The sequence below is a fragment of the Mobula birostris genome, chromosome 1, assembly GCF_030028105.1.
Source record: "Mobula birostris isolate sMobBir1 chromosome 1, sMobBir1.hap1, whole genome shotgun sequence".
Lineage (NCBI taxonomy): Eukaryota > Metazoa > Chordata > Chondrichthyes > Myliobatiformes > Myliobatidae > Mobula > Mobula birostris.
This window is the reverse complement of record NC_092370.1, coordinates 227285629-227529421: the sequence shown is the minus strand read 5'-3', so window position 1 is coordinate 227529421 and position 243793 is coordinate 227285629. Positions and strand designations below refer to the sequence as shown.

The 243793-nt window shown below is 44.0% G+C and overlaps 2 protein-coding genes across 9 annotated transcripts; one reads left to right on the top strand and one right to left on the bottom strand.

The window, feature by feature from the left end:
* Positions 1-5276: 5276 nt before the first annotated feature.
* Positions 5277-140882, bottom strand: efcab11 (EF-hand calcium binding domain 11). Of its 3 annotated transcripts, none has more exons than XM_072273069.1 (6): positions 140657-140882; positions 132042-132137; positions 127062-127110; positions 122982-123083; positions 118450-118540; positions 5277-12801 (listed from the first exon to the last, which is right to left on the bottom strand). In XM_072273069.1, the coding sequence occupies exons 1-6, from the start codon at positions 140729-140731 to the stop codon at positions 12732-12734; spliced, it is 483 nt and encodes a 160-aa protein (XP_072129170.1). In that variant the 5' UTR covers positions 140732-140882; the 3' UTR covers positions 5277-12731. The 3 variants fall into 3 exon arrangements, with proteins under 3 accessions (XP_072129170.1, XP_072129177.1, XP_072129184.1); XM_072273076.1 differs by lacking the exon at positions 5277-12801 and adding an exon at positions 81241-81289; XM_072273083.1 differs by lacking the exon at positions 5277-12801 and adding an exon at positions 117769-117846.
* A 123-nt stretch (positions 140883-141005) lies between these two features.
* On the top strand, positions 141006-239870 carry tdp1 (tyrosyl-DNA phosphodiesterase 1). Of its 6 annotated transcripts, XM_072272970.1 has the most exons (18): positions 141394-141670; positions 142749-142951; positions 143710-143817; positions 147135-147739; positions 151739-151782; positions 153465-153520; positions 156695-156791; positions 162458-162492; positions 170477-170569; positions 172966-173136; positions 179249-179327; positions 181563-181751; positions 184642-184690; positions 188063-188129; positions 194400-194507; positions 203071-203173; positions 226094-226208; positions 239599-239870. In XM_072272970.1, the coding sequence occupies exons 3-18, from the start codon at positions 143744-143746 to the stop codon at positions 239670-239672; spliced, it is 1959 nt and encodes a 652-aa protein (XP_072129071.1). In that variant the 5' UTR covers positions 141394-141670; positions 142749-142951; positions 143710-143743; the 3' UTR covers positions 239673-239870. The 6 variants fall into 6 exon arrangements, with proteins under 6 accessions (XP_072129081.1, XP_072129071.1, XP_072129087.1 ...); XM_072272964.1 differs by lacking the exon at positions 141394-141670 and having other exon boundaries at positions 142284-142951; XM_072272980.1 differs by lacking the exons at positions 141394-141670; positions 142749-142951; positions 143710-143817 and adding an exon at positions 141006-141073.
* Positions 239871-243793: the final 3923 nt, after the last annotated feature.

Genomic DNA, 243793 nt, shown 5'->3' with positions numbered 1-243793 from the left:
ACCTCAAGAGGCGCAAGCTGAAGGTTTTGCCATGGCCCTCACAGTCCCCTGACCTGAACATCATCGGAAATCTGTGGATAGGCCTCAAAAGAGCAGTGCATGCAAGACGGCCCAAGAATCTCACAGAACTAGAAGCCTTTTGCAAGGAAGAATGGGTGAAAATCCCCCAAACAAGAATTGAAAGACTCTTAGCTGGCTACAGAAAGCGTTTACAAGCTGTGATACTTGCCAAAGGGGGTGTTACTAAGTACTGACCATGCAGGGTGCCCAAACTTTTGCTTTGGGCCCTTTTCCTTTTTTGTTATTTTGAAACTGTAAAAGATGGAAATAAAAAAATAATCTTGCTTAAAATATTAAAGAAATGTGTCATCTTTAACTTTATGCCTTTTGGAAATCAGTTCATCTTTTACTCGCTTAGCTATTCACAGTGACTGAAATTTTGACTGGGGTGCCCAAACTTTTGCATGCCACTGTATATTCAGACTGTGTCAGTTGTTGATGCAAATGAGGCATGTCACTGTACATGCAAAGAATTGAAGGATTCAAAGTACATTTATTTTCAAAGTATGTATAAATTATACAACCTTGAGATTTGCCTCCTTACAGGCAGCCACGAAACAAAAAAATCTGAAAGAACCCACTGAAAAGACCTACAACCAATGCATAAAGAAAGAGGGGGAAAAAAACACAAATCATGCAAACATTAAAGCAAGCAACAGTATTCCGAACCATAGACCCGAATCCCGAAGCAGCTGGAGTCGGCCCATAGCCTCAGTCTCAATTCCTCATACTGTGGGGCACATCGCTGCGAAGCTTGCGGACACGAAGCATGTGGCAGCCGGACCAGTCTCACAAGCTCAGTGCCGAGGAGAGCGGAGTGAAACGTCACAGGGCAGGAGAGGTTCAATCCTCGCCTCCGGTCCAGGCACTCTGCCTTTTCAGTCCAGCTGGCCCGGTGTTTGAATTGTCCAAGTACTGGGTTGATCCCCCGCACATGTGACAATTAAAGCTAATCTTTATCTTTATTTTCATAAAGCCTCGTTATAAATGCATTTTTTGTTACAGTCATTATTCGTTTGGTGAAGCCTTGAAAATCTCAGCTACAGTCCTTGTTCCCTGTGTGCTTTATCTGGTGCTGGTATCTATTTAAATTTAGCATGAGCCGGGCCAATAATACCTGCAAGAGAATCATGATTTTTTAGCACCACATCGTAAAGCACTGGCATGTGGTTTGTAGTTGCTATAGTAACAGCTAATGCAGTCAGATTGTAAACATCTGGTGGAATTTAACACCTAGGTGGTGATCTGTGAAATTTCCAGCTACCTACCCAGCTCTGGTTATCTGTGAGCTGGCCAGTGTCTGCTTATTAAGGAGCTTCCGAGACTTTGCTGTTGCCAGCTGGTACAGGTCAGAAAAATCCCTGCACAAACACTATTTAGGCCATTGTCGAAAAGCAGTTCCTTAAGAAGACAGTATCCATCATTAAAGAGCCTCATGGTCCAGGGTCCACATGCCCTCTTCTCATTGCTACCATCTGGGGGGAGGTACGGGAGTCTGAAGACATACACTCAATATTTTAGGAACAGTTTTTTCTCCCCTCTGCCATCAGATTTCTGAATGGTCCCTGAACCATTGTACACTACCTTGCTATTCTTCTATTGCATTACTGATTTATTTTTTAATATTGTAACTTGAGTAATTTTTAAAAAGTCTTGCACTCCATCGTTGCTGCAAAACAATAAATTTCACAACATATGCTTGTGATGATAAACCCGATTCAGATTCTGATGGATGTTGGATCTCAGCTCCATAGGTAACAAGAGGATGGGAAAATCCCCATCCTAAACCATGTCACAGCTCAGAATGGAAACAGGCCCTTCGGCCCAACACATCCATGCTGACCAACATGTTTATCCAAGTTAGTCCTATTTACCTGCATTTAGCCCTCACCCTTTCCTATCCATGTACTGTGGTTATAAATGCGGAGCATTCACCTCTGCACCTCACCAGAAGTTTTCATGTTTTATTGTTTTGCAATATTGAATCACAGTGGATTTGGCTTTTTTGACACTGATCAACAGAAAAGACTCCTTCGTGTCAAAGTGAAAACAAATTTAAATTTATTGGTCTAAATTTATTAAACACAAAATATCACTCACCCTCTTCAAGTCAGTATTTAGTCGATGCATATTTGGCAGCAATTACAGGTTTGAGTCTGTGCGGATATGTCTCTATCAGTTTTGCACATCCGGACACGGCAATTTTTCCTCATTCTTCTTTACAAAACTGCTCAAGCTCTGTCAGATTGCATGGGGATCATGAGTGAATAGCCCTTTCCAAGTCCAGCCACAAATTCTCAATTTGTTCTTAAGCCATTCCTGTGTAGCTTTGGCTTTATGCCTGGGGTCATTGTCTTGCTGGAAAAGAAATCTTCTCCCAAGTTGCAGTTCTCTTGCAGACTGCATCAGGTTTTCCTCCAGGATTTCCCTGTATTTTGCTGCATTCATTTTACCCTCTATTTTCACAAGCCTTCCAGAACCTGCTGCAGTGAAGCATCCCCACAGCATGATGCAGCCACCACCATGCTTCGTGGTAGGGATGGTTTGTTTTTGATGATCAGTGTTTAGTCTGATGGACAAGAAGCTCAATTTTGGTTTCATCAGACCATAGAACCTTCTTCCAGCTGACTTCAGAGTCTCCCATATGACTTCTGGTACACTCTAGCCAAGATGTCATGTGAGTTTTCTTTCCAACAGTGGCTTTCTCTTTGTCACTCTCCCATAAACAGGGCCGGACTTTAGGCAGGGCTAGGCTGGGCTGCATGAGAGCATGACTTTGTGATTCCTGACCACAGAGGCTTCCAAACAACCAAGTTGGGCCACCATTAATGTTAACATTACCGCTACTGAGGATCCTTACAGCACTGATCCTGCTCGCTGGGGAAAGGAAACGTTAGATGATTCAGTCCGAGCGTACTGGGCTAAGAAAGGGCTGGAGTCCTGCCAGAGTAAGGATGTGGATATCAAAGCTTCGGAACGAGTATACAAACAGCAGAGATGTTTTTCCTCCAAATTTCACTTCAAACGCAAGCTCGTAAATGGTGAGTACATATCAAGGCAATGGCTCCTATATTCCCCTACCACCGGCTGTGTGTTTTGTTTTGCATGCCGCATCTTCAGTTGTCAGTCCATCTTCAAAACTGGCTTTAGCGACTGGAAACATGCCGCTGAGTGCATAGGAGAGCATGAAAATAGCGAACACCACAGGAAAACAATACTGACCTATGTTACACTAGCGTCTGACAGCGGAAGAATAGATACAGAACTGCAAAAACAGTTCCAGTCAGAGTGTGTCTACTGGACCGATGTATTGAGAAGAGTGTTGGTGGTTGTGAAGTTTTTGGTCAGGAGGGGACTGACTATCCGAGGCTCCAGTGACATATTTGGCAGGGTGATAATGGCAACTACAGAGGTTCAGATCCACAATGGGACAGGACAGGCTGAGTCATCTTACTCTGATATCACTTGAAAGTGATCTTGTTTGGAAACTGGATTTTAGTGGTCTGATCAAGGACCTTGCTGCAAAGAAATCCAGAAGAACTAGGCTTTAATTTCGAAAAACAAGCATCTGACTTTGTAAATATCTAGGCTTGTGTGTCAGTGCTGTTCCTGCTTTTGTGGCAATAGGCTAATAGTTAACTGCTTACAAACTTAGTGAGTAATAAGTGGTCTTTACTCTGCAAGGCACACAGTACAGCAATAGGTTAGTATGTGCTAGATCTCAGTTTTCAAGAAGATTGTTTGAGTATTGTCAAGTTTCCTAGTTTGCCATAGTGCCATCTCTCTTGGCCTTTTTGTCTCTCATTTCCATTTTACTTTCTCAGAACACACGGTTGAGAAAAATACCTCGATAAAAATGCTTTGGCATTGTTTGAGAAATAAAGCCTATGGTATGCGCAGCAACAGCTAAATAAAGATTTATACATTTATACATCATACTTCATCTCCCTCATAACTTTACTAAGCCAGTTAAGCCTAGGTCAATTTTTGAGTGCTTTAGATGCTGTCCTTCAAACTAAGAATCTGCATTACTTTCTGCCCTCTCTCTTAAGGCCTGTAAGTTTATAGCCTACGTATTGTACTAAACCAATATCTTGGTCCACAGCTTTGATATTTAGACCAGTACGACCTTTGCTCGTTCTTGCCTTTTTTTGCTTGGTACAGCAGCATTTTACGGTGTCGGCAGGGGCCCATCAGGGCCTCCAGCCCAGGGGCCCCGACCCCACTAAATCCGGCCCTGCCCATAAAGCTGTGACTGGTGAAGTACACGGGCAACAGTTGTTATATGCGCAGTCTCTCCCATCTCAGCCACTGATGCTTGTAACTTCTCTAGAATTGTCATAGGTCTCTTGGTGGCCTCCCTTACTCGTCCCCTTCTTGCATGGTCACTCAGTTTCTGAGGACAGCCTGCTCCAGGCAGACTTACAGCTGAGCCATATTCTTTCCATTTCTTGATGATGGACTAACTGTACTCCAAGGGATATTCGGAGACTTGGAAATTTTCTTACATCCATCTGCTTACTTATGCTTTTCAATAACCTTTTTTTTTTGCAGAGTTGCTTGGAGTGTTCTTTTGTCTTCATGGTGTACTTTTTGCCAGAATACTGACTCACTAGCAGTTGGACCTTCCAGATACAGGCGTATTTTTACCACAATCAATTGAAACACCTTGACTGCACACAGGTGATCTCCATTTAACTAATTATGTGACTTCTAAAACCAATTGGGTGTACCAGTGATGATTTGGTCACTTTGTAGAGATCTATTTTCATTTTGACATGAGTCTTTTTCTGTTGATTTGTGTTAAAAAAAACAAATTAAATCCACAATGATTCAATGTTGTAAAACAATAAAACATTTCCAAGGGATGTAAAAATTTTTTTATAGGCACTATACCTGTCCAAGTGTCTTTATTAACTTTGTAACTGTGCACCTTTACACCTCTACCGCTTCTTTTGATAGTTTTATATATATATCCATCATCCTCTGTGCAAAAAAATAGCTGACCCTCAGGACCCCTTAAACCTTTCTCCTCTCACTTTAAACTGGAGAATGAAGGGAGCTCTTATAGAGTTGTACAAATTACGAGGGGTATAGATATAGTGAATGTATGCAGGCTTGTGTCCAAGACTCTATAATGCCATCTCTTAAGAATTGCTTTGCATCTGAATACATATTCCTCATAATTCAAATTTCAAGTTCAAATTTATTGTCATTCAACCTTACACATGTATACCACTAAACGAGACAATGTTCCTCTGGGCCAAGACGCACAACACAGTACAAACAACTCATTTACGTTACGCATAAAGTAACATTACCACAAACAAATTAATAATAAGGTGCAAAAAGTCAGTAAGTAAACAGTATAATGCTATGTATGTGACCTGGGTGGTGGCAGGAGCTCAGTATCTTGTGGCCCGGAGAAAGAAGCTGTTTCCCATCCGAAGAGTTCTTGTCCTAATGCTGTGGTACCTCCTGCCTGATGGTAGGGAGTCAAAGAGATTGTTGGATGGAATCATTGACAATGCTAAGTGCCCTGTGTACATAAATATCTCTGATGGGTGGAAGAGACACCCCGGTGATCCTCGCTATCATTTGCAGGGATTTGCATTGAGATGTCTTGCAGTTCCCATACCAATCAGTGATGCAGCCAGTTAAGCCACCCTCCAAAGACTAGAATGAAGGTGCAGTATGTTTGGGAATTTCCAAATGTTAAAAATGCAACTGATTGAAAGAAATGCAGTCCATGTGCAGTGACTGTCAACACATGCAGAGCACTGCGGGGATGCTTATCTGATTGGAGAGACGAGAGGAGACATAGATTGAGTGTACAGCCGGAGACTTTTTCCTAGCCAACACAAGAGGGCATAATTTAAGGTGATAGGAGGAAAATATAGGATACCTGAGGTAAGAATTTTACACGGAGGGTGGTAGGTGTGTGGAACGTCTGCCGGGGATGGTGGTAGAGGCAGACACATTAGGGACACTTTTGAAACACTTGAATAGGGGCATGGATGAAATTAACATGGAGGGCTATATGTTAGATTGGTCTTGAGTAGGTCCGAAAGTCATCAAAATATTGTGGACCAAAGAGCCTATATGTGCTAGACTGTTTTATGTTCTATGATAATAGCTTTCCAATATAAAGAAAGGTATGATTGTCTCATGAAACTAATCTGCCCTCCGTGCCAATGTTAATATTGTACATTATGGACCCTAAGGTATATAAATTCTACTATTAATTATTGTCTTATTTTAATAGCACTCTGGAGAGAGGGCATCTGTACAGAAATTGTATGTGATTTACTTTCTGTGATATTCAGTTGGCTCCCATAAGTAAAAGAGTGAATTTCTGATTTACTTAATAGGTGATCGAATGTTATTTTCTCTCAATGCAGCATGGCTGTCAGACAGAACCCTGACCAAATTGAGAAATTTGAGTGCATTAAATGAATCAAAGCAAATTATTTTGATTTCATTACTTCTGAAATTCACCATGACAGCTGTCTTATAGTCCAAGTTGAAATGTTGTATTTAATTAGCAGCTTCTATGGCTAATAATATAATTGATGCATCTCGCTGAATTAAAATTTACCCAGATTTGCATGTAACTTAACTAAGGTAATTTCCATAGGTTTTGCCTATGTAACTGGAATGGGTGTGAAAATGCTTGTTTATATAAGATTCCAGGTATTGGGTATTGATGATAGAACCTTGGAACTAACTGTGCAAAGAATCAGGATCAGAATTAGGTTTATTATGACTGAAATGTCGTGAAATTTGTTGTTTTGCAGCAGCAGTACAGTACAATATGTAAATACTATAAATTACAGTAAGTAAAATATAAAAGAAAATTAAATTAATTAAGTAGTGCAAAAAGAGAACAAAAATAGTTAGGTAGTGTTCATGGGTTCGTCGTAGGTTTGTAGATCTGATGGCAGAGAGGAGAAGCTGTTCCTAAAACATTAACAGTGGGTATTTCTGGTCCTGTAGCTCCTCCCCAATGGCAGCAATGAGAAGAGGGCATGTTCTTGGTGTTGGGAGGAAAGAATAGGGGGAATGTCAGAGGTAAGTTTTTTTATGCAGAGGGTGGAGAGTGTGGAATGCGCTGCCAGGGGTGGAGCAGAGTCAGATATATTAGGGACATGTAAGAGACTTAGATAGGCACATGGATGACAGAAAAATGGAGGGCTCTGTAGGAGAGAAGTGTTAGTTTGATCTTAAGAGTAGGTCAAAACGTCAACACAACATTGTGGGCCACAGGACCCAATCTGTGCTGTACTGTTCTCTGTTCAAATTCATATCATAGTTTAGTCTTAAATTCCACGCTCACCCAGAGAGCTTGAAGGATCTTCATTGGACCTGACTGCATTGTTGTTTACCCCGACCAACTCTTGCCTTAACCCAGGTTTTGTCTTAGGAAGGGAGTCTGCAGCTGGAAAGTATTTACACTAGTGATTACTCTGCGTTGTATTTATTACTGTAATTCCGCCCCACATAATTATACTGCATTAATCACCACGAGGATGTATCACTTTCTTCATTCATGCATGGGATGAGGGCATTACTGGCAAGGCCACATATTATCCATTCCCGATTACCCTTGTGATGGTGCTAGGGTGATGCCTTCCTGAACTGCTGATGTCCTTCAGATGAGGGTGATCCTATAGGGAATTCTGGGATTTAGAACCAGCACCAGTGGCAAAATAATAAAAAAAAGTCATACTGTCTCCTCTCCAGAATCAGAATCAGTGCAATACATAAAATTCTCCTATCAGGCAGAATACAGACAAACTTGAGAGCAGGACCTCTTCTGGCCCACTATATCACACTCACATTAGCTAAACTCTTGAACTCCCAGTCGACCCTTTCAGGAATCTACTTGTCTACCTGCTTTGTGTTTTCTGTGTAACTATAACATTAATCCGTATTCTGTTATCCTGTTTACTATCTTGAAGGGTGACATAGTTAGCATAAGGCTATTACAGCGCCATTGAACTGGGTTCAATTCCCGCTGCTGTCTGTAGAACGTTGCACATTCTCCCTGTGACAGCGCACGTTTCCTCCGGGTGCTCTGGTTTCCTCCCACATTCCGAAGACATAGAGGTCATTAGGTTAATTGGTTACATTGGCGTATTTGGGCAGTGCAGTCCCATTGGGCTGTTACAGTGCTGTATCTCTAGATAATAGAAATGAAAATTATGTAAGGCATGATCTGTCTAGATGGCACACAAACAGAAGCTTTTCACTGTGTCGTTCTACATGTGACAATACTGAACCTAAAAGGATGGTATGTGTCTTAGAGGGAATTTGCAGGTAGTGGTATTGGTTGTAGACACAAGATTTGCAGATGCTGGAACCTGGAGTAACAGACAACCTGCTGGGGGATCTCAGAGGATCGAGCAGTTTTACATATCCATGGTGCATGCTGCCTTGGTAGAACGCGATTCTGATTCTGGTGAAGTTTATGGGCCCAGGAGACACTGATGGAGTGACCTTGGCAAGTAAATGCAGTGCATTTTGTGGATGACAGACACTATGCTGCATTGGTAGATGGAATGAAAGTTTAAGGTGGTGGATAGAGTAAGGTAGGGTCCTGAATAGCCTTGAGCTTCTTGAGTGTTGGTGGAGCTCCATTCATCTATCTAAGACCATCACAGGCACAACCTTCCCAAGGTGACATCATCCATTACATATACACTCACCACCCAGGACATGGCCTCTTCTCCTTGTTATCATCAGGGAGGAGGTACAGGAGCCTGAATACACATACTCAATGTTTTAAGGACAGCTTCTTCCTCTTTACCATCAGATGTCTGGAAGGTTCATGAACACTACTTTGCCATTCCTCTTTTCCACTATTTATATCTGTTTCTTTGGTTTTGTGTTTATTGTAGCTTATAGTAATTTTTACATCTTGCAATGCACTGCTGCCATAAAACAACAGGTAATAAATCTGACTCAGCAGTAAGACTGATAATCCAGTGCACATGGGATTTCCGTGGTGCCAGTCGTAGGTACTCTGAACTATTGTATGATATTTGAAAATCCACCAATACACCTTCATTCACATTTTTTAAGATGCTATTGGAATTATAATGATATTTTCTGGTGAGCCAAGTGAGTTTGAGGGGAACACAGGAATTGGGGTCTCGGGGAATGGGATGGGTGAGCCAGTGACCGAACCATCGGGATGTCTGAAGAGTCCAAGACTGGATCCTTGGTGACTTTACTTTATTAATTTGACCTCCGTCAGCACCTGAGGTTCCTTTGACAGTGGTGGAGCCCAGAACATGAGTTCATAGCTGTGCAACTCCCGTATTTTTGATTACATGACTCACCGTCAAACTTTTCCCTGATGTTGACAGCTCCAAGGCTGACTCCTGGGATGCCACCATTGGCAGTTAAACATGGTGTGTGGGAGCAGGCTGCCAGGCTAACAGTGTGCGTGAGAGATGACCTGGAGCCAAAGGGCCCCTTTGGGCCCCATATCTAAGAAAGGATGTGTTGGTATTCAAGAGGAGATTCATGAAAATTAACCCAGGAATGAAAGGGTTAATGCATAAGATGCATTTGATGGCTCTGGCCTGTACTCATTGGAGTTTGGAAGAACGAGCTGGGGTCTCATTGAAACCTATCAAATATTGAAAGAGCAAGACAGCATGGACATGGAGAAGAGAACTGAGAGGGAAAATAAATCCAAGTCAATTCAAAATAAATTTATTATCAAAGTACATACTGTATACCCAATGTCACTACACACTACCTTGACATTCATTTAAGACAATAAGACATAGAGACAAAATTAGACTATTTGGCCCACTAAGTCTGCTCTGCTATTCCACCATGGATGATTTATTATCCCTCTCAACCACCTGCCTTCTCCCTATAACCTTTGATGCCATTACTAAGCAAGAACCCTATCAATCTCTGCTTTAACTATACCCAATAACTTGGCCACCACAGCCACCTATGGCAATGAATTCCACCTTCTGGATAAAGAAGTTCCTCCTCATCCCCTCATCGTTCTATTCTGTGGCTGTGCCCTCTGGGCCAGTATCCTCTACCATAGGAAATATCTTCTCCATATGCACACTATCTAGGTCTTTTTGCAGGCATTTGCAGGAAAATAAAGAAATATAACAGTATTTCTGAAAAACTATATATGAGTAAAGACTGAGAGACAACCAATGTGCAAAAGAAGACAAATTGTGCACATGGAAAAAATATGACACCGAGAACATGAGTTGTAGAGTCCTTGAAAATGAATCTGTAGGTTGTGGAATCAGACCAGAGTTATAGTGAGTGAAGTTATCCTCGCTGGTGCAGGAGCCTGATGGTTGTGGGGTAATAACTGTTCCTGAACCTGGTGGTGTGGGACCTGAGACTCTTGTACCTCCTTCCTGATGGCAGCAGCGAGAAGAGAGCATGGCCTCATTCTGCTCCTATGTCTTATGGCCAAAGCAGAAGGAGTTAAAAAAAGGAAATGATCTGTAAATGTACACCCACACATGAATGTAAATGGTTTTCAAACAAAAAACAAATAATTAAAAAATGCCACGAGGAAAGGAAAAGTAGCATTAAGACCAATAGGATCCAAGGCTTTCATATGGAGATCAGAGTTACTGACCAAATTCACAGCCAGTCTCTCTGTCTGGCAGCCACAGGACGACTGACAAAATCTGTTCACTGTATCCATTCCAATCCCTTTGAAGTTCACCAAGAATAAATGAAGTCAAGTAACTTGGTGTTGCTGACAGCTGAAAAAAGCACTGTTAAATCTGGATGGAGCGCTGTCTCTCCATTGCCTGGGTTGTCACGGAAATGAATTACTAGGGTAGTATCATGGGCAATGTTAGGTAGTACCAATGTGCAATGTCAGGGGAGAAAATATCGAGGGACGCAGTGGGTTAAGGTTCCTGAGTGTGGAGTGCACATGAGGTCCATCCTCCAGACTATCAATCCCATGGTAAGTGAGAGAGAGGGAAGGAGAGGGATCTGTCCATTTGGAAAGAATAGTCAGTAAGCGACAGGGAAACTAAGGACTGGGAGAGAGCCGGCCACAGAGAGAGGTATGAGGAGATATAGAACAAAGTGTTACTGTTTTCAAATGGAGGAGGGAGGAAGTGGGAGGAGGGAAGATTTCCTGATCAGTCAGGGCATCAAAGTATATGGCGAGAAGGCAGGTATATGGGGTTGAGTGGGATCCGGGATCAGCCATGATTGAATGGTGGAGCAGACTCGATGGGCTGAATGGCCTAATTCTGCTCCTATGTCTTATGGCCTTATGGAGAGAAGAGAGAGAGGAGAGAGAAGAGAGAAAAATTTTGAAAACAACTGTACAGGTCCTCCATAGAGCCAATGAGGTAATTTACAAGAGTAGGCACTGCTGTGCACTATATATGTATGTATTTAATTATTTATGTTTGTAACTTGTAGTGATTTTATGTATCACACTGTTCTGCTGCCACAACACAATAAATTTCACCACATATTTCAGGGCTACTAATGCTGATTCTGATTAATATAGTTCTTTCAGCATAGCAAGATCCCACAAACACCAGTGGGATAGACACCAGGTAACTGGCTTCGATAACACTGGCCAAGTCACTGAATATTCCCCTGGTCTGGCCATTGACTCCCCTGGTTTCATGTATCCGTAAGGTGGAAGAGGCCAAGAGCAGGAAATCAGACCCAAGACCGAGGCTGGGTGTGTGGGGTGTGGGGGGGAACATGGCCCAGGGCAATGTAAAGATTGTCAGGAAGGGCAGGTTGTCAGAGAGAGAAGCGGCCTAACTTGGCCGTGATGTGGTGAATATACTGGGCTGAAGGGAGGGCTGTCTTCCGAGACAAAGGATGACGCATCAGTTACAGGAACCAATTCTGCATCCGTATAACTGTTCTTTAATCTGTCAGGCAGCAGCACTTGCAGAGGAGTGCAATCATCATCAAGTGTGGAGTTAACAGGGAAAGCCTCCACCAACCCTTAACAGAATGCAGTAGAAAGAGAAAACATGAAAAAATATAAATTAATGTAGAAGCAATAAATAAGGTGATATTACGTTAGATTGGAGAACCTTCAGGGATACAAATGAGTGGGATCTCATTGAAGCCTACTGGATATTGAAAGGCCTGGATATTGTGTACAGTACATGGATAGGATGTTGTCAAGAGCTGGACAGTCTAGGACCAGAGGGTACCGCCTCAGAATACAAGGACAATCCTCTAGAACAGAGATGAGGAGGAATTTCTTTAGCCAGAGGGTGGTGAATCTGCAGAATTCATTGCCACAGGTTGTGGAAGTCAAGTCATTAGGTATATGTAAGATGGAGGTTGATAGGTTCTTGATTAGTAAGGGTGTCAAAGTTATGGGGAGGAGGCAGGAGAGTGGGATTGAAAGGGAAATGATTGAATGGCAGAGCAGGCTTGATGGGCTGAAATGCTTAATTCTGCTCCTGTGCCTTATGGATTGTGTGGTCTATAGACCACATGCTGACTGTACTCAATTTGCGCTACATAGCTGCGATTTCCTCAGACAGGCTGGCTGTAAGTGGTATCCCTCCAGGAAACAGCAGATGGGGAAATCAACCGCACAAAGTCATGGAATATGAATTACAGACACCACTGAGGGATGAAGTCCTTCTTGTCACACAGGCTTTATTAGTTTCCTACTGGTGGTCCATCACAGCCTCAAAATCCCTGAAGCTGACATGACCATCCGAATCCCGGTCCACTTCCCTGCAAAGAAGAGAACATGGATCAGTCGGCACGAGAGCAATGATCTTCCTTCAATATAGCAACTTTCTAAATGTTGAGGATTCCTTTTCTCTGCTGGTTGGCAGACATGGCTGTACCTGAGTGGCCCGATACAAATGCTGGGTTTCCAGCGCAGCAACCCTCCAAGTATGCAGTGATATTGAGAATCAGAATTGTGTTGTAGTGGGAACTCCACAAGGTTGGCAGGCCACTTGCTAATTTCCTCTTAATTCACAATGAACATAGACACAAGAATGTGAAGAAAATGGAAGGATATGGATTTTGCGCAGGTAGAAGAGATTTGTTTAGTTGGCCATTTGATTACTAATTTAAATGGTTTGGCACAACATTGTGGGCTGAAGGGCCTGTTCTTGAGATGTACTGTTCTACATCACAGTACAGCTCCTTCGGCCCATAATGTTGTGCGATCTTTTAACCTAACAATCTAACCCTTCCCTCCCACAAAGGCCTCCATTTATCTTTCATCCGAATGCCTATCCAAGAGCTAATCCCTTTAATCCTTAAAATAAATATTATTACTACAGGGTAGAATTTATGGGCCACTGCATCAGCGGCTAAAAAAAAATCCTGTGCAAAGTAACTGCAGGGAGCAGATTCATCCCTTTTGTATCCGGAATGATTTCTATGTTGGCAGCTGCATTTCCATCAGACCTGGCACCACTCTGAACATCAACTTAACTACCAGTGTTAAGGAATGGCTGACAGCCACACACCTGACAATTTTGTTAATGAGGTTCAGTTGCAAGAGGGCTGTTAGAAATGATTCGCTGATAATGGTGTGCTGTGGCCTCAGTGTTGGCTTATGCCCTGTGCCAACGACACAGTGATGGTACCCACTCTGGGTCTACCCAGGTCCCTCACTGCATCAGCTGTTACCAGCCAATGGGGCAATGAGTTCTCTGGGACTCGCCTGTATCTCTCCGAAAAGGAGGAGGAAAAGAAAAGTAGACAACAAAAGACTGCACTGATATGGTGCCCTCAACGTAACAACCAACCCATGGCAGCACTGAGTGGCACACTAGCAGTTAGTGTAAAGCTCTACAGCGCCCACAGTCGGAAGATCAGGGTTTAATTCCTGCTGCTCTCTTTACCATCTCCCTGTAATTGTGTGTGTTTCCTCTGGATGCTCTGATTTCCTCCCACATTCCAAAGATGTACAGGTTAGGGTTAGTAAGTTGTGAGCATGGCGCCTGCCGACCACCCCTAATACATCCACAGCCTCAGTTGGTCGTTGATGCAAATGACGCATTTCACTCTACGTTTCAAAGTTTCCATGTGCGTATGACAAATAAAGCTAATCTTTACACAAAAGACTGGGCAAGGGGGCATTCATCATGGAGTGTCATAAAATAAGGAGGGAGACTTAGGAAAGGAACTCCACTGGGTAGGACTTTGGAAGCTAGTGGGGCAATTAAATTTGGTGACGATCAAGAAGGCAGGTATGCAGGAATGCAAACTCATAGTCATAGAGAGAAATAGCACAGAAAAAGGACTTCGGACCACCCCCCTTACCCCACCAAGTCCACATGACCGTCCATTGTCCATTTAAGCAAATCCAACATTAATCCCATTTTATTCACCCTACATTCTTAATTGGAAAGGTACATTGATGGGAGGAGTACACATGGCTATGGTCCAGGTGCAAGTCAATGGGACTAGGCAGAATAATAGTTTGGCATGACCTAGAAGGGCCAAAGGGCCTGTTTCTGTGCTGTAGTGCTCTATGACTCTATAACAATGCCCCTCAGATTCTACCACACACCAACACTCTCACAGCAACTTACAGAGGCCAATTAACTACCAACTTGAGTCATACAGCATGCAAACAGGCTCTTTGCTCCAACAGGTCAATGCCGACCAAGACTGACACATAAGAAGGCACGCCAGCAGTTCTACTTCATCAAGAGTTTGAGGGGATTTGTTATGTCACCAAAGACTCTATAGATGTAAGATAGAAAGCATTCTGACTGGTTGCCTCACCGCCTGGTATGAAGAGTCAAACGCACAGGGTCACAAGAGGCTGCAAAGGGTTGTAGACTGGGCCACCTCTATCATGGGCACAATCCTCCCTGTCATTGCCGACACCTTCGAGAGCCAGTGCCTTCAGAAGGGGGGCATCAATCATGAAGCATGTCCTCACCGTCCAGGACATGCTCTCTTCTTATTATTACTATAAGGGACAAGGAACAGGAGACTGAAGACCCACACTCAAAGATTCAGAATCAGGTTCTTCCCCTCTACCATCAGGTTTCTGAACGGTCTCTGTACCAGTACAATTGCATCCTAGCCTGTGTTAGCAGCATCTGGCAAAACAGGGTGGGGGGGGTCATATTAACAACGAGGGCAGATGAGGGCTATCAAGACTATTCCACATTTACCAGGACACCTTTGCCGATCTAATTTTCTACTTCAGTTCTAATACCCTGCCCTGGATTCCCATCATAACAAATAAACGAGAAAGGCCTTGCCTTTCTTAGAAGTTTGTGTTGATCACGCTCTGATATGTAAACACCAATGCCCGGGAATGGAAAAGCCTACAGAAAATGGTGGACACAGCCCAGTCCATTACAGGCAAAACCCTCTCCACCACTGAGTGAGAAGAGCTTTGCTTACCTCAACTCTCAACTGATTCTACAACCTACAGACTCACTTTCAAGTACTCTACAACTCACGCTCTCAATATTATTTATTTTTTATTTGCATAATTTGTCTTCTTTTGCACATTGACTGTTTATCAGTCTTCGTTTATGTAGACTGTTTTTCATAAATTCAGTTTTTTTTTATTTTCCTGTAAATGCCTGCAAGAAAATGAATCTCAAGGTAGTATATGGTAAATGACAGTATATGCACTTTGATAATAAACTTACTTTGACTTTGAGTAAATCTACATGGAGCACTGTCACAGAAAAGCAGCATCTATCATCAAAGACCCTCACCATCCAGGCCATGCTCTCTTCTCTTTGTTACTATTGGACCTAGGAGGTACAGAAGCCTTGGGTCCCACACTGTTAGGTTTAGAAACAGTTATTACCCTACAACCTTCAGGTTCCTGAATCGGCGTAGATAACTTCATTCATGGCTACCCTGAACTGATTCTACAACCTACGGACCCACTTTCAAAGACTCTTTACAACTCATGTTCTCAGTACTATTTTTATTTGTATTTTTTATTTGACTTTATTTGGTGGGGGGAGAGTGTAAGGGGGTTTCTTTTTTGTGTCACTGTGTAGTCTAATTAAAATGGCTTCTTTGTTATGTTATAATTGAAAGGGCTTCTTTGTTATGTTAACTGCTGAGAAAGTCCTTCCCGCTAGCAGTTTGTTTTGGATTATCTATTGATACGAGGACAAATGAACCAATTGTGATAGTTGTTATGCTTTTGGTGTGTCTGAAGATATCGTATGTGTGGGATTTTGGGGGAGAAGGCGGGAGAGAGAGACAGAGGATGGACCAGGTGCTGTGTGTCCGCTAAAGGGGTCGGACCCCGAGCGGGTTGTTTAGCGAGGAGGGGAGACGGAGATGGACTCGTGTGGAGCATCTGGTCGACCACCGATGTTGGTCCCAGGCGGCCGGTCGAGGTGGTCCGAGGGGTCGCAGGGTGAAGAAGGGTCCTGAGCTCCAACTATTTGTGCACGAAGAGATTGAACTTTGATAAGTGTGGCGCCTTTTATTTTCCTTTTATATTTTATTCGCTATTAATTATATGGTTCCAGTAATATCTATAAACTGTAAATCATTTAATCGTATCTGGTGTATTGTCTGTTATTTGGGCGGGGTGGGGTACATCACACAGCATCCACACAAACTAACTACCCAGTTTGGCAGGGCCGAGGGCTGTTTCCCTAGACGACAGCGAGCCGTGCAACCCTGAGGTTGGCCGGGGGGGCGACAGAGGTATAACCATATAACATATAGCCATATAACAAATACAGCACGGCCCTTCTAGTCCGTGCCGAACTCTTACTCTCACCTAGTCCCACCGACCTGCATTTGGCCCATAACCCTCCATTCCTTTCCTGTCCACATGTCTATCCAATTTAACTTTAAACGACAAGTACTTTTCCAAACTTCTCTTAAATGTTGCAATTGATCCCTCATCCACCACTTCCTGTGGAAGCTTGTCACATACTTGCACCATCCTCTGAATGGTGAAGTTCTACCTCAGGTTCCCCTCAAATATCTCACCTTTCTAACCCTCAACCTATGACCTCTAGTTCTAGTTTCCTCCAAGCTCAGTGGGAAAAGCTTCTTTGCTTTTACCCTACCTGTACCTCTCATAATGTTGTGTATATAGACAGTGTGTGTAAAAGAGACTGCTACTCTGGCAGAAGGCAGCAGCGTGGGGATTCCAGGCAGGTCTGCATGCAGATCTTAATCACCGCCTCGCTTTTCATCCTGACTGATCTGTGAAACAGCACACATTAGACCGTGGGACCATCTGGACAAGTCTAAAATAACACAAGGGGAAGGAGGGCAAGGTGGGGCAGAGTTACTGCGCCTCACCTGCCTGATAGGAATGGTCAAAGATGGACACTGCAGACCTGTACTCTGGTGATGAACCAGCAGTAACAAAACAGATTGCACATGCTCGTACAACTCCCGAGGGTCATCATTGTTGAGAGCAACTCCTAAACTAAAATTCCTATTCTTGTTTTTAAGTTCGTCCAGGGGCCTTGTCTCTCTTGGCAAACTCTTGTTGTCCTAAAAATCCTCTAAAACCTCAGTGATCCTCTTTTCTTCTTCAGACCCTTGACAAAATCTACCTCATCATGGCTTTGCACCGTAATGTCTGCCTACACAGCACTTTCTCTATAATTGTAACACCTTATTCTGCATTCTGTTATTGTTTTCTCTTGCCTCTGTGCACTGTTGTAATGAATATTGATCTGTATGGATGCCATGCAAAAACAAACTTTTTCACTGTATGTTGCTACATGTAACAATAATAAATTCATTTACCAAGCAGTTTCTTTTTTTTAATTTAGAGATACAGCACGGTAGCAGGCCCCTCCGGTCCAATCAGCCTGCCACAAACAAGAGAAAATCTACAGACACTAGAAGTCAAAGTAACACATGCAATGCTGGAGGAACTCAGCAGGCCAGGCAGCATCTATGGAAAAAAGTAAACAATCAACATTTTGGGCCGAAACCCTTCATCAGGAGCTACGATGGTGCTTAACAACCACCCATTCAAGCTCATCTGTGGAAACACCTTAACTTCTACCTTTGATGTCTCTCTTTCCCCTTTTCAAGGTGAATGGGGTTCTGTCGGAGACCCTGACCTAGAATTACACTCAGACTACAGTTCTCTTCTACTTCATGCACGTCTACCCTCACCCCATCCACTCGCCACCCCACCAGGGAGAGGGTTCCTCTTGTCCTCACCCACCACCCCACCAGCTTCCGCGTCTAGCACATATTTCTTTGTAACCTCTACCATCTCCAATGTAATTCCCCCTCTCCCCTCACTTTCTGTAGGGATTGCTTCATATGCGACTCCCTTGTCCCTTCGTTCCTCCCCACCGATCTCCCTCCTGGCAAGCGGAATAAGTACCACACCTGCCACTACACCGCCTCCCTCACTACCATTCAGGACCCCAAACAGGTGAGGCGACACTTCACCTGTGAGTCTGTTGGGGTCGTCTGCTGTATGGAAACATAGAAAACCGACAGCACAATACAGGCCCTTTGGCCCACAAAGCTAGGCATGTCCTTACCTAAGAAATTACCCATAGTCCTCTATTTTCCTGAGCTCCATATACCTGTCCAGGAGTCTCTTAAAAGACCCTATCATATGCGGTGGTCCTGGTGTGGCCTCTTGTATATTGGTGAGATCTGACGTAGATTGGGAGACTGCTTCTCTGAACACCTATGCACCATTTGCCAGAAGAAGCAGGATCTCCCAGGGGTCACCCATTTTAATTTCACTTCCTATTCCCATTCCGTTACGTCAGTCCATGGCCTCCTCTACTGCTGTGATGAGACCACAGCCAGATTGGAGGAGCAACACCTTATATTCCATCTGGGTAGCCTCCATCCTGATGGCATGAGCATCGACTTCTCTAACCTAGTATTTGCCCACCCCCTCTCCTTCACTATTCCCATTTCCTTCTCTCACCTTATCTCCTTGCCTGCCCATCACCTCCCTCTGGTGCTCCTCCCCCTTTCCTTTATTCCATGGCCTTCTGTCCTTTCCTATCAGACTCTCACTTCTCCTGTCCTTTGTCTCTTTCATCCATCAACTTCCCAGCTCTTTACTTCACCCCTCCCACTTTCCCGGTTTCACCGATCACCTTGTGTTTCTCCCTCCCCTCTCCCCACCTTTTAACTTTACTCCTCATCCTTTTTTTCCCTCCAGACTTGCTGAAGGGTTTTGGCCCGAAATGTTGACTGTTTACTCTTTTCCATAGACGCTGCCTGGCCTGCTGAGTTCCTCCAGCATTTTGTGTGCGACTTTGATTTCCTGCATCAGTAGATTTTCTCTTCTTTGTGTTTCAGCTTTATTATCAAAGTATGTATACTATATACCACCTTGAGTTTCCTTGTAAAGATGGGATGTAATTTATGTTTTCATTGTGAATGTTGCTTGTGTGATGCTATGTGCCTGTGATGCTGTTGTAAGTTTTCATTGCACCTCTGCAGCATATACTCGTGTATATGACAGAAAACTTGACTTTGATTTTGATCAAATACACACATCCCCACTCTGGATAAGAAGCTCCATAGTAGCTTAGTGGTTAGCGTAATGCTTTATTGCGCTGTGAGACTGGGGTTCATTTTCCTCTGCTATCTGTAAGGAGTTTGTACGTTCCCCCCATGATCGTGTGGGCATGCTATGTTGGCAGTGGAAGCTTGGCGACACTTATGGGCTGCCCAGCACAGTCCTCGCTGATTTGATTTGATGCAAATGACACATTTCGCTGTATGTTTCAATGTACATGTGACAAATAATTCTAATCTTTACCTGCACATTTAAAGAGTTGTGCAATAATGTAGCATTCAAAGGCACTGAGGCACTATCTTTTTAAACAGGTGACTAATATTACATTGGAAGCACAGGAGACTGCCCATGCTGGAATCTTAGATTAGATTAGATTATGAGGACACGCAGTCCTCTTTTATTGTCATTTAGTAATGCATGCATTAAGAAATGATACAATGTTCCTCCAGAATGATATCACAGAAACACAAGACAAACCAAGACTGAAAAACTGACAAAAACCACATAATTATAACATATAGTTACAACAGTGCAAAGCAATACTGTAATTGGATAAAGAACAGACCATGGGCACGGTAAAAAAAAGTCTCAAAGTCTCTCGGAAGTCCCATCATCTCACGCAGACGGTAGAAGGAAGAAAAATTCTCCCTGCCATGAGCTTTCAGCGCTGCAAACTTGCCGATGCAGCACCCTGGAAGCACCTGACCACAGCCGACTCTTGAGTCCGTCCGAAAACTTCGAGCCTCCGACCAGCCCTTCGACACCAAGCACCGAGCGCCATCTCTGCTGAGCGCTTTGACCCCGGCCCCAGCATCAGGCAATAGGCAAAGCTGAGGATTTGGGGCCTTCCCCTCCAGAGATTCTCGATTGCACAGTAGCAGCGGCAGCGAAGCAGGCAGTTCAGAAGTTTCTCCAGATGTTCCTCCATGCTTCTCACATCCGTCTCCATCAAATCAGGATTGTGCACGGTACCTACTTACAAATACGATATCAATTCGGAGCGGCCGCGCGCGTTGTGTCGCGCTGCCATCTTCTGCTCCCCTCCCCTGGAGCAACAAACAACGTTCTGGAAGAACTCAAGTCGAAACATCAACAATTCCTTTCCTCCCACAGATACTGCTCGACCTGCTGAGCTCTTCCAGCAGACTGCTCATTGTTGAAGAAACACTGCCTACTTGTCTGGGTACGTTCAAACAATCCAATGGCCCTCGAGGGGAAGGGTGGCTCTCCCGCCAAGTCCAAACCAATATGTAAACTTCAATCAATAACATTACCTCTTTGTCGCTCATGGGATTTGCTGTGTATAAATTGGATTCCAACATTACAATGGCGAGTCTTCAAACATTAAACCACTTGGCTACTCAGGTCCCTAGGTACAGTTTAAAGAGCAGAAACTCTGCAGGAAAGAGTGATGACGTGACGTTGCTTTTTCAAGGTTAAGAATTAGCCCAATGCTATGACAGTGCCAGCAGCGTGGGTACAATTCCGCCGCTGTCTGTCAGGGATTTGAACATTCTCCCCGTTACCGAGTGGGCTTCCTCTGGGCGCTTCCGCTTTCACCCGCATTTCAGAGATGTAGGTTCATTGGTCTCATGAGTGTAATTGGCAGTGTGTGCTCATTAGGCTGGAAGGGTCTGTTACTGTGTAACTAAATAAACCAAACTCATTGTCATTTTCACAAGTCCATGTATGCACAGGTGCAATGAAAACTTACTTGCAGCAGCATCACGGATGCGTGGCAACAGATTACTCAAAATACACTGAAAAATACTATTCAAAATGACACAAGGAAGAACACTATTTGACCAAATAAAACAATGAGCATTGTAGTGCAAAGTGTTTAAATGTTGTTGCTGCATGGGGGGAGTGATTAGGGTTGTGCAGGTTGGTTCAAGAAATGGATGGTTGAAGGGAAGCAGCTGTTCCTGAACCTGGTTGTGTGGGACTTCAGGATTCTGTACCTCCTGCCCGATGGGAGCTGTGAGAAGATGGCATCGCCCGGATGACAGGAATCTTTGACGATGTATGTTGCCTTCTTGAGGCAGCAACTCATGGGGATACCTCCGACAGTTGGGAGGGCTTGCCAGTATATCGGGCTGAGTCCGCTACTCTCATATGTTCCTTGCATTACATCACTCAAAACATGGCAGCATAATGTCTTAAGCACTCCTGAGCAGTTGATTTCAGATTTCCTCCCTTGCTTTCAATGCTTTTAATAACTGCAAGGCCATGCCAAAGGTACCATGACCTCGTGGTTATTAAAAGCATTCATAGATTAATCACGAGCATTTGTCCTAAGTCCAACATCTTAATAATGTTTATAGGCAACTTTTATGTTGTGTTTGGCAACTCGCTCAGCATCTGACAGGAACCTGCACGGTGGAACTATGCAGAGCAACAGGCCCATCTGCTCGCAAACAAATTTAGCCAAATACACCTGTCGTCCCTCTGCTCTTGCCAGGATCAGCTCCTCAACAACAATGTGCGTTGATACAGTTATTGCAGTCAAACACTCCAAGGCTGCTCAAGGAAGCATTTTGGGATAAAAATTGATGTGCGAGGCCGTTTGACTCATTAAAAAGGCAGATTCAAGAAACGCCTTAAAAGTGGAAAGATGGAGAGGCTTACTGAGCACATTCCGCACCTTAACTGCTAATGTGTGCCTACCATAGGTCAGACTAAAGTCAGGAATGGGCAAAAACAGCTAATGTGAGGGGCCTGGATGGCTAATAGAAGGAGACAAACTTTTAAAGTGACTGGAGGGAAGTATGGGGGGGATGTCAGGGTAAGTTCTTTAAACTGAGCGTGGTGACTGTGTGCAACACCCTAGCAGAGGTGGTGGTAGGGGCAGATACATTAGGGATACTTAAGAAATTCTCACATAGGCACATGGATAATCGGAAAATGGAGGCTATGTAGGAGGGAAGGGTTAGGTTGATCGTAGAGTAGGTTAAAAGGTTGGCACAACATTGTGAGCCGAAGGGCCTGTATTGTGCTGCAGTGTTCTACGTTCTCAGAGGCTACACTGTGAGAAGAGTTTGTGGCTGTAGTTGTAAGGCTAGTGGAGATCACAATAATTGGGAGAAGAAGGAAGACAGATACATTTGAAAATAAGACTGAGAACTTGAAACAACATCTTGTATATATTCCAGCCTTTGGGAACCTGCATGAGTCCTATCTGTAACCATAGCTGCAATGTCTTTGAGCACAACACTTACTGCTGTTGACAGAAATCAAGAATGACAGGTACATATGGCTCACGTGGTTTTGTTCTTCCCCACATATGGATTTGCATTAGGTCATTCCTCCTGCCTCTCTTTCAGATTCAAGAGAAGCAGCCTGTTCATTCTTTCCTAATCAGTGTAAGCTTACAGATCTGGTTTCTTCATAGAGTCTTTTTTTTCTTGTACCCTCTGCAGTGTCTCTGTACCCTTTTTGATAATAAAGTGACCCGGCATGGACATGGTACTCCTTGTGTAGTCTAATCAAAGCTTAACATGATGGGACAGTAGCCTAGTGCTTATCTTAATGCTACTAAAGCACCAGCTACGAGATTGGGGTCCGAGTCCCACCGCTGTCTGTAAGGGGAGTTTGTAAGTTCTCCCTGTGACTGTGTGGGTCTCCACCCACATTCCAAAGACATAGGGTTAGGGTCAGTAAGCTGTGGGTGTGCTAGGTTGGTGCTGGAAGTGTGAAGACACATACGGGCTGCACCCAGCACAACCTCGGACTGTGTTGGCTGTTGAAGCAAATGCCACATTTCACTAACACGAGAAAATCTGTAGATGCCGGAAATCCAAATCAACACACACAAGATGGTGGAAGAACTCAGCAGTCCAGGCAGCATCTATGGAAAAGAGTAAACAGTTGATGTTTCAGGCCGAGACTCTTCATCGGGACTGGAAAAAGAATGGAGAAGTCAGCATAAGAATTGGCAAGTTGATTGGTGAAAGAGATAAAGGGGAATGTGATAGAAGACCATGGAAGAAAGGGAAGGGGAGGAGCACTAGGGAGAGGTTATAGGCAGGTAATGAGACATGGTGAGATGGAAACAGGAATGGGGAAACAGTGAAGGAGAGGAGGTGGGGGGGAATTACTGGAAGTTCAAGAAGTCGATGTTCATGCCATCAGGTTGGAGGCATTTCACTGTATGTTTTGATGTACATGTGACAAACAAAGCTTACAAAGGAAGGTGACAATGGAAACCATTATCTGTACACGTGGTCTTTACATACCAGTTGTGTGGTGAAAAAGGCAAAACAGCGTCTCTTTCACCTCAGATGGTTGAAGAAGTTTGGTATGGGCCCCCAAATCCTAAGAACTTTCTACAGGGGCACAATTGAGAGCATCCTGACTGGCTGCATCACTGCCTGGTATGGGAACTGTACTTCCCTCAATCGCAGGACTCTGCAGAGAGTGGTACAGACAGCCCAGCGAATCTGTACATGTGAACTTCCCACTATTCAGGACATTTACAGAGACCTAAAAGCCAGGACCAAAAGGCTCCAGAACAGTTATTTCCACCAGGCCACCTGACTGATTAATTCACGCTGATACAATTATATATCTATGTTATATTGACTGTCCTGTTGTACATACTATTTATTACAAATTAATATAAATTGCACATTGCACATTTAGATGGAGATGTAACAAAGAGTTTTACTCCTCATGTATGTAAAGGATGTAAGTAATAAAGTCAATTCAATTCAATTAAAAGAGAGTTGAAGGGCAGATTGAACCAGAAACAGATGGGGGTGAGGGAGAACTGGTGGGTGAAATGCACACATAGTAGATGGGAGACTTGATGGGCTGAATAACCTGCTCCTAGGTCTTATGGTCTTATGGTCTTATAGATGAAACCAGGAGGGGAGGGGGACAAAATGGACGAAAATAAGTTGCAAGGCTCCTCTTTGACTGGCATGAACACAATAGACTGAGTGGCTTTCTGCGATGTAAAAGTTCTATGCTTCATGAAAAAGATAGCTATGATATCAAATCATCGTGGAACATAAAGCAGCTAGTTTCGTTTCACAAACAGTATGTGACTTGCTGATTCTTACAAGCGTTTTCCAGTTTTGTTTCATATTTCCAGCATGTGCAGCGTTTTGCTTTTCCGCACATTTCCTGTAATGCGTAGTTCTGAAATAGACTCCTTGCTCTTATATTTTATCTCTCAACTAATATAGGAAAGAATCTTTAAAAGAGATTATCTTTATTTGCCACATGTCATTGAAACAGTGAAATGTGTCGTTTGCGATGTGCTGGGGGCAGACTGCCAGTTGCCATGTCGGTGCACACTATGAAAGCTGAAAATCTGAGTTAAAAACAAAAGGAAGGTGCTAAGAAAAGAAAGATTTTAAAGATTGTTTTAAAGAATAGCTTTATTTGTCACATGTACATCAAAATATATGGTGAAGTGTGTCGTTAGCATCGAGGAAATGCTGGGGGCAGCGTGCAAGTGTTGCCAGGTTTCTGGTGCTAATGTAGTATGCCCACAACACACTAACCCTAACTCGTGCATCTTTGGACTGTGGGAGGAAACTGCAGCACCTGGAGGAAATCCACGTGGTCACGGGGAGAACGTACAAACTCCTTACAGTGGTGGAAATTGAATCCTGATCTTCCTATCACCGGTACTGTAAAGTGTAATGCTAAGTGCTACGCTATCCTGTGTGCTTGCTCACTCAGCGGTGGAAAGAGTGAGCAGCCTTTAGTTCCCGGGTATCAGCATCTCAGAGATATTATCCTGGGCCCAACACTTCGATACAACCATGACAAAGACACATCAGCAGGAAATTCCTACTTCGTTAGGAATTTGAGGAGGTTTGCTGTCACCAAAGAGTCTTACAAGTTTCCACCGATGTACCTTGGAGAGCATTCTAACCAGCTGCATCACTGCTTGGTTTAGAGGCTCCAATGCAGGGGATTGCAAGAGGCTGCAAAGGGCTGTCGACTCAGGAAGCCCCATCAAGGGCACAAATCTCCTGTTGGATTTCTGAACCCATGTTATTCCTTTCCTTGATCTGTTTATTAATTTTAATCATTTTTATGTCTTTGCACTGTACTGCAGATGCAAAACAACAGATTCCATATCATAAACACAAGAGATTTTGCAGATGCTGGAAATCCAGAGTAACACATACAAAATGCTAGAGGAACTCAACAGATCGGGCAGCATCTATGGAGAGGAATAAAGAGCCACTGTTTCAGGCCTGATATGTTAACTCCAAAACATAAAACTAATCGAAAGAAAAACATGGGGAGATCGAGAAAAAACATGTACTCTTCATTTTTACTTTTAGTGAGATGCACACATATGACGTGGTGGTGTGCTGACATATGGCGTTCATGTATTTTTACATATAACCCATAATGAATTATTTAAACAAACAGGAATGTTTAATCAAGCAATATATTTATAATATTACTCAAACATTACTGAAATATTAAATGCACAACAGGGCCAATGATATAAGTCAGTGATAATAAATCTGATTTTTATTGACTTGTCCAGTTACCTTCAAGAATCTGTGCCCATAAACTCCAAACTCCCTCAGTTCTAAAAATCCTAGTTATTGTGTATTTCCTTGCATTTTTATATCACTCTAAATGCATTGCCTCAGGCTTCTCTGATTAGATTCCACAGGCTACTTTTCTGTCCAACTGACTAGATGATCCAGACCTTCCTGCAGATTAAAGCTTCCCTCGGTATCATCTATATATAAAATTTTTGTATTAGCAGCAGACTTCTCTACGGAATCCAATGATGAATATATATTACAGGGATGGAGAACTTAGACTATTGGAATCTCACTGGTAACTGATTCTAAAGTCTCTGGAACAGCAGTCAACCAATTGCCTGCCCCTTTGCTTAGTGCCGCTCTGTCAATTTTGGATTTTAGTTTCTTGACCAACCTTATCGAGAGCCACATAGTCTACATCAAACACCTCATCAACCCTCCTTAAAACAAAATTGCTCAAGCTAAACTCTAACAAATTAATGCTGATTTCCCTTGATTAACCTGTGCTTTTCTAAATTAAGCTTATTCTCTCTCTTGGAAATAATACTTAACATTTGCTCACCACTGTCAGACTAATCGGCCGGTAATTATTTTGTATATTCCTTCTTCCCTTTTTAAACAACGCTGCAATGTTAACATAGATTGTAGAACATCACAGCACAGTTCAGATCCTTCAGCCCAAGATGTTGTGACAACCTTTTGACCTATTCCAAGATCAATCTAATGCTTCCCTTTGAGGTAGCCCTCCATTATTCTATTACCCATGTGCCTATCTAAGTTTCTTAAATGTGCCAAAGATATCTGTTTTGATATGATCCACATATCCACCACTGTCTGTGTAAAAATCTAACTCTGACATCCCCCCCATATCCTCCAATCACCTTAAAATTATAGCCTATCATATTAGCCATTCTCGCCCTGGAAAGATGTCTTTGGCTCTCCACTATATTTCTGCCTCTTATCATCCTGTACACCTCTATCAAGTCACCTATTAACCCCCCTTACTCCAGACATAAAACTCTAGCTTGCTCAACTTGTCCTCTCTAATCCAGACAGCATCCTGATAAATCTCCTCTGCACCCTCCCTAAAGCTTCCACATTCTTCATATAATGATGTGATAAGAACTGAACACAATATTCCATAAAACCAGGAGACATAAGAGCAGAATCAGGCCACTTGGTCCATCGAGTCTGCTCCGTCATTCCATCATGGCTGATTTATTATCCCTCTCAACTTCATTCTCCTGCCTTCTCCTCACAAGTTTTGGTGCCCTGACTAATCAAGAGCCTATCAATCTCCGCTTTAAATATACTCAGTGACTTGCCTCTACAGCCACCTGTGGCAATGAATTCCACAGGTTCACCATCCTCTGGCAAAAGAAGTTCCTCCCCATCTCCTTTCTAAATGGGCATTCCTCTAGTCTGAGGCTGTGCCCTCTGGCCCTAAATCCACCCACTATAGGAAACATACTCCCCACATCCACTGTATCCAGACCTTTCAATATTCAATAGGTTTTAATGAGATCCTCCCCCATTCTTCTAAACTCCAGTGAGTAGCAGGCCCAGAGCCACAGATGCTCCTCATACATTAACACTTTAATTCTTGAGAACCTACTCTGGATTCTCTCATCTTTCATTAGACAAGGGGCCCAAAACTGCTCACAATACTCCACATGCAGTCTGACCAATGCCTTACAAAGTCTCAGCATTACATTCTTGCCCTTATAATCTAGTCCACTCAAAATGAATGTTAACATTATACCTGCCTTCCTACCACAGACTCAAACTGCAATTTAACCTTTAGGGAATCCTGCACAAGGACTCCCAAGTCCCTTTGCACCTCTGATTTTAATGTTCTCATTTAGAAAATAATCTACGCCTTCACTCGTTCTACCAAATTGCATGACCACACAATTCCATCATCCAAATCATTGACAAACAACATGAAGTGGTTTCAACACCCACCCCTGCAGAACACCACTAGTCATTGACAGCCAATCAGAAAAGGACCCTTTATTGCCACTCTTTGCTTCCGGCCAGTCAGCCAATCCTCTGTCCATGCTAGTACATCTCCAGTAATACCATGGGCTCTAATCTTGTTAAGCAGCCTCATGTGCAACACCATGTCAAAGGCTTTCTGAAAATCTATGTAAAAAATCTTCACTGACTCTCCTTTGTCTATCTCGCCCATCATTTCTTCAAAGAATCCTAACAGACTTCCAACAGATACCTCGCAATGAGCAGTCCTCCAGTCCTCTAGCCAGAGAGGATTGAAAAAATGTCAAAGTTTCACCACTTCCCAACAGGGGTGGAAAATGGTGACTGAGTATTGAAGAGGGTGCTTGGCATGCTTGTCTCTGTCAGTCAAGGCATCGAGTACAAGAGTTGGACATCATGTTGCAGCTGCACAAGAGATTGGTGGAACCATACTTAGAACACTCACTTCACTCCACAACCTACAGACTCACTTTCAAGGACTAAACTCCTGCCCCAGCAAGTGCTGGACTTCAGGACGAAAGGTCCCGAGTTCAAATCCAGCTGGGTCCCCTGCACGCTTTCCATCTGTGCTGGGTTACGAGCTGGTGGTCTCTTTGGAAACTCACCCGGCAGAAGGCAATGGCAAACCACTGCTGTAACTTGTCTCATACGTGGTTCCCCACTACGTCAGAGAGGCGTGGAGGGAAATCGTCCGCTAACCAGAGAAACTCCGAATGCGATGTACCTTTCCTTTCCTTACCATCAGGAAAGAGGTACAAAAGCCTGAAGGCACACACTCGGTGATTCAGGAACAGCTTCTTCCCCCCTGCCATCAGAAGGACACCGCTCCTTTAAGGAGTCTTGGATACTACGCACGCTAGTGCCCATGATGGAGCTGACTAATTTTACAACTTTCTGCAGCTTAATTCGATCCTGTGCAGTAGCCCCCGCCCCTCATACCAAAGAGTGATGCAGCCAGTCAGAATGCTCTCCACAGTACATTTGTAGAAGTTTTTGAGTATTTTAGGTGACAAACCAAATCTCCTCAAACTTCTAATGAAATATAGCCACTGTCTTGCTTTCTTTATAGCTACATCAACACGTCGCAACCAGGTTAGATCGTTAGAGATATTGACACCCAGGAACTTGACGTTACTCACTCTCTCCACTTCTCCACAATAGAATTTTTTGAGGATGTAACTAGTAGAGTGGATAGGGGAGAACCAGTGGATGTGGTATATTTGGATTTTCAAAAGGCTTTTGACAAGGTCCCACACAGGAGATTAGTGCGCAAACTTAAAGCACACAGTATTGGGGGTAACGTATTGATGTGGATTGAGAATTGGTTGGCAGACAGGAAGCAAAGAGTGGGAATAAACGGGACCTTTTCAGAATGGCAGGCAGTGACTAGTGGGGTACCGCAAGGCTCAGTGCTGGGACCCCAGTTGTTTACAATATATATTGATGACTTGGATGAGGGAATTAAATGCAGCATCTCCAAGTTTGCGGATGACACGAAGCTGGGCGGCAGTGTTAGCTGTGAGGAGGATGCTAAGAGGATGCAGGGTGACTTGGATAGGTTAGGTGAGTGGGCAAATTCATGGCAGATGCAATTTAATGTGAATAAATGTGAGGTTATCCACTTTGGTGGCAAAAACAGGAAAACAGGTTATTATCTGAATGGTGGCCGAATAGGAAAAGGGGAGGTGCAACGAGACCTGGGTGTCATTATACACCAGTCATTGAAAGTGGGCATGCAGGTACAGCAGGCGGTGAAAAAGGCGAATGGTATGCTGGCATTTATAGCGAGAGGATTCGAGTACAGGAGCAGGGAGGTACTACTGCAGTTGTACAAAGCCTTGGTGAGACCACACCTGGAGTATTGTGTGCAGTTTTGGTCCCCTAATCTGAGGAAAGACATCCTTACCATAGAGGGAGTACAAAGAAGGTTCACCAGATTGATTCCTGGGATGGCAGGACTTTCATATGATGAAAGACTGGATGAACTAGGCTTATGCTCATTGGAATTTAGAAGATTGAGGGGGGATCTTATTGAAACATATAAAATCCTAAAGGGATTGGACAGGTTAGATGCAGGAAGATTGTTCCCGATGTTGGGGAAGTCCAGAACGAGGGGTCACGGTTTGAGGATAAAGGGGAAGCCTTTTAGGACTGAGATTAGGAAAAACTTCTTCACACAGAGAGTGGTGAATCTGTGGAATTCTCTGCCACAGGAAACAGTTGAGGCCAGTTCATTGGCTATATTTAAGAGGGAGTTAGATATGGCCCTTGTGGCTACGGGGATCAGGGGGTATGGAGGGAAGGCTGGTGCAGAGTTTTGAGTTGGATGATCAGCCATGAATGGCGGTGCAGGCTCAAAGGGCCGAATGGCCTACCCCTGCACCTATTTTCTATGTTTCTAGTCCTTCGATGAGGATAGGTTTGTGTTCTCTCGTTCTCCCCTTTTTGAAGTTCACAATCAGCTCTTTCATTTGATTGACATTGAGTGCAAGGTTGTTGCTGCAGCGCCTCTCAACCAGCTGGTATATCTCACTCCTGTATGTCCAGATGAGGCTGGACAAGCTGGGGCTGTTTCCACTGGAGGGAAGGAGGCTGAGGGTTGACCTTATAGACCTGCAGGGGTGGTGTGCCTATTTGAGAGCGTGTTCCCAATATGTTTCTCATGCATGGTAATCTGAGCAGAGATTACCATTGATTAATGAACTGGTAACAATAATTATGGACCTTTTTTTTAAGGGAAAAAGGATGTCCTGATGCTTATTACATGATTTTATTGTTTTACTATTAATAAAAGTGTAATAGAAACAGATTGAAATAAATAAAACATTTTAGGAGCCCTGTTAAAATTAATATTAATCTTTGAAAACAACAATTATTAAAATAGCATAATTTATGTTCTCTGGTGAATGTTGCATTTCTAATGCTCTGTGCCTGTGATACTGCTCTAAGTACGCATTTCATTGCACCTGTGCATACATATACTTCAGCACATGAGGATACACTTGACTTTGACTTAATTCATCTTAGGAAGGGATAAAGGTTAATCTCTCAGGTCTGAATGTTCTTAAGCAGGGTCTCAGATCTGCGACATTAACTCTGTTTCTGTTCCCACTGGTAGCACCTGACCTGCTGAAAATATACAATGTTTTATGTTCTTATTGCCTCTGTGTATACCACAGATTAATAGGCACTCCTGTCTCTAAGTACTTTGTCCCCCTGATCTGGAAGCAGATACAATAATAATGTCTGAGAGACTTTCAGGTGGATACATGAATGGAGGGTCATGGATTACCTGCAGGCAGAAGAAACTTTGTTTAATTTGGCATTATGTTTGATACAGGCATGATGGAATGAAGGGCCTGTTCCTGTTCTATATATCCCTGGTGAAATCTCAGAACACCAATTTTCATTACTGGCGGCACAGCTCTCCACCTTTAAATCTCATGACTTGAGAAGCCCAGAGTACTCTCCATAGCTTGTAACAGCATTATCTTAACGTTCCTGCAAAATGACAATGCTTGAACTCAGATGCTGGCATGCAGGCAAACTGGTATGGAGGATCCATTGCACATAATCGAAGAAAGCTGCAGAGGGTCGTAAACTCAGTTAGCTCTATCATGGGCACTTTGCTCCCTTTTGAGGATATCTTCAAAAGGTGGTGCTTCAGGAAGGCAGCATCCATAATTAAACATGCTCTCTACCCAGGACACACCCTCTTCTCATTACGGTGGATTCTGGTTAACTGGGACACATCAGGACCAATACATTTTGACTCAATTAGGTAGCTGCCCCAATTAGCTGAAGTTTGATGGAAATAATTAAAAAGGTATATAAAAAATGAACTACCATTTAAGTGAATGCCACTTACATATTTAAATGAAATAAAGAAGTTAGAACACTACCAATGCTACTACAGTAAACTGTATATTAATCCCTAATGCTTATTGAAGGAGGAATTCATCTAGTCTATGTTGTCGTGTTCTTTCGATCGACTCTGAATGAACAAAATCAGCGCAGACATCTATTGCGGATAATGGACAGCCTTCATACAATGACATTGACAACTGCATCCTCCAAACCTTCATTTTCATTGTAACATTCAAGATGATTGCCGATACCTTCCAATTCTTCATCCTTCCTAACCTGTTGAAGTAGTGAAATTGTTTCACTTTCACTCCTGGCTGTTTCTGGCATCTCCAAGCCTGAATGCTTGAAACCACAGTGGGCAAAACAGTTCTGAATTGTCTTATTGCTTATTGCTCACTGCTTTTTGAACATAAACGCATACAACTGATGCTATTTAAGAACTGTTTGCTCGAAGCACGGTATAGTGTCTAACAGCCACACGAGTGTACACAACTAGCACTTACTGTTCAGCAACAGTCTCCCGTCAATAATGCAGCATAGTTGAGTAAATAAACAAAGGAAATCTCAGCTATTTTATCGATTAATTTTTGTTCTTTAAGAGTTGTCCCATATAAAGCGGCTGCCTGATTAACTGAAGTCTCAATTAACCGCAATCCACTGTACTACCATCAGAGAGGAGGTACAGGAGCCTGAAGATGTACACTCAATGTTTTAGGGACAGCTTCTTCCCCTCTACCATCAGATTTCCGAATGGTCCATGAACACTACTTCATTATTTCGCTCACTAGTCTCCCCACCACTGAGGACACTGTCAACAGGCAGTGTTCCTCTTTAAAGACCCTCACTATCCTGGACATGTTGTCTTTGTGCTATTACCATTAGGGAGGAGTACAGGAGCCTGAAGACTCACACTCAATGTTTTAGGAACAGCTTATTCCCTTGTGCAATCTGATTCGGAATGGTTCATGAACACAACTTGTTTTTTTGTCCTTTGGGCTATTTATTAATTTTTTGTCTTGCACTGCAAAATAACAAATTTTATAATATATCAAAATAAACTTTATACACAGTAAATAATTACTTACAAGAAAATAATGTGCACTGTGTTTTCATTCTTACATTCATAGTCAATGCTTTAAGTAACGTTGTATTACATTTTTAAAAACCAATAGCACGGTTGCCACTCATGTGGCCCCCCAGGGTGGTATTCTACAACATTAATTGAGGGGCTTCCTCACTCAACCTGACCCGTCCCTCTCAGAAACAGGATCAGGTTTAGTATCACTGGCAAATGTCGTGAAATTTGTTAACTTTGTGGCAGCAGTACAATGCCATCATTCCCCATCGAGCCCTTGCAGTGGCTGCATCAAGCTTCAGTGTGTCCCTCAGTACGTAATCCTAGAGTTGCAGAGTCGTATAACATTACAGCACAGAAACAGGCGCTTTGGCCCATCTAATCTGTGATGAACTATTAATTTGCTGAGTCCCATTGACTTGCAAGTGGACCATAGGCCTCCATACCCCATGCACATCCATCTACCTATCCAAATTTCTCTTAAATGTTGAAATTGAATCTACATCCAACACTTCCACTGACAGCTCATTCCACACTCTCACCACCCTCCACCCTCCTGACTGAAGAGTTCCCACTCAAGTTCCCCTTAACCTATAACCTCTCCTTTTAGTCTTACCCAACCTCAGTGGAAAAAGCTTGCTTACATTTATCCTACCTATACCCTTCATACTTTTGTATACCACTGCCAAAGGTTCTCTCATTGTACTATGCTCCAGGGAATAATGCTTTGACCTATTCAATTTTTCCATATAATTCAGGTCTTCAAGACCTGGCAACATCCCTGTAACTTTCCTCTGCACACTTTCAATCTTACTGGTATCTTTCCTGTACGTAGGTGACTAAAACTGCACAGAATAATGCAGATTAGGCCTCACCAATGTTTTATACACTTCAACATAAAATGCCAACTCCTGTGTTCAATACTTTGAGTTATGAAGGCCAATACACCAGAAGCTTTCTTTATAACCCTAGCAACACACACAAGATGCTGGAGGAACTCAGCAAGTCAGTCAGCATCGATGGAAAAGAGTACAGTTGATATTTTGGGCCAAGACCCTTCAGCAGACAGTCCTGCTTCAACTTCAATGCTGAGCGACTGAACCTTCTTGACTAACCTCCCATGTGGGACATTGTTAACGGCCTCGCTAAAGTCCAAATGGACCACATCCACTTCCCTGGTAACTTCCTCAAAAAACTCTGTAAGATTGGTTAAGCACGACCTACCACACATATTGATTGTCCCTAATCAGTCCCTGTCCATCCAAATACTTATATCCGGTCCCTTAGAATGGCTTCCAATAACTACCACTACTGATGTCAGGCACACTGGCCTATAATTTCCTGGCTTATTCTTAGAGTCTTTCTGAAACAATGGAGCAACACTAGTTATCCTCCAATCTTCCAGCACCTCACTCGAGGCTAAACATCTCTGCTAAGGTCCTGCAATTTCTGCGCAAGCCTCACACAGAGTCCAAGGGAATGTTTTCTCAGGCCCTGGGGATTTATCCACCCTAATTTTCCTCAGGACAGCAAATACCTCCTCCTCTGTAATTTGTATAGGATCCAAGAACTTACTGCAAAAAATCTATTGAAGATCTCCCCATTTCTTTCGGCTCCATACACAGGTGACCACTGTGACCTTCCAGAACAATCATTTTGCTCTTAAGATATTTGTTGAAGCCCTTGGGTTTCTCCTTCACCTTACCTGCTATGCACCTCCTTTTTTTTCTGAAACAGGGCCTCAATATCTCTGAAAAACTAAGGTTTCCTTAACCTGTAATCCTTGCCTTTTATTCTAACAGGAAGGTACAAACTCTGTACTCTTAAAATTTCACCTTTGAAAGTCTCCAAGCTACCAAATATATTTTTGCCAGAAAACAGCCTGTCCCAATCCACACCTGCCAGATTCTTTTTGATACCATCAAAATTGGCGCCTCTCCAATTTAGAACCTCAGTCCAAGGACCAGACCTATCCTTCTCCATAATTATCTTGAAATTAATGGCACAATGATCACTAGATGCAAAGTGTTCCCCTAGTTAGGACCTCTATGTACTAATTAAGAAAACTTTCCTGAACACATTTGACAAATTCTATCCCAGTCAGTCCTGTTACATTGTGGGAGTCCCAGTCAATATATGGAAAGCTAAAATAATCCTCAATCACAACCTAATATCACCTACTATCATGATGGCAAGTGTTTCCTTGCACAAACTCTGTCACCTACCCTGTCTCATTCCCTAATAGGAGATCAATTCTCTTGTTGATCTTCTTGGGATTTCCATGTACTGATTAATGAAACTTTCCTGAACACATCTGACAAACTCTTTATCATCCAGCCCATTTACGGTATGAGAGTCCCAGTCAATAAGTGGAAAGTTAAAATCATCTACTATCACAACCTTATGTTCTTGCACCCACCACAGTCATCCCGAGAGTAGTGAGCAGTGGGACTGACCACATACCTCAGTGATAAAAAAGCTGATTGTAATTTCTCATTGAGATGAATGTGCTCCGTGTATAATTAGCATTGGACACTGTAGTGAGGATGGCTAAGTCACAGATCAGCACACACTTCACTGAATGGGCACAAAGGACTCAGTCTGTCAAAGCCCTGCTGATCAGGAAGAACATGTTTACCTAGATGACCTCTGGGGTGGAGGATTTCAGTTTTGTGTGCAAACTAGTTTGCGTGGGGTTACGACATTGCCTATGACATTTTTGAGCAGAAAGCGTTAAGAGGTGATTTCCCAGTCAAATAATAAAAGGTTTTGAAGGAGCTGGGTAAGTCTTTTCTCTCTGTCAAGTAGATCAGAAACTACAGATAATAGATTGAGAACACTTAGACCATAAGACAAAGGAGCAGAATTTGGCCATTTGGCCCGTCAAGTCTGCTCCGCCATTTTACCATGAGCTGATCCATTCTCCCATTTAGTCCCACTCCCTCACCTTCTCACCATAACCTTTGATGCCCTGGCTACTCAGATACCTGTCAATCTCTGCCTTAAATACACCCAATGACTTGGCCTCCACTGCCGCCCGTGGCAACAAATTCCATAGATTCACCACCCTCTGGCTAAAAAAATTTCTTCGCATCTCTGTTCCAAATGGGCGCCCTTCAATCCTTAAGTCACGCTCTCTCGTACTAGACTCCCCCATCATGGGAAACAACTCTGCCACATCCACTATGTCCGTGCCTTTCAACATTCGAAATGTTTCTATGTGGTCCCCCCTCATTCTTCTAAACTCCAAGGAATACAGTCCGAGAGCGGACAAACATTCCTCATATGTTAACCCTCTCATTCCCGGAATCATTCTAGTGAATCTTCTCTGTACCCTCTCCAACGTCAGCACATCCTTTCTTAAATAAGGAGACTAAAACTGCCCACAGTACTCCAAGTGAGGTCTCACCAATGCCTTATAGAGCCTCAACATCACATCCCTGCTCCTATACTCTATTCCTCTAGAAATGAATGCCAACATTGCATTCACCTTCTTCACCACCGACCCAACCTGGAGGTTAAAACACCTCTACTCCCTCAGCTTGGGAGGGGATCATGTAGAAGGGCTCGTAGATTCATAGTCAGGTACAGAAATTCGAAGTTCAAAGTGAATTTATTATCAAAGTACATATTCATTTTCTTGCAGTCATATTCAATCAATCTAATAACCATAATAGAATCAATGAAAATGGCACCAACCAGTGTGCTAAAGACAACAAACTGTGCAAATACAAAAAAAAATAAGCAAACAGCTCAGTGATGGGGCAAGTGAAGTTGAGTGAAATTATTCCATCTGGTTGAGGGGTAATAACTATTCCTGAATCTGGTGGTGTGAGTCCTGAGGCTCCTGTACCTTCTTCCTGATGGCAGCAGTGAGAAGAGAGCGTGTCTGGGGAGGTGGGGGTCCCTGATGATGGATGCTGCTTTCCTGCGGCAATGCTTCGTGTAGATGTGCTCAATGGTGGGGAGGGCTTTACCCGTGATGGACTGAGCTGTATCCACCACTTTTTGGAGGATTTTCCATTCAATGCTATTGGTGTTTCCATACCAGGCAGTGATGCAGCCAGTCAATATACTGTCCAGCACACATCTATAGAAGTCTGTCAAAGTTTTTGATGTCATGCTGAATCTTTGCAAACTCCTAAGGGAGTAGAGGTGTTGCTGTGCTTTCTTCGTAATTGCATTCACGTGTTGGACCCAGGATAGGTCCTCAGAAATGATAACACCAAGGAATTTAAAGTAGCTGACCCTCTCCACCTCTGATCCCCTAATGAGGACTGGTTTATGGACCTCTGGTTTCTTCCTCCTGAAGTCAATAATCAGCTCCTTGGTCTTACTGACGTTGAGTAAGAGGTTGTTGCTGTGGCACCACTCAGCCAGATTTCCAATCTCCCTTCTGTATGCTGATTCGTCACCACCTTTGATTTGCCTACGACAGTGGTGTTGTCAGCAAACTGCAAATTTGAACTTTTGAAATGATGCTTTTTTGGGGAATGATGCCTGTGATGCTGCTGCACCGAGTTTTTCACTGCACCTGTGCATACGTACATGTACATGTGCACATGAACAATAAACTCAACTGTGAATGTTATGATACAGAAAACACTCATGGAACATTGAACATAGAAATCTACAGCACATTACAGGCCCTTCGGCCCACAGTGTTGTATTGACCAACTGATAGGAATTTGCAGAGTGGTGTGGAAAGAAATTAATAATAATAATAATAATAACTTATTTATAGAGCACATCTCATACTAACAATCTAATTCAAAGTGCTTTACAAGGGGATAAAGTGCAAACATACAAATAAAAGACAAAAAGATGTTAGTTAAGAGCAAGGTTAAAAAAATAGGTTTTGAGAGGGATCGCGTCTACATTCCTTATAGCTTTAGGTACTGAGTTCCACAGTTTAGGAGCGTGGTTAAAAAAGCTGACCTGTCAATTTTCTTTTGAGGGAGATTGTTTAAAGTTAACAGACTGATGGAAGAAGACCTGAGAACTTGAGCAGGATTACAAAATGAAAGGGATTCTGAATGTACTACAGTCCCAGACCATTGAGAGCTTTAAAAACAAGTAAGAGAACTTTAAAATCAATTCTAAAAGACATAGGAAGCTATTGCAGAGAGTCTGGATGGGAGTGATATACTTGCTCATTCAGGTTTTAGTTAAAAGTCTAGCAGCACTGTTCCCTACGCGACTCCCTTGTCCATTCGTCCCCTCCATCCCTTCCCACCGATCTCCCTCCCGGCACTTATCCTTGTAAGCAGAACAAGTGCTACACATGCCCTTACACTTCCTCCCTCACTACCATTCAGGGCCCCAGATAGTCCTTCCAGGTGAGGCAACACCTCACCTGTGAGTCGGCTGGGGTGATATATTGCGTCCAATGTGGCCTTCTATATATTGGCGAGACCCGACGCAGGCTGGGAGACCGCTTCGCTGAACACCTATGCTCTGTCCGCCAGGGAAAGCAGGATCTCCCAGTAGCCACACATTTTAATTCCACATCCCATTCCCATTCTGCTATGTCTATCCACGGCCTCCTCTACTGTCAAGATGAAGCCACACTCAGGTTGGAGGAACACCACCTTATTTTCCGTCTGGGTAGCCTCCAACCTGATGGCATGAACATTGACTTCTCTAACTTCTGTTAATGCCTTTCCTCCCCTTTGTACCCCATCTGTTATTTATTTATCTATCTATCTATCTATCATCATCATTTTTTTTCTCTTCCTCTGTCTCTTTCACTATAACTCCTTGCTCATCCTCTGGGCTCCCCTCCTTCCTTCTTTCTCCCTAGGCCTCCCGTCCCATGATCCTCTCCCTTCTCCAGCCTTGTATCCCTTTCGCCAATCAACTTTCCAGCTCTTGGCTCCATCCCTCCCCCTCCTGTCTTCTCCTATCATTTCGGATCTCCCCCTCCCCCTCCCACTTTCAACTCTCTTACTATCTCTTCTTTCAGTTAGTCCAGATGAAGGGTCTCAGCCCGAAACGTCGACAGTACCTTTTCCTAGAGATGCTGCCTGGCCTGCTGCGTTCACCAGCATTTTTTATGTGTGTTGCTTGAATTTCCAGGAACTGCAGATTTCCTCGTGTTTGCAGCACTGTTCTGAATGAGTTGAAGTCTGTCAATAGATTGCTTTGGAAGGCCAGTAAAAAGTGTATTGCAGTAATCCAGTCTACGCAATATATTAAAAAAAATGCAGAGTTGTGTGGAAAAGGGTCAAGAGAAGGACCAAACAGAACAGTACTTTCTAGAAGGCAGCAACAGGACTACAGGCAGAAGGATCCCATCTTCGTTCTGCACTGCTGTGTGCAGTACAGGGGATATGCTAGCAGACTAACCTCCATGTAATCCCCCTTCCTCCTCCCAGAAGCAGGTTATGCATTGCTGGTCAAACGCTTATTGTTCTGAAGGTCATTCTCAATCTTGGGCGCCATTATTCAAAGTCAGACACACATGTCAAACTAGAATCAGAATGTTGGCATTTAATAAATTGCAAGTAAATGTGACAGGATTACATGCCTGGTTTTATTTTCAAAAGGAAGAATTTGCACAGCTTCTTTCACAAGCATCGCACCTCCCCAAAAGTGTTTTATAGCCAATTAAGCACTTGAAGTGTAGCTGCTGTTGTAAGGTAGAAAAGGTAAAAGGGGGGTGTCAAATATTGACTGATAAATATCCCAACAAAAATCTTTATGATATGTTACTATGTTGGAGGATAATATACCAATGAAGCTAAAAACGCAAACATGAGGAAACCTGCAGATGCTGGAATTTCAAGCAACACACATAAAGGTTGCTGGTGAACACAGCAGGCCAGGCAGTATCTATAGGAAGAGGTACAGTCGACGTTTCGGGCCGAGACCCTTCGTCAGGACTAACTGAAGGAAGAGTTAGTAAGAGATTTGAAAGTGGGAGGGGGAGGGGGAGATCCAAAATGATAGGAGAAGACAGGAGGGGGAGGGATGGAGCCAAGAGCTGGACAGGTGATTGGCAAAGGGGATATGAGAGGATCATGGGACGGGAGGCCTAGGGAGAAAGAAAGGGGGAGGGGGGAAGCCCAGAGGATGGGCAATAACAGATGGGGTACGAGGGGGAGGTGGGGCACTAACGGAAGTTGGAGAAGTCAATGTTCATGCCATCAGGTTGGAGGCTACCCAGATGCAATATAAGGTGTTCCTCCAACCTGAGTGTGGCTTCATCTTTACAGTAGAGGAGGCCGTGGATAGACATACCAGAATGGGAATGGGACGCGGAATTAAAATGTGTGGCCACTGGGAGATCCTGCATATGTTAATTCCACGTCCCATTCCCATTCTGATATGTCTATCCATGGCCTCCTCTACTGTAAAGCATTGGCCTTCATATATGAAAGTACTGAGTACAGGAGTTGGATGTTATGTTGAAGTTGTATAAGATGCTGGTGAAGCAAATCTGGAGTACTGGGTGCAGTTCTGGTCACTGACTTACAGGAAAGGTATCAATAATGTTGAAAGACAACAGAGAAGATGCAGAAGGATATTGCCGGGGTTTGAGGGCCTGAATTATCATGAAAGGTTGAAAAGGTTAGGACTTAATTTTCAAAAGTGTAGGAGAATGAGGAGGGATTCGATGGAGATATTCAAAATTATGAGATGTATAGATAAGGCAAATGCAAGCAGGATTTTTCCACTGAGGTTGGGTGAAACTAGAACTAGATGTCATAGTTTAAGGGTGAAAGGTGAAATATTTAGTAGGAACCAGAGGGGTGGGAGGGAACCTCTTCATTCAGAGGGTGATGGGAGTGCAGAATGAGCTGCAGTGGAAGTGGGGGATGCGGGTTGATTGCAACATTTAGGAGAATTTTGGATAAGTACATGGAAGGGAGGGGCATGGAGGGCTATGGTCTAGGTGTGGGTCAATGGGACCAGGCAAAGTAACAAATTGGCATGGACTAGATGGGTCAAAAGGCCTGTTTCTGTGCTGTAGTGCTCTATGTCCACAACCTGATCAGGCAGTGGTTAGCGCCAAACATCCTGCTGCCATTGTGGGAAGACACCATGGAATACATTGTAAAGAGGTTCCTATCAGAATGCATCACAACATGGTACAGCAACTTCTTGCCCAAGACTGCGTGAAACTGCCAAGGGTTGTGAACACTGTCCAGTCTACCATGGAAGCCATTGACTCTGTCCACACTTCCCGCTGCCTTGGAGAAGCAGCCAACATAATGAAAGATCCTTCCCTCCCTGGTCATTCCCTCTTCTCCCCACTTCCAGCAGACAGAAGATACACACCCTGGGGACATGTACAATCAGCCCCAGAACTGCTTCTTTCTCACTGTTATGAGCCCCTTTATGATGAATTCTTGGTGTCCCGATCTACCTTGTTATGGTTCTTGCACTTTATTTGTCTATCTGCACTGCACTTTGGCTGTAACTGTAACACTATACCCCATATTCTGTATTTTTTCCCTTCTGTACTATTTTGATATGCCGAAGTGTAATATTTGTACTACCTAAGTTATTACCCTACAAGTAATAATGAGACCTGGGTGTCATTGTACACCAGTCATTGAAAGTGGGCATGCAGGTACAGCAGGCGGTGAAAAAGGCGAATGGTATGCCGGCATTTATAGCGAGAGGATTCAAGTACAGGAGCAGGGAGGTACTACTGCAGTTGTACAAGGCCTTGGTGAGACCACACCTGGAGTATTGTGTGCAGTTTTGGTCCCCTAATCTGAGGAAAGACATCCTTACCATAGAGGGAGTACAAAGAAGGTTCACCAGATTGATTCCTGGGATGGCAGGACTTTCATATGATGAAAGACTGGATCGACTAGGCTTATACTCGCTGGACTTTAGAAGATTGAGGGGGGATCTTATTGAAACGTATAAAATTCTAAAGGGATTGGACAGGCTAGATGCAGGAAGATTGTTTCCGATGTTGGGGAAGTCCAGAACAAGGGGTCACAGTTTAAGGATAAAGGGGAAGCCTTTTAGGACTGAGATTAGGAAAAACTTCTTCATACAGAGAGTGGTGAATCTGTGGAATTCTCTGCCACAGGAAACAGTTGAGGCCAGTTCATTGACTATATTTAGAGGGAGTTAGATATGGCCCTTGTGGCTACGGGGGTCAGGGGGTATGGAGAGAAGGCAGGTACAGGGTTCTGAGTTGGATGATCAGCCATGATCATACTGAATGGCGGTGCAACCTTGAAGGGCCGAATGGCCTACTCCTGCACCTATTTTCTATGTTTCTAAGTATCAGGCTCCTGAACAGTTTTGTTGTAAAGTACACATGTTAATTTCACTCACCGTTACTCTGAACTGATTCTACAACTACAGACTCACTTGCAATGACTTTTGACAACTATTGCTCTCAATCTTATCCTATTTGCCCAGTTTGTCTTCTTTCGCACATTGGTAGTTTGTCAGCCTTTGTTTTTTTTCCATGAGCGTTGGTTCGGAAGCGCAGTGGCTAGTACAACGCTTTACAGTGCCAGTGACTGAGAATCAATTCCCGCTGATCAAGCTCTCCCTGTGACTGTGTGGGTCAGCATTAGTGAGTTGTGGGCATACTGTGTTAGTGCTGGAAGCATCGCAACACTCACCTTCCTACAGTACATCCTCGGACTGTGTTGGCCATTGACAAAAAGACGCATTTCATTGTTAGTATCAATGTACATGTGACAAGGTAATTTTTAATCTTGAGAAAATAGAACATAAGAAGAACAGTACAGTACAGATCTTTCTGCCACAATGTTGTGCCAACCTAAATAAATCCACTCCACAATCAATCTTACCCTTCCTTCCAACACAGCCCATAACCCTACATTTTTCCTACATCCAAGTGCTTGGCCATAACATTGTAATTCCATGTACTAATCCAACTGGAGGTCAGTCAGCACCAATAGAGAAACATCTAATTGTTGTTGTAAAATCATCAACTCAATGAAGCATCTACTTCACACTGGCCAAAACTTATTGGTCTTTCAGTTCCAAGAAATGCCCAAAAATGTATTCTGCCAACTGCCATATCCTGACTGCAGGAGGACGTACGGAGGGCTTCGTCGTAGATTGGGACTGCCTCTACAAAGGCACAGTATGGGGTGCTGCTGCCACTGTGCACAGAGGGGCTGGGCTGTGTGTAACAATTTCTCAAACACTGCATGGATTATAAGACATAGGAGCAGAGTTAGGCCATTCAGCCCATTGAGTCTTCTCCACCATCCCACCATGGCTGATTTATTTTCCCTCGCAACCCCATTCTCCTGCCTTCTCCCTGTAACCTTTGACACCCTTACTAATCAAGAACCTATCAACCTTCACATTAAATATACCCTATGACTTAACCTCCACAGCTATCTGTGGCAATGTATTCAAAAAGACAGTGGAAGGCTTTAGATTGGGTGCCACACAGACAGATCTTGCCATACATCAGTGCATGAGGTAGTATAGAGCAAAAACAGAATGCAGAATAGAATAATAATAATAATAAGTACTCTATGATCCCGAGTGGGAAATTAAGGTGAATAACATTGCTGCTTTGTAAGAGGATGACACATTGGCTTGATGAAATATTGAATGAACTTATTTGATGATAGAATGAATGTAAAGAAAAACATTTATTGACAGCATTGTACTTGTGACAGCATCTAATGACGCTATTTCTTGTATATCAGTGACACAGGAGACTGCAGATGCTGGAACCTGGAGCAACAAACAATTGCTGGAGGAATGCAGGGGGTCAAGCAACATCAATGGGATGGAAAGGAAATATCGACATTTCAGGGTGAAACCCTGTGTCAGGTCTCTCAATTGGACATTTGACATGACATTTCTGATGTGGGACACAATGCATTTGACACTCACCTAAAGCTTCGATAATTCCTTTCCTTGCCATTTGCCACCCACTTCACAAAGGCAGCAGGAGACAACGTGGAAAAAGGTCCTTTGCCCGAGTGCATTAATATCAACCATCAGCCAACTTTTTATACCATTTACCCCATTTTTAAAAATTTGTTCCACATTCTCTTCCACTCCTCTCAGCTCTGACCACTCACCTACACACTAGAGGAAACTTACATTGTTCAATTGCCAACTCACACATTTTGGAGATGAGGGAGGAACCCCACCCATCAGATTTCTGTATGGACAATGAACCCATGTATACTATCTCACTATTTTAATTTTGCTCTTGTTTTGCACTATTTATTTAATTTCTTTTCATTGTTACCATCAGGAAGGGAGGTACAGAAGCCTGACGGTACACATTCAAGGATTCAGGAACAGCTTCTTCCTTTCTGCCATCTGATTTCTGAGGGGACATTGAATCTGTAAATACTACCTCGTTACTTACTATTTCTGTTTTTTTGCACTATTTATTTTAACTTGCCTAGTTAATAGACATAGATATAGTTATGTAATAACTTCTCTATAGTTACTTGCCATGTATTTCATTGTACTGCTGCTGTAAAGTTAACACATTTCATATTAAAGCTGATTCTGAATTAATTTTAAAAATATATTTCTTACTGTAATTTATAGTTTTTTTATTGTGTATTGCAATGTTCTGCTGCCGCTAAACAACAGTTTTTATGACAGTGATATTAAACCTGATTTTGACATAGTCACACGGAGGACGTACAAACTGCCCCTAGGCAGCGCCGGAGGTCTGGACTGAACCTGGGTCTCCAGCACCGTGAGGCAATGGCTCTCCTTGCTGCATCACTGTTGCAGAGTTGTGAGGGAGGGGGAAGAAAGGGTGTGAAAATAAGTAGTGATATCCCCTCTAACATCTCTATCCTGAGAATATGGTGAAGGAAATGGTGGCGTGGCTCCCTGGTGGAAAGTGCAGACCTGCTGACGTAAAGTGATTCTGGAATCAGATTTGGTTGCATCTTGAGTTGTACCATAGTAAGTCTTCACTCACTCTACAATAAAAGAAAAATCTGGGATCGGATTGGGTGCAAGGGAAGGATTGGAACTAGAATCGGTTTGTGATTATCACACATGTACAATGAGAGAGGGATGGAGGACGTATGGTGAGGGCAGGACTGGCGTAGTGGAAGAGAAGCCCTGTTCTTTGAAGATGCAGGACATCTCAAATGTTCTGGAATGAAAAGCCTCATCCTGGGAAAAGACGCAGTGGAGAAGGGAACATCATTTTTACAATCGACGTGGTGGGAAGAGGTGTAATAAAGATAGCTGTGAAAATCAGCTCACCCTCCCTCACCCACTCACTTTTGCCCTGACCTGGTCTCACCTATCACCCACCAGCTTGTGCTCCTCCTCCCTCCCACCCTCTTATTCTGGCTTCTCCCTCCTTTCTTTCCAGTCCTGACGAAGGATCTTGGCCTGAAATATTGACTGTTTATCCCCCTCCACAGATGCTGTCCGACCTACTGAGTTCTTCCAGCATTTTGTGTGCATTCCTCCAAAACACAGGGAAAACTTGTCTTGCATACTGATCATACAGATCAGATCATTACACAGTGCATTGATGGAGAGCAAGGTAAAGCAATAGCAATGTACGAACGTAACAGAATAAAGTGTAACAGCTACAGAGAAAGTGCAGTGCAGGTAAACAGTAAGGTGCAAGATCATAACGAGGCAGATTGTGCAGTCAAGAGTTCCAAATTAGTGTACTGGGGAGCTATGTAATAGTCTTTTAACAGTGGGATAGAAGCTGGCGAATTTGATCAGAGTGAATAAGAACCGCACAGCAAGAATTAACTTTTTAAGAAGAATATTGCACCAGAAATGATTAAGTGCATCACTTAATGCATGAATAATGCATCTGACTGATACCTAATGCATGGATGTGTGCACTAGCCCAGATGACATTAGCAGACAGTATTCATATAAATCTTATAAAATTGCCTGTTTAATATGAGAGCAGGGTGAAACTATTAATTTCTTACGCTAACACATTTTAAGTCAAAAACAATATGATACAAACAGCAATATATTTAGCTTGACCCTGCTCTCTTTGGCCACACTGGGCACAGGATGACTGTTGATGCCTCACATAATTAGGAGTGAACCCTGATGCTTTATAATTTAAAACCAAGTGATCTTATGATCACCATGGTAACACTCCTGAGGAAGGCACAACTCTATGTTTGGGTGCCGAGCAGTCATAGCTCAACAACATGCAGACCTCAGCTGCTGTTAAGAACCAGTATCCCTGGTCCCATATCTCGAATGAGGCAACGAATGGTATGATCAATTCAGCTCAGAATCAGATTTGCAATCACTGACAAGGGGCAGCAGTGCAGAGAAATGCAAAAAATTACCACAAGTTGCATAAAGTAATACAAACAAAATATGAAAGCAGTACAAAAAGAGAGCAAAAAGGGAGGTAGTGTTCATGGGATCCTGGTCTGTTCAGAAATCTGATGGCGGAGGGGAAGTATTTTGTGTCAGTGTTCACTGTGGAGTACACCAGCAGTACGCCAGAAATTCAGCAGTGTCAGGGGCAGAAGTGAGGGTGTCGTCGCTATTTCTAAGGAGAAGGTGCTTGGGCAGCTGAAAGGTCTGAAGACAGATATATTCACCTGAATCAGATGGTGTACATCCAAGGGTCTGAAAGAGGTGGCTCAGGAGACTGTGGAAGCATTAGTAATGATATTTCAAGAATCACTAGATTCTGGAGGACTGGAAAATTGCAAATGCCTCTCCACTCTTCAAGGAGGGAGGTAGAAGAAAGGAAACTATAGGCCAGTTAGCCTGATCTCAATGATTAGGAAGATGTTGGAGTCGATTGTTAAGGATGAGGTTTCGGGATACTAGGTCCTTCAAAAAAAATTCCAAATACAATTTGACTGGGAGTCTCATGAGGAAGCAATTGGATGACATCTAAATGCTTGTGGGGGTGAGAGGGTGAAGAAAAGGAGAAAGAGTTCATGGGCTTGGATAGATTTGGCAAAATAACTCCAGATTTTGGGTACTCAGCAGCTGAAGGTGGCAATGGAACAGAAGTAGCATTTGGACAAGGTCCCAACTGAGGCAGCCGAGTATTAGTTTGTAGGGCTGGGGATGGGTACGGAGATAAAGAGGGATGTGGTACAGAGGACTGGATTTGAACGCTAGGATGTGAATTGTTAAAGCGCAGGTTTGTCAGACCAGGAACCAGTGCCTGCAAGCAAGCCAAGAGGGCGATGAGTGAAAGAAACCAGGATTGAGTCAGGACGCAGGAGGCAGTGATTTGTACAGGGTTACTCAGGCGATAAGCAAGGTCGGCAGTGGAAAGAGAAATCTGAAAACATTTTAACTGCAGTATGTGTCTCCTCCTTCTTCTTCCTCTCCCCATTCCCTTAGATCACAGCACGGAAACAGGGTCATCGGTCCACCAACTGTGCGCCAACAAGCACCGATTTATATGAATTCTACTTATCCTGCTTGATCCTCCCCATACTTCATCCTGTTCTGCTTTCCTGGTTTGCTACCAAAGTGGATACCTTCATACATCTCCACAATACTGCATCTGTCCTGCATTACATGTCTCCACAATACTGCATCTATCCTGCATCATACACCTCCACAATACTGGATCTGCAACTCACTTGCCCATCCCCTCACCCTCTTCCAATCATCGAACACTGTAGCATAGCAGGTAATCACCCTTGCTTGAAGTTTAAGATTGAACTTTGATCCGAATTAGAACATCGAACAATACAGCTTGGTGCAGTGTTGTGCCGATTTTTTAACCTGCTCCGAGATCAATCTACCTTTCCCTCCTACATAGCCCTCCATTTTTCCATCATCCATGGGATATCACCCATCATTTTGGAGTTTCTCTGCATCCTCACCACAACTCACACTCCCATCCAGTCTGTGTTGTGTGCAAACATTAAATCCTTACTCTAAATCATTAATATCCGCTGTGAAATATTAACATTCATGTCAGCCATAATCTAAGAAAATGGCAGAATAAATAGGCTTGAAAGTCGGAATGAATTCCTCCTCCGCCTCCTCTTCAACAAACTCCACTGAAGTTTAATTGCCAAAGCCAACATAAATTTCAAATAGAGCCAGTAATTTCTGAATCCCCTCTCAATAACTGCAGTCATCCATCACTTTAATTATAAAGCAGGAGCCCCTTCAAAATGTATATAAGATGAAAGGTTTCCTTTAAAACAGTTCTTTTCGCAACCTCCAGACAAAGCAATGGTTTTTACAGCCAATAAAGTCCTTCTTGTAATATAAAGACATTTACACATTAAGGTCTAACAAATGGATATAATAAATTCTAGGTGGGCTTGACAGGGTGGATTCTAAGGAGTAGTTTCCTTTGGGCAGCTTGTCAAAACGTAGGGATCAATGTCAAGACTGTGAGTCAGGTTATTTAGAAAAGAACAGCACAGGAACAGAACCTTTTGTGCTGAACTAATTAAACTAGCCATTAAACACCTTACTAAACTAATCCCTTCTAGTCACTGCCCATATTCCTCTACTTATTGCACAATCACTTCATACAACAGAATTCATCGCTTCTGTGATGTCAGCAACTTCCTATGGGATACCTGTTGCTCTAATTACTGTATCTGCACCTGATGTTTCAAGTGAACTGCTAATGGACTAATCAGAGTATTCAGACTGTTTGTGGCTCGGCTTCGAAGTCAAAGGGGACCGAGCCAGGTGGTTGGGTAAAAAGCAAATACCTCCGCCGCCCAAAAGCCATCTGGATGTTCGCTAATTTTCTCTTCTCTCAGGGGCTAATTATAAACCACAGGGGAAAGTGCAAGTGTTGACTGAATGCAATTGAATAACTGAGGGGGCAGGGGAGTACAAAGCAAGGGCCACAAGGTGAGAGAAAAAGGAAGCAAGTGCAGAGGAGGGAGGGGGTGACATTTAAACAAATTGGTGAAAGCTGGACATCTGTGTTTAAAAAAATCCAAAGTGCTAAGAAAAGAACAATGTTAAAGATTTCAGGTATTAGGTTTATTTGTCACATGTACATTGAGACATACAGTGAAGTGTGCCATTTGCATCGAGGATGTGCTGAGGGCAGACCACAAGTGTTGCTGTGCTTCTGGCACCAACACAGGTACATGGAAACGAACAGTGAACTGTGTCCTTTGTGTTAACAACCAACAGACCCAGGGATGTGCTGGGGGGCAGCCCGCAAGTGTCGCCACACATTCCAGGGCCAACATCGCATGCCCACAATACAGTGAATTCCAGTTAATTGGGAATATTAGGACCAGCACATTCTAGCCTAATTAAATGGCTGCCCCAATTAACCAAAGTTTCATGGAAATAGTTAAAAAGGTATATAAAAAAGAGAAAGTAACAAGTTATGTATTTAAATGAAATACAGAGCAAATTAGAACACCAGCAATATTACTGCAGTACTATAAGACTGTATATTAGCTCCTAACAGTTATCAATGGATGAATTTATCCAGGGTACACGACTGTGTGCTTTTGATTGACTGTAAATGAACAAAACCAGCACAGACATCTATTGCAGATAATGAAGTGCCTTCATACGATGCTTTTGACAATTGCATCCTCCAAATCTTCATTTTCAAGGTAACATTCAAGATGATTATCGATACCTTCAAATTCTTCATAGTGAAATTGTTTCCTTTTCATTCCAAGTCTCAATGCTCGAAACCACTGAGCACAGCAGTTCTGAATTGTCTTACTGTTTATTTATCGCCAACTATCAGTGACAAAAATCACTGCTTTTTGAACACAACCACACGCAACTGACACTATTTAAAAACTGTTTGCTCTAATGGCCACACAAGTATATGTGACTGACACTAGTTAGAAACTGTTTCGACAACAGTCCCCTGTCCCAATTAGATTAGATTAGATTATGAGGGCACTCAGTCCTCATTAATTGTCATTTAGAAATGCATGCATTAAAAAATGATACAACGTTCCTCCAGAATTATATCACAAGAAAACACAGGACAAACCAAGACTAAAACTGACAAAATCACAATTATAACATATAGTTACAGCAGTGCAAAGCAATACCAAAATTTGATAAAGAGCAGACCATGGGCACGGTAAAAAATAGTCTCAAAGTCCCGATAGACTCATCATCTCACGCAGGCAGCAGAACCTCCAAGCGCCGCCAATTTGCCGACGCAGCACCATTGGAAGCACCCGACCGCAGCGGACTCTGGGTCCGTCCGAAAACTTCAAGCTTCCGACCAGCCCCTCCGACACAGCCTCTCCGTGCACCATCCTCTGCCGAGCACTTTGACCCCGCCCCGGCCGCCAATATGTAATATTGATGTGACTCGGACACCGCTGTAGATTGAACAACCACGTTTATTCACCAGACTTTCATTTTTATACTTTTTCCACGTCCTGACATCATACACACTCTGACGCTACGAATACTCATCAATACATTACATCCCCCTTCTCAAAATTATTTATTGCAACACTGTGAATTACCAAAACAATGCCTCTAGGTGTGCCCTTCTTACAGTGCAACAACCATGACAAACAAAGCCGAGGACCCGGGGTCTTCTCCTCTGGAGATTCTGGACCACACAGTAGCAGCAGCAGTGAAGCAGGCATTTCAGAAGTTTCACCAGATGTTCCTCTGTGCTCTCACGTCCGTCTCCATCAAATCAGGATTGGGAAACGGCACCCTACTTGACAAATAACAGACATCACCACCGGAGTGGCCGCTGTGAGCAGCATCGCGCCGCCATCTTCTCCTCCCGCCTTAGTTGGCATTAAGTGGCATAATGTCCCAAATAAAGGAAATTCTGGCTATTTTCTCGATTAGTTTTTGTTCTTTAAGAGTTCTCCCAAATAAGCGGCAGCCCCGATTAACTGAAGGTCCAATTTTCCAGAATTTACTGTACTCAGCAGAACAACACAAAACAGAACAAAACGGAACGTACCAAGCAACAACAGTGAAACAAGCCCCCTTCCTCCCTCCCTAATGCCCAGTTGTCCACACGGCCCTTAACCCTCCAAACCCCTCCCCTCCACATACCCACCCAAATGCCTCTTAAATGTTGAAATTGTACCGCTTCGATCACTTCAGGTGGCTCATTCCAGGACTTCGCTCACTTTGTGTAAAGAAGTTACCCCTCAGGTCTCAATTATTCTCTCCCCTCTTACCTTATTTTCTCATTTTGGACTCCACAACCTTGGGAAAAGATTATGAATGTTCACCTTATTCATACCCCCCATCATTTTATAAACATCCTATGAGGTCACCCCTCAGGGAATAGAGATTCAGTGTGAGTGAACTCTCCTTGTAACTCAGACTCTCTAGATGAGGCAACATCATCATAACTATCTCCCGCACCCTCTCTAACTTGACAATATTTTTCCAATAACACGGTGACAAAAAGTGTACACATGTGTGGTCTCACCAATGAATTATTTAACTGTGACATAATAACTCTACTTCTAAGCTCAAATCCTAAATTTTTTTAATATATAGAAAACCTCTAGCCCATGTCATCTCCTATGATAGTTTCATTCACCTGAGATGGTGAAAGAGCCTACATAGCACACAACTCACTAACCCTAATCTGTATTTCATTGGAATGTGGGAGGAAACTGAGCACCCAGAGGAAACTCACATGGTCATGGGGAGAATGTCCAAACTTCTTAGAGACAGCAGTGGGAATTGAACCTCAAATGGTGGCTCTGTTATGTGATACAATGGAAGATATTTCATAGGAGCACACAACACTGAAACAGCCAGACAAGGTACATAGCAGTTAAACAATGTTCAAAGTAAATTTATTATCAAAGTACGTATATGTTTCCATATGAAGTTGAAGATTCAGTTGCACAGGGAGGAACTGAGGCCCAGGTCTTGGAGTTTAGTGATGAGTTTCTAGGGAATTATAGCGTTGAATGCTGAGCTGTAGTCAATGAAGGCCATCCTAATAAATTCATCTTCACTGTCCAGATGCTCCAGTGCTGAGTGAAGAGCCAAAGAAATATCATCCATTGGTAACCTGCTGTAATGGTAGACAAATTGCTACCAAAATAAGAAGCTATTAAAACAAGGTTCTGGCTTCCCTGATGTTCAAGGTCCCATGGCATAATTTTGAGGTACAGTATTGTAATCCTTCCCAGTGTCCTAGACAATATTCATCCCTCAATCAGTTCTCTGGTTATCAATGCATCACCATTTGTGGAGTGCACAAACTGGTCCTTGCTCTTCCATTATTAAAACAGTGGCTTCACTACAAAAGTACTTGCAATTTTGTAAAATGCAAGGCCTTTCTTCCTTTTGTAAACATGCCAGAGAGCAAGGGTAATACAGAATGAGGGGCCTTGTATGCCCAGTCCATCACAGGTAAAGCCATCTCCACAATTGAGAGTACTTGGAGTGCTGCCACAAGAAAGCAGGATCCATCATCAAAGAACTCCATCATCCAGGCCATGCTTTCTCCTTGCTACTACCACTGGGAAGGAGGTACAGAATACTTTAGCTTCTACACCACCAGATTCAGGAATAGGGTAACCATCAGGCTCTTGAACTGGCATGGATAAATTCACTCAACACTACTCTGAACCATTCTACAACCTACAGACTCTCCAAAGACTCTTCACAACTCATTACTTTTATTTGCTTATTTGCCTTCTTTTGCACATTGGTTGTTCAAAGTACAGTAAATGCATTGCCAAAGTACATATATGTCACCATATACAACCCTGAGATTTATTCTTTTGTGGGCAAACACAGTAAATCCAAGAAACACATTAGAATCAATGAACGACAGCACCCAACAGGATGGGCAAACAACCAATGTGCAAAAGACAACAAACTGTGCAAATATAAAAACAATAAGCAAAATGAAAGGTCCATAAATTGAGGGGCAAGTGATGTTGAGTGAAGTTATCTCCTCTGGTTCAAGAGCCTGATGGTTGAGGGGTAATAACTCTTCCTGAACCTGGTGGTGTGAGTCCTGAGGATCCTTCTTCCTGAGAGCAGAGGTGAGAAGAGTGCATAGTCTGGATGGTGTTGTTTGTCAGCCTTTGTCTGTTTATGTATAGCTTTTTGTAAAAAATTATTATATTTCCTATTTCCTAGTAAATGTCTGCAAGAAAATCTCAAGGTAGCATATGGTAACATACACTACTCTGATAATACATTTATTTTGAACTTTTGACATTGAGCAAAATTGCACCACACAAAATCAAGTACTTTTCACACTTGTATCCTGCCTATTAAACTGTTGACAAGGAGAGAGGCTTGACTGCTCCAATAACAGGTTATCCTTGTCTTCCTTTGATCTACTGTTCCACTTTTATTTCATTCATTGAATTATGCATCTCCAAAGGAGACTGAAGAGGTCCTTGTTGTACTAACCAATTCATAAGCAAATTGCTTGAAATAGCAGAGCACCCGGAACAAATTGAGGGTCTTAATGGTATTTCTAACACAAGTACTTACATCTGATTTCAAGTGCTATTCTCAAGGCAATGAAATTTGCACTGTTCCAGCTTAAATCTGGTATCAGGCATATTCTTAGGCACAATGGAGCTCAGGTTTAAGAACTGATTGAAGAATACATGTTTAACCCAAAAGATATACTGTGGTTACATGTGTGTTAGAGCAGGGTAAGGGGTTTTCACTCTTAGCCACATTGGGCAATAACTAATAATGAGTGAATGACTATTATGTCTTGCCCAATTTTGACTGCGTCTTTCAAACTGTTTATTGTCTTACACACCAGGATGCAATGCAATTCCTTGCTCATGTGAACCTCACAGGCTACACAATAAGATCTTATACACTGTTACGTTAACCACTACGCCACCATGCTGTCCGTGCCCAAGGTGAAATCCACAAGGATGACGCCAGGATCTGAGGATGCGAGTTATAGGGAAGGTTGAATAGATCAGGACTTTATTCCTTGGAGGGTAGGAGAATGAGGGGAGATTTAATAGAGGTATACAAAACTATCAGGGGTAGACATAGGGCAAATGCCAGCAGGCTTCTTCCACTGAGGTTGGGAACTTCTTCACTCAAACAGTGGTGCGTGTGTGGAACGAGCTGCCAGTGAAAGTGGTGAATATGGGTTCCATTGTGACATTTAAGAGAAGTTTGGATAAGTAAGACCATAAGATATAGGACAGACATAGGCCATTCTGCCCATTGAGTCTGTGCTACCTTTTCATCATGGCTGATTTATTATCCCTCTTAACACCACTAAAAGAGTGGAGTGACGTTTATAATTTTTCCAGTCCTCCGGAACCATTCCAGAATCATCCGAAGACTTGAAAACTTCTACAGATGTACCGTGGATAGTATTTTGTGTGCGTTCACCACTGTCTGGTATGGGGGCGGGGTGGGGGGGTGCTACTGCACAGGATTGAAGTAAGCTGCAGAGAGTTATAAAATTAGTCATCTTCATCATGGATACTAGCCTCCGTAGTATCCAAGACATCTTCAAGGAGAGGTGCCTCAGAAAAGTGGTTTCCATCATCAAGGACCCCCACCACCAGGCCATGCCCTCTTCTCATTGTTACTATCAGAAAGGAGGTACAGAAGCCTGAAGACACACACTCAGTGATTCAGGAACAGCTTCTTCCCCTGTCATCCGATCCTTAAATGGACATTGAACCCTTGAACACTACCTCACTAGTTTTTTAAATTTCTGTTTTTTGCACTAACCTATCTTAATTTAACCATTTAATACACATATATACTGACTGTAATTCAGTTTTTTCTATATTTATTATGTATTGCATTGTACTGCTGCTGCAAAGTTAATGAATTTCACATTACCCAGTGATAGTAAACCCGATTCTGATTCTCATCTAGTGATTCTTATGTAATGCGCTGTAAGGTTTCACTGCTAATGTATTGGGTTGTTTTGTAATGTTCACTGCTGAGGTTACGGTTTCTCTGTAGCAGCAATGTTTGGGTTATGGCTGAAGATAACAGGACTGTGGATGCATGTTAGCCAATCAGGATTTTGTTGCCCTGTCTGGTGAATCTGGAAACAGTTGATTTTGTGGGCTTTTGCCAGAGAGGGAGAGAGAGAGAGAGAGAGAGAGAGAGAGAGAGATGAAGAGAGAAGACGTGAATCGAGAGATCTGGTAGACCGCCGGACGGGGTGGACTCGGAGTGAGGGTCCGAAGGGCAGCAACGATCGGAGGAGGTAGGTGGGGATCGATCAGCCTACGTGTGAGCTCCAACTTTGTGCACAGACTGTTTACTAAGATTTAGGCCTTTTTTAAATATATATATTTCGTTTCTCTACTAACCATATAGTCAAAGTAAGAGTTATAAAGCTTAATCATTTAATCGCATATTGTGTACTGTTTGTTATTTCGGGGTACTCACTTGTAACAGGGGACACATCGCGCAGCATCCACCCAAATAAGATTTCTTAAGATTGGCTGGGCAGGGGGCTATCACCCCTTATATTAAGCCACTAGGCGAAGCGAGTGTTACACTTAAAAGATGATTACTAATGCCTCCACAATCTCTTCTGCTACCTCTTTCAGAATCCTTGGGTGCAGCCCACCTGGTGCAGGTGACTTATCTACTTTCAGACCTTTCAGCTTCCTAAGCACCTTCTCCTTAGTAATAACAACTAAACTCCCTTCTGCACTGACACTCTCAAATTTCTGCCATACTGCTGGTGACTTCCACAGTGAAGACTGATGGAACATACTTAATTCAGTTGTCCGCCATTTCTTTGTGCCCCATTACTACCCCTCCAGCATCATTTTTCAGCAGCCCAATATTCACTCTGACCTCTCCTTTACTCTTTCTATATCTGGAAAAAAATTTGATAACCTCTTTTATATTATTGGCTAGCTTACCTTCATTTCATCTCTTCTCTCCTCATGGCTTTTTAGTTACCTTCAGCTGGTTTTTAAAAGCTTCCCAATCCCAATATTTTTTGCGATATTATATGCCATCTCTTTTGTTTTTATATTATCTTTGACTTCACTTGTCAGCCATGGTTGCCTCTTCCTCCCTTTAGAATACTACTACTTCTTTGGGGTGAATCTGTCCTGCACCTTCTGAAATACTTCCAGAAACTTTATACTTTATACTTTATTGTCGCCAAACAATTGATACCAGAGCGTACAATCATCACAGCGATATTTGATTCTGCTCTTTGTACTCCCTGGAGTACAAATCGATAGTAAATATTAAAAATTTAAATTATAAATCATAGAAAATAGAAAAGGGAAAGTAAGGTAGTGCAAAAAAACCAAGAGGCAGGTCCAGATATTTGGAGGGTATGGCCCAGATCCGGGTCAGGATCCGTTCAGCAGTCTTCTCACAGTTGGAAAGAAGCTGTTCCCAAATCTGGCCGTAAGAGTCTTCAAGCTCCTGATCCTTCTCCCGGAGGGAAAAGGGACAAAAAGTGTGTTGGCTGGGTGGGTTGTGTCCTTGATTATCCTGGCAGCACTGCTCCGACAGCGTGCGGTGTAAAGTGAGTCCAAGGATGGAAGATTGGTTTGTGTGATGTGCTGGGGTGTGTTCACGATCTTCTGCAGCTTCTTCTGGTCTGGGACAGGACAACTTCCATACCAGGTTGTGATGCACCCTAGAAGGATGCTTTCTATGGTGCATCTATAAAAATTAGTGAGGGTTTCAGGGGGCAGGCCAAATCTCTTTAGTTTTCTCAGGAAGTAAAGGCACTGGTGGGCCTTCTCGGCAGTGGACTCTGCTTGGCTGGACCAAGTCAGGTCATTTGTGATATTGACCCCGAGGAACTTAAAGCTTTTGACCTGTTCCACTTGCGCACCACCAACGTAAATGGGGCCGTGTGGTCCACTACTCCTTCTGAAGTCAACAACCAATTCCTTCATCTTGTTGACATTGAGGGATAGGTTATTGCCTTCGCACCATGCCACCAGGTTCTTAATTTCCTCTCTGTACTCAAACTCATCATTACCCGAGATACAGCCTACAATTGTGGTGTACAACTCCAGCTATTGCTATTCTGCTGTCACCTCTGCTAGTGTCCCCTTCCAATCAACTTCGTCCAATTCCTCATTCATGCCTCTGTAGTTGCCTTTCTTCTACTGTAATACAGTTATATCTGATTTTAGCTTTTCCCTCTCAACCTGTAGGGTGAATTCTGTCATATTATATGATTACTGCCTGCTAAGTGTTCCTTTACCTTAAGCCCCCTAATCAAGTTTGGTTTCATTACACAACATTCAATCTAGAATTGCCTTTTCTCTAATATGCTCGACAAGAAGCTGCTTCAAAAAGTCATCTCATAGGCATTCTACAAACCAGTCATTTTTGTACAAGTCATATCTTCCACAGAGGAGATCCCAATGATCCAGAAATCTGAAATCCTGCTCCCTATACCAGTTCCACAGCCTCACATACATGTGCCAAATCATTCTATTCTAACCTTCACTGGTGCTTGACACAGGCAGAAATCTAGAGATTACTACCCTTGAGGTCCTGTTTCTCAGCTTCCTACCTAATCCGAGGTGTCCCTGACCCTGGTACTTGGGAGGCACTATTGCATCTGGGTGTCTCTTTCACATCCACAGAATCTCTTGTCTGCTCCTCTAATTATTGGATCCCTATCACCACTGCAATCCTCCTCTCCCCCTTTTCATTCTGAGCCACAGAGCCAGACTCAGTGCCAGAGACCCATTTGCTGTGGCTTCCCCCGGCGGGTCGTCCTCCCACAACCATATCCAAAGTAACATACTTATTATTGAGAGGAATGGCCACAGAGTACTCTGCACTGCCTGCATATTCCCTTTCTCTATCCCAACATTCACCCAGCTACCTGCCCCCTACAACTTAGGGGTGACCACCTCCCTACCTATAGCTCCTATCCATCACCTCCTCATTGTCTCACATGAGCCGAAGGTCACTGAGCTGCAGCTCTAGTTCTCTAACATGCCTTGTAAGGAGTTGATGCTGGTGCACCTTGTGCAGATGTAGTTATCAGGGAGACTGGAGGTCTCTCGGAGCTCCTGCATCTCACATGACCCTGGACCCATTTTCACTGCATTAGTTCTGCACAAATAGACAAAGAAAGACAGTACACGGATGGGAGGGCAATGGAGGGCTATGGCCCAGGTATGGGTCAATGGAACAAGGCAGGATGACAGTTTTGCACAGACTAGATGGGCCAAAGGGCCTGTTTCTGTGCTCTAGTACTCTGTGACTATGACTCATAAAACACAGGAGCAGAATTAGGTAATTCGGCCCATCAAGTCTGCAGCATTTGATCATGGCTGATTTATTATTCCTCTGAATTCCATTCTCCTGCCTTCTCCCCTTAACCTTTGAAGCCCTTACTAATCAAGAATCTATCAACTTCTGCTTTAAATATACCCAAGGACTTGGCTTCCACAGCCATCTGTGGCAATGAATTCTACAAATTCGTCTCCTCCGGCTAAAGAAATTCCTCCTTATCTCTGTTCTAAAAGGACTTAATAATAAATACAGTGACCAGGGGAAAACAGTATCATGGTGCCACAATGGATGTGTGAAATCTTCGGGACTGACTCATTAATGCTGGGTATTTCACATTGCTACCTAATGCTAAAACCCCTCACAGCTTGTGCCAAGTTTAAGTGCACTTCAAGTGACACAGTCAAAGGTAAGGAACTGATTTTATTCATATCTCGGATGTGGGCACCACTGCCAAAGGCAGTACTAGCCAAAAGAAAGAGGATCAGCCATGACTGAATGGCAGAGCAGACTCGACAGGCCAAACAGCCTAATTCTGCTATTATGTCTTATGGTCAAATGGCCTGAAGAAGCTGGTGATTAAACATTTTCCCTGAACTGCAGAACTTGCATCTCTATACATGTATGTATAATTATTTGTAAGGTTTATGTATAACTTGTTTTTTTCTTGTGAATGCTGCTCATCTGATGCTAGGTGTCTGTGATGCTTCTGTAAGAATGCTTCCCAATGCACCTGACCATTGATGTGATGTAAATGTGGCGTAGCAGTTAGTGAAAACGCAATCAGTGTTCAATTCCCACTGCTGCCTGTAAGAAGTTTGTACAATCCACACCGCCCCCCCGTCTGACCCCATGAGTTTCCTCCCACATTCCAAAGACATACAGATGAGTATGGGTAAGTTGTGGGCGTGCTATGTTGGCACTGGAAGCACGGCGACACTTGTGGGCTGCCCCAGCACATATTCAGATTGTGTTGGTTGTCGCTGCAAATGACACATTTCTAAGTTCAAGATACATTTATTATCGAAGTATGTATTGTGACGAGAATACACATAGATTAAGATGTAGCTGTCCTGTGCTGGCACCAGTGGGATCAGAAGTTGGTCTGCCACCCGTCTTCAGGAGAGAGAGAGATAAGGAAAACAATGGAGCAGCATTTGGAGATGTGTAATGAAGGGACGGGAGAGAGAGTAACAGAAGGAGAGAGCTGTCAAGATCGGCTCCCCCTTTGAACCCTGAACCATTTGAAGTGATGGACAGGCGATACCCCAGCAGGGGGATAAAAAGGGACAGGTTCGCTAAGGCAGGACACACACGACACCCAAGGTAACAAGACCCTGGAAGCGGTGCGTCTCTCACAAGTCGGTGGGAAGTACCGTGCCATAAACGCACAGGGTGGAAAGGCATGATCGGCGGGAACCTGGTGTATGTCCAACCTTGCCTGGGTGCCAGGTTCACCGCAGGGAAACGATCGTATCTGGAAACGGAGGGGTCACGGTCGGTGACCTCAGATGACATCACAAAGGACTCGCCCGAAAGCTGATGGCGAAGGTCTGTGTGGAAGCCTTGAATATTCATTCGTTTTGCTCTCTCTCTCCTTCCCCCCACACTGTCCATCTCCCACGGCAGCGATTACTGCGAACTGAACTGAACTAAATTGAACTGAACTTTGCGTCACTTTGAAACTGGTCATTTACCCCTAGACAACGATAGAGCTTGATTGATCCTGTTATCTTAATTCTGTGTACATGTATGTTTATCATTGCTGAACTGTTGCGTTCATTATCCTTTTGATTAGAGTACTGTGTTGCTTATTTCTTTAATAAAACTTTCTTAGTTCTAGTAATCCAGACTCCAACTGAGTGATCCATTTCTGCTGGTTTGGCAAACCAGTTACGGGGTACGTAACAGTATGTATACATTACGCATTATGAGATTTGTCTCCTTACAGGCAAAGAAAACCAAAAGAACCCATAAAAAAAAATGATAAAAACCCAATGTGCAGAGAGAAGAACATGTGACAAATAAAGCTAATTTACTCAAATTACTTTGCAGTGACAAACACATTTCTGGAAGCAATCAGCCAGTTAAGCAGCATCTATGGGAGGAAAAGACAGGAAGGAAATGAGTTGTTGATATTTCAAATCTGAGCCCTGTCCTGACACGGGTTTGACACAAAACATCAACATTCCTTCCCTCCCACAGATGCTGCTTGACCAGCTGAGTTCTTCCAGCAGATTCTTTGTTGCTCCAGATTCTAGCGCCTGTGTTCCCTTGTGTCTCCAGTTTGATCAGTAGGTGCAGATGTAATTTTACTTGTTGGGAACAGCAGATGAGAACAAAATTAGAGTCCAGAAATGTACTGATTGGATCCAATTTAAGGGATTTATTTTCAATTGGGAGAGGAGATACAATGTGGAATTCCAATGAGATAATTCACTGGAATGTGAGGCTAGCCATCCAGTATTTAATCAATAATCACCATTAGCACTCTTAGATAACACTACAGCAAACACTGAAGGCTAAACATACTGACTGGAATATCGGCAAACTGTCTGCTAAGACACTCACACTAACATTAAGAATTGAATATCTGCTAAGTTTTACATTAATATGTAATTGTTAGCAATATCCAAAAATGGTTATGTCCTTGTCTATTCTTGTCTATGCAATTACGTACAAGGGCTGAGGAAAAGCCACAGCACGTAGACTCCTTGTGATGTTTAATACGGACAAGAGTGCTTTGGAAGGTCAAATGCAAGAGTAAGTAAATAAACACAGTAAATAAAGAGAAAGATTAGCTTTATTTGTATATGTACATCGAAACATACAATGAAATGCATCGTTTGCATCAATGACCAACACAGTCCAACGATTGTGCTGGGGGCAGCTCGCAAGCACTCGCAATGCTTCTGTCGTCAATGTAACATGCCCACAGCTTACAAACCGTCACCCGTATGTCTGGCGTGTGGGAGGAAACCAGAGCAGTGGAGGAAACCCCCACGGTCATGGGGAGAATACACAAACTCCTTATGGATAGAGGCAGGAATCAAATTACAACCTAGCAGCTGGCGCTGAACACAACAGAGCAACCCCAGCCCAGCAACTTTGGGAGCACTGATGTACAAAGGGTCCTTGAGGTGCAAATGGACAGTCCCCTGAAAGTGGCAACATACATAACAGGGTGGTAAATGCAATGTATGGCATGCTTACCTTCATTGGTCAGGATATCGAGTACACATCAGGGAGTCGTGTTCCAGCTGCTTGATTCTGTTCCTGTGCTGAACTGCTCCATGATGTATATGTTCCATGTACAGTATTTGATTCCACTATCTCCTCGTTTCTCCCGAATCATCTCACTGGCTCATAAGGAAGCGTCGAACCCTTGGCTCAGAGTTGGAGACCTCTTCTCAGAAACAGAGTGCATCCTCACAAACCGCTGGAGGAGCTCAGCAGGCCAGGCAGCTTCTATGCAAAAGAGTACAGTTGGCATTTTGGGCCGAGACCCTTCGGCAGGACTGGAGGAAAGAAGCTGAGGAGTAGATTTAAAAGGTGGGGGGGAGGGGAGAGAGAAACTCAAAGTGAGAGGTGAAACCTGAAGGGGGAAGGATGAAGTAAAGAGCTGGGAAGTTGATTGGTGAAAGAGACAGAAGGCCATGGAAGAAAGAAAAGGGTGAAGGAGCACCCAGAGGAACATGAAAGGTGGGCAAGGACAGAAGGTGAGAGAGGGAAAAGGGGGATGGGAAATGGTGAACTGGTGGGGGAGCATTACCAGAAGTTAGAGAAATCGATGTTCATGCTATCAGGTTGGAGGCTACCCAAACAGAATACAAGATGTTGTTCCTCCAATTTAAGTGTTGCTTCATCACGGCAGTGCAGGAGGCCATGGATAGACATATCGGAATGGGAATGGGAAATAGAATTAAAATGGGTGGCCACTTTTTTGGCAGATGGAGCATAGGTGATGGTGAACTGGTCTCCTAATTGGATCTCACTGATATACAGGAGGCCACACTGGGAGCACTGAACATAGTATATGACCCCCAACAGACTCACAGGTGAAACGTCACCTCACCTGGAAGGACTGTTTAAGGCCCTGAATGGTAGTGAGGGAGGTGTAACACTTGCTCTGCTTGCAAGGATAAGTGCCAGGAGGGAGATCAGTGGGGACAAGGGAATCACGTAGGGAGTAATCCCTGCGGGAAGCAAAAAGTGGGGGCGAGGGAAAGATGAGCTTGCTACCCTGCCCCTGCACCTCCTCTCTCACTACCATTCAGGGTAAAACTTTTCCTTATAACTCAGATCCTCAAGACCTGGCAAAATCCTTGTAAATTGTCTCTGTACTCTTTCCATCTTATTGATATCTTTCCTGTAGGAGGGTGACCAGAACTGCACACAGTACTCCAAATTTGGCCTCAGCAACATCTTATACAACTTCAGCCAGCAGGCAATATCCTGGTGAATCTCCTCTGCTCGCTCAGGTACAATGACACACAGGACTAAACACAAGATCCTAAGTGTGGCTCAGCTTGTGTTTTGTAAAGTTACAACACGCATCCCAGTTTGTATATTCTACACTCTAACCTGTGAAGGCAAGCACACCATGTGCCTTCATCACCATCCAGTCGACTGGTATTGCTCTAAGTATCTCAGCCTTCTTCAGTGCCCTACCATGTCCTTCTCCTATTTGTCTTCCCAAAATACAGCCAATGCTCTGCCCAACTTACCATCTGATCCTGTAAGACTGTAAGATGCTCTCTGCAGCTCTACTCAATACAATTGTTCCACTTTTTTAAATCTAAATTTTATGATACCCTTGCAACTTAGTGTCAGGATCAGAATCAGATTTATATCACTGATGCAAAATTTGTTGTTTTGTGGCAGCAGTAAAATGCAAGATACACAGATCTATATATTATAAATATGAATAAATAGTGCAAGAAAGGAATAACGAGCACGTTATTCTGTATTCTATTATTGTTTTATCTTGTACTACCTCAATACACAGATGTAATGAAATGATCCTGCAGTGAGGAATGACTCAGATCGATTGAGGAGGCCAGGAGTTGGGAGGTAAGGGTCTGGCCAGTTCTGCTCGCTTCTCCGTATCGTTTACATAGTTCTTCACTACACTGTGTAGTTCTTCACTACACTGAGGCTGAGGCTGTACCTTGGTACATGTGATACAGTAATAAGAACACACCAATTCTATCCTGGCAAAGCCTGAGAAACACAAGATTTTGCAGATGCAGGAAATCTAGAGCAACACACACAAAATTCTGGTCAAATAGTATCTATGGAGAGAAACACCTCATGAAAAATGATGCATCAGGGCTAATTAACCTAATCAAAACCCTAATGTAATTATAAACTAGAGAATAAAACACAAAGGAACCAGTTTAATACTGACTCAGTAACTAAAAATACAGCAAGCTACAGATATACAGAAAGTTCAGCAGGTCAGGAAGCATCCGTGGAGGGGAATAAACAGTTAATGTTTTGGAATGAGACCCTTCACCAAGACCCTTCCAGTCCTGATGAACTTTGACAAACTTCTATAGATGCACAGCGGAGAGTATCCTGACTGAATGGATCACAGCCTTGAATGGAAACATTAATGCCCAAGAACAGAAAAGCATTAAAAAATGGTGGATCCTGTTCATTACAGATAAAGCCCTCTTCACCATGGAGCACAGCCACAAGAAAGCAGCATCCATCATCAAAGACCTCCACCATCTCTTCTCCCTGCTACCACTGGGATGGAGCTACAGGGGCTACAGATCCCACACTACCAGGTTCAGGAACAACTATTACCCTTTCAAGCATCAGGCTCCTGGCCAGCATTGATAACTTCACTGACCCAAATACTGGACAGCTTTCACAAATTTCTTTCAAGGACTCTACAACTCATGTTTCCAGTATTTTTTTTTATTTATTTTGATACTTTTTATATTTGTACAGTTTGTTTTCTTTTGCACATTGGTTGTTTGTCAGTGACTGTCTGTAGTTTTTCACTGATCGTATTGTATTTCTTTGTTCTATTGTAAATGTCACCAAGATAACGAATCTCAAGTTAGTATTTGGTGACATATAGTGTACGTACTTTGATAATAAATTTACTTTGAACTTTGAAGGGTCTCAACTGTTTATTCATCTCCATCGATGCTGCCTGACCTCCTGAGTTCCTCCAGCACTTTGCGTCTGTTGCTCTTTTGCAGCCTCATACAACAAGGAACTGACCTTTCAGTCGGTGAACAGTTAGGGAACACTGATCATGACTCCTTAACTTTCAGGATAGCTATGGTCCTTGTGGGAGAGTTTTAAATTGGAGTAGGGCAAATTACGAGGGCGTTAGGCTGGAAGTAAGCAGCATTAATTGGGGACACCTTTTCTATGGCAAGTCCACATCAAACATGTGGAGGGTGTTTAAAGATCAATTGCACATAGAACAGGAAAGGTATGTTCCTGTTAGGAGGAAAGATGGGGATGGAAAGATAAAGAGAACCTTGGTGATGAATTTAGTCAAGAAGTATGTAAAGCTTTGGAAGTTAGAATCAAATGAAATACATGAGGAGAATAAAGATGCCCAAAAAGAACTAAAGAATGGAATTAGAAAAGCTAGGCGGGGCCATGAAAAGTCCTTGGTAAGTAGGATTAAGCTGAATCCCAAGGCATTCTATACATACATCAAGAACATGTGGATAACTAAGGAGAGGGTGAGACCACTCAAGGAAAAAGAAGGGAGCATTTGCTTGGACACAGAGAATGTGAGTGAGGTACTTTGCTTCAGTATTTACGATGGAAAAGGATATGGAGGACCGGGAGATCAGTGCTGAGTGTATAAATACATTAGGGTGGTTAGAGGTCAAGGAGGAGGAAGAGTTGGGTATCCAAATGAGTATTAAGGTGGACAAGTCCCTAGGGCTGGATGGAATTTACCCCAGGTTATTGAAAGAGGCAAGAGAAGAGATCACTGGGCCCTTGACCAGTATCTTTGTGTCCTCCCTAGCCACAGATGAGGCTCCAAAAAACTGGTGAGTGGCTAATGTTGTACCTCTATTTAAGAAGGGGACAGGCAAAATCCTGGGAACTATAGGCCAGGGAGTCTCACGTCAGTTGTAGGGAAATTGCTGGTGAAAACTTTTAGGGATAGGATATATGAGCATTTGGAAACTCATGGCTTAATTAGGGAGAGCCAGCATGGCTCTGTGTGTGGCAGGTTGTACCTTACCAGCTTGATTGAGTTTTTTGACAAGGTAATGAGAGAGATTGATGAGGGTAGGGCAGTGGATGTCATCTACATGGATTTTAGTAATGTGTTTGACAAAGTCCGTCATGGGAGGCTAGAAGACTAAGATGCATGGGGTCCATGGTGAATTGGTTGTTTGGACTCAGAACTGGCTTGCATAAAAAAGACAGGGGGTACTGGTTGAAGGGACATTCGAGCTGGAGGTCTGCAATTAGTGGAATTCCTCAAAGATCTGTGCTGGGACTTCTCTGCTGTTCATGACGTAAATAAATGACCTGGATGAAAATACAGATGGTTTTTTAGTAAATTAGCAGAAAGGAACAACAGCCAAGATTGGTGGAGTTGCAGATAGTGTAGAAGACTGGCAAAGAATACAGCACAATATGGATCAGTTGCAAATATGGGCTGAGAAATGGCAGATGGAGTTCAACCTAGGTGAGGTGTTACACCTTGGTAGGGCAGATGTAAGGACAAGAACCTTAACAGTTCTGCTGAGCAGAGAGATCTTGGGATCCAAATTCATAGTGCCTTGAAAGTGGCTACACCCAGGTCGATAAGCTGGTTAAGAAGGCTTATAGAATATTTATGGAACATAGAACATAGAATAGTACAGCACAGTACAGGCCCTTCGGCCCACAATGTTGTGCCGACCCCCAAACCCTGCCTCCCATATAACCCCCCACCTTAAATTCTTCCATATACCTGTCTAGTAGTCTCTTAACTTCACTAGTATATCTGCCTCCACCACTGACTCAGGCAGTGCATTCCACGCACCAACCACTCTCTGAGTAAAAAACCTTCCTCTAATATCCCTCTTGAACTTCCCACCGCTTACCTTAAAGCCATGTCCTCTTGTACTGAGCAGTGGTGCCCTGGGGAAGAGGCGCTGGCTATCCACTCTATCTATTCCTCTTATTATCTTGTACACCTCTATCATGTCTCCTCTCATCCTCCTTCTCTCCAAAGAGTAAAGCCCTAGCTCCCTTAATCTCTGAATATTTGCTTTTATTAGTTCAAAAGTCAGGATGCTATGTGGCGACTTTAGAAAACACTGGTTAGGTACATCAGGAGTACTGCATACAGTTGAGAGAGTGCAGCGTAGGTTCACAAGGTTAATTCCCGGGATGGCGGGACTGTCATATGTCGAAAGATTGGAGTGACTGGGCTTGTATACTCTGGAATTTAGAAGGCTGAGAGGGGATCTTATTGAAACATATAAGATTATTAAGGGATTGGACACACTGGAGGCAGGAAGCATGTTCCCACTGATGGGTGAGTCCAGAACCAGAAGCCACAGTTTAAGAATTAGGGGTAGGCCATTTAGAACTGAGTTGAGGAAAAACCTTTTCACCCAGAGAGTGGTGGATATACGGAATGCTCTGCCCCAGAAGGCTGTGGAGGCCAAGTCTCTGGATGCTTTCAAAAAAGACATGGATAGAGCTCTTAAAGATAGTGGAATCAAAGGTTATGGGGATAAGGCAGGCACTGGATACTGATAGTGGATGATCAGCCATGATCACAGTGAATGGCGGTGCTGGCTTGAAGGGCCGAATGGCCTACTCCTGCACCTATTGTCTATTGTTCTGGTCGCTCCAGTATAGGAAGGACGTTGAGGCTCTAGAGAGGGTGCAAAAGAGGTTTACCGGGTTGCTGTCTGGTTTAGAGGGCATGTGCTATCATGAGAGGCTGGATGAATTTGGGTTGTTTTTTCTGGAGCGCTGGAGGCTGGGGAAAGATCTCATAGAGGTTTATAAGATTATGAGAGGGATAGACAGAATGGACAGAGAGTATCTGTTTCCCTGGGTTGAAATGTCTAGCACCAGAGGACTTGCATTGAAAGTGAGAGGGGATAGTTTTTTACTCATAGAGTCAAGGATGCCTGGAATGTGCTGCATGATATTGTGATAGAGGCAAATACAGTATATTAGAGGCTTTTGAGAGATGTTTGGATAGGGACATGGATGTAAGGAAGATGGAGGGATACGGACATAGTGTTGGTAGGAGAGATTAATGTTTGGGTGTTTTTGATTTGCTTTTTAGTAGGTTCGGCACAACATTGTGGGCTGAAAGACCTGTTCCTTCTCTATACTGTTCTATGTTCTACACAACTCTCCTCACTATTCACAACTCAGTGTATTCATATTGGCTGAATCTTATTAAGGAATGGATAATTACTCAGAGCATTACTCCCTGAAACTGGACACTTTGTAAATGAGTATGAGATTTATCATAATAAATTTAAGACAAGAACGTGAAGAGTTAGTACTGAACTACTAATTTAACCAAAAGCACAAACACCTCTCCTTGTAACATATTAAATGTCATGTATCTGTGCACGTTTCCCTGCCAGACTTATTGTTATAAATTTCTGTCTCATTGTATAACAAATAGTGCAAACTTGTCAGGCTAATTATACCTTCCAACCTCAACTGATAGTGGGGTCTAGTTACAGTGTGACTTGTTTATATAGCCGCTTCCATTATTAATATAATCACAGGAAATGTGTGCCTGCATGGAGATGTCAGTCCATAATTCACAGCAAAGAAAGTGGTCATTTGCCCCATCCTGTCAATGTTGTTGACAATGTTCTTCAACCCAGCATTCTTTCTCTCAGCTGAGTGCCAAGTCCTTCCATTCAATCTCCCCTGGTGTTTCTGCAGCTTCCTTTCCCTGTTCATTTCAACTAGCCCATGAAGTGGAGATGTGAGGAAAACTCCACTTGTCATCAGGTTTTGACGAATCCACCAACACTCGCACAATGCATCCCTCTTCCATCCGCGGCACGAGCTGCTCAACAAGCATAAACTGAACAAGAGGAAATCTGCAGACGCCGGAAATCCGAGCAACACACACAAAATGCTGGAGGAACTCAGCAGGCCAGGCAGCATCAACGAGTACAGTTGACAGTTCGGCAGGACTGGAGGAAAATGCTGAGGAGTAGATTTAAAAGGAGCGGGGGAGGGGAGAGAGAAACACAAGGCAACAGGTGAAATCTGAGGGGGGAGGGGATGAAGTAAGGAGCTGGGAAGTTGATTGCTGAAAGAGACAGAAGGCCATGGAAGAAAGAAAAGTGGGGAGGAGCACCCAGAGGGAGTTGAGGGACAGGCAAGCAGAAAAGGTGAGAGAGGGAAAAGGAGAATGGGAAATGGTGAACTGGGGGGGGGGGGGGTGTTTCCGGAAGTTCGAGCGTAAACTGAACGTTGCTCTAACTGCTTTTGTGAACTAGATCTGCTTAACCGCTTACAATACTTTTCTAAATAGCGTATAGTTAGATATCGACCAGACAAGTGTTGGCTCATAGCTCAAGAAAGGAAGCTTTGATCAGTGTGTTTCAAAAAAAAAATTACATGCCAGGATTTAATTAAAAAGGTTGAGCAAATAATTTACAACCAGACGCATGAAACCCTGAAGACCAATCGATGCAGAAATCATGATTGGGCTGATCAGGGTCATACTACAGTAGATCAGCCTGAGTGTGGCAGTTTATCACCATGGGCTCAATCTATATCAGAGCAAGCATGGAGAAAATAAAATCCAATCTTTCTGCCAGCTCAGCTCAGTTAATGTAAATGTTCAATTTGCTCTCTCCTGTACAAGAGAGCATGAGTTCTCCAGTCGTGCCATGTATCTGCAACACTGCATATGAACTATTACAGTACAGCTCCCCTCTGATGTCCCACTGTGGTTAAATGGATAGAGTCAGAAGTTCCTGGACCTTTTTGATGCAACGTTGCCACAAGAGTGGCCTTGTTCACTGCCTTCTGGTCCAGATGAATTTCATGCAAGGCAGGTTACCTAATTATATTCCAAAATGCTGCAACAAACCAGACTCAGATTTATTTATCACTAACATACAATGCATTGTAAAATTTGTTGTTTTGTCGCAGCAGTACAGTGCAATACATAAAAATTATTATAAATTACAATAAGAATATATAAAAAATAAATAAATCGTTCAAAAAGAGAGTGAAATACTGAGCAACACACACAAAATGGTGGAGGAACTCAGCAGGCCAGTCTATGGAAAAGAGTAAGCAGTCGACGTTTCGGGATGAGACCCTTCATTAGGACGTCTTGGCCTGAAACGTTTACTATTTACTCTTTTCCATTGATGCTGCCTTGCCTGCTGAGTTCCTCCACCATTTTTCATGTGTTACTTTGGATTTCCAGCATCTGCAGATTTTCTCTTGTTAGCAAAGTAATGAGGTAGTGTTCATGAACCATTGAGAAACCTTATGGTGCAGGGGGGAGAAGCTACTGCTAAAATGTTGAGTGGGTGTCTTCAAGTTCCTGTACCTCCTCCCAGGAGTACCTCAAGATCCTGTTCTCATTATTTATTGCTATTTACTTACATTTGCATTTGCACAGTTTGTTACCTTCTGCACTCTGGTTGATCTTTCATTGGTCCTGTTATAGTTATTATTCTATAGATTTGCTGAGTATGCCCACAGGAAAATGAATCTCAGGTTTGTATATGATGACATAGATGTACTTTGATAATAAAATTTACGTTGACTTTGACCTTTTGAAGATCTTCTCGATGGGGTGGTGGGTTGTGCCCGTGATGGAGCTTTTCCGATCCTGCGTGTTGACACCTTCATACCAGATGGTAATCCAGCCAGTATGAGTGGTTAATGCCTGGCACAGACTCGGTGGGTTATAGGGCCAGCTACTGCACTGTATGACTATGTTTCTACATGAAGACTGAAGGTTCAGCTAAAAAGCATTGATTTAAAACATAGAACATTACAGCAGAACACAGGCTCTTCATTTCACAATGTTATGCCGATCTTTTAACCTACTCTAAGATCAATCTAACCCTGGCCTCCTACATAGCCCACCATTTTTCTTTCATTCATGTGTCTATCTAAGAGTCTCTTAAATGTCCCTAATGTACCTGCCTCTATCACCACTCCAGCAGTGTGTCCCACCACTCTGATAAAAAAAACCTACCTCTGACATTCCTCCTGTACTTTCCTCCAATCACCTTAAATTTATACACATAAAATGCTGGAGGAACTCAGCAGGCCAAGCAGCATCTATATGAAACCCCCTGGTTCCCTTGGCTGCGTAAGTGTAGGGAAGGCAACCTCCGGCCCCACGAAACTCGTGAGATTGATGCACGGTCCCACCCCAAACCCCGGTTTGTGTGGATACTGTGTAATTTGCTACCCTGTTACAAATTAATGCCATGAAATAACAGACAGTTCACCACAAACAACTAAAAGATTGTCTTTATGATTCTTAATTTGACTAAAAGGTTAGTAAAGAAAAGAACAAGAAAAAAGAAAAGGGCCCATTTTAATGAAACAGTCTGATGTCACAAGTTGGAGCTCACGGTTTCTCCAAGTCACTGATCCTCAATTGATCTCATCCCAGGCTTCAATAAATCACAGTCCCACTCCAGATCGAATCCTATGACCCCATCTCTCCTGCATCTTCCCTCTTCATCTCCTCTCGAACAAAAGCCCCAAGCCCAACCTTAGTGTCCCTCACCGGAAAAACCTCCCCTAAATTCGACCATCCTAAGTGGATGGCACACATTTCTCCTCATCCCTTATCTTCAACAATAACCCAAGCAAGCTGAAAACAAGCTGCTCTTACAGAACTGCCAAAATGAAATACATACAGCATAACAGTAAAAATACAAACCAGGGCATTACATATAGAAAAGAGTTAAATAGTCCACGTTTTGGACTGGAAAGGTAAGGAAGAAGTCAGAGTCACATTATCTCCTTTCCTGCAATTCCAGTAATTGCACCCCCCCATTACCATTCCCAATTCCTGTTTCCCCCTCTCACATTATCTCCTAACCTGCCCATCACCTCCCTCTGGTTCTCCTCCCCCTTCCCCTTCTTCCATGGTCTTCCGTCTTCTCCTACCAGATTCCCCTTCTCCAGCCCTTTATTTCTTTCACCGATCAACTTCCCAGCCCTTCACCACCCCTCACCCCCTCCCAGTTTCACCTATCACCTACCACCTTGTGCTTCTTCCTTCCTTCCCCTGCACCTTCTTACTGTGACTTCTCCCCTTCCTCTCCTGTCCTGATGAGGGTCTTGGCCCGAAATATCAACTGTTTACTCTTTTCTGTAAATGCTGCCCGACCTGCTGAGTTCCTCCAGCACTTTGTGTGTGTTGCTTGGATTGCCAGCACCTGTCGACTTTCTCGTGCTTGTGTGACCTTAAAGGATAGGAAGGTAGGATCGGAAGGATAGGGAAGCAGGCAGAGGGGGAGGCGTGGCTTTATTGGTAAGAAATGATATTAAATCTTTAGAAAGAGGTGATGTAGGATCGGAAGGTGCAGAATCTTTATGGGTTGAGCTAAGAAATTGCAAGGGTAAAAGGACCCTGATGGCAGTTATTTATAGGCCTCCAGACAGTTGCAGGGATGTGGACTACAAATTACAACAGGAGATAGAAAAGTCTTGTCAGAAGGGCAGTGTTATGATAATTGTGGGGGACTTTAACATGCGAGTGGATTGGGAAAATCAGGTTGGCACTGGATCTCAAGAGAGAGAATTTGTAGAATGTCTGCGAGATGGCTTTTTAGAACAGCTTGTTGTTGAGCCCACTAGGGGATCGGCTGTACTGGATTGGGTATTGTGTAATGAACCGGAGGTGATTTGAGAGATTGAGGTGAAGGAACCCTTAGGAGGCAGTGATCATAACATGACTGAGTTCACTGTGACATTTGAAAAAGAGAAGCCAAAATCTGATGTGTCGGTATTTCAGTGGAGTAAAGGAAATTACAGTGGCATGAGAGAGGAACTGGCCAAAGTTGACTGGAAAGGGACACTGGCGGGAAAGACGGCAGAGCAGCAGTGGCTGGAGTTTATGCGAGAAGTGAGGACGGTGCAAGACAGGTATATTCCAGAAAAGAAGAAATTTTCGAATGGAAAAAGGATGCAACCGTGGTTGACAAGAGAAGTCAAAGCCAAAGTTAAATCAAAGGAGAGGGCGTACAAGGAAGCAAAAATTAGTGGGAAGACAGAGGATTGGGAAGTATTTAAAACCTTACAAAAGGAAACTAAGAAGGTCATTAACAGGGAAAAGATTAACTATGAAAGGAAGCTAGCAAATAATATCAAAGAGGATACTAAAAGCTTTTTCAAGTATATAAAGAGTAAAAGACAGGTGAGAGTAGATACAGGACCGAGAGAAAATGATGCTGGAGAAATTGTAATGGGAGATAAGGAGATGGCAGAGGAACTGAACGAGTATCTTGCATCAGTCTTCACTGAGGAAGACATCAGCAATATACCGGACACTCAAGGGTGGCAGGGAAGAGAAGTGTGCGCAGTCACAATTACGACTGAGAAAGTACTCAGAAAGCTGAATAATCTAAAGGTAGATAAATCTCCCGGACCAGATGGAATGCACCCGCGTGTTCTGAAGGAAGCAGCTGTGGAGATTGCGGAGGCATTAGCGATGATCTTTCAAAAGTCGATAGATTCTGGCATGGTTCCGGAGGACTGGAAGATTGCAAATGTCACTCCGCTATTTAAGAAGGGGGCAAGGAAGCAAAAAGGAAATTATGGACCTGTTAGCTTGACATCGGTGGTTGGGAAGTTGTTGGAGTCGATTGTCAAGGATGAGGTTATAGAGTACCTGGAGGCATATGACAAGATAGGCAGAACTCAGCATGGATTCCTTAAAGGAAAATCCTGCCTGACAAACCTATTACAATTTTTTGAGGAAATTACCAGTAGGCTAGACAAGGGAGATGCAGTGGATGTTGTATATTTGGATTTTCAGAAGGCCTTTGACAAGGTGCCACACATGAGGCTGCTTAACAAGATAAGAGCCCATGGAATTACGGGAAAGTTACATACGTGGATAGGGCATTGGCTGATTGGCAGGAAACAGAGAGTGGGAATAAAGGGATCCTATCCTGGTTGGCTGCCGGTTACCAGTGGTGTTCCACAGGGGTCCATGTTGGGGCCGCTTCTTTTTACATTGTACATCAACGATTTGGATTATGGAATAGATGGCTTTGTGGCTAAGTTTGCTGACGATACGAAGATAGGTGGAGGGGCCGGTAGTGCTGAGGAAATGGAGAGTCTGCAGAGAGACTTGGATAGATTGGAAGAATGGGCAAAGAAATGGCAAATGAAGTACAATGTTGGAAAGTGTATGGTTATGCACTTTGGCAGAAGTCATAAATGGGCAGACTATTATTTAAATGGGGAGAAAATTCAAAGTTCTGAGATGCAACGGGACTTGGGAGTCCTCATACAGGATACCCTTAAGGTTAACCTCCAGGCTGAGTCGGTAGTGAAGAAGGCGAATGCAATGTTGGCATTCATTTCTAGAGGAATAGAGTATAGGAGCAGGGATGTGATGTTGAGGCTCTATAAGGCGCTGGTGAGACCTCACTTGGAGTACTGTGGGCAGTTTTGGTCTCCTTATTTAAGAAAGGATGTGCTGACTTTGGAGAGGGTACAGAGAAGAGTCACTAGAATGATTCCGGGAATGAGAGGGTTAACATATGAGGAACATTTGTCCGCTCTTGGACTGTATTCTTTGGAGTTTCGAAGAATGAGGGGAGACTTTATAGAAACATTTCGAATGTTGAAAGGCATGGACAGAGTGGATGTGGCAAAGTTGTTTCCCATGATGGGGGAGTCTAGTACGAGAGGGCATGACTTAAGGATTGATGGGCGCCCATTCAGATCAGAAATGCCAAGCAATTTTTTTAGCCAGAGGGTGGTGAATCTATGGAATTTGTTGCCACGGGCAGCAGTGGAGGCCAAGTCATTGGGTGTATTTAAGGCAGAGATTGATAGGTATCTGAGTAGCCAGGGCATCAAAGGTTATGGTGAAAAGGCGGGGGAGTGGGACTGAATGAGAGAATGGATCAGCTCATGATAAAATAGCGGAGCAGACTCGATGGGCTGAATGGCCGACTTCTGCTCCTTTGTCTTATTGTCTTATGGTCTAAAATTTTGCCCCCCCATTTCCACCCTGGATAAAAGTGTTTGGCTGTCCACTCGATCTATGCTTCTTGTTATATTGTACACCTCAATCAAGTAACCTCTCATCCTCCATCATTCCAAAGAGAAGTATATCCAGTTGCAGCTTCTAACAAACCACGTTAAGGAGTTGGAGCTGGAACTGGATGAACTCCAGATCATTTGGAAGGCTGAAAGGGTGATAGATAGGACATATAGAGAGGTAGTTATGCACAAGGAGCAGGACACAGGAAACTGGATGACAGTCAGGAAGGGGAAAGGGGTTAAGGAGCCAGTGCAGAGTACCCCTGTGGCCATGCCCCTCAACAATAGGCATATCACTTTGGAGGGGTGGGGGGGGGGGGGAATGACCTAACAGAGGAAAGTCACAGTGGTTGGGTCTCTGGCACTGAGTCTGCCTCTGTGGCTCCGAAGGGAAGGGGTAAGAAGAGGCGCACTGTGATTATAGGGGATTCATTAGTTAGGGGAATAGACAGGAGGTTCTGAGGGTGAGAATGAGATTTCCAGATGGTTTGTTGCCTCCCGGGTGCCAGCGTCTGGGATGTCTTCAATCGGACCCTTAGCATTCTTAAGTGGGAGGGTGAACAGCTAGAAGTCGTGGTCCCTGCAGGTACCAATTACATGGGTGAGACGAGTGACGAGGTTCTGCATAGGGAATTCAGGGAGTGAGATGCTAGGTTAAAAGGCAGGACCTCCAGGGTTGTGATCTCAAGATTGCTCCTGTGCCATCCCAACGGGAAGGTTTGTTAATGCTGCACCGTGGAGTTTAAACTAGAATTGCAGGGGGATGGGAACTAGAGTTTAAATTGCATGTTAAAATCTCCCATGACTACCATAAACATTGCTCTTTTGACTCACCTTTTCTATTTCCAGTTGTAACCTGTGGTTCACCTTCTAGTCACTGCAGGGAGGCCTGTATATAACTGCCATCAATGTCCTTTTACCCTTACAATTTCTTAACTTAACCCACAAGGATTCAACATCTTCCGATCCTTTGTCACATCATTCTACTGATTTGATGCCATTTTTTACCAGTACAGCCACACCATCCCTTCTGCCTACCTTCCTATCCCTCCGATATAACGTGTAACTTCCAGCTCCCAACTACTACTATCTTTCAGCCACGATTCAGTGATGGCCACAACATCATACCTGGCAATCTGTAATATTGCAACAGGATCATTCACCTTATTTCTTACACTACAGGCATTTAGATACAACACTTTGAGTACCGTATTTGCTATCCTTTCTGATTCTGCATCCCTAATATTTTGATACTCAGCCTGTTGGCTGCAACTAAGTCATCACCTGCCTGCCCTTCCTGACAATCTGACTGCACGCTACCTTACTTTCTTACCATCCGTCCTGGTCTGAGTCCCTTCACTCTGGAACCCTTAGGGTAGTGATCAAAATATGAGCAAATTCACTCTGAAATTTGAGAAGATGCCAAAGTCAGATGTATCAATACTACAGTGGAGAAAAGGGAATTACGGAGGCATAGGAGAGGAGTTGGCCAGAATTGATTGGAAAAGAACACTGGCAGGGATGATGGCAGAGCAACAATGGCTGGAATTTCTGAAAGAAATTCAAAAGGCATAGGATATATACATCCCAAAGAGGATGAAGTATTCTGAAGGAAAGATGACACAACCATAGCTAACAAGACAACACCAACATAAAAGCCAAAGAGAGGGCATATAATAAAGCAAAGATTAATGGGAAGTTAGAGGATTGGGAAACTTTTAAAAACCAACAGAAGGCACCTAAAAAACTTAAGAAGGTAAAGATGGAATATAAAAGTAAACTAGCTGATAATATTAAAGAAGATATCAAAAGGTTTCTTCAGATATATAAAGTTTAAAAGAGAGGCAAGAGTGGATATTGGACAGCTGGAAAATGATGCTGGAGAGTTACTAATGGGGGACAATGAAATAGCGGATTATTCATCAATCTTCACTGTGGAAGACACTAGCAGTATGGTGGAAGTTCCAGGTGTCAAGGGGCATGAGGTGTGTGAAGTTACAATAACAAGAGAGAAGGTTCTTGGGAAACTGAAAGGTCTGAAGGTAGATAAGACACCTGAATCAGGTGGTGTACACCCCAGAGTTCTGAAAGAGGCGGCTGGATAGAATGTGGAGACATTAGTAATAATCTTTCAAGAATCACTAGATTCTGGAATGGTTCTGGAAGACTGAAAAATTGCAAATGTCACTCCACTCTTCAAAGGAGAGAAGCAGAAGAAAGGAAACTATAGGCCAGTTAGTCTGACCTCAGTGGATGCGAAGATGTTGGAGTCAATTTTTAAGGATGAGGTTTTAGGACACTTGGAGGCGCATGATAAAATAGATTTCCTCAAGGGAAAATCTTGCCTGACAAATCTGTTGGAATTCTTTGAAGAAGTAACAAGCAGGATAGACAATGGAGAATCGGTTGATGTTGTGTACTTGGATTTTCAGAAGGCCTTTGACAAGGTGCCGCATGTGAGGCTGTTTAACTAGTTACGAGCTCATGGTATTACAGGAAAGAGTCTAGCATGGATAAAGCAGAGGCTGATTGGCAGGAGGCAAGGAGTGGGAATAAAAGGAGCCTATTCTGACTGGCTGCCGGCGACTAATGGTATTCCATGGGATTCTGTGTTGGGACCGATTCTTTTTACGTTATATATCAATCATTTGGATGATGGAATTGATGGCTTTGTTGTGAAGTTTGCAGACAATATGAAGATAGTTGGAGGGGCGGGTAGTCTTGAGGAAGTAGAGAGGCTACAGAAGGACTTGGACAGATTAGGAGAAAGAACAAAGAAATGACAGATGGAATACAGTTTTGGGAAGTGTATGGTCATGTACTTTGGTCGAAGAAATGAAAGGGTTGACTATTTTCTAAATGGAAAGAAAATTCAAAAAAAACTGAGATGAAGGGGACTTGGGAGTCCATGTGCAAGATTCCCTGAAGGTTTGTTTGCAGGTTGAGTCTGTGGTGAGGAAGACATATGCAATGTTAGCATTCAATTCAAGAGGACTAGTATATGAAAGCAAGGATGTAATGTTGAAACTTTATAAAGGACTGGTGAGATCTCACTTGGAGTATTGTGAGCAGTTTTGGGCTCCTTATCTTAGAAAGGACCTGCTGAAACTGGAGAGGGTACAAAGGAGGTTCACGAAAATGATTCCAGGATTGATTGGCTTGTTATATGAACAGCTTCTGTTGGCTCTAGGCCTATATTCACTGGAACTCAGAAGAAAGAGGGGTGACTTCATTGAAACTTATTAAATGGTGAATTGATAGAGTGGATGTGGAGAGGAATGTTTCATATGGTGGGAGAGTCTAAGATCAGAGAGCACAGCCTCAGAATAGAGGGGTGTCCTATTAGAACGGAGATGAGGAGGAATTTCTTTAGGCAGAGGTTGAAGAATCTGTGGAGTTCCAGGCAGCTGTGGAGGCCAAGTCTTTAAGTATGTTTAAGGCAGAGGTTGACATATTCTTGACTGGTCAGGGCACGAGGAGATACGGGGAAAATGCAGGAGACGGGCTGAGAGGAAAACTGGATCGGCCCTGATGAAATGGCAGAACAGACTCGATGGGCCAAACGGCCCAATTCTGCTCATACAGCTCATGGTCTTAAAAGCCAAAGCACATTCAACCTTTCAATATGTCACTCATGAATTATGAAACACTACTGCTGATTGCACAAAGCCTTGATTTCTAAAGTACCTTTCATTCTTCAGGGTTCCCCAAGTATTTTATAGTTAGTAATGGAATCTTCTGCCGTATTCCTACATGCAAGAGCAATTCTTTTCTGGCAAGTCTGTTTGAGATGTTGCCAAGAGATGTGAACTATTATTGTTGAAATGCTTCTCTCTTAAACCAAGCAGTTGGGTAAACTTAAGACACCAAGTGTATTCCACAGTTGATGAAATCAATTCTAGTCTATTGTGCATACTCAGGGAGAATTAGTCACCATATAATGCAAAGTGGCTTTTAAACAAAAGTTTGATAAATTCCAGGTCTTAACAGTTTGAAGTGTAGTATTTTAAAGGCATCATAAAAAGGATTGCTCTTCAATTATCATTTTATCCATACGAGATCAATAAAGAATTGTCTTCATGAAACAGGAGCCAAAAGATAAATAATCAGAGTGGCCACCAACAATAATCTGTCAGCCATTGAGTTGAAGGCTAAATACAAGAAATAACTTGGTACTTAGGTCAGTTTCAACAGCACAAACAGGAAAGTAATGCTATGCTGAAAAACAGCAGACGTACAGAGTAGCAAAAGCACCACCCAGACTACAATGAAAAAGATTTAAAATATATTTTTAAAAAGCTTTACTTGTCATATGTACATTGATAAATGCAGTGAAATGAGGATGTTATGAGATTGCAGGGTGACTTGGACTGGCTGGGTGAGTGAGCGGATGCATGGCAGATGTAGTTTAATGTGGACAAATGTGAGGTTATCCACTTTGGTGGTAAGAACAGGAAGGCAGATTATTATCTAAATGGAGTCGTTAGGAAAAGGGGAAGTACAATGAGATCTAGGTGTTCTTGTACATCAGTCACTGAAAGCAAGCATGTAGGTACAGCAGGCAGTGAAGAAAGCTAATGACATGCTGGCCTTCTTAACAAGGGGAATTGAGTATAGGAGCAAAGAGGTCCTTCTGCAGCTGTACAAGACCCTGGTGAGACCATGCCTGGAGTACTGTGTGCAGTTTTGGTCTCCAAATTTGAGGAAGGACACTCTTGCTATTGAGGGAGTGCACTGCAGGTTCACAAGGTTAATACCCGGGATGGCGGGACTGTCATATGTTGAACGATTGGAGCAACTGGGCTTGTATACACTGGAATTTAGAAGGATGAGAGGGGATCTGATTGAAACATACAAGATTATTAAGAGATTGGACACGCTGGAGGCAGGAAGCATGTTTCTGCTGATGGGTGAGTCCAGAACCAGAGGACACAGTTTAAGAATAAGGGGTAGGCCATTTAGAACGGAGCTGAGGAAAAACTTTTTCACCCAGAGAGTGGTGGATATGTGGAATGCTCTGCCCCAGAAGGTAGTGGAGGCCAAGTCTCTGGATGCTTTCAAGAAAGAGATGGATAGGGCTCTTAAAGATAGCGGAATCAAAGGTTATGGGGATAAGGCAGGAACTGGATACTGATTGTGGATGATCAGCCACGATCACAGTGAATGGCGGTGCTGGCTCGAAGGGCTGAATGGCCTACTCCTGCACCAATTGTCTAATGCATTTGTGTCATTGCTTTAACAAATGTGGAGGAAACCGGAGCATAGCAGTGGGAATTGAACTCCGTTCAGCGATCACTGGCACTGTGAAGCAATTGTGCCAACTGCTATGCCACTGTGCCACACACACAAAACGCTGGAGGAACTCAGCAGGCCAAGCAGCATCTATGGAAAAGAGTAAACAGTCGACATTTTGGGCCGAGACCCTTCAAGAGGATGGGAAAAAAGATGAGAAGTTAAGAGCAAGAGGTTCTGCGGGGAGGGGAGGAAGAAATAAATACAAGGTGGCTGGTGATAGGTGATAGGTGAAAGGTGATGGGGGGGTGAAGTAAAGAGCCGGGAGGCTGCTAGGTGAAAGAGATAAAGGGTTGGAAAAAGGGGTGGAGCACCAGATGGGCAGGTAAGGAGATAAGGTGAGAGAGGGAAAAACAAATGGGGAATGGTGGGGGGTGGGGAAGAATAACTGGAAGTTTGAGAAATCGATGTTTGTGCCATCAGGTTGGAGGCACACAGATGGAATATAAGATGTTGCTCCTCCAACCCGAGTGTGGCCTCATCACAACAGTAGAATGGGAACGGGAAGTAGAATTGAAGTCGATGGCCACTGGAAGATGCTGCTTTTTCTACTGCTCAGCAAAACAGTCTCACCGATATACAGGAGATCACACCGGTAGCACCGGATATAGTAGATGGTCCCACAGTGCAAGTGTCGCCTCACCTGGAAGGACTGTTTGGTGCCCTGAATGGTAGTGAGGGAGGAAGTGTTGGGGCAGGCATGGCACTTGTTCTGCTAAACAGAAAGGGTTATTATAGAGAGGGTGCAGAGGAGATTTACCAGGATACTGCCTGGATTAGAGAGTATGTCTTATGAAGGTAGGTTGAATGAGCTATGGGTTTTCTCTTTGGAATGAAGGAAGACGAGAAGATACCTGATAGAGGTGTACAAAATGATACGAGGCATAGATGGGGTGGATAACCAAAATCATTTTTCCCAGGGCAGAAATGGCTAATACTAGGAGGCATAATTTTAAGATGATTTGAGGAAAATACAGGGGGATACCAGGGGCAAGTTTTTTTTCAGAGAGTGGTGAGTACACAGAATACCCTACCTGGGATGGTGGTAGAGCAGATACTTTAGGAACATTTAAGATGCTCTTAGATAGGCATGTCGATGATAAAAAAAATGGAGGACTGTGTAGAAGGGTAGGGTTAGACTGATCATAGAGTAGGTGTACTATGTTCTAAGACAGTGTAGCTATTGAGCCCCTTGTAAGATTTCTGTTCAATTACCTGCACCAATTTGCTCACTGTCCAAGCTTAATTTGATCAGATTAAACAGATTCCTACAAAAGGACATTGTAGAAATAATCAGTTCTCAGATTACCATGTACATGCCAAGCCTGTGGCAAGTGGGAGCTCATTACTACTGAATCTGAAGCGATAAAATGGATTCTGACTGAAAGTTGCTGAGGAAGAAATTATTTTGTTTTATTTGCTTTAATGTAACCCAGACCAAATTTCAAATGTAAATTGATAATCGTTTTCTGCAGTTCAAAGAGAGATTTGCACCAGTTTCTTCCTCATGCACATTTATTAAAAGCTGAGGTTTCACTTGTCTCACCAACTCTTCTGGATTAGCCTCCAGGGTTTTTAAGTTTGGAGTCCCTGCATGAGTAAAATGAAGATGAGCTCTATTTGTCACAAGTCCATCGAAACACACAGTGAAATTTGTTTGTGTCAATAACCAACACAGTCCAAGGATTGTGCCTCGGGCATCCTGCAAGTGTCACCATGCTTCCAGTGCCAACATAGCATGCCCACAACTTACCTACCCTAACCCGTAACCTAATACTTACCTACCCTAACCCGTAACCTAATAAAAGTATCAACCGCTTTTTGAATGTTCGCTTTACGAAACCTCACTGTTATGAAAGACCTACATTAGTTACCTGTTTTCGCTAACAGAAGGTGTTTTCACTGTTACGAAAAAAGCAGCGCGCGAAAAAAAAAATCAGCACGCGATAAAGGCGCTCTCCCCCGGATTCGGAACCGCATTCTCGCCGGCATTGCTTAAACATGTGCCTGGGAGCAGCCGTTAGCAAGATGAGTTCTAAGGTATCAGAAAAGCCTAAAAGAGCTCGTAAGGGTGTTACACTTAGCGTAAAACTAGACATAATTAAGCATTTCGATCGTGGTGAACGAAGTAAGGACAAAGTGAGTTTGGCCTGTGGAAGTTAACGAAAATGAGGTTGAAGAGGTTTTGGCACCTCATGATCAAGAACTGATGCAATTGGAAGAGGAAAGGATAACAATCGAAACCGAATGCAGTAGCAAACGGACGGAAGGTGAAGTCGTCCAGGAACTGAACGTGAAGCATCCGCATGAGATTTTCGCTGCAATGATAAAGTAAGACTTTAATTTTGAAAGGGTACGTCAGTTTAGGGCATTTTGCAGGATGGTTTGAGTGCTTACAAAGAACTGTATGATAGAAAAATGCGCGAGGCTCAGCAGTCAAGCAAGCCTTCCACATCAGCCACAGCAGACGATGAAACTCAACCTTCGACATCCAGGCGGGCAGTCATGGGAGAAGATGACCTGCCTGCCATAATGGAAACAGATGACGATGAGATGACACCCCAGTGTCCCACCACCCCAACCCCCGGGCCCCGGACAGATACTGATTCGCGGAGAATGCAGCTGTAGCCAGTAGGCACACAGCACATCTTTAAGAAAAAGCTGAAATAAACAAGCTAATTAATTACGTGCTGGGTGGCACCTAATTAATTAGCATGTTTATTTCGGCTTTTTTCTTAAAGATGTGCTGGATGCGTCCCGGCTACCGCTGTACCCCTGCATGCTCAGTGGCTCGGTATCGGTTGGCGGCCTGGAGGGTGGGGGCCACTGCACCACCCCAGCCTCCGACGACTCAATCTAACACACCATCATCAGCGTGCTTGGCGCTGTCCCAATTCCGGTAAGTAAAACATTGTACATACATTATTTCTACTTTATATCGGCTGTGTATTTTTACGTGTTATTTGGTATGATTTGGCAGCTTCATAGCCTAAAGGTTACTGGAGAGAGTGTTTTGCCAACAGCGCTTGCGTGAGATTTTCTGCCGAGAGCGCTTGCGCCGTGTTTTTGCCGAGAGCACTTGCGTGAGATTTTTGCTACAGAGAACAGTGCAGGCAATCGTTGTAGAGAAGTATTTCTAATTTATATAGGCTGTGTATTTATCATATCATTCCTGCTTTTACTATATGTTACTGTTATTTTAGGTTTTATGTGTTATTTGGCATGATTTGGTAGGTTATTTTTGGGTCTGCGAACGCTCACAAATTTTTCCCATATAAATAAATGGTAATTGCTACTTCACTTTACAACATTCCAGCTTACGAACCGTTTCATAGGAACGCTCTACCTTTGGATGGCGGGGGAAACCTGTACTTACCTACCCTAACCCGTAAGTGTTTTTGGAATGTAGAAGGAAACCAAAGCATCTGGAGGAAACTTGCATGGTACAAATGCCCTGCACACAGCAATGAAGCAGCATGGTACAAACGCCCGACACACAGCGATGAAATCAAAACCGGGTTTCTGGTGCTGTAATAGCAATGCTCAAGCCACAACGTGCCCGTGTAACTACTAATAGTGATAATAAATCTGATTTTTGAATTAATATTGGTAGCTGATGTTTAGTGGGGACATAGTGCATCACTAAAAACCAGAGAAATTCTGCAGATGCTGAAAACCAAGATCGACACAGACAAATCAGCAGGTTAGGCAGCATCTACAGAAAGGAAGAAACAGTCGACTTTTCTGGACAAGTCACTTTGACTAGAAAGGACAAGGAAGAAAGCGAGAATGTGGGACATCTCCCTATGCTCCCCACCACTGTCTATGTAAAGATGGCAGGAGATTGGGAAATAAATAGTCAGAGTCATAGAACATTACAACACAGAAACTGACCCTTCCCCACCTAGTCTGTGCTAAACTATTGATCTGTCCAGTTCCATTGACTTACACCCTTTGTCACCCTTCATACCCCTCCCAGTATTGTACCTATCCAAATTTCTTTGAAATACTGAAATTGAACCACTTCCACTGGCAGTCCATTCCACACTCTCACCACCATCTAAGTGAAGAAGCTCCCCTTCATGTTCCTCTTAAACATTTCACCTTTCATCTTTAACCCATGACCTCTAGTTCCAGTAGGAAAAGCCTGCTTGCATTTACCCTATCTAAGACCCTCATCATTCTATACCTCTATCAAATCTCTCCTCATTCTCCTACACTCCAGGGATAAAGTCCTAACTTGTTCAACCTTCCCCTATAACTCAGGTCCTCAAGTCCTGACAACATCTTTATAAATATCCTCCTCACTCTTTCAATTTTACTGACAGCCTTCTTGTAGGTTGGCGATTAAAACTACACACAATACTCCAAATTAGGCACCACCAACATCTTATACATTTTCAATATAACATCCCTACTCCTGTACTCAATACTTCAACTCATGAAGGCCAATTTTCTTCATGACCCTATGTATCTGTGATGCCACTAACAAGAAATCATGGATCTGCATTCCCAGATCCCTCTGTCCTACTGCACTCTTCAGTACCTAACCGCTCACCATGCAAGTCCTACAGAGGTTCGTCTTCGCACTCAATCTGGGCCCACATTCCATCAGAATCTGCCTGAATTGGGAAGTGCATTGGGGAGGGGAGGAATAACGGGTCTGGGAATGAGAGCTGTGCAGACAACCACGGCTTTCACATCCTGCACTGAATGAAGGGGAATCAGAACCATAAAAAAATAAAGCCACTAAATAGATAAAGGACCAAGTGCCAGATAATTATATAGCCATTAATGAAGGCTATTTCAGCTCTTTCAGCATCCTGACATTTATAGATGGAGCATCACTTACAAGCCTTTATATGGGCAACCATGTCAAGGGAAGGTACTCCTCTGGATTTATTGACTCAATGTCTAAACGTGCCTGCTATTAAACTGTAGGGGGTGTTGATGGGCCTTTCAAAACACACAAAGCAATTTTAATTACCCGCCAATATCAATGAGGAAAGCCTTAAGGAGAAAGGCCAAAAGTTGTAACCCATTAGAGGCTTTATGCTGGGGACAGCAACGGCTCAAAGCAGATTAGAGTATGGCAGGGACTCCGGGAAGTATCAATGGAGCAGAATGCAGTTTATTTTATGTACTTAAGCACAGCAGTTGTTTAAAACAGAATTTTCCAATGGTAGTCAGTAGCAGGGAGACTATCAGGAAGAACTGATGTACAATGAACCTCTACCCCTAGAATCCACCTCAGTCACAAGCCTCAACATGTGATTGGAAGAGCTTGCTTTTCTCTGCACCTGATGACTTTTGACACAATTGGTACCAAGCACCTTAATCCCAGACCTCCCAGTCTCCCAACTTCATCAACCAGAGTACGCCTAAAACCTTGCTGCCAAAGTCCCGGCTTGCCTCAAACTCTATATACCTATCGTCCTGGGCTTGTGCACCAAGTAACTTGTCTTTTATCCTTTCACTGAGCTCAGATTTCTGTGTTCCTGTTATTTTCCCGAATATTCTATGCTTCACCACTGGTAGCTGTGTGCTGAAGCTGCCTCAGCCCCAAGTTTGAAAATCTTCTTCCCAAATTCCACATGCTCTGGTCTTCTCCCACATTCCAAAAATGCGTGAGTTAGGATAAGTTAGCTGTGGGCATGCTATGTTGGTGCCAGAAACATAACGAAACTTCCAGGCTGCCCACAGCATACAGATCATTAGAATGCTACAGCAGAGAATCAGGCCCTTTGTCCCATCTAGTCTGGTGCTGAACCATTAATCTGCCTAGACCCATCAACTTGCACCTGTACTATAGCCCCCCCCATACATCTCTCATCCATGTAGACACCCAAATTTCTCTTAAATATTGAAATCAAACCTGTATCCACTACTTGCGCTGGCAGCTCATTCAACACTCTCACCACCCTCTGAGTGAAATTCCACCTCAGATTCCGCTTAAATATTTCACCTTTCACCCTTAACCCATGACCTCTAGTTGTAGTCACACCCAACCTCAGTGGAAGAAACCTGCTTGCATTTACCCCATCTATACCTGCTATAATTTTGTGTACCTCTAACAAATCTCTCCTCAATCTTCTACGTTCCAGGGAATAAAGTCCTAACCTGTTCGACCTTTCCCTGTAACCCATGTCCTCAAGTCCCGGCCACATCCTTGCACCATCTCAATCTTCCTTACATATTTCCAGCAGGTAGGTGACCAAAACTGCACACAATACTCCAAATTAGGCCTCAACATCCTCACATGTGCTCAATACATTGATTTACGAAGGCCATTGTGCCAAAAGCATTCTTTATGACACTATTTACGACCCTTGCAGTGACACCACTTTCAAGGAATTATGGATCTCCTCAGTGCCTTACTGCTCACCACGCAAGACCTAACCTGGCTGGTTTTCCCAAGAGTAACACCTCACACTCAAGACACACAAGAGAAAATCTGCAGATGCTGGAAATCCAAGCAACTCACACAAAATGCTGGAGGAACTCAGCAGGCCAGGCAGCATCTATGGAAAAGAGCAAACAGTCGATGTTTCAGGCCGAGACCCTTCGTCAGGACTGGAAAAAAGATGAGAAGTCAGAGTTAGAAGGTGGAGGGAGAGGAGGAAGAAATACAAGGTAGTAGGTGAAAGGTAAAAACAGGAGAGGGGTAGGGGTGAAGTAAAGAGGTGGGAAGTTGATTGGTGAAAGAGATACAGGTCTGGAGTAGGAAGCATCTGATAGGAGAGGACAGAAGCCCTTGGAAGAAAGGGAAGGGGGAAGAGCACCAGAGGGAGGTGATAGGCAGGCAAAGAGATAAGGGGAGAGAGAGAAATGGGAATGGGGAATGGTGGGGGGGGGGGTATCATTACTAGAAGATCAATAAATCGATGTTCATGCCATCAGGTTGGAGGTTACCCAGAATATAAGGTATCACTCCTCCAACCTGAGTGTCGCCTCATTGGGGCAGTACATGTCATGGACTGACATGCTTAGAATGGAAAGTGGAATTAAAATGGGTGGCCACTGGGAGATCCCGCTCCTTCTGGCGGACAGTGCGTAGGTGCTCAGCAAGGCGGTATCCTAATCTCTGTCGGGTCTCGCTGAAATACAGGGGGTCACACTGGGAGCACCGGACACAGTGTATGACCCAACAGACTCACAGGTGAAGTGTATCCTCACCGGGAAGGACTGTTTGGGACCCTGAATGGTACTGAGGGCTGAGGTGTAGGGGCAGGTGTAGCACTTGTCCTGCTTGTAAGGATAAGTGCCGGGAGGGAGATCTGTGGGGAGGGACAAATGAACAAGGGAGTTGCGTAGGGAGCAATCCCGTGGAAAGCAGAAAGTCGGGGGGAAGGGAGGGAAAGATGCGCTTGGTGGTGGGATCCTGTTGGAGATGGCAGCAGTTATGGAGAATTATGTGCGGGACATGGAAGTTAGTGGGGCAGTAGACGAGGATGGAGTGAGAGCAGACATATGTGAAATGGAAGAGATATGGTTGAGGCAACATTGATGGTGGAGAAAGGGAAGCCCCCTTCTTTAAAGAAGGAGAACACCTCTTTTATTCTGGAATGAAAAGCCTGATCCTGAGAGCAGATGTGGTGGTGACGTAGGAACTGAGACGCAGGATGGCATTTTTACAAGTAACAGGATGGGAAGAGGTACAGTCCAGGTTAGTGTGAGAGTCCGTCGGTTTGTAAAAGACTTCAGTAGATAACCTGTCTCCAGAGAAAGAGACAGAGAGATTGAGAAAGGGGAGGGAGGTGTCGGAAATGGACCAGGTAAATCTGAAGGCAGAGTTGAAGTTGGAGGATGATGAAGTTGACAAGTTCAGCATGGGTGCAGGAAGCAGCACCAATACTATTGTTGATGTTGCGTAGGAAAAGTTGGGGAGTGATACCACACCTGCCAGATCCTTTCTGATACCATCAAAATTGGTCTTTCTCCAATTTAGAATCAACACGAGGACCAGACCTATCCTTTTCCATAATTACCTTGGAACTAAAGGCATTCTGATGACTAAATGCAAAGGGTCCCCCTACACAGACTTCTGTCACCTGTCCTGTCTCATTCTCTAATAGAATATCTTGTATCACACTCTCTCTAGTTGGGTCTTAAATACTGATTAAGGAAACTTTCTGAATACATTTGACAAACTCTTTCTCATCCAGGCTTTTTTTTACAGAATGGGACTCCCAGTCAATATGTGGAAAATTTAAATCATCTAATTAAAATTAAAAACAACCTTATGTCTCTTGCAACAGTCTGTGATCCCTCTACGAATTTGCTCCTCTAAATCTCATGGATTATTGGGTGGTCTATAGTATAATCCCATTAATGTGATTATACATTTTTTATTCCTCAGTTCTACCCTTAAAGCCTCACTAGACGAGCTCTCCAGCCTGTCCTGACTGAGCACTGCTGTGACATTTTCCCCGACTAGTAATGCCACCCCTCCCCCTTTAACCCCTCCCGTTCTATCACATCTAAAGTAACGGAACCCTGGAACATTGAGCTGCCAGTCCTAGCCCTCCTGCAACCAAGTTTCTCTAAAGGCTGCAATGTCATAATTCCACGTGCTGATCCACACCCTAAACTCATCCACCTTTCCTACAATATTCCTTGCACCGAAATATACACAGCTCAAAACATTAGTCCCTCCATGCTCAACATTTTGATTCCTGACTTTGCATGTAGGCTTAACAACATCTTTCTCCACAACCACTCCACTATCTGTTCTGGCACTCTGGTTCTCACCCCCCTGCAACTCTAGTTTAAACCCCTCCCCCCTATGCAGCACCAGCAAACCATCCCACAGGGGTATTAGTTCCCCCTCCAGTTCAAGTGCAAGCCTTCAATTCTGTACAGGTTCCAACTTCCTTGGAAGAGGGCCCGATGATCCAAAAATCTGAAGTCCTCCCTCCTACACCAACTCCTTAGCCACATGTTAAACTGTATAATCTTCATATTTCTGGCTTTACGAGCACGTGGCATGGGTAGCAATCCTGAGATCACAGCCTTGGAGTTCTTGTCCTTTAAGTCAGCATCCAAGTCCCTGAAATCACTTTGGAGGACCTTGTCACCCATCCTACCCATGTCATCAGTACTGATGTGGATCACGACCTCTGGCTGCTTTTAACAATGCTGTGGACTCAATTCGAGATGTCCCTGACCCTGGCACCTGGTGGGCAACACAGCAGCGGGCAATTTCAGTCTCGCCCAGAGAACCTCCTTTTCTGTTTCCCGAACAAACAAACTCCCTTTCACCACAGTTCACTTTTCTCCCCATTGCCTTCTGAGTCACAGAGCCAGCTTCTGCATCTTCTCCCTACTACCTCATTTCCTCACCCCCCCCCCAACAGCATCCAAAGCGGTAAACGTATTATTGAGGGGAATGACCACAGGGGTACTCTGCACTGGCTGCCTATTCCCTTTCCCTCTTCCAACAGTCACCCAGGTACCTGCCTCCTGTAACTATCTGCCTCTATCTCCTAACTATCATTCTCCTGTATGAGCTGCAGGTCATCCATCTGCAGCTCCAGTCCTGAACACAGTCTCTAAGCAGCAGCTTGGTGCACTTTATGCAGATATAGTTATCAGGGAGACTGGAAGTCTCCCAAAGTTGCCACATCTCACACGAAGAACACTCCACTAACTCTGGGCCCATTCTCAAAGCATTAGATATGAACTAACTTACTGTAACCTCACTTCGAGCCTGGGCCCATAGCTGTCCTCTCCCAAGTCTGCTGAGCCAAAGCCGGATTACTCTAACCCTGTGCGCTCCAACAATGGCCACTCTATGTACACCTCCTTTCCCTTTTTTGGCTCAAAGTAATTTACTCCTGGGACATGACCTGCAGTTTTCAAATGGCTCCCACCTTGCAAGATGTCACACTCTCACTCTCTACTCCAAAATGAACGCTGAAATGCTTCATTTGTGTGAACAACCACAGTGCGAGTTACAGAAGTATCCTTGGACAGCGTTGGTTGGTCACACACACGAAGCATTTCACTGTATGTTTCAATACACGTGATAAATAAAGCTTATCTTTAAACTTCAGCCTCCCCACCATCAAGGACATCTTCAAAAGGTGGCGGCTCAAGCAGGCGGCATGCACCATTAAGGACCCTTGCCTCACAGGACGTGCCCTCTTCCCATTACTACCATCCAGGAGGAGGTACAGGAACCCGAGGATACGCTCTCAGCATCTTAGGAACAGTTTCTTTACCTCTGTCTCCAGATTACTGAACACATAATCGCTACCTCACTATTATGGACCATTTAATTTTTTTGAATATTTCATATTTTAATATGGTAATTTTTATGTATTACACTATAATGCTGCCGCAAAACAACATATTTCACAATTATGTCAGTGGTAATAAACCCGATTCTGATTCTGACGGTGATTAGCAAAGAACCAGAGAGAGATTTGCAATGGTTATTAACTTACAAATCAACTATCCACGGAATGAAAAAAAGTTTAAACACAAATCGAAGACATTAAAGTTTTGTGGCAATTTTCTTCTCAAATCTGGACGTCCCAAACTGCTTTACTACCAAATTGTCCCTTGAACATTGAGGACATGCTGTTGGCTTCGGAACATGTGGTGACACTTGCAAGCTGCCCCCAGCACATCCTTAGAGAGTGTGGGTTGTGAACACAAATGACACATTTCACTGTATGTTTTGATGTCCATGTGATAAATAAATGAATCAGTATCTGGATTAATGAAGCATGAGGGGAATACTTTAATGAGTGTTGGTAATTGGCAAATTATGTACTGGTGCAGTGAAAAAAATAGCTTTGCTTGCCGTACAGATCATTTCATCACATGACAAAGTATTAGCAGAATGCAGAATATATTACTACAGGCAAAGGCAATGTAGGCAGCCAAAGATCAGATCCGTTGAGAACAAAACAGCTCAAGCTGTGAGAACCATTAAAGCTCCAATTTTGTCAACGTTTCAGACCAAGACCCTTCATCTGTATGGGCCAAAATGTCAACTACTTATTCCCCTCCATTGATGCTGCCTGATTTGCCGAGTTCCTCCAGCATTTTATGTGTGTTGCTCAAGATTTCTGTGTCTATAGAATCTCTTGTGGTTATGAACTCCTAGTTTTGCTTGATTACTGTGAAGGTCTTGCTGCAATCTGTGTATTTCAAGCTGTCTAAACTACAGCAATGAAAGAACAACTGGGTCTTTTGGGCTTTTCTCTTTGGAGCGAAGCTGGGGCTTTTCTTCTTGGGGTGAAGGAGGATGAGAGGTGACTTGACAGAGGTGTATGAGACAATTAGAGGCATTGACAGAGTGGACAGCCTCAGTGCCTTTTTCCCAGGGCAGAAATGGCTAATATGGGAGGTTATAATTTTAAGGTGATTGAAGGCATGATGTCAGAGGTAGGTTTTTTAATACACGGTGAGAGACGAGTGCATGGAATGCACTGCCGGGGTGGTGGTAGAGGCAGATACATTAGGGGCATTTAAGAGACTCTTACACGGACACATGGATGAAAAGAAAATGGAGGGCTACGTGGGAGGGAAGGGTTAGATTGATCTTTGAGTCGGTTAAAAGGTTGGCACCATACCCTGGGCACTGTGCTGAAGTGTTCTATGGTCTAACAGTACAATACGCTGTTGGACAGATTTGCTTGGGAAATGCCAGTACCAGTTCATATAACTCTAGAATAACAAATTAAGGAGACTACTGAACAGTGTCTGCCATGCTTCAGTGTAATATTCTTTTCCTACAGTTGTCACACTCCTGAGAATACAGGATCTAAATTTAGGCAGAAGCTAACACGCCACCTTCAACCTTTTCTCCCAAATGGATGCAAAAAATCTAAGTGAGGGCTTATCCCCAGAATTTTAGATTATCATCCCTTCAATCAGGTGTTCACATTTTTTTTATGGCATGAACCTCAACCATTAACAGAGGGATCCATGGACCTCAGGTTGGGAACCCCTATCTGAAACCAACAGTTTAAATTCTCTCACTCCTCATCTCTTCATCTGCCCAGCACCCTCTGGTTCACACCTCTTTCCTTTTCTCCTGTGGTTCACTTACGCCTCCTGTCAGATTCCTTCTTCAGCCCTTTACCTCTTCCACCCATCACCTCCCACCTTAGTTTATCCACTCTCCCTCACTTTCCTCTGCACCTGGTCGTACATTTCACCTACAAGAGAAAACCTGCAGATGCTGAAAATCCGAGCAACACACACAAAATGCTGAAGGAACTCAGCAGGCCAGGCAGCATCTATGGAAAAGAGTATGTAGGGTTCTCAGTAATATTAACTGTTAACTGCTAATTATAAAATGGCTTCTCTGAAGTGTAATAATGAAATGGCTTCTTTGTAATGTTAACTATGAGGTAATGTTCTCTGTAGTTGAAATGTTTGGGTTATACTTAAACATAACGGAGGAACTAACCAATGGAAGCTATGTTATTCTATCTGTATGTGTGGGAACCTGGGTGAGTGCGCGGGTTTTTCGGGAGGAGAACCGAAGAGGAAGGACATGCTGGACGCGCTCTGCTCGACCACCGTGGTTGGCCCCAGGCGGTGGGTCGAGGAGGTCGGAGGAGATCAAATGGTGGAAAGAAGACCCCGTGAATTGAGCTCCAACAGTTGTGCATGAAGTGGTTGAACTCTAATAAGTTTGGTGCCTTTTACTTTCCGTTTATATTGTATCTCTATTAATTACATAGTTTCAATAAGATTTATAAAGCGTAATCTGTAAATCGTACATTGTGTGCTGTCTGATATTTGATGTGTGAGTTTGTGCCAGGGTGCATTACACAGCAACTACGTAAATGTGAGACACGGTTCGGCGGGCGGACGGGGTTTCCCCTAGACAAACACAAGCTGACAGCCCTGAGCATTACAAGTACAAATGACGTCTCAGGCCGAGACCCTTCATCAGGACGCTGGGTGGGGAGGTCTCTGTTTGTGGGAGCTGGGAGAAGACAGGAGGGAAGATGGCTGAGGATGGCATCCCTGTTGCACAAGGTGCTTTATGCAGACGAATGGCTTTGAGGAGGAAGGACCAATACTCCTGTGGGAGAGCTCGTTTTTTCAAGATAGACTTCGAGCAACTTTCGGAAGGTGGTGTGTGCTTTCACGCAGACTATGGGTCTAGCGTGTGATTTACAGACAAGTTCGAGATTTGAGCTCCACCATGTACATGTGACTGTTTAAGTATAATGGACCCTTTTCCGTTTTTTTCCTTTCTTTCCTTTAATAACTGTTTGGTTAAATTAACAATCTTAAATATACTTCTGATTAATTTAATGCAGTGTACGACCTGTTATTTCTTGCTGACAGATGATTGCCGGGGGCAGTAAATCACACAGCATTCACACAAGCCAGGGTTTGAGTGGGCAAGACATCCCAACCTCACGGATTTGGCGGGACCAAAGTCATATCAACCCTAGACGTACGAAACCTGGGTATGAAAGATGGGTTTCTCGCTGCAGAGCCCAGTGGCTGTTAGCAAGGGGCTAATGAACCGCATTTCCAGAGACGCCCAGTGAAAGGAGGGTTTCATATACAACTCTGAAATTCGTCATATCTTGGGGTAGTCCTTTAACATCTGCCAGACGATGCTGAGGATGTTCTACAAGTCTGTAGTGGCCAGTGCTATCATGTTTGCTGTTGTGTGCTGGGGCAGCAGGCTGAGGGTAGCAGACACCAACAGAATCAACAAACTCACTCGTAAGGCCAGTGACGTTGTGGGGATGGAACTGGACTCTCTGACGGTGGTGTCTGAAAAGAGGATGCTGTCTAAGTTGCATGCCATCTTGGTCAATGTCTCCCATCCACTACATAATGTACTGGGTGGGCACAGGAGTACATTCAGCCAGAGACTCATTCCTCCGAGATGCAGCACAGAGTGTCATAGGATGTCATTCCTGCCTGTGGCCATCAAACTTTAGAACTCCTCCCTTGGCAGGTCAGACACCCTGTGCCGATAGGCTGGTCCTGGACTTATTTCATAATTTACTGGCATAATTTACATATTACTATTTAACTATTTATTACTATTTTTCTATTACTATTTATTATTTCTATGACTATTACTATTTACTAATAGTAATATTACTATTACTATTTATTATTTATGGTGCAACTGTAACGAAAACCAGTTTCCCCCGGGATCAATAAAGTATGACTATGACTATGACTATGACTAAACCAAGAATGAAAAAGAAAAGAAAGGCAGCACAATTATCAACCCCCAAATCCTTTTTCCTGCACAAAAACCGAACAAAATAAATCAAGCACATTGACCCCCACCCACAGAAATAAAAAGGAGATCAGGCAAAAAAAAACTCTTAAGACTGAAAAATGAAGTCTATAGTCCAAAGTCCAATTTCAAAACGCTGAAAGAACCTGGACAATGCTCTCCAGGCCTGGATGCAGCAGCAGGCTCTCCCCTCTCCAGTGCAGAGCAACTGATCAAAAAGACAGTCAGCCTCTGCACTTGCCTTGATGTTTCAATCTCTCTCATCGCTTTAGTCGGCAAACAATGGAAGCTTTAATTGGCAAAGTGGAGCCAAACATTGGCTTCACCCTGTCCTGCAGCCTTTGTGCCATGAGCTTTGCTCAAGCTGCCTCTGTCTCCTGGAATCTCGGAGTCTGCAGTGCGCTGAAGCGCCCAAACTATCTCCAAACAGCAAAACACGGGCTCCAACACTTCCAGAATCACATTCCAGATGAGAAACAAATGTAAAAGACTTTAAAAAGTGAAAAAATGGTTTCATAATCGATCCAGAAGATGTTGATCAAAGGAGCGTGTACACACTTCTAAAGTACTTCATTGGCAGCACAGCACTTGGGGTTAAAGCTCTTGAAAGGAATTGAGAAAATGCAAATCTCTCATCTTGAGCGGGATTGTCCAGCTGTTGAAGGTGATTTCCAGCTGAGGTGCCAAGCATCTTGCATTGAGTAACATTGTTCAGAAACAGGTCACTTAAGATTACAGACACATCCCACCATTGCCACAATTCACTGCTTCTCCTGTTCTTCCCTGCATCTTGCTGGCTCTTTTATAGTTTCAGCTTCTAAATGTTTTTCTGATTACATTATTGAGTAAAGATTTTATTATCTTGCCTTCCGGTGATCTTACATTAATTGATCTATACATCCTTGGACATGTTCCATCACACCACCAGTATTCAGTCCATCACTTCTTCATCAGCTCCTGGTGACTGTGAGTTGTTTTTCTGACCCTCAGCACATTCAGTTCTGTCCATGTAATCACATTGCCAACTACAGTGCAGTTGGCGTCTCTCTGTAGAGGGTTATTGTGGTGATACAGAACCAGGCTGAGAAGAGGCAGATGGAGATCAGTCCTCAAAATTGTGAAGTGATTCACTTTGGAAGGTTGAACTTGAAGGTAGAGTAGAGGGTTAATGGTGGGGTTCTTAACATTGTGGAGGGACAGAGGGATCTTGAGGTCCATGTCCATAGATCCCTCAAAGTTGCCACGCAAGTTGATAGAGTTGTTAAGAAAACGTTTGGTGTGTTGGCTTCCGTTAGTCGAGGGATTGAGTTCAAGAGCCACGAGGTAATGTTGCAGCTCTATAGAAACCCTGTAGACCACACTTTGCACACTTGTCACACTATTATAAGAAGGATAAGGAAGCTTTTCAGAGGGTGTATAAGAGAGTTACCAGGACGCCATCTGGATTAGAGAGAATGTATTATGTGGAATGGTTGAGCGAGCTATGGTTTAGGGTTTTGCGAGTAGATTAAAAGGTTTGCACAAGATCATGGGTCGAAGGGCTTGTACTTTGCTGTAGTATTCTATGTTCATCTGTGTCAGATACAGAAATCTCATTCCAGATATAGAAAACTATCCTGTCACTCCCAGCACAATGCAGTGTGCTACCCTGTTGGCCGGCAAGATGTTTTTTTTTTGCACAGTGGAGGTATCTTTAATGCACTGGCAGGGGTGGTAGTGGAAGCGGGCAAAATTGTGGGGTTCAGAGGCTTGTGAATAGACACAGCAATATGCAGGAAATGAAGGACGTGGATCATGTGTGAGCAGAGGGATTGACATAATCTGACATTTTGTTTGAACAGGGAACATAACTGCACAGTCAGGCCTTTTGGCTACGATGTCGTGCTGACTTTTTAACCTACTCTTAAGATCTAACCCTTCCCTCCCACATAGCCCTCCATTTTTCTATCATCCATTTGCTTATCTAAGAGCTTCTTAAATGTCCCTATTGTATCTAGCTCTACCACTGTCAGTGCATTCCAACCACTCTGCGTGAAAAGCCTATCTCTGTCATTTGCCGGACACTTTCCTCCATTCACCTTAACATTATGCTGCCCCCCCACCCCCCATATTAGACATTTCCATCCAGGGAATATATGTATATATTTTATACATAGAAGATGCTACCCATGCCACATGCTGGCGACACAGAAATGGGAAGATAATACACTTTAACACTTAGTTAAGGCGGTCATGTTCCCCTAAACATGTCACCACTCACCCTTAACTCATGACCTCCAGTTCTAGTCTCACTCAACCTTAGTGGAGAAAGTCTGCTTGCATTTACCCTATCTAGACCTTTTATAATTTTGAATACCTAGATCAAATCTCGCCTTATTATCTTACACTCCAGGGAATAAAGGCCGAACCTATTCAGCCTTTCCCTATAAATCAGGTCCTCAGGTCCCAGGAACACCCTTTTTGCTTCATAATACACATACAGTATATATCGGCCGACGTGGCGCATGGTGGAGACCTTCAACAAGGACCACAAGAGGTGCATCTGTTTGGGTTACCCGGAGAAAATGGCAGCCGCAGAACACTACATTCACAATGGTCATAGGATTGACTTTGACAGCACAAAACTACTGTGCCGTGCCAATAGCTTTTGGGACTGCCTGGTGAAGGAAGCCATTGAAATAAAATTAGAGAAGAAGAATTTTTAATCAAAGATGAAGGTCTCGCTCTAAGTAAGAACTGGAATTCAATTGTAAGCAAGGTGGGACAGTAGAAACCTGATTGGACGAGGACTAATCAATCAGGAGGGACAGATGACGGGGATATATATACCATTCGACTAGACGTACCCAGGCTTCATTCCTAGGCAGAGTTTATCATCGAAACGTCATTTAAAGTTGATACCTGTAGCCAGCTGGAAGCCTGAGAAGCATTTATTCGACAGTATATCATCTTACTGTAATTTATAGTCTATTTTGTGTATTGCACTGTACCTCTGCCACAAAACAACAGATTTCACAATATATATCACTCTTAAAACACCTGATTCTGATTCAGTTCTGGAGTTGATGCATCCGAAGTGTTGAGTCTGGGTAGCGGTTAGGCACTCGCTGACACTGAAAGACTGCAAGCACCAGCCGAGCCAGACTAACAGCCAGCACTGTGTATATCTGGTTGCACGGCAACAGGCAACAGAAAGATAAATCCATTGCACTTGGAGCTCCAGACGCACATTCATAAATTGGATGCGCTGATAGATGAGCAGGTTCCCCTGCACCTACTCTCCAAGGAGGCACTTACAGTGCAGGCCAGTAACTGTTAACAGATATGCAATGCAAAACCAAGATACAGTAAAAAATTTTGGTGCAGCTATTGCAACAAAAGGACTGAGATTTACATGTCATAGGCTCATGCAAGAGAACCATGTACATCTGTGTTGTTTATTCAGACCACAGGGTTAGTGCTCTCTCATTTATCAATTGCCAACCTGCTCTGCTTTCACTGCGGTATAATACCAGGACACAGCGCCTCACCAGAGCTTGCGTGCAGCCCTTAAAATTCTTCAAAAGGAAAGCCACTCTTCTCGATTTTAATCTGCCTCAAGTATGCCCTTGCTCACAAGAACAGCAATGTCTTCAAAGAGAAGGGTCATAACCAGCAATAAATCCTCAGGGGGAATGCCACTTCAACCTCATTAAATGCCTTTAATACCCATTTGAACACTTCAGCTCAGCTGCAGATTGCAAACAAGAGTTTTAACCATATTCTCACCACAGAAATTGTACAGAATGGGAAACGCTTATTTACTCAAGGCCACACAAAAGGGCAGCATTTTTATTTAAATCTAAAGATTTTAAAGAGATCAGATTTTTCAAAAGGGTCAGTATTCAAATAATTTGAAGCATTTTGAGATCTCTGTTCCCAACAAGTAGGACCTGGATTGTGCAGGTCATACAGAGGGTTGTGACATCAATTACTGCTTCCTAATCACCTCTCCCTAAAGATCAGTCAACAAAGCCTGAATAATATCTCCTGTTATAATTATTGACTGAAAAAACACCATTGTGATAGTGCTACAATCAGATCAAAAGGAAGGACAAGTCTTTCACAACTACAGGTTAGTCTAATGCAGGCTACAAGCCAACAATGCTCTTAGACATGTAGTTGCTGTTTTAAAGTTGGAAAAGTGACAGCTAATCTATACCATAAACAGCAAAAAATAATGGACTGATAACATGTTTTAGGATAATTAAGGCCAGGGCACCAGACAGAAACTTGGTCGGATTCTTCTTTGCTATTGTATTCTGGTATCCCTCGTCCACTGAAAGAATCTGAAGGATGGCACCTATTGTGGACTGGTTGCAAACACAAAAAGCTGGAGGATTGCAGTGTGTCAGACATTATTTTTGGAGAATGGACAGAAGACATTTCAGCTCATTCCAAACAACAGGAATTCTGCAGATGCTGGAAATTCAAGCAACACACATAAAAGTTGCTGGTGAACGCAGCAGGCCAGGCAGCATCTCTAGGAAGAGGTACAGTCGACGTTTCAGGCCGAGACCCTTCATCAGGACTAACTGAAGGAAGAGTGAGTAAGGGATTTGAAAGTTGGAGGGGGAGGGGGAGATCCAAAATGATAGGAGAAGACAGGAGGGGGAGGGATGGAGCCAAGAGCTGGACAGGTGATAGGCAAAAGGGATACGAGAGGATCATGGGACAGGAGGTCTGGGAAGAAAGACAAGGAGGTGGGGGGGACCCAGAGGATGGGCAACGGGTATATTCAGAGGGACAGAGGGAGAAAAAGGAGAGTGAGAGAAAGAATGTGTGTATAAAAATAAGTAACAGATGGGGTACGAGGGGGAGGTGGGGCATTAGCGGAAGTTAGAGAAGTCGATGTTCATGCCATCAGGTTGGAGGCTACCCAGACGGAATATGAGGTGTTGTTCCTCCAACCTGAGTGTGGCTTCATCTTTACAGTAGAGGAGGCCGTGGATAGACATGTCAGAATGGGAATGGGATGTGGAATTAAAATGTGTGGCCACTGGGAGATCCTGCTTTCTCTGGCTTTCCCTCCCCCCCTCTCTCTGCATTCCGCAGGGATCGCTCCCTATGCAACTCCCTTGTCCATTCGTCCTCCCCATCCCTCCCCACTGATCTCCCTCCTGGCACTTATCCGTGTAAGCGGAACAAGTGCTACACATGCCCTTACACTTCCTCCCTTACCACCGTTCAGAGCCCCAAACAGTCCTTCTAGGTGAGGCAACACTTCACCTGTGAGTCGACTGGGGTGATATACTGCGTCCGGTGCTCCCGATGTGGCCTTTTATATATTGGCGAGATCCGACGCAGACTGGGAGACTGCTTTGCTGAACATCTATGCTCTGTCCGCCAGAGAAAGCAGGATCTCCTCTTCAATAGTGAAGGGAGTGAGTAAGAGTGAGTAAGAAATCCCTTACTCACTCTTCCTTCAGTTAGTCCTGATGAAGGGTCTCGGCCTGAAACGTCGACTCCACCTCTTCCTACAGATGCTGCCTGACCTGCTGCGTTCACCAGCAACTTTGATGTGTGTTGCTTGAATTTCCAGCATCTGCAGAATTCCTGTTGTTTGGAATATTGTGTTCAGTTCTGGGTGCCTCATTATAGGAAAGATGTAAAAACTTAGAGGGTTCAGACGAGATTCACTAGGATGCTGCCTGAGTTGGAGAGCATGTCTTATGAGGATGGTTTGAGCGAGCGAGGGCTTTTCTCTTTGGAGAAGAGGATAAGAAGTGACTTGATAGAGATGTACAAGATCATGAAGCATAGATTGAGTAGACAGCCAGCAACTTTGTCCAAGGGTGGAAATGGCTAAGACAAGGGATATAATTTCAAGGTGATGGGAAGTAATTATAGAGGGGATGTCAGAGGTAGTGTTTTCATGCAGAAGGTGGTGGGTGTGTAGAATGGGCTGCCAGTGGTGGTGTTAGAGGCAGATATACTAGGGGTATTTAAGAGATTATTAGACACATGGATAATAAAGAAATGGAGGGCTATGTGAGAGAGAAGGGTTAAATTGATTGTGGAGTAGGTTAAAAGATAAGCACAACGAGGGCCTGCACTGTGCTGTATTCTAAAATGTTGACTGTCCATTTCCCTCCATAAATGCTGTCTGACCTGTTAGGTGTCTCCAGCTGATTGCTTGCTCCAGATTCCAGCTTCTCCCTCATCTCTGATTATCAGATAAAGCAAAGCCCTTTGTGTTTCCCCTTCCCTGCCCTCTCCATCTGCCCATCACCCACACATTCCTTCCACCAGTTCCCCTCCCATTCCTCGCACAATCATCCATCCTTCAACCCTTGATGATGTACATCTCCTCCCAGCTACTTATATCACCTTTCTCCATCTGTATCCACCTATAAGCTAACAACAGGAATTCTGCAGATGCTGGAAATTCAAGCAACACACATCAAAGTTGCTGGTGAACGCAGCAGGCCAGGCAGCATCTCTAGGAAGAGGTACAGTCGACGTTTCAGGCCGAGACTCTTCGTCAGGACTAACTGAAGGAAGAGTTAGTAAGAGATTTGAAAGTGGGAGGGGGAGGGGGAGATCCGGTGCTCCCGATGTGACCTTCTATATATTGGCGAGACCCGACGCAGACTGGGAGACCGCTTTGCTGAGCACCTATGCCCTGTCCGCCAGAGAAAGCAGGATCTCCCAGTGGCCACGCATTTTAATTCCACATCCCATTCCCATTCTGACATGTCTATCCACGGCCTCCTCTACTGTAAAGATGAAGCCACACTCAGGTTGGAGGAACAACACCTCATATTCCGTCTGGGTAGCCTTCAACCTGATGGCATGAACATCAACTTCTCTAACTTCCGCTAATGCCCCACCTCCCCCTCGTACCCCATCCGTTATTTATTTTTATACACACATTCTTTCTCTCACTCTCCTTTTTCTCCCTCTGTCCCTCTGACTATACCCCTTGCCCATCCTCTGGTTCCCCCCCCCCCCCCCGCCGTCTTTCTCCCTGGGCCTCCTGTCCCATGATCCTCTCATATCCCCTTTGCCAATCACCTGTCCAGCTCTTGGCTCCATCCCTCCCCCTCCTGTCTTCTCCTAACGTTCTGGATCTCCTCCTCCCCCTCCCACTTTCAAATCTCTTACTAACTCTTCCTTCAGTTAGTCCTGACGAAAGGTCTCGGCCTGAAACATCGACTGTTCCTCTTCCTAGAGATGCTGCCTGGCCTGCTGCGTTCACCAGCAACTTTGATGTGTGTTGCTCCACCTTTAAGGTGCTAGCTTTTGCTCACCCCTTCATTTTTATACAGTCTATCTCCCACTTCCAGACCAAATGAGGGGTCTCAACCCAAAATGTCTGTAAGTGTCAGTATGGGGTTTGTTGGTTATCCCTGTGACTGCGAGGGTTTCCTTTGGGATGCTCCAGTTTCTTCCCACATTCCAAAGACATATGGATTAGGGTTAGTAACTTGTGGACAGGCTATGTTGGTGCTGGTACTGCAGGCTGCCCAGTACAAATCCTCACAGATTTGATTTGACAGAAATGGCCTATTTTACTGCATGCTTCGATGTCCATGTGATAAGTAAAGCTCATCTTTATTTTGTCCCTCCATGGATGCTGCCTGACCTGTTGAGTGCCTAGCGCATTTTGTGTTGCTCTAGATTCCACCATCTGGAGTCTCTTGCCTCGTCTTTGATTGCAGTTATATCAGTAGCGAGTGAGAGAGAGCCACCAATGCAGGGTGGGAGCCATTTGAAAAGAAGAAGGCTCGTCGGGAGTGAGTTTCGTTTGAGCCAATAAAAAGAAAGGATATGTAACTGGAGCAACCATTGTTGGAGTGGGCTAATGCTAGAGTGGGAGGCTTTGACAAGTTCAGGTGGAGGGTCTAAGTAAGTTTTTTCCCTTCCTTTGTCTATTGGCACATAGCCAGTGCACTGAATGGGTCTAGAGTTAGTGGTACGTTGTTTGTGTGAGATGTGGGAACTTTGGGAGACCTCCAGTCTCCCTGATAACTACACATCTGTATGAAGTGCATCGAACTGCAGCTCCTTAGAGACCATGTTAAGCAACTGGAGCTGCAGCTCGATGACCTTCGGCTCATACGGGAGAATGAGGAGGTGACAGATAGGAGCTACAGGGTTGACTCTTACTTAACCCCTAAGTTGCAGGAGTCAGGAGAGGGAAAAGGAATAGACAGCCAGTGCAGGGTATCCTTGTGGCCTTTCCCCTCAATAATACGTATAGCACTTTGAAAAATGTTGGAGAGGGCATCCCACCAGGTGAAGCTGCAGTGACTGGGTCTCTGTGTGGCTCAGAAGGGAACAGGGGAGAAAAGGAATGCAGTAATGATAGAGGATTCTACAGTTAGAGGAGCAGACGGGAGATTCTGTGGATGTAAAAGAGACACCCAGATGGTATCTTGCCTCCCAGGTTCTGGAGTTCAAGATGTCTCAGATAAGGTCCACAGCATTCTCAAGGGGAGGGTGAGCAGACATTGCTATCAACAACTTAGGCAGGAAACGGGAGGAGGTGCTGAAGAGAAAATATGGGGAGCTAGGTAGAAAGCTGAAAAACAGGACTTCCAGAGTAATAAACTCTGGATTGCTGCTTGTGCCACGTGCCTTTGACTGTAAGAATAGGATAATTTGGCAGACAAATGTGTGGCTAAGGAATTGGTATTGGGGACAGGGTTTCATATTTCTGGATCATTGGGATCTCTTCTGAGCAAGGTATGACCTGTACAAAAAAGACAGGTTACACCTGAACCCAAAGGGGACGAATATCCTTGTAGGAAGGTTTGCTAGAGCTGTTGGGGAGGGTTTAAACTAATTTGGTAGTGGAAATGGAACTGGAATGATAGGGCTAAGGATGGGGCAGTTGGTATACAAGTACAACTGATGTATTATGTAGTGAGACTGAGGATGAACAGGCAGATGATAGGGCAAAATTGCAATCAGTGAGATGAGTTGAGGTATAAATGGAACCAAAATTGAAAAGAGTTATGAATACAGGATTGAAGGTGTTACATTTGAATGCACACAGCATACGGAATAAGGTAAATGATCTTGTAGTGCAGTTAGAGATTGGCAGGTAAAATGTGGGCATTTCTGAGTCACGGCTGAAAGATCATAGGTGGGAGCTTAACATCCAAGGATACACATTGTATCAAAGGGCAGGCAGGTAGGCAGAGGGGGTGGGGTCACTCTGTTGGTAAAATAAAATGAAATCAAATCCTTGGAAAGAGGTGACAAAGGACTGGAAGATGTACAAACCTTGTGGGAAGCATTAAGAAACTGTAAGAGTAAAAAGACCCTGATGAGTGTTATATACAGGCCTCTGAATAATAGCCAGATTGCTGGATATATGTTACGATGGAAGGTAAAGAACGCGTGTAAAAAGTGCAATGCTACAATAGTCATAGGGGATTTCAGTTTGCGAGTAGATAGGGAAAATCAGGTTGGTCTTGGATTGTAAGAGAGAATATGTAGAATGCTAAGGAGATGGCTTTTTAGGGCAGCTTGTGGTTGAACCCACTGGGGAAAGGTAATTCTGGATTGAGTGCTGTGTAATAAACCAGATTTGATTGGGGAGCTTAAGGTAAAGGAACCATTAGAAGTCAGTGATCATGATAGAATTCACCCTGTAGTTTGAGAAGATAGAAGTCAGGCGTACTAGTATTACAGTGGAGTAAAGGGAATTCGGAGGCACGAGAGAGTAGCTGGTCAAAGTTGACTGCAAGGGGACACTAGCAGAGACGACAGTACAGAAATGGCTGGAGTTTCTGGGGGCAAATTGGAAGGCACAGGATAGATACCTCCTGAAAAATGAAGAAGTATACTAAAGGGAGAATCAGAATTAGGTTTAATATCACAGGGAATAGCTTGTGAAGTTTGTTGTTTGTGGTAGCAGAATATGAAATACATAATAAAAACTATAAAAAAAATAAGAAAATATGAAAAAAGAATGAAATAAGTAGTGCAAAAAGAGAGAGAAAAATACATGAGTTCATTGTCTATTCAGAAATCTGATGGCAGAGGCAACATTCCTGAAACATTGAGTGTGTGTCTTCAGGGTCCTGTACCTACTCTTTGACAGTAGCAATGAGCAGAGGGCTTTGAGGATGAGGCAACAACAGCGGGAAGTTAAAGACAACATAAAAAAGAGGGCATATACTATAGCAAAAACTAGTGGGAAGTGAGAGGATTGGGAAGTTTTTAAAGACTAACAAATGACAAAATAGAAAATAATGAGAAAAATTATAAAATATGAAGGTAAGCTAGCTAATAATGTAAAAGAGAATACCAAAAGCATTTTTAGATATACAAGGAGTAAAGGAGAAGTGAGATTGGATATCGGACTGCTGAAAAATTATATTGGAGAGGTAGTAATGGGGGCATGGAAATTGCAGATGAACTTAATACATTTTTGCATCGATCTTCACTATGGAAGACACTAGCAGTATGGCAGAAATTTTAGAGTGTCAAGAGGCCGAAGTGAGTGCAGTTGCTCTTATTCAGGAGAAGCTGCTTGGGAAGCTGAAAGGTCTAATGGTAGATAGGTCACCTCGATCAGATGGCGTACACTCCAGGGTTCTGAAAGAGGTAGTTGAAGAGATTCTGGAGGCATTAACAATGATCTTTTAAGAATCACTAGATTCTGGAATAGTTCTAGAGGACTGAAAAATTGAAAATATCAGTCCACTCTTTAAGAAGGGAGGGAATCAGAAGAAAGGAAATTATAGACCAGTTACCCTGACTCCAGTGGTTGGGAAGCTATTGGAATCCATTATTAAAGTTGTGATTTCAGGGTACTTGGAGGCATATGATAAAATAGGACAAAGTCATCATGGTTTCCTCAAGGGGAAATCTTGCATGACAAATCTATTGGAATTCTTTGAGGAAATAACAAGCAGGATAGACAACGGAGAGTCAGTGGATGTTGTTGACTTGGATTTTTAGAAGGCCTTTGACAAAATGCCACAAATGAGGCTGCTTAACAAGTTAAGAGCTCATGGTAATACAGGAAAGCATGTACAGAAGATTGGTTTACTGGCAGAAGGCAAAGAGTGGGAATAAAGGTGACCTTTTCTGGTTGGCTGCCAGTGACTAGAGGTGTTCCACAGGGGTTGATATTGGACGCTTCTTTTCACGTTATATGTCAATGATTTCGATGACATAATTGATGGCTTTGTGGCCAAGTTTATGGACATTAGAAAACAGGTGGAGGAAGCATGGAGTCTGCAGAAGGACCTATATTGAGAGAATGGGCAAAGAAAAGGCAGATAAAATACAGTTTAGGGAAGTGTATGGTCATCCACTTTGGTAGAAGAAATGAAGTTGCAGAGTATTTTGTAAGTGGGGAAAAAATTCAAAAATCAGAGTTACAAACAGACTTGAGGGTCCTTGCGTAGGATTTCCTAAAGGTTAACTTGCAAGTTGAATCACTGGTAAGGAAGGTAATGTAATGTTAGCATTACTTTTGAGAGGACTAGAATGTAAAAGGAAGGATGTAATACTGAGGCTTTCTAAGGTATTGGTTAGACCACATTTAGAGTATGGAGAGCAGTTTTGGGTCCCTGATCTATGAAAAGATGTGCTGGCACTGGAAGCAGACCTGTGGAGGTTCATGAGAATGATTCTGAGAATGAAAGGGTTAATGTACGAGGAATGTTTGATGGCTCTGGGCCTGTATTCACTGCCATTTAGAAGAATGAGTAGGGATCTCATTGAAACCCATTGAATATTGAAAGGATTAGATAGAGTGGATGTGGAGAGGATGCTTTCTATAGTGGGTGAGTCTAGGACCAGGGACCACGGTCTCAGGATAGAGGAAAGTCCATTTAGAACAGAGGTGAGGAGGAATTTCTTTAGCCAGAGGGTGGTAAATCAGTGGAATTCATTGCCACAGACAGCATTGGAAGTCAAGACATTGAGAATATTTAAAGCGGAGATTGATAGGTTCTTGATTAGTCAGGGTGTCAAAGGTTACAGGGAGAAGGCAGGACAATGTGGTTGAGAGGGATAATAAATCAGCCATGACGGAATGGTGGAGCAGACTCAATGGGCTGAATGGCCTATTTCTGCATCTATGCCTTATGGTCTAAGAGTTGTAGTTTGCAGTCTCTTTGCTTCCCCTTCACTGCAGCTCAACCGATGTGTTTGCGATGTTGTTGCAGGTTTTTCCAGCACCATCCAGGACATGCCCTGAAGGCACACACTCAATATTTTAAAAATAGCTTCCTTCACTACGCAATCAGATTTCCAAACCGTCCGTGAACACTTTCTGAATTGACTTTATTACTTACATCCTTCATATACATGATGAGTAAAAATCTTCACGTTACCTCTCTGTCTAAATGTGCAATTTATAGTCATTTATAATAAACAGTCTGTACGACAGGACAGTCAATATAACATAGAAATAAAGTTGTGTCAGCTTGAATTAATCAGTCTGATGGCCTGGTGGAAGAAGCTGTCCCGGAGCCTGTTGGTCCTGGCTTTTATGCTGCGGTACCATTTCCCAGATGGTAGCAGCTGGAACAGTTTGTGGTTGGGGTGACTTGGGTCCCCAATGATCCTTCAGGCCCTTTTTACACACCTGTCTTTGTAAATGTCCTGAATAGTGGGAAGTTCACATCTACAGATGCGCTGGGCTGTCCACACCACTCTCTGCAGAGTCCTGCGATTGAGGGAAGTACAGTTCCCATACCAGGCAGTGATGCAGCCAGTCAGGATGCTCTCAATTGTGTCCCTGTAGAAGGTTCTTAGGATTTGGGGGCCCATACCAAACTTCCTCAACCGTCTGAGGTGAAAGAGGTGTTGTTGGGCTTTTTTCACCACACAGCCGGTACGTACAGACCACATGAGATCCTCGGTGATGTGTATGCCGAGGAATTTAAAGGTGTTCATTCTCTCAACCCCAGATCCATTGATATCAATAGGGGTTAGCCTGTCTCCATTCCTCCTGTAGTCCACAACCAGTTCCTTTGTTTTTGTGACATTGACAGAGAGATTGTTTTCTTGACACCACTGTGTCAGGGTGATGACTTCATCACTGTAGGCTTCCTTGTAATTATTTGAGATAAGGCCAATCAGAGTAGCGTCGTCAGCAAATTTAATTGGCAGATCGGAGCTGTGGCTGGCGATACAGTCATGGGTATACCGAGAGTAAAGGAGGGGGCTTAGGACATAGCCCTGAAGGGCACCTGTGTTGAGGGTCAGAGGGGCAGAGGTGAGGGAGCCCACTCTTACCACCTGCTGGCAATCTGACAGGAAGTCCAGGATCCAGCTGCACAAGGCAGGGTGAAGGCCGAGGTCTCTGAGCTTCTTGTTGAGCCTGGAGGGAACTATAGTGTTGAATGTCGAACTGTAGTCCAAGAAAAGCATTCTCACATAAGCATCCTACTTCGCCAGATGTGTAACTATTTTCTCACTATTTTGCTGTTTTTTTTTCACTATTTTTATTTATGGATTACACTGTACTGCTGCCGCAAGACAACACATCTCATGATGTGTGTCGGTGATTACAGACGTGATGCTGCTTCGCACCTGCACCTGATAATAAACCCCATCTGAATACTGAATGATCCCCTGGTATGAAAAGATGGACTCTTGACCTCACAATCTACCACGTTATGACCTTGCCCTTTATAGACAGCCCTCTCTACACCTTCTCTGTAACTGCAACACCATATCCTACACTCTTATTGTTTCCCCTCGTACTGCCCTAATGCCGAGACGTGATGAATTGGATTATATACAAGACCAAGTTACGTGACAATAATAAATGAATTTACATTACTGCATCCTCTCCCATCACTTCTAACCCCCAGAATTCGGCAATGCAGATGACTGCCATTGGTGTGGTGGGCTGAATGGCCTGTGTTTATACTGTACATCTGTGGTGGCCAGTGCTATCATGTTTGCTGTTGTGAGCTGGGGCAGCAGGCTGAGGGTAGCAGACACCAACAGAATCAACAAACTCATTCGTAAGGCCAGTGATGTTGTGGGGATGGAACTGGACTCTCTCACGGTGGTGTCTGAAAAGAGGATGCTGTCCAAGTTGCATGCCATCTTGGTCAATGTCTCCCATCCACTACCATAATGTACCGGTTGGGCACAGGAGTACATTCAGCCAGAGACTCATTCCACCGAGATGCAACACGGAGCGTCATAGGAAGTCATTCCTGCCTGTGGCCATCAAACTTTACAACCCCTCCTTTGGAGTGTCAGACACCCTGAGCTAATAGGCTGGCCCTGGACTTATTTCCTGGCATTTACATATTACTAATTATTTATGGTTTTATATTGCTTTATTTATACTCTACTCTTGGTTGGTACAACTGTAACGAAAACCAATTTCCCTCGGGATCAATAAAGTATGACTATGACTATGACTATGACCATGTCTATGACTATGACCATGACCATGTCTATGACTATTATGACTATGTCTACGACTTTGACTATGACTATGTCTATGACTACGTCTATGACCATGACTATGACCATGACTATGTCTATGACTATAACCATGACCATGACTATGACCAAGACCATGTCTATGACTATGTCTATGACTATGACCATGACCATGACTATGACTATGCACCACTGAAAACTATAGAGGCGGTCAGGCTAGGTTTATTTTTGCTCGTCAGCCTGACTCAGAGGAGAGAGTACTTGTGGAGAACTCCTCACCCATCAAAGAACTCCACATTCATTGTTCTTGGAATTGAAGTGCAAATTGCAGCTGTCTACCACTCCCTCCCACAGACAGTGGAGCGGGCAAAGGACAACAAAGCAAGTGTGCAAACAGGTTTTTCAAAAACGAGCAACAGGCAGGTACCAAGCCTTGTCCAACCCTCATGGGTACAATTAGAGAAGAGGGTTACAAGAAAAGGTCTTGCATGACCCCTGCTGTGAAGCTTCAGGGTGAAACTCACAACGAGAACCATACAAACAAGCTACCCAGTCCCTAAGTCATGACGGGCACAGAACAACTCGCTGCTGACTCAGGGCTGTACTGTTGGATGCAACTCAAACCAACTCATCATAACACCACAGTGGTTGGCCTCGTCAAAGACAGCAGAGCGAGAGGAGGTAGAATAGTGTGAGCACAACTCGAGTCTCAACGTGCACAAGGCTATAGAGCCTTTAGGAAGCTGCAGGCTGACCCCCCCTCACTGTACATAAATGGCTCCTCCGCGGAGAGGGTTCGGAGCAACAAGTTTCTGGCAGTACATATCACGAACAATCTCACCTTCTACAGTCAAGAAAGCACAACAGCGACTCCACTTGCTAAGGAGACTGAAGTGAGTGATGTTCCCCACTCCCACCCCCTTCCCCTCCAATACTAACCAAATTTTACAGGAGGACCACTGACTAGCTGCATCACTGTCTGGTATGGGAATTGGGAGGCATCTGAGGATCATGGGGGTCTCTCTTTCACCCATCAGAGATATTCATCAGGAGCACTGTTTATACAGGGTCGATCCCTCCCATCCATCCCACCATCTCTTTGTCCCCCTACCATCAGGCAGGAGGTACCATAGCATTTGGACAATGACTGTTAGGATGGGAAACAGCTTCTTGCCCCAGGCCTTGAGTCTACTGACCTCCCAGCTACCCCTCAGGTCTTGTCATATACGAGGTGCCAGCAGTGTTATACCGTTCACTTTTTAATCTTGTGGTGAAAACGCATGTTATGCTAAATGTCAATCTTGTGGAATATATGTTACTATTTGTTAATTTATTTGTGGTATTATTACTTTATGTATTGTGTGTGAGTTATATGTACTGTGTTGTGCACCTTGGCCCAGAAGTGCATCATTTCTTTTGGCTGTATACATGTGTACAGTTGAAAGACAGTAAACTTGATCTTGACAAGGTGAATGAATGGCCAGTCTTTTTCCCAGGGTAGTGGAGCCTTACACTAATGGGCACAGAATTAAAGGCAAGAAGGGAAAGATTTAAACAGGACCCAAGGAGGGTCTTTTCCCACTCATAGACACGAGCTTCCAGACGAAGCAGTAGAGACTTGCTTTGCAATGTTTCAAAGACATTCAGACAGGTACATGGATAGGAAAGGTTTTGAGCGATCTGGGCCAAAGGCAGACAAAGGGGAATCGGACAGCATGGATGAGTTGAGCAGAAGGGGCTGTTTCCGTGATTAAAGATCAGATTTCTTTCTCACACATACTTTGAAACATGCAGTGAAATGTATCGTTTGTGTCAACGACAGACACACTCTGAGGATGTGCTGGGGGACAGCTCGCAAGTGTCACAGTGTTTCTGGCACCAACATAGCAAGCCCTCAATTTACTAACCCTAACTTGTATGCTTTTGGAATGAGGGAGGAAACTGGAGCACCTGGAGAGATTCACAGAGTCACAGGTACAAATTCCTTCAGAATCAGTTTTAATATAACCAGCACTTGCTGTGAAATTTGTTATCTTAACAGCAGCAGTACAATGCAATACATGATAATATAGAGAAAAAGTAAATTAATTACAGTAATTATATATATATGTATATTAAATAATTAAATTAAAAAGTGTGCAAAAACAGAAATGATAAATGTTAGAGTGAGTTTTTGGGTAGATGATTCATTTACACTTAACTGACTCTGGCCACCAGTCTTCTGTTTGACAAAGTACTGTGGATTGAGTTCATAACAATGCATTTCCTAAAAGCTGTGAATGTCGGAATACTAGCCAGATGCTGCGGATGGAAGAGTGAAGTTTACAGGTAGCTTCGAAGACAGCATTATCTATACTTTATAAATATTAATTGTCTTCTATGTTAGCACGTAAAATACCAAATAAATGTATTGTGGATTTAACTTGCATTCCTAAAGGCTGTGAATACCAACCCAGACATGTTGGCGTAGGGAGGAAAGGATGAAGTCAGAAGGTGTGATGTTTTATATGTAGCTTCAAGAGAAAGCATAGTCTATGCATTGTCTATAACTTTGTAAATAGGAATTGTCCTTTGTGTTTAGCAAATAAATATCAAGCCCACATTGGGCTAGCAGAACTTTCCACCGACAGCGTCTCTGTCCGTATGATGCCTGCTGTACCTTGTTGTGTCGAACAAAGATGCTGCTTTGTATCTACCAGTAACTGTGTCTCTCCAGTGATTTCATCCATGCCACAACAATAAAAATGAGGTAGTTTTCATGGTTTCAATGTCCATTTAGCAATTGGATGGCAGAGGGGAAGAAGCTGTTCCTGAATTGCTGAGTGTGTGCCTTCAGGTTTCTGTATCTCCTCCCTGACGGTAACAACGAGAAGGCACGTCCTGGGTGATGAGGTCCTTCATGATGGACGCCACCTTCCTGAGGCATCGCTCCTTGAAGATGTCTTAGATACTATGGAGGCTAGTACCCCGATGGAGCCGACTAGTTCTACAACTTCCGATCCTGTGAGTAGCCACCCACACCCCCAGCCCCATACCAGACGGTGATGCAGCCTGTGGCTTACAATCAACGGCAGGAATTGAACCCCGATCTCAAAGCTGGCGCTATAAAGCTTTACCCTGACTGCTTCGCTACAGGGCCGCTCTATGACTCAAAATCAATCCCAATCTTGCTTACATCCCAAGAATGCATTAACAGAGACTGCAATTACAGATCATCCCAAGACTGCTGCATAACCTCAAAACACCCCAAAGCCTTCAGAAGGCTTTCCAGAGGGATTTAATAACAACATCCCTTATCAGAGATTAAATAAACCTGATCCAGATTCTTAGCTGGAAACTATGGTCAGCAGAGACCAGATGGGCTGAAAGGCCCATTTATGCACGGTGTGACTGATCCCTACTGGTCTGAACTTTCCTGTGCCAAACCGCATAACCCTTAATTCCTCCCTTTGTGAGTACTTATCCATCTTCACCTTAAATCCATGCATGATTCTGGCTCCGCACCCTCAGGGCAAAGAATCCTAGAGGTTTGGCCAAGAAATTTGTAATTGCATTCTTTCTTTAAAAAAATATAGCAATGGCCTTCATAAATCAAAGAATTGAGTGCAGGAGATGGTTTGTTATGTTGAAGTTGTATAAGACATTGGTGAGGCCTAATTTGGAGTATTATGTGTAGTTTTGGTCACCTACCTACAGGAAAGATGTAAACAAGGTTGAAAGAGAACAGAAAAAATTTACAAGGATGCTGCTGCATCTAGAGTACCTGAGTTATGAGGAAAGATTGAATAGGTTAAGACTGTGTTCTCTAGAAAGTAGAAGATTGAGAGGAGATGTGATAGAGCCACATAAGATCATGAGGGGTATAGACAGGGTAAATGCAAGAAGGCTTTTTCTACTGAGGTTGGGTGGGAATACAACCAGAGATCATGGGTTAAGGGTTAAAGGTGAGAAATTTAAGGGGAACTTAAGGGGAACATGAGAGGAAACTTCTTCACCCAGAGGGTCTTGAGAGGTAGAATGGGCTGCCAGCACAAGTGGCGGATGTGAGCTCGATTTCTACATTTAAGGGAAGTTTGGATAGGTGCATGAATGGTAGGGGTATGGAGGGCTATGGTCCTGGTGCAGGTCGATGGGTCTAGGCAGTTTAAATGGTTTTGGCATGGACTAGATGGGGTGAAGGGCCTGTACTTCTCTATGACTCTAAAATGCCGAATGAGTGGTGAAGGCTTGAGTGGAATACGCATTTCAATGTTACTCTGGATTCCTCAACTCAAGGAAAAAAAATCACTTCTATCCACTTTCCTCAAACACGTCAATCCAATCACATGCTCAAGTGAGATTCCTCACTCCTCAGCTGAGCAGCAGATGAACAAGAGTTAAAATCAAGAGACTGACAAGCTCATACCACCCCCAGTCAACCTGAGTGAACACAGGCAAAGTGGAACAGCTAGTTAGTATAGAACACAGCCAAGGCAGAATCAAGTGGGGTGAGTTACTCTGGGCAACTGGGAATGAATCAGTGTAGCATTTTATCGATCCTATTATATTTGTTTGTTGTACTGTGAATGTCCACAAGAAAATTAATCTAAGGGGAGTATATAGTGACATATATGTACTGTACTTTGAAATCCAATCCTAACCATTACAGCTCACTGTCAGAGAGGTGGGGACGGAAATGACACAAACCTGAAATCTTAATTTCACAGTTTCTGCACAAAACTAACTTCTATGAACGTCAGTGAAAAAACTGCCGAGGCTGGTAAACAGAAAATGCTGGGAATACTCTGCAGCTCAGGCTACACCTGTGGAAAGAGATCTGTTACTATTAACTCCGAAGCCTCAGCTGTTTCTCTTCCCACTTCAGTGGCCTAACCAGCATATCACAGTCAGAATACATTGAAACAAATAAGGACAGCAAAGTAGTGACGCAGTGTTCATGGGTTTACGGACTGTTCAGCAATCTGATCGCGCAGGGGGAAGAGCTACAAACACAAGAGATTCTGCAGACATTGGAACTTCTGAGCCACACACACAAAATGCTGCCTGACCTGCTGAGTACCTCCAGTGGTGGAGAAGCTGTTCCTGAATCATTCAGTGTGGGTCTTCAGGCTCCAATACCTCCTCCCCGATGGTTGTAAAGAGAAGGGTAATGAGGAGAAAGGATCGCAACTTTATAACGAGCAGTGGGGTCTTTAGAAGATGTAGGAAGAGCATGACAGCCGCTATATCTCAATAGGTGCTTCAGGAGATTTGGTCTGTCTAGCACATTTCTATAGATGCACAGAGAAGGCGAGTATTCTGCACTGTGATGCATCACCTGACTACCAACATCACAATCTGGTGTGGAGGCTCCAATGCACCTCCATACAAGAGGACATGAAGATGAATTGGTGCAGAGAGTTGCCAACGCACTCACCTTCATCATAAGCACTACTAGCCTCAAGAAGTTAGTATCCACCATGAAGGACCCTCATCATCCAGCACCTTACTACCATCAGAGAGGTGGTACTGTACTGGAGCCTGAAGATGCACACTCAATGTTTTAGGAACATTTCTTCACCTCTGCCATCAGATTTCTGAACAGTCTGTGAACACTACCTCATTAATTTACTCTCTTCTTGCACTTCTTTAATACATTCTTATTGTAATTTATAACAACTTTTATGTATTGCACTGTACTACTGCCAAACAAAAACAACACATTTCACAATATGTCATTGATAATAAATGTGATTCCGAAGTTTGCATAGTTAATTCTAGAAGCTAGCGCTGAGAAAACTTTCCATTCATGTATTTCATGCAAAACAATTTCAATTAATGATGGCCCTCACGCGCCACCTCCTGGAGAATTGCCATACTGCATATACTGTACTGACTTCTGTTCCAACACAAACGTCACGGGATATGATTGGGAAGGTTTCAAGAGGCCATACAAGAAATCATGTAAATCATTGGACACCAAAGTTATCTCCCAATCATCTACAACACAGGGTAAATCTACGGAAGATCCCAGTGATAAAGAATATTTAATGCAAAGCCAAAATTATTAAGGTTTATTTGGAGCAACTTAATTTGGACCTTTTGTTCCTTTCTGAATCAGAATCAGGTTTAATATCCCAGGCATATGTTGTGAAATTTGTTGTTTTATGGCAGAAGAACATTGTAATACATAATAATAAACTATAAATTTCAATGAGTACATATAATAAACTAAATTAAATAAGTAGTGCAAAATTAATAGTGTTTAAGGAGGAGATTGAGAGGTACCTAATTAGTCAGGGTATCAATGGATATGGGGAAAAAGCCGGAAATTGGAACAAGATGGGAGAATAGTTTAGCTCATGGTGGAGTGGCAGAGCAGACTCGATGGGCTGAATGGCCCACTTCTGCTCCTTTGTCTTGTGATCTTGTGAAAAGGAGAGAAAGAAATAAGTGAAGTCGAGTTCATGGGTTCAATGTCCATTCAGAAATGGCAGATGGAAAGAAGCTGTGCCTGAATCATTGAGTGTGTGTCTTCAGGCTCCTGTACTTCCTCCCTGATGGTAACCATCAGAAGAGGGCATTGACCTGAGTGAAGGGGGGTCCTTAATGCCAGATGCCACCTTTTTGATGCATCACCTTTTGTATGTGTCCTTGGTGCTGGGGAGGTTAGTGCCCATGATGGAGCTGGTTAAGGTTACAACTTCCTGCAGATTTTTCCTATCCTGTTCAGTGACCCCTCCATACCAGATGGTGATGCAACCAGTTAGAATGCTCTGCACAGTACATCTGAGGAAATTTGCAAGTGTCTTTGCTGACCTATCAAGTCTCCGCAAACTCCTAATGAAATATTCTGTAAAATGCTGGAATTTATTTTTGAACTGCAAGAAACATGAACACCTGCATCAGTGATACTTGTTTTATTTTTTCTAATCCAAGAAAATTTGGACAACTTTTGAGTTTTGATTTTCCATTTTTTTTCCTTGTTAAAAATTCTGATTCTCATTTGCAAGTTTCTCACCATCTCTCGATTCTGACAGTAACCCTCAAAAGAAATCAGTTCTTCCAATTCTGACCTCAGTCAACTTCTTCTTCTGCAGTTCCTCAGGATCGAGACTATTTGCATTCACTCCAGATCTGCAGGTTTGAAACTAGAAAGGCAGACCCTTCCACAGGTGAGAGCCGACAGGCAGGGGGTGGGTAGATTCGGAGGTGGAGTCCACCGTCTCCACGTCAGCAGAGTGTCCGTGTGCTCCAAATGCAGAAAGATATGGTTCTCCATTCCCACATGCCCCTCTTCCACTTTGAACCATAAATCATAGACTATGTGACAAATAAAGCTAATCAGATTAGATTAGATTCAACTTTATTGTCATTGTGCCAAGTACAGAGTAAATGCATTTAACATCTGACCAGAAATGCAAAGAATAGTGTTATTTACAAAATAACTGCGAATAAAAAAGTGCTACAGCACACAAATATAAAAGTACTGAGACAGTACAATATGGGTGCATACTGCTTAGTGCTGTGATGAGAGGTTCAGCAGTGTCATAGCCTCAGGGAAGAAGCTCTTCCTGTGCCTGCTGGTGCGGGAGCGGAGGCTCCTATAGCGCCTACCAGATGGGATGAGAGTAAGAAGTCCATGGTTAGGGTGAGATGCATCCTTGATAATGCTTTTTGCCCTGCCCGGGCAGCATTTATGGTAGGTGTTCTCAATGGTGGGCAATTGGGTGCCGATAATCCACTAGGCAGTTTTCACCACACACTGGAGTGCTTTGCGGTCCGATATGGGACAATTGCCATACCACACTGAGATGCAGTTGGTGAGTATGCTCTCAATGGTACAGCGGTAAAAGTTCATCAGTATCCTGGGACAGAGGTGAGCTTTCTTCATGCTCCGCAGGAAATAAAGGTGCTGTTGCGCCTTTTTGATCAGGATGGAGGAGTTCAGGGACCAGGTGAGATCCTCAGAAATGTGGACACCAAGGAATTTGAAGCTTGATACACGCTCCACTACAGCTCCGTTGATGTAGGTGAGGACGTGAGTGTGACTCCTGGCATGCCTGAAGTCCACAATAATCTCCTTGGTCTTCTGGGTGTTAAGGGCCAGATTGTTCTCCTCAGCAGTATCTACATGAGGTGCTGCCTCTGGAAGGCAACATCTAACAATGAACCCCAACACCTGCGGCATGCCATCTTCTTGAAGCTACCATTGGTGGAGGTACAGAAGCCACCAGATTCAACAACTAGGATGAGTGAGCTATGGGCAATTCCATTCAGCCATTTAGTTCTTGAACCAATCTGCACATCCCTAATCACTCTCAGCATAGCAGCACGATGATCACTTTGTACTGCAGTGGACCTGATTACTTCTTGTTCTAATTGTGTTCTTACATAATTTGTTTTTGTTGTGAACGCTGTGTACCTGATGTGCCTATGATGCTACTGCAAGTAAGTTTTTCATTACACCTGCACAAACATGTCCTAGTGCATATAATTAACCAATTTCTTGGAGAAAGCACATGCAAAAACCACATTAAGGATCACTCTGAAATTATGGCATTATGGATAGCATAATTATGGATAAACTAAAATAAGAACTGGTCTTCAGGAAATAAAACCTGTATACAATTTAACTTCCAACTGATTTTTCGCGGCTAGTGAAACCAATCATTCTCATTCTGTCTCATTAAAATTGCATAGGGAAATACAATAAATCAATGTTCCTGCTATTAGCAAATTGTTAAAGGTGTATCCCTGCCACTTAATGCACAGTTCACGACACATCTGTTTTGTCACTTAACCTTCTGGTTAGTTGTATATTCATGAAGCCATCCCTCAGCACTAACCAAAGAGATGTATTTTGTGTGTCTGGCTATTGAAGCAGACGCTAGTATTGAATATCCAAAGGGGCTCTGCTAGTTGCGATGTGCTGCAATTGTAAATTTATCTGACTATATTCCTAATGTTAAAGTTAAGTATTAGCTATTAGCTCTTCAGTGTTACTTACTTAGTCATAAAGTACAACAGGCCATTCGGCCCATCTAGCCTATGCCGAACCAATTAAACTGCCTACTCCCACTGACCTGCAATGGTACCATAGCCGCCCATACCCCTGCCATCCATGTATCTATCCAAACTTCTCTTAATCATTGAAATCGAGATCGCATAGACCACTTGTGCTGGCAGCTCATTCCACATTTTCACGACACTCTGAATGATGAGTTTTCCTCTCACATCCCCTCAAGCTTCTCACCTTTCACCCTTAAGCCATGACCTCTGGTTGCAGTCCCACTCAACCTCAGTGGAAAAAGCCTGCTTGCATTTACCCTCTCTATACCCCACATAATTTTGTAACACTCTATCAAATCTCCTCTCAACCTTCTACATTCCAGGGAATAAAGTCCTAACCTGTTCAATATTTCTTTATAACTCGGGTCCTCCAGACGTGGCGACATCCTTGTAACTTTTCTCCATACTCTTCTAACCTTGTTTTTCATCTTTCCTGTGGGTAGGTGACCAAAACATGTCACATGTATGTTTTGACATACATTTGTCACATGCACATCCGAACACACAGTGAAATGTCTCATTTGCGACGATCAGTGAGGACTGTGCTGGGGTCAGCCTGCAAGTTTAGCCGTGCTTCCAGTGCCAACGTAGCATGCCCACAACTCACTAACCTTAACCTGTACGTCTTTGTAGTGTGAGAGGAAACCAGAGCACCCGGAGGAAACCCACGCAGTCATGGGGAGATCGCACAAATTCTTTAGGCACAGAAACGGGAATCGAATCGCAATCGGTGATCACTGGTACTGTAAAGTGTTATTACGCTAACTGCTACACTGCCATGCCATCATAAAAGTAGGTGACATAACAATTGAAACTGTAGTTAATTGTTTATTGTTATCTTTGCATTGAACATTGCATCAGAAGAGTGAGATTCTTTGGAATTCACCTGGACTTGCTCGCTCATGGAGGTTTGTTATGTGAATTAAGACTTACTGCATATTTCCCAGTGACACCTTCCATGTTGTTTTGTTCACAACAAGCCGCATCACTGAACCCAACTAAGGAGCTATCTTGCTGAAATCTTGCGACAACCTACCTGAAGGCTTCAAGCACCGTTTGTTCAGGCAGATGGGGGGTGACTTTTGCAAACGCTCTCTTAAAATCCTCCACTGTCAGAAAATTTCGACCTGGAAATGAATCAGAGGCAATTTGTTATCCATCTAGCATCTTCCACTAAGTATGTCAAAGGAGCATTCTCTGAACAAAATATTATCAAAGTTAGTACAGGTCACCAAAAGCTTGGTCAGAAAAGGGCAAAGAAAGGAAAGCTGGATCAGCATTTCGATAAAGGGTGGCGTGGTGGTGTAGCTCTGGGATGTCTTGGGATGACCTGTAGCCACACTGCTCTGTTAATGCATTACTTGGATGTGGGCAAGATTGGGATTGATTTTGAGTCATGAAGCTATGGGGCTGCACGGGAGCTTAGAGGTTAGTGTGACGCTTTACAGCTCAGGGTTCGATTCCCACTGCTGTCTGTAAGGAATTTCTACGTTTTCCCCGTGACAGCGTGGTTCTCCTCTGGGTGCTGTGGTTTTCTCCCACTGTCCAAAGACATATGGGTGAGGGTTTGTAAGTTGTAGGCATTCTACGTTGGCATCAGAAGAGTGGTGACACTTGCAGGCTGCCCCTGGCACATCTTTAACACAAACAATGCACTTCACTGGATGTTTCAAATTTCTAAGGGGGGCATAGCCAGTGGGAGCTAGTCCCACAGGCCTGCATCACTTTAAACCTTTCCTTTGCATGTACCTGTATGTAAGGGGTTTCTTCTTTTATGTTACTGCGAGAGGTCCTGGCTTCAAATCCCGGACGAGCCCCCAAAGGTAGCCCCCTGGTAAGCCTCAGGCTTGCTCAACTTGCTTTCGTCTAGGGGGAGCAGCCTTTGGCCCCGCCAGACTGGGTAATCAAGTTTGAGTGGATTCTGTGTGATGTACCCCACCCCACCAAATAACAGACAATACATCATATGCGATTAAATGATTACACTTTATAGATCTTACTGGAACTACGTAATTAATAGTGATAAAATATAAAAGGAAAATAAAAGGCGCCAAACTTTTCAAAGTTCAACCACTTTGTGCACAACCATTCCTGCAGACACAAAAACCCAATCCAGATACAAACAGTCACATTGCTCCCAAACAGTAAACCTTATGCCCTGTTCCACGGGCGTTATATAGGCCAACCTACCTGGGAGTTCCCTAATCCTCCGAGACCTCTATAACCTCTCACCTAAGCCCTTCAGGCTCGGACACTACTGGGGATACCTCCGGTCTGCTTGCCAACTCCTCTCTCACTCATGCCCCCATTGCAACTCGGAGCCCCCTGTCCTGTGTCCAGGGCCCCGCTTCTTTTCCTTCAGAGTCCTGCTGTAACCCAGACTGCCCACAGCTAGCTCTCCCCACTACACCTGACTCAGTGGGAGAAGGGCCAAAAGTCTCTTCCTCAATCAAGGGGAAGTTAGCGAAAGGCAGCATGTACCACACATCCAGCACATCATCCTTCGAATCCGTATTCTTCCTCATTCCCTCGATCGGTAGCTGCTGTTTGATTTTCTCCAAACTGAAGCACTAAAGGCTGATTTATACTTCTGCGTCAACTTGATACAGTAGATACGGAGTAGCCGCGAACCCTACCCATAGCCTACGCGGATCCCTACGCCGTAGCCTGACATGCACCTCCCCCAAAATGTAACTACGCATCGCGGCAACGCAGACCACAACAACTATGACAGGTCCGCTTGGTAGCATCGCTTTTCCTCCTACGCTGCAATAGCTTCCCATTGGGCGACTGAAGGGCAGGGAAGGAACTCTGGCTGCAATGCTTTCCATAAAGCTTTACAGACCTCCGAAATTATGGAAGACACATTTCACTTTTACGAAAAAAGAAGCTCGCTTCGTGTTTACCCCTAGAAAGACTACCATAACCATGAAGCCTTGCGTGGGCAGGTGTGTGTGCATGAGTGACGTGCGCGAATTGCAGAGCAACGCAGACACACAAATGAACAGGTATAAATGCTCACAACGCGCGTAGGTCTCTTGCGTAGGTTACGGCATCGAGTTGATGCACAAGTATAAATCAGCTTTTAGCTTGGGCTGCCTCTGCAGCCTGTTCAGCCTCAAAAAATTGATCCAGAACAGATTGGAAGAAGCTGGTGGTGTAATTGCGTCCCCGATGGAGATGGACATGAAGCTTGGGTCAGAACTGCTGAGACTGGGGCGGGAGTTGGAGGAATCAGAGAAGAAGCTGACATCTCGACTGCAGGAGGCTGAAGAGGATGCAGAGGCAGCCCAGGCTAAGTGCTTTAGTTTGGAGAAAACCAAACAGCAGCTACCGATCGAGGGAATGAGGAAGAATACGGATTCGAAGGATTATGTGCTGGATGTGTGGCACATGCTGCCTTTCACTAACTTCCCCTTGATTGAGGAACAAACCTTTGGCCCTTCTCCCACTGAGTCAGGTGTAGTGGGGAGGGCTAGCTGTGGGCAGCCTGGGTTACAGCAGGACCCGGAAGGAAAAGAAATGGGGCCCTGGACACGGGACAGGGGGCTCCGAGTTGCAGTGGGGGCATGAGTGAGGGATTGAGAGAGGATTTGGCAAGCAGACCCGAGGTATCCCCAGTAGTGTCCGAGCCTGAAGGGTTTGGGTGAGGGGGTACGGAGGTCTCGGAGGATTAGGAAACTCCCAGATAGGTTGGCCTATGTAGCCCCTGGGGAACAGGGCGTAAGGTCTACTGTTTGGGAGTAATGTGACTGTTTGTACCTGGATTGGGTTTTTGTGTCTGCAGGAATGGTTGTGCACGAAGTGGTTGAACTTTGATAAGTTTGGCGCCTTTTATTTTCCTTTGATATTTTATCTCTATTAATTACGTAGTTCTGGTAAGATCTATAAAGTGTAACCATTTAATCGCATATGGTGTATTGTCTGTTATTTGGTGGGGCGGGGTACATCACACAGCATCCACTCAAACTTGATTACTAGTTTGGCGGGGCCAAAGGCTGCTCCCCCTAGACGAAAGCAAGTTGAGCAAGCCTGAGGCTCACCAGGGGGCTACATATACACATGTTTTAAATGCTGTAATTATACCCACCTAGCAGCTCGTTTTATTTACCCATGACTTTTCTTCAAAAAACGAGCCCCTCTGGTCCCTTTTAACTCACTGCTTTTCTCCTTATCTTAAACCTAAGCTGCTTAGTTCTGGACTACCCTACTCTCTGGGAAAAACTGTGACTATTTACCTTAATGGCCCTTATGATTTCCTAAACTTTTGTAAGCTCACCTCTCAACTTCCTAAACTCCTGGCATGTCTAGTCTCTCCGTATAGCCTGGCCTGCAGGCAATGAATGACACAGCACCAAATTGAACTGAACTGAACTGAACAGCCCTGGACTGTTTCAATGACTCTGTGGTCTGATGTTTTATATTCTGGATTTTTTGTCGTTTTTTGCTGTTTGCCGATTTGTGTTTTTTTTTTGACCGTTGGGTGTTTGATGTTTTTCTTTGAACAGTTTCCACGGTTTTCTTTGTTTCGTGGCTGTCTGTGAAAAGATGAATCTCAGGGTTGTATACCACATACATACTTTGATAATAAATGTACTTTGAACTTTAATTGCTCCTGCAGTCTGGACCCAAGGAAGAAACATCACCAAGCAATACCGTTTGAACCCTTGAACGCAGCAGCGTGTGTGGATAGTGCTGACATTAGGAACATCAGAACACAGAACAGGCCCTTTAGCTTATGATGCTGTGCCAACCTTTTAACCTAATCCAAAATCATCTAATCCTTCCCTTCACCATAGCACTCCACTTTACTTTCATCCACGTGCCTATCTAAGAGTTTCTGAAATACCGAGATGTATTTGCTTCTACATTCGACCTTCACTAACCTGACTACCTGTAATCCAGTTCCTTTGATAATCCGGCACTGATTATGCTTCATGTGATCCTTCTGTAATTCGGCATTTTCACTAAACCGGCACTCCTCAGGTCCCAGTGGTGCTGGATTAGTGAAGGTTGACCTGTACCACCAGCCCGGCAGGGCATTCCATGCACCCACTACTCTGTGTAAAGAACTTACCTTTGACACCACACCCCATACTTTCCTCGAATCACCATAAAATTATGCCCCCTTGTATTAGCCATCTCTGCCCTGGGAAAAAGTATTTGGCTACCTACTCTCTCTATGCCTCTTATCATCTGGTGCACGTCTATCAAGTCACCTGTATTATCCTCCTTTGCTCCAAAGAGAAAAGCCCTAGTTCGCTCAACCTCATAAGACATGCTCTCTAATGCAGGCATTGATTGTATGTTCTAGTATCAATTGTTTGGCGACAATAAAGTATAAAGTATAAAGTAAAACATTCTGGTAAATCTCCTCTGCACCCTCTCTGAGGCTTCCACATCCTTTCAATAATGAGGCGACCAGAACTGAACACAATACTCCACGTGTGGTCTAACAAGAGTTTTGTAGAGCTGCAGCAGGCCAAAAGGAAACAGACCTTTGGGGAAGAGGCAGAAAGAAAACACTAGCACAAGCTGCAACTGCATGGCCAGGTGAAATAAACCTACAGTGTACATCAAACGCTGAGAAGATCTGCCTCGCCTCTTCATAGCGGTCCAGAGCTGCCAGCTTTCTGCACATGAGGTTTGTGAATTGGTCCAGGGGTAAGCCTATAAAGGAACAGGACACAACAAGTAAGCCACACAAGCCATCCCCCTTCTAACTCCTTGCCAGCCAGTAACATTTCACTTTCCTGAAGTTCCAAAACAAGTCAAATTCAGGTTTGTTATCATGTGCGCAAGTCCATGTTTGCACAGGTGTGATGAAAAACTTACCTGCAGCAGCATCACAGATGAATTTTATCAGCAGCATTCACAAAAAAATCAAATTAAACAAAAATTATACATATATTTTTACAAGAAAACAGTCAGAACAATAAAACATCATTTCAACACCAAAGTGATCAAAGTGGTCATAGTGTTGCCAAACTGCAGTGATCAGGGTTGTGTTGGTTGGATCAACAACCGAATGGTTGAAGGGAAGCAACTGCTCCTGAACCTGGTGGTGTGGGACTTCGGGTGTCCATACCTGCCTAATGGTAGCTGTGAGAAGATGGCATCGTTTGGACGGGGGGTGTTTGATGCCGCATTCTGCCTCTTACAGATACTATCGACGGTGGGGAGGACCATGCCTATAATGTACTGGGCAGAATCTACATCTCCAAGTGTGGCTGGGGTGGGGTCATCTGGCAAGATGGCCCTGACATACATTGGTCAAACCAAGATATCTTTCTTCTGTAATGTTCAGGAGTGTGACATCAGGGCAACTCCTCTCCTCTGCTTGCATCTTCGGAAACGGTTTTATTTCTACCTTTAATATCTTTACTTTTCCCTTTCAGGGTTCTTTTGAAGACCCTGACCTGGAGTTACACACAGGCTTCGGTTCTTAGCGGGAATGGGACCCGTTCTTGGGGTTCCACAACTGGCTGCTATTTGACAGGCCAAGGGTCTGGCCTGAGAATCTCGATTGTGTTCAGAGGCCTAAGATCTTGGGGCTCTGGAGACGGGCGGATCGAGGGTCTGTGTCATGGCAGGAGACTCGTGTGTCGTTGGGGAGGCCAGAAAATCTTTCGCTGTGGACCCAAAGACCCGAGGTCTTTGCGATCTTCGGACACAGAGCTCGGAAAAAGCAATGAAATGGACTTTTAACATCGTAAACCAGCAGGTTGTTGTTATGTCTCCCATTCGCTGTGAAAATGGGGGACACCTCCCTCTTCCTTGTCAGGGAGAGAGAGGGTGTCAAATTTTGGATGAAATGCGGAGCCTTTGGTGTAACTTTGGTCTGTGTCTTTGCTATCGCTGAGCACACGTTTGGGCGTGGTGATGGTACGGATGAGTGTTTTTTTTGCTGGTTGGGGGAAGGGGGATTGTTGCTCACCACCGCTTCCGTGCGGGAGCGGGGAGCTGGTGGGGGACTTTGGGGTTCTCACGTTTAACTGTCGTTCATTCTCTGGGGCACTCCTCTGCTTTTGTGGAAGTTTGCGAAGAAAAAGCATTTCAGAATGTATATTGTATACATTTCTCTGACATTAAATTTGACCTTTGAGCCTTTGAGAGTGAACTGCAGAAACAATAGGGAATCTTAAACAAGCTCAAGGTTTGTGAGTGAAACAGGACAGAAGACACATATTTAAATCACCGTTATAAATATATCCTAAGACTCCACTCAACCCCATTCTCCTGCCTTTTCCCTGTAATCTTTGACACCCTTAATAATTAAGAACCTATCGACCTCCACTTTAAATATACCCAATGACTTGGCCTGCACAGCCATGTGTGGCAGAGAATTCCACAGATTCATCACCCTCTGGCTAAAGAAACTCCTCATCTCTGTTTCAAAGGGACATCCTTCCATTCTGCAGCTGTGCCCTCTGGTCCTAGGCTCCTCCTCTATTGGAAGCACCCTCTGCATGTCCACTCTATCTCGGCCTTTCACTATTTGATAGGTTTCAATGAGATCTCTCCTCGTTTTTCTAAAATCCAGCGAGTACAGGACCAGAGCCATCAAACACTTCTCAGACGTTAATCTTTTCATTCTTGGGATCATTCACGTGACTCTTCTCTGGAACCTCTCCAACGTCAGCACATCTTTCCTTGGATAAGGATCACAATGCTGCTCACAATACTCCAAATGTGGTCTGGCCAAAGACAACTTGCAGACACTCACGTGGTACTGCACGTCCAGTTCTCTGGTTCATTGACGAGGTTGGCAGTGGGGGAGCTGCATTGCCTCGGGTGTTACATGGTCCAGGTCCTCATGCCATGATGTCACTTGTTGCAGCCAGCCGCCTAGGAGAAGAAATGCTGGAGGCAGTGTGGGAGGGAGCAGAGTAATTCATACTGGGTTGGGAACTGGCACCTCCCATCAGTGCTGCCCTCCAGTGTTCCCTCAGTGGAAGACAAGCTGGATTGCGTTTGTCTGTGGCTGCACTGGCACGTGATGAGGAACTGCTGCATACCTGTTCTTGCAGAAACATGGCTCCAGGACAACATTTATGCTCCATCAATCTACAGGCATAACAATTAGGGACTTGGATCTATATTGTTTTTGTGACTGTATGTTTTTCTGCTATCATAACTGTATGTGCTGTGTGCTGTGAGTGACTGTTGGTTCTGTGTTTTGTACCTTGGTCTTGGAGGAACGCTGTTTTGTTTGGCTGTATTCATGTGTATGGTTAAATGACAATTAAACTTTAACTTGAACGTGGAGTGCTCACAGTACTGAAGGAGAGCTGCACTGCAGGGAGAGCTGACTTTCAGACGAGATTAAACTGTCCTCTCCTTTCAGATTCCTTCTTCTTCAGCCCTTTAACTCTTCAATCTATCACCTCCCAGCTTCTCACTTCATTGCCCCATCCACCTTCCCCTGGTTCATCCACCTGGTCTCACCTATCACCTCCCAGCTTGTACTCCTTCTCCTCTTCCTACTTTCATGTTCTGGTTTCTGCGTGCGCCCCCCCCCCCACCCCCCACTTTCCGTTCCAGTCCTGGTGAAGGGTTCAGCCCAAAATATCAACTGTTTATTCTTCTATCTAGATGCTGCCTGGCCTGCTAAGTTCCTGCAGCTTTTTGTGTTGCCCTGGGTTTCCAACATCTGCAGAATCTCTGATGTTAAAGGTTAAACCAAGCCTTATTTATTCTGACTCATAATTCTTGATTCCTTCATCCAGTTCATTCAAACTAGATGGATTTTGGCCATTTTATCCCACATAATTACAACATAGAATATTAAAACACAGTACAGGCCCTTTGGTCCACAATGTGCCGATCTTTTAACCTACTCTCAGATCAACTTAACCCTTCCCTCTTCATTGCCTTCCATTTTTCTACCATCCAAGATATCTAAGAGTCTCTTAAATGTCCTTAATGCATCTGCCTCTACCTCCACCTTGGCTTTCCACACACCCATCACTCTGTGTAAACATGCTACCTTTGCCATCTCCCTGTATTTACTGCCTAAGTAAGTGACCAATTAACCTTCGAGGTCATACGTCTTTGTAATGTGGGAGGAAACCGGAGCACTAGGAGGAAACCCACATAGTCACAGGGAGAATGTACAAACTGCTTAAAGACAGGGATGGAAATTGAACCCAGGTTGCTGGCATTATAATATATAACGCTAAGCCTTACGGTACCGATTGCCACTCATTCCTTTTATCAAAATTAACTTTATTCATAATAAAAAAGATCTTTACAAGCATAAACTTTGCAAGGCTTTTTCATTCTTACATTCAAGTTTAATTGCCATCCAACCATACACATGAATGCAACCAATGTATCTGATCCCTAATGTATCTGCCTGTACCACCACCCCTGGCAGTGCGTTCTGTGTAGCCACCAATCTCTGTAAAAAATACTAAACTCTGACATCCCTCCTAAACTTTTCTACAATCACTTTACAATTATGTCCCCTCTTCTGCCATGAGAAAAGGTCGCTGGCTGTCCACTCAATCTATGCCTCTTATCATCTTGGTACACCTCGATCAAGCCACCTCTCATCCATCTTTGCTCCAAAGAGGAAAGTCCAAAATGCTCACCTTTGCCCAATGTAATTCTTCCCTTTAAGCTGGAGTATTAAGTGGTACTGACCTGGTAATTGTTTCTCACGCACTGAAGCCAGCAGTATGTCTGTCTCCACCTGTAACAGGTAATAATAGGTTCACTGACGTCCTGCAATAATTCAAGGCAACAGCAGATGTGAGCCAGGACTGAAATAGAGCTCACAGATTTAAAGATTAGCTACATTTGTCACACGTACATCAAAACATACAGTGAAATGTGTCATTTACGTCGATGACCAATGGTCTGAGGATGTGCTGGGGGTGACCTGCAAATGTCACCACGTTTCTGGTGCCAGCATAGCATGTCCACAACTCACTAACCCTCACCCTGTACATCTTGGAATGTGGGAAGAAACCGGAGCACCTGAAGGAAATCCAAATGTCATCCAAACTCCTTAAAGACAGTAACAAGAATGGAAGCCCGGTTGCTGGCACTATAAAGTGTTATGCTATCCGCTACAGTGCCGTGCTGCCCGACCCTTCCTAATGACACCAGAAACAAACAGGAACAGAGCAGCCTGCCCCATTGGCACCTCACCTTAAACCTTCACTGCCTGCCACCATCACACAGAGGCTGCTATGTGTACCATCTACAAAATGCACTGCAGACATTCACCAGGGTTACTCCATAACAAGTTGATGGGGTTACTACGTGTATGCTATGTTGCCTTCATTAGATCAAAAGATACAGGAGCAGAATCAGGTCATTCAGCCCATCGAGTATGGACTGCCATCCCATCACAGCTTATTTCTTATCTTTCTCAATCCCATTCTCCTACAACCTTTGAAGCTTTGATTAATCAAGAACTTATCAACCTCGACTTTAAATACACCCAATGACTTGGTCTTCCCGGCCTTCTGTGGCAATGAATTCCACAGATTCACAGTTCTGTGGCTAAAGAAATTCTTCCTCATCGCAGTTCTAAATGGACATCCCTCTATTCTGAGGCTGTGCCCTCTAGTCCCAGAGGAAACCACTATAGTAAACATTCTCCCCACATCCACTCTATGTAAACCTTTCAATATTTGATATGTTTCAATGAGATCCCCCTCATTCTACTAAACTCCAATGAGTACAGACACAGGGCCACCTTGTGAATCTGAATCATTCTTGTGAACTTCCTCTGGACATTCTCCAATGCCATCACATCTTTTCTTAGATAATGAACTCAAAACTGCTCACAATACTCCACGTGCAGTCTGACCAGTGCTGTATAAAGCCTCAGCATAATATCCTTGCTCTTATATTTTAGTCCACTCGAACTGAATGCTAACATGGCATTTGCCTTCCTCACCACCAACTCAACCTGCAAGTTAACTTTTAGGAAATCCTGCATGAGGACTGCCAGGTCCCCTTGCATCTCTGAGTTCTGAATACTCACCCCAGTTAGAAAATAGTCTAGGCCTTTATTCCTTCTGCCAAAATGCATGACGATACACTTCCTACACCAAATCTGTCTAAGTCCTTCTGCAGATTCCGTGCTTCCTCAGCATTACCTGCCCTACCACTTATTTTTGTATTGTCCACAAACCTGGCCACAATTCCATTAATTCCATCATCCAAATCACAGACATATAATGCAGGACAACACGTCACTGGCAGCCAACCAGAAAAGGTCCCCTTTATTCCCATTCTTTGCCTCCTGCCAGTCAGCCAATCTTCCAACCATGCTAGTCTCTTTTCAGTCATACCATGTGCTCTTATCTTGTTAAGCAGTCTGTCAAAAGCCTTCTGAAAATCCAAGTAAACAACACCCACTGACTCTCCTTTGTCTATCCTGCATGTTATTTCCTCAAAGAATTGTAACAGAATTAATTAATTGGGGGACTGAATTCAAGAGCCACAAGGTAATGTTGCAGCTCTATAAAACCCTGCTTAAAATACACTTGGAATACAGGATCGGATTCAGTTCTGGCCAACTCATTATAGGAAAGAGGTAAATTATTTATCACTATTGTTACCTTTTCTCTTTTTGTATTTGAACAGTTTGTCATCTTTTGCATGTTGGTTGTTTGTGTGTCCTGTTGGGTGTGGTCTTTCATTGATTCTATCATGTTTCTTGTATTTACTGTGAATGTCCGCAAGAAAATGAACCTCAGGGTTGTATATGGTGACATATGTACTTTGATAATAAATTTACTTTGAGCTTTGATTTAGAGAGTTCAACCATTTAACCATTGCCACTCTGGGAAAAAGTCTCTTTCTGTCCACTCGACTGATATGCTTCTTATCGTCTTGTACACCTCTATTGAGTAACCTCTTATCTTCCTTTGCTCCAAGGAGAAAAAACCCTAACTCACTCAACCTTTCTCTTAAGACATGCTCTCTAATGCAGGCAGCATCCTGGTAAATCTGCAGTGCACCTTCTTGCCTTGTACCCACTTCTCACAACTAGTTCTCAATGGCACAGAGAAAGCAGAACAGCCCTTCTCCAGACCCACATCAGCTCCCCCCCTTAGGATGGATGTTTCTGGCCCTCCCATCTGTGTGCACACAACTACTGCAAAATACACAGGCAACTTTTATGATTCTGCTCCTTAGCAAAATATTTTACCTATATATTCACTTTAAATATCGTCGTGACTATGAGGCAGTAAACTTAAATTAGTGTGCAAACTTAAAGCACACGGTATTGGGGGTAAGGTATTGATGTGGATAGAGAATTGGTTAGCAGACAGGAAGCAAAGAGTGGGAATAAACGGGACCTTTTCAGAATGGCAGGCAGTGACTAGTGGGGTACCGCAAGGCTCAGTGCTGGGACCCCAGTTGTTTACAATATATATTAATGACTTGGATGAGGGAATTAAATGCATCATCTCCAAGTTTGCGGATGACACAAAGCTGGGCGGCAGTGTTAGCTGTGAGGAGGATGCTAAGAGGATGCAGGGTGACTTGGATAGGTTGGGTGAGTGGGCAAATTCATGGCAGATGCAATTTAATGTGGATAAATGTGAAGTTATCCACTTTGGTGGCAAAAATAGGAAAACAGATTATTATCTGAATGGTGGCCGATTAGGAAAAGGGGAGGTGCAACGAGACCTGGGTGTCATTATACGCCAGTCATTGAAAGTGGGCATGCAGGTACAGCAGGCGGTGAAAAAGGCGAATGGTATGCTGGCATTTATAGCGAGAGGATTCGAGTACAGGAGCAGGGAGGTACTACTGCAGTTGTACAAGGCCTTGGTGAGACCACACCTGGAGTATTGTGTGCAGTTTTGGTCCCTTAATCTGACGAAAGGCATCCTTGCCATAGAGGGAGTACAAAGAAGGTTCACCAGATTGATTCCTGGGATGGCAGGACTTTCATATGAAGAAAGACTGGATGAACTAGGCTTGTATTTGTTGGAATTTAGAAGATTGAGGGGGGATCTGATTGAAACATATAAAATCCTAAAGGGATTGGACAGGCTAGATGCAGGAAGATAGATTGTTCCCGATGTTGGGGAAGTCCAGAACGAGGGGTCACAGTCTGAGGATAAAGGGGAAGCCTTTTAGGACTGAGATTAGGAAAAACTTCTTCACACAGAGAGTGGTGAATCTGTGGAATTCTCTGCCACAGGAAACAGTTGAGGCCGGTTCATTGGCTATATTTAAGAGGGAGTTAGATATGGCCCTTGTGGCTACGGGGATCAGGGGGTATGGACGGAAGGCTGGTGCAGGGTTCTGAGTTGGATGATCAGCCATGATCATAATAAATGGCAGTGTATCTCGAAGGGCCGAATGGCCTACTCCTACACCTATTTTCTATGTTTCTATGTTTCTAAACAGAGTTGGTTTACCCAGTTAAGTTCGAAAGACAACTGAGCAATAAAGATAATGTGTTGTTTTTCCAGATTATGTCATTCAGGGTTAAACTGGAGACGCTGTTCTTTCTCAAGTACGGATGCTGGAGCTGTATCCAGCTGCCAGTCATAGAATGGTCATACAGCATGCAAACAGGCCAACCAAATTGCCTAGCTAAGCTAGTCCCATTTGATTGCGATTTGCCCATCTCTTTCTATACCCTTCCTTTCTACGTACCTTTCCAAATGTCTTTAAAATGTTGTAATTACTGCCGGGAGTAGGTTATTAGGAGAGCTTGGGCAGGGAAGGCCCCGGTTGTAAGATCAGGATTCAATCCCCACTGCTGTCCGTACAGAGTTCATACGCTCTCCCTCTGACCTCGTGGGGTGTCCTCCAGTTGTTCCCGTTTCCTCCCACATTCCAAAAGATGTACAGGTGAGGGTCAGTAAGTTGTGGACATGCTACATTGGCACTGGAAGCACAGCGACACTTGTAGGCTTCCCCCAACATATCTCAAACTTGTGTTGGTCACTGACACAAACAACACATTTTACTGTATGCTTCAATGTACATGTGCAAATAAAGACAATTGTTCCTTGCAACGTAGGAGATTGTGGTTTGACCTTACAGAGATGTACAAAATCATGAGGATGGACACACAGGCTTTTTCCCCAGGGAAGGGAAACTGAAAACCGGAGGGCATACAAAAGGCTTTACGTTAAGGGACAACAGGGACTTAAGGAGCAGGTTCTTCACACAGAGTCTGGTGGGCATATGGAATGAGCTACCGGATGAAGATGCTCAGGCAGGTACAGTAGCATTTAAGACATTTGGATGAGTACATGGATAGGAGGGTTTTAGAGGGATGTGGGCCAAATGCAGACAAACAGGACCAGCTGGATGGGCACCACATTCAGCACTGATGAGATGGGCCGAAGGGCCTTTTTCCCTGCTGTACTACTCTGTGACTAATCGTACCTACCCTCTGGCAACTCCTTTCATACACCCACCCACTGCCCAGAAAAAAGTTGCCCCCCAGGTCCCTATAAATCTTCTTCCTTCCTTTCAAGTCCTGGTGAAGGGTCTTGGCCCGAAGCATCCACTGTTTATTTTTTCCCATAGACGCTGCCTGATCTGCTGAATTCCTCCAGCGTTTTGCATTGGTGCAGTGAAATGTAAAGTTTTACCACCAGCTTAATATCAACTGTAAAATGCAACACTTACCTTTGAAGGTTTGTATCCAAACATCATCACCACAGCAACCTTAAGGTCCTCCCTGGTCAGAAAGCCCTTCTGTCCTGAATCGCATTCTCGGAAAACCTGCAGAAAGCAAAGTGATTTTCGCTGGGAGAAAATGGCTGCCTCCTTGTATTTCCTGCAATGTTTCAGCTAACTTTTGAAGATTCATTTAGAACAAGGATGAACCCAGTTTCTAGCGATTAGTGTAAACACTTTACAGAGGCAGCTCCAGCGTCCGTACTTGAGAAAGAACAGCGTCTCCAGTTTAACCCTGAATGACATAATCCTTCCGTGTTCCAAAAAAGTACGGTTAGAGTTAGTAAGTTGTTGGCACTGGAAGCACGGTGACTCTTGTGGTCTGTCCCCAGCACACCCTCGTACTGTGTTGGCCATTGATGCAAGATGTTGCATTTCACTGTATATTTCAATGTACATGTGACAAATAACGCTAATCCTTTTTTTTTTCTTTTTAATCTCAATTTTACAGAAGCATAGCCACTTATGCATGCATGACCTGTATGGAAAGCATGTGAAGCAAAAGATTTTTCACTGTATCTTGGTACATGACAATTTGGCACTTCAGTGCCTACTCTCCCAACCTGTCCAAGTACTTCTGTAGACTGCCTGCTACTGCAACACTACCTGCTCCTCTGACGACCTTGGTTTTGTCTGCAAACAAGGCCATCATGCTACCAGTTCCTTCAACCAGAATTCTAACGTACATGAGCCAACACTGACCCCTCCAGAACATTAAAGATAAAGATGAACTCTATTTACCAAATGTATGTCAATGGTCAACACAGCCCGAGGATGTGCTGTAGGTGTCACCATGATTCCAGTGCCTGCATAACACGTCCACAACTTATTAACCCTAAGCCATACGTCTTCAGAATGTGGGAGGAAACCAGAGCACTCAGAGGAAACCCACGCAGCCAGAGGGAGAATGGACAAGCTCTTTACAGAGTTGAACCCTGATTGGCGATCACCATTGTGCTCTAACGTGCTGCCCACCCACATCAGAAACATCAGTAGACACTGGCAGCCATCCTGAAAAGGACCCCTTTATCCTCACTCTGACCCACCAGAGTTCAGAACAGGGGTTCCCAACCTGGCGTCCATGGAACCTTGCTTAATAATTGTTGATGGCATAAAAAAGGTTGGGAACCTGTGGTTTAGAAGAATGAGGATGGATTTCATTGGAAACCTATCAGATATTAAAAAGCCTAGAAAGAGTGGATGTTGAGAGGATGTTTCCAATAGTGGGGGACTCTAGGATTGCAGAGCACAGCCTCAGAATACAAGGATTTCCCTTAAGAACAGAGATGAAAAGGAATTTCCTTGGCCAGAGAGTGGTAAATCTGTGGAATTCATTGTTACAGACGGCAATTGAGGTCTAGTCGTTGGGTATATTCAAAGTGGAGGTTGATAGTTTCTTGATTAGTAAGAGTGTCGATGTTTATGGTGAGAAGGCAGGAGAACGGAATTGGGAGAGTTAATAAATCAGGCATGATTGAATGGTGGAGCAGAGTTGATAGGTCAAATGGCCTAATTCTGTTTTATGGTGTTACTGTGTACAACTTTGTATTGGTGAGATAGGAGAGATGTGGTTAAACTGGTGAGAGTACAAGAAAGCTTTAAGGATGAGGGAACTCATGGCATTATGGCAAGAGCTGGCTGGTTATAGGTAGATCTGGGTGACCAACACAGTACACCTCAGGGCTCTGAGCTTAGTCCCCATGCTCTGCTCTTTCGATAACCACAACTGTGTGGTTAAGCATTCCCAACACCATCTACAGAATTCACCAAGGGCGCCACTGTTATTGTCACAGTCTCAGATGGTGACGAGGCAGTATGCTGGAATAAGATAGATCAACTGGTTCAGTAGTATCGTGACAACAACCTTCCACTCAGTGCCAACAAGACCAAGGAATTGATTGTAGGCTTTAGGAAGGGCCAGTAGTGGAAACAGTATCAGATTCTCCAGATGATCCATCTTGGGCCCAGCACTGAGATGCAACTATGAAGCGTCTCCATTTTTTTAAAAGTAGGAGATTCAGCATGTTATTGAAGAGACTGAACCTCCTCCTACATTGGAAAGCAATCCAATTGATTACATCGTGAGCTGATATGGAAACTCCACTGCAGAGGAATGCCAAGACGACCGAGTGATGTGCACACAGCCAGTTCCATCACTGTGCAGCTCTCTCCACCACTGAGGGCATCCGTGAAGAAGCAATGTCTCAGGAAGATGACATCTATGATCAGAGGCCCCCAGCATCCAAACCACACCCACTTCTTGTTACTGCTATCATGCAGAATTAGGTTTATTATCACAAATATACGCCGTGAAATTTGTTGTTTGGTAGCAGCAGTACTGTGCAATACAAAAAATACTGTAAGTTACAAAGAGAAATATATTAAAAACGTAAATAAGTAGTGCAAGAGGAGAGCAAACAGTGAGGTCGAGTTCACGGTCTATTCAGAAATCTGATGGCGGAGGGGAAGATGGCTGTCCCTAAAATGTTTAGTGTATGTCTTCAGGCTCTTGTATCTCCTCCCTAGTGGTACCAATGAGAGGAGGGTATGTCCTGGGTGATGGGGGTCCTAAACGATGGATGCCACCTTCTTGAGGCATCCCCTGTTGAAGATGCCCTTGATGGTGGGCAGGTGAGAGCCCATGCTGGAGGTGGGTGAGTTTACAACCTGCTGCAGCTTTTATCGACCCCGTGCTGTGGCATCTCCTTACTGGGCGGTGATGCGACCAGTCAGAATGCTCTCCACAGTACATCTGTAGGAACTTGGTAACATACCACATCTCCACAAACTCCTCACTAACACAAGAAAACCCAATGAAGTATAGCTGCTGGCGTGCCTTCTTTGTAACTGCATCAACACGTTGCGTCCAGGCCGGATCCTGAACACCCACAAGTTCAACAGCAGTTTCTTCACCACTGCCATCAAGTGGAAACGATCCACAAAGAACAGTGTAGTATAGCACAGAATGGTTCCTTTGGCCCATGATGCAGTGCCGAACTAGTTAAGCTAATCTCGTCTGCCATATCCCTCCATTCCCTGAACATTCATGTGCCCTTCCTAGAGCCTCTTAAATACCTATCATCTGCAAATACCATCCCTGGCAGTGTATTCCAGGCACCCACCAGTGTTTAAAAACTTACCCCACATCTGTGAAGTTGCCTCCCCTCACCTTGAACGCATTCCTTCTAATTTTGGACATTGTAATCCTGGGGAAATGAAATCAGCTGTCTACTTTGTCCATGCCTGTTGTAACTTTACATAGTCTCCCCTTAGCCTTTGCCACATGCGAGAAACCAACCTAAATTTATCCAACCAAGAAAGAATACCAGCACTGCTCCAGACTATTTCTTGCATTAGTGTTGATCTTATTTTGTGGCTTATTTTTGAGCACATGTAAATTACGTATAATTTATGTTAATTTATGTTTGCAATTTACTGCGCTGCTGCTGAGAAACTCTGTCGCCGTATTCAGAATCAGAACCAGATTTATTATCACTGAAACAGGTTGTGAAATTTGGTGTTTTGCGGTAGCAGTACAGTGCAATATATCACATCGGGGGGCTAGAACCCATAATACAACTGGCAGAGTTTGCAACCTTCTGCAGCAGCCCGTCCATTCCCGATGCGATGAAACCAGTTCGAATGCTCTCCACGGTCCATCTGTAGACATTTGCTAGAGTCTTTAGTGACATACCAAATCTCCCCAAACTCTTGGTGCCAGCGAACGATTCCTTGGGCAACATCTTCCAGGGAGAAAATCGTTTAAATTATTTCAGTTTTTCAACGCCTTCTCCTTGTTTTTTTTTTGGTGTGTGTGTTATGGAAACTGTTGGTGCCTGCGATGTACAGCTTGGATCTCGATTGAAGGATCCAGTGTCGGGAAAGCTGCCTCGTGGAGATCAGAGGCGAGAACCCAAGAAGGACCCGTGGAAAAACATATGCTGACCCGTGGAAAAAAAAAACAAAGATTGGGCCATGAACAACTCCAGCTGGAAGCGGCGAGGAAGATTGAAGTATTGAGGTGAAGGTGTTCGGACCCGGTCAGCAAGTGCTCTTGACAGAGGCTGTGTCCTAGGTCCGCCGCCAGGTCAACGACGCTTGGACACTATCAGCAATCGCTCCCAACAGAGGCCAGAGGGTCAGCAATCACTCCCAGAGGGCCAGAAGGTCAGCAATCACTCCCAGAGGGTCAGCAGTCACTCCCAGAGGGTCAGCAATCACTCCCAGAGGGCCAGAGGGTCAGCAATCACTCCCAGTGGGTCAGCAATTACTCACAGAGGGCCAGAGGGTCAGTGGGTCAGCAGTTGCTCCCAGAGGGCCAGAGGGTCAGCAATCGCTCCCAAAGGGCCAGTGGGTCAACAGTCGCTCCCAATGAAGGCCGTCGTTCGGACCAGGCGTGAGTTCTGGGCGACAGAAGGACTGTTCAATGTTATGAGATTTATGTGACTGGACTGTACTTTATATCAGTCTCCTTCAGTTTTACTTGGTATTTTCTTTCTTGTGGCCTAATGGCGGGTGGGTGATTGTTATAGTTGCTGTTCTTTTTCTGCGGGGAGAGGTCAGGGATTGTTATTGATTTTTTTCTGCAGGGAGAAGGTGGGGGGGTTCTGGGGTCTGAGAGTTTTGTTTCTTTTACTTTCTCATGCATACTTCTTGGCTATCTGGAGAAGACGAATATCAGAGTTGTATCGTATATGCGTACTTTGACAATAAGATGAATCTTGCACTTTGAAATATAGTCAATGGCGTACCTTATTTGCAGTTGCATCAATATATTGGGCCCAGAATAGATCTTCAGAGAAGTTGACACACAGGTTCCCTTATCTATGAATTCACAAGATCACAAGACAAAGGAGCAGAAGTAGGCCATTCGGCCCATCGAGTCTGCTCCGCAGCTCCCCCATGAGCTAAACTATTCACTCATCTAGTTCCAATTTCCGGTTTTTTCCCCATATCCCTTGATACCCTGACTGATTAGATACCTGTCAATCTCCTCCTTAAATACCCTCAATGATCGGGCCTCCACAGCTATATGTGGCAATGAATTCCACAAATCCATGACCCTCTGGCTAAAAAAATTTCTCCTCATCTCTGTTTTAACTGGGTACCCTCTAATTCTAAGACTATGGCCTCTTGTCCTGGACTCACTCACCAAGGGAAACAACCTTTCCACATCTACTCTGTCCAACCTTTTCAACATTCGAAACATTTCTATGAGATCGCCTCTCATTCTTCTGTACCCTAATGAATACAATCCAAGAGCCGACAGACGCTCCTCATGTGTTAGCCCCTGCATTCCAGGAATCATCCTCGTAAATCTTCTCTGAGCTCTCTCCAACATCAGTACATCCTTTCCAAGATAGGGGGCCCAAAACTGCACACAGTATTCCAAATGAGGTCTCACTAATGCCCCATAGAGCCTCATCAACACCTCCTTACTCTTATACACTATTCCTCTTGAAATGAATGCCAACATAGCATTCACTTTCTTTACTGCCAATCCAACTTGGTGGTTAACCTTTAGGATATCCTGCATGAGGACCCCCAAGTCCCTTTGCACTTCCGATTTTTGAATTTTCTCCCCATCTAAATAATAATCTGCCGGATTATTTCTTCTTCCGAAATGTGCAACCGTACATTTGTCAACGTTGTATCTCATCTGCCATTTCTTTGCCCACTCTCTTAAACTAAGTCTCTCTGCAACCTTTCCGTTTCTTCAACATTTCCTGCTCCTCCACCCATCTTGGTGTCATCCGCAAATTTAGCCACAAAACCATTTAATCCATAATCCAAATCATCGATATACATCATAAAAAGAAGCGGCCCCAACACTGACCCCTGCGGAACACCACTAGTAACCGGCAACCAATCAGAATAGGATCCCTTCATTCCCACCCTTTGCTTTCTGCCTATCAGCCAATGCTCCACCCATTCCAATATCTTTCCTGTAATTCCATGGGCTCTTATCTTATTAAGCAGCCTCTTATGCGGCACCTTATCGAAGGCCTTTTGAAAATCCAAATACACAACATCCACAGCCTCTCCCTTGTCAATCTTATTCGAGATTACCTCAAAAAATTCCAATAGGTTGGTGAGATAGGATCTTCCCTTCATGAAACCATGCTGGGTTCGGCCTATCTTGTCATGCACCTGGAGGTATTTCATAACCTCGCCCTTGAGGATTGACTCCAATATCTTTCCAACTACCGAAGTCAGACTAATAGTTCTGTAATTTTCTTTTTGCTGCCTCCTTCCTTTCTTAAATAGCGGAACTACATTTGCGACCTTCCAGTCCTCTGGAACCATGCCAGAGTCTATTGATTCCTGGAGGATCATTTCCAATGCTTCCACAATCTCCAAAGCCACCTCCTTCAGAACCCTTGGGTGCACCTCATCCGGACCGGGAGACTTATCTATTCTTAGTCCGCTTAGCTTCCCAAGCACTTTCTCTCTAGTAATCTTGACTGTATCTAATTCTATTCCCTGATACCTCTGGCTATCAGGTATATTGCTCATGTCTTCCACTGTGAAGACTGATGCAAAATACTCATTCAGTTCCTCCGCCATCTCTTTGTTATCCATTATAATTACTCCAGCATCATTTTCAATCGTCCCATATCTACCCTTGTCACTCTTTTACTCTTCATATATTTAAAAAAACTCTTAGTATCCTTTTTTATGTTGATCACCAACTTCCTTTCATAATTCATCTTTTCTTTCCTAATGACTTTCTTAGTTTCCTCTGTATGTTTTTTAAAAGTCTTCCAGTCCTCATTTTTCCCACTAATTTTTGCTTCCTTGTACGTCGTCTCTTTTGCTTTTATTTTTGCCTTAACCTCTCTCGTTAGCCACATTTGTGCCATTTTTCCATTCATGGTTTTCTTTTTTCTTGGAATATATTTTTCCTGCATTTTCCTTATTTCTTGTAGGTATTTCATCCAATTCTGCTCTGCCGTCCCTCCATTTAGCTTACTTTTCCAATCGACTTGGGCCAGTTCCTCTCTCATACCACTGTAATTTCCCCTGTTCCACTGAAATATCGATATACCTGATACCAGCTTCTCCTTTTCAAATTTGAAACTGAACTCAATCATATTATGATCACTACTTCCAAGGGGTTCCTTTACCCCCAGCTCCCTAATCGCCTCAGGTTCGTTACACAGCACCCAATCCAAAACAGCCGGTCCCCTGGTGGGCTTCTGGACAAGCTGCTTCAAAAAGCCATCCTGTAGGCATTCTCCAAACTCCCTCTCCTGAGATCCAGTACCTTCCTGACTTTCCCAATCCACTTTCATATAAAAATCCCCCATAATTATCTCAACATTTTCCTTCTGACACGCTTTTTCTATTTCAAGCTGCAATTTGTAGTCCACATCCCGGTTGCTGTTTGGAGGCCTGTTATTATTGTCTTTTTACCCTTGCCATTTCTTAATTCTACCCATAAGGATTCTACCTCTTCTGATCCTATGTCCCTTCTTTCTAGTGATTTGATACAGTTGCTTACCATCAGGGTCACGCCACCCCCTTTACCTACCTTCCGATCTTTCCTATACACTGTGTATCCTTGGTCATTCAGCTCCCAATCACATCCATCATTTAGCCATGACTCGGTGATGGCCACAATGTCATATCTTTTAACCTGCAGTTGTGCAGCAAGGTCATCCACTTTATTTCTAATGCTGCGTGCATTTAAGTACAGCACGTTTAGATCAGTATCTGTTGTCGATTTTGCTATATTTCTATTTTGCAGCAAATTATCCTGTATATTCTCCGGCCTGTCCTTCTTGCCATCTTTGCTGCACAGTATTTTTGACTTATTTCTATTTTCCTCTTCCTCGACCCTAACACCTTGGTTTCCTTCCCCTTGCCAACTTAGTTTAAACCCTCCCTAACAGCTATATTAAACAATCCCGCCAGGATATTAGTACCTTTTGAGTTCAGGTGTAATCCATCTTTTTTGTATAAGTCATACCTTCCCCAAAATAGATCCCAATGATTCAAGACTTCGAAGCCCTGCCCCTGCACCAGTTACTTCGCCAGACATTCATCTGCTTAATTCTGCTATTCTTACCTTCATTAGCGCGTGGCTCAGGCAGTAATCCTGATATTATTACTCTGGAGATCTGACTTTTCCATTTTCTTCCTAGCTCCCAGTAATCTTTCTTCAGGACCTCCTCTCTTTTTCTGTCTATGTCGTTGACAGAATTGCGTAAGAGAAAGGTACAGGAGTCTCAGGACCCCAAACCATCAGGCTTTTGAACTAGAGGGGATAACTTCATTCACCCCAACACTGAATTGGACTCTTTTTCAAGGTTTCATCTCATGTTCTCGATATTTATTGCTCATTTATTATTTTTTTCTATCTTTTGTTTTGTATTTGCGCATTGTTGTATTTTTCACCTCGGTTGTTGATGTGATCTTTCACTGACTCTATCATGTTTCTTGTATTGACCGTGATTGTCCACAAGAAAATGAATCTCAGGGTTGTGAATGGTGACATAGGTGTACTTTAGTAATAAATCTACTTCGAACTTTAATTAAGACAACATTAAACTTGAACCTACCGCTGCGCAGCGGCTCTTCTCCGAGTCAGTAACTCGTCTCTCTTCCTGGAACCTGACGCCAGGATATCGATACATGGTGAATTGTATCAAATCGGTTCTACACTAATTCTCTCATCGACCCTCTGGACCACTACATTCAACGAGTGGCCCCCTCACTCCCACTCACGACACCGTTGTTCGCTCCCTTTTCCTTCTCTCATCTGTTTAGGAGTTTCTGCTTTTGTAACTTCCGCGCAACCACAAACTAATTCCCCATTCGGCGAACTTCAGCCTTCCACTGCCTTTCAACAAGCACGGCGGTTGGCTCAGAGTCTTAAAGGGGTTATGTCGCGTGAGTTTAAGCGGAATTTGCCACTGGAAAATAAAACACTTTGCAAACTCTCTGGCTCGGTGATCTGCTGGAAGGACTGCGAACTGGTAATCGCAGCAAAATTTGTCCATCTGCATTTTATAAACACACGGGATTCTGCAGATGCTGGAAACCCAGAGTGAGACGACAGAGTCCTTCGGCAGTACTCGGCCCGAAACGTTGACTGGACGTTTATTTTCCACACATGTTGCCTGGCCTGCTGAGTTCCTCCAGCATTTTGTGTGTGTCTCTTGGATTTCCAGCATCTGCAGATTTTCTCTTGTTTGTGAGGAACTCAGCAGGTCAGGCAGCAACTATGGAGAGGAATAGCCAGTCAACGTATCGGAGTGAGACCCTCCCTCAGGAAATTCTTTTCCATAGATGCTGCCTGACCTGTTGTGTTCTTGCAGCATTGTGTCGTTGCTCTGGACTTCCAGCATCTGCAGAACCTCCCGTGTTTATATTAGGGGATGATTGAGCGCCAATGTGGAGAATGGGGTGTGAAGACGAACGATCAAAAATAAAATCTAAAAACCTGCAGATGTTGCAAGATCTGAAATTGAGAACAGAAAATGCTGTAATTACTCAATGGGTCGGCAGAGTCTGTGCAGAAAGAAATAGTCAACGTTTCGGATTAATTATTAAGGTTTCCAATCTGATGGAAAGTAATTGATCCAAAACTTTAGCTCCTTTTTCTCCTTCCACCACGCGACACTGATCTGTTGGGTATTTTCTGTTTTGGTTACCAGGATATAACGGAAAAATATATGAACTTTTCAAGTTAAAAAAATAGCATTAAGACTTAGTGCATCTCAGAAGAAGTGTATTACATATTTACTGAGTTACTTTCGTCGTAGTCACTCTTAAAACACGCTGATCACAAGAGCCAGGTTTTGCACAGCAAGATCACACAAACAGCATTTTGCAATTGAACATATGATTAATTTTAGTCGTATCAATAGTGGAATTGTTCAAAGTAAATTTATTATCAAAGTATTTATATGTCATCATACAACTAGCTGGGATTAATTTTCTTGCAAGCATTCACAGTAGAACAAAGAAATGCATTAGAATCAATGAAAGACTATACACAAATATTATCACTACGTATAATAGGCCTGATGTGATTTTGACAAATATTGGTTTGACCAGCTACAACCAAACTGCTCATTGGCACCTTTTACACTCACGAAGTGAGTGAGGCTGATAGAAATACAGCGCTTTGTCGAAGGAGGGTGGATTAAGTTGCCGTTATCGAGCGAGTTCTGTTGTCAGTGGCTTTTGAAGGCGGAAGGCGAGCTGAAGGTTAACGGGTAAGAAGCGGCCGGCGGTAGGACCCAGGGAGCGCTTCCGACCGCGTTCTGAGGCCGGCTTTTTCGGAGAGCGGGGGCTTAATTGCAGCTGCGACGCAGCGTGCCCGCTCTAATCAACGCACTTCACCCTCCGAGCGGGCTGCATCGTTCCATGGTAGCGAACACGGCTGCGTCCAGAGTTTGGGGCCGGTAGAAGCTGCCGAGTTTTGTCCGGACGGTATCTGGGTAGACAGCCCGGGAGCCACTCCGAACTACGGTGTGCCCCAGTCTGTATTGTTTCCTGTAGGAGTCCGGGACCAAGCGCAGAGTAATCTACCCAGCCTGGTCTTCTTCTGCTGGGCCCCGTAAGACTTTGCATATCTTTGTTGGAAAGCAACCGCCGTCCCCACGTGACCCGCTTGGTGAAGTACACTACTGTATATAATTACAGATTACCGTGCGGCAGGCATGGCCGCGATGGGATGAATGGACTGTTCAGCCAGAAGTAAATAGCTTGCATATCCTTTGGAGTGAGGAGGGGTGTTCCTCTAGCACCGCGGAGGTTGCTGATTTCCTTTCTGTAACGTGCTGACCAGACCTGTGCACGGTGTGCTGATTACTGCTGGTGATCTCCCGAAGGAAGTGGACACACTGGTAAGACAGGTGTCTTTTGGCATTAAGTTTAGTAAAATTGGTTTGTTATCATCCCGTGTGTCGAAATACAGATCAATTCATTACCGGAGAGCACTCGGGAAGTACAAGGGAAAACGATACGAATGCAGAATGAAGTGTACATTTAGCAGGAAAGTGTAGTCCGGGCAAGCAATATGGTGAAAGGTCACAGTGAGGTAGGTTATGGTACAGGAGGTCTGTCTCTTTCATGAAATACAGGTGTAGTTAAAAAAAAACTTACTTGCCGCAGCATCACCAGCACGTAATGTTCATAAAACACAAGTTATACACAGTTTCCACAGGGAAGCGCACAATTACTGTAGGAGAAAAAACAAAAAGTCTATTTTAGTGCAAAGTGATCGGGGATGGACTGGTATTTTGGATGGACTTTCGATCGTGGTCCCTGGGGGCTTTGCTCTCGCGTGTCGGGGGGGGGGGGTACTGAGGCGAGGAAAATGAGGGGGTGTGATGCTTTTGCTACTGCTTGTGCATGGGAGGGTGGGGCTTTGGGGTTCTAATGTTCTCCCGTCATGCATTCTTTGGGGGGTTTTTCCCCTTCTGTTTCGAGGATGTCTGCGGATAGTAAGAATTTCAGGTTGTATATGGTGTATATCCTCAGATATTAAATTGAGCTAATGAATCATCGAGTGGTCATGGCATTGCTAAATTGTAGTGGTTAAGGTTGTGCCGGTTGGTTCAAGAACAGAATGATTGAAGAGAAGTATTTGTTTCTGAACCAGGTGGTCGGTTCTGTACCTCCTGTCCGATGTAACTATGAGAAGATGGCACGGCCTGGATGGTGGGGGACCTACAATGATGGATGTCACCACCTTGAGGCCGAATGTCCTGTACGTACTGCTGATTGGGATGTGCCTGTGATGCATTGGGCCAAGTCCACTACCCTCCGCAGCTGCCGTACAACCGGTCAGGATACTTTCAGCATTGCATCTGTAGAAGTTTATCAGAATGTTTGGTAACAAGCTGAAAGGATGAGTATTTAAGGGCTGACATGGGCATGATGGGCCAAAGAGCCTGCTCCTGTGCTGGGTTGGAATTGGTTTATTATTGTCACGTGTTGCCAACTGCATGTAGGCGCAATTACAGCGAAAGTACAGCCATCGCCTCTACTTCCTTACAAGTTTGCGAAGATACAGAATGATATCTGAAATTATGACGGACTTCTGAAGATGTGTGGTGGAGAGTTTATTGATTGCCCTGGTATGGAAACATCAATGCCTTGAATGCCCATCAATGCCCCTGAACAGGAAAGATTACACAAAGTAGTGGATATGGTCCAGTCAGTCATGGGTGAAGCCTTCCCCCCCCATCATTGAGCACATCTACGCGGAGTCACAGGAGAGCAGCGTCGATCATCGACGGCCCCCGCTCTCTTCTCACTGATGCTATCAAGAAGGAGGTACAGGAGCCTCAGGACCCTCACCGCCAGGCACAGGAACAGTTATTAACCCTCAGTCATCAGTCAGGCTGTTGAGGCAGTGAGGATGACTTCACATTCCCCCATCTTGGAACTGTTCCCATAACCTATGAACTCACTTTCAAGGACCCCTCATTTCATGTACTCGATATTTATTGCTTGTTTGTTTGTTCTTCTCTTTCATATTTGTGTGGTTTGTTGTCCTTTGCACATTGGTTGTTGTCGGTTCTGTTGGGTGTGGTTTTTCATTGATTTGGTTGTGTTTCTTGGATTTGCTGTGTATGCCCGCAAGTAAATGACTCTCAGGGTTGAGTATGGTGACAAATATGTACTGTACTTCAATAATAAATGTACTTTGAGCGAAGAAACAGTGGAAAGCTTGTTTTGCATACTGTTTATCAGATCAGATTGTGACCCAGTGCATTGATGTAGAACAGGGTAAAACAGTAACAGTGCAGAATAAGGTATAGAACAGTGCAGGTGAACGATAAAATGCAGGATCATAAAAAGGTTGATGGTTGATCTATAGTCCATCTTACTCCACAAAGGGTGTATTCAAGTGTCAGATAACAGCAGGGTAGAAGCCGTCCTTGAGCTTGCCAGGATGTGCTTTCAGGCTTTTGTATCTCCTGCCCGATGGGAGGGGGAGAAGAGAGAATATCCGGGGTGCGAGGGGTCTTAGATTATGCTGGCTGCTGTACTGAGGGAGCCAGAAGAATAAACAGTCCATAGAAGGGAATCTGATTTCCGTGATGTGCTGAGCTCTGTCACAACTTTCTGCAGTTTCTTGTCACACACACACAGCAGTTTCTGTACTAAGCCATTATGCATCAAGACAGAATGCTTTCTATGGAGCATCGATTTAAAAATCGGTAAGATTTGACAGGAACATGCCAAATTTCTGTAACCTCCAAACGAAGCAGAGGCTTTGATGAGCTTTCTTGGCTGTGACATCTATGTGGTTGGGCCAGGGCAGGCTGTTGGTGGTGTTGACTCCCAGGAGCTCAAAGCTCTCACCCCTCTCAAGCTCAACACTGTTTATAAGACCATAAGAGATATAGGTTCTTAGTAATTGTCACACTGCTATTTGAGGGAGATTGTAGGGCTCATATTATCTGTTATATTTCCCATAGTATGACAGTGACTGCGTTGCATAAGTTTTTTAAAATGTCTTAATGTAATATAAGTAGAGGTATTGCTCTAATTATATTTGAAGAGATGACACCGGTGCCAAGCTGTATGGGTCCTAATGCCCTTCCCTTGGACAACATCGCTGTCATGGAGAGGGGAGACTTGCAGCATGGGCAACTGCTGGTCTGCCATACAACCTTACCCGGGTCCGCGCCCTGGAGGGTGAAGACTTTCCAGGCGCAGATCCATGGTCTCGCAAGACTAATGGATGCTTTTATTTAGTTGAAGAGAAAGCAGAGAAGAACCAGTCATGTTAATCTCTCCATGTCAAAATGGTGATTTTTCTACATCAAAGGATATTGAAACTACAAAAGGTCATGGGACAATCCGGTTATCGCACAGTTTTATTTAATGATACTACCTTGGATTGGAAGTAGGAGACAGTAGATTCTGGTGGAGGGCTGATTTTCAGATTGGAGGCCTCTGGCCAGTGATGTGCCACGGGGGTCGGTGCAAGGTCCATTGTGTTTCATCATCTTATATCAACATATTGGCTGAGAACATAGGTGGCATGGTTAGTAGATGTGTGGATTATGCTCTAAATGGTGGAATAGTTGTCAGTGGTTATCTGACACTACTCTGGGGCCTTGATCAACTAGACCAGTGGGCTGAGTTTAATTCAAATAAATCTGAAAGAAGATCGAACTTAGAGTACAAGGTTAATGGCAGGAATCCTAGCAGTGTGAGGAACAGAGGGACCTCAGGGTTGACATCCATAGATGCCCCAATGTTGCAGTTTTAAGAAAACGTATGGTGCATTGGCTTTCATTAGTTGGGGGATTGAGTCCAAGAGCTGCGAGGTAACATTGCAGCTCTATAAAACTCTGGTTAGACCACACTTGGAGTGTTGCGTTCAGTCCTGGTCACCTCATTGTAGGTAGGATGTGAGGGAGGGTGCAGCAGAGACTGACAAGAATGCTGCCCAGATTACAGAATGTACCTTGTGAGCCCGGGCTTTTCTCTTGGGAGTGAGGGAGGGTGAGAGGTGATTTGATAGAGGTGTATGAGGCGATGAAAGGTATCGGTAGAGTGGACAGCCAGCACCTTTCTCCCAGGGCAGCAATGGCCAATACCAAAGGACATCAGTTTAAGGTGAATGGAGGAAAGGCAGAGAGTGGTAAGTGCCTGGTAGATGCTGCCAGGGGCCATGGTAGAGACAGATCAATGGGACGTTGAAGAGATTCTTAGATAGGTACGTGGATGAAAGAAAAATGGTGGGATGTGTGGGAGAGGCTTATATTGATTTTACAATAGGTTAAAAGGACAGCACAACATTGTGGGCCGAAGAGCTGTAATGTCTGTATAATGAACAAGATCCAAGGCAAACTTTTTGTTGTATCTTGGTACATGTGGCAATAATAAAGCAATACCAAGGGGGAACGGAGGGAACGTTGACTCAGACCATGAGAGGCCTGCGTCGGGCATTTTCATGCCTTACAAGGCGCAGATTGGAAATTCATAGAAATACCGCCCAGACAGTTTGTGGGTGGAAGAGGATGCTACCTAAATGCAGACTCTTGTTATTTTTTTTCTTTGTAGTGCCATGTCGAGCAGAACAGAGAGCCAGCATGGGAAGTGGACGGTGTCGAGCAGCGATGAGGAGGACCAGAAGCCTGTCCGAGGAGCTGCTGGCGCAGGGCTGCATCCAGTCTGGAGGGACGAGGTGTCCGACTCTGACGAGACGGTGATTGACGAAGGGGAGTTCGAGGCATCGCACTGTGGCCGGGCGCAGGGGGTCGCTAGGACAGAGGAGCAAGATCTTCGCTCCCTCCAGCTGCCCCCCAGGTCAGTCAAAACCGAATCATACGACCCCACCCCCACGGCCAAACGGGCGAGACCCTCTTCCGAACTGGGCTGGGGGCTGTCCAGCAGCGACGAGGAGCCCGAGAGCAAAGTACACGGGCGGCAGGTCAAGGAGGAGAGAGTGGGAGAGAAGGCCTCTTGTCTGAAACCGAAGAAAGCCCGCCTGGGAGATCTGGATCACTATGGCTTCGTGGAGGAGGAGCAGAAACCAGAAGTGCAGGCTGCTGGCGGGATGCTGGATAAGTGGGATTTGCTGGGCACAGAGCAGACCTTCAGCTTTTATCTGACCAAAGTGTCGGGAATCTCGTCCAAGGACAACATCTGTGCTCTTCATATAAAAGGCAAGGTCAAATTCATTGTCATGGGCATACATAGACAGGGTGTAAACGCCGTGAAAATTTGTTTTGTGTATCAGCAACATGGGAGAATGAGAGGCAACTTGATAAAGGTGTACGATGATGAGAGATGTAGATCGAGTAGACAACTGGAGAATTGCAGTGAGAATGTGTTCATTGTCCATTTAGAAATCTGATGGCGGAGGGGAAGAAGCTGTTCTTAAAACAATGAGTGTGTGTCTTCAGGCTCCTGTACCTCCTCTCCTCTCATTGCTACCATTCAGGGAGGAGCTACAGGAGTCTGAAGACACACACTCGACAGTTTAAGAACAGCTTCTTCTCCACCATCAGATTTCTGAATGGACAATGACCCCATGAACATACCTCACTATTTTTGCCCTCTTTTTGCACTACCTTTTTAATTAAATTTTTAATCTATTTTTCTTATTGTAATTCATAGTATTTTCTTTGTATTGCATTGTATACCAGGCAAGGTCACTTGATTCCAAGCAACTAGTTTATTGATCATTACAGAATGTCTCTCTGATGCTTCCCGCTCTCTCCCCTCTCCCTTCCCCTTTTCCCAACCATTATTCCCCTCTCCCTGCCACTTTCCAACTATCAGTCCACTAAAGAGACCCACATCAGAACCAGGTTTATCATCACTCACGTATGTCAAGATTTTTTTTCCTTTTTTGTGCTAGCAGTAGAGTGCGATATACAAAATTACAACAGTGCTGTGCTGTGTCTTAGCTGCCAAAGATTGTACGTGTGGAGTCTGTGGGCTGGTAATGGTTATTGGTCAGTAACGCAATGCCTATCTCCTGCTAACAGATAGAGACATCCATTCTGCTGAGTATTTCCAGCACTTTCCCTGTCCCATCTTTTCTACAAATTAAAATAATTTTTACTTTCCCTGGAAAAAAGTCTCCTTGACCTGAACTATTTTCTCCCTTTCTGCTTCCATGGGTCCTGCCTGATCTGATGTTATTTTTTTTTCTTGCTCTTCATTTAGAGGTAAAATATAACTTTGAATGTGTGAAGGGTCAGTTATTTGTAGTCATCAGTTCTCCTCTCAAATTCTGGAGCCAAAGCCTCATGTAGTTGAGATGAACACTCTGGGTTTCAGAAAGTAGTGATGTTGGAGATTTAAAACATAGAACAACACAGGAAAAGGAGACGTGGAGAGTACAGTGGAGATTTACAAGGACGCTGCCTGTGTTAGAGAACATGGCTTGTGAAGACAGGGTGAGCGAGCCAGGGTTTTTCTCAAAGGAGGGTGAGCGGTGACTTACAGGTATATAAGATGATACAAGGCATAGATAGAGTGAACAGCCAGAGACTTTTTCCCAGACTGGAAATGGTTAATACAAGAAGGCTTAATTTTAAGATGATTGGAGAAAATGTAGGGGGGATTTCTGAGGAAGGTTTTTTATACGGAGCAGGCTGAGTGCAAGAAATGCCCTGTTAGGTGGTGGCAAAGGTACATAGATATACAGGTTTCCCCCGCCATCTGAAGTTAGAGCATTCCTATGAAACGGTTCGTAAGCAGGAATATCGTAAAGCAAAGAAGCAATTACCATTTATTTATATGGGAAAATTTTGTGAGCGTTCGCAGACCCAAAAATAACCTACCAAATCACGCCAAATAACACATAAAACCTAAAATAACAGTAACATATAGTAAAAGCAGGAATGATATGATAAATACACAGCCTATATAAAGTAGAAATACTTTTCCACAATCATTACTGAACTGTTCTCCGTAGCGAAAATCTCACGCAAGCGCCGTTGGCAGAAAATCTCACGCAAGCGCTGTTGGCAAAAACACTCTCTCCAGTAACCTTTAAGCGATGAAGCTGCCAAATCATACCAAATAACATGTAAAAATACACAGCCGATATAAAGTAGAAATAATGTATGTACAGTGTAGTATCACTTACCGGAATCGGGACAGCGCCGAGCACATGGATGATGGTCTGTTAGACTGAGTCGTCGCAGGTTGGGGTGGTGCAGTGGCCCCCACCCTCCAGGCGGCTGACCCATACATTGCCGCAAAGCACGCAGGAGTCCAGCGGTAGCCGGGAGGCACACAGCACATCTTTAAGAAAAAAGCCAACATAAACATGCTAATTAATTAGGTGCCGCCGACACGTAATTGTCGGCCCAGATCAGAGGTGATGCAATGGACAATCGGCACTGATCTGGGCCGACAATTACGTGTCGGCGGCACCTGATTAATTAGCATGTTTATTTCGGCTTTTCTCTTGAAAGATGTGCTGTGAGCCTCCCGGCTACCATTGCATTCTCCGCAAATCAATATCTGTCCGTGGCCTGGGGGTTGGGGTGGTGGGACACTGGGGTGTCATCTCATCGTCTGTTTCCATTAGAGCAGGCAACTCATCTTCTCCTATGACTGCTCACCTCAATGTTGAAGGTCGAGGTTCGTTGTCGGCTGTGGCTGATGTGGAAGGCTTGCTTGACAGCTGATCCTCATGCATTTTTCTATCAAACAGTTCTTTGTAAACACTCAAACCATCCTGCAAATATCCCCTAAACCTACTTACCCTTTCACAATTAAAATCGTACTTTATCATTACTCATTCGGTTTCAATTGTTATCCTTTCCTCTTCCAATTGCATCAGCTCTTCATCTGTCAGTTCTTCGTCATGGGATGCCAAAACCTCTTCAACATCATCTTCGGCAGCTTCCACAAGCCAAACTCACTTAGTCCTTACTTCGTTCACCACGATCAAAATGCTTAATTATGTCCAGTTTTATGCTGTGTAACACCCTTACGAGCTCTTTTAGGCTTTTCCGATACCATAGAACTCATCTTGCTAACGGCTGCTTATAGGCACTTGTTAAAGCAATACCGGCGAGAATCCGGGGAGAGCGGCTGCTCGGGGTGCGCGCTGCCTTTTATCACGTGCTGATTTTTTCGCACACTGATTTTTTTCCGTAACAGTGAAAACACCTTCTGAAAGCGAAAACAGGGTAACTAATGTAGGTCTTTCGTAACAGTGAGGTTTCGTAAAGTGAACGTTCGAAAAGCGGGGGACACCTGTATTAGAAACATGTAATATTCTAAATTGTTTAATGTCATTTCCAGTACACAAGTGTAAAGGAGAACAAAATAATTGTTACTCCGGATCTGATGCAGCATGAAATAAAGTACAATAAGATAAAGAATATAATAATAATAATAAAAACATAATAAACGTAAACTTATAAAATAGCTTGTAGACATTGATTGTATGTACAAAAAGTAATGCTAGGCACAGGAGTGTTTGTACATAAGGTGACTGATGGGAAGTGATAAAGTAGTGGTGGTTGCGGGTGTGGAGATGTTGATCAGCCTTACTGCTTATGGAAGGAGACTTAGATAGGCACGTAGATGAAAGAAAATTAGAGGCCTGTAGGGGAAGGAAGAGTTAGATTGATCTTGGTGTAGGTTAAAGGGCAGCACAGCATAGTGGGCGGAAGGGCCTGTGTTGTGCTGTACTGTTCCATGTTCTAGCTATCTAATTAAGCTAATTCCTTCTGCCTGCACAACAAACGTCCATAACCCTCTTCACGTGCCTCTTGCTGGCCTGTATTTGCTTCCACTACCAACCCCAGCATTGCATTCCGGGTACTGACCGCACTCTGTAGAGAAACTTGCCCCACGCATCTCTTTTGAAATTTCCCCTCTCACCTTAAATGCATTCCTTCTGGTATTAGACATTTTGACCCTGGGAAAAAGATACTCGCTGTCCATCTGTACCTCTCAGTATTTTATAAGCATCTTTTAATTCTATGTAAAATCTTGATGCATTGAGTACAGAGGTTGGGTGTTATATTGAAGATGTTGGTGAGGTTGGATCTGGAGTACTGCCTGCAGTCCTGGTCACCTACCCACAGGAAATGTATCGATAAAATTGAAAGAGAAAATTTACAGTGATATTGTCGGGATTGAGGATCTGAGTTGTCTTAATTATCTTTGTTTTCTTAAAACTGTTACAGATATTCTATCGCCACTCTTTGGGACAATAGTAGCTTCTGCTCAGGTGAGAAAACCCCATTCCACTGTGTCGGGGAGGGAGCACTGGGAAAGTAGTTAGGTTACTCTGTGTAGAGTGCAGAAGGTTTAGTCAGTTGAATAGGGCTGTTCAAAATGGGTAGCTTTGATACAGGAAATGTGGAGAAATATTTGCAGCAACCCATAATTCCAAAAATACTACATAAAAAATGGGGGAGGCATTAAATAACCCTTAAAAGGGATTGGGTACACACACAGTGGCCACTTTTTCGGTTCCACCTGCAGCTAATGAAGTGGCCACTCGGTGTATTCTTGTGGTCATCTGCTGCTGTAGCTCACCCACTTCAAGGTTCAATGTGTAGTACGTTCAGAGATACTGTTGTAATGTGTGGTTGTTTGAGCTACAGTCGTCTTCCTGTCAACTTCTGGCCATTCCCCTCTGACCTCGCTGATTATCAGCGTTTTCTCCCACAGAATTGCTGCTCAATGGCTGCTTCTTTTTGTTTTTTGCACCACTCTCTGTTAACTCTTAAGAGACGTGTGTGTGTGTGAGAAAACCCCAAGAGATCAGCAATTTCAGATACTCAAACCACCCCGTCTCAACAATCATTCCATGGTCAAAGTCACCCAGATTACATTTCCTCCCCATTCTGGTGTTTGCTCTGAACAGCAACTGGATCTCTTGACCGTGTCTGCATGCTTTAACGCATTGAGTTGCTGCTACCTGATTGGCTTATGAGATATTTGCGTTAATGAGCAGGTGTACAGGTGTACCCAATTAGGTGACCACTGAGTGTAGATTTTAAAAGGTAGAAATTTGCAGTGTTATGGGAAAACAGTATAATAAACTGGCCATTCTATGACCTCTATCATTAACAAAGCATTTTTACCCATGCTCACTGTATGTATGTTGTTTTTCACACTATTCTCCGTAAACTCTGGAGACTGTTGTGCTGGCAGGAAGATGGGTTGAGGGTGGATGTCCGGGAAATGGAGGGGCCACCATTAGCAGTAGAGGAAGGGTAACCCCGTTCTTTAATGTCATGAAACCTAAAGTCCCATCTTGGAACAGATGCGGCGGAGATGGAGGAACTGAAAAAAGGGAATGTCATTTTTACAGGAGACAGGATGGGAAGAGGTATAGTCAAGGTAGCTTGTCCGTAAGTTTATAAAATATATCAGTGGACAGCTTGTCTCTAAAGATGGAGACAAAGTGATTGAGAAAGGGGAGAGGTGGACCAAGTGAATTTAAGAGCTGGGTGGAAGTTGGAGGCAAAGCTGGTGAAATTGTTGAGCTCAGCAGGGGTGCAGGAAGCAGCACCAGTGTAGTGCAGAGGGAGTTGGGGAGCATTACCAGGGAAGGCTTGGAACATGATCTGTTCCAAGTAGCCAATGAAAAAGCAGGTATAGCTAGGGCTCGTGCAGGGGCCCACGGCTATCCATTCTGTTTGGAAAAAGTGGGAGGAGCTGAAAGAGATATTGTTCAGGATGAGGACCATTTCTGCCAGACGGAGGAGTGTGGTGGTGGAGGGAACTGGTTGGGTCTGTTGTTTACAAAAAGGCAAAAAGCATTAAGACCTTCCTGATGGGGAATAGAAGTACATAGGGACTGGTCATGACATGGGGCTGCTGCTTAGCAGAGGTATTTATTTATATTTGTTGTAAATTTTTTTTATAACGTTTATATGTTTTTAACGTTTTATCTTTCAGTTCAATTATTGCATCGATATTCCTTGGCTTATGAAGCAGTATCCTGAAGAATTCAGGTGAGTTGGGTCTTCAGGAAGTCATCGATGCAGAAAATGCAGTCAGTAGTGAGAGATGAGTGCCTTGTTTAGAAAGGTGTTGAAGGACAAATGTAAGAAAATCTTGCTACGTTCATGGTTTTCTGCTGCTGTCGCCCATCCATTTCCAGGTTCAATGTGTTGTGCATTCAGGGATGCTGCACATCACTGTTGTAACGTGTGGTTATTTACGTTACTGTCACCTTCTTGTCAGTTTGAAACAGTCTGGCCATTCTCCTCTGACCTCTCTTATTAACAAGACATTTCTGCCCCCTCATTGGATGTGTTTTTTTTTGTTTTTTTTTAACACCATTCTCTGTAAAATCTAGAGACTGTGTGCGAAAATCTCAGGAGATCAGCAGATACTGAGATGCTCAAACCACCCTATCTGGCACCAACAATCATTCCCTGGTCAAAGTCAGTTAGATTACATTTATAGAAAAGTACTGCACAGAAACAGGCCTTTTGGCCCATTCAGTCCGTGCTGAGCCATTTAAACTGCTTATTCCCAGTGACCACAGCTCTCCATACCCCTACCATCCAAGTACCTATCAAAACTTCTCTTAAATGTTGAAATTGAGCTTGCATGCATCTCTTGCACTGGTAGCTCATTCCACACTCTCACGACCCTCTGAGTGAAGGAGTTTCCCCTCGTGTTCCCCTTAAACCTTTCACCTTTAACCCATGACCTCTTGTTGTAGTCCCACCCGACCGTGGAAAAAGCCTGCTTGCATTTACCCTATCTATACCCTCATAATTTTGTATACTTTTAACAAATCTCCCCTCAATCTTCTATGTTCCAGAAATAAAGTCCTAACCTATTCAATCTTTTCCTTGTTACTCTGGTCCTCTAGACCCGTCAACATCCTTGTAAATTTTTTCTGTATTCTTTCAACCTTATTTATGTCTTACCTGTAGGTCGGTGAGCAAAACTGCACATAATACTCCAAATTAGGCCTCACCAATGTCTTACACAACTTCAACGTAACATCCCATCTCCTGTACTGAATACTTTGATTTATGAAGAGCAATGTACCAAAGCTTTCTTAATAACCCTATCAACTTGTGGCACCACTTTCAATGAACTATGGACCTGTATTCCCAGATCCCTTTGTTCTACCACACTCCTCAGTGCTCTACCGCTCACTGTGTAAGACCTACCCTGGTTGGTCCTACTGAAGTGCAACGTCTCGTACTTGTCTGCATTAAATTCCAGCTGCCAATTTTCAGCCCACTTTTCCAGCCGGTTCAGATCCATGTAAGCCATAATAGTCTTCCTCACTGTGTACTACATCCCCAGTCCTGGTGTGATCTGCAGATTTGCTAATACAGTTTATCACATTACCATCCAGATCGTTGATATAGATGACAAACAACAATGGTCCCAGCACCGATCCCTGCGGCACTCCACCAGTCACAGGCCTCTGGTTAGAGAGGCAACCATCTACTACTGCTCCCTGGCTTCCCCTGAAAAGCTAATGTCTAATCCAATTTACTACCTCATCTTGAATGCCGAGTGGCTGAATCTTCTTGACCAACCTCCCATGTGGGATCTTGTCAAATGCCTTGCTAAAGTCCTTGTAGATCAACTTTCCTGGTAACTTTCTCAAAAAACTCTTATAAGATTGGTTAGACACAACCTACTATACATGAAGCAATGCTAACTATCTTTAATCAGTCCATGTCTATCCAAATATTTATATATCTGGTCCCTTTAGAATACCTTGCAATAACTTTCCCACTACTGATGTCAGGCCCACTGGCCTATAATTTCCTGGTTTATTTTTAGAGCCTTTCTTCCCCATTCTAATGTTTGATCTGAACAACAACTGAACCACTTGACCTTGTGTGCTGAGTTGCTGCCATATGATTGTCTGATTAGATATTTGCTTTAACAAGTAGATGTTCAGGTGTATCTAATAAAGTGGCCACTGAGTGTATACAAAGGGTTAAGTGTGACCATGTATGGAGCGAAGGTGTCCTTGGGTATTGGTTTAAAACCCCACTCTGATTTCTACACTGAGAGTGTCTGATATCTGGAACATGTTGTCAAATATGGCGGTGGAACCTGATGTTGAGATGATTGTCCGTCATATCTGAAACTTTGCGTGGGAGAGCTTTTAAAAGTGGAAAAGCCGTTGCACTGGGCAGTTCCCCTCTCTCGACCTTGGAGGTCTGAGTCCAGTGGTACGAGTAGTCATCACAGCTGGGGTCTTCCTTAGTTGCAGTGGATGACCATGACTCCTTCTGTGCCTTGTCATGCTCTTTGCTCTTCACGGAGTGTCGCGGAGCCACCTTCCTGGCTGTTGGATCTCACTGGAGATCCCATCCGCCCCATCCACAAAAGCTGGCTTCACGTGCCAGGACTGTCTCACCTGTGTCAGGTAAAGTAGCTGCTTACTCTAGACAGTGGCTACACCCCGGTGGATCAGGTAAACTGGTGATTATTGTCACACGTAGCAAATTGCAGTGAAAAGCTTGTCTTGCAAACCATTCATACAGACTGCACGGTACATTGAGGTGATACAGGTAAAACAACCACAACGTAGAATAATGTGTTACAGAGAACCTGCAATGCCGGCAGACAAGGTCATGAAAAGGCTGCTTATGTGGTCAAGAGTCCATCTTGTCACTCTTGGGAATGGTTCAATAGTCAGTGGGGTAGAACAGCGGTCCCCAACCATTGGGCCGCAGACAGGTACCGGGCCGCGAGGAAACGATATGAGTCAGCTGCACCTTTCCTCATTCCCTGTCATGCCCACTGTTGACTAACACCACCCCCCGCCCTGTCGGCTGGTCCGCAAGGGTATTGTCAATATTAAACCGGTCCGCGGTGCAAAAAAGGTTGGGGGCCCCTGGGACTGAAGATGTCCTTGAGCCATGCTCTCGGCTCTTGTATCTTCTGGCCGGGGGAAGAGAGGGTGTTTGGGGTGGGTGGGGCCTTTGATCATGTTGGCTGCTTTACCACAGCAGCAGGAGGTGTAGACAGAGTCCATGGAGGGGAGGACCCAGCAGCGATTGGTGGTCTATGTTCTGTAAGGTGGAGCCTGTGTCCTGTTGTGTCCTGGCTGATGCAGAAGAAGACTGAAATGCATCAGGAAAGCCCCTTCCCCTCACCTTCTCTATCTCTCTCCCTCTCTCAACCTTCGATTGCAGGACCAAGCCCTTGCTGATTGTCCACGGCGAGCAGAGACTGGCAAAGGCACAGCTGCATGAGGAAGCTCATCCCTATCCCAATGTCCGCCTCTGTCAGGTAAGTGTGTAGTCGGTCAGGAGCTCAGTCCCTCCTGCTGTTTAATGTGAAGCCCGCTGTACTAGTCACTGGTCAGACCACATTTGGAGTATTGTGAGTAGTTTTGGACCCCCTAACTGAGAAGGGATGTGCTGGCAATGGAGGGGGCCCAGAGAAGGTGCGTGAGAATGATTCCAGGAATGAACGGGTCTGGGCCAGTTTGTGAAGATTTGGCATGTCATCTAAAACTTTGACAAACGTAGATAAGTGGTGGAGAGTACATTGGCCTGGTATGGAAACACCAATGCCCTTGGACAGAAAAGCCGAGAAAAAATAGCGGATACGGCTTGGTCCATCATGGGTAAAGACATCCCCATCATTTAGCACATCTATATGAGGTGCTGTCACAGGAGAGCAGCACCCATCATTGAAGATTCTGATTCTGACATGACCATATACTTCCCAACGCTGTATTCCATCCGCCTCCTCTTCGTCCATTCTCCTATACCCAAGTGAATTTTATCAGAATCGGGTTTATTATCATTGACGCTATGTGGTGGAATTTGTTGTTCTGTGGCGGCGTTGTAGTGCAAGGCATTTTTAAAGACAAGCTATAACAATGAAATACATAAATAGTGCAAAAGAGGGATAGTGAGGTAGTGTTCACAGACCGTTCAGAAACCTAATGGTGGAGATTATTAAAAGTTGTTAATGTACCTGCCTCAACCCCCACCTCTGGTGGCTCATTTCATGTATGGACCACCCTTTGAGTGGAAAAGGTGTCTCCTAAGTTTCCTTTTAAATCTCTTCTCTCACCTTAAACCTGTGCCCTCTAGTTCTTGATTTCCCAACCCAACCCTCGGAAAGAGACTGCACATTCTGTGTACCTTTGCACGAATATTTCTTCACCGCACCATCCTACAGATGGTGAATAATTTATTTTTATTTATATAGAGATACGGCGTAGAGCAGGCAGCACCCGGAGGAAACCCACACCTCATGAGAAGGATGTACAGACTTCTCAGAGAGGATGCTCAGGTTGAGCTCCAAACTCTTGTTGCCTTGGTATGTAATAGTGTAGCACCAGAAGTTACACTACCGTGGCGTCCCTAGTGATAAATATTCACTGGTCTCTTGCATCCCATCCGGAAGTACAGGCAAATGTTTTGCAATGTGTTGCATGTAATTTGCAACTCCATTCTCCGCAGTTCCCATTTCAATTATCCACCAATTAGTGAAAGTCTGGATTTCTCCACCAGAGGGCAGCCTTGCCTGCTGGTGAGTGGATTCGGGGGAATGTCAGGTTGATGATGTTGCCTGTACTGTGGTGATACAGGTTGACCTTTCTGGGTGTGTTTCTCCTGACAGTGGTGTGCATGCATCCCGCAGTAGCAGCTGATGGCTACTTTCCCACTTTTTAACAATAAAACAGGAGCAGATTTGGGCCATTTGGCCCATCGAGTCTGCTCTGCCATTCCATCATGGCTGATTTATTATCCCTCTCAACCCCATTTTGCTTGTTCCCTGTGACCCTTGACGCCCTTACTAATTAAGAACTGTCAAATTTCAGTTTAAATGAACTCAATGACTCGCTTGTAGTAATGAATTCCACAGATTTACCACCCTCTGGCTAAATTCCTCCTCACTTCTGTTCTAAAGAGATGGCTTTCTATTCAGAGGCTTTGCCTTTTGGTCTTAGACTCCCCCACCATAGGAAACATCCTCTTCACATCCAACCTAACTAGGCCTTTCAATATTCAGTAGGTTTCATTGAGATTACCCCCTCATTCTTCTAAACTCCAGCAAATACAGGCCCTGAACCATAAAATGCTTTTCATACATTAATCCTTTCATTGATTATGCTGGCTGCTTTATTCAGGCATTGAGAAGTGTAGACAGAATCTGTGGAGAGGAGGACCCAGCACAGATCCACGCGGCACAGAACTGATCACAGACCTCTGACCTGAACAACAACTCTTCCACTGTCTCCTTCTGCCGAACCAATTTTACATCCAATTGGTTAGCTTACCCTGGATCCGATGTGATCAATCTTACAAACCTGTTATGGAGTCGTCATAGAGGAGGACAGCACAGAAGCAGACCCTTCAGCCCATCTAGTCTGTGTCAGCCTCTTTTCTACCTAGTTCCATCTACCTGCGACTAGACCATAGCCCTCTTTATCTCTTTCTCATCCATGTACCCCTCTAAACTTTCCTTCAATCTTACAATTGAACCTGCATCTTCCACTTAGACAGCTTGTTCCACTCTTGCACCATCCTCTGAGTGAAGTAGTTTCCTTTCAGATTCTCCTGAAGTATTTCACCTTCCACTGTAAACCTATCACCTCTTGTTCTGGTCTCCCATCCTGAGCTTGAAAACCCTGCAGGACTTTGTGGGACATAGAAAACCTACAGCACAATACAGGCCCTGCGGCCCACAAAGCTGTGCTGAACATGTCCTTACCTTAGAACTACATAGGTTTTACCCATAGCCCTCTATTTTTCTAAGCTCCATGTAGCCATCCAGGAGTCTCTTAAAAGACCCTATTGTTTCTGCCTCCACCACCGCTGCCAGCAGCCCATTCCATGCACTCACCACTCTCTGTGTAAAAAAAACTTCCCCCTGACATCTCCTCTGTACCTACTTCCAATCACTTTAAAACTATGCCCTCGCGTGCTAGCCATTTCAGCCCTGGGAAAAAGCCTCTGACTATCCACACGATCAATGCCTCTTATTATCTTGTACACCTCTATCAAGTCACCTCTCATCCTCCATAGCTCCAAGGAGAAAAGGTTGAGTTCACTCAACCTATTCTCATAAGGCATGCTCCCCAGTCCAGGCAACATCCTTGTAAATCTCCTCTGCACACTTTCTATGGTTTCATGTTTCCTGTAGTGAGGCGATCAGAACTGAGCACAGTACTCCGAGTGGGGTCTGACCAGGGTCCTATACAGTTGCAACATTACCTCTCCGCTCTTAAACTCAATCTCACAATTGGTGAAGGCCAATGCACTGTATGCCTTAACCACAGAGTCAACCTGCGCAGCAGCTTTGAGTGTCCTATGGACTCGGACCCCAAGATCCCTCTGATCCTCCACACTGCCAAGAGTCTTATCATTAATACTATATTCTGCCATCATATTTGACCTACCAAAATGAACCACCTCACACTTATCTGGGTTGAACTCCATCTGCCACTTCTTAGCCCAGCTTTGCATCCTATCGATGTCCCACCGTAACCTCTGACAGCCCTCCACACTATCCACAACACCCCCAACATTTGTGTCATCAGCAAATTTACTAACCCATCCCTTTACTTCCTCATCTAGGTCATTTATAAAAATCACGAAGAGTAGGGGTCCCAGAACAGATCCCTGAGGCACACCACTGGTCACCGACCTCCATACAGAATATGACCCGTCTACAACCACTCTTTGCCTTCTGTGGGCAAGCCAGTTCTAGATTCACAAAGCAATGTCCCCTTGAATCCCATGCATCCTTACTTTCTCAAAAAGCCTTGCATGGGGTACCTTATCAAATGCCTTGCTGAAATCCATATACACTACATCTACTGCTCTTCCTTCATCAATGTGCTTAGTCACATCCTCAAGGAATTCAATCAGGCTCATATGGCACGACCTGCCTTTGACAAAGCCATGCTGACTATTCCTAATCATATTACGCCTCTCCAAATGTTCATAAATCCTGCCTCTCAGGATCTTCTCCATCAACTTACCAACCATTGAAGTGAGACTCACTGGTCTATAATCCTACTCCCTTTCTTGAATAAGAGAACAACATCCACAACCCTCCAATCCTCCAGGACCTCTCCTGTCCTCATTGATGATGCAAAGATCATTGCCAGAGGCTCAGCAATCTCCTCCCTTGCTTCCCACAGTAGCCCGGGGTACATCACCTCCGGTCCCAGTGACTTATGCAACTTGATGCTTTCCAAAACCTCCAGCACATCCTCTTCCTTAATATCTACACACTCAAGCTTTTCAGTCCGCTGCAAGTCATCCCTACAATCGCCAAGGGCTTTTTCCATAGTGAATACTGAAGCAAAGTATTCATTAAGTACCTCTGCCATCTCCTCTGGTTCCATACACACTTTTCCACTGTCACACTTGATTGATCCTTCTTGAAGACCTTACTGAAGTCCAGGTATACAGTGTCTACCATTCTGCCCTCCTAAATCTGCAAAGCCTTGTTTGTTTTAAATGATTGCCCTCTAGTTGAAGCCCTACTATCCTGCCCTTTCTCTGCAATTGTTTCTGAGCACTGCCCCAATTCCACACTCTCCTGTCTACTCCAATTTCCATTGCTGCGGAGACCCTGCACTCCAGAATTCCTACCCTAAAACCTTCCCACTCTGCTCTCCACAACTCGTTTTTCTTTAGGTGGACGCTGGTTTTTAGAGCTCCTGATTGGCCAGTTTACAAGTATGCAGGCGCTAAGTAAGCGCAGGTTGGGATTGTCTAAGATAGCCTAACGGGATTCTGAGACAGAGAGGAAGGAGCTGAAGGATGTGACTGTGTGGCCAGTCCTATTTGCTTTCTCACAGTGGAAAAGGGGAATGGGTCTGCATTTTTATAGCATCAACACAACAAATGCTGGAAATCCAAAGCAACATACAAAAATTATTGGAGAAACTCAGCAGGTCAGACAGCATCTGTGGAAATGAAGAAACAACGGATGTTTTGGACTAAAACCCTTTTTCAGGACTCGGCCTGAAATATTGACTGTTTATTAATTTGCATGATGCTGCCTGACCTACTGAGTTCCTCCAGCATTTTGTGTGTTTTGCTTTTTATAACACTCTGAGTTACCTCCCAGCCATTCAAATGCACATTTTGCAGTTTTGTATGGGGCACTTTGCGATTCCAGAAAACACAGTGATTGGATGATTAGTTCTGATGCTCACGGTTGAGGAGCCTGATGGGTAAGTGTTTCCATGGCAGTGACTCGGTAAGAGTGCCAACATCAGGACAGAAGGCATGAGTTCGAATCCCACCTCAGCTGCTGGGTAAGTTAAATTCAGGTTATGAAGTAATCCTAGAATTAAAATCTAGTGCCAGTAAAGGTGGTGGTGGAATACACAAATTATAATAAAATTGCCTCTGGATCCCTTGTGTTGCCCTTCAAAGGAAATCAGCCACTTGGCTGACCTGTACCGGACTCCGAACCCATCGGCATGGTTGACTCTGAGTGCCCTTTGGAGTGACCAGAGGGGTGCAAATAAGGATGGACAATAAACATGGGTCTTTTCAGCCATTTGGTCCTCGTAGAGAACATACAAATTCCTGACAGACTGCGGCAGAGTTGAACCAGAGTCACTACCGTGCCACCAAAGATAAGGCAGAGGCAAGTTCAGTTCTAGTGGTTAAAAGACAGGTGACAGGTACCTGGATGGGAGAAGTTTAGAGTAGGGGTTCCCAAACTTTTTAATGCCATGCTTCAATGCCATTAAGCAAGGAGTCATTCGACCCCAGGTTGGGAGCCCCTGGTTCAGTGGGATATGGGCCAAATGCAGGCAAATGGGACTGGCTTGGATGTAAATTTGGTCAGTGTGTGCGATTTGGTTTGAGAAGTGTTTTCCTGCGCTGTTTGTCTGCCTTATCGCAGTTTCTGTGTATTTTTGCTGTTAATTTGACGGCTGTGTAATAAAAGCTTTTTAATGTTTTCAGGCGAAGTTGGAAATTGCCTATGGGACCCACCACACGTAAGTAAGCAGGTGTTTGAGTACCAAGTACTGAATGGTGTGTAATGAGGTACCATGGTGATGTTCTTTCCCGTTGGCCCAGAATTCACCAGGTCATTCAGAGTTTGGGAAGCACTGAAACTAATTCCCTCTCCATTGGAAAGAAATAAAGGCAAGAGAAAGCCATTCGTCCCTCACGCACACCTTACCATTCAACATCACAGCTCACACCACCAGGTTCAGGAGCAGTTGTTACCCTATAACCATTAGACTCCTAAACCAGCGTGGATAACTTCATCACTGAACTGATTCCACGATCCACAGACTCACTTTCTAGGACTTATGTTCTCAGTATTATTTTATTTGCAGAATTTGTCTTTCTTTGCACATTGGATCAGAATACAAGGAAGTCCCTTTAGAACAGCGACGAGGAAGAATTTCTTTAGCCAGAAGATGGTAAATTGGTGGAATTCATTGTCACAGTCCAAAGACATAGTGGGTAGGTTAATTGGTCATTGTAAATAGTCCCATAATTAGGTTAGTGTTAATTGGGGTTGCTGGAATGGTACGGCTCGGAAAGCCAGAAGGGCAAACTCTGCAGCTGTATCCAATAGATGGCTGTGGAGGCCAAGTCACTGGGTATATTTAAATTAGAGGTTGATAGGTTCTTGATTAATAAGGAGGTCAAAGGTTATGGGGAGAAGTGGCAGATGACACAAAGGTTGGGGGTGTCGTGGGTAGTGTGGAGGGCTGTCAGAGGTTACAGTAAGACATCGATAGGATGCAAAACTGGGCTGAGAAGTGGCAGATGGAGTTCAACCCAGATAAGTGTGAAGTGGTTCATTTTGGTAGGTCAAATATGATGGCAGAATATAGTATTAATGGCAAGACTCTTGGCAGTGTGGAGGATCAGAGGGATTTTGGGGTCCGAGTCCACAGGACGTACAAAGCTGCTGCGCAGGTTGACGCTGTGATTAACAAGACATATGGTGCATTGGCCTTCATCAATCGTGGGATTGAGTTTAAGAGCTGAGAGGTAATGTTGCAGCTATATAGGACCCTGGTTGGACCCCACTTGGAGTACTGTGCTCAGTTCTGGTTGCCTCACTACAGGAAGGACGTGGAAACCATAGAAAGGGTGCAGAGGAGATTTACAAGGATGTTGCCTGGATTGGGGAGCATGCCTTATGAAAATAAGTTGAGTGAACTCGGCCTTTTCTCCTTGGAGCGATGGAGGATGAGAGGTGACCTGATAGAGGTGTATAAGATGATGAGAGGCCTTGATCGTGTGGATAGTCAGAGGCTTTTTCCCAGGGCTGAAATGGCTAGCACGAGGGGGCACGGTTTTAAGGTGCTTAGAAGTAGGTACAGAGGAGATGTCAGGGGTAAGTTTTTTTACGCAGAGAGTGGTGAGTGCGTAGAATGGGCTGCCGGTGACAGTGGTGGAGGTGGATACAATAGCGACTTTTAAGAGACTCCTGGATGGCTACGTGGAGCTCAGAAAAATAGAGGGCTATGGGTCAGCCTAAGGTAGTTCTCAGGTAAGGACATGTTCGGCACAGCTTTGTGGGCCGAAAGGCCTGTATTGTGCTGTAGGTTTTCTGGGTTTCTAAAGCAGGAGAATGGGATTGAATGGGATAATAAATCGGCCATGATGGAATAGCAGAGCAGACTCGAATAGCTGAAAGGCATAAATCTTCTCCTGTGACTTACTGTCTTATGATTGTTTGTCAGTCTTTGCCTTTTTATGTAGGTTTTTTGTAAGTTCTGTTGTGTTTCTTTTTCCTGTAAATACCTGCAGGAAAATGAATCTAAGGGTAGTATATGGTGACACATACATACTTCATACTAAATTTACTTTGACTTTCCTACCCCTTCCTACAATCCATGAATCCCAAAGTGAGCGTGACTTCACTCATCCCAACCTTGAATATGCTTTGAGTGGCTACAAGACTGGGCTAGTGAATTCCAGGTATGTGCCAAGAGAAGAAATCCCTCCCCTCGTTCTCATCTCAGTGCTCTTCTTCTCGAGCTGAAAGGCTTGAATTCTCTACTGTCCAGCATCAGCCCCATCTCGCACGTTATGGTTCAGGAACATGTCATCCAAACCAGACCCAGTTTACAGTAAATACCACTCTTCCCTTCCCCCCCCCCGCCACTCGTACTACCCTTCCATCGGAGGAGATTGGGATATCTAGATTTCACAGCCCTCCTGTAGCTCCATGTCCAATGGGTAATGTGCAGTGAAGGAGAGCCGAACCCCACGGCAACGTAAAGGATGTTTGGATTGTGTGATTGGAGGAGAAGGGACAGTGGCCTTTTCCAGTCCCTGCCCACCCCATTGGGCAGGAATGATAAGAGATTGAGAATCCTTGCCACCAGGCTCCAGGCCACCTTCTTTCCCACCTTTGGGACCACCAAACAGATCTCTTGTGGTTCCCAGTCTAACCCATCATGGTCCTTGCACTTTATAGTCATAGAAAAGTACAGCACAGAAACAGGCCCTTTGGCCCATCTAGTCCATCCCTAAGCCATCTAAACATAGTCATAGTCATACTTTATTGATCCCGGGGGAAATTGGTTTTGGTTACAGTTGCACCATAAATAATTAAATAGTAATAAAACCATAAATAATTAAATAGTAATATGTAAATTATGGCAGGAAACAAGTCCAGGACCAGCCTATTGGCTCAGGGTGTCTGACCCTCCAAGGGAGGAGTTGTCAACTCACATCGCCCTGCACCTCCATACCCCTACCATCCATGTACCTCCCAAACTTCTCCTCAACATTGAAATCGTGCTCGCATGCACCACTTGTGCTAGCAGCTCATTCCACACTCTCACAACCCTCTGAGTGAAGTTTCCCCTCTTCCCCCTTAAACTTTTCACCTTTTACCTTTAACCCATGACCTCTAATTGTAGTCCCACCCAATCTCAATGGAAAAAGCTTGCTTGCATTCACCCTATCTATAGCCCTCATAATTTCGTATACACCTGCCACATTTCCTCTCAATCTTCTATGTTCTAAGGAATAATATCCTAACTTAGTCAGTCCTTCCTTATGACTCAGGCCCTCTGGACATTTTCTCTGTACTCTTTTTCAACCCTGTTGATATGGAAATACATCTCAGTAACAAGCTCTTCGAGCCTGCGCCGTCCGATTACACTAATCTGACCAATTGACCTCCTAATATCACAAACGAGAGAGAATCTTCAGATGTTGGAAAGCAGAGGGACACACACAAAGGAACTCAGCAGGCCAGGCAGCATCTATGGAAAAAAGGTACAGTCGACATTTCGGGCTAGAAACCCTCCAGCTGGACATTAAGCTACAAATGACTTTGGAATGTGCGTGGAAACCAGAGCACCCAGAAGAAACACAGGCAGCCAAGGGGATAACAGTAATATCTTACAGACAACCGCGGAATTGAACCCGTTACATTACTGCCCCTTTTATTTACCTGCACTGCTCTTTCTCTGTCAGTGTCATATGATGTTCGGCAGTCTGTTGTTTCTTTTCCCCCTTTTGTACTACCTGTAGGTACTTGGGTATGAAATAGTTTGTCTGGATGTCACACACAAAAAAAAAAGCGCTTTCACTATACCCTTCCTTGTACCCATTTACACAAATCTGACCTTAATCCCATTTTATTCTCCCCACATTCCCATCGGCTCCCCTCCACCCTGGACCTGAGCTCCTGGACCTGTTTCACTCACCTCTGGTCTGAACTAACTCCCTGGTTGTGGACTCGGGGACTGTGTGGTTCATGTTCTGAGTGTTACTTGTTTTACTTTTTATTGTTTGTATGATTTTCGCACGTTGGATGTTTGTCATGGATTCTGTTGTTTCTTTGTTTTGTCACTGCCTGCAAGAAGTGAATCTCTAGGTTCTACATGGTACACATACTTTGATAATAAATTTACTTTGAACTTTGAATTGTCTTTGACTTGGAGGGGAGCCTGCGGTCCGTGGTGTTTCTGTGCACCTGTAGTCCGTGTGGGCTGGTTTAAGATGGAGCGGGATTTGGCAACCCCTGTGTCCTGTACACCTGCCACCCAAGTCCTGATTCTTATTAGCACAAGGCTGGTGATGTGCTGGCCATTTGCCCCAGTGTGTCTTGTGGATTCTGTCACATTGAGGTAAATGGGAATTATAAGACCAGGAGACATAGGAGCCGAGTCTGGCCATTCAGCCCATCGAGTCTGCACTGCCATTTGATCATAAACGAGAAAATCTGCAGGTGCTGGAAATCCAAGCAGCACACACCAAGTGCTGGAGGAACTCAGCAGGCCAGGCAGCATCTATGGAAAAGAGTACAGTTGATGTTTCGGGCCGAAACCCTTCAGCAGGTCTGTACTGTTTTCCATAGATGCTGCCTGGCCTGCTGAATTCCTCCAGCATTTTGTCTGTATTGCCCGCCATTTGATCATGATTTATTTTCCCCACTCAACTCCACTCTGCTGCCTTCTCCCTGTAACGTTTGACACCCTTACTAATCAAGAACCTTTCAACCACGGCTTTCAATATACCCAAAAACTTGGCCTCCACAGCCATCTATGGCAATGAATTCCACAGATTCACCACCCTCTGATTGAAAAAATTCTTCCTTATCTCTGTTCTAGAGGGACATCCTTGTATTCTGAGGCTGTGCCTTGTGGCTCTCAGCTTTGCCACTGTTGGAAACATCCCCTTCACATCCACTCTAGCCCTTTTGATATTTGATAGCTTTGGAAGCTGTCTCATTGTCCCAAATGGTCTTTGCCGACCAAGATGCCATAATACGTTATTGTGCATTGTTACTGCTTTACCTCGTTCTACCTCAGTGCACTGTGATCTGTATGAACAGTATGGAAGATGAGCTTTTCACTGAATCTTGGTACACGTGACAGTCATAAACCAAGTTCAATTTCGATGCCCATTCTGGCTGGTGGCATTTGCCTGCATTTCTGGTCCATATCCCTCCAAACCTTTCCTGTCCGTGCACCTGTCAAAAGCTATAACTTCCTCAACCACTTTCTCTGTCAGCTCATTCCATGTTTGTACACCATCTTTGTGTGTGTCTATACCAAAAAAAGTTGCCCCTCAAGTGCCTAATAAAACATCCCTCTCTACCTTAAATCCATGCCCTGTAGTTCTCGATTGCCCAATGCTTGGTAAAAGACTGATCGCATTCACCCAATCGATGCACCTCGGGATTTCATACACCTATATGAGACCACTGTTCAGTCTCCAACACTCCAAGGAATAAAGTGCTAGCCTATCCAAATTCTCCTTATAACTCAGTCTCTCAAGACCTGGCAACATCCTTGTAAATCTTTTCTGCACTCTTTCCAGTTTCATAAAATCGCTCCTATAGCAGGGAGACCAAAACTGTACACAATACTATCTCTGATAATTGTTCTGTTAAGTTCGGATATTAGTCATGTTCTAAGTTTGATAAGTGACATGCAGTGTAAAATGCATCTTGCACGTAGTTATTTTGCTCTTTCTCTGCCGCAGTTTATCCATCAAGGAATTAATAGCTCCACCGAAATAACACACTGCAAAATTCACACGAGCATTAAACACTGACAGATGAGCTCATTCTAAATGATTCACTGAACCCGTTTCAGATGCTGGGAGAGCCTCTTCTCATTGAACAATGCCGAGATTAGTTTGGCTTCTGAATTATGAAAGGTCATAAAAGAAAAACAACTACAGAGCATGTTAAACTTGACAAGGTTGACAAAGGGTATTTTAGTGTCAAGTGCACAATCTCACTGCTTTACAGCACAGAAAATGGCCATTCAGCCCAAAAGATCCATGCTAGTCCACAAGAGTTTTCTTTCTCTCCTCTTCATCTCAACCAATCAAATCTCCTCCCACCACCTTCCCCTCAAATACAGCTATACAATTCCACTTTCTCCCCAATTTCTGGATAAAGATGCATCTGTGAATTTTCTGCAACACACTCGGAATGCTGGAATGACTCAGCAGATCAGGCAGCAGCTATGGAGAGTGATGAACATCGGACATTTTGGGCCAAGACCCTTTGTCAGGATCCTTCATCCCAGTCTTGCTGAAGGGTCAGCGGGAAATATCAACTGTTATTACCCTCTGTCGATGCTACTCTTCTTGCTGAGGTCCTCGATACGACCTTGCACCTTATTGTTTATCTGTCTTGCACTTTCTGTGGAGCTGTTGCACTTAATTCTGCGTTCTTTAGAATGTAAAAGCAAGGGTGTAATGCTGAGGCTTTACGAGGCTTGGTCAGACCACACTTGGGGGTATTGTGAATAGTTTTGGGCCACTTCCCTCAGAAGGAATGTGCTGGTGTTGAAGAGGGTCCTGAGGAGGTTCAGGAGAATGATTCAGGAAATGAAACGGTTACAGTAGAAAGAGAGTTTGCTGGCTCTGGGCCTGTACTCACTGGAGTTTAGAAGAATGGGGAGGTGTCTCATTGAGACATATTAAATATTGAAGGGCCTAGACAGAGTGGATGTGGGGAGGATCAGAGGGCACAGAAGAGAAGGACATTCTTTTAGAACATCGATGAGGAAGAATTTCTTTAACCAGAGGGTGATGATTATGTGGAACTCATTGCCATAGACTGCTGTGGAGGTCAAGCTATTGGGTGCATTTAAAGTAGAGGTTGATGGGGTCTTGATTAGTAAGGATATCAAGAGAAGGCAGGAGAATGGGGTTGTGAGGGAAATCAAATGAGCCGTGATTGGAGCAGACTGGATGGGCTGAATGGCTTCTGTGTCTTGTGGTTTTACCTTGTTCTACTTCAGTGCACTGTGTAATGATTTGATCTGTAAGAACAGTATGCAGAACAAGCTTTTCGCTGTACCGTGGTACATGTGGCAGTAATTCCAAATCCAATGCAGGTGTATAAATTAACTGTTAAACAGTAACAAAAGTGGTTGTTAAATTATTTATGTGACCCACTACGGTCAGAAAGGTACAGGAGCATCAGGACTAAAGGCTGATTTATACTTGTGCATCAAATGTACGTCGTAGGGTGACATGCACCTCCCCAAAAATGTAACTCACACGTCATGGCGATGCAGACTGCAACAACTGTGATTGGTCCGCTTGGTTGCATCGCATTTCCTCCCACGCATTTCCGGTTGCTTTTCTCCGTCATGTCTGTGCACTGATGCGAAATAAATGGTTGGAGACGATGAACCAAATCGTCAAATCTACCTGCCGACATCCGAAAATATTTGAAATGCATTTCCTAGTCCATGTCTCTCACGAAGAAACTCAACAAGGTGGCATAGAAACCCCACCGCCAACTAGCATTTTAGCGGTGAATTGCAGAGCAACGCAGACACAACTACGCATGCTCGCTACGGCGTAAGGCTACGCAAAAGTATAAATCAGGCCTACGGCGTAGCCCGTACGCACAAGTATAAATCAGCCTTTAGACTGCCGGACTAGGTAACAGCCTCTTCCCCTGGGCTGTGAGATTAATGAACAGCCTGCCACCACTGAGGTCTCATCCCTAGGACAGCGAGCTGTTACTGCTTACCTGTGCTGTGTATTGCACAGGCATTATGAATTGTATTTCGTTGACTTTTTTGTGGCGATGTCTTGTTTTGTCTGCTGTGCGTGATGCATGTTTTCTGGGTTCAGCGGAGTCCGGAGGATTGTTACCCTGTGACCATGTGGATTTTCTCCTGGTGCTCCGATTTCCTCCCACGTTCCAGACATACCCGTTGATAGATTAGTTGGTGATTGTAAATTATCTGATGATGAGGTTAAATCGGGGGATGCCGTGCAGAACAGGTTGAAAGGTCAGAAGGGCCATTTGTGCGTTGTATCTCAAAAAAAAACGTACAGTCAGATGACAATAAACTTGAACTTGTGTTCTGAGGTTGTGCAAGATGCTGCAAAACTTCAGGACTTCCTTTCTGAATCCTTTTGAACTGATCAGGTGTAAACTAACGATTACTTTCTTGAGGTGAGTATTTTGGTGGATCACATAATGTTTTTCCTGCCTGCTCCTCTTTCCTGCAGGAAAATGATGTTGCTTTTGTGCGAGGAAGGTTTTCGAGTTGTGATCCACACTTCCAACTTGATCCATGACGATTGGCACCAGAAGACACAGGGGTAAGACTTGGGAGAAGAAGGGGTAGGGAAGACTGGCATCAGGAATGTTTTGGGGTGGGAGATTGCTTCCAGGAAACAGCCAGGGGAAGATTGGCCTGGGAAAGCTCTGGGAAAACCAGCGTGTCCATTTCCATCGCAGGGGTGTCATCACTGATGTAAGCTCGTGTCCGTTCCCCAATCACACTTTATTTAGTTGTACACCAGGAGGATAGCCCAGCCCCGTCACCACACTGTTCTGAAGTCGGAACAATTTCTATACAGAATTGATTTGCCGTCGTGGACAATGATTATTTGGTAAATTATGCATGCTCAAATTCCCTATTTTTATGCTCAATCACCAAATACAACACAGGTGTTAGTAGTCAATGGAAACTAACAATCACCGATACTTCGAAGTTAGTTGTCCCCTCATTAGTGTATTCCCTCCTTTCGGTTTGCCAAATGGCTTTGGCTCCCTGCTATACAATACGGAAGTTATGTTCTGAAAGGCCTCTCTTTAATGACCTTTCTGCCCAAACTGACTGCTACACTATCGGTAATCTGTCCTCTTCTGTACCTTAACCCTTGCCTTGTATTAACTAGACAGGGGTCCCCAACCTTTTTTGAACCGCAGACTGGTTTAATATTGACAATATTCTTGCGGACTGGCTGATCCGGGGGGGTGGGGGGGGGTGTTCAAGTAGGGTTAAACTCACCTCAGCCTGTCTTTTACAGTTAGGGCCAACTTTCTCACTCCCAAATAAGGGACAGAAGTAGCAGTCAAATACGGAACACTTGTGTTTACCCCGAGAAAGACTAGCATGACCATGAAGCCTTGCGCCCACCTGTTTGCGTATGCATGACATGCGCATGCACGTACATGCCGATTTTTTTTTTTTTCCACAAATTAGTTTTGGCTTAATCTTCCTGACTACACTGTACATACATTATTTCTACTTTATATAGGCTGTGCATTTATCATATCATTCCTGCTTTTACTATATGTTAGTGTTATTTTCGGTTTTGTGTGTTATTTGGTATGATTTAGTAGGTTATTTTTTGGTCTGGGAACGCTCAAAAATGTTTCCCATATAAATTAATGGTAATTGCTTCTTCGCTTTACGCCATTTGGACATGAGAGGTTTCATAGGAACGCTCTACCTTAGCGGGGGAAATACGGGACAAGGGTGGTCCCGTATGGGACAAACCAATTTAGCCCAATATACAGGATGTCCTGACAAATACGGGACAGTTGGCAACCCTATGTTCAAGTTCAACAGTGCGTGACAGGAAATGAGGAAAGGTGCAGCTGACTCATATCGTTTCCTCATGGCCCAGTAGCACATGCTTTGCAGCCTGGTACTGGTTGGGGACCGGTGCACTAGACTACCAATTACATCCCAGCCCAGAGATATCATTGGAGGTCTATTTGAGGCCGAACACACCAGTACAAGATAGCAAGAGCAAAGTAGAACCCTATAACTCCATATTCCATAATCTGCCTCCACCTTTCATCGCGCTTCGAGTCCAGATGGTAGTGAATCTGTGGAATTCATTGTTGGATATATTTAAGGCGGAGGTTGATAGATTCTTGATTAGAAGGGATGTCAAAGGTTATGGAGAGAAGGCAGGGGAATGGGGTTGAGAGGGATTATAATCTATTTCTACTCCTTTATCTTATGGATCTATGGAATCCTACATCAAATGCAGGAGGAACTCAAAGGGGTCAGACAGCATTTACTGCGGAAAGTGGGCGGTTGACACTTCGGGTCAAGACCCTTCACCCCAATATGATCTGCCTGTGACATCTTGCTTTGAGCTTCCCTCCCCATTTCTGCAGTTTAACTGAGGCCAAACACTATCTGACACGCCACCTGTCCTTTCTGTGGCCAGGCGGAGTCAGTGTATCGAGTGTAAGTGGAATGTGAGAGGTTGCGGCCTCTGAATACCTCGAGGGGCTGATCCTCAAGTCTTGGTTACACTTCAGCCCCACTCTCCTGACCTACGGGGGTGGGGGGGTGGAGAGAGTGACGCTCGGGAGAATCCCTTGGTTGGCTTGCCCCTGGGCCTGGGTGAGCTGAGCATTCACAGGTCCAGGTGGTGGGCAGATGAGGGAATGTTCCAAACTGACCTGCTTGCCCCTTGGGTTACGTTCGTGGAGAAGGGCACAATGGGAGATTTCGGAGAACGCAGCTCAGTGGCTCAAGTGTGTAATAATCGTATGTCAATTTGAAACTATAAATAGTTTATGAAACCCTGACTTATTGTATAACGTTTGTGAATAAACTCTTGTAACTTAAAAAAAAAAGTGTTTCTTTAAGTCCTTAGGGATATCCTGAGGTCATAAAAAGAATATTTCCAAAAATGGCTGTTTCCCTTTCTAAACTTTTATGTTTTCCTTCCTTCCTTGTTGCCAGTATATGGGTGAGTCCTCTGTATCCACGGTTACCAGAAGGGAGTCCTGAAACAGCCGGTGAATCTGCCACGGGCTTCAAACGGGATTTGATTGACTACCTGGCATCGTACCGGTCATCTGGGCTGGCTGAGTGGATTGATCACGTTAAGCAGCATGACTTATCGTTAACCAGGTAAACCTCGCATTCTGACTTGCTGGGGCCCCCCTTTCAGAGAGTGGTGAGAATGTGGGGGTATGCCACCCTCACTGAGGGGTAGAGATGTTCAAGAGCAGGCTAGATGATAGAGTTACACAGCACGAAAACTGGCCATTCAGCCCAACTTGTCCATGCTGATCAAGATGGCCAGCTAAGCTAGTCCCCTTTGACTGCAGTTGGCCCAACTCAGTTTATTTATTTCCTTCTCAGTATTATTAAATTTATTTTATTTTATTTTATATTTTGTATTTACGTAGTTTGCACGTTGGTTGTTTGTCAATCTTTGTGTGTAGTCTTTCACTGATTCACTGATTCAATTGTATTTCTTTGTTTTTCTGTGAATGCCTGCAAAAGAATGAACCTCAAACTAGTATACAGTGATGTATATGTACTTCGATAGTTAATTAACTTTGAACTCCCTCCAAACCTTTCCCAAATAAATGTTAATATACGTTCCTCAACCACTTCCTCTCGCAGCTCATCCCTTATACAAATCATTCCCTGTGCCCTTGAAATCTCAATTAAATCTTTCCCCTCACTTTAGATCTGTGCCCTCTAGTGTTGTTGGAAAAAGTCTCTGTGCTTTCACCCTGCCTGTGCCCTTCATGTTTTTATGCACATCTATAAGACCTAAAGACATAGGAGCAGAATTAGACATTCGGCCCATTCAGTCACCTCCGTCATTCGATCACGGCTTATTTATTTTCCCTCTTAACTCCATTCTTCTGCCTTCTGTCCATAGCCTTTGACACCCTTACTAAGCAAGGAACTACCAATCCCTCCTTTCAATATATCCAGTGACTTGGCCTCCACGGCCTTCTGTGGCAATGAATTCCACAGATTCAACACCCTCTAGCAGGGATTTCTTTAGCCAATCTCTTTTCTGAAGGGATGTCTTTGTATTCTGAGGCCATACCCCATGGTTCTAGACTCCTCCACTGTGGCAACATCTTCTCCACGCTCACTGGGCATTTCACTATTTGATAGGTTTCATTGAGATCCCCCCAACCCCTCATTTTTCTAAACCCCAGCAAGTACAAGCCCAGAGCCATCAAAAGCTCCACGTACATTAATTCTGAAATTATTCTTGTAAACCTTCTCCAGACCCTCTTCAGTGCCAGCGCATCCTTCTTTGGGTCATTGCCATCATTATGTGCCAGGTCTTATGTGGGTGATCAAGGTCTCATCACCATGATTGATCTCGGCAAATTTTTCTACAGAAGTGGTTTGAAGTCGCCGCCTTCTGGGCAGTGTCTTTACAAGACAGGTGACCCCAGCTATTATTAATACTGTTGAGAAATTGCCTGATGCCAGTGGTTGTATAACCAGCACTTGTGAGATCCACCAGCTGCTCATATGGCTTCATGTAACCCTGTTTGGGGGGTGGTGGGGGGGGCGGGGGCTAAGCAGGTGTTACACCTTGCGCAAGGGTGACCTGCAGGTTACCGCCTTCCACCTCCTTTGGTAGCCTATCTCCATGCCACACCCAGATATGGGGCCCAAAACCCCTCATTCTCCGATACACCAAGAAGTCCTTGATTTTCCAACTTCTTCCCATAACACAGTACATCAAGAGCCAGCATCATCATCATAAATGTTTTCAGCACTCTTTCTAGTCCAGTAAGCTCTTTCCTATAGCAGGACGACCAACACTGTAGCAATACTCCAAGTTCTGCTTCACCAGTGTCTGTACAACTGCAACATAATATCCCAACTTATACACTCAGTGCCAAAGTTGATGAAGGCCAGCGTGCCGGAAGCCGCCTTCACCGCCCTACCTACCTGTGGCAGCTCTTTCAGGAAAGGTTGTCACTGGAAGGAAAAAGGGATGGAAGTATAGCAAAAGTCTTGGCGCATTAAAAAGAAAATCTGTAAAGTGAAGTTAAAAATAATGGAATGAAATGTTTTTAAATATCAAAAAAAACTATAAAGAGCAGTAAACAGTTAAAAATAACTTAAATCAAATCAATGTTTGGTATGACCACCCATTGCCTTTAAAACAATTTAAATTAATTCTCTTAGGTACATTGTCGTGCAGTTTTATAAGAAAATTGGCTGGTAGGTTGTTCCAAGCATCTTGGAGAAGTTGGTACAGTTCTTCTGCAGACTTTGGCTGCTTCACTTGCTTCTGTCTGTCCGGGTAATTCCGGACAGCCTTGATGATGTTGAGATCAGGGCTCTGTGGAGGCCACACCATCTTTTACCACGTGGCTGCCTTAGACTTCTACACAGTACTATACATGATTACGAGGGAAAGGTGGACCTCCTGTGTGGCAGATGGCCAGATGGACCAAATGGCCTGTTCTGTGCTCACTCCGATTCAGGCTTATTTGTCACATGTTGAAGTCAGAAGTTTACATACACCTTAGCCAAATACATTTAAACTCAGTTTTTCACAATTCCTGACATTTAATCCTAGAAAACATTCCCTTACGTCAGTTAGGATCACTACTTTATTTTAAGAATGTGAAATGTCAGAATAATAGTAGAGAGAATAATTTATTTCAGCTTTTATTTCTTGCATCACTTTCCCAGTGGGTCAGAAGTTTACATACACTTTGTTAGTATTCGGTAGCATTGCCTTTAAATTCTTTAACTTGGGTCAAATGTTTTGGGTAGCCTTTCACAAGCTTCTCACAGTAAGTTGCTGGAATTTTGTTCCATTCCTCCAGACAGAACTGGTGTAACTGAGTCAGGTTTGTAGACCTCCTTGCTCGCACACACTTTTTCAGTTCTGCCCACAAATCTTTTATCGGATTGAGGTCAGAAAACGATGTCAAGTCTGTTTCATCCTTGGGAGCAATTTCCAAACGCCTGAAGGTACCACATTCATCTGTACAAACAATAATACGCAAGTATAAACACCATGGGACCACGCAGCCGTCATACCGCTCAGGAAGGAGACGCATTCTGTCTCCTAGAGATGAATGTACTTCGGCATGAAAAATGCAAATCAATCCCAGAACAACAGCAAGGGACCTTGTGAAGATGCTGGAGGAAACAGGGAGACAAGTATCTATATCCACAGTAAAACGAGTCCTATATTGACATAACCTGAAAGGAAGAAGCCACTGCTCCAAAACCACCAGAAAAAAGCCAGACTACAGTCTGCAAGTGCACATGGGGACAAAGATCTTACTTTTTGGAGAAATGTCCTCTGGTCTGATGAAACAAAAATTGAACTGTTTGGCCATAATGACCATCGTTATGTTTGGAGGAAAAAGGGTGAGGCTTGCAAGCTGAAGAACCCCATCCCAACCGTGAAGCATGGGGGTGGCAGCATCATGCTGTGGGGGTGCTTTGCTGCAGGAGGGGCTGGTGCACTTCACAAAATAGATGGCATCATGAGGAAGGAAAATTACGTGGATATATTGAAACAACATCTCAAGACATCAGTCAGGAAGTTAAAGCTCGGTCGCAAATGGGTCTTCCAAATGGACACTGACCCCAAGCATACCTCCAAAGTTGTGGCAAAGTTGCTTAAGGACAACAAAGTCAAGGTATTGGAGTGGCCATCACAAAGCCCTGACCTCAATCCGTTAGAAAGTTTGTGGGCAGAACTGAAAGAGTGTGTGCGAGCAAGGAGGCCTACAAACCTGACTCAGTTACACCAGTTCTGTCTAGAGGAATGGAACAAAATTCCAGCAACTTACCGTGACAAGCTTGTGGAAGGCTACCCAAAACGCTTGACCCAAGTTAAACAATTTAAAGGCAATGGTACCAAGTACTAACAAAGTGTATGTAAACTTCTGACCTCTGGGAAAGTGATGAAAGAAATAAAAGCTGAAATAAATCATTCTCTCTACTATTATTCTGACATTTCACATTCTTAAGATAAAGTAGTGATCCTAACTGACGTAAGACAGGGAATGTTTTCTCAGATTAAATGTCAGGAATTGTGAAAAACTGAGTTTAAATGTATTTGGCTAAGGTGTATGTAAACTTCTGACTTCAACTGTACATAGAAACATAGTATTGTTTGTGTTAACAAACACAAACACACACACTTCTTCAGCCTCAGGACAGGCCTCCAGTTTCCACATACCAGAGTTGCTGGGCCTGAGTTCAGATTTCCTACAGTAAGTGGAGAATTTAAATTCAACCAATTAAATAAATCTGAAATACAAAACATCAGCAGTGGTGACTGTGAAGCCACAGTGTTGTTAAAAATTCATTGCCGGTGTTCTTCAGAAAAGGAAACTTGGCATCATTACAACTACCAGCCCTTGTGACTCCTGACCCACCTCAGAATCAGATGCATTATCGCTGGGATATGTTGTGAAATTTGTTGTTTTGTACAGTGTGGGACATAAAGAAGTTTCTGTAAGTTACACAAACATTGTTAAAAAATAAGTAGTTTGAGAAAAGAGCGAAATAGTGAACTGGTGTACATGGACCGTTCAGAAATCTGATGCAGAAATTAAGCCGTAACTAAAACACTGAGTGAGTCTCTTCAGGTTCCTGTCAATGCCCTAACAAAAAAGATTTTAAGAAAAGATTAGCTTTATTTGTCATGTGAAAATCAAAACATACAGTGAAATGTGTTGTTTGCGTCAAATCAAATCAGTGAGGATTGTGCTGGGCAGCCCACAAGTGTCACCCTGCTTCCGGTGCCAACGTAGCGTGCCCACAAGTAGCCCTAACCCGTATGCCTTTGGAATGTGGGGAGAAATAAAGCACTTGGAGGAAACCTAAACAAGAGAAGATGTGCAGATGCTGCAAATCCAGGGCAGCGCACGCAGAATGCTGGGGGATCTCAGCAGGTCAGACTGCATCATTGGAAACGAGTAAACAATTGACATTTTGGGCTGAGACCCTACATTAGTCCTGAAGAATAATTTGGCATTGTATTCAGCACATGCATCATGAAGCATAGGAACTATTCCCATACTATTCTGTGTGCGGAGGATCTAGCCAGCCTGACCTGCCAGGCATCCTCACCTGCTCTGTATTTTGAAACTCCCACATTCTTTTGTATATGTTCTGTTAGCTGTTCCCCTTCACTCATGGGCCAGGGCACCTTGTTTAAGGCTTAACCCCATGGTTTACTCTATGAGAGACTTCACAACACTTCCGCTTTCCCTGCAGCTTAACAAGTTTGATTTGTCTCCGACCTAAAACGTTAACTCCTGTTTCTCTCCGCACAGGTGCAGAGAATTTCCAGCATTTTAAGTTAGAAACATAGAAAACCTACAGCACAATACAGGCCCTTTGGCCCACAAAGTTGTGCCCAACATGTCCTTACCTTAGAAATTACTAGGGTTACCCATAGCCCTCTATTTTTCTAAGCTCCATGTACCTATCCAAAAGTCTCTTAAAAGACCCTATTATATCCGCCTCCACCACCGTTGCCGGCAGCCCATTCCACGCACTCACCACTCTCTGCGTAAAAAAAACTTACCCGTGACATCTCCTGTGTACCTACTGCCAAGCACCCTAAACCTGTGCCCTCTTGTGGCAGCCATTTCAGCCCTGGGGGAAAAAGCCTCTGACTATCCACACGATCAATGCCTCTCATCATCTTATACACCTCTATCAGATCACCTCTCATCCTCCGTCGCTCCAAGGGGAAAAGGCCGAGTTCACTCTACCTGTTTTCAAGTTGTAAAGGGATTTGGGGAAATGATGTTGGGTGGCTGGAATGCACTGCCAGGGATGGTGATACAACAGGGATATTTAAGGGACTCTTAGATGGGCATGTGGATGTAAGAAAAATGGAAAGTTATGGTCTGTGTAGGAGGGATGGGTTAGGTTAGCAACGTCATGGGCTAAAGAACTTGTGCTGACAGTTCTACATCCAGTATCCTCAAGCTAAGTTGATCTAATCTAAAAGACTAGTTAACCATACCTCTGTCTCTACAGATGTTGCCTCATCTACTGTTTTGTGTTTTTACTGATCTAGCTGTCATCACGTAACTGTCTGTGGGATCTTGCTCTGTGCTTCTTTGCATTTATGACAGTAACTACACTTTCACTGTCGGACATGTTGAGGTTTACGAAAAGCTCACCTTGTGCTGATCACTTCACAGTTGTTCTAGCTATTTTATCTTTGATGATTGTGGCTCTTTCCACACCGTTCCCTGTGCAGGGTTTACCTCATTGGTTCCACTCCTGGTCGTCACCAAGGTTACGAGAAGCAAAAGTGGGGTCACCTGAAACTCCGAAAGGTACGTAAATCCAGCTCGGCCATCACGCTAACTGTGGGGCAGGGGTGGTGGAGAAAATAACTTCTGTAGGCTGGCACACTGATGCTGTATAAAAGTTTTGAGCACCGTGAATGGGATTATAGGGTGACCGACATCTGCTGGAATGCTTTAAGAGGCGATAGTGAAATATAAATTGAATTGTTATTGTCAGAAGTTGTGGGGTACAACAAAAATCATTGTTTTGTATGCCACCCATACAGATAATTTCATTGAGGTGGCACGAAGGAAAAACAATAGCAGAATGCAGGATGAAGTGTGAGAGTCCCAGAGAGAGTGCAGTGCAGGCAGAGAGTTGGGGCAAGGTCATAACAAGGTAGATTGTGAGGTCAGGAGTCCATTTTATCTTACCAGCAGGTCCATTCAATAGTCCGATAACTGCAAGATGGAAGTTGTCCTTGAACCTGGTTATACTTCAGGCTTGTGCATCTTCTGCCCAAGGGGAGGAGGGAGAAGAGGGAATATCCAGTGTGGGAGGAGTCTTTGATTATGTTAGCTTCTATACTGAAGCAGTAGGAAGTGTAAGTAGAGTCCATGGAGGGGAGGTTGTTTCTTGTGTTGTTCTCAGCTGCGAGCCAATGCTTTTGAATTTAATTCTACTTCCCATTCCGACATGATCTCCTCTACTGCCACAATGAGGCCACACTCAGGTTGGAGGAGCAGCACCTACTATTCCGTCTGGGTAACCTCCAACCTCATGGCATGAACATCGATTTCTTGAACTTCTGGTATTCCCCCCCCCCCACCCCTTTACTATTCCCCATTCCCATTTCTGTCTCTCACCTTATCTCCTTACCTGCCCATCTCCTCCCTCTGGTGCTCCTCCCCCTTCCGTGGTGGTCTAACCCCTCCTATCAGATTCCCCTTTCTCCAGCCCTTTATCTCTTTCACTAATCACCTTCCCAGCACTTTACTTCACCTCTCCCCTCTCCCAGTTCCACCTATCACCTACTACCTTGTACTTCTTCCTCCTCTGCCCCCACCTTCTTACTCAGACTTCTCATCTCATCTTCTTCAGTCCTGCCGAAAGGGTCTCGGCCCGAAACGCCAACTGTTTACACTTTTCCATTGATGCTGCCTGGCCTGCTGAGTTCCTCCAGCATTTTATTTGTGTCGCTATCGAATTGAAAACCATGATAATCTGGATGCACAACACACTAAAAGCTACAGATTCCCAGCAAGCCAAGCAGTATCTGTGGAGAGGAATAAATCTTGCCCTTTCAGGCTGGGGCCCTTCATCAGGACTGACTGGAAAGAAAGGGAGGAAGGAAGACATAGTAAATCCCCTTCCTTTCTGATCACGATGAAGGTCTTGGCCCAGAACATTGAATATTTATTCCTCTCCGTACATGCTGCCTGACTGGTTGAGTTCTTCCAACATTCTGTGTGCGTGTTGCTCAAGATTTCCAACTTCTCTAGAATCTCCTGTGTTATCGACAAGTATGTCAAGATCTTTTCAGTAGCGAGAGAATCTCAAACAAGGGGGCATAAGGCATCAGTCAATTAAAACCAAGGTACACGGAAGTTCCTTCTTGCAAGAAGTCTCTGGAATTCTTTGCCCTGGAGTTTTCTGCAGCCATCTCCTCAGAAGAATTTAAAGTGAAAATAGGTAGATTGTTGAAAAATCAGGGAATTGCGGGGTTGTGGGTATTTGGCACAGAGGAGGGGTATGCACCTGGGGCAGATCAGCCAGGATTATATTGATGGGCTGAATGGCCTATTTCATTGTGCTCTTTCAGAGGAGATTTACCAGGATGCTGAGCATGTCTTAATGAGAATAGGTTGAGCAAGCTAAGATTTTCCTCTTTGGAGTGGAGGAGGATGAGAGGTGACTTACTAAAGATGTACAAGATGATAAGAGGCATAGATGGAGTGGACAGCCTGAGGCATTTTCCCGAGGCAGAAGTGGCTAACATGTGGTGGCATGCTTTTAAGGTGTGATAGGGGTGAGGATGTTAGAGGTAAGTTCATTACACAGAGAGTTGTGGGTGTGTGGGAACGTATACCGGCGGTGGTAGTAGAGGCAGATACATTAGATGCATTTAGGAAAATCTTCGATAGGCACATGGATGATAGAAAAATGGAGGGCTATGTCAAAGGGAAGTGTTAGATTGTTCTTAGAGAAGATTAAAAAGTCAACACGACATCATTGGCCAAAGGGCCCATTCTGAGCTATAATGTTCTCTGTTCTCTCCCTAGGTGCTGAGTGGCTGTGCATCCTCCGTGGCAAGTCGGGAATCGTGGCCTCTGATTGGCCAGTTTTCTAGCATCGGCTCCCTGGGTGGTGATGAAACAAAGTGGCTGTGCTCAGAGTTTAAGGAGAGTCTCGCAACACTAGGCCCAGATCAGAAATTCCTGAGCAGTATGAAGCCATCTCCTCTTCATTTGGTGAATATACTCATCAAATCGCACGTGGATACCTAGAACGGGTGGGCTGGCTTATGAAGAATGGTTGTATAGGACCAATCTTAGAAGAAAGAGTGGGCAGTTGATTGAAATGGGTAAACCGGGTCGTGACAAGGTGGGTGCGTAAAGTACATCCCCTCTTGTTACCACCAACTAACTGGACTCTGAAAAGTCACATTCATTTCCCAATCACATTTTATGTACTTGTGCACAAGGAGAACAGTATGCAGCCCCCCCACCCCCGTCACCAAATTGTGCTGAAGTTTGAACAGAGAAATGCCATTCTTGTACAGAATTGACTAGCAGTTATGAATAATACCTATTTGGTAAACTGTGTACCTTCAAACTCCTTACTTGTGAGATTCATCGCCATTTGCGATATAGGTCTTAAAAGGCTATACAAACTATGAGCTAACAACTGATGCTACTTTGAAGTCAGTAAAGTAATTCTCCCTTAGGTTGTGTCTGAGGCCGTTGAATTTTTCTGTTATATTCTTATCTTGTCTCAGTAAGACAAGTGGTTCTGGTTCACTGCTGTAAAAAGCTTTGCTCTTCAAAGACCTTTCTTGCTTGGGCTGTCTGCATTCTCTCTGCCCAGACACAATGTTAACCCTTGCCTTGCTGCAGCTTGCACACTCTAGTGGGAGAATCCAGAACTGTGGGTTTGTTTATTGGTTTATTTTTGCCTGAATCAAAGCAGATTCAACAGAAAAGAGAAATACATAAACGCTTCAAAGGTTCACAGGGATAATTATAGATCCATTAACATTGGCATCCAACTGTGCTGCATCGACACGAGTCAATAAATCAGGAGCAGTGGGGTTGCAGACACTGGAATTGTCTCTGGCATTCAGTAAGATCATAGCCCACCTGACTGTAACATCAACTCCACATATGTAGCCCTCATAACCTTTCACATACTCCCCACCGCAACCATCAAAGACCACCCCCTCGTCAAGAATCTTATCTACCTCTGCCTTAAGAGTATTCAGATTCTCTGCTTACCCCACCCTTTGAGGAAAAGACTTCTAAAGACTCATAACACTGTAAGTGGAACAAATTCTCCTAATCTCATTGAAATCTGACGAATTTTGAAAGACCCAGACAAAGTGACCATGGAGAGGACCTGTGTAGTAGTGGGGGAGTCTAGGACAAGAGGACACAGCCTCAGAATGGAAGGACATCCACCATTTAGGACAGAAATAAGGAGGAATTTCTTTTGCCAGAGGGTGATGAATCTGTGGGATTCGTTGTCATAGGCACAGTGAAGGCCAAGTCATTGGGTCTGTTTAAAGTGGAAATTGATTGACTCTTGATAAGTAGGGAGATCAAAGGTTGCTGAGAGAAGACAGCTGAAACCAGCTGGAGGGGAAGGAGGGACAAAGCAAGAAGCTGGGAGATGATAGGTGGAAGAGGTAAAGAGCTGAAGAAGGAGGAATCTGATAGGAGGGGACAGTGAACCATCAGAGAAAGGGAAGGGAGTGGCACAAGAACAAGGTGATGAGCAGGTGAGGAGAAGAGGTAGGAGGGGAGCCAGAATGGGGACTGGCAAAAGAGAGAAGAGGGAGAAGGGAGAAATTACCGGAAATCAATACTAATGCAGTTACACGGGGCAGGGAGCAGAGGGGATTCACCAACATGTTGCCTGGCTGAGGAGAGGTCAATAATAAGGGGGAAAGATGCGGCCTGTTCTTGTTTTCCTGAGAGTAGGGCAGCCTGAGGGGAGAACTGACAGCAGTATGCAGAACAAATACCTCCAAACCCTTCTAAAGGGGATGGTAAGAAACTTATCCCCACTGCAAACGTGTCTAACACCAGAGAGAAGAGTTTTACGGAGAGCAAGAAGTTTCGAGGGGTTCAGAGGAAGAATCTTTTCACCTAGCGAATGGCTGCAATCTGGAACACACTGCCTTTGGAGGTGGTGGAGACAGAGACCCTCACAGCACTAATGAAGTATCTGGATGTGATGTAAGACACTGGAGCAGAATTCGGCCATTCTGCCCATTGAGTCTGCTCCTATTTCTATCTTGGTTGATTTATTATCCCTCTCAACACATTCCCTTGTCGTCTTCCCGTAACCTTTCATGCCCTTCCTTATCAAGAACCTATCGACCTCCGCTTCAGATATACCCAATGATTTGGCCACCACAGCCAACTGTGAAAATGGTTTCCACAGATGTACCACCCTCTGCCTAAAGAAAATCCTCCTCATCTCTGTTCTAAAGGGGTGTCCTTGTACTCTGAAGCTGTTCTCTCTGGTCCTAGTATATGAAACATCCTCTCCATGTCCCCTCTATCTAGGCCTTTCAACATTCAACATGTTTAATAGTCTCCCCTCCCGTTCTTCTAAATCTGGGGTCCACAGACCACTTGGTCTATGGTATCGGTCCATGGCGTATGAAAGGTTAGGCACCCCTATTCTAAACTCTGTAGCAAGTACAAGCCCAGAGCCATCAAATGCTCCTAATATGTTTACCCTTTCATTCCTGGGATTGTAAATGGCATATGGACGAAAGGTGAGTGGGGGGCTACTTGGAGGGAAGGATTAGATTGATCTTGGAGTAGGTTAAAAGGGCAGCACAACACTATGGGCTGAAGGGCCTGTACTGTTCTGTGTTCTAACTTATGTGCCAGGGCACTGTAGGTGATGGAGCAAGAACTGGTAAATAGGGCTGGTAAACGTGGGTACTGTTAGCACAGATTTGGTAGGCTGAAGGGCCTGTTTCTGTACACTAACAATTCAACAGCACTAAGACTTTCATCTCCCTACCATCTCCCAACGGCAAACAAATGATTTGGGAACAGGCTTGTTTAGTCCACAGTTGAAGCACAAATATTTACGTTTTATGTAAATTGGAACTTGTTTGACTAGGTTTACCCAACTGTCGAGAACGTCCGAACAAGTTTGGAAGGATATCCGGGTAAGTATCAACTTTCGCCTGTGTCATCCGCTCTGGGCTGTGTGCGTTGGCGTATGCGCTCATATTTAGGTGCATGTGTAATTGTATACATCAGGAATTCCTACATCCAGAGGGAGGCGCATGTTTGGAGTTCTGTACTTGAGCCGTGTGTGATGCCTCCGACAATGAGTAACGATTTGCTTTCTCACATGGATCAGGAAATGCATTGAAAATTGACGTTTGTGTCAACAGCAAATACAGTCCAAGGGTGTGCTTAGGGCAGCCGCATGTTTCAACATAGAATACCCGCAGCTTACTGACCCATGTGTCTTTGGAATGTGTAAGAAGACCTGAACATCTAAAGGAAACCCCCACGGTCACAGGGTGACTGTACAAACCCCTTACGGGCAGTGGCAGCAATTTAACCCCAGCCACTGTAGAGTGTTATACTAATCACTAGGTTACCGTGCCACCCAGTGCAGAGATCATGGGGTTAGAATCAGGTTTATTATCACCAATGTAGACTCACTGGCTACTTTTTAGGTGCCCCCGAGTGTATCTTCATGGTCTGCTGCTGCCGTACCCAGCCACTTCAGTGTTGTGCATTCAGAAATGCTCTTCTGCACACCACTGTTGCAATGTGTGGTTATTTGAGTTGTTGTCACTTTCCTGTCAGCTTGAAGCGGTCTGGCTATTCTCCTCTGACCTCTCTCAGTAATAAGGCGTTTTCGCCCACACAGCTGCCGCTCACTGGATGTTTTATGGTTTTACACCATTCTCTGTAAATCCTAGAGACTGTTGTGCCTGAAAATCCCAGGAGATCACAGTTTCTGAGATACTCAAACCACCCCATCTGGCACCAACAATCACTCCACAGTCAAACACACTTGAATCACATTTCTTCCCCATTCTGATGTTTGCACTGATTAACAACTGAAAGTCTGGACCATGCCTGCATGCTTTAATGCACTGAGTTGCTGCCATGCGACGGGCTGATAGATATTTGCATTAACCAGCAGGTGTACCTAATAAAGTGGCCACTTGGTGTATGTCATGAAATTTGTTGTCTTATGTCAGCAGTACAGTGCAGACATTAAAATTACTGTTACAATAAATAAATTGAACACAGAGGATAGACTAGTACAGACCTCTCGATCCACAATGTTGCAGTGACCTTTCAAGATCAATATAACCCTTCTCCCACATAACTCTCCATTTTCCTTGCATCTATGTGAATGAAATGGGGTGGTATGGTAGTAGGGAGGGAAGTGCAGCGCTGGTACAGACACCAGTGACCCGGGTTCATTCCACCGCTGTCCCCATTACCATGAATTCCTCTGGGTACTCTGGTCCCCTCCCACAGTCCAAAGGCCTACGGGTTAGTACGTTAATTGGGCACACGGGTGTAATTGGGTGTTGCAGGTTTGTTGAGCTTGCTGCTGTGCTGTGTCTCTAAATGTGCCTATCTAAGAGACCCTTAAATCTCCCTAATCTATTTGCCTCATCTAAATAAATAAGTAGTGCGAAGGAGGAATAGTGTCCAAGGATCGTTCAGAAATCTGATGGCGGAGGGGAAGAAGCTGTTCCTAAAATGTTAAGTGTGAGTCTTCAGACTCCTGTACCTCCTCCCTGATACTAATAATAAAAAGAGGGCACTTTCCAGATGATGAGGGTCCCTAGTGATGGGTGTTGTGTTCTTGAGGCATGGCTTTTTGAAGATGTCCTCGATAGTTGGGAAGGTTTTGCCCGTGATGGAACTGGGTGAGTGGAAAACCATCTGCACCCTCTTTCAACCTGCACGTTGGCCCTTCCATGCCAGGCTGTGATGCAGCAAGTCTGGATGCTGTCCCCCGTACCTGTGTAGAAATTTGCTGGAGTCTTTGGTGACGTGTCAGATTTTGTCAAACTTGTAATGACACGCCTTCTTCACAATTGCATCGAAGTGTTGGGCCCAGGATAGATCCTCGAAGCTGTTAACTTGAATCTGCTGACCGTTTCCACATAGATTCAGTCTTTAGATATTGTGCTGTTATGGACACGAAAGAGCTGTCATTGACTACAGGAAGCACGGTGAGCAACACGCTCTTGTCTGTATCACTGGTGCTGAGGTAGAGATGGTTGAGAGCTTCAAGTTCACTGGTGTAGGTGCCACCTAGAACTTGTCCTGGTCCAACCACAGTTGAGAAAACTCACCAGCTCCCCTACTTCCTCAAAGGGGTGAGGATATTCCTGATGATCCTCACCAATATACCACCTCACCCGATGGGAGAGGGGACCAGAGAGAATCTCCAAGGTGGGTAGGGTCTTTGATTATGCCGGCTACTTTGCTGAAGTATGTGAGAGAGCAGAAGAGTAATTGATAAATTCACTCTTGAGAGACGCTGTTGATGCCATGGGCTTAAGTGGACTTGAGTGAGATAGAAATATATGAAAACAAATTGCTGCCAACATGGTAAAGTATCCCAAAGGGCAGTTGATTGAAAGTCTGGACAAAAAGGGATTTATTTTGTCAAATGAATTTAGGATGATTTGGGATTGAATTTTAAATTCATTCTTATTCGTGCTGGTGAGCATTTTGAAAACTCCTAAAAGAAAAAAAAACTTTTAAAATAAAAAAAACTGAACATTTGGAAAGATTTGAATGTCCATTTTTCCCGTGTAAACTAGGAGTTATTGCAGTTTAAGAATTAATTTGTGTTAGTGGTTTCAGTGGAACTTAATTAGGCATTCTATCACTGTAAATGTACTTTCTTTCAGATACTGTATATCGAGTGTCAGAACAGAGGGACATCTCTTTAGAATAGAGATGAGGAGGAATTTCTTTAGCCAGAGGGTGGTGAATCTGCAGAATTCATTGCCACAGGTAGCAGTGGAGGCCAAGTCATTGGGTATATTTAAAGTGGAGATAGGTTCCTGAATAGTAAGGGTATCAAAGGCTACGGGGAGAAGGCAGGAGAATGGGGTTGAAAGGGATAATAAATCAGCCAAGATGGAATGGTGGGGCAGACTCAATGGGCCAAATAGCCTAATTCTGCTCCTTTGTCTTACAGCCTTATGTAGCACTCAGACAGCTGGTCATTTAATACTTCACAGCTAATAGCATCAAATGCCTGGGAATAAATCAGGTTCCTCAAAAATCGTAGGCACAGTTTTAATTTATATAGAAATACAGGCCCTTCTGGCCCAATGAGCCCAGGCTGCCCAGTTACACCATGTGACCAATTAACCTACTAACCTGTCTGTCTTTGGAATGTGGAGGGAAGCCGGGACGCCCGGAGGTTTCTTGCACAAAACCTTGTATACCGTACATTGTTTATGCTTTATTTCCTGTTCCTCTATCGTTAAGACCTGTGGAAGGGTGCCACTGCTAACAGATCCTGTTTCCTTCAACAGGTGGGGGTTCTCTGCCATATGCCATCGACACCGCTCAGAAGCAACCCTGGCTGACCTCATTCCTTTGGTAGGTGACCTCTGACCTTCGCTACCATTTCACCCTTTGTTAATGAGTAAATAGATTTCACACAAGTGGTGTTGGGACCTGTAGCTCGTTTGATTTTTTTACGACAAGTTTTCAGTCTTTTTATGTATGCATGAGTTAAGGCGTAGAGGAACTGAAAAAACAGCAAAATACTCAACCTGCGGAGTGGATAGAAACATCCATAATTGTCATGTTTTAGATTATATGAAATGTCTTAATGTGGAAGACAAAATTGATGCATGATACATGAAAAGAGCTTTGTAGAGTCACAGTCATAAAGCAATACAATCCTATAAAGTGTTTTGAGGAGGTTGCCAGGAAAGTGGATGAAGGACAGGCAATAGATGTATTCTTCATGGACTTTAGCAAAGCCTTTGACAAAATCCCACATGGGATGTTGGTCCAGAAGATTTAATCACTTGACATTCAGGATGAGGTAGTAAATTGAATTCAACATTGGCTTTTCAAGAGAAGCCAGCGAGAAGCAGTAGATGGTTGTCTCTGGAGGCTTGCGACTAGTGGAGTGCTGCAGGGATCGGTGCTAGGCCTGTTGTTGTTTGTCATTTATCAACGATCTGGATGATGACATGGTTAACTGGATCAGCAAATTTGCGGATGACACCAAGGTTGGGGGGTGCATTGGACAGCAAGGAAGACAATCAAAGCTTGCAGTGGGATCAGGACCATCTGGGAAAATGGGTTGAAAAATACCAGATGGAATTTATTGTAGACAAGTGTGAGATGTTGCACTTTGTGAGGGGAAAATCAGTGTAGGACTTGCACATTGAACAGTAGGGCACTGAGGAGTGTGGTAGAACGGAAGAATCCTGGAATACAGATCGAGATGGATAGGGTCGTAAAGAGAGCTTTTGCCACATTGGCTTTCATAAATCAAATTATTGAGCTCAAGAGTTGGATGTTATGTTGATGTTTGTTTGTAAGGCCTAATTTGGAGTATTGTCTGCAGTTCTGGTCACCTACCTACAGGAAAGGTATCAACAAGATTGAAAGAGTACAGAGGAAGTTTACAAAGATGTTGCTGGGTCTTGAGGACCTGAGTTATAGCAATAGGTTGAATAGGTTAGGACTTTATTCTCAAGAGCGTAGAAGATTGAGGGGAGAGTTGATAGAGGTACACAAAATTGAGGGATACAGATAGAGCAAATGCAAGCAAGCTTTTTCACTGAAGTTGAGTGAGACTAGAATTGGAGGTTATAGGTTAATGGTGAAAGGTGAAATATCTTAAGGGGAACGTCTTGACTCAGGGTGGTGCAGGTGTGGAACGAGCTGCCAGCGGATGTGACGGATGTGGGTTCAATTTCAACATGGAAGAGAAATTTGGACAAGTACGTGATTTGGAGAGTACAGGCAGATGGGACTAGGTAGAAGACAAAGCTAGCATGGACTAGCCGAGCACCTGCACTCTGTCCACCAGAAAAAGTCGGATCTCCCAGTGGCCACCTATTTTAATTCCACTTCCCATTCCCATTCCGATATGTCTATCCTCCATTGTTGTGATGAGTCCACACTTGGGTTGGAGGAGCAACACCTTGTATTCCGCTTGAGTAGCCTCCAACCTGATGGCATGAACATCGATTTCTCAAACTTCCAGTAATGCTTCCCCCTCCTTCACCATTTTCCATCCCCTTTTCCCTCTCTGATGTTATCTCCTTCCCCACCCATCGCCTTCCTCTGGTACTCCCCCTCCTTCCGTGGCTTTCTGTCCTCTTCAATCAGATTCCTCCTTCTCCAGCCCTGTATCTCTCTCACCAATCAACTTCCCAGCCCTTTACTTCATTCCCCTCCCGGTTTCACCGATCACCTTGTGTTTCCCCCTCCCCTTGCCCCACCTTCAACTCGACTCCTCATCATCTTTTCTCCAGTCCTGCTGAAGGGTCTCAGCCCGAAACGTCGACTCTTCTCTTTTCCATAGATGCTGCCTGGCCTGCTGAGTTCCTCCAGCATTTTGTGTGTGTGGCTTGGACTAGATGGGCCGAAGGACTTGTTTCTGTACAGTAGTGCTCTGAGTCTAAGAAAAGGATATTAAGAGAAATGATGGACCTGAGGTTAGGGTAGGGAAATGATGGACCTGAGGTGCAAGAACAGCTATGATCCCATTGAATGGCGGATCTGGTACAATGGATAAAGTACTGACTCCTGGGTCTAGTTGCTGCATGGCCGCATTCTTGTTGCTCGTTTTCCACAAGCTCAAGTCGAGCTTACTGCCATGTGCATTGTATGGTGAGGTATAGTAGAATGGAAAACCTGCAGTAGTCTCGCAGGCCAGTAGGTACAGAATATAAATTGTGAAAGACACCATAAAGAGCGAGAGCAAGCGAACAAGAGAAAGGTAAATGAGAGCAAATTAAAAGAGAGAGACAGGCACAGACACAATGCAAATGCCAAGGATGAACCTGGAGAATTTGACATCATCATCATCTCTCTACAAACCAAGCATTCGACCGGTTTCTTCATAATTGCAGGAGACTTCAATCACGTGAACCTGCAGGACATTTCACCCAAATTCCACCAAGACGTCACCATGGCCACCGGAGAAACAAACAGACTGGACCATGTTTATATAAACTGATGTGATACTTACAAAGCCATCCCACACCCTCATCTTGGCCTGTCTGACCACATCTACATCGTGTTAATCCCAGCCTACTGACCGCTGCTGAAAATGGAGAAACCAGTCCAGAGGACCATCACTGTGTGGCCTAATGAGGCAATCTTTATGGTCCAGGATTGTTTTGAATGGACTAAATGGCAGATGTTCAAGGAGGCCCCCACAAGTAGAGAGCACACAGGCCTTGAGGAATGTGCCTCATCTGTCACCGGCTACATCAGTAGGTGTGTAGATGACACTGGTACCTCAAGAACAGTCATCTTGTGACTCAACCAGAAGCTCTGGCTGAACACTGGAGTGTGCACTCCCTACTGAAAGCCCAGATGCTGCCTTTAAATCTGATGGCAGAAAAGCTCTCAGAGCCAGCCAAGGGAAACTTCATCTTGTGTATCAAGAGGGCAAAGGCTGCCTACACACAAAAAAAAATTCAGGAGCACCTGTCCAATAATCATCCCTAGTGTATGTGGCTGGACTTCACGAGGATTACTGACTATTCAAGGAAAAACAGCATCAAGTGATGCCCCCTGACGTTCTAAACAACTTCTATGTATGCTTTGAGGCATGCAACACAATGCTATTCCTGCCACACTGGACACTCACTAATATACTTACAGACAGAACCACTCTACAATAGATGCCATAGCCTCTGTCATGCACCTGGCCCTGACACCTAGAAAACAAGGACAATTATGTCAGAATGCTTGTTTCCAGATTTCAGCTCAGCATTCAACACTATTGTTCCACAGACCTTGGTGAACGACTCCTCGGTCTAAGCACACCACTGTGCAACTGCATATTTGACTTTCTAATGAGCAGAACTCATAGTCAGGATCAAACTGCTCCTCCATCCTCATCATCCTCCTCACAGGTGCCCCCCAGGGCTGTGTGTTGAGCCCAATGGTGATACACTCTGCTCACAACGTGACTGCACGGCCGAACACCCGAGTAATCACATTGTCAAGTTTGCTGTTGACACGACAGAGGTGGGGCTCATCACCACAGGCCTATAGAGAGGAGGCGGAAGAGCTCAAGGCCTGGTGCCAGGAAAAAACATCTTTCTCAATGTCAGCAAGACAAAGGAGATGATACAGGTTTCCCCTGCCATCTGAAGGTAGAGCATTCCTATGAAACTGTTCGTAAGCCCGAACGTCGTAAAGCGAAGAAGCAATTACCATTTATTTATATGGGAAAATTTTGTGAGCGTTCGCAAACCCAAAAATAACCTACCAAATCATTCCAAATAACACATAAAACCTAAAATAACAGTAACATATAGTAAAAGCAGGAATAATATGATAAATACACAGCCTATATAAAGTAGAAATACTTTTCCACGATCATTGCCTGAACTGTTCTCCATAGCGAAAAATCTCACGCAAGCGCCGTTGGCAAAAACACGGCGCAAGCGCTCTCCAGTAACCTTTAAGCTATGAAGTTGCCAAATCATACCAAATAACACGTAAAAATACACAGCCGATATAAAGTATAAATAATGTATGTACAGTGTAGTATCACTTACCAGAATTGGGAAAACGCAGAGCACACTGATGGTAGTGTGTTAGACTGAGTCGTCAGAGTTTGGGTGGTGCAGTGGCCCCCACCCTCCGGGCAGCGAACCAATACTGATCTGCGAAGCATGCAGCGGTAGCTGGGAGGCACACAGCACATCTTTAAGAAAAAAGCCGAAATAAACATGCTAATTAATTAGGTGCCGCCCGGCACATAATTGTCGGCCCAAATCAGTGCCGATTGCATCACCTCTGATCTGGGCCGACAATTACGTGCCGGGCGGTACCTAAATAATTAGCATGTTTATTTTGGCTTTTTTCTTAAAGATGTGCTGTGTGTCTCCCGGCTACCGCTGCATTCTCCGCGAATCAGTATCTGTCCGCGGCCTGGGTGGTGGGACACTGGGGTGTCATCTCGTCGTCTGTTTCCATTAGAGCAGCTCATCTTCTCCTATGACTGCCTGCCTCGATGTCGAGGGTCGAGGTTCGTCGTCTGCTGTGGCTGATGTGGAAGGCTTGCTTGACTGCTGAGCCTTGCACATTTTTCTATCATACAGATCCTTGTAAGCGCTCAAACCATCCTCGACGTACCCTTTCAAAATTAAAGTCGTACTTTATCATTACTCATTCGATTTCGATTGTTATCCTTTCCTCTTCCAATTGCATCAGTTCTTCATCTATCAGTTCTTGGTCATGGGATGCCAAAACCTCTTCAACATCATCTTCGGCAGCTTCCACAAGCCAAACTCACTTGTCCTTACTTCGTTCACCACGATCAAAACGCTTAATTATGTCTAATTTTACGCTAAGTGTAACACCCTTACGAGCTCTTTTAGGCTTTTCCGATACCATAGAACTCATCTTGCAAATGGCTGCTCACAGATATGTGTTTAAGCAATGCCGGCAAGAATGCAGTTCCGAATCTGGGGGAGAGCGGCTGTTCGGGGCACACGCTGCCTTTTATCGCGTGCTGATTTTTTTTGCGCGCTGCTTTTTTCGTAACAGTGAAAACACCTTCTGTTAGCGAAAACAGGGTACTAATGTAGGTCTTTCGTAACAGTGAGGTTTCGTAAAGTGAACGTTTGAAAAGCGGGGGACACCTGTAATCGACTTCAAGAGAACTCGCACACCTCTTTACGTTGGTGCTGGGAAATGGCCAGCAATATCATGAAGGATCCCACCCATCCTGTTCATAGACTGTGTATCCTACTCCAATCAGGAAGGAGGCTACATACCATCTACGCCAGGACAACCAGACTCAAAAACAGTTATTTTCTCCAAGCAGCAAGGCTGATCAACACCTTCACCTACTAACCCACCCTCCACACCCCAAAACACCACTATTTTATCATTTCCCGTCAGTCACCATATGTACAGACACTCCTGTGCCTTGTGTTATTTTATAGACATCAATCTGTGTATATCATATGTATTTATATTTATTGTGTTCTTAAGTTATGATTATGTTTCTTTCTGTGCTGCATCAGATCCAGAGTAACAATTATTTCGTTCTTCCTTGCACTGTGTGCAGGAAATTACACAGTGAATCAGAGAGGGAGAGAGAGACACACAAGGATATGGGGTGTGTGAGAGAGATAGAGGGAGACAAGGACATGGGGAGTGTGAGAGATGGAGAGCGACAAGGACATGGGGAGTGAGGCGGGGGGAGAGAGACATGGACAGACAGACAGAGAAAAGGAGACAGAGAGGTGGAGAGGAAACAACTGTACAGAAGTAAGCCCTCTTTCCCAGAATTGACACAAGTCCATGACAGTGCCAGAGGAGGTCTGTAGGGTTCCGTTGCTGAGATAGGGTTATAAAGTTGTACAGCTTGATTGGAGAAGTTCTTCAGATTAACTGCCTGGGGGAAGAATTTTAGAGATGGGATGAGGTTTTGATTTAATAGCCCTATAACGCTTTTCAGACGGAGCTTTTGTGGAAAAGGCAGTTTGCAGGGTGGGTAGTTCCTGCAATGATTTTTCTTCTGCCGCTGCTTTGTGCTGGACACACAAAATGATAAATGCAAGTTGTGAGTGCTTCCCCAGCCAGCGATGAACCTGGTCTTGTCTTCATCTTCCATTCTTTGCTTCTTGACCTTTGCGTGTTTTCCCACAGCCGGTGGTCTGCGGAGGTCACAGGTCGAAGTCGCGCCTTGCCCCACATCAAGACGTACATGAGGGTTTCGCCTGATTTTGAGGAGCTCGCGTGGTTTCTTGTCACAAGGTGAGAGATGGTTTAGTGTACATCGGTTGGTAAGGCTTAGATGCATAGGGGGTCAAGTGGTGGAGAAAGAGGTAAAGATAGGTAGTTCTCGGTGGGAAGAAGTTCCTGTTTTTGTGCTGTGTGAACATGGAACAGTATAACACAGGAATAGAAGTTTTGGCCCACAATGTTGTGCCAGACTAATTAAATGTATTATATTAAATGTATTAATGTCTTGTATTTACTTCCGCCGCCACCCTTGGGAGTGCATTCCAGACATCCTCCTCTCTGTGTATGTTTAAAAAAACCTTGCCCCACACATCTCCTTTGCACTTAACCCCTCTCACATTAAATGTATGCCCTATTAGTATAGGTGGCAAGGTAGCATAGGCAGGCTGAACGAGAGCATAAACTTCACAGTACCAACAAACAGGGCTCAGTTCCTGCCACCGTCTGTAAGGAGTTTGTACGTTCTCCCTCTGGCCACATGAGTTTTCTCCGAGCGCTCTGGTTTCCTCCCATGTTCCAAATTGTTCAGGTTCATGAGTTGTGGGCATGCCAGAAGCATGGTGACACTTGCCCAGCACAATCCTCACTGATTTGGTTGGATGCCAAACGACTTATTTCACTGTATGCTTCAATGTACATCTGTACAAATAAAGCTAATCTTTGATCCTTAATTATGCCATCTAGTTTGGTTATTAACAAGAAGTGGTAAACTCCACTAATATCGGTGTCGTTTGGGGATCAGTACTTTTCTCTTTAATCATTGATCAACAAGTAGTGGGCTTACACACACCACACGACAACATGCTGATACTGGAGTGTGGCTGGGGTGCCACTCTGACAGGGGTACTCCCTTGCAGAGGAGTTATGCAGTTGACCTCTCCGCTCACTGCCATCTGCCCATCATCCTTCACCCTCTCAGTCCACCACTCACTTTCCGGTCCCTGTCTCACCAGTCCTCTCTGCTCTTTATTCTGACTATCTTCCCTCTCCATCCTCAACCCCCGATGCATCAAGAAATCCTCCCCCAGCCCCTCTCAGAGCCCCACAGATGCTGCTCAACCCACTGAATTCCTCCAGCAGACTGGTCTCCGCTTTCTTGCCTTACTTCTCTCTTCCAAGGATCAATGCAGCTCAACTTCTGATGCATTATGCTTCAGAACTACAGCTCTCTGTGCTGGACCAGTCAAAAGGTTCATGACCAACTAAGTTTAAAAAAAAAACTTTGGTCTCTGTCTGGCCCTTACCTGAAGCTATCTACCCCAATCCTAGAACCCTCCCCTGATGTTTGCTTAATGCAAACCCCACTGTATTGGTCATTGGTCAGACTACATGTGAGGTACGTTGAGCAGTTTTGAGCCGCATGTCAAAGAAAGGATTTGCTGGCATTGGATAGGGTGCAGAGCAGGGTCACAAGAATGATTCTGGGAGTGAAAGGCTATGAGGAGTGTTTGATGGCTCTGGGTTTTTACTCATTGGAGTTTAGAAGAATGAGGGGGGTGTCTCATTGAAACCTATCGAATACTGAAAGGGCAAAATAGAGTGTGTATGAAGAGGATCTTTCCTGTTGTACAGGGCACAGCTGCAGAATACAGAGACATCCCCTTAGAGCAGAGAAGAGGAGGAATTTCTTTAGCCAGGTGGTTGTGAATCTGTGGAATTCGTTGCCACGGTCAGCTGTGGAGTCTCTGTTGTTGGGTATATTTAAAGTGGAGGTTGATATTTTCTTGATTAGCAAGGTTACTGGGAGAATAGGTTTGAAAGGGATAATAAATCAATCATGACGGAATAGCAGAGCAGACATGATGGACCGAATGGCCTAATTCTGTTCTCACATCTTAATGGTGTTATAGAAAACATACTGACACCATCCACTCTGTGGAAGACCCAATGTCTTCAGTTTGCTTCGAAAATCATCAGGGGAATCTCCCTCAGAGCCTGAACCAACATTTAACTCTCAATCAACAGTTGAGTTATCTTCTCATTTATTAGATTGCTGTTTGTGACTATCTTATTATGCGCAGTCAAATCCCAACAATCTCATGCCATCTCTGAAGCCCTGAAATTTCTCATTCATTTCTCCTTCAATTCTCCTTTGATTCTTTTTTCCGCTTGACAACACAGAGGATAATTGGTAAATTGGTTTATTAGCATCACTTGTTCTGATACAATGGAAAAACTTTGTTTTGCACGCCATCCATACTGATCCTACAAAAGTGAGTACATCTAGGCAGTAAAGAGAAATGAATGAAAAATAGTGTTGCATTTACACTTGCAGAGAAGTGCCGACAAATGAGATGCAAGGGCCAGAGCGAGTTAGACTAAGAGATCAAGAGTCCATCTTTCAAAAGTTCATCCCTATTGTACAAGGGTCTTATGACAGCAGGATAGAAGCTGTCCTTGACCCTAGTGATGTGTGCTTGCAAGCTCTTGTACTTTCTGCCTGATGAAAGGCGGTGGGGGGGGGGGTGTTAAGAGAGAACAACTGGTTTGGGTGGGGTCTTTGCTTTTGTCAGATGCTTTCCTGAGGTCGCAAGATGCCTAGATGGAGTCAGTGGGGTGGAGGCAAAAGCTGGTTTGTGTGATGGACTGGGCTGCATCCACAACTCAGCAGTTTCTTGTGAGCATTTGAAGCATCCAAATCACAGGATGCTCTCTACGGTACCTCTATAAAAGTTAGTGAATGTCAAAGATCAAGATTTAAAGATTAAAGATCAGCCGCCTTTGTCCCATTTGAAACATGCAGAGAAATGCAATGTTTGTGTTAACAACCAACACAGACCATATGTTGGGGCAGCCCGCAAGTGTCACCATACTTTCTGTGCCATCGTTGCCTACCCACAACTTACTAACCCTAATTGTACGTCTTTGGAATTTGGGAGGAAACCAGAGAACTTGGAGGAAACCCACATGTCCACAGGGAGAACATACAAACTCCTTACAGTTGGTGGTGAGAATTGAATTACAATCACTAGTGCTGTAAAGCACTATGCCAACCGCTACCTTACTGTGCCAACGGCAACAGGGACATGCCCAATTTCCTTAGCCTCTGAGGAGGTAGGGGTGTTTGTGTACCTAACCAACCCCAACATCTTTAGAATGCAGGAAGAAACCAGAGCCCTGTAGAATCTGAAATGGTCACTGAGAGAACTTGCGGACTCCACATAGGCAGCACCTGAAGTCAGGTTTGATGCCAGGTGTCTGATGCTGTGAGGCAGTGGCTCTACAACCGGGGCAAGGTTCGAAGGTTTGTTTGGGCTGCTCATCCTTGCGTAGGAGAGGGATGGGTTGTCCTGAAGAAAGGTCTTGCCCTGAAATGTTGACTGATGTTCATTTGTATAGATGCTGCCCAACCTGTTGAGTTCCTCCAGCAATTTGAGTGTGTTGAATGTGTTGTTACCCAGTTTGCTTGTTACCTAGCTGCCTCCGGGAAGGTCATATCTGTGTTGCTTGTGTATCTTGAGACATTGATTGTGAGGGGTAGTTTAAGTCAGATTAATAAATCAGGTGAATTATTTATCACCTGTACATCAAAATATAGAAAGAAGTGTGTTGTTTGTTAAAATTCTGCACACCCAAGGATGTAACACACAAAATGCTGAAGGAACTCAGCAGATCGGGCAACATCCATGGAAAAGAGTAAGTAAACAGTTGACGTTTTGGGCCGAGACCCTTCTCCAGTCCTGATGAAGGGCCTCGGCCTGAAATGTCAACTGTTTACTCTTTTCCATAGATGCTGCCTGATCTGCTGAGTTCCTCCAGCATTTTGCGTATGTTGCTTTGTTCAAAGTTCAAAGTAAAATTTATTATCAGAGTACATACTTGTCACCATGTACAATCCTGAGATACTTTTTCTGCAGGCAAATCTATAGGACAGTAACTGTAAACATCAGGAACTGTTAACTGTAAACAAACTGCGTACAAATGCAGATATAAATAAATAGCAATAAAACCGAGCATGAGATAACAATATAACAGAGTCCTTAAAGGAATGTCGTTAACCCCTTTTGTTCAAGAGCCTGATGGTTGTGGGGTAGTAACTGTTCTTGAACCTGGTGGTGTGAATCCTGAGGCTCTTCTACCTTCTACCTGATGGCATCAGTAAGGAAAGAGTGCGGCCTGGGTGGTGAGGATCTTTGATGATGGATGCTGTTTTTCTATGGCAACGTTTCATATAGATGTGCTCAAAGGTTGGGAGGGCTTTACCGGTGTTGTACTGGGCTGAATCCACTACCTTTTGTAGGATTTCCAGCTTCTGCAGATTTTCTGGTGGTTGTAACATCCAAGGATGTGCCTGGGACAGCCTGCAAGTGTCAGCACTCATTCTAGCACCAGCTTAGCACGTCCACAATGTTCGCAGGCAATAGCAACAGAAAATAACAGCAAAACAGGCCCCTTGCACCCCTCCCAGCAACCCATCCCTTCTACCTTCATTTTGTATGTAAGGCGTGCTTTGATGGAAATCTGATCTGAAGTGCTCCACGTTAAACGTTCGGGGTGTCAATCGTGATTCAGTTGTCGAGGGAAAAGCCCACCTCAGTTTGATACCCTATTTCAATTTTATCTCAGAGAAATGATGAGGTGCTGTACTCTGTCACTATCTACGAGCTTCCTGGTGTGATAGGCTTTTGGAGATTATTAGATCTGATTGTTATGTGCCTTAAGTGTGTGTGACTCTCGTTTCCTGCAGATGAGCCTTCTGAGTGTAGCACACATATCTAACCATTGGTAGTACTCTGCCTCGGAGTCAAAAGGACTTCAGTTCAAGTCCCATTCCGATGTCTAAAGCCCAAGATTATTGGTTGTCACTTTAGCGTATGTTTGCTTTGAGGAGGTGTAACCGTAACTGCTTCGGTTTGCATGCAGGTTCAGATTTAGGTTTATTTATCACATGTACGTCGAAACATACAGTGAAATTCGTAATTTGCGTTAACAGCCAACACTAAAGGTGTGCTGTGGGCAGCCCGCAGGTGTCCCACACACATTCCGGTACCAACATAGTGTGCCCACAACGCTCAGCAGAACGACAGAGAACACAACAAGCAACAAAACTACAGTCTCTGGGCCTTCAGGCTTCGGCTGTTGAGTTACGATTTCTAGATTTGTGATCGACCTTTCTAAATGGCCCATGAGCCCATAAACAATACCTCACTGTGTTGCTCTGTTTTTGCACTGCTTTATTTTTCAATATTTCTTATTGTAACTTACAGTGATTTAACTTGTAGTCATTTTTTTTTCCTGCTGTCTTAAAAAGTCAGGATTCAGGGCGTTTGTAATTGACAATAAACCGGACTCTAATTCTGAGCCCAGTTACCAGAACTTGACCCACGAGGGCCTGATTGTATGTATTATTGGAATTGGTTTATTACTGCTGCAGTGAAAAACTTCGTTTTGCAAGCCACCCGTACAGATAATTTCAAAATGTAAGTACATCGAGGTAGTACGGGGAAAAGCAATAACAGAATGCAGAACAAAGTGTTACATTTAGAGAGTGCTAATTTAAGGGAAGGATTTGGATTCAAATGCTTACCCATGTTGATAGGGGGAAAAAAAGTAGTTACAGGTGTCATGCACTTGTACCAAAGTTACAGGCAACTTTTTGAAAGTTAATGTTACGTGACTTTGGATCTACATCAGTGGATACAATTTCACAAGGAGCGTTCAAGTTTAATTATATGAGATGGAGATCAAGAGTTCAGCTTTATAGTACAAGAGTGTCATAACAGCGTGACAGAAGTTGTCCTTGAGTCTGGTCGAGTATCTTTTCAACCTTTTGTATCTTCAACCTGATTGGGGGGGGTGGGGGGAGGGAAGTATAGAGAATGTATGGGGTGGAAGGTGTCTTTGATTCTTTTGGCTACTTTCATAGAACGTAAAACAGTGTAGCACAGTACAGACCCTGTAGTGTTGTGCCAGCCCTTTAACCTACTCCAAGATCAGTCTAAACCTTTCACTCCATTTTTATTTCATCCACGTGTCTATTTAGAGAGACTCTTAAATGTCCCAAATGTATCCACTTCGACCACCACCCTGGCTGGGTGCTCCATGAACCCATCACCCTCTACGTTAAGATAAAAACAACTCCCTCTGACATCCCACTTGTATTTTCCTAAAATGATGCCCTCTCATATTAACCGTTACCACCTTGGGGAAAAAGTCTCTGGCTGTCCACTCTATCAATACCTCATATCATCTTGTATACCTCTATCAAGTCACCTCTCATCCTCTTTCACTCCAAAAGGAACAGCCCCTAGCTCATTCGACCTTATCTGGTAAGATGTGCTCTCTAGTCCAGGCCACGTCTTGGTAAATCCTCTCACACTCTTTGTATACTGAATCGACCAGAATGTGAAAATTTGCCATTTTTAAATTTAGTCTGTCAGATATTTATCCAGTTCCCTTTTCAAAGTAACTTAGATTTCCTGACACAGGGTCTCGACCTGAAACATCGACCATCGTTTTGCCTCCTCAGGTGCTGCCTGATCCGCCGGGTTGTTCCAGCAGTTTGCTTTCTTTTCACCTTTTTTTTTCAGGCGATGCAACTTCTCCTCATCTTGTCCTGCTTTCTTTGTTAATTCACCTTACAGCTGAGTAATTACACGTTGTATCAGTTTCTGATGTGACTTCCTAATGAATGGTGCTGTTGAAATTGCAACATCATCATTCTGCTAATGTAAGTTGTAATTAACTCCCAGGATCTGTGGTTCCTTCAGTACTGCACAATTTGGCAAAGTAAATGTCATGACATTAACTTCTTCCATAAACACAAGAGATTCTACAGATGCTGAAGAAACTCAGCAGGTCAGGTTGCACCTATGGAGGGGAATAAACAGTCAACGTTTTGGACCAAGACCCTTCCTGACCTGCTCGGTTCAAGTCAAATTTATTGTCACCTAACTATGTACATGTATTCCGCCAAACAAGGCAACGTTTCTCTGATCCAGGTGTAAAGTGCAGTAGTACATATAACACACAATAACTTAGGAAAGTAAGGATTAAATCTACAATTGAATTGCGCATAGATAAAATACATGTATTAAAATTTGTAGGGTGCAGTACAAGTTATCCAGTGACGCTTCAAATACGAAGCGGTCCAGAGTTCAGAAGCCTGATGGCCTGAGGGAAGAAACTGTTTCTCGTGCTGACCATTCTTGTCTTTATACATTGGAGTCTCATGCCTGATGGTAGAGTGTCAAAGAGGATGTTGAATAGATGGGTGGGATACTACATACGTATCTGACTGACTGAAACACAATGTCCATTGGGTACACAAGAATCCTGCTTTGTAAAGTTTTGTTAATTCCTAACACAATCAACTTAATGTCACTTGGTTGGAAGACTGTACTTGTCATATAAGTCAGATATAAATAACCTGATTTAGATTCTGGACAGCAGTAAAGTTCATTCCAATATCATGGCCAACATTCAGTGTTCAACCAGCATTAGATGGTTCTGCAGATGTTGGAAATCCAGAGCAACACACACAAAATGCTGGAGGAACTCAAAAGGTCGGGCAGTATCTATGGAGAGGAATAAATAGTTGACGTTTTGGGCTGACCTCCTTCATCAGGACTGGAAGGGAAGGGGGAGGAACAGCAGTACAAGCTGACAGGTGATAGGTGAGACCAGGTGGGGGTGGGGAAGGGGAATGGTAGGAGGAGGGGCTCGAGAGTGAGGAGAAGAGGAGGGTAAAAAGGGAACCAAAATGGGGAATGGAAAAAGAGAGGAGGGGGAGAGGGAGAAATTACCAGAAGGTAGACAATTCAATTTCATGATGTCTGGTTGGAGGTTACCCAGACACGATATGAGTTGTTGCTCCTCCACCCTGAGAGCGCCAAACTTTAGAAGACATTTGAGAACTGACAGACGTCTGTCACTTTGATTCTGTACTCACTTGCCTTACAATCATGTTTGCTTTGAACAGGTGTTCTGAGAATTTGAATAAAACACATCTTGCGAATTGTTGCAGCCAAGAACCTTGCTTTGCTCATAACTTGGTCCTGACACTATCATAAACACAAGATATTCTATAGATGCTGGAAATCTTGAGGAACACACACAAAATGCTGGAGGAACTCAGCAAGTCAGGCAGCAGCTATGGAGGGGATTAAGCAGTTGACGTTTTGTGCCAGGACCTTTCATCGGCCTGTTTATTTGGCAGCCTGTGCACTGTGTGCCGTCTACAAAATGCTCTGCGGTTACTCACCCAGGCTACTGCAGTCACACTTACTCAGCCCCACCATCGGTAACACCAAGAGGAACAAGGGCACAAAGCGCTAGGGATCATCTCCTCCTGGGAAATATGTCGTAAGTCCTTCATTGTCACTAGGCCAAAATGCCGCTCCCACCTTGCTGACGATGGTCCTCGGCCTAAAATGTCTACTGTTTATTTACCTCCATAGATGCTGCCTGGCCTGCTGAGTTCCTCCAGCATTTTGAGAATTGCTCTGAGAATCTTGGTCAGCATGGACCAGTTGGGCCGAAGGGCCTGTTTCTGTGCTATAAAGCTCTGCAGTGAATTACTAATGAGCTCAGTGCTGGTGTTGACTGACAGCTGTCCCTCTGCTTTGAACTTCAGCGCCAACCTCTCCAAGGCTGCCTGGGGAACACTGGAGAAAAACGGCATTCAGCTGATGATCCGCTCTTACGAACTAGGAGTCCTGTACCTGCCCGAGGCCTTCGTAAGTTCCCTTCTGAAACTATGTTCACGCATCACTTCATTTAACCATGATCTAAGAATAGCCACACATATCTGTTTCATTCTTAATGGCAAATCAGCTCCTTCACCTTCCCTTCTTGCTTTGTGGCGGTTGAAGCCATGATTTGCACGAGCGCTAATGGCTGACAACGTTGGGAGGTGTGAATTTGTCTACTTTGACAATGGAACAGAAAAGAGCCACGTTGTCAGAATGCTGAGAGATTGCAAAGTCGTGAGACACGGCAGGCCCTGAGTATCTTTGTACGGTAGCGTAGCGATTAGGGTAATGCTTTAGACTGCCAGCGATCAGGGTTCGATTCCTGCCCCTGCTGGTAAGGAGTTTGTATGTTCTCTGCATCACTGAGTGGATTTCCTTTCACATTAAAACAACATACTGATTGGTAGGGTTAGTAAATTATGGGCATGCTATGTTTAGACCAGATACTTGGTGACTGACCCCCAGCACAAATTCTTGGACCACGTTGGTCATTGATACAAATGTTGCATTTCATTGTATGTTTCAATATGCATGTGACAGATAAAACTCATCTTTGTTTTTATCTTTTATCATTAAGGGGCTTTATCGTCAGTTTGCAGATACACCACGGTAGTGGGCTGTACTCCAATAATGATGATCAGAGTACGGGAATGACATAGAGAGCGTAGTGACATGGTGACATCTTTTTCTCGGTGTCATTGGCTTCAGGAAAGGCACATGCAGTGCACATGCTTCTCTCTACAACAGTACTGAGGTCAAGAGGGTTGAGAGCTTTCATTTCCAGTAGACTATTCTGGTCCAACCACAAAGACACTCAGCAGCGCCTCTACTTCCTCAACACGCTAAAGAAATCTGACAAGTCCCCTTTGACCCTCACCAATTTTTATCAATGCGCCACAGTAAGCATCCTATCTGGATGTATCAAGGCTTGATATGGCAACTGCTGTGCCCCTGACCACCAGAAACCACAGAGAGTTATCGACACAGCTCAGCACATTACAACAACCAGCCCACCCCACCCCCCAAACATGGACTCCATCTGTATTTCTCGCTGCCTCAGTAAAGCAGCCAGCAAAATCAAAGACCCCACCCACACTAGATATTCTCTCTTCTATCCTCTCCCATCAGGCAGAAGATACAAAAATACAAAAGCACGTACTAGCAGGCTGAAGGGTAGCTTCTACCCTGCTGTTAAAACATGATTGAATGGTTCCCTAGGATGATATGATGGACCTTTGACCTCATAATCTACCTTGTTTGGATCTTGCACTTATTGTCGAACTGCAGATAAGATGTAGTCGTTGAAAACTTCATCAGTATCCTCTGTCTCCAGGCACAGACTGCCATTTGCAACACTAGTCTTCAGTAGTTCAAGATGAAAGTAAATTTATTATCAAAGTGCATGTATGTCACTATATAAAAGCCTGAGATTCATTTTCTTGTGGGCATTCACAGTAAATACAAGCAATCAATGAAAGACCGCGCCCAATAGGACAGACAAACAACCGATGTGGGGGAGAAAGCAACAAACTGTGCAAATACAGAACAGAAAGAGGGAAAAAAAAGAAAAAACAATAATAAATAAATTAGCAATAAATATTGAGAACATAAATGAAAAGTCTTTGAAATCTGTAAATTTGGAAGCTTAATATCTGTAGTCAGGAAAATGCTTGAAGCTGTCATTAAAGAAATAGCGAAACATTTAGAAAGGAGTGGTTCCATTAGACAGACGCAGCACGGATTCAGACAGGGCAGGTCCTGTTTGACAAACTTACTGCAGTTCTTTGAGGACATAATGGGTGCAGTGGATAGAGAGGAACAGGTGGATGTCGTATACTTGGATTTCCAGAAGGCATTCGATAAGGTGCCGCACAAGAGACTCACAAATAAGATACAGATGCATGGAGTCAGAGGAAGTGTATTGGCATGGATAGTGGATTGGCTAACCAATAGAAGGCAGAGAGTTGGTATAAATGGGTGTTTCTCCGGTTGGCAGTCAGTGGTGCGTGGGGTGCCGCAGGGGTCGGTGCTGGGCCCGCAGCTGTTTACCATTTACATTGATGATTTGGAAGAGGGGACTGAATGTAGCATAGCAACATTTGCTGATAACACTAAACTGAGTAGAAAAGCAAATTGTACAGAGGATGTGGAGAGTCTGCAGAGGGATATAGATAGATTAAGTGAGTGGGCCAAGGTCTGGCAGATGGAATACACAGTTGGTAAATGGAAGATCATCCACTTTGGAAGGAATAATAGAAGAGCAGATTATTATTTAAATGGTGAAAGATTGCAGCATGCTGTTGTGCAGAGGGATTTGGGAGTGCTTGTGCATGAATCGCAAAAAGTTGGTTTGCAGGTACAACAGGTTATTAAGAAGGCAAACAGAATGTTGGCCTTCATTGCTAGAGGGATTGAATTCAAGAGCAGGGAGGTCGTGCTGCAACTATACAGGGTACTGGTGAGGCCGCACCTGGAGTACTGTGTGCAGTTCTGGTCTCCATACTTGAGGAAGGATATACTGGCAGCGCAGAGGAGATTCACCAGGTTGATTCCAGGGATGAAGGGGTTAACCTATGAGGAGAGATTGAATCGCCTGGGACTATACTCTCTGGAGATTAGAAGAATGAGAGGGATTCTTATAGAAACATACAAAATTTTGAAAGGGATAGATAAGATAGAGGTAGGAAAGTTGTTTCCATTGGTAGATGAGACTAGAACCAGGGGACATTGCCTCAAGATTCAGGGGAGAAGATTTAGGATGGAGATGAGAAGAAACTTTTTCCCAGAGAGTGGTGAATCTGTGGAATTCTCTGCCCAGTGAAGCAGTTGAGGCTTCTTCACTAAATACATTTAAGAAACAGATAGGTTTTAACATAGTAAGGGAATTAAGGGTTATGGGAAAAAGGCAGGTAGATGGAGCTGAGTTTATGGACAGATCAGCCATGATCTTATCGAATGGCGGGGCAGGCTCGATGGGCCGAATGGCCTACTCCTGCTCCTATTTCTTATGTCCTTATGAAAGTGAGTCCATAGATTGTGGGAACAGTTCAGTGACGGGGTGAGTGAAGTTATCCGCAGTGGTTTAAGAGCCTGATGGTTGAAGGATAATAACTGTTCCTGAACCTGGTGATGTGGTCCTGAGGTTCCTGTATCTCCTTCCTGATGGTAACAGTGAGAAGACAGCATGGCCTGGGTGGTTGGAATCCTTGATAATGGATGCTGTGCTCCATGCAGATGTGCTCAAAGGTGGGAAGGGCTTTACCAGTGGTGGACTAGTGGGCTTTTCTTTACAAAGGGTGTTAGTGTTTCCATACCAGGCCATGATACAACCAGTCAATATACCCACCACCGGACATCTAGAGAAGTTTGTCAGAGTTTTAGATGCCATGCTGAATCTTCACAAACTTCTAAGAAAGTAGAGGTTTCTTGCTTTCTTCATAATTGCACTTGCGAGCTAGTCCCAGTACAGATCCTCTGAAATGATAACACCAGGACCCTCTCCACCTCTGATCCTCCCGATGACAACTGGACCATGGACCTCTGGAATTGGCTCCTTTGTCTTGCTGACTTTTGATGAGAGGTAGTTGTTGTGGCACCGCTCAGCCAGATTTTCAACATCTCTCCTACATGCTGATACGTCACCACTTTCGATCTGACCAACAACAGTGGCGTTGTCAGCAAATTTAAATATTGCATTGGAGCTGTACTTAATCTCACAGTCATTCGTTTCAAGCGAGTAGAAGAGGAGGTTAAGCACACAGACTTGTGGTGCGCCTGTGCTGACAGTGATTGTGGACCCCTTCATTCCCTGGCTCCCTTCTTCCCCATATGGTCCTTTGGGATTTTCCTTAATCTTGGCCCCAAAGCTCTTCTGTGTTTCCTTTTAGCACTCTAGAATACTTTTCTAAGTAACACTCTACTCCAGCAGGACCTTTCTTTCAGTTTTAATTTAATGACTAAATTTCATTTTTATTCTAATTAAAGAATTCTAGGGAGGGTTGGTGGATTTCCAGGAAAAATTACTAGTGAAAGGAGGAGGAATTAGATAATTATAAAGGCATCCATTAGTCTTGCGAGACCATGGATCTGTGCCTGGAAAGTCTTCGCTCTCCAGGGCGCAGGCCTGGGCAAAGTTGTATGGAAGACCAACAGTTGCCCATGCTGCAAGACTCCCCTCTCCATGCCACCGATGTTGTCCAAGAGAAGGGCATTAGGACCCATACAGCTTGGCACCAGTGTCGTCGCAGAGCAATGTGTGATTAAGTGCCTTGCTCAAGGACACAACACGTTCCCTCGGCTGGGGCTCGAACCCATGACCTTCAGGTCACTAGTCCAATGTCTTAACCACTTGGCCATGTGCCCACAGGAATTAGATACCGTGGGATTTAAGGTGACTACAGTAAAGCACTAAGAAACCAGAAGCCAGAACTTCCTGTATCCAAGACATAAGTACCATTACGAAGAAAGTACGGCAGTGCCTCTACTTTCTTAAAAGTTTGCGTAGATTCAGCATGTCAACTAAAACTTTGATAAACTTAATTGACGTGTGGTGGAGAGTATATTGACTGGTTGCATCATGGCCTGGTATGCAAGCTTCAACATTCAGAAGTTATAAAGGATCGGTGCCTAGTTCCTCACATGACCGTAAGACATAGGAACAGAATTAGACCATTTGGCCCATCGAGCCTGTTCTGCCATTCCATTGTGACTGATTTATTATCCCTCTCAACCCCTTTCTCCTGCCTTTTCCCTGTAACCTTTGACACCCTGATTAATCAGGAACCTATCAACCTCCACTTTAAATATACCCAATTACTTGCCGCCGCAGCTGTCCGGAGCAAAGAATCCTATAGATTGACCACACTCTAGCTAAAGAAATTCCTCCTCATCTCTATTCTAAAGGGGCATCCTTTTATCTGAGGCTGTGCCCATCAGGGTCTGTTTCCTGCACTCCCATTTAATCTCACCTAAGTCAAAAAAGTCAATTTACCATATACTACTTTGAAGTTCACTTGCTTGCAGGCATTTACAGGAAAATAAAGAAAAACATTAAATTTATTTCAAATTATATATAAATAAAGACTGATAATGGGTCCCTTTTATCACCCTCCCTGTAAACAACCTGGGGCCCAGGGAAAATTTAACCTTACATGCGTCCTGTATTCGCATTCATCCTGTTAGTCTGTATAGGTCTCAGTATTGATCCAGATAACGATTAAAGATTAGCTTTATTTGTCACATGTTGTCATGTTGAATCAGATTTGGAGTTCCGGCAAGTGATGCAGAAAATCCACTGACTTTGAATAGCTATATGAATCATTTATTTACAAACAAGAAAAAAAAATTCGACCGAACGTCCATGTTGCACGAGTTACAGACACTACAAAGCTGAATATTCAATAAACGTACTTTGCTAAAAGTGCCCTCTGAGCATACCTTCCCGATGGCCAAGTCCACCGCTCGCCTTAAAGAGAGGAGAGAGAGCAAGCCTCTTACCCAGGATATTTGAAACTGGACACCAGGCAGCTATCCACCGGGAAAAGCAGCTGCAGTTTCTAAGCTAACCAGTCACAACGGAAGCGACTTCCGACAATCAGAGTAAGGCACGCTCCCCCACAGGACACGTGCATTAAAGCATCGAAACACACAGTGAAATGTGTCGTTTGCATCAACGACCAACACAGTCCGAGGATGTGCTGGGGGAGGGGGGGCACGCAGGTGTCGCCGTGCTTCTAGTGCCAAAATAACTCACTAACCCTGACCCTAGCCATATGCCTTTGGAATGTGGGAGGAAGCTGGAGCACCCGGAGGAAACCCACACGGTCACGGGGAGAACGTACAAACTCCTTACAGACAGCGTTGGGAATTCAGCCCGTGTCAGCTATGCTACCATGCCACCCTATGTAATGTCCTAGATTTTGATAGGGAGTGACCTCCAGTCTGTTATTCTGACCACCAGAGTCCTCAGAGTGCTGGGTTATCAGGGTTTTGCAGTAAATTCCCAGGGGTGGATGAGATGTATCTCGGGGTGTTGTGGGAGGCAAGAGATAAGCTGGCTGGGCTCCAGAAATTTTCAGACTTGCTCTGGCTGATGAAGAGGTGCCAGATGAGTGGAGGGAGCGAACGTGGTGTCTTATATTCAAGGAAGGAAACAGGGATAAGTCAGTAATTACTTGTGGGGGGGAGAAAAATAATTGCGATTCTGATTAGTTTTCACTTGGAGATGTAGAGATTAGTGAAGGAGACTTACCGCAGCTTTGTTAATGGAAAATTCTGTCCAACTAATCCGATGAAATTTCTCAGTGGGGACTAGGTACGTCAATAGGAGCAGTGTGTTGATGCAGCCTACAATACAGTGAGGCCGTTGACAAGGCCCCACTGGGAGATTGTTCCAAAAAAGTTAAAGTCCTGGAATCCAAAGTCGGATTGATGATTGGTTGCTGAAGGTGACTGGAAGACAGTGAGCATCAGTGTACCATGGGGACCCTTGCTGTTTAGTACATACATCAGTGGCCACTGTATTAGGTAGACCTGCTCATTAAAGTAAATATCTAATCACTCAATCATGTGGTAGCAACTGAATGCATAAAAACATGCAGACATGGTCAAGAGGTTCGGTTGTTGTGCAGACCAAACATCACTGGGCGCAAGGAAAAGGCTGGGAATATCAATAACTGTAGCGCTTCTCTTCTTGATGAATTTAAACGTATTCTGCGCAAGATTTGAACAGAAGAGGAGCGTCCCTCTCCCTCCGGATGAACTGGACCTGGTGGCATCGAGATTCATCGTCACCGAGGAGGACGTTAGAAGGGCCTTCCTGAAGATAAATCCAAGGAAGGTGACGGGCCCAGATGGCGTCCCAGGACGGGTTCTCCGGGCCTGTGCAAGCGAGCTAGCTGGAGTGTTTGCTGACATCTTCAACTGCTCCCTGCTTCAGTCTAAGATCCCCTCATGTTTTAAGAAGGCAATGATAATCCCAGTGCCAAAGAAGAGCAAGGTGGCATGCCTGAATGACTATCGACCTGTGGCTCTGACATCAATTGCTATGAAGTGCTTCGAGCGATTGGTTATGGCACACATCAACCACAGCCTACCGATCAACCTCCACGCTTTGCAATTCGCCTACCAGAACAACAGATGCCGTCTCTCTGGCCCTACATTCCTCCTTAGAACACCTGGAGAATAAAGACACATACGTAAGGCTCCTTTTCATTGACTACAGTTCTGCCTTTAATACCATCGTTCCAAATAAGCTGATTCCTAAGCTCCGGAACCTGGGCCTTAGCACTCAGATCTGCAGCTGGATCTTCAACTTCCTCACAGACAGGACCCAGGCTGTAAAAATAGGGGATAAGCTCTCCTCTACAATCATTCTGAGCACCGGTGCCCCACAAAGCTGTGTACTCAGCCCCCTGCTGTACTCACTGTACACCCATGATTGTGTAGCCAAGTTTCCATCGAACTCAATATATAAGTTTGCTGATGACACAGCAATTGTAGGCCGTATCTCGGATAGTGATGAGTTTGAGTACAGAGAGGAAATTAAGAACCTGGTGGCATGGTGCGAAGACAATAACCTATCCCTCAACGTCAGCAAGACGTAGGAATTGGTTGTTGACTTCAGAAGGAGTAGCGGACTGCACAACCCCATCTACATCGGTGGTGCTCAGGTGGAATAGGTCAGAAGCTTTAAGTTCCTTGGGGTCAATATCACAAATGACCTGACTTGGTCCAACCAGGCAGAGTCCATTGCCAAGAAGGCCCACCAGAGCCTTTACTTCCTGAGAAAGCTAAAGAAATTTGGCCTGTCCACTAAAACCCTCACTAATTTTTATAGATGCACTGTAGAAAGCATTCTTCTAGGGTGCATCACAACCTGGTATGGAAGTTGTCCTGTCCAAGACCGGAAGAAGTTGCAGAAGATTGTGAACACGGCGCAGCACATCACACAAACCAATCTTCCGTCCGTGGACTCATTTTACACCGCACGCTGTCGGAGCAGTGCTGCCAGGATAATCAAGGACACAACCCACCCAGCCAACACACTTTTCGTTCCTCTTCCCTCCGGGAGAAGGCTCAGGAGCTTGAAGACTGATACGGCCAGATTTGGGAACAGCTTCTTTCCAACTGCGATAAGACTGCTGAACGGATCCTGACCCGGATCTGGGCCGTACCCTCCAAATATCCGCACCTGCCTCTCGGTTTTTTTGCACTACTTTACTTTCCCTTTTCTATTTCTATTTATGATTTATAATTTAACTTTTTATTATATTTACTATTGATTTGTACTCCAGGGAGCGCAAAGTGCAGAATCAAATATGGCTGTGATGATTGTATGCTCTAGTATCAATTGTTTGGCAACAATGAAGTAATAAAATGTGATTTATGTGACTGTGACCGTGGAATGATTGTTGGTGCCAGTCAGGGTGCTTTGAGTATCTCAGAAACTGCTGATCCATTGGGATTTTTGCACACAACAGTCTCTGAAGTTTATGCAGAGAGTGCTGTGAGAAACAGAAGTGGGGTGCCTCAGCAGCGTAGCAGTTAGCACAACGCTATTGCAGCTTGGGGTGTCAGAGTTCAAAGTTCAATTCCGGTGTCCTCTGTAAGGAGCTTGTACATCCCCCACATGGAACGTGTGGGTTGTCTCCGCGTGCTCCAGTTTCCTCCCACAGTCCAAAGACTTACCAGTTAGCTTGTTTATTGGTCATTGTAAATTTTCCCTTGATTAACCTGGGGCAGTGTTTCCCAACCATTTTTTTTTAGCACGGTGCCCCCATAAAGCACCAACGCCCCTCAGGCACAATACAGTTTCCAGCACCCCCATAGTGTAAAAACGCATCTACCATATGCTCACATGAGAAAAATTATTCTGCTTTAAATTTTTATTTGTCCTTAAACCTAACTTACACACTACCTGTGCACGTACAGCAACTTTGATATCATTGTGATCCTTGAGCTTGATGGTTTTTAGCAAGAGTTGAAATATCTGGTTCAAGTTGTGACAGCAAAAGCCTTAAGTCCCCACGCGTAACAATGTCCAAGTGGTTTCTGGTTTTTTGTGAGTATGTGGTTCACTGCACTGAAGCCTCTTTCAACAAGGTAGGAGGATGGAAATGCAATGAAGAGCAGTTTGTTTGCTCTCCAAAGACCAGAAAACTTCGTCTGACAATGTGGCCATATACCACAAAAGCTGACATTTTTGGGTTAATTACCCTGTCTGGAATTTCCAGATCATTCAAATCCTTTAATAGATTCTGAAAATCCTCCTTTAGTGGCAGGTGTAAGCAGTACTCTTGCAAATCACCATCTATGAAAGAGAGTGCCATACATTCCAGGCATGGAAACTATGAGAACATTCTTCTCCCAATGTTTTACATATATATTTCCAATTTTCTAATAAAAGTGAACACTGCCTGGATTAAATTGAAATTCTCACCCTGCAGTTTCATATTTAGAATGTTCATTTTGTCATACAGATTGGCTAAGTAGCTACATCTCCATGTAGAAGTTCAGTCTTGTTTCCCAAGCTCTCGTCAATGTTGAGCCAAAATTCAACCACAGTGTCAAAGAGATCAAAGAAATGTTTTCGGCAGCAGCCTTTTGACAGCCAATGCACTTCAGTGTGTAAAAACAAGTGTTCAAATTCTTCATCATTATCTGCATAACTGGTGAAATATTCTGCTCTTTAATGGATGAGCTTTAATTTTGTTGATAGCAGATATTACAAGAGTCATGCTTGATAAAAGTTGCTGGCTGAGGTTTTTGGCTGCGAGATGTTAACAATGAATTACACAATGGATTGCAAACAGACTTGGAATTTCATTTTTCATAAATCCCACTAAACCTGTCATACGTATGGTGCTCCATCTGTTGCACAAGAAATCATGTTCCTAATCGGAATACTTTTATTCTCAATATACATTTTGAGCTCATAGGTTGATTCTCTGTTGATACTTGTTTAACTTTTTACAAGACAGAATCTCTTCATAAACTTTACCATTTTTGATAAACCCTATATATGCCATTAGCAATGCCTTGTCTCACACAGTTGACTCATCCAGTTGTATCCCAAATTCTGTTTTTTTTCTTTCTTTCTTTTTCAATCTTTTTATTAGTTTCAGCATCATATACATTACAGAAAAACAGATACAGAGAAATTGGGGTTGCATTATTGAAAAAAATAGTTTATACAAATATAACCTCAATTGACACATAATTCATGAGCCTCTCAAAGTCTCAAAAAGTACAACTCTAATATAGGGAAATATAAGGTAAAAATAGAAAAAATATCATGAAAAAAGAGAAAAAAAATTTCCCCCCAAAAAGAAAAACAAAATCTAAACCAGCTAAAAGAAAACTAAACTAACAAAAAGAAAAAGAATGGGCTATTTTGATATCTCAGATAAGACTATTAGTGTCGTTAACTCTGCTCCTCTCCCCGTATATAGAATAACAAAGTGGAATTGGAAAGGGTCAAAGTACATCATATGAAAGTATTGAATAAATGGTCTCCAAATCTCTTCAAATTTAATAGAAGGGTCATAAATGACACTTCTAATTTTTTCTAAATTTAAACAAGACATAGTTTGCGAAAACCATTGAAATGTAGTAGGAGGATTAATCTCTTTCCAATTCAGTAGTATGGATCTTCTAGCCATTAGTGTAACAAAATCAATCATCCGACAAGCTGAGGGAGTCAGATGATGTTGTTCTATCATTGGTAAACCAAAGATTGCAGTAACAGGATGGGGTTGTAAACCAATATTCAAAACAGTTGAAATAATATCAAAGATATCGTCCCAGTATTTCTTCAGCAAAGGGCATGACCAAAACATGTGAGTTCTGTCTCAGAATGACATCTGTCACATACAGGATTTATATGAGAGTAATAGCAGGCTAATTTATCCTTGGACATATGAGCTCTGTGTACTACTTTAAACTGTATCAACGTGTGTCTAGCACATATAGAAGCAGAATTAACTAATTGAAGAATTTTTTGCCTTTTCTCTATAGGTAAGCTTAAGTTCCCTTTCCCAGTCATTCTTGATTGAATTCAATACATTTGGATTTATTTTCATAATCATATTATAAATAATTGCTATCGAACGTTTCTGAAAAGGATTTAAATCTAAAATTCTTTCCATTATATCCGATGAGTATGAAATTGGAAAGGTACTAAGGTACTAATAACAGTATTTAAAAAGTTTCTAATCTGTAAGTATCTAAAGAAATAGGATCCAAGTAAATTATATTTATTAGATAATTGTTCAAAAGACATGAAACAATTATCCAAAAATAAATCAGAAAAACATATTATACCTTTAGTTTTCCGGACTAGATAGGCTTGATCCAAAAAAGAGGGTTGAAAAAGAAAATTAAGTAGAATAGGGCTTGCTAAAATAAATTGATTCAATCCAAAAAATTTTCAAAACTGAAACCATATTCGAAGAGTATATTTAACTATTAGGTTATCCATATGTTTGTTCACTTTAGAAAAATCTCAAAAGGAAGCAGGGACCCTAAAATAGAAGCTAATGAAAACCCTGAAACAGATTTACATTCAATATTAACCCATTGTGGACTTGAAACTGTATCCTAATTCCATGTCCAAAATTTTAAGTAATGAATATTAATTGCCCAATAATAAAATCTAAAGTTCAGCAATGCTAAACCGCCCTCCTTTTTGGGCTTCTATAAGTATCTTTTACCTAGTCTAGGATTTTTATTCTGCCAAATATATGAAGAAATTTTTGAATCAACATTATCAAAAAAGGATTTCGGGATAAAGATAGGCAATGCGTGAAATAAGTATAGAAACTTAGGTAAAAATCATCATTTTGACGGTGTTGATTCGACCAATTAAAGACAACATCATTGGTGACCATTTGGTAAACAAACATTTAATCTGATCAAATAAAGGAAAAATATTAGCCTTAAATAAATCCTTATGCTCCTTGGTGATTTTTACTCCTAAATAAGTAAAATAATCAGTAACCAATCTAAATGGTAAGGATTTATAATTTGGAACCTGCATGTTCAACGGAAAAAGTTCACTCTTATTAAGTTTCAGTTTATAGCCAGAAAATTTGCTAAACTTGGCCAACAAAGATAAGATTGCAGGAATGGATTTCTCTGGGTCAGAAATATATAGTAATAAATCATCAGCATATAATGATAGCTCATGTATCTCATTCTCACGAGTAATACCTAAAATATTTGGTGAATCTCTGATCGCAATTGCTGGAGGTTCTAAAGCTATATCAAATAATGAAGGACTTAAAGGACAACCCTGTCTAGTACCACGAAAAAGGGGAGATCTTTGATTATTAGAAAAAACCAAAGCTAGAGGGGTATGATATATCAGTTTAATCCAAGATATAAATATCGGACTGAAGTTGAACATCTTAAGCGTACTGAATAAATATGACCAATCAACTCTATCAAAGGCTTTCTCAGCATCCAATGAAATGACACATTTTGGAGTTCTAAGTGAAGGAGTATCAACGATATTCAATAATCTCCTAATATTAAAAGATGAATAATGATTTTTAATAAATCCAGTTTGATCCTCAGAAATAATTTGAGGTACAGGTGTCCCCCGCTTTTCGAACGTTCGCTTTATGAAACCTCACTGTTACGAAAGACCTACATTAGTACCCTGTTTTCGCTTTCAGAAGGTGTTTTCACTGTTATGAAAAATAAATCAGCGTGCGATAAAAAATCAGTGCGCGAAAAACATCAGCGCGCGCCCCGAGCAGCTGCTCTCCCCTGGATTTGGAACTGCGTTCTCGCTGGCATTGCTTTAACATGAGCCTGTGAGCAGCCATTTACAAGATGAGTTCTAAGGTATCGGAAAAGCCTGAAACTAGACATAATTAAGCATTTTGATCGTGGTGAACGAAGTAAGGACAACGTGAGTTTAGCTTGTGGAAGCTGACGAACATAATGTTGAAGAGGTTTTGGCATCCCATGACCAAGAACTGACAGATGAAGAGCTGATGCAATTGGAAGAAAAAAGGATAACAATCGAAACCGAATGAGTAATGATAAAGTATGACTTTAATTTTGAAAGAGTACGTCGGTTTAGGGGATATTTGCGGGATGGTTTGAGTCCTTACAAAGAACTGTATGATAGAAAAATGCTCGAGGCTCAGCAGTCAAGCAACCCTCCACATCAGCCACAGCAGACGTCGAACCTCGACCTTCGACATCGAGGCAGGCAGAGATAGGAGAAGATGAGCTGCCTGCTCTAATGGAAACAGACGATGATGAGATGACACCTCAGTGTCCCACCACCCCAACCCCCAGGCCACAGACAGATACCGATTCGTGGAGAATGCAACGGTAGCCGGGAGGCACACAGCACACCTTTAAGAAAAAAGCCGAAATAAACATGCTAATTAATTAGGTGCCACCGACACGTAATTGTCGGCCCAGATCAGAGACGATGCAATCGGAAATCGGCACTGATCTGGGCCAACAATTACGTGCCAGGTGGCACCTAATTAATTAGCATGTTTATTTCAGCTTTTTTCTTAAAGCTGTGCTGTGTGCCTCCCGGCTACCGCTGCATTCCTGCATCGTTCGCGACAATGTGTCGGTTGGCGGCCTGGAGAGTGCCACTGCACCACCCCATCCTGCGATGACTCAGTCTAACACACCATCATCAGTGTGCTTTGCGCTGTCTTCCTGATTCCCGTAAGTGATACTACACTGTACATACATTATTTCTACTTTATGTCGGCTGTGTATTTTTACGTGTTATTTGGTATGATTTGGCAGCTTCATCACTTAAAGGTTACTGGAGAGAGTGCTTGTACCGTGTTTTTGCCAACAGCGCTTGTGTGAGATTTTCGATACGGAGAACAGTTCAGTAATGATTGTGGAAAAGAATTTCTACTTTATATAGGCTGTGTATTTATCATATCATTCCTGCTTTTACTATATATTACTGTTATGTTAGGTTTTATGTGTTATTTGGCATGATTTGGTAGGTTATTTTTGGGTCTGCGAATGCTCACAAATTTTTCCCATATAAATAAATGGTAATTGCTTCTTCGCTTTACGACATTTCAGCTTACGAACCGTTTCATAGGAACGCTCTACCTTCGGATGGCGGGGGAAACCTGTAATACCTTTTCTAACCTTGATGCTAATATTTTAGAAAAAAAATCTTAGAATCTACATTCAGCAAGGATATCGGTCTATACGATGCACAATCAGTAGGATCCTTCTTTTAAAATTAGGACAATAGAGGCTCCATAAAATGAAAGTGGTAGTTTGCCTGTACTAATTGCATCTTTAAAAATTCTGCTCAACCAAGGAGAAAGAATGGAAGAAAAAGACTTTAAAAATTCTACTGTATAACCATCTGGACCGCGTGATTTACCAGAATTCATTGAAGAAATAGCACTCTTTATTTCTTCATCCATAATAGGTATTTCTAATTTTAAACGTTTTTCGGACGTCAATTTCAGAAAGTTTAATTTCCCTAAAAAGTCATACATCTCATTGAGATCTTGAAGAAATTCTGACTGATATAAAGATGTATAAAATTCTTGAAAAGATTTGTTTATCTCATCATGATCGACTGTCAGAGTGATCAGATTTACAAATCTTAATAATTTGATGTTTGACCGAAGCTGTTTTCATTTGATTAGCTAATAATTTACCATATTTATCACTGTGCATATGAAACTCAGTTCTTGTTTTCATTAGTTGGTTTTCAATTGATGATGTTAAGAGTAAACTATGCTCCATTTGAAGTTTGACTCTCTGTTTGTAAAGCTCCTCATTGGGAGCAATGGCATTTTTTTTATCAATATCTTTGATCTTATCAATCAACAGAAGTATTTCATTCTGAATACGATTTTTCAATCCAGTAGAGAAAGAAATAAACTGACCACGAATATATGCTTTAAATGTATCCCATATAACTCCACCGGAAATTTCATCCGTAACGTTATTTGAAAAAAAGAAATCAATCTGATCTTATGAAGCAAAGTAGAATTAAAACGCCATTGTCTAGCATTAGAGGGTATGTCCGTTAACTTGATAGAGAGATTCAAAGGTGCGTGATTAGAAATAGCAGTAATGTCATAGTTACAATCAATCACGGAAGGAATTAAACAAGAGTCTGTTAAAAAAAAGTCAATCCTAGAATGTATGATGTACGTGTGAGAAGAATGAAAATTCCTTAACCTGAGGATTTAGAAATCTCCAGATCTCTGAAATTCCCGAATCAATCAGGAACGAGTTGATAAGAGTAGCCGAATTGCTCGGTAAAGCCTGAGTAGATGTAGATTTATCCATTGAACAACAATTAAAATCACCACCCATTATCAACATATGATCATTTAGGTTAGGAAAGGGGGTAAATAATTGCTTTAAAAATTCTGGATAATCGACATTTGGGGCATAAACATTAACCATAACAACTTTTCTGTTAAAAAGTAAACCAGTAATTATCAAAAATCTACCATTCAGGTCAGAGAGAGTATCCTGATGCACAAATGCAATTGAGGAATCTATAAGAATTGAAACTCCTTTCACTTTAGCTTGGAAGTTTGAATGATATGGTTATCCTTCCAAAACTTAAAAAAGCGCTGATTATCCACTCTCCTCACATGAGTTTCTTGAGCAAAAATAATATGCGCATTCATTATTTGGAATACTTTAAAAATCTTTTGTCTTTTAATCGGATGGTTTAATCCATTTGTATTCCAAGAAACAAAATTAATCCTCTGAACCATAAGTACCGAAAATCAGCCTTTTGGTATGTAAAGAGTTAACCAAAGTGTAAACTCATGAAATCGGAAGAGGAACCAGTGTTTGGAAAGGCAACGGAAGTTATGATACTGCAGACATTTTTGTAGTTCTAGATTAGCCCAATTTTAAAAAAACAATAGTAATAGTTAAAGTTCCTCCACCCACCACCCAGAAAAACCCCGAACTAGGCCAAGAAAAAGCCAGAAAGCTAACTAACACTAATTCTACCCCCATTTTTCAAGGAGACAGCTCATAAAATATATGTTGTTAAGAAGAGCACCAAAGATCCGAAACAAAAGGGGAAAAAAACTACGCTATGACAAAAAGAAAGTAAAAAATTTAACAAATACAGCAAAAAAAACCTACATATTATATTTTCTGAAATAATAGAAAAAAAAGATACCAGTACATGTTATAAAATATTGAATATTTGTAAGGGAGAGTACAGTAGTTAAATGAAAAAAAGGTCATCCGGAAAAGGAAAAGTATTATGGGAAGAAGAACCCAAAAAGATGCAGGAATAATAAAAAAACAAAAGGATTGTGGGAAGAAGAAGACAAAACACCATGATGGTTATAGGAAAAAAAAATTAATAATCCCGCTCATAAAATAAGAGATTTTAAAATCCGACAGATAGTAACTGTTTCGGAAATCATAAACTTATAAATTCAGAAATTAAAAGGAAAAGAAAAAAGAACGAATCCGCCAATAAAGGAAAATTTTGGTAAGATATGAAAAAAAATACCAACACTGCCAATCAAAACCAGAAAACTTAAACTTATAAAGGTCAATTTTCATAAATGAATTATAGGTTTGGAAAAAAAACAGAAGAACCAAAACCCAATATTGCATGAACCAAGCAAAAATTAGACCGTGGGATCTGATTCAAGTTCATCCAAGAAACTTTGAGCAGCACTTGTAGAATTGAAGAAGCGCTGTTGGGTGTTCAGAGGAGAAATTCTTAGGCACGCAGGATACAATAACACTGGTTTGAGACCTTTTTGGTAGCATTCCGACATCAGAGATTTGCCAGTCGCACTCTCATCACTTCGGGCAACTCGAATTAATTGCTGTTTAACATGAACATAATGAAATCGGATAATTATTGGTCTAGGTTTAGATTCAGAATCTGGTTTTCGACGTGAAATACGATGAGTACGATTGAGCAATGGAGGATCATCTGGAAGTTCAGAGCTGAACGCAGCCTTTAAAGGTTTAGAAAAGAATACTGTAGGATCTCCATCCTCAGGAAGACCAATTAAACATAAGTTCTGTTGTCTGGATGGATTTTCAAGATCAATAATCTTGGATTTAAGACTCTCCAGCTGTTTGTCTTTCAAAGAGACTTTTAATGCCAAACTCTCAATTTTTCGATCTCTGTTCTGCGCTTCCTCCTCCAAATCAGTAATCTTGTTTTTTAGACATGTAACTGCATGATCCAGAACATTAATCGAATCCGTAATTGATTTAATTTCTTCTCTGACATATCGGCGTATTTCTTCCCGTTGTTCACGGAGCAAATTCATCGTTGTCTCATAGATTAATTCAGGTTGTTTGGGATCGAGTTTCCTTTTCCCGTCGCCATCGGCATCTTTTGCAGATTTAGGGTCTCGAAGTTTAGATTTTGTACTTGGTTCTATACTTGTATCTTCAAGATTCAGAATCCAAACTTACACAAAAGAGAAAGAAAAAAAAATCTATTGTATGAGTCTTGTAGTGTAGAGAAAAGTAGATTAAATAAAGGTGCTCATGAATATAAAATGAAATGGTAATGGAGTGAAGCCAAGAAGTAACTTCACTCCTTGAGCGCGTCCTTGAGAATCCTGTTTTTTTCTATAGCTCATGGCAGAGTTGATGTTCTTACTCATTTTGTCAATTACAACGAGCTACAAAGTTATTACTTCGAGGAGTTGGTTTTAAAATATTGGTGTGCATTTTGAGAACAGTGGTGAACAGCAGGCATTACTAATCTTTCACCAATTGTATGAGATTTTCTACACTATGCTATCATTTTGGAAATGTTATAAAAAGCAATGAGACCACTATTAAGGTCATTTTCAGTTTTCCTGGCAAATGACTCGAGTGTGCAACGCTTATCAGGGTGTCTTTACGGAAGTGTTCCTGCAATCTTGATGGTTTCAAGGCTTCATTAGACAGTGCAGTTTAACATACACTATCCACCACTCCCACTGACAGCTCATTTCACAGTAGGGTGGCAGAAGGCAGCTGGAAATGCTTGCAATAGAATGGGCAAAGGAAATCAACGAGCCAGGTCAGACCTACGATCAGTTGATCCGGAGTCAGGCGCATTATCCATGTGTCACTGGCCCATAAGAAAACCTAACACCGAAATAGGGGTTTGAACCTTGCACCCTCAGATTAAAAGCTTCTCTATCTGAGCTACCCAGTATCTCAGGCAAATGAGATAAAGAGAGATTTTATCATTATCATTGATCTACCCAAAACGTTGCCAATGTCACTGTTGCCTATCACTTTAGTGCTGTTAAGAAGGAATTTATTGCTTTATTGTTTATGGAATATTTTGTCTAGAGGTGTGTGTGTACATACATCTAAGTGTACGATCAGCAAACAAGGAAAGTAACAGTGGCTGCTGTTACTGTAACAACGTGAGCTGCCTTAATGACTATCGCCCGGTAGCACTCACATCGACAGTGATGTAATGCTTTGAGAGGCTGGTCATGACTAGACTGAACTCCTGCCTCAGTAAGGACCTGGACCCATTGCAATTTGCCTATCACCACAATAGGTCAATGGCAAACGCAATCTCAATGGCTCTCCACAGGGCTTTAGAGTTACACCACCTAGACCAGGGATCCCCAACCTTTTTTGCACTGCAGACTGGTTTAATACTGACAATATTCTTGCGGACCGGCCGACCGGTGGGGGAGGGGGGGGGTGTTCAGGTAGGGTTAAACTCACCTCAACATGTCTTTTACAGTTAGGGTTGCCAACTTTCTCACTCCCAAATAAGGGACAAAAGTAGCAGTCAAATCCCGGGACACTTTACCCCAAAAAGACTACCATGACCATGAAGCCTGGTGCGGGCACCTGTGTGCGCATGTGCGTACGTGCCAATTTTTTTCCACAAAATCGGTTTTGCCTTCATCTTACTGACTACACTGTACATACATTATTTCTACTTTATATAAGCTGTGTATTTATCATATCATGCCTGCTTTTACTATATGTTAGTGTTATTTTCAGGTTTTATGTGTTATTTGGTATGATTTAAACCATAGAATCATAGAAACTACAGCACAGAAACAGGCCCTTTGGCCCTTCTCGGCTGTGCCGAACCATTTTCTGCCCAGTCCCACTGACCTGCACACAGACCAAATCCCTCCATACACCTCCCATCCATGTATCTGTCCAATTTATTCTTAAATGTTAAAAAAGAACCCGCATTTACCACCTCGTCTGGCAGCTCATTCCATACTCCCACCACTCTCTGTGTGAAGAAGCCCCCCCTAATGTTCCCTTTAAACTTTTCCCCCCTCACCCTTAACCCATGTCCTCTGGTTTTTTTCTCCCCTTGCCTCAGTGGAAAAAGCCTGCTTGCATTCACTGTATCTATACCCATCATAATTTTATATATCTCTATCAAATCTCCCCTCATTCTTCTACGCTCCAGGGAATAAAGTCCTAACCTATTCAACCTTTCTCTGTAACTGAGTTTCTCAAGTCCCAGCAACATCCTTGTAAACCTTCTCTGCACTCTTTCAACCTTATTTATATCCTTCCTGTAATTTGGTGACCAAAACTGAACACAATACTCCAGATTCGGCCTCACCAATGCCTTATACAACCTCATCATAACATTCCAGCTCTTATACTCAATACTTCGATTAATAAAGGCCAATGTACCAAAAGCTTTCTTTATGACTCTATCTACCTGTGACGACACTTTTAGGGAATTTTGTATCGGTATTCCCAGATCCCTCTGTTCCACTGCACTCCTCAGTGCCTTACCATTAACCTTGTATGTTCTACGTTGGTTTGTCCTTCCAACGTGCAATACCTCACACTTGTCAGTATTAAACTCCATCTGCCATTTTTCAGCCCATTTTTCCAGCTGGTCCAAGTCCCTCTGCAGGCTCTGAAAACCTTCCTCACTGTCCACTACACCTCCAATCTTTGTATCATCAGCAAACTTGCTGATGCAATTTACCACATTATCATCCAGATCATTGATATAGATGGCAAATAACAATGGACCCAGCACTGATCCCTGTGGCACACCACTAGTCACAGGCCTCCACTCAGAGAAGCAATTCTCTACCACCACTCTCTGGCTTCTTCCATCGAGCCAATGTCTAATCCAATTTACCACCTCTCCATGTATACCTAGCGACTGAATTTTCCTAACTAACCTCCCATGCGGGACCTTGTCAAAGGCCTTACTGAAGTCCATGTAGACAATACCCACTGCCTTCCCTTCATCCACTTTCCTGGTAATCTCCTCGAAAAACTCCAACAGATTGGTCAAACATGACCTACCATGCACAAAGCCATGTCGACTCTCCCTAATAAGCCCCTGTCTATCCAAATGCTTGTAGATTCTGTCTCTTAGTACTCCCTCCAATAACTTACCTACTACTGACGTTAAACTCACCGGCCTATAATTTCCCGGATTACTTTTCGATCCTTTTTTAAACAACGGAACAACATGAGCCACTCTCCAATCCTCCGGCACTTCACCCGTAGACAGCGACATTTTAAATATTTCTGCCAGGGCCCCCGCAATTTCAACACTAGTCTCCTTCAAGGTCCGAGGGAACACTCTGTCAGGTCCCAGGGATTTATCCACTTTAATTTTCTTCAAGACAGCAAGCACCTCCTCCTTTTCAATCTGTACAGTTTCCATGGTCTCACTACTTGATTCCCTCAATTCCATAGATTTCATGCCAGCTTCCTTAGTAAATACAGACGCAAAAAACCTATTTAAGATCTCCCCTATTTCCTTTGGTTCCGCACAAAGCCGACCACTCTGATCTTCAAGAGGGCCAATTTTATCCCTTACAATCCTTCTGCCAAATTTGGTAGGTTATTTTTTGGGTCTGGGAACGCTCAAAAATTTTCCCATATAAATTAATGGTAATTGCTTCTTCACTTTATGCCATTTCGGCATGAAAGGTTTCATAGGAACGCTCTACCTTAGCAGGGGAAATACGGGACAAGGGCTGTCCAGTATGGGACAAACCAGTTTAGCCCGATATACGGGATGTCCCGGCAAATACAGGACAGTTGGCAACCCTATGTTCAAGTTCAACAGTGCGTGACAGGGAATGAGGAAAGGTGCAGCTGACTCATATCGTTTCCTCGTGGCCCGGTAGCACATGCTTTGCGGCCCGGTGGTTGGGGACTGCTGACCTAGACAACACAAACACCTACATCAGGACGCTGTTCATCGACTATAGCTCTGCATTTAAATCCATCATTCCCACAATCCTGATTGAGAAGTTGTAGAACTTGGGCCTCTGTACCTCCCTCTGCAATTGGCTCCTCGACTTCCTAACTGGAAGACCACAAATTGTGCGGATTAGTGATAACATATCCTCCTCGCTGATGATCAACACTGGCGCACCTCAGGGGTGTGTGCTTAGCCCACTGTTCTACTCTCTATATACACATGGATGTGAGGCTAGGCACAGCTCAAATACCATCTATAAATTTGCTGACGATACAACCATTGTTGGTAGAATCTCAGATGGTGATGAGAGGGTGTACAGGAGTGAGATATGCCAACTGCTGGAGTGGTGCCACAGCAACAACCTGGCACTCAACGTCAGTAAGATGAAAGAGCTGATTGTGGACTTCAGGAAGGATAAGACAAGGGAACACAGACCAATCCTCATAGAGGGATCAGGTGGAGAAATTGAGCGGCTTCAGGTTCCTGGGGAGCATTCTGACAGGCTGCATCACTGGCTGGTATGGAGGGGCTACTGCACAGGACCAAAAGAACCTGCAGAAGGTTGTAAATCTAGTCAGCTCCATCTTGGGCACTAGCCTACGAAGTACACAGGATATCTTTAGGGAGCGGTGTCTCAGAAAGGCAGCGTCCATTATTAAGGACCATCAGCACCCAGAGCATGCCCTTTTCTCACTGTTACCATTAGGAAGGAGGTACAGAAGCCTGAAGGCACACACTCAGTGATTCAGGAACAGCTTCTTCCCCTCTGCCATCTGATTCCTCAATGGACATTGAAGCTTTGGACACTACCTCACTTTTTTTTAAATACAGTATTTCTGTCTTTGCAGGTTTTTTTAAAAAATCTATTTACTGTATGTAATTGATTTACTTGTTTATTATTATTGTTTTATTTTATTTATTATTATTTTTTCTCTGCTAGATTACGTATTGCATTAAACGGCTGCTGTTAAGTTAGCAAATTTCATGTCACTTGCCGGTGATAATAAATCTGATTCTGATTTCAATGAATGACAAACTACACGTTGTAAATTCACACTAACTGTGACATCTACATGAACACTCCCTCAAGAAGGCAGCATCTGTTTTAGAGATCCCCACCATCTGGGCCATGCCATCTTTTCAGTGCTACCATCGGGCAGGAGGTACAAAAACCTCAAATCCCACACCACCAGAACAGCTATTCCCTTCAACCATTCAATTCTTGAACCAACCTGCACAACCCTACCTCAGTATAGCAGCTATGAACATTTTTTATTGAGATTTGGAGATACAGCACAGTGACAGGCCCTTCTGGCCTAACGAGCCTGCACTGCCCAATTACACCCATGTGACCAATTAACCCCACCTGTACGTCTTTGGAATGTGGGAGGAAACCAGAGCACCCGGAGGAAACCCACACAGTCACGGGGAGAACGTACAAACTCCTTGCAGCCCGCAGTGGGAATTGAACCCGTGTGGCAGTAGCGTTAGGTTAATTGCGATGTGACATTTGTGGACATTTTTTTTACTTTAATTGTACTCTTGTATAATTTTGTTTGAATTTATGCTTTTCTTGTGAATGTTGTGTATCTGATCCTCTGTGCCTGTGATGCTGTTGCAAGTAAGTTTTGCATCGCACCTGTGCAGATGAAAATAGACTTGACTTTGACCATGTCATTGTGTCCTGTGTCTCTAAACAACAGGGGATAGGAACAGGTCGATTCTTGGTACAAAGAGGTCAACGGCCGGACTGCAAGCCACCGGAGATGTTGTTTCCTGTCCCTTACGACCTTCCACCACAGCACTATGGTAACAGAGGTAGGTGAAAGGCTTCATTGCTCTATGATCTTCACAGGAGAATTCCTCCCTAAAACTCCCCACCTCTTCCTTGAAGAAGTTACTTAAACCTCACTTCTTCCACTGAGCTCTAGCTAAGGTAAATGCAAACAGGCTTTTTCCACTGAGGTTGGGTGGGACTACGACCAGGGGTTAAGGGGGAATCGTGAGAAGTTTAAGGGGAACGTGAGGGGAACTTCTTCACTCAGAGGGTCATGAGAGTGTGGAATGAGCTGCCAGCACAAGTGGTGCAGGCAAACTCGATTTCAACGTTTAAGAGAAGTTTGAATAGGTACATGGATGGTAGGGAACTGGAGGGCTCTGGTCCTGGTGCAGGTCATTGGGAGTAGGCAGTGTAGATGGTTTTAGCATGGACTAGATGGGTTGAAGAGCCTGTTTCTGTTCTGTGACTCCAGGTCACTTCTCCTCGCCCCGCCCCATGCAGCGCAGAAACAGGCCCTTCGGCCCAACTGGTTCCTGCTGGCCAAGGTAGCTGTAGTGTGCCGGCTGCTCCAGGAGCGTGTTGTCGGCGCTGTCTGTTTGCAAGCTTAAATCTCATTTAATACCTGCTTGTGTGACACAAGGCAGTCAGGAACGTAGCATTTGGGCTGACTTTTACAGGAAGAACTGTGAAGTGGTGGCATTTAGATGGGCACCTGGACAGGTGGGGGATGGAGGGATAGGGGAGGTGTGGGCATCCAGCTGGCACAGACATCACGTCTAGTTGTGCATGGCACTGGTAAGGCTATGTTTGAATTATTGCTTGATGGTATTGGTCCATGGCATAAAAAGGGTTGGGAACCCCTGGGGTAAAGGGATATCAGTTTATTATTGGTGAGTTATTGGTTATTGGGGATATCAAAGGCCCAGTGTCTGTGGGTCATAAGAACGTAAGAAACAGGAGCAGGAGTAGGCCATCCAGCCCATCGAGCCTGCCTTGCCATTCAATAAGATCATGGCTGATCTGTCCGTAAACTCAGCTCCATCTACCTGCCTTTTCCCCATAACCCTTAATTCCTTTACTATGTGAAAACCTATCTAACTGAGTCCACAGGAGGCCGAAGACAACGGCCTTTCCCGGGGTTTAGAGGACTGTGCATGTGTGTGGGTGGGTGGGTGTTAGGGGCTTGTCTTACTGTTGTTGCTTTTTCGCTTGCTATGTTCCTGTTTTGTTGTTCTGCCAAGCAATGTGGGCATGCTCTCTACAGCGACACTGTGGGCTGTCCCCAGCACATCCTTGGGTGTGTGGGTTGTTAACGCAAACAACACATTTCACTCTTTGTTTCGATGTACATGTGATAAGTAAATCTGAATCTCTGTCAGACGTAGTGAAAAGTGACATCATCCAGACAGATTATTCCATACACAGGTACACTGGGGTAGTAAAAAGAAAGCAATGCAGAATATGGTGTTGTAGTTACAGGCAAAGTGCAGTGCAGGTGGACAGATAGCGTTCAAAGGCATGATGAGGTAGATTGGATCTCAAGAGTCCACAGGGTGGTGTGGCACGGTGCCCAGGCTGGAGTCGGTGCTGCCCCCTAGTGTTCACTCGGCGGAAGACAAGCTGTATTGTGGTCGACTGCAGATTTCTGCGGTATTCATAGACCCAGGGTTGGGACTGTATATATTTTTTTTTGTGCTTGGCTGTATTTTACTGATATTGTACATGTGATTGCTATCTTGTATGTGCCATATGTGCTTTGTGCTGTGTATGCCTGTTGGTTCTGTGGTTTGCACCTTGGCCCGGGAGTAACACCGTATCGTTTGGCTGTATTCATATATGACTGAATGACAATTAAACTTGAATTGAACTGTATCTTGACCAGAATGTATGAGAAGCCAAACGCAGGCAAACGGGGCTAACTCGGGTAGACATCTTGGTCGGCATGGATGAGTTAGGCCAAGAGAGCCTGTTTCTGTGTTGTAGCACTCCACAGCACTTGAATCATCGAGGCATGGAATGGTAGAGACCCAGGGCAGATAAATGGGATTAGTGTAGATGGGTACAGTGGCTGTAAAAGAGCTCAATATTGCCTTCAACACTGTAGCCACCTTCGTTGGCATGGGCCAGTTGGGGCCATAGGGCCAGCTCTTTGTTGTATAATTCTAATCTGATAGGAATGTGGAGAGAAGTTGTGACAGAACAGTAACACAGCAGTCAGCGTAACGCTATGACAGCACCAGTGACTCAAGTCCGGTTCTGCCACTGCGCGTACGTTCTCCCCATCACCACATCGGTTTCCAAAGACGTATGGGTTAGTAGGTTAATCGGCCATGTGGGCGTAATGGGGCCGGCAGGACCTGTTATCGTGCTGTATCTCTAAATAAATTTTTAAAAATAGACAATAAAATTGGAATAGTGTGAGTGGGTTAGCATGGCCTTGGTGGGCCGAAGAGTCTGAATTCCTGCTCTGTGACTCTATGATGACCTGGCTGCATCACTGCAGGGGAAGTCAACCCTCTCGCAGCTGTAGAACCATCCTTTACAATGTACTTCAGTCCAGCTGAGATTACATATGTAGCAAAATGCAAATCCACCATTACAGAGGAAGTTGTTCACTGCTGGACACAACTTCCACTTTAGTATTTAACATTTTTAAATAGTGCTTTCATGTTGTGTCCGTTTCCGTGGAGGATCTGCCTACCTACCAGCACTTTGCTCACACGCACATTGCCGGTAAATATAATCTCATCGTTCACCACATAGCATGTTTCTTTACAACGTAGAACAAAGCCATTTGGCCCATCAAGGCTGTGCTGAGCAAACCCAGCTACTTTTCCCTGTAACTCCTCCCCAGTGTTTATTCCTCAACCAGCAATGATAGGGGTAAAACAAAATGTCTTGATTGACTTCAAAGAGTTGTAGAGCACTACAGCATGGAATGAGGCCTTTCAGTCCATCTAGTCCATGCCAACCTGGTCATCTACCTAGTCCCATTGATCTGCACCCTGGACCACAGACCTCCATTCATCTCCCATTCCCGAACTTACCTTAAATGTTGAAATGGAACCCACATGCACCACTTCTGCTGGCAGCTTGTTTCAAAGCTCTCACTACCCTCCACGTGAAAAAGCTCCCCCTCAGATTCACTTAACCATTTCACCTTTCACCCTTAACTCATAACCTCGAGTTCAAGTCTCACCCAACCTCAGTGGAAAAAGCCTGCTTGCACTTACTTTATCTATACCACTCATAATTTTGTATACCTCTATCAAATCTCCCCTCATTCTCCTACCCTCCAGGGAATAAAGTTCTAATCTATTCAGCCTTTCCCTAAAACTCAGTTCCTGAAGTCTTGGCAACATCCTTGTAAATTTTCTCTACACTTTATCAACCTTTATTGACATATTTCCTGTTATTAGGTGACCAAAACTGCATATAATACTCTTGTAAAAATGCTATCGCCTCCTCTCAAGTCTTCCGTCTCTGCCACATCTGCTCTGAGAGTGAGGCTTTTCATTCCAGAACTAAAGAAATATCCTCCTCCTTCAAAGAAAGGGGCTTTCCTTCCTCTACCTTCAACACTGCCCTCTCCCACAACTCCTCCATTTCGTGCACATCTTCACTCACCCCATCCTCCTGCCACTCCACCAGGGATAGGGTTCCTCTTGTCCTCACCTACCACCCCACCAGCCTCCATGCCCAGCACATAATTCTCCGTAAGGTCTGCCACCTCCAACGGGATACCACCACCAAGCACATTTTTCCCTCACCCTCATTTTCTGCGTCCCGCAAAGTTCGCTTCCTCGCGACTCCCTTGTCCATTCGTCCCACCCCACCGATCTCTCTCCTGGCACTTATCCTTGCAAGCACAATAAGTGCTACACTGCCCCTGCACCTCCTCCCTCACTACCATTCAGGGCTCCAAACAGACACTTTACCTGTGAGTCTGTTGGGGCCATCTGCTGTATCCAGTGCTTCCTGGTGTGGGCTCCTGTGTATTGGTGAGACCGGACGTAGATTGTGAGGCCGCTTTGCTGAGCATCTACACTCTGTCCAGCAGAAAAAAGCGGGATCTTCTGGTGGCCACTCACTTCAATTCTACTTCCCATTCCATTCCCACTCTACTGCTGTGATGAGGCCACACTCTGGTTGGAGGAGCAACACCTTATACTCCATCTGCGGAGCCTCCAACCTGATCGTATGAATATTGATTTCTCGAACTTCTGGTAATTGCCTCCCCCCTTTCACCATTCCCCATCCCTTTTCCCTTTCTCACCTTATCTCCTTACATAGAAACATAGAAAATAGGTGCAGGAGTAGGCCATTCGGCCCTTTGAGCCTGCACCGCCATTTATTATGATCATGGCTGATCATCCAACTCAGAACACCGCCCCAGCCTTCCCTCCATACCCCCTGACCCCCGTAGCCACAAGGGCCATATCTAACTCCCTCTTAAATATAGCCAATGAACTGGCCTCAACTGTTTCCTGTGGCAGAGAATTCCACAGATTCACCACTCTCTGTGTGAAGAAGTTTTTCCTAATCTCAGTCCTAAAAGGCTTCCCCTTTATCCTCAAACTGTGACCCCTTGTTCTGGACTTCCCCAACATCGGGAACAATCTTCCTGCATCTAGCCTGTCCAATCCCTTTAGGATCTTATACGTTTCAATCAGATCCCCCCTCAATCTTCTAAATTCCAACGACTACAAGCCCAGTTCATCCATTCTTTCTTCATATGAAAGTCCTGCCATCCCAGGAATCAATCTGGTGAACCTTCTCTGTATTCCCTCTATGGCAAGGATGTCTTTCCTCAGATTAGGGGACCAAAACTGCACACAATACTCCAGGTGCGGTCTCACCAAGGCCTTGTACAACTGCAGTAGTACCTCCCTGCTCCTGTACTCAAATCCTCTCGCTATAAATGCCAGCATACCATTCGCCTTTTTCACCGCCTGCTGTACCTGCATGCCCACTTTCAATGACTGGTGTATAATGACACCCAGGTCACGTTGCACCTCCCCTTTTCCTAATCGGCCACCATTCAGATAATAATCTGTTTTCCTATTTTTGCCACCAAAGTGGATAACTTCACATTTATCCACATTAAATTGCATCTGCCATGAATTTGCCCACTCACCCAACCTATCCAAGTCACCCTGCATCCTCTTAGCATCCTCCTCACAGCTAATACTGCCACCCAGCTTCGTGTCATCCGCAAACTTGGAGATGCTGCATTTAATTCCCTCATCCAAGTCATTAATATATATTGTAAACAACTGGGGTCCCAGCACTGAGCCTTGCGGTACCCCACTAGTCACCGCAAGGCTCAGTGCTGCGACCCCAGTTGTTTACAATATATATTAATGACTTGGAGCCCATCTTACCTGCCCATCACTTCCCTCTGGTGGTCCGCTCCCTTTCCTCCATGGTCTTCTACCCTCCCGTATCAGATTCCCCCTTCTCCAGCCCTTTTCCTCTTTCACCAATCAACTTCACCCCTCCCCCTCCCAGTTTTACCTATCACCTACCACCTTGTACTTCTTCCTCCCCTCCCCCCACCTTCTTACTCCGTCTTTTCTCCAGTCCTGATGAGGAGTCTCGGACCAAAAGTGAACTGTTTGACTCTTCAGTTGATGCTGCCTGGCCTGCTGAGCTCCTCCGGCATTTTGTATGTGTCGTTTGGATTTCCAGCATCCACAGATTTTCACTTGTCACAATACTCCAAGTTGGGCCTCACCATCATCTTATACAACTTCAACATAACATCCCAACTCCTGTACTCCGTACACTAATTTGTGAGGGCCAATGTGCCAAAAGCTCACCTTTTTGACTCTTCACACTGCTGCTTGTGGGATCTTGTCCCTCATTTCCAACCTTCCAACAGCATCTAGACCTCAGGGGCTCCATTGGCTCCCAAGCCATTTGGGAGGTGGCGAAAGGAAGGTGGAGGCTCGAGAGAAAGGCAGGTCTTTGGTTCTAGAAGGATAAGGGATGAAACGCTATTGTGAAGTACAAATGGACTGACCCCATTTAGCCCCTTCACGGCTTGATCAATCATGCATTCTTGGTTTGAAGCACCCGTTGGCATAGCAACAGTGGACAGTGAGGGCCTTCTCTGGGCTGGTGGTAAGATGAGCTTCATCTGCTGAAGAGGCGGTGCTGTCTGATCTGTGAGAATGGGCAATTATAAACATTTTGACCTCCTCTCTCTCTCTCTCTCTCTCTCTCTCTCTCTCTCTCTCTCTCTCTCTCCCTCTCCCTCTCCCTCTCCCTCTCCCTCTCCCTCTCCCTCTCCCTCTCCCTCTCCCTCTCCCTCTCCCTCTCCCTCCCTCTGTGGTGATTTTCTTGTGGCACTGAGCTCTTTTAATGCAGGTTGACAGCTGTATCGGAGGTACATTCTTCTCCGAGGCAGTGATGCTGTAGAGAGAACCACCCTCCTGTTGGCTCCTCCCTCCCCCTCACTCCAAACTCCTACTCTTCCCTCTGCATCGTGTCATGTCACTCCTTCCCCAAACCCCCACCAACTCTTCCCCAAACCCCCCAACTCTTCCCCAAACTCCCCAACTCTTCCCCAAACCCCCGACCAACTCTTCCCCAAACCCCCGACCAACTCTTCCCCAAACCCTCACCAACTCTTCCCCAAACCCCCCACCGACTCTTCCCCCCACTCACTCTTGTCCCCTTCCCATTGCTCCTGCCCTTGTTTTTTTTTTCTGCCTCTTCCTCTCCCCAAACCCATTCTGCCACCTCTCCTCCCTCCCATACTCTTGCTGTGCGCATCTGTCAGCCCAGAACCCATCAGACATGGCCCTCCCTGACACCCCTTCCCTCTCCCTCAGTCCTGCCCCTCCTGCTATCCTCCACTTTCACTCCCCTGCTCTTTTCCTGCCCCTCACTGCTCGCTAACCCTTCCCATCACTCCCTTGTACTTCCTGCTCCCCATTAACCCTTCCCTGCCATACCTGTCACTCCTCCCCTTACCGTCTCTCCTTCCCCATCACGCCCTTCTCCTTCTCCCTCCATCGCTGCTGCCCCTACCCCTACCAGCCATCACTCTTGGCCATCCCCTTCACCGCATCAGTCCCATTCCCTCCCTCCCCATCTCTGCTATCCTCACCTCCCAACTATTCAATCCTGCCCCACGCCGTCTCTCCCCACCCCTCTTGCTCACACCCGCCCCCCCCCCCGTCCTTGTGCCAGTACCGCCCCCTCCTTTTTCCTGTATTGGTAATTCTCACTGGTGTAGGTCAAACCTCAGTGCAGGACGAGTTATCGAACTGATTCGAACAAAGAGCCATACGGCACCAGAACAGCCCTTCGGCCTATACTCTCTGAGCCGAATTAAGCATCCCATCTGCCTGCAAATGGTCCATGTCCCTCTGTCCCCTGCCAGTTCATGTGCTTTTCCAAATGATCTGAAATGTTGCTTTTGGATCTGCTTCCATCAGCTGCCCCGGCAGTGCATGACCCCTCCCTGTGTAAAAGACTTGCCTTGCAAATCAGCGCGGCACAATAACGTAGGGGTTTGCGTTACATTGTCAGCGACCCGGGTTCAGCTCTGACACTGTCAGTAAAGAGTTCATACGTTCTCCCCGTGACCACATCGGTTTCCTCCCACATTCCAAAGACGTACAGGTTAGTAGGTTAATTGGTCACATGGACATAATTGGGTGGTGTGGACTCGTTGGGCCAGAAGGGTCTGTTACTGTACAGTACCTCTAAATAAATAGATAAAATCTCCTTTAAACATTCCCCCTCTCACCTTAAAGCTTTGACATTTCCACTCTGGGTAAAAGACTGACTGGCTATCCTGTCTCTGTCTCTTGTAGCTTTATAAACTTTTATCAGATCTCCTCTCAGCCTCCACCACTCCTGAGAAAGGTTTGTCCAGCCTCTCCTTTGTAGCTAATACTCAAATCCAGACAACATGCTGGTTGAATGCCCTCTGCACCCTTCCAAACACTTCACATCCTTCCTGTAATGTGTTGACCAGATCTGCTCTGCTCAGAATATTCCAAATGTGGCCTTTTGTACACCTGCAACGTGACTTGTACACAGCACCCTCACTGGTGAGAGCTAGCGTGCTGTCACTGCCTTCTCATGTTGGGACAGGTTTCCACTGTACAAAGAGTCTGGTGTCAGAACGGTGAAGGGAAACGCTTCCCGAGATGGGATATAAACCTGTTTAGTTTAATGGTTTTGCTCAATAAGACTATAACATGTTTAGGAGCAGATTCAGGCCATCTGGCCCATCAAGTCTGTGCCCCAATTCAATCATGACTGGTTTATTTTCCATCTCAACCCCATTATCCTGCCTTCTTCAATCCGTAACCTTTGACACCCTTACTAATCAGGAAACTCATCGGCTTTAAATATACCCAATGACTTGGCCTCCACACCCATCTGTGGTGACGAATTTTGCAGGTTCACCACCTAAGCAAATGCCTCAAATCTCTGTTCTAAAAGGAGGTCTTTCTATTCTGAGGCTCCTAGACACTCCCACTATTGGGAACATCCCGTCCATGTCCACTCTGTTTAGGCCTTTCAATAGGATTCATGGAGATTCCACCCTCCCCCGTTCTTCTAATCCTCTTTTAAGTCCAGGCCCAAACCATCAAATGCCCCTCATATATTAACCCTTTCATTCCCAGAAGAATCTCTTCTGGACCCTCTCCAATGCCAGCACATCCTCTCTCAGATAAGGTGCTAATATGGAGTATGAATATTCCTGGATTGAAATGAATTTCTCTGTATTCAGTGGTCAAGGGAGTTTATTGGATTTCTCTTACTTTAGCTTTTGAATCATGTTGGTCTGTGGGAGAGCAGGTGACATTCTGACCTCTTGTTTCACTCCAGTTGTTGCATTTGAAAGTAAAATCATTTCTTTGACACTGAGATGAGGAGGGATTTCTGCGGCCAGAGGCTAGTATATCTGTGCCACTTGGCAGACCTGCAGACCAGGTCATTGTGTGTGTTTAAAGCAGAGATCGGTGGGTTCTTGATTGATGAAGGGGTTAAGGATTACAGGGAAAAGGCAGAAGAATGGGGTTGATAAATAGTCAGCCATGATAAATTGGTGGAGCAGATTTGATGGGTCGAATGGCCTAATTCTGCTCCTATATCTTCTGGACCAGGTAGCAAGATTACACCGTGGTAGGTTCCTGCAACAACACTGCCGAGGGAGGTGGGGGAAGCAGATAGGAATGTAACATTTAAGAGGCTTTTGGACAAACAGACAGTCAGGGACAGGGACTGACCGCATGCTGGCAGGCAGGATAAGCTTGGATAGGCATCGTGGTCAGCACAGACATGGCGGGCTGAGTGGCCTGTCCCTGTGCTGCACTGTGGTGTTCCAGCATGATTACTGAGGGAGTAATACTGCATCTTGGCATGATTACTGAGGGAGTAATACTGCATCTTGGCATGATTACTGAGGGAGAAATACTGCACCTTGGCATGATTACTGAGGGAGTAATACTGCATCTTGGCATGATTACTGAGGGAGTAATACTGCATCTTGGCATGATTACTGAGGGAGTAATATGGCATGATTACTGAGGGAGAAATACTGCACCTTGGCATGATTACTGAGGGAGTAATACTGCATCTTGGCATGATTACTGAGGGAGTAATACTGCATCTTGGCATGATTACTGAGGGAGTAATATGGCACGATTACTGAGGGAGTAATACTGCATGATTACTGAGGGAGTAATACTGCATCTCGGCATGATTACTGAGGGAGAAATACTGTAGGTACAGGGCCAACCTGTTGTCTTAGAAACTCCAAAGCTTTCAGGAAAGGGAAGAAACAAATCGGAGACACAAGTGGCTCTGCAGATGCTGGAGATGTTGAATAACACACACCAGACGCTGGAGGAACTCAGCAGGTCAGATAGCACGTGCAGGCGGAAATAACTAGCACTTCCTGGCCCTCCTTAGATGCTGCCTGACTTGCTGAGTTCCTTCAGCGTTCTGTGTGTATCGCTCTGGATTTCCCACATCAGCAGAATCTCTTGTGTTTATGCTGAGGATCCTTTGTGTGCCTCTAAAGGCAGTTGAGATTCTCTATTGAAACAAACACAGAATGCTTCAACCCCTTCATCAGGGGCTCCCCAATGTTTCCTGTGAAGGATATTAGCTCTGACAGTGAGGCAGCCCCCCCAGTACTGCACAGATATCCATTGGATTGGGATTTCTCATTGTGGCAGTCCATGAATTTCAGTCTTTTCTAACTATAATGTGCAGAAACAACACATTCTTTCCAACAACACACGCAAAATGCTGGATGAACTCGGCAGGTCAGGAGGGGAATAAACAGTCTACGTTTTGGGCCGAGAATCTTCATCAGGACTGGAAAGGAAGGGGAAAGATGCCAGAATGAGAAAGTGGGGAGGAGTACAAGCTGGCAGGTGATGGGTGAAACCAGGTAAGGGGGAGGGTGGGTGGGTGGAGAAGGGGGGGGGTTGGGAATGAAGTAAGAAACTGGGAGGTGATATATGGAAGTGGTAAAGGGCTGAAGAAGCAGGAATTTGATAGGAGAAGGTAGTGGACCATTGGACCAAGGAGGAGAGAACCAGAGAGAGATGATGGGCAGGTGAAGGTAAGAGATGGGAGGGGGAGAAATTACCAGAAGGTAGGGAAATCAATGTTCACGCTGTCAGATTGGAGGCTATCCAGACAAAATGAGGTGTTGCTCCTCCAACCTGAGAGTGGCCTCATTGTGGCCGTAGAGGAGGCCATTGAACAGCATGTGGGAATGGGAATGAGAAGTCAAATTGAAATTGAAATGGATGGCCACCAGGATATCCCTCTTTTTGTGGCAGAAGGAGAGGAGGTGCTCGATGAAGAGGTCCCCCAGTCTACATCAGGTCTCACCGATATAGAGGAGGCCACATCAGGAGCACTGGATGCAGTAGGTCACCCCAACAGGCTAGCAGGTGAAAGCATTGCCTCACCTGGAAGGATTTTTTGGGGCTCTGAATGGTGGTGAGGGATGAGGAACCTTCTGAAGAACTCTGCAGTCCTTCAGAAGGGGAGGGTTACACTAGGTACCCTAACTTAAAAAATTCCCTCAATGTACATTACAAGAAATCTAGGAAATCCATGAGAATGAAAGTGTTAATGTACGAGGAGCGTTTTATAGTCCTAGGCCATTATTCCCTGGGATTTTGAAGAGGAGGGGGTATCTGATTGGAACCTATTGAATATTGAAAGGCCTAGATAGGGTGGACGTGGAGAGGATGTTTCCTATAGTGGGGGAGGCTAGAACCAGAGGGCACAGCCTCAGAATACGTGGATCTCCCTTCAGAACAGAGATGAGGAGGAATCCCTTCAACCAGACGGTGGTGAATCTGGAATTCATTGCCAAAGACGGTTGTAGAGATCAAGTCTTTGGGTATATTTAAGGCAGAGGTTGATAGGTTCTTGATTAGTAAGAGTGTCAAAGGTTACAGAGAGAAGGCAGGAGAATGGGGTTGAGAGGGATAACAAATCAGCCATGATGGAATGACAGAAGACTTGATGGGCTGAATCGCCTAATTCTGCTCCTATGTCTTCCGGTCTTATTATCTGTTGCTGGGATCTTAGTGGTTTCTGATTTCCTCACTTCACAGTTGTGACTGCAATTTAAAAGCATGTCAGTGGCTGTAAATCTCTTTGAAATGAACTTCAAAGACGTCAACTAAAAGCAAGTCATTTTCTTTCTGAATGCTGCGATGTGCTTTGAGTGAAGAAGCTTCAGATCCAGTTAAAAATGCTCTGTGGTTGAGAGATGTTAAAATGAATGAGAGACTTGCCCCAGACAAATGCTGATCAATGAGGATGTTATTCTGCCTGTCTTCGTTATAAAACATCCGAATACCCATTCATTGCCGAGTTCTGTGGTCCAGGAGCTATTCATTTAAATAGGAATTGACAGTCCTGTCAAAATTTGATTTGTACTCTATATTCCTTCAACAAATGCACTCGATTGCTTTGTTTCACAGTTTTATTCCTGTACTCAGGTTCATTGAGCCCAACTCTGCAGAACAAGCTGCCCGAACTTAAGATTCCCCTGGGTTAGAGTCATGGAGCACTACAGAAATCAGCTCTTCAGCCCATCTAATCTGTACCAGCCCAGTCTTCTGCCCAGTCCCACCTGGACCATAAGGAAAAGGAAAAGATTAAGTATTAGTTTTATTTGTCACATGTACATCGGAACCTAAAGTGAAATGCATCGTTTGCATCAAATCAAATCAGTGAGCACTATGCTGGGGGCAGCCTGCAAGTGTTGTCACACTTCCGGCACCAATATTGCATTCCCACTATTCACTAACCCTGACCATATACCTTTGGAATGTTCAAGAAGTACATTTAATGTCAGAGAAATGTATACAATATACATCCTGAAATTCTGTTTCTTCGCAAACATCCATGAAAACAGAGGAGTGCCCCAAAGATTGAATGACAGTTTAATGTTAGAACCCCAAAGCCCCCCAACTCCCCCCTCACATGCATAAACAGCAGCAAAGCAATGACCCCCCCCCCCCACCAAGCACTCAAGCGTGTAGCACTCCAGACTTGCAGTACCCCAAAAACTACTCGACATACCACAGGCTCTTTCTCTCCCTAATAGGGGAAAAAGAGGTGTCCCCATTTCACAGCGAGAGGGGAGACATAACAGACAACTCGCTGATTTATGGTGTTAAAGGTCTGTTGCGTCGGTTTTTCCGAGCTCTGTGGCCAACGAACGCTCGTGTTTCTGGGCACACAGCCAGCAGCCAGCTCGCTGCTTCCAACCCAGGAGGAAAACAGAGCACCCGGAGGAAATCTGCACAGTCACGGGGAGAAAGTACACGCTCCTTTCAGACAGTGGCGGGAATCGAACTCCCAATCAGTGACCACTGGTGTTGTAAAGTGATTGCGTTAGCTACTACTCTACCATCCTGTCCCAATGCTTTCCCTGTCACTCCATACCTCTCTGACCCGCACCAAGCTAAACCGCCCTGGTGTTCTTTGGTGTTTGGGAATTCACCATTCCCTAATAATTTCCATGTGGCTTTAGAAGGCCACTCGACCCATTGAGTCAATGCCAGACCACAGTGCAATCCCAACCATTATCCCCCACCCCAGTAATTTTCCCTGTAACTTGTTCACGCCAGCTTCTCCCAGATTTTACCATCCACCCCAACAATTTACAGTGGCCATTTAACCTGCTAGCTTGCATGTCTTTGTTGTGGGGGGGGGGGTGGGGGAACAGGACCCACAGGGAAACACTTAACCACCACACAGACAGTGTCTGAAGTCAGGATCGAACCCGGGTCTACGGCACACGTGAGTCAGCGGCTCTGCCGCTGTGCCACTATGCCAGCCTGCTAACGTGAGCTTGTTCCAGGGCGTGGGAGCAATGTGTTCGGTCTGACCTGGCGTATGTATCTTGCCTTTCAGATCGCCCGTGGATCTGGAACATTCCTTATCTCCATGCTCCCGACACCAATGGGAATGTCTGGGCCCCATCGTGACTTGCAGAGTTTCCGGGAGGCACTTCCGCGCGCCCTGATCTGGATCATTTTCCCAGACAGAAGAGCACGAGCAGAATCCAGAAACTGCAGAGCAGTTTACATGCTGACCTGATGAATTCCCCCACATCACTTCCTGTTTGTATTGTCGTTTATATCTCTGTGATTTTTTTTTGCAGAATAAAGTTTTTTTGGAACGTGGTTATGCCACTTACCCAAACATTTCTTTCCCACTGTGCGCAATACTTTGGGTTTATGCGTATATTGATGAGGTAATTTGCTCTTCAAAATGTTTCCCTGTGAAAATACAACCCTTTTTCTTCCTGAGACACAGGAGACGGCAGATACTGGAATCTAGAACAACAAACAAAACGCTGAAAGAACCCTGCTCACCCCACTTGCACATGAATCAGGTGAGACCAGGTAAATGAGGGGATTTTTTTTTTAAAGAACTGATTAACAATCTCAATCAGTTCGACTTGGTAACACAATGCTTTACAGTACAGGCGACCTGGGTTCATTTCCCACTGCTGCCTGTAAGGAGTTTGTACTTTCTCCCTGTGACTGCATTTGTTTGCTCCCACAGTCCAGTTGCTGGGTTAATTGGTCATTGTAAATTGTCCTGTGGTTAGACTGGAGTTAAATCGGGGGGTTGCTCGGCAGCGTGGCTCAAAGTGCCAGTAGGGCTTATTCCGCACTCTGTGTCAGTAAATACATAAAATATCCCAACGACTGAATGAAGAAACGATATTTAACTTCCAAAAGGGAACTGGATAAATGATTCAAAATAAACAGCAATTGCTGATCTTTTGGGAAATCAGGACTAATGTAAGGGCTCCAATGCAACCCTGGAGAGGTACTGGTTTATTATTGTCGTGTGCACCAAGATACGGTGAAAAGCTCGTTTTGCATACTGTTCATATAGATGAACACATAACAGAATGCTGGAGGAACATAACAAGTCAGGAGGGGAATATATAGCCGACGTTTCAGGCTGAGACCTTTCACCAGGTCTGGAAAGGAAGAAGCGAGAATAAGGTGGTGGTGGTGGGGGGGGGGGGGGGGGGGTTGGGCAAAGAGAACGGGCCAAAAGGTGATGGGTGGATGGAGCCAGGTGAAGGGGAAGGTGGGTGAGGGGAGATGAAGTGAGAAGCTGGGAGGTGGAAGAGCTGAAGGGCTGCAGAAGGGAAAAATCTGATGGAAGAGGAGAAAGGACCATGGGAGAAAGGGAAGGAGGAGGGCACCGGGTGAGGTGAAGAGAAGAGGTAAGAGGGGAGCCAGAGTGGGGGATAGAAGAATGGAGAGGGGGAAAAATTACCAGAAGTTAAGAGAAATCAATGTAGGAGGCTACCTAGACAGAACATGAGGTGTTGCTCCTCTGACCTGAGAGTGGCCTCATCATGGCAGAAGAGGGGACCACTTGTACAATGCATTGAGCTAGAATAAAGTGAAGCAATAACAATGCAGAATAAAGTGTAAAAGCTACTGGCATAAGTGCAGTGCAGATAGTGCACGATCATAACGGGGTAGATTGTGAGGCCAAGAGTCCGCCTTATCGTACAAGAGGGCCATTCAAAAGCCTGTTAAGACCAAGATAGAAGCTGTCCTCGAGCTGGTGCTATGTGGTTTCAGGCTTTTGTATCTTCTCCCCAGTGGAGGATGGGAGAAGAGACAATGTCTAGGGTGGGTGGGGGTCTTGAGTATGTCTGCTGCACTAGCAGCAAGATGTATAGACAGAATCTGTAGAGGGGAGGAGAGCTCCTATGATGTCTTGCGGTCATGTTGCCATAACAAGCAATTATGCATCCAGACAGAGTGCTTTCTGTGGTGCATTGGTAAGGATCAAAGGGGACATACTGAATTTCTTTCGTCTCCTGAGGAAGTAGAGGTGTCACTGAGCGCTCTTGGTGCACCTCACGGGGGTTATTTAAAGTGGAGATAGATAAATTGTTGAAAGATCAGGAAATGAAGTGCAGTGGGGAAATGGAACAGAAAAGGTGATGTGTTCTGGAGCTGTGATGTGTTTTTAATTACACCTGTGCATAAATGTACTCAGATTAATTTAATTATCACATGTACATCGAAACATACAATGAAATACATAATTTACGTCAACAACCAACACAGCCTAAGGATGTGGTGGGAGCAACCTGCAAGTGTCGCCATACATTTTGGCACCAACATAGCTATGGAGGGGAGGCTGGTTCCTGTGATGTGCTGAGCTGTGTCCACAAATCTCTTCAGGTTCTTGTGGTCAGGTGCAGAGCAGTTGTCATTGTGCATGCCACCGGATGCTTTCTGTGGTGCTTTGATTAAAAATTGGTAAGGGTCTTCGGAAGTAGAAACATTGGTGAACTTTCTTGGCCATGATTTCTTGTCTACATGGTTGGACCAGGGACCATACCATTACCTTGTTTGTAATGTTGATCACCAACTGGTCTGGCAGAGTGTGAAGTGGTCTGGATGATTACAAACTAGGCCAGCTGATCTAATAATGTTCCAGGGCAGTTCCAACCAATCCAGCTGGTCTGAGGGATCACAAACTGGTCTTGGAGTGTGGAGAGTCATAAAATACTGTAGGGCAGGGGTTCCCATCCTTTTTTTATGCAATGGACCCCTCCCATTAACCGAGGGGCCCATGGACCTCAAGTTGGCTCCAGGGTTCAAAAACAATCAGACCACTCCAGGTTATCACATGTAGAGGGTTTGTCAGGGAAGAGTGATTATAACGTGCTAAAGCTTCTATAGATTGGGAGTTGAAGAGTCAAATACCAAGAAATAGATACTCCTTCCCAGTTACCATTAAGGATGTCATGCTGAGGCTTAATGTCAGACTATACTTGTAGTATTGTGAGCCATTTTGAGCCCCGTATCTAAGAAAGGATGTGCTGGAGATGGAGAGGGTCAAAAGGAGATTCCTGAGAATGATCCCAGGAATGAAAGGGTTAACTTACAAGGAGCATTTGATGACTCTGGGCCTGTGCTCTCTGGAGTCCAGAAAAATGAGAGGGATTCTCATTGAAGCCTATCAAATATTAAAAGGCCTAGGTAGAGTGGACGTTGAGGGAATATTTCCAATGGTGGAGGAGTCTCGGAGCAGAGGGCGCAGCCTTAGACTACAATGACGTCCTTTTAGAGCAAAGATTAGGAATTTCTTTAGCCAGAGGGTGGTGAATCTGTGGAATTCATCGCCACAGATGGCTGTGGAGGCCAATTTATTGGGTATATTTAAAGCAAAGGTTCTTGATTAGTAAGGGTGTCAGAGGTTACAGGGAGAAGGCAGGAGATGGGTTGAGAGGGAAAATAAATCGGCCATGATGAAAGGGCAAAGTAGACCCGATGGGCCAAATAGCCTAATTCTGCTTCTATTTCTTATGGTCACTGTCTCTGCACTGACCAACAAACACCTGAATCCTGCACTGATCCCATCTGATTTTCTCCATATTTCCACCAACTCCTAAATGTGAATACAGTAGACTGCAAGAGCGTGAGGTGTCAGGTGACTTGTGTGGACTCAGAAACTCGGGCTTTGGCAGCACACAAGCAATGGCTAAAGTTTAAAGAATTAGTGCGTAGTTCACAAGTGAAATATAAACATTCAAAGTAAATACAACTGAGTAGAAAAATGGTCCATCTATGGCAATCATGAGAAGCTGAAGATAGTAGAAGATCAAAGGCACGTAATGTTGCCAAAATAAAAGCAAATGATTGGAAAATGTTCAGAATCCCACAGAGGAGAATAAGGCATTGAGAAGGAATGGAAAAGTAGAAATGAGTTTAGATGAACAAGAAGCAGTGAGAAATATTCGAAGAGATTCTCTGGATAGATAAGAGGGGAAAAGATTTGCAGGTCCCTTACAAACTGAGACAGATGTAATTATATTGGTTTGTTATTATTTCACATGTAATCAAGCTACTTAGTACAGGAGATGGAATGATGTGTTAAAGTCGTATAAGCATGTTTGTGGGGCCAATTTTGGAGTAACGTGTGCTCTTCTGGTCACCTACCTACATACAGGAAAGATATCAATAAGATTGAAAGAGTGCAGAGAAAATTATCAAAAATGTAGTAGAGTTAAGGACCTGAGTTATATGGAAGTAGGTTGAATAGGTTAGGACGTCAT

Bases quoted from the DNA above. Each gene is read 5' to 3' on its own strand.
- efcab11 (XM_072273069.1), bottom strand. From the start codon at position 140,731: ATGTATCGATATCCTGGCGTCAGGTTCCAGGAAGAGAGACGAGTTACT. The intron at 132,138-140,656 runs GTAGGTTCAAGT...TGCTTTCTGCAG, and splicing joins AGAAGAGCCGCTGCGCAGCG to GTTTTCCGAGAATGCGATTC. The intron at 12,802-118,449 runs GTAGGTTGTCGC...TCTTCTTTGCAG, and splicing joins ACGGTGCTTGAAGCCTTCAG to GGAAGTGGACCGGGATTCGG.
- tdp1 (XM_072272970.1), top strand. From the start codon at position 143,744: ATGAGAAGATGGCACGGCCTGGATGGTGGGGGACCTACAATGATGGAT. The intron at 147,740-151,738 runs GCAAGGTCAAAT...AAACTGTTACAG, and splicing joins CTGTGCTCTTCATATAAAAG to ATATTCTATCGCCACTCTTT. The intron at 184,691-188,062 runs GTAAGTATCAAC...TTCCTTCAACAG, and splicing joins AAGTTTGGAAGGATATCCGG to GTGGGGGTTCTCTGCCATAT.